This window comes from Heliconius melpomene, chromosome 5 (assembly GCF_056956725.1).
Source record: "Heliconius melpomene rosina isolate 202511_hmr_F chromosome 5, ASM5695672v1, whole genome shotgun sequence".
Classification (NCBI taxonomy): domain Eukaryota; kingdom Metazoa; phylum Arthropoda; class Insecta; order Lepidoptera; family Nymphalidae; genus Heliconius; species Heliconius melpomene.
Window position 1 is genome coordinate 9,101,474 of NC_140393.1, and position 243,793 is coordinate 9,345,266.

At 34.0% G+C, this 243,793-nt stretch overlaps 5 protein-coding genes across 5 annotated transcripts in view; 2 read left to right on the plus strand and 3 right to left on the minus strand.

Annotated features, from left to right (window-relative positions):
- Positions 1 to 56,273, minus strand: part of LOC146539261 (uncharacterized) — a 117,495-nt gene extending 61,222 nt beyond the window's left edge. The window contains exons 1-3 of the mRNA XM_085186107.1: positions 56,071 to 56,273; positions 27,524 to 27,704; positions 15,971 to 16,016 (exon numbers count right to left, since the gene is read on the minus strand). Coding sequence (XP_085042233.1) covers positions 15,971 to 16,016; positions 27,524 to 27,589 — 112 coding nt within the window. The 5' untranslated portion in view covers positions 27,590 to 27,704; positions 56,071 to 56,273. The remainder of the gene's footprint in view (positions 1 to 15,970; positions 16,017 to 27,523; positions 27,705 to 56,070) is intronic.
- A 37,258-nt stretch (positions 56,274 to 93,531) lies between these two features.
- Positions 93,532 to 103,724, plus strand: LOC146539262 (serine protease inhibitor swm-1-like). Its single transcript, XM_085185673.1, has 4 exons — positions 93,532 to 93,601; positions 97,938 to 98,099; positions 98,954 to 99,136; positions 103,471 to 103,724. The coding sequence occupies exons 1-4, from the start codon at positions 93,532 to 93,534 to the stop codon at positions 103,722 to 103,724; spliced, it is 669 nt and encodes a 222-aa protein (XP_085041799.1).
- On the minus strand, positions 94,261 to 97,412 carry LOC146539263 (uncharacterized). The gene is made up of 3 exons (XM_085185917.1): positions 97,409 to 97,412; positions 95,316 to 95,457; positions 94,261 to 94,375 (listed from the first exon to the last, which is right to left on the minus strand). Exons 1-3 carry the CDS (start codon positions 97,410 to 97,412, stop codon positions 94,261 to 94,263), a joined length of 261 nt encoding a protein of 86 aa, XP_085042043.1.
- A 409-nt stretch (positions 103,725 to 104,133) lies between the features above and the next one.
- On the minus strand, positions 104,134 to 107,259 carry LOC146539264 (uncharacterized). Its single transcript, XM_085185787.1, has 4 exons — positions 107,118 to 107,259; positions 106,215 to 106,303; positions 104,896 to 105,081; positions 104,134 to 104,242 (listed from the first exon to the last, which is right to left on the minus strand). The coding sequence occupies exons 1-4, from the start codon at positions 107,218 to 107,220 to the stop codon at positions 104,216 to 104,218; spliced, it is 405 nt and encodes a 134-aa protein (XP_085041913.1). The 5' UTR covers positions 107,221 to 107,259; the 3' UTR covers positions 104,134 to 104,215.
- A 5,578-nt stretch (positions 107,260 to 112,837) lies between these two features.
- On the plus strand, positions 112,838 to 242,834 carry LOC146539265 (potassium voltage-gated channel protein Shaw-like). The gene is made up of 10 exons (XM_085185465.1): positions 112,838 to 113,025; positions 132,496 to 132,645; positions 148,045 to 148,177; positions 173,737 to 173,916; positions 188,244 to 188,480; positions 206,460 to 206,774; positions 212,338 to 212,547; positions 238,185 to 238,332; positions 238,706 to 238,804; positions 239,187 to 242,834. The coding sequence occupies exons 1-10, from the start codon at positions 112,982 to 112,984 to the stop codon at positions 239,675 to 239,677; spliced, it is 2,007 nt and encodes a 668-aa protein (XP_085041591.1). The 5' UTR covers positions 112,838 to 112,981; the 3' UTR covers positions 239,678 to 242,834.
- The last annotated feature ends 959 nt before the right edge of the window (positions 242,835 to 243,793 follow it).

The following is a 243,793-nucleotide window of genomic DNA, read 5'->3' on the forward strand; positions in this document are numbered from 1 at the left end:
AGAACCCACCCACCCACCAAACTATCACCAACGAATTAATTATTAATTGTCGTGTGTATTGCCCTAGACTCTTGCAGAATAAGTATGGCTGACTGTAACTTGCCTCTGGTGTGGTATTTGATTTTCAAAATTTTAAATTAAAAAGAAAAAAATTTTGGAAATTAAATAATTTCCCCATATCTAGATTGAACTTATAACTATTGCGTTTAGAGTCCGACTCAATATAAAACGTATCATCATGTCTCTATTGACAAAATATTCCATTGAATTTCACCATTGAATGCACACTCATATCTCAATTTTCGGAAAGTTGTATTAAAATAACCAGCTTACTTCAACTATACAACCTTTGACATATAACATAATAAATAACCTTATTTACTTAAGAGTAACGTGTTATAATACACGTAATAACGTATTCACGTGAAAAAATCACCGTTATCACGCACCGTCAGCCGCCTGCGCCGGACGATAGGGAAGTCGATGAAGCAGAATTACTTTATGGAGGTATCCTATAATATTGTAGGTTTTGTATATAGAATAAATAAATAACCAAATTTATTGGATATTATATTTATTGAATAGATATCACATAGATTTTTTTAAGAAGGCAAAAGAAACCTGGGAATTTATGGTAAGACACTCCGTTCCCATTAAGACAATTCCGTTTCTCACTTTCCGTTGAATTATCGAGCCATTGCGTGTTGCTCGTTGCCAAGGCAAGGAAATAAGAATAATAAATATTCTATTTCCCTTATTTATATCAATCGAACCCACAACTGTCGCTTTTACATTACACCCTTGTGCCCCCAGACCACGATGGTTTTAGATTTTTTAGGTGTCTTTCACTCTGTCTATCCTGCTAAATGCGGCATACAGTGTTACGCTTTTTAAACCTATTATTAAATTATTTCCTTATTTTTTTAAATTCTTTCAGAAGCATTTTACTTTCAACAAGTAACTTAGGTCTCTATGTAGGTCGCATTTACATGACATAGCCTCGAACCGTTGAGACAATAACAGAATGCTCTATATTATCTATGTATGTGAGGATTAGCATTACAAAGTCAGCTTTCATATTGGCTGAATAAGTACTTCACATAAATCAAAATTCTACAAAATAAACTATTGTTTCAGAAAAATGGTTGAAATAGATAACACGTTTATGGAAAAGGTATAATGAGTTTCAGATTTTACTTAAGGCGATATGCCTCAAAAATAAATTTAAATAGCCACAAATCACTTGGACATTTATCTTTTCATTACTAAAAAGTTAGTCTTTTCTGTTCCTCCAAAAAGAAAGAAGTTGGCAGGTTTTAAATAAAATAGATAAATCTTATTCTTCACACCACCACTCTACACTGTAAAAACAATGGGATAATAGAGTGTTATAAACAATACTTTTAACTATTACACTTATTTTTAGAAATAGGTAAATAAGTCTAATTCTGTAAGAAATAAGATAAAAATTTGAACATACGTGTAATTCACAATGATATATTTAAAAATGGCTTTTATTCTTATCACATTTAAGTTTATATTAACCTGAAAATATTTTTTAAAGTAAAGGCTAACAGGTTATTTAAACAAATATTTCTTTAAACCATTAGTCTAAGTGTAGTTGTTGATGCTTCTAACGTTACTATTACGAGGCTGTAATAAGCGCCCAACTGTATGTACGACGGTTGTAGATTCGATTCCAACTTGAAGAAGTGGATTATTTTAATTTCCTCTGGCCCAAGATAAAGCACTTAAGTCTATCAAATATTGACACGAAATATCTCGTTAATTAAGCAGTACGTTGGGAACGGAGTGTATTAACAGAAGGTTCCCTATCTAACTTGCAAACACAAACAATTATTATAAAAAGGGAGTGTCTTAACACAAGGTTCCCTCTGCCTACCCCGCTGCACGCAGACATACAAAAACAACGCTCGTGCCATGTAACATAATTATATATAAATAAATGGAAGAAACCCAGGAACCAGGCGATTGAACTTGAAGTGTTCACTTTTAAACCATTAAATCTAAGTGTAGTCGTTGACGGTTCATTAAAGCAACCGTTCGAGCCCACTGTTTACTTTATATAGCGATGCTGTGCTTTTTAACATCTATTTTTGGTTAGGAACCATATTGGTGCAGCTGGGATTCGTTTTACTAATGAAATTACTTTAGGTTCAAATTCGAAATAAATACATGTATAGGCTTTAACTTTTTTTAAAGTTCAATTTATGTCTTTGAATATTTATTCAATATAGTGTATTGTCTCGAATTCTGGCGTAGAGTGGAGGGTCCCCCTGACCTACCCTGCTAGATACCTAGCTAAGAATTACATCAGGCTCTTAGAATATATAATATATCATTCATAACACTTAGTTATTTTAACCACGAGCAATATTTAGTAAGCCATATAATATTTAATTTTAAACTTATTCCTATAAAATTTTATGAATTTCATTTGCATCTGGAAGTATGCTTTCATCTCCACACCAGATCGCCTTTGATACGCGATACCGACCACTCAACTATGTTACGTTGGTCACATAACTTACTTCAAAAGACACCTAAGAGTTCCAAATATTTTTGATGAAACGATGAAATATTCATATTTAAATTAAAATTTAATTAATTCTTGGTTTTTAACAAATTAGTATTTTTTCCTCCATCCTCCTCCAAGTATCCTGCATGTAAGGAGAGGAAGTCTGGTGTTCAGACTCTCCACTCTCCACTTTCCACCGAATTCTATAGTAGCATTGGGAGCACTAGGTGTTGAGTGGCGGAACTCGACGAGCCTTTGCTTCGACACCAGAGCTCAAAAAATGAAAGGATTAAATATTTCATTTCTTCGAGTGGGAATCGAACTCACAACCTAAGACAAAACCGAGATATTATTACATATATATATACATGTAACTAATGAAAAATGCTTGGTTATCTCTTATCATCTAACATTTTAATTAAACCCCTGCAGAGCAAACACATGGGCGTTGGTGGAGAATATATTATTAAAATATGCTAATATACGAGTACATTATTTCTTAACATCATGTACTATATAGTTCTAAATGAGCTCATTTTGCGGGCAACGTGACTTTCATTTGACTGAATCCGATGGTTGTAGTGCCAAGACAAAACGCAGCGTTGAGTTACGTCACTAAACACGCAATGCCTGTACACTTTTACTACATACAATTCATATTTTTCTTTATAAAAAAAATACCAGTATCAAAGTACACAAAAATACCAATACGAAATAGAATTAAAAAAATAGCAATATTTTATCAATTATTTTTAAGAATATACTAAAAGCCTATGTATATGTGAATAATAATAATGTAGAAAGCCTTTCGAGTACAAAGCTTTGTAAGGAACCAATCTCTAAAGAGGTTACATATATTTTGTTAATACTCTTATCTTACCTTGGTTTTACTGATAACATAAATATACCTACAAAAGTAACATTTTGCATCTAATTTACTTAAATTGTCATATATTTAGATATATTTTTTTATATTAAAGGGGTCCATATATTTTTTCTCAGTCAATAATAAGAAAAAATGAATTTATTTATTAATATTTTAGGAAACGTAATTTGGTGACTATTGATTCATTTTGGTTAACGTTTCGAATTCTATTGGTAGTAAAATAGGTACATTTTTGGGCATTTTTTATTTTTTTATATTCGTCGTTTATATTCGTTTTATCCATTAAAATACCAGAGTAAGTAGAATTATTTTATGTCACGTGTTAAGACACTATCTCTACGTTGCTCTCCATTTCTCTTCAAGACATTGCAAAGCTCAACGCCGCGAACTGACAGAGATTATAATAAATTCCTGCAAGTACAGATTTCACCCGCAACCACTTTCGACTGTGCCGCAATAGTATCTTCATAACATATCTATCTCATAGAAGTCATTTAGTTCTCAACATTTACCTACTTTAGAGATAATGCGTATTTTATATCTAAATATAATGAGAAAATAATTCCCCGATTAAGATTCGAATCCAAAACTACCGCGTTTAATTCAAAACAATCAATAAGGCAACCACGCGATGATACTAAATCATTATTACTTTATATTGTATTTTATTACTCTATTTTTGAAAAATTCCTTCTTATTCACTACAAATGTTAAAAATTTTTTTTATGCTCTAATTCCTCGTGAAGTACCACTTTTATCAGTATTAAGAAAGTGCGGAGATGCTCAAAGCTCAAATACTAATTACTATTGTAACCTACATGTGGAAATGTAACACTTGAGAAAAATACTTATATTCTTGTCTGTGAAATAATAAATTAATTCTAACTGTGAAGAAGAAGAATTCACTGTGTGGAGAACGGAGTATTTTGACTTTGAGTTTTTTGAGTTTCATTAAATATTTTTCACAAAAACTGCATACAGTCGAAGTATTTTCTAGAACAACCTCCTGAGATATCAATTTCATCAATTGTGATAACAATCTGCATCTGACAGATGTAAGACAGGTGGAGACTGGCGGTTGTGTGATTGACAGATCACCTGCCCACTACGGTTTTGCAATTCAATATGGAAAACCTTGGAAATATATATATTTATGTTTAAATGTTTTTAGGTAAAATATTTCTTTTTCAACTTTTTACTTGTTCTTGTATAGTAAAAGAGACGGAGACAAATAATTTAATCTAAACATATTATTGAAGAAATTATATGTTTCAATATTGATATGTCAAATAATATACCACCAGTATACTAAAGTTAATGCCTCAAACCTCAGCTCAGAACTCAGTTAAAAATTTTTTTAAAAACTAATATTCACAAATTCACCCTTAATTATTAGTGCCATTGATTAACAATTAATGAAAAATATAATCTTTCCCCAGGGGGTTCAGGTTTTTTTGCTTTGGTTCCAGAGCGAAGAAGCGAAGAAACGAAAATATTAAATATTTTATTACGAATAGGAATCGAATCTATCGTGTTTACATTCACACTTTAGGCCCCTGCTACAAGATTAGCAATAATGATATTAAAAATTATACAGAGAGATTGGGTGCCTTAAAAACGTATTAGAACCTCCACCAACCTAGAGTAACTGGTAACAAATATAATAAAAAAAATCTTTTGCAAATAACGTCGACAAATTTTCACTTGAAATGTTAAACGAGAACATCCAAAAGAGCTTCTTCATAAAAGTACGAAATGTTACATTTTCCTTAACAGAATATTATATGTACCATTTCTTATCTTGAAAATTGTTCTCCCGTACATTGTCAGTCTGTTTCATTTTTTCGCTAAAACAAGTTATAATGAAGAGTTCTTTTTTTTCCGTACTTAATATACTTTTAAATATTTTCAAAACGCGGTGTTCAATTCTGTCGCCCAACACGCAATATCTCCAAAAATGGGAGGAAAGGGGCAAGGAGTAACTTAAGACTAGTTTCCTTATACTTACTACTGGTATAAGCGGGATACAGAAGGCACAGAGTGTCTAATTATATGTCATTTTGTTCTAAGTGTTTATTTCATTCCCTCAAGGAATTGAACTTACTGCCGTTGTGTTAACAGTCGTATGCCTTTGCGCTACGACGGCCTTCACTTACAATTTGATTAAATATATTTTTTCTCCATAGTATTTTACAATATATTACAATAGAGAAAGCGAAGTTAAATAAACTAAATAAATGTTTGTTTACTTAACATTTTATAATAAAAAACGTACATTCTATACAAAGTTATGAAAGTGAACTATAGAAAATACTTATTTACTACAAAAAAAAGTTATAAAGCCCTCCAAAGCTGCACTTTTACCGGTATAATAAAGAGAGGAAAAAAAAAACAAATTTGACAACACAAAAGAAGTGACGTGACATAATATTGGTTTTAAAAAAACATGAAACAAATTTTGTAGTAAAAAATTGATATGGCTAAGTAAATCGTTGCTTTCTATGCGTAAGGGTGATGTCGCACTATCAACAAGCAGAAATAATATTTAAAATCTATTGTATATTACTCAATACTGAGATTTTCTTCAATAGCATATTTCTTTCTTCCAAGATTTTTTTGCACTTCGTAGAGTAAGAAAAACAGATCCTTTTTTTATCATGAGGAAACCGTTTTACGAGTATATTATATGTTTCGAATGGTGATGCGGTACAGCATGAAGCTAAGTTAAGTTAGTTGAAGTTAATAGCACCTAATAAGACCTCACACAAAATTGATTGCAAATTTACCATCTACGAATAATAAGCGAGGAAGCTTTTACAAAGGAGCTTTTACTGTTTAACTGTTATTAATATTATGTGGAAAAAATATTTTCCAAAACTGACGGAAAGTGAAGAACGACATCACTTATCACTAAATCTACCCCCCTATTTGAATTAACAAAAAAAATCAACATTAAATACATCGTGCATAAACAACCTAACTTTATCAAAACCTTAACTGTATTCTTTACTCATGAACGTAGAAAATTCGACTCTATTCTTATTACAATAAAGTATTTTTTCATATAATCAAGCTATGGGAAGTAATATTTTTAATTTTGTTTCTCCACAAGGCGACGGATAGGATTTCATTTTGTATGTAATAAGATCGAAACATAATACTATAAATGTTTGCTTTGAGTTAAGACGTCTAGGGTTTATTGCTTTTTCAATATGGGGGCTGTCGGCAAAAAAGTATTATAAAACTTGAAAAATATTACTATTACAGATTGAGCTTTTTTCTTTTTTTACCTCGTAAGGAAATCCTTTGACGGGTACGCCGCCTGAATAGGGATTCGAGCGGGTTATACAGGATTTGTCGACCGGCAGATGTAGTCCGTCAACACCACCCACTGTACTTGCAGTCAGAGTTACATAGAATGTAACGTGTGACCACGCGGGCAGTAAAAAGCCAGGAAACCACAGTAAAAAGCCAGTATTCGAATAAAATTTACCTCATAAAGTAAACTTAACTTCCTATAACAACAAAGCCTTGTAATTTTTTACCATAAAACTAACGAATGCCGAAAGAGGCTGCGCGATAATCTGTCTGCGACCAAACAAACCAAACGCTTCCACCTGTCTAAGATAAAAAGACTATAGGGATGAGATTTTACTACAGGAATTAAATATTAATATATATTTTTTTTGCTTCTCGTGTTAAGACACTCCGTTCCCATTAAGACACTTCTGTTCCACATGTTACCAGAGCGAGGAAATAAAAATATTAAATATTTCATTTCCTCGAGTAGGAATTGACAATGGAACGGAATTGGTAAAGGTTTTTAATTAATATTTTTTTTATGCTATATTAGCACATTCGGACAATATATAGGTGCAGCATTCACGGCGTTTTCTTGTTGAAGGAAATGTCTTGGATTTCATTACTTACATTGCTTAAAATTATAGGGAAATGAAGAACATATTGTCGTACATTGTCTCCACCCTGCTTCACGGAAAGTTTAATAAAGTATAAAAAAATATTTCCTTCTAAAATAATATCTCCTCAAATACAATTATATTATACAAACAGTTTCTAAACAAGACAAAGTAGCCAAAATAATTAAAATCATAAAAAAATCGATATCAATACCAATTACAGTCACACCACTAAGTAAATGTCAAAGGTAATATTTTGTGTATAAATCACAACGAAATGGCGAAACCTGGCTCTTATGAATTTTGTGAATTCCCATTCCGAGTTATCTTTAACATCGTCTGGCGAAGTTCGTTAGGGACAAGAGCTTAGGCATTGTTTCATATAATCAATAGCTTTTTTAGCCTCACGCTTATAGAAGGGTCTACAAGTGGAATATCCACGCGTAAATTTCGAGACATCGGGTTTGAGTGCCATAACTCAACACAGCGTTTAGTCTCCTTTTTAGTAGTGTGAGAAAATGATAATATTTCATTATAAACCCCCACGGAGATGGGCTCATTAATGTTTTAACCTCATAATTTTAATTTACTAACAATTAACGATGAATTTTCATATTTTCAAAAAATCTAAAAATGTTGTACAAAAGACCAAAGGCAGCTAGTGACAAGATTCACCGTTCTCCACCTTTCATTTATTTTTTGAGTTTCATCTGCTCAAAACGTAGAAAGACTTGTGAAATATTCCTCCGGATAAACTCCAGAACCATTGCGTATAATGTATGTATGGATATCCCAACAGAACGGTAATATCATTAATTATACAACACTACTATACTCAATTATTAAATGCAATTACCATAACATAATACATACGTGAATTTCATAATATTTCAGACAGCAGGATAGTGGTAGAGCATAAGCGTGAAAATAATAAAAATAGAAAAATTAAAACAACTTCAAAGAGATGCTAATTATTTAGGTTTTATTCTTTTATTTATTTAGCTTCAGTCTGTATTCTAAACATAGCAGGGTAGGTAGAGGGAATCAGGTAATCTAGTGTTTGAACAAATCTCATAGTGCTGAACCGATATTGATTAAATTTGGACTGTCCTATAAGTTGATATTGCAAAATTTCCGAAAAATTACTAACGAACACACATAATTATACACTTAAAAGCCTACAGTAGATCATACTCAAATATTAAGTTTTATAATATTAAACGGGTTCAAATCCCAATTTGCATGAAGAATTAATTATTTTATAAAAAACAGTTATACATAATGTATGTACCACTAAATAAACGAATATTTTATCGTATAAATACAGTATATTTTAATCCCAAAGCTCTAGGTGGACTACATCGATGAATTTTTAAACCCAAATGTAATTACATGACTGTTTCAAAGAGGATTTTTATTTATACAAGTTGTGTTCTGAGCTTCTACTTGTTTATATTTTTATCAACTTTAAATGAAGGATAAAATCTTATCATAATTAAAGTAATGTTTCGCTCGTGGCTCCTCCCGCGTGGAATACTTACATTTTTTTAGTAGTATCCCGCTTGTCGTATGGTGGGTAGAGTAAGTTTAGTCTTAAGACAACACTCCGCTCTCCACTTTCCACCGAATCGTGAAGGCTTTTGCCCTGGTACCAGAGCAACGAAATGAAAATATTAATAAATAATAATTCATTCCATCAACATATGAATAAGACCAGTTGATTCGTCTGTACGTTGTCTGTCAGTCATTCAGTAACAGAAGAGTATTATATGAATGGATTTAATTATTTTGTAATTAATATTATTAAGTTGAGGCCAGTCGTGGCACAGAGGCACAAGCGTGTAACTACAAACACGACAGGTCATGTGTTCGATTCCCACTCGAGGAAATATTAAGGAATAGAAATATTGAGGATATTTAATACTTTCAAGTCCTCGCTCTGGTATCGAGGTACAGCGCGGTGTCGAGTTCCACCACTCAACACGCAATACCTCCAGATTTCGGCGGAAAGAGAGGAACGAAAGGAAGTGTCTTAATGGGAACGGAGTGTGAAAAAAAATACTATTAAGTATTAATTCATATAGTTTTTCATTCCATAAATAAATTCAGTACATATGCTTTGTATTTTATATTTATTTCTCTTGACCAAGTGTTTCTACTTTCAATGCCTCATCTCATGTGTAATTACAAACAGACGCACAAAGAGCCTTTTCATAGTTGAACTGCGCTCAAGTATGAAATGTGATATCAATATATGCATTTAAATGATTTGTTTGAGAGTGTCTTAACATAAAGTTCCCTCTGCCTAACAAGTAATATGGAGAATACAGCGAGAAATTGATAAAAAAATATTCAAGGCAATATTTTTATAGGAGGAACCTGATGTGCTGTTCCAAAATATATTTTTTATATGCTATTATGATTACTTCATTCCGCATACAAAATTGTAGGCAGACGAAATTACAGACAATACGTGTTGACTGGCAGAATTCTACACAGCGCTTACCCCTACATAGGGATCCAACGGAGGGCCATTGCATCTGCAGTCGGTTCCTGTTCCACTGCGCCACGGTGACGTCATAGATTATCAAGAAAATAAAACAGAGAATTAAGTCACTACTCATAATAAAAGCATCGATATAGTTAACCTATAGATCTTTTCGCTACGTGACAAGTAACAAAACGAGTAATTTCATAGAAAACAAACGTCTAAAGTATTTATTTACGAACAAAAATAGCCATTTCGCTCGCACCTCCTCTAAGATTCCTCGTCGCTGATGTCACATACGGTTCTTAGTAAAGGCGAACGTATACGAACATAGATTCGATTTCAAGATACAGATGTGTTACAATGTGATTAAATAAATAAATACGTTTAATAGTAAATCTACTTACATTATAATAATCTATATATTTCTTAGTAGGAAGCGAACCCGCAAATATATTAGAAGAATGGAATATTGAATATTTTAATTTCCTTGCTCTGGTAAGCAGATAAATGTCTTAAGAATTCGGCGGAAAATGAGCAATGAAAGTGTTTTAATAGTAACGGAGTATCCTAACATTAGGTTCCGAGGTTCCCTCTGAGATGTAACGTAAAGCTAAGAAAACTAAGTTTATTTCGCCTTATCATGCTAAATTCTTGGGATTACTCTTTTAGTATTAGACTAAAATTGTTTTATTTATTTTTTGTCTAAAATAAGTTATTTTCTTAAATATAAGTAACTTATGAATATAAAAAGTGATAGAAGATATTTTAAGTGGGAGTTCAAATCCAATTTTAAAGATTCATCACGCTCTAACAAAAAAAATGGAGAAGAATTATTTTTCTTCTTTTATACGACTTCCTATGTAATATGTAACAAAGGTGCATACATAACCTTCCTATCAATATTAAAAAAAACTTAATTTAAATATTTCAAGTTGTAATTTTTAACTTCATACATTTTTTTGCACCTGCCAATCAATGTTTCAATGAGGCGTGAAATTAAATAGAATATTAAGCGAATGCGTACGTTCTTAAATGGTCTACTTACTGATTAGATATAATATAAACATTATATTATACAATGAGATTGTGACGCAGTGTTACAATGCCAGACTGTAAGCACGAGGGTTGTGGGTTCGATTCCCACTTACTCCAGATTGACCTACTCTGTCAGGTAAGCGGAAAGCTATACGTAATAGGTACAAGAATAGGGGAGAGAGATTTCTTGAAATTTCCACAGGAGCGGAAAATAACTAGATTTTCCACTTTTCCAAAGAATGTTGCGGGAGAAGTGTAATAAAATATATTAAAAAAATATTTAAGAGAAAACCACTTGTTTACGTTCTAATAAATATTCTATGACGCGTGTATCTATTTAAACGTACCAAGCGAAATGTCAAGAACAAATGAGTTATATAAAGCTTATTAGGTTTTATTCTAATTGTGATAGCAATTATAGCATTGAACGGCTTTTATGACCGTGTACTCGATAGGATGGAAAGAAAACATTAGTTTAGCTGTCAAAATCTGGGTCTTTCGTCTTAACCCAGGTTTTGAACCTACTAGATACTTTTGTATACTTATGTGTAATAATTTCGCCGTCGCGGTGCAGCGATAGATTTTCAGATTCCATTTTCATTCTCATTCGGGGAAATTAATTATTTTAATTTTCTCATCATCATCTAACGCGAGACGGAGAGTTCCACCAGTCCACACGCAATGTATCGAAAATTTGTCGAAAAGTGTGAACGAACTACCTTAACACTATATTCGCTCTGTCTACCCTGCTATATGCGGGGTACAGCGCGAAGCTATATTTTGCCCGACTGCGGCGATGCCCATATGTAGGCTTATGGTTGAAGCGAGGATGTATGTCCGTTTTTTTGTTCTCTTACAACTGTCAAACTATAGCACCGATTTTGATAAATGATACGCCGTTGGATATGTCTTATTGACACGAGTGTAACTAGATATACTAATTCAGTTTATGCAATCTCGTTATTTGTTTTGTTTACAATATAAAGGAAAAGAAAATACGAAAACAGTCTACAAATATTAGAAGAACACTACGTAAAAGGCACCGAATTTAGCAAACTAAAAGATTTTCCGGATCTACCGTTCTGAGATAACGGGATAAGCGTCTTGCAATACTTTATCTATCGACGAAGCTAAAGCCTACTTTTCTATGTTGATAGAACATTTCGTTGAGCTTTAGATGATTGTAAAAAATGTATGTATATATTTTCTTTTATTATTATTTTATAACGTGGGGAACGGAGTGTATAACACTCACAGGTTCTCACTAAATATTATTGCGGGTGACGATCAGTAAATTTATACAAATAAAATACTTTTTCTGTACTTTTATCCTGCACATAGCAGGGTAGGCAAAGGGAACCTGGGAACATTAAGACACTTCCGTTTCTCACTTTTAACCGAATTTTCGCGATATTAGGTATTGAGTCGCAGAACTCAGCACCGCGTGCCGGCTCGTTACCAGAGCAAGATAATGAAAATATTAATTATTTCATTCTCGAGAAGGAATCGAATCTATAACCGCCGCGTTTACAGTGGCACGTTTATGTCCCTGCTCCACAACGGTCTCAGTTGGAACCTAAGTTAAACTAAATAGATAAGGAACAGAGGAAACATTTATAAATTTATTTGTTGCAGTTGTTAAGACATTGCTTACCTTTTAAACTCAATTATGAGTTATTGATTGGACAAACCCAAGGTATAAAAACTAAGCTAACTATTCCCTCGAATGGAAATCGAATCCACAACCGCGTGTACATACATTTTACGTACCACACCTAAATAGAAATGTACCAAATTATCATCTCCTATATAACGGTCCATACAAAACAGCCTCCTACGATAAGGCAAATAAATCTAAGCGTCTCATTCTAAGATAGGGTGTGATCACCGTGAGAAAGACAAAACTGTTTATTTTGTATACCGTTAACACGATTCGAGTATTACTTTGAATAGCCTTTGTTTGTTTTGTCGTGGCCTTTAATGGGAAGACCTTATACGAGTATGTTTGGGTGTGTTGGTTTAGTGATTAGTGGGTGTATGTGGTGGTAGGAGGTTTGAAATTTAGGATGAGTTAAAAATGTGTGGTACTAATTCCCTTATAGCAGGTTATACAGATCTTAGATACCAGAGTGAGAAAATGAAAATATTAAATATTTTATTCTCATGAGTGAGAATCGAACCTGCATCCGTCAGTATCGTTTACAGTCAGCCATTAAGTCTTAATCGGAATAGAAATAATGTTAAGATACTCCATTCTGGACTTAGAGGCCCAAGAAAAGAAACTATACTATACCTACATTCCCCAAATTGGGTATTGAATCCACAACCCACTACCATAACCATAACCACTTGCTGATTACGACACGATGGAGTCAGGTGTTAAGAAAAATTTCTTTTCATTCAAACCAGTTTTGAAGTTACTTAGCCTCGTTTTTTTTTATAATTATTTCCTTGTAAGTTTAAAATGTTGAATGAAAATTTACATTGCATACAATACATTCTTTTACTGTCACTTTTTAATTTTGGAAGTGAGGAATGTCTCTGACATAACACGTTAGTTGTAGGTTCACATTCATATTTATAAATCACCTAGGTATTATATACGTCTCGGCAAAAGGAGTACAGGCCGCCTTCCAACCAGGTGGACCGACGACCTCAAGACAGCGGGAACCCGCTGGATTGAAAGGGTGCAAGGGCCGGGCGGAGTGGCGAGCATTGGGGGAGGCCTACGTCCAGCAGAGGACCTTAAAAGGCTGATAGATAGGTATTATATAGATATTCTCAGTGTTAAACAAGAGGAATGGGAGGACAAATAGAAGTAGAATGCTGAGCGACATACCAGTTTATTTTTATATTTATGCATTCAAGATATGCATGGATGCATTTTTACCTGATGCAAAATACCAAATACATTTTTTTAATTCAAATAATTAGTATCAATTTTTTTCTCGTTCTCTCTTTCTCTTATAAGGAAAGTAATTCAATAGTTTTGACTATTTTCAACTTTATTTTAATAATTCATAAATAATGAATGGATTAGTACATAACAGACGACTACAAACGCCTTCTATAACTATAAGCTTAAATCTAAAAAACTACGGAATTGATTTTAATGCGGTTTGCACTGATAGGTTTGTATTTTAAACGGCTCTAGTAATAACAAAATAAACAATTAAAATATGTAAAATAGGTTCCTAGGTTTCTTCTGTTTAACCTAAACATATTAAAATAATTGTATTATAGATACTGTTATAGCAATTTATGTTAGGATCAAGCTCACCTTGATGTTACCAAGAACTGTATGACATCATACAACTTAATAGTAACTTGACATTATATGTAGATCTGATGCAAATAAGATTATTTTATTAATAAAGCCATGTTATTTATAATAACTAATGTTTTGTATTTCTTAGTAAATTAACTGCCATATTATATAGCGAAAAGTATATTTTTTTGTATGTTGGTTTGTAATGTCCATTAATATCAAAAATTACTTAATTCATTTTCAAATGGGGGTAATATATAAAATAAACTATATTATTATTTAAAGAATATTCTAAATATTATTAATAAACTAATATATCTACTGTATTAGATATATTAGAGGACGTCGTGGTGCGACGGTTGCGGGTTTGATTCCCACTTGACAGAAAGAACTTTTTATTATATTATAAAAAAAATAACAGTTAAATATGTTCAACTTACACGTTTTATTAAGACCTATACCTACATATAACCAATATGACCAAATTTATTAGATACCTACACGTAGCTTAAACTAAAATAATTGCTTGACATTTAACTACAGATTTAAGGGCACTTTATCTCTAAGATACGGAACCCTTCAACATTAACCGTGGTTTACACGTGGGGTAGATTGGAGATAGGTAACCCTTATTTATAGTGGAATAATGTCTATACCTAAATTAGACAGGTATATGTCTAATTTAGGTATATGTATAATTATGTAGCGGCATAAGGATGTCTTTGACGTCTTAGTAACCCGTATCCCGCATAGACGTGTAGATACTGGAAGTCTAGTGTTAAAATTCTCCGTTCTCCACGTATACATATATCAAAACATTGCGTGTCTAGTGACCGAACTCAACGTCTCTCTTTTTTTGTTACCAGAGCGAGGAAATAAAAATCGTGTATTCGCAGCGCCATACCCATATTATGTTAATTTGTTGATAATTGTAAAATTTAATTTAAATTATATTTCCATTAAATAAAAAATATTATTGTTAGGTATTTCTTGTATACCTACTTTTTATAAATATGTATATACCTATATTTGCATATAAAACCTAATTACCGAGTAACGTGAACGGACAGAAACCACGTATAAAAATTAATTTAAAAAGTTAAAAGGCAGGCATGTAGGGAGTGTAGGGGAACACTAAAACGAGCTCATAATTCGTACGGGAACGGAAAAAAAGGGATTTACAATTTTTTCTCTTAAAGTTCTCGTAACAAAGTTGCTGGCGACTAATGTAAAATATTTCACAATGGCACTCATTCCTCGCCCCTATTTTGGTAATTTTGACAAATCGACACCCCAAACGATTTGTCCTCATCACAGAAATGTCGTAGATCATAGACTCATAAATCATTTATTATATTTTTGAAGCAAGTTACTTAATTAAGCATAAGGTTGACTGTAGGTGTAGCTCGTTCTTTATGGTGAAAATTTCAGTATAAACTGTTCATATATTCTTTTATCTTAAGAAATTTCTGCATTTTAAATTGATTTTTTCGTTTATTTAACTCAATTTCTTGTTTTATATTTTAAACATACAAAACTTAATAACAATTGATGCAGTGGAGTATCTAGGTTAACTAGTATTACATTAATTGAATATACCCATTGTTGGGTAGGCAGAGGGAAACTTATCTTAATTCTCTCCACTTTCCGCCCAATTCTTGAGTAACTGTGTGTGAAGTGGCGAAATTAAACGCTGCACTATGTATAGAAAGAAAAAAAAAATTTTTTTAGATATAAAAATTCCCCCAAATAGGTATCGAACCTAAAACTGTCATGTTTACTGTGTTTACTCTAAATGTTTCAAAATAATGATAACTAATATCTAATAACATACCTGCTACTGGCGACAGTTTCCTCATGACACACCATCGCGACTTCCACTGTAATAAAAGAAAAAAAAATGTTATTGAAAAGAAAAAAATATAATTAAATGGCGTTTTCTCACGGTGTAATAGCAGGCATTATGTTTATAAATAGATGTAATTATTAATAATGTAGGTTTGTAGTTTTATAGTTCATGTAGACCAGATCTTTTAGTATATTTTTTCAGCTTCATTTAACATATCGTAGTTATTGCAGAACAGAAGGAACCTAGTGTTAAGACACTCCGCAGCACACTTTCCGCTGAATTTTAGAGGCATTGCGTAATGAATGGCGGAACTGAACGCCGCGCTTCCACTAAAGATGAAATAAAAACATTAAATATTTCAAATTTCTTAACACTAGGTTCCCTCTGCCTCCTACATACGGGATACAGAGTGAAGTCAAAAAACATAGGATGTATTTTTTAAACAAATAAAACGAGATCAATAGTAAACCGAGAAGGAATTGTAGCACGACCGACATATTGTGTTCAGTAAGAAACTTTCCAATCACGATACACGATTGGGTCAATATGGGAGAGGCATTATATGGAATAAACCTAATACTTCCCTTTGTAACATATATTTAATAAATTACTATTTAATATATTTAAAAGTTTCTAATAAAAGAATATGCCTGAATTCGAGATTTTGCATGTTGAACTGTATTGTAACAAACGGAACCCAGTATTACCTTTTATTTTACCACTAGCGGACCCGGACGCGGCTACGCCTGCTTGAAATATAAGAATATAATTTCTATAGAAATATAATTTCAATCTAGATGAAATGCTAAAAGTGACAATTATATTTATTTTCATAAGGATCAATATCAAAATGACGCGGTAACGAACGCGGTCGCGTAGCGACGACGGTTGTTATTAACATGGCAGAATAAATTGCATGTCAAATTAGAAAGTATTTTAATTTATTAGTATATATGTGTAATGTAATATTATATAGCCTATAGCACTTCTGAAGAATGTAGCTTTCATACAAAACAAAAACAAAGTAAATCGATCCAGTAGATCCAGAGATCTTAGCGTTCAAACAAACAAACAAACAAACAAACAAACAAACAAACAAACAAACAAACAAACAAACAAACAAACAAACAAACAAACAAACAAACAAACAAACTCTTCCGCTTTATTATATTATTTTAACATAGAGAAATAAAAATAAAATGAATACAATCATTCCCTCCAGTGGGAATTGAACCCACAGTCACGCGTTCACAGTCGTCGTGTCAATACGCACAAATTCAAATTGATAAATAATATTTTCGCTCAAATTAAATCAAGCTGACTAAAATTTATTATGTGATGCGCGTGCGCATTTTGAAAGGACAATTTATCTTATTTTTCTTTCTAGACAACTAAATTCAGTATAAATGTAGAATTTGTAAGCAATGAATGTTAAACTAATATATGTTTGACGCAAAACGAGTACCGTAGAACAGTTCCGTTGCATAATGTATAAAGTGATGTCACTTGGATATCATGATGTGCGAAATTTTAAAGGTAATTCACTCTTTTCTCTTATTCCAGGTTTGGCCTTTAAAAACAATGGGCGTGGGTTTTTTAACTTTTGTCTTTTTTTAGTTTTAAGCTATATCCATGTAATAACCGGATAAACAAAGGGAACCATGTTGAACGACGGTACTCAACGGAATTTCTATTTTCTTTGTCTTGCCAGAAATGAAAATAATTCATTTCCACGACTGTCCACTGCGTTACCACGACCATGATATCCAATAAAATAATAATATTTTATTTAATTTAAGCTGTTATAAAGTTTTTGGTTTGAAAAATTTATAATATTTATAAGAACAAAAATCCAAGCGAAAGGTACATAGTGTCGATATGGAGCTAGTAACCTATGATTAATATTTATAACATTCCATTCCAGCGTTTATTACCGCGTTCCTTTCCTTGTTTTCAAGTATGAAATGAATTTTAAATTGTTTTGTTTCTTTATTTATTGTTTTAATTGTAATCATTGAAACCAGGTGCGCCTGAAAACGTGTCAGGATGTGGGTTCGATTCCCACTTGAGGAAATAAATGATTTAATATTTTAATTTCTTTGCTCTGGTAACAAGGCAAAGCGCGACGTTGAGACCACTCAACATGCAATGCCTCCAAAAATCGGTGGAAAATCGAGATCAGAGTTGGCTTAATAGGATTGGAGTATCTATACAGTATGTTCCCTGGTTCCCTCTGCCTATAGGATACAGAGCGTGAAGCTATAAAAAAGATAAGAAAGCCGTTGTGGTACGACAAATGACGGTAAGCGTGTAAGAAACTCGGGAGAGTGAATATATTTAAATTACTTTCACATTTCCATTTTTTGATATGCAAAGTGCGGCGTTGAGTTTCGCCACTCAACATGTAGGTAATAACACGATGAGTGCGTATGGAACGGAGTGTTTCAACATCAGGTTCCCTCTACTTACCCTGCTATCTGCAAAACACTGTGAAACTACAAGAATATAAATACGAAAACATATGTATGTACACATAATATATTTACTTTCTCTTGTGACATTTTAATTGCCTTTCGTGACTTGCATTGTTGCTTAAATAAATACAATTAACAGTTTAATTATTAAGACAATGTCGTAAAGTCGATTATTTGTATAAAGAAGTGAAATAGGTTGCGAATTCGAATCCTGCTCAAAGTGAAAAAAAGTTTTAAAAAATTTCTTTTTTTCTTATAAATTATTATATTTTTTAAACATACTGTCATACGCTAATAACGTTGACGAAGATAAAATAAATGTATACCAGTTTGTACTTTGTAAAGGTCAAAAATCAACTTACGAGTGTTGCTAATATGTAATGTAATTACTGACAGAAAGTAAACAATGATAAGTTACAATAGTATAGTCATAACAATGAGGTTAAAAGTATAACATATTATACTAAATATTAGTCAAATGGTTACAATTTTAACCAAAGGCGATGGTAGTGAGTGGTCACTACATCACCTTTAGTTAAAATTTGATGATTCCACAATTTGAATTCTACTCCAAAAAATATTTTATAATATTAATATGACCGTCGTAGCGCTGCAAGACAGCAGACTAATAAGCGCGTAAGCGCGACGGTAGTGGGTTCGATTCCCGCTCAGAAGAATAAAGTATTTTTATTTCATCGCTTAGATAACAAGACAAAGTGCGTCGCTGAGTTGGACTGTGGCTCGGAGAGTAAGTGGTACACTAATTTCCCTCTGCCTACCCTGCTATATGCGGGATAGAGCGTGAAGATAAAAATATATATTAAATAGGTATAATATAATTTTGTGTGTCTATATTCTTAATAGAAATATCTAAGATATATAAGTGTTCAGTCTAGACTTTATTTTAATCTAGGTATTAAACAATTATAAAATCTACAAGGTTTACAACTTCTACACAGGTATGTAAACAGGAAGAGTGATATCGGTATAAATGTACAAAACAAATGTTATAAAGACTAACGTAATACCCGTAACAAAGTAAAATAATATTGTATAATGAATTATTTATATATTTTATCTGTAGATGTCTTCAGGGTTTAGTGGAAACGTATCTAGATGATTATAGACGATGTTAGTACCATTTTCATATCCCGTATTTAGCAGGGTAGGCAAAGGTAAGCTAGTGTTAAGACTTATTGAGTATTAAGGCATATTGAGTGTTAGAACTAAATGCCGCTCATTGGCTCGACATCTAGTGAAGAAATGAAAATAATAAATATTTCATTCCCCGAGTCCAATCGAACCCACTACCTGTCGCCCTTCTGCCCCTGCGCCACGTCTGGCCTCTCTATATTTGTATGTGTTCAAATAAAATACATAAATTTTCACAAAAAAATCGCTTCTATATTTACCAATGTAAAGTAACTTTACAAGAAACCATTCAATAGTTCAAACTTGAGAACATTTTAGAATTTCAAGAGAAGTCTAGGATCGATGCAAAAGCCTGCGGACATCTTTCTCTATATAGTTCCCTTTGTGGAGATAAAGAAGGGAAATTCCGACTGTGAAGTAATAGAGGTGACAGCAATGTCTGGGTGTATACGCGACGGTTGCGAGTTCGATTTCCCATTGAGATAATGTTTATATTAAAAAATCACAATCTAATGAGACAAACGTAATATATAATTTTTGGGGTTCTGAAACCGGTAATCTGTACTTGTTCAGTTTTTCTCAGGAACGCGGAGAAGTAACAATCCGTGATTAATATCCAGGTCTACTACTACTTCCCGTTGAGTTACAATTATGAAAATGGCAACCTTCGGAATCGAACTTGTACTACGATTTTTTAATATTTTTTTTTTAACATGTCAACGTAACAAGGTTTGTACATTGTTTTTCAAAATTGTTTATAGTTACAGAACAAAATAAACATTACGAAAATAAAGTTAAATATACTTACTGCCTATTACAGTGAAATATTTACATATTACCGCTATTAACACCAACTTAATACAAAATCCTCTTCTTATAATCAGTTAAAACACCAAAAATACAATGACGTTGTATTGTCAAGATATTTCAAAGAGATTGAACATTTTACTACTTTATCTGCCGTTTCATCTCACTTCAATTTGAGAGAATGGTGTCAATAGAAACAAAAGATAAGCAAGTGTTTTGTTTTGTGATAAGATTTAATGTATTTTTCTTTATTAATTCAAGTGATTGAAGAGATTTTGAATTATTTATACAAAGGTCTCGATTTCTTTGTAAGCTTTCTTTAGTTTTCCATTAGATAATTAATATGATGCTAAGCTTCTGAAAAAAATTAATATAGGCAAATGATTTTGGTCAAAAGCTAAAAACTCAGCTTCATGTTGTATCTCTTATACAGCAGGCATGGCAGAAAGAACCTAGTGTTCTGTCACTGCTTTCCTGCAAGCTCCGCTCAATTTGAGAGACATTGCTTGTTGAGTTGTGGGGCTCAAATCCGCTCTTCATATTGTTACGAGAGCGAGGATTAAACTAAAAATAATTATAATCATTTCCCTGGATGGGAATCGAATCCACTACCATCGCGTTAACATTCCGACACTAACCTGCACTACGACCGCCTTACATTTTATTACACACATTTAATACGAACAATTATACGAAGAAATTTCTAAATTAAGCTCAAAAGAATGTACAAAAGCTCATTGGTCTTTTAAGAAAGTCATTTTAACTGAAGTGACAAGTGAAGGTGTAAGGAATGCCGTTAAAAAAGATAAAAAAGCACTGGCATTCGTTAGCTTTGGAACGAAGAAGCGGGTTTTAATTAAAATATTGTCTCGAGACATTTAGGTATACGAGTATGATGCTTAAACAGATCGGGTTTTTAAATTTTATTGGGTGTTGAATATAGTTTATAGGTTATTTTAATAAATAGCTTTAAAAAGAAACAAGAGATGGTTATTGTATAGGTAGAACGTGGCTTCAAATTTCATATTATTCGAATCTCGCTATGGAATGCATACGCATTATTGTCATTTTCTTGCTCTGGTTACAAGACAAACACACACTGTATTTTTATATAGCAAGCCCAATACACTCTGTACCCCACTTTCCTCATAATTTCAAGACTTAAAAATAATTCATTCCCCTTAACCAGAATCGAACCCATAACCCTCGCGTTTACAGTCACACGCTGTACATAGCCTAATTCTATACTGTCTCTAGAAAAGATATGTCAGTACAGACATTGTACGATCCAAGTATACATATATTTGGTCTTGTCGTCGTAAATAGCATTGTACTAAGAAAATCTAAATATGCATATGGACATCGAGATGCTTTCGCCGTTACGGACGGAACGTGAGTCGCGACTAATGACTCAGTTCTATTTACTAGATTTTGCTATTTCAGTATCTGTGGCCATGCATTGTGGCTGTTGGAACGTGTCTAATGGGTTGTGGGTACAGATCCTGTTCTAGAGTGGGTTTGTATTTGAAACTAGTGATTCGTTCGTGGCTTCGCCTGCTTAAACTATATCAATGATTTTTTATATATTAGTAATTAGAATTCGTGATCTAATAACATTATAATTTTAATGATAATATTTATGCATTGAAAAATAATCTGATTAAATAAAGATTAGAAGAAGAATAGCAATTTAGTAGAACAAAATACAAAACGCCGTTAAGAGAAATTTGCCAAAATACAATAGTGCAATCTGCATTAAAATCGTTTAAGCCATTTCTTAAATTAACGTGCACAAACGTACAGAAAACAGACAAAAAATGTACTTATTACTTGTTGGTTCATATGTATATGAACTATAATGTTCATTTTCATCAATAGGTATAGGATTCAGTGGCCGATTTTTTTCGATCGAGATAGCGAGGAAATGAAAATATTAAATATTTATTTTCTCGAGACCGAATCGAACCCACAACCTATCATAAGTTCAGTAGAGAGAGTTAAGTGGCGGAACTTAACGCAGCGCTTTGTCTTATGCATGATCGAGACATTAATGTTGAATTTGCGCTTTTGACAACGAAGCGAGGTATTGTAACCAGCTAAACCGTTTATCCAAGCTTTAAAATCACTTAGCTTTATAGGCAACCTAGCTCTTCCCTTTCAAAGTGTAAGCGACGCAAAGTACTATATTCCGACAACACCCAATGGACGTCTGTCCACTTAGGCCTAGTTCAAGCGGAAAATCTATTGCCTTTGATACTTTGAGCCATATGTTGGACGTTAGTTGGGATTAGTGGTCGTTAGCGAAGGATGCGGGTTTGATTTTGTGTTATAAAAATATGAATATTGAATGAAAACGATGCTTTTTGTCTACAATTTTGATATTTTTTATATGATGGTCTTACAGAGAATCAAGGCAAGGAAATCTAGTAACAGACTGTTTTGGTTTTCTACGTTCATATAGAAACAATATTGACTACGTCAAATGCCTTAGTATAATTAGATCTTGCCTTGAACTTTTAGATAACAAAAAACGCGGCGTTGAGTTTCGCCACTCAACACATCCAGATATAAACATAATGTTTAAAAAGGACTTATAGGAAATAATAAATAATGATCATAACAATTCCAGTACATTTTAACTGTAAAATTGTACAAGTTTTTATCTAACTTACTACCTACGAGTTATAACTTCATATCGGCATTTGCAATATGAATACCGTTCACCAACGGTGTATGTAGGTGGTTTAGCTCGTATGTTATATTAATATATTGATTAGGTTTCGTAGGGCAGTTGCACAGTGTCTCAAAATTAACGCGATAGCCGTGGGTTCGATCTCCACTTGGGAAATGATTCGATTTAAATTAAATGATGGCAACACTTAGAATAGGTAATAAAGTAAATACAGTAAAATTGCGTAATTCATTAATTTTAGGCTTATATTATTTTTTATACTTAACTATACCGATAGAAAGAAATCTGTTAATTTTGAACCAAAAAAACATAAACTAAAACTTTCACAATTTCCTTCAACAAAACAAATGGATTAGTTTTTCTTTTTAACTGAAACGTGGAAAAACAAAACAAGTTGATAATGAAAGATCAACGCTCGGCTCCAACGTAAGGAGTTACGAAAATGGCAATGTGATTGTAATTTTATATAGTAAAGCAATAGTTTGCGGTTAACTGGTGATGTAATTTAACTGGTGATTTGACAGCATGATAAATAAAACTACGTCTGATGATTTGAATTATTGTATTATAGTAAGACTAACTTTTGATTGTGGCTTTTGAAAGTTGTGAAAGAGACCAGCCCTGGCGCATGGGCACCAATGTGGAACTGTACAGACAGGTTGTTGCTCCCATTGGAAATTAAATATTTTCAGTTAAGTTCCTCTACTCAATATCTTTTAAATTCAGCAGAAAGTGGGGTACGGTAACGGAGTGTCTTAACCTTAGCTCAGGTTCCCTCTGCTTTGTGCATTAAAAAAATTAAAAGTCAGTAGATCGCTATTCAATTAGAAAATAGCGTATATTAACGCCGTGTTTAGATTAGTATTTACTTCAAGTAGGATAATCCAGAAATGTGTATGTTACAAGTACTGTAAAAAATCATACATAAGAAATAAGTATACAATAAATGATTTCTAAATAAGATTTGATATACAAGAAGTCGATACCTACGTGTTAAGCTTACGAAGCATTCATAGGATTGGTTTTCTCCGAAACACTTTGTGACCACTGTGCGACGGTGTGTGTGGGCGACAAGTAATAAACTCAAAAATTGTCGTATGACGGTTATTCTGGTTTTATTTAGCTTCCCGCTGTATCCCGCACATAGCAGGGTACGCAAAGGGAACCTAGTGTTAAGACACTCCGTTCCCATTAAAACACATCAGTTTCCCATTTACAAGCAATTACACTTGCAACAATATAATACAGATACTTATATATTATTGATGGTACAAGAATAATTTATCACTCCGTTTTCTCCATCTACAGTCTCAAATCTATCTTATCAAATATTTCGTAAGTCTTGGTATCACGCACCGTAGAGATTTGACCACGTTTGGCAACTTTTAATTAACGGGATGGCTGGATTTCGTTACAAAGGCCCATATATCGATTATGTTCGGCTCTTTTAAAGTATTCTGTTTGATATGTTAAAGGGGGAATGTTGATAGAATTTTGTTAAAAGTTACTTTTAATTTAATTTATTTTAAATATTTTTTAAGGTTTACGCTTTATCCCGTATGTAGTAGGGTAGCGCGGGAAAACATTGTGGTAGGAGTTCCATTCTGTTATCATTTCTATCATTCCTCAAATACCAAGTAAAATTTAAAAAGTAGCTACTTTCATTTAAGCAACATCGATAGTTACACAAAAACAAACGATTTCTAACGAATCCTACTACTTGAATGTACTAAGAATTGATATACAAAGACACCGCAAATACGTGGAAGCTCATTCTTAGAAACTAACGTTATACTAAATAGTTGGATACTATAGCTACTATAGTTTTATACAATGTTTGTATGATATGATCTTATCGAATTATTTGACCTATAGTTTATGTGAAAGGATATGGTTGAAAGGTCAAGATTTATGGTATACAAAGTAGTTGCTATTACTTTGTCAATTTTAGGGTTCCGTAGCTCAAAAAGAAAAACGGAACCTCTATAGGCTTATTGGTTGTCCGTCTGTCAAGTACTAATAACCGTAGGTATATAAGTAATTATTAGTAATGTAAACAATATTTTAGGGTGCGCTATACATATATACCTACATAGGAAGGAAGTGTATGAATCATACAATAATATCATTCCTATAGCATGACTAGACCGGAATTGATTAAATTGTACGCGTTATGATAGATAAAACAATGCAAATTAAATCTAAAAGTGTAATACACTACTGATTTAACGTTTAAATTTTAAATCTTATTGTTTCTTAATAATGTGACAAAATACTATTATTAGAGGCTATCCTAGCGTAGAACAGCTTCTGATGTGAACGCGACGGTTGTGGATTCGTTTCCTATTCGAAGGATTTAATTATTTTCATTTCTTGACTCTGATAACAAGAGAATGTGCGGCGTTGAGTTCTGCCATTTTGCACTCAATGTATTGAAAATGGTGATAAGAGTGTTTTTTTAAAGGTTCTAATTAAATATCGAAGTATATAAATATTAAAATTAGTTTATATTTGTTATTCAGTGAATATGTATTAAATTAAGCTTATTTAATAATGAAATTAAAATGTTATCAATATGAAAAACAAAGTCAAGTAGTGGATACGTGGAACGTACTAGTAGCGAATAGACGTCATTATTAGGGTCACCACTCATTTAGACATAATAAAAGAATAATATTTTTGTGCTTTTAACAATTTACTAAATAAAATATTAAATAAATTGATAATCTACGTTAAGACACTCCTATTTGAACCCATTTTCGATACCCTGTAAAGTGGAGAAATAAAAAGTATATAATTGAATCTACAATTATTTCGAATTTATATGTAGGTACCTCATTATATATATTTTTTTAAATTTTATTCGTCGTATTATCTTATGGCACTATTTTTATACTTTTATTTTATTATCAGAAGAATATTTATGTTGAAAAATAACTTTGGATCGCATGTTCAGATGGTTACATAAAATGCATCAATGGGTAACAATACAAGAAATCTAACACGCAAAATTTTTAAACGAAAAAATTGTAAAAATTAAAAAGACGTAATAAGTATGTAATTTTTTTTTAAGTTCTAAATTTTCAGGACAATCCCACAAAAGAGTAAAGCTAAAGTCACCTTTAAACGTTATCTTATCTGACACATTTCTGAATATCCATATCATATCAACCGATAGTCAAATACCGTACAAAGGTAATCTAAAGAATCTACGTCATTCTATACCTTAGTGCTATAGTAATACGGTTGTTAAAATGATATCTATGAACACTTCAAGGTGCATCTGTCAAAGGGGTGATATAGAAAACATGTATGTGTTATACTTTTAATGGAAATGTTGTTTATTTCACAATATTTTAAAGTTATACTTGAAGGTACTAGCGAGGATCTCACGGTGAGAATGAAGAAGAACGTGCTCAGCTGGTTTGAGCACATCGAACGAATGATGAAAGAATGGCAAAAAAAATTATGGTGGAAAAGGGAGTGGTAAGAGAGGTAGGAGGAGACCTCGGTTGAACTTCTAAAACACAGTATCAAAGATAGGAAGGTCATGTAAAAAGCATGAGGACCCCCGGGGGTATGAGGAGAGGTTGATGACAGTGGACGAGGCGAAAGAGGTATGTAGAGACCGTAGTGTTTGGCGCTCCGTTCTCTCTGACTATCCCGCTAGAGATAAAGCGTGAAGTTTCTAAATAAGTACAATATGTATCATCAGAAGATATTTACAATTTATAAAATTGATTTGTATACTATAACATATGAAATAAAATAAAGATCAATTTTGTATTGTTTTTCTAATCAAAGATATAAACTCTACCATTTTATAATATCAGAGGCAGAGAGAACCTAGTGTTAAGACACTTCGTTACCCACTTTTTTCTTATGTATTTAAGACCATGATATTTAAGATACATTAGGTTATAACTGAACAGACGTCATACAATCACGTTTATTTATTGTTATTGAGTACAATTGAAGTGATGAAATAGAATAGCTTATTCAAGGATTTACTATAGATACTTGTTTGTTATATAACGACTAAACTAGGCTCTTCTTTTATTGAAATGGGATGTTCTAGAATAATTTAATTAATTAATTAAATAGTCATAGTTAAGGTACATGTACACGCACATTTTTTTAAATGATCGCAAAAGGAAAAGTTATTAAAATTAGATTTTTCCCTCAATAATTTTTAACATTCTAATTCTAAACTATTATTATGTATTATATAATAATAGCTTGTTTTTGTCCTCACGCTGTATCCTACACAGCAGGAAAAGCAGACTGAACCTGGGAACCTAGTATTAAGATTCCCATTAAGCCACTTCCGCTCCTCATTTTTGCTGTACTCTGGAGACATTGCGTGATTTCATTTTATAGTTTATTTTATTATACAAAATATATATAAAATACCTTTTTCCCGTCGCGGAACTTCACAGTGCCCTCAATGATAGATGTGGCTGGACTCGAATCCCCCATGTTTGTTCCTTACGCGCCGCGGCCACAGCGCCACACTACCCTCATTATGTCACTGGTACATTATAAATAGCACTGCACTGTTGGTACACTGTCACTGCACTGGTTTAAGGTTTACCTGGAAATAGGAAAAAAAAATGAGATAAGAATATATTAAGATTTTTGGGTGAAAGGCTCGAACTAATAATTAATAATTATTATTGTGTAGGTGTTGAAAAGATTTTTTTTAACTTCAAGGTAGGCAGAGGGAAACTGGAACCTAGTGTATTTCGAATTTCCGAATTCTGGAAGTATTGCGAGTTAAATTGTGGAACTGAACGCCACTCTTTACTTTGTTATTAGAAACAGGAAAATATTAAATACATTTCCTCCAGTGAGAATCGAACTCTATCACTGTCACTGTTGTAGCCCTGCACCACGACTGGCCTTTTAAATAAATATCCCATACATTTCCTATAATAAATAGTTCTACTAATATATTCAAATAGAAACACAGATTCTAAAACAAAGGTAATTATGGCTGGCCAGGGACATAGTCACAACCGCATGGATTCTTCATATAATTAATTCATAGACACGACTTGTACGTTTTATTTAAAGCTGATAAAGATAATGTTTTAAACTACGATTGAATTTTAAAAGTTTAATTTTCCTATTCATAGATTGAGTATGATATTTTTTTTTTATTAATTTCACGCTGTGTTGTAATAGAGTAGGTAGAGAAAAGCTGGGAATTTAGTGTTAAGACACTACGATCTCTAATAAGAAGTTTTAATTGCCACTGCGAGTGGTGGAACCCAACGCCACGTATAGCTTCGTCACCCAAGAGAGAGAAATAAAAATATTAAATGCCTCATTCTCAAATACTTATTTTATAGACGTAAATTTTATTATAATGTATCGTAATATAGACATTTTACAACTGGCTGATGTGCTTTATCTAATGTGTGCTTAGGCGCTAATGGTAATATAATGACTTTATAAAAAATGTACACAGTGTGAAAGATTTTAAATTCTCCTACTTAAGGTTCTGGTATTTGTTTATAATAATAATAAATAAATGACACATCTTCAAATTTTGTGGGTATTATTATAAAATCGATATGTGCTGCACAGCGTTTTAAGCAATTTAGTTTTTTTTATAAACTTTCAGCTGTTTACATCATTAAATAAAATAAAATAAAAATTCTATACATCCCTCATCATTAGAACTCTTTAAACTAAACAAAGATTTAGGATTACTGAACATCACGATACACTACAAAATTCGTTTCTTTGTAAAGTGTTGAGTTCCGTCACTCAATACTTAATGTGCCGAGAATTGGGTTGGGTACGGAGTGTCTTAACACTTGATTCCTTATGTCTACCCTTGATGCCGAAAAAATATGAACCCAAAACTTAAGAAGATTCTCTTTGTTATTTACTTAAATTTGCTAGAAAAAAATTACGTTTCTTAACAGTTTTGATCGATATCGGGTAAGCGACCCAAGATTGCCGCCAGTAAATAGCCAATCCCGCCTTTATGACGTTAAATCTGTATTCCATGGTAATGTCTTTGTTTGGTGCAAAATTGTGCTATCAGAAAGCATTAGGATACTTTTTGTTTTAGCTTAGTAGGGTAGGCAGAGGGAACCTGGGGACCTAGTGTTTAGACACTCTTCTCATTAAGACACTTCTGTTTTCCGCTTTCAATCGAATTCTAAAAAAACAATAAAAAAATTCCATCGGTTGTATCGACACGTGTCGATTAGTTCCGGTTTATGTAATAAACTGAATGTATTGTTACCTGTAGTGTTATACAAAATAAGATTTTATCAAATAATTTAATTTAAAATAATAACTTAAGTCAATATTGTAGATTTTTTTTAACAAATATTTATATGTGCAGTTCTAAAACCTAAATTATAAGCTAGAGGTGCTCCAGGCCCAAGGGCACAAGCGTGCGACAGGTTGTGAGTTCGATCTCCACTCGAGGAAATGAAGTATTTAATATTTTATTATTATCCATCTCGATGTCTCCAAATTTAGTGGTGAACAGGCTGTCTTGACATTAGTTTTTTTTGCCTATTCAGCTATATACAGAATTAAACTAATAGATAGATTTGAACTGACAATCAACCTCTATAACGAAAATACTCAGTAAAGTGTTCTATAGAACACGTCGGAGCTTTAATTTCAAACGAATTATAAATTCTAAAACCTTCTAACGTTCACTTTCGTGTTTGAGTTTTCATATCAAATATTCATATTTAGGGCTTATAGCCACTCAATATAATGAATTTGAATTTTATTTTCATTTATTTATAGTTTAACTTTGGAAAACTAAATAAAAAATCATTTTTATATAGAAATCGATAGCTGACGGCAAACATGACGGCTGTGGGTTTGATTCTCATTTAGAATGAGTAATTTTCATTTCTTCGTTTTCTCGTGGAAATAAGATAAAGTCCATTGTTGACCTCCGCCACTCAACACATAATGTCGCAAAAGTCCAACAGAAAGTGGGGAACAGAGTGTTTTAACACTGGGTTCCCTATGCCTATCCCACTTAAATACCAGTTACAATGTAAAGATTTCTTTTTTTCTCCTAACCCATCCCTATACCCGAATTAGCGAATCAACGTATTACAAAATGAACATTTTGTTTTAGAATCAGTCAAATGAGAAACGCAAGCTTTTAAGTTTAGATTAGAATCATATGTGAGTATTCATAATAGGGATACCCGTTTTAATTCGATTATTGTCTACATTCATTATGAAATAATTGTAGGTAGTAATTTTGTGCTATATGTGCTGTTTTTTTTTCTTCACGCTTTATCCCGCACAAATCAGGGTTTTAGTCATAGTCACACGTTTGCGCTCCTATGCCACGGCGGCTTCATATTATTTTTTAAACTAGCTTTCGCCAGTGGCTTCGCTCAATTATAATATTCGGTAAGTCAACGGGAAGTGTACTTTATTTTTTATGAAATAAACCATTTATAAGTTTGTGATAATGATACAAAATGAAGCAAAAATAATGCATAACATAATGTTTGGATTGCCTTGACTTAGAAGCTTGTGTTTCTTGTGCCCCCAGGGGCTGTAGACTTCAATATATTGAAATTAATTTCAGTCTGATACCCCAATTATGAGATAAATGGCCTTGACAGACAGACAAACGGGCCACAAAGTGATCCTACAAGGTTTTCTTTTTTTTCGTTTGAGGTACGGAACCATAAAAAATATCATATTTTTTCTTTCATAAATAATTCCAGACCAATTCTTCAAAAAGTAACAATCTTAATTAATAAAACATACTTTCAGATGTCGCGCCGTGCGTAAGTTATTCACAATAAGTTTTCCAATCACCTCTTACAAAGTTATTCAATTTAATCTTTCTTTAAACTTCTTCGAGTTCTTGTTGTTTAAGCTTGAATTTTAAATAAGAAACTACAAATATTTACTTATTCATAGAGAAAATGTAAAAATGGACAATTGTTTTCTACTTTTTAAATAAAAAAGATATTGCGAACTGAATAAAGATTTTATTTTATATACAAATATTACTTCAAAATCGTTAAATTTGTCGGCAGATTCCGTTCCATATATAGTTAAAACTAATGAATTCATTTATCTCAAGTTCATATTAAACAATATATCCCGCATATAGCAGGGTAGACAGAGAGATCTAGTCTTAAAACACTCCGATTCCCACGTACCGCCAAAATTTTAAGACATTGCATGTTAAGTGGCGGAAATTAACGCCACGCTTAGTAGTACCAGAGCGAGGAAATGTTGCGCTACACTAAAATTTATACTTTACCTACCTCTGCGCCAGGACGGCACCAAAATTCATATAATGCATATAATGAAGGCAAAATCTTCAGAATTTGGCGGAAAATGAGGGACGGAGTGTCTTATCACTAGGTTTCTTCTGACCACTCTGATATGTGCGAAATACATCGTGAAGCTATAAAAAAGCATATAATACCGCACTAAGTATATAAAAAACAAAAAAAAAGAACCAACTATAAATATCTACTCGTAAAATCAGATAGTACGTACTATTTTGAAAAAATAGCACCCATTGCATCGAGGGTAACTTTATCGGGGGTTCGATTTTTCAAATAAAAGCGTGAAACCCACGCGTCCCATATGTTATGGCTATTGAATATTTGGCACTAACGGCCCCCGCGGGCCCGATATCGTATGAACTAAAGCCATAGGATTTGTAAATATTACCGTATCGATTTAAGGACTCGTATCGTATATGTTTATATAGCGTGTTTCATTTTGGGAAATGATAAATATCATTTTTAAATCTGTATATAGATAAAATTTTTGGAGAAAAACTACAAAAATCTGGTGATAAGTATTTTTCTTGCAAAATTAGAAAATTTGCGTAATTCAACGCCGCAAACTGTTTATGTAGACTGCAGAATTTTTTAAAGTAAATGTTAGCCTAAATCATTTAGAAACCACAACCAGTACTTCTAAAGCAAAACATATTTAGTATTTCAATCTGTCTGTATATATAGAATGAGGAAATTGCATGAATAATATTATTAAGTAATGTATAATTGTATATGTACCTACATGATTATAGGGACCTCGTGATTACTAACAATTCTCCACAAACCAGACATGCAACCAAAGCTATAGCAACTGCATTCTGAAATGATTATTAATATATAATCAATGCAAATAGTATATTAAAAGATCAATATTCTCAATAATTCATACAACTTGTGAATATATTAAAATAATATTAATAGAATATTTTTTTCAGTTTCACGCATTGTAATACGGGATAAAGCGTGAAACTGCGTACACAAAGAGAAACTACGCTCTGACACTTTGGGACCTCTTCCCGTATTATTGAGTGAGACGTGAGGGATTTTGAGTGGCGAACTGTTTTAATGAAACTCGTTACGATTTACAGTCGGAACGTTTGCCCACTGCACCATGATGGTCTTGAAAAATATATTCTTTTCTAATAATTTAATAAATATAATAAAAAAAGACAGGTCACTGCGTTTCTTCCGACTTAAACTGTCAAAAGAAAGTACACATGAACCTAAAATGAAGGATTTACGGATAAGTAAGTACACGATATGTTACGTGCATAATTAAATATCCATTTCCGTTAAAGCGCTAGTGTAATTACGTATGTCTTAATTTAAGTGGCGTTATCTAATAAGTTTTTGTAGTTAATTACCGGAAAATCAATGACAGCTAGCCAGTAGCACAGGTGTACCTACAGGTATGGAAAGTTGTTAGTGTATTTCTTTTAATAATGAAACCTAACGCCGTAACTTTACTAATTGAAATTAAATTTTAAATTAATTCTATATTATATACAGCAGGGTAAGCGAAGGGAATTTAGTGATAAGACATTTTCCGCCTAATTATCGAGACATTGCGCGTTCAGTGGCAAAACTCAACACCGCACATTGTCCAGTAAGTGGGAATGGAACCCACAAGAGTCACATTTACAAAATTTTCAATGTGTTTAACAAATATATTTTTTATAATTTCTTTTTTATTTCTTTCTTCGAATAAAACATTCTTCCTTAAACACTTCACTTGTAAACATTACTTATGATATAACGGAAACACTTTTACTATTGAGTTCTTATTTCACGCATCACTGACATCTTTAACACTGACTGTAGCGTGTTTCGCTTACAGTCGATTACATTCGATATGCGTGTTGGGTGGTAGAACTGTAAAAATAATTTATTTTATAAATTTTACGCATTTATAAAAAAAAACTATAATTATTTACTCGTGGCCATCCGGAATTTTGTTTTCGTGATGTATAAAACGGTAAAACTAAATTTCCGTAGCTTTTTAAATTAATGGTCTTTTAGTGCTGCCTTACAAGTCCCAAGGAGTCAAAGATATGACATGAACAATGGACATGCCAAATTTCAGCATTCAACTTCTCGCCGTTCTGGTTTGTTTGTCTTAACAAATGAAGTGCCTTAACACTCCGTTAGTATTAAGACTTTTCCTTTCTCTATTTTCTGCCGATTTCTGGAGGCTTTCATTGATGAGTGCAGGAGCTTAACGCCTCACTTTACCTCGTTACCAGACCAAGGAATGTTGAATATTTCATTTATCGAGTGGGAATTCAAACCATAAAATGTCGATTTTGAAGTCATGTGCTTTTGCCCCTGTACTACGACTGGCATCCGCATATATTATAGTTTCCTATTTTCCTACGAAAATATTACTCCCAACTTTTAAATATTTCTGAACACCATGTATACTCAGTAACGACAGTCTTTAGGATATACCCATATTTGCGTTAACAACATTACGTTATAATAACTAATACCAATAAGCTACCCTATTTCGATTAGCCAAGGGGACACGAGGGTGATAAAATTAATTTACTAAGTGTTATGAAAATATTAATTATAAGTGAAAGGGATTAAAGCGCAGTTGCACAAACGTACCTATATGGTTGTAGGTTTAAATCCAGCTAGGAAGAATGAATTATTTATTTAATATTTTTACTTCCTCGTCCTGGCGAAGTGCCGCCACACAACAAGAAATGTTTCGAAAATTAGGCGAGAATTGGTGAAAAAAGTGTTAAAACACTGGGTCCCTTCTAACTACCTTGCTATGTGCGGGACACAGCGTGAAGCTAAAAAAAAAAGTAGCCAAGTGAACATGGGAGTAATAAAATTAATTTACTAAATGTCATGAAAATATTAATTATAATAGGAAAGATAGCATCCAGCTGGGTGACTAACAGTGAAAATAAATGGCATCTTATTAATAAACTAGCGACCCTCTTGCGGCTTCGCCCGCTTTTACTACTGGATTATTCATATAATGTATGTTTGCAAAGCACTTAAGATAATGTGAAAATTAATTAAACCCTAATGCAACCCGCGTTTTCGTAGTTTCAATAAGGATTTTCCAATTGTTTTACACAGCAAGGATTTTTTAGTAGGTACCGTAATTTTAAATCTGTGCTACTAATCTTTTCAAGTACTTATTAAAATATATTTAAATGACTATTTTTAGATAGTTAAATGACTATTTTTAAACGGAAGAAATTATAAACAAAAACCTACCTACTAATAACTACTACAAAAAATGTGAAACCAAATATATCGCGCTTAAATAATACATTCAACTTCAATTATCCAATACGTGCAAACGCATCTAACTAAATCTTCGTTGCTATAGAGGCAGCCGGCTTTTTTTTTTCGAGCTTGTGGTTAATGCTGAAGGGGGTATTCTGTCCCTGATGAAAAGCAAGCACGACGTGGCTGCCTGTGAGGAAAATTAAATAGAATGTATGGGCCGGGAATCGAACCCGGGCCGCCCGCGTGGCAGGCGAGCACTCTATCACTGAACCACCGATGCGTGTAAGGCAAGCGGGCACGGCGGACGCATGGCGAGTGGCGAGCCGTTTCGCAGCAAGGATTTTTTTGATATTATAACAACTTCTAAAGTACTTATTAAAATGCTGAGAGTAAGAGATAAGTGAAACTTGAGTAACATACAGCTGATGTATCAACGGCGGGATGTGTCAACAATTAAATGCGTTTTTCTATAAAACTATTCGTAATTTCGAAATATTGTAAAAAGCAAATTTTATCTTCGTGTAACGTAGAAAATTAATAAAGTATTTTAAAGGATAAGGATTAATACCATTATAGAAAAATATACCTCACAATAAAAAATATATTGAAATTATTATTTTTAGACAGAAATATGATCACTACACGTTATTCTTAAAAGATACGAATATGTTCTCGCGGACTTTTTTGTAGATCTTATTAAGAGGAACAATACTCCAGTACATTTTTTTCATGTAGTACTTACCATTAGAGCAGCGCATGCGCGAAAGTGTCTCAACGGGTAGGACTTTATACACATTTATCGTATTTATGTTAATTTACATAAGAATGTACAAATAATAAACTATATATAAACCTTCTACGAAAAACACCCGACTTAATGGTGAAGACCGCATCAAAATTCGTTGGGTGGTTTAGAAGAAGAAGAGTTAGAAACAACAGACAGACACGAAAAGCGACTTTGTTTTATAAGATATAGGATAGGATGGTATAACATCTGGAGTTAAGTTCTATGGGTGTTACGTGTTGAGTGGCGAAAACCAACGCCGCGCTATCTCCTATTATCAGAGGAAGGGAATAAAAAGAATTCATTCCCTCAAGTGAGAATCGAATCCACAACTAAAATATTAACATCCAAAAGTAAATGTAATATACTTACTAAAAAATTATAAATATCGTTTACCACTTAAAATAACACTAAATCTATATATAATAAACAATCAAATGCATAGCAAAAACGCATCTCAAAGACACCCAGAGTGCATCATGCACATCTGCCGGCCATCTGCTTCTAAGAAATTTGAAATCGCTTCACAATATATCAATATTGTACTATTGTTATATTTGCAACCATTTATCTATTGTAGGGCTTTGTCACCTTTTGTTGTTAATAGGTTTTTTTATTTGTAGGTGAGTGGGTTCGATTCTAGTGTTAAAATAGTATGTACCTATTAACTATTAGAAAATAGTTTTAAATATAAAAAATAATAATTTAGAAGTATATTTTTTGTCATTTTGTTTTTTGATCTTTCTGATAATATGGTGATGAGGTTCATAGTATGAAAATATTGTATTTTCATCAAAACGTCGGTAGTCCAAATAAATTATAGTTCTTTATTATAATATTATTTATTATAATAATTTATATATACATATACCAAATAGTAACACGGAAATGACTAATAGCTCACATTATGAAATGAACTTTGTATTTGAATTAATGTTTCAAATGCAAATGTAATATTCATTATTACATTTATTTAGATGACTGTGTTAAATAATTAAGTTTTAGATAAAAACGATAATTTTATTTTCGTTATGTCCTGTTTAGTTGGAATTATTTTTATTTTTAATTAATTTCAGTCTAAGCTTTACTATAAATATTTGAAGCCATCGTGGCACAGAATTTGACTGTAAAAGCAACGGTTGTGAGTTCGACAGCCACTCGAGGAAGTTAATTATTTTCATTTCTTGGCTCTGATAGCTCGACAAATCTTCTTCTTTTCTTCTTTAAAAAAAAACTCCGTGAAGATAACACAACGTCGAAAAGACAACTCCTAAATACACATAATCAAACCAAAGTTTACTCAACAATTTTTTTTTCCAAACGGGTTCGAACAAGTTAAAACCGTACACAAAGTATGTGGTCAATCAGCACCTGCTCTCACTCAATACAGCCTACAAAGGCAAATGACCATGCCATGTATTTTTTCTTACATTTTTTATTACCTTACGTAGGTAAGGTCCTTGAAAAGAGCTGAACGGAGGAAAAAAATGTTAAGAAATTAGATTTTTTATTGTTAAAACTTTAAATGCTTTGAAAATTCTTGCGAAGGTTATGTTAGATTCCCGGGAGGATAATTTATTTATATATCCCCACCCTGGTAACAGGGCAAGCTGCGGCGTTCAGTTCCGCCACTTAACACGCAATGTCTCGATATTCGGCAGTACCTAATATATATCCTGTAAATGCGGGATACAGCGTGACTGTGAATCTAAATAATTATGGACAAGTCGAAAGAATCTAATGTTAAAAGTAAGTATATTAAGTACTTCTTTCTCTACTAGTGATCTATATTTACAAAAGGAAGTTCTAACAGGTTTAATATATTATATTTTATTTACGGCATTAAACTGACCGGCGTTGAGTCCCACCACTCAAGAGGAAATGCCTCGAAACATTCGGCGGAAAGTGGAGAATAGAGTGTCTTAACACTAAGTTCCCTCTGCCTACCCTGTATGTGGGATACAGCGTGAAGTAGATTTTCTTAACTAAAGCGTGAAATATTAAGAAATTACAAAAAAATAGCTCAGTACATACCATACAAAGGTGATTGACCACACTCTCAACCAAGCCATACATTTTGCTTACATTTTTTATTGTTCTCATGGTTCTTGAAGCGTGATCTGAATATTTTAGCAAATTAAGCTTTTCATCACTCTAAAGTTAAATACCTACACTTTTTTCTTTGGCAAATTATTAAATAATATATTGTAAAAATATATTGTTGGATTGAAAATTTAAAAGTAAAAATATAAATACGGGATAATCCGAGCAAAAACAATTTATTAAATATTGCAAACAAACTAGACTAGTATAGTGTTCACGCTGTTGACACTCCGTTCCCATTAAGACACTTCCTTTCCGCATTTTACACTGAATTCTGGTGGCATTGCATGTTAAGTAGTGCAATTCAATTTCATTTCATTACCAGAACGAGGGCATGAAGACATTAAATATTTCATTTCTCCGACTGGGAATCGAATCTACAATCAATTAGGTGGCCTCTATATAATAATACAAAAATTGCTTTAAAAATGAAGATACATTTTAAAACTAAGCTAAAGTTAAATGAAAACGAAAGATAAAGTAGTTTGTTAAATTAAACGTAAACTAACAAAAAATATGCCAGGTGCTAGCCCTACCGCGTTGAGGGTACCAGGTGTTGCTTCGATTCAATACTCGTTTTTGCATTGAAACCTTATGCATGCATATCTTTGATGTCCATTTTTAACCTTTTTCCATATTAATGAAGCTCAATCATAGAATGTCTAGAATAAGGAATCCATGTTATGGACATGAAGAGTGAAGAAAAGAAATATGAAGATGTTTTAAGACATGGGGCAGGGTACCTAGTATTAAGAGTTAAGACACTCCGTTTTCGATTAAGGTCCCCACTTTCCGCTAAATTCTGAAGGCACTGCACTTTGAGTGGCGGAACTCAACCCCGCGGTTTACCTCGTTTCCAGATTAAGAAATGATTGTTTTTTCCATTTCCCCGCGCCATGATTTGGTATCTTACAAATTACTTTAAAACATAAAATTTAAATCTTTTTATTTATCATTGTCTTTCTTTCCTTGCTGGTTATGGAAAATTTTATCCTTTTAACCGACTACAAGGAAAAATGACGGCTAAGTTAAGGTAAAAGGCAAAATGTTTGCGGAATTGTTAAAATTAATGATACCTGGGTTTTTTGCGGTAGAGTTGTCGGCAACTAAATATACAAACTACAAAGTAGTGCTTTAATTATTTTTTCATAGTGTAGGCTGAATGTTGGAGACTCTCTTTCTTTATTTGTTGTGAATTACGAATTGAATGCTCTCTCCGTCCTTCTTTTTTTTAACTGAAAGAGAAATTGTATGTTAAATTAAGGAAACTAATTTAGTTTTCTTGTCAAATTATTTTGAAATAATTTAAAGTAAAAGTATTTTAAGTGAAAGTGCATCGTAGAGTTTCGTCTAATATTTTAATCACATACTTTTTTTTAATTACTGCAATGCAAAATTTTTAATGAACAAAAAGTCATATTTAAGTGTAAGCAACCATTATCACAGATAACTAAAGCGACGTCCACTTTAGTTAGGTGTTGAAGGATGTGGAGATGCTTCATTTATAGATCGAAGGGCATCTCATACACACTAAGATATTTTAAGTTACAGAATAGTAACAGCAAATATATAAAAAAACTATAGTAACCTGTATATAACAACTCGAGATATAGTATGTTGAATGGCGACACCCAACGGTGCGTTTTTTTTTTACCAGAGCAATAATAGAACTTACTACTCGTACTCGTACTCGTCGGCCTCAAAAACTAATTCCTTTTTTTTTGTACTTAATTTAAAAATTAAAAATTATACCCATGTTGAATATTCAAGGCATACTAAATACATAATTCATCACCGAAATAGTGTGGAAAAGATTAATTTTGTACCCCAAAAACCCATACAAAAAAGCGCATCCGCCATATGTCGATCTGCGGTCAAATTTACTGATAGTAAGTTATAACTTTTATGTTGAAATTTAGACTTTATTTGATTTGCAATAAGAGTTGTTTTTAAATTATTAATATTTCAATTACGCGTTAAGTAATTTTTGTGTCACATTCTCCGCTTAATAAAGCCATAAGAAACGAAAAGTTTAACCTTGTTTTGTTTTTGAAAACTCTCGCTTTTTTTTGGCAAAATGCAGAGAGTTAATAAAAATGAAAGACCACGTGAGCAAGTCACGTCCCGGCCAATAATTTTTTTTAGTCTCACAATGTATCCCTGTTATACCAGGGTAGGCAGAGGAAATTTAATGTTAAGGCACTCTGTATATCACTATCCTCCGGATTTTCGAGACGTAGTGTCAACGCCGTCGCTCGTCAATTTCTATAACTTGTACTTTAATATCATGAAATTGTAACGGAACCCTCTGTGTGCGATCCGACTCGCACTTGACCAAGTTTTTTCATTTAGCCAAAACCATCCCACGAGGATCATATAACTAAATGTCGCGATAATTTGATCGCATAATTAAACTAATGAAGCGATCATTTAGAAAGCTTTTTTTAGATTTTAAACTCGGCTAAGGAACATAACGACCACATGCTGTAATATTTGTTTACTATATTCAAAGTTCTAAAAAAATTGTAAATTTAGTGACGGCCAAGGCGCAGTGGTACGGTGTCTGACTGTATATGTGATGGGTGTTAGTTCGATTCCTACTCCAGGAAATGATTATTTCAAATATTTCTATTTAGAAAAGTATCCATTCCACTATTTTCATTAACTTGTTGTACGAGTATGTAGGAAAAAAAATAACAATATCGCCAAAATCCGATGGAAAATGTTGAAAGAAAATGTCTTAATGGAAATAGAGTGTCTTAACACTACGTCCCCAGGTTCCCTCTACCCACTCCACTATATATAAAGAAACATAAGAATTGAATTTTAATAATAAGACATTAAAACTCCATATAACGTATACGTCAACTAAGTCACGTTTATTTAACCACGTAACGATGAATTTGCAATTTGTTATCCTTAACCATATATTAAATAAGTTTTTTTACGTTAAAAGGTTATTTTAGTTACCTTTTTGTTATAACTAACCTTTTTTTACTTTAGATAAAACTATTAGTTATGTTTTTTTGGAAAAACAATCTGTTTTTTATTTTCAGCTTCATGGACGACGAAGCCTAGTGTTAAAACTCTCCGCTCCCCACTTTCTGTCAAGTTCTACAGGCATTTGCTTCGGTACCAGAGCGAAGCTATGAAAATATATTTTTTCTTCGAGTGGGGTACAATGTTCTCTTGCAGTGTTCTTTTGCAGAAATTCTTGTTATTATCTATAATTTTTAAGAAACATATCTATAAAATTATATTAAATCTATTAAAACCATAGAAGATAATACTAAAAGTTGCCATTACCTTTCAAATAAAGTCCCGCTATTTGGCAAGAGAGCCAAGTCCTGACATTAAACGCGATCGCTATGTAACATTTTAGCGCCTCTGGCCTAAAGATTTATATCCTAGCCTATAAGTACGAACGTTTGTGTGTTTGTTACTCATTTATGTAGGAACTGCTGTACTGGTTTTGATTAAATTTAATATGTCGAGTGTAGATGAGAAGATATTTAGGTATAAGTTTGTTAGTTAGTATTTTTATAGGATCATTTTGATAAGTGATCGATTTTTTTTAAATGAAAGGAGTCCATCTGTAGATACATATTAAATTGTCTGTAAGATACATATTAAATTGAATATATTTTTCTTTTTTTTACTAAACTGGTATTTCAAACTAAAATCAGGTCTTTCCCAAGAAATGTGCGAAGTAACGCAATTTTTATCTCTTATCTTCTCCCATATTGAGAACATGGGCGTTGTTAGATTTGCTTAGAATGATATCTTACATACGCAATGTAGGGATATTTATTAAGAGGAAACAGAAAAAAGGCCTACCTATTGAATTGAGCTTATTAAGTCATTCATAAGGATTTTTTAAAATAAATTATTAAAATAATTTTGATAGATTTTATATAGTGTTAGTATGTTGTTTTTTATGGGACACTATTTAAAGAATTTTCTCTTATAGTTTAGTGTCCTACAAAGACAATATAAACAACACACTTTTTTATTTTTTAACTTTCTCAAAAGTAATAAAAAACATTATTTTCTTTACTCCTTATTTACTCGTACGTTGATTATATTAAAGATCGTTATCTCTGCAAGTGCATTCTCCAAGCGCAGTAATTATGAGAGAGATTTGGCAACGTCCGCGCGGCCTTACGTTTAAAACTTTTCTACTTAAACTGACAATTGGCATTCAATGTTAAAAAATTGCAATTTGACAATTTTTTCACTAAGTTGCAAAGATATTTTTTCAGCTTCATGATGTGTGTATCTCACCCACATACATAGACGCATACGATGAACTTTATAACACTTGAGGATTGAGAATAACTGAAATACAAAATATCTTAATTACAGTAGTACATTAAAAGCCTTTAGTTTTCAGTAATTTCAAATAAAAAAATCCTTCAAAATTTTAATCAAAATGGACCAAGCCGAAGCCAAAGATCTATTATGCCAAATATAAATGCCAATAGAATGTTTAACCTCCGGTACCTGGATACCTGGCGAGCAACTAACAATAAGATAGATAGGTGTATTTAATCTCCAAGGCAAGACCATTCTCTTAAAGGATAACCGGTGAATGTGGTTTTAGTATGCACAGTGTAAGGAGTCGACTCGAGTCGAGAACGCAGCTATGTTTACTTACAATGGACATGGGAAATAGGATTTTGAATATTTAAAATAATAGTTTTGTATTGAAATTTTACTTCACTAGGATCTTTATATGTTTTAATAAAAACGGAGAGAACGAAGTGATTTGTCATTGAGCTGTCATGAATATTATCGTTAAATCTAAAAAATCTCCGTAGGTATAGCAGAGTACGCACAGTTTTCATATTAGGTAAGGTATGATATGGAAACTGCGAATAATTAATTCCCCCGAGTAAGAATTGAACTGACAACCATCGCATCGTATTTAAATACTTAGGCGCTGTCTAACGATAACGCATTAAATCTAAAAGTAACATTAAATATTTCTAAATACCTTAAATTCGTGGCATTTAATATAACATTATTGACCTATTGTGCTTTCCATTGAGGCATAGGCTGTAGTTGCCGATCGTTGCCAAATCAGTTGGTATGCCTCGACAACCTGTTAATTATAGACTGGTACATAAATCTAGCTTTCTAGCTGTAGATAAACGGTATTTTGGTTTGTTTAATATATTGAAATTGAACCCGGTATACGTTTTGTGTAATAGTAAAAGTGAACGTGCGGAACTTAACGCCGCATTTTGTCTTGTTACTAGAAAAAAAATCGTTCATTCCCTCAAGTGGGAATCGAACTGTTAGATAATGTGAGAACTGGGCCACGAGTAACTAGATAGTACTTAGATAAAAATGAATAGATAAACGTTATTAATCTAAAAACAAGCATTATGGTTCTGATCGCCACACGTGGAAATATATAGGAATAATTGGCATAAATATTGTTATTTGTTATTCCAGCGCGGCGTTGGGTTCCGTCACTCAAAATATATTGTAATATATATTATTTTTTTCTCCCTTAAATATATTTAAAAGAAGTGTCTACCTTCACTACTATATTAAACGCCGAAAATATGTAAATTTAAACAAAATATTCTTTGAGCTTGTATTTTTGCTAAAAGTCATATGTAATTTTTATTTAATAAAGTTCCAATTCCAAGTAATTTTATCATAATATTGGAATAATGTAACTTTTTTTTGATAAAAAAAACGGCCTGAATATATTTGTATAATAAAAAGGTTTTATTTATCAAAATTATCAGTTTACTGCTATATAAAGTATTATATTAAAATTGTCATATAAAAACACTAACTGAGACTTTTTAAGGCCTAGTGTTAAGGCTCTCCATCCCCCAAATTTTTGAGGCAATGGATATTGAGTGGCCGAACAACGCCGCGTTGCCTTATTATCAGAGAGAGGAAATCAAAATTTTAAATATTTATTTTCCTCAAAGTGGAATCGGATCCTCAACTTATCCAATACTAATTACAGAGATTTTTTTACTATTTCCATATAAAATATTCACCTTTTTCATAAAAACAGAACACACGGAAACATTTAAAGTTCATCATTTTATTTACGATCTTTCGACGACGCACATATAAAAATTTATAATTCATACGATTCCTGCAAAAAAAACTAGAAACTTGTTTTTGATAGATTATTTTACTATAAAATGCAAAATGACGAATTGAAACTCTCAGCTCCAACACATAAAGCACATTTTTAAATACCATCCAAGAATTCTACGCTTAGTAAATTTGATAAAGTAGCTAAGTGCAAAACAAAATTATAGCATACGTACTAAAATTATACCTAGATTAAAATGTAGTCTAGACTAGAAATATGGTCTAGCTTAATGGTGGACACCATTATGAATATGTTAGGCAAATTACCTTCCCATGTCTCATGCTTTTTATGGGATATTTGTTTTTTTTAGATTCACGCAGTATCCCGTATATAGCGGGCTAGGTGGCGGGAACCTAGTGTTAAGTTCTATCCTCCATTTCCACTTAATTTTCGAGATATTGCGTGTGACATGGTGAAATTCAAGGAAATAAATCATTCTGCCGACTGGGATTCGAGGCCACAATCACCTTGTTTGAAATCGCACACTGAGTGCAAAGTCTAACGTTATGTATCTGGAAAAAAACCTTCCCTCTCAGCAAGTAGGATGCGAACTTAGAACCATGGCATCACGCTTCAGGCACTTCTGGACGGAAGGATAGCATCAAATAAATAAATTTAAAACATAAATAATTAACAACATGAACGTTACACGTTTCATTATCACCACAAAAAAAATTAAACAAGGACGAAACTAATTAGAATTAAACATAATATGTTCCAACGGCATTTAAAAAAACTAAATATGGATCTACATTATAATATACATACTTTGGTCATATCTGTAAATGTATGTATGTATGTGTGTTTATTTATCACCCTATTCATCCTTAAAAGCTGTATCAATTTAGATGTAATTTTGTATGGATATTTCAATGTGTTCCTTGATTTGCTCTGTAAAGCTAAAAACAACAACTTAAAATATAATAACAAAATTCATCATCAATTCTTAAGAATCAAAATAAGGGTAGATAATCATTTTACCACTCCAAAGTATAAATAAAATAAAAGAAATAAAAAGCATGTAAAGCCGCAGGCTCCACCTATACATATGCAAAGTAAAAATGAAAGTACGTAAGACATTTTCTAACGTGTTTTACTTCATACATTAAATTGTATATATAATAAAGTTGTATGAAATATTCATATATTCTCTGGAATAGTCCAGATGCGGTTTGAAGAAAAATATACGTAAGTTAATGTGGAGAGAAAATGCTGTTTTTATTAAATTTCTCTTTTAAATAATATAATCTTTTATTTTTTTACGCTTCACGCTGTATCCCGCATTAATAGTAAGATAAGGTATAGTATTAACCCGCTCTGATCCCGACTTTTCCCCCAAAATTTTCAGACAATTCCGTGTTTTATCTTGTTACCGAAGGCGAAAGCGAAGGAACGAAAATAATTAATACCTCCGAGTGGAAATCGAATCCACAACCGCTCCGTTACCAGTCACAACGACTGTAAAATTTAAATCGCAATGAAATTTAAAGATCGTTAAAAACCGTTAGTTTTAAAAGTGTGGAAACAAGTTAGTACATCTAGATAACCTGTACGCAAAGATATGTGGTTTAACTTCATAATAAGTATGTGACTTTATTGCAGTATACGAAACATTCATATGTTCTTGTTTTTAATTATTCCTTATTAAATTATTATACATAAAGTACTTAGTAGCTACCAGCATCTGTACTAATATTATAAAAATGAAGAGTTTGTTTGGTTGGCTACAGTAATCTCATAAACTACTAGTATTAACAGAGAAACGCAAAAAAATAGGTAATTGACCCACTCTCATCGTTAAGGAATCGAACTTGTAACCATCACTTGTCCAATACATTATCAAGCTAACAGCCCGACTGTAGCATTAATTAATTTTTGTAACGGTTAAATATTTTTTGTACAAAAATTATGTTTAATTTCGCAGTTATTTTTAACGTGCTACTAATTCGCCCAAACGGAATATGCTAAAAATTTGGCATTAATCGCGTTCAAGCCGAAATTTATTCATAATTAACGGACAAATTGACGTAATTAGTAACGAAATGTGTTTTTTAACGAAATTTGGAAAAGAAAGAAAGCAAATAAAACAATCTTTTAACTAAAATTTATTTAAAATCGTAGATTCAAGAGTTTCTAGAGTAGTTTGACTGTGAGTTGCCCGTCAGTACTACTCAGTAAGCTTTTTTAGGCTTCATGCTGTATCCAGCATATTGTAGAAGCTGAGGGAACGTGAGAACCTAGTGTTAAAACACTCCGTTTCCGTCAAGACACTTCCGGTTCCCACTTGCCGCCGAATTCTGGAAGCGACACGTTCTGAGCGAGGAAATCAAAATATTAACTATTTAATTACCGCCACTGAGAGTCAACCGCAACCCATCACGTTAACAGTCGCATGCTTACCTTACGCCACCACTGGCTTCAACCATTTAAAAAAAAACCCCAAAAATCTCTCTTATCAATCACTTAGATTCTAAGTGTTAGACCACCCATCAGCCATACATCATACACATTTAGAAAACACATTTTCGTGTATTCCATACATAAATATCACAAGACATTACGTGAAAGTTGATTAAGCAATAATTAATTGAATCTCAAGCCGAGCGCGTCTTTGATAAAGAGGTACACGTCGTTAATTATAACCACAATTATCCTTGCACGATATCACGCGATATTAACAATTATATGGGATATGTAATTATTATATGTTACATATTTAGTCTGATTAATTTAGGTTCACGCTGTATCCCGCTGAGTGTGACTGCCTATCCCGCCTGTAGCAGGATAGAATTGCTTGTTGAGTGACGAAATTCGACGCGCTTTGCCCCAACACCAGAGCGAAAAAATTGAAATATTAAATATTTAATTTCCTCGAGTGGGCATCGAACCTATAATCTGTCGCGTGTTGCAGTGACAGGGATGTGCTAAATCTCTTCTTAATCCTTCATCCAGGGTTAGTTCAGTTGCATTTAAAATTTTTAACAGATATACTCTACTAATAGCTGATACTGAAACAAGGGGGCGGCCTCTCCTTGTTTATATTTTAAAATATGTACATATAGTAAAATAAAAAAACTATTTACATACACTCATTCAAGAAATTGTTGACTGACTATTTGTTTTGGGTACAAAATTTCGAATTATTTTCTTTTTAAATACATACTAAATAAGAAGCTAAATGATAAAACAAAATAACGAACCTTTCTGTAAGAGACAGGTAATGTTTAATGATTGTAATTTTTGTAATTTTCTTTAGAGATATTAATATAATAATTATAGAATATATTGTTATATCGAGAGCGGATATTAAGACTTTCATCTTTCTAAGCAAATTAATGAATAATAAAATAGTGAAAACCGCATCACAAATTATTATAAAAAGTGATACAAATACACTTAAGTATTTCTTCATCAATGACTTTACAGATGTAGTCCAAGTTCAACACAAAAACGATTTAAAAACCGAAAGAAAAAAAAACATAAAAAAAATATATATTATAATCTATTACGCAATAGCTTATTGTGATTACATCTTTTTACCACTTTAATTGACAGACAAAAAATCCCTCACTTTCAAGGTCTTTTATTTAATGCGATTAAAGTTTTATATTTAGATTTAATTATTACATTCTAAGTTGCATTCACTTCGTAAAAATGCATGTTGATAAATAGTGACGCTATTTACTGAACGAAGGTCGGTCGTAGGTTCGAGTTCCGGGAGAAAGTTTCGTAGTCCTGAGGGTAAAAAATAGGATTGGATTGGAAATATGGGGAACAGAGTGTCTTGACACTAATTTTCTTAGCTGTCTTGTTATATCTATTTATTTCTTTGTTACGAAATATTTATATAAAGCATAGCGTTGAGTTCCGCCACCAAACCGCAATATGTCTAAAATAGGCGGAAAGTCGAAAACAGTGACCTATTCACTATGTCGTTTCTACAATATAAAAAAGAAAAGGTAACTTTTTAGTTTACCTAACGAACTTTTAAGTATTTTATATATTATGTACCTATATGCTAATAAAAATCGAAACCAAATAAGTATTATAATAAAAATTAAAGATTATTACCATATTGTAAAATTTTACGTTTTTACTGCATTTATATTTTATTTATATTATCAAATGTAGTAACATTAATCTTTTTTTTTTAGTAATTATGTAACTCTAAATAGGAATTTATTTTTAGTAGGTTTTGTTGTTTTCTATTTATTATTCCTTCTTGTTTTTTTTTAATTATTTTTACATTATTGCCATTAAAAAAAAATGGCAATAATCGTTTTAAGTGATAAATTAATGCCGTCATTAGTGGTCAGTACTTCTGTAATTAAATTATTTGGATTGTAGTGCCTTTAACCACAAAAATATCATTTTTTAGCTTCACGCTGTATACATATCAGGGTAGACAGAGATAAATGGGAATCTAGTGTTAAGGCACTCCGTTCCCACTTAGACATATCCGTTCTCCTCTTTCCGGTGAACTATGGAGACATTTGTATGTTGAATTGCAGAACTCAACTCACTTTGTCTCGTGGCGTGAAGCTCGAAGCGTGGAAATTAAAATATTAAATATTTAATTTCCTCTAGTGGGGATCGAACTTACTATATGTTGCATTTACAATCGCATGCTTGTGCCTCTGCTCCACAACACGACCCCAATTTAAATTTTTCATTAGGTACTTGAATATCAGTAATTTGTAAATAAAAAGAATCAAACCTACAACATACAATACAGAAAGCAAAACAAGTTAAGCCTGCACACACGTGTCTTACCCAAAAGGAACCAAAGTAAGAAATAAACATCTTTAAAATAAATAACCACCGAGTTCTCAACAAAAATGAAATATGAGATCCGTGCGATAAGCTTAAATGAATATTTAGTTTATTTTTGTTGTTATTTCAAATGTTTAATATTTTGTTTTTTTCTTATCTATACTGAGGCCGTTGAGGCATCGTGTTTGACTTTAAGTGCGGTGATTGTGGGTTCGATTACTATTTGCCTCAAATTAAAGGTTAATTGCTAATATTTTCTATTAATATTACAGATTAAGATAGTAAATAGTTCTAAAACCAAAAGTTCAAAATTTTTAGTAATATCAAAATAAAAGCCTGCTAAAAGATCAATTAGCCGAATCCACCTCGCGTCGAGGAGGAGGTCGTATAATTTCATAATTACCGTACAATAAACTCGTTCGCGATCGTTGCTTTTTGCATCCCAGACCGGTTTCTAACAAAGTTTTTAGTTAGAGAATACCTATTTTAAGAATTTATAATGGGATATGAGTTCGTGTAATACGATTCGGACTCGAGGAAATGATACATTTAATATTCTTATTTCATAACTTTGGTGTTGAGACAAAACGCGGCGTTGGGTTCCGTCATACAACATGCCTAAAGTATTTAAGATTTTTGATCTATCAATTATAATAATAATTATTTATTACACATAATTGTAAATTATGTTATAACAATTTGTATTATTTCAACTAAAGAAACAATTACAGTATTATCAAAATCGGATTAGGAGTTTTTGAGATGCAATACGGTGCGGACATTACAGGTAAAAACTTCAAGGCAACAAAATAACAAATGCATTACCTTCAAAATTTTACCTGTTTTTAGTTACCACAACTAAGTGAAACATTATGGTATTTTGACTTTTACGAATGAAACAACCGTGACCACGGATTGGCTAACGTCGGTTTAAAATACAGTTAAAATTAACTTAAATTTTATTTCTCGTATAACTATTAATATTTTCAATGTCAGTAATATTTTATAATATATTTCTTTCATTTAAGGCCAGACGTGGCGTAGGGGCACAAAATGTAACCGTAAACGCGACTGGTTGTGGGTTCTATCCCCACTCGAGCAGATAATTATTTATATTTCCATACTTCGCTCTGGTGTCGAGGCAAAGACGTTGAGTTCCACTACTCAACACGCAATGCTTTTTGGAATTTCGCTCTTCACTTTCCTCCGAATTTAAGGGACTTCATAACACCAGGTTCCCTCTGACTACCCTGCTGTGTGCGGTAACTCAGCAGTAACCTGAAGCTGATTTTTTTATTTGATATTTTATAATATGTTTCTTTCATTTCTTATTGTGCGCTTTTTAATATATCTTGCTTATTTCTTAGAATGAGTAAAAAAATCTTAGTAAACACATAGGTAAGTATATGAATGTCTGTCAGTTCTTCTTGGAATTTATTGATTTGATTGAATCTCAGTTTCCTGTTACAGGTAAATGGTAGAATAGATCAATTAATTTTTAACAAAAAGAAAAACCGACTTCTAACAACGAACTAAAAAGTTAAAAAATAATTTTACAAAGATTTTATAATTTTGAAGTCGGTGCCAAGTAAAACAAACAGGCTTAGTAATTAGATATTGCAGTAAGGTTGTTGTAGCATTAGTTTGACGAATTGATAACCTCCTTTTCTTACAGAAGTCGGTTAATAAATAATAATAAATCATTTTAAATTGTTATTAATTGGAACGAAAAATACCTATTACATTTTTATTTTATTCGCTCTGGTAACAGGGCAAGGCGCGACGTTGAGTTCTGCCGTTTTACAGCAACAGAAGGGAAGATGAGGAACAGTGTTTTAACACTAAGTTCTCATGTTCTCTCTGGCTATCCCATTATGTGCGGGGACTTAAGATACACCGTAAAACTAAATAAAAATTATAGGCACGTTATTATTAGGTACCTATTCTTTAAGACAGATAAAATATGAAATAAGATATTCGAAGAATCATATAAGTACATATAAAAAAGAACATTAATAAAAGACATCTCATTTGAATTAATAAATATTGCCAACTTCAAATACACAAAAGATTTTTTATACAAGTCTTTTATTCAATCTTAACCCTTTAGTTAGATTCTGATGTAAGACGAAAACAGGTTTTGTAATTATTTTTCTTTTGCTTTATGCTGTATCACGTTAGCAGGGTTACAGAGAAAAACTAGTGTTAAAATCCTCCTTTTCCCGCTTTCCTCCCAATTTTAGAGATATTGCTAATATTTTTCTTGTTACCGGAGCATTCCCCGGGTGGTATCGAACCCACAACCATCACAACATTGGACTGCCGTGCCATAACGTCTTCAAATGAATTAATATTAATTTAGCGAGCAATTTACTGTAAACGTAGAACGCTATGGTGAAATATTCTTCAATGGATAAAATAAAAATAGGTTTATTGCACGCGGAGTCACGTTTCATTGATAACGCGTGAAGAAATTGTTTTAAATTTAGCTGCGTGCGACTTTTGATATCGAGTTCCTAATATTTTTGTAGATTACGGTTCTCTAAGTCAACATTTTGTTAAAAACTATGGTAATACGTTCGCTCAAGAAAATGTGATACTTCCCCTTGTATTCCGCACATAACAGGGTTGGCAGAGGAAATTTGGGAACCTAGTGTCATGTTGATACTCCATTAGACCACTTCTGTTCCCCCTACTTTCTCTCTCTCTTTCACCGAATTCTAAAGGCATTGCATGTTGAGTGGCGAAATTCAATGATTATATTTCTTTAAATTATTCTCATTTCACTCACAGCTCTACAAAAATAAAGGGCGGCGTTAAGTTCCGCCAGTCAAAACACAAAATCTTAAAAGTTTCCAAACAATAGTCTACTGTAGTTATTTTGCCATATTTGAGAGATGCGTTTATTTACCACATCGATTTGTACAAAAGAGAATCGAAATCAACACCCCTTGAATGGTTGCCAAGAGCGTGTTTGATTAAGCCATGTTTAGTTGAAACTGGTTTTAAAGTACTAAGTAAGAATCACTTTTTTTGCACTAATTATAGTATAGCAACAATCGCGGCACAGTAGGACAGCGTTTGTGCACGCGACCGTTATGGGTTCAATCTCACTAGGGGAAATAATGCATAGTATTTCCAAAAAAGCGATAAAACGCGGCGTTAGGATCAGCCACTTAACACGCAACTAATTGAAAATTGAGCAGAAAGTGTGGAACAGAGTGTATAAACACGATGTTCCTGTTGCTATATGCTATATGCGAAATACGGCGTAAAACAAAAGTATAGTACAACAAATAATTTATTATAACTATTATGTTGCAAAATGTTGTCATAATTATCTAAATTATAAACTATAATATTTACATATTTATTTGAACTAATAACCCCTACAAAGCTAACAACAAGAATTACTCAACAGGTAGGTAGTACATTGAATTTCGAAATCACTAAGAAAGGCATACACAATAGAAACGTTAATTGATCCGTTTTGACGACCGCAAATCCTTTGTGGTGGAAACTAATATCAAGTTATATTTGCTATTATATGTAAGATATGTAGGGATTTACAATTAATAGGGTAAGGGGTTCATTTCCGTGTACAGATTGTTTACGACGTATGTGTTTTTAATTATCTATTTAGGGGTTTTTGTAGTTTTATATAGTATTCTGCATATAGCAGTGTGAGTAGGGGGAACCAAGTTTGAAGACACTCCGTTCCTTACTTTCCGCCGAATTCTGGAGGCATTGCTGTTGAATAGCGGAATTCAACGCCGTGATATTACGCCGTGTAATCTTTTTGGTTTTTTGACTAAAAAATTGTATTCGGATTCTGATTAAATTATATGACTTTTTCACATTAATAGAAAGTATGCATATAAAAGTCATAAATATTTATTTAATGTTTTAAGTAAGCTATTATTTTTTTCTAGTAAAATTTGTCGTGGTTTCAAACTGTATAACATAAATGTTTTCTTGGATTTAAAAGATAAACTACGGCGCTGAGTTCCATCATCTAACAAAAAAAGAGAAATTGTGATGTTTCACGCAAAATATTAAAAACGTGTGAAAATAAGCAAATTAAAATATTTTATAGGACAATTACATAACCAATTCAATAATAATTTAGTTAAGAATTTAAGAAAAACACAATTTTTTTTTCTTTATGAGTTGGTAGGTTTTTATGTTTCTGCATTATAATAATCTATTCGAGCAAATCTCGGTCGCTGTCGTTTTCTTGTTTTAGAGGAAACAAAGGAATCTTTAATTCAATGACAGACTCAATGGCTTTACCTTTTAATACTTGAGTACACTTGAATTAAATTGATTTGGAACCTCCTGCTCTGCCTAACATTTCTACGTATAGTTCCTACACATAGCGTTATAAAGCAGTATTCGGTATAGAACCACTACCACAGTGCCTTCAAATTTTATTAATGAAAATATTTAGTACAGAAAAAAAGACGAAAGAATGGCAAGGGCAGAGAAGAGTTGGTGGTAAGAGAGGCAGAAGCTCGAGTGACCTTAAAAAAGAAAGTATCGATAATAATGCAGGAAGGTTATAGGTTATGTGAAAACATAAGAACTCCTAGTCGAGATCTCTCTAGTTAAGCCGTTAGGGATAAAACTTTAAGTTTAAAAAAACTTTTCTTTGTAACAATCGAACCCACTACCCACGCTCAGTATAGTCAGATTGCAAAACGACGGCGCCAACTAACAATATAAAATATACCATTCATCGAACAATGAACTAACAATAACGTGTTGCAATGCATCATAAAATAAAAACAAATAAAACTGAAGGTTACTTCGCGTTATAAAAGATAAAGTTTCTAAGAAAATTTTGTGTAATTCATTACATAAAGTGATAAGGGATTAATGATTGTTATACTGACGTGACTGACTTAATGTGATGGTCGTGAGTTCAAAGCACATTTAGGGGGAGTTTTTTATGGTTTTTTGCTATATCCCGATTAGGTATAGCAGGATCGGTACAGAGAACTAGTGTTAAGGCACTCCGTTCTCCACTCTCCGCCCAATTCGTAACATTTCGTGTTGTGTGGCCTATCTTATATTCTCAATGCCAAGCATTGTCATGTTATAAGAGCGACAAAGTAAAAATGGTTCATTTTGCCGCGTGGGGATCGAACTCACAACCGCCGCGTTTACACTCCGATGCTGTGTATTTTGTTATTAATTATGTATATCTAGATGATATGTTAGTATATATCTTGTATTCCGATCCTAACCTTGACATTCAATATGTTTATATTGAGAAATGTAATATTATTATATAATCATAATTTATTATAGTGACCCAATAGATATTACGTAATCATTGAAGTTCCAGGTTCAAATCTTTAAGATTTGTTGAACTTATATTTAAATTATTCTCCGCTCTGGAAAACAAAGTTCGACGTTGAGTTCCGCTACTCACACTCACGCAGTGTTTCAAGTTCGAATGGAAAATGGTGAATGGAGTGTCTTAACACTAGGTCCCATCTGCCTATATATATATATAGCGTGGATATAACGTGAAGCTAAAAAATATAAGTTTATATAAGTAGGTACATTCATATGTTAGTTCGCAAGATAAGCTTACCTGTATTATAAATTGCACACTGATAACGATTACTGAGCTGATAAGATTTTGCACGTATACATTTGTTTAGTACCGAGGCAAATTACATTTCAAATCAATCCTATTAATTGTGAGATGTGAAATTATATATTTATTTGGCTGTTTAAACGATATTTACAGAACAACTAGTAACGAGTGCTTTGTCACTAGTTGTTCTGTAAATATTTGTGAAATAGGTCCAGCGTCACGCTGTATCTTGCACGTAGCAGGGTAGGCAGAAAGGACCTGGGAACCTTATGTTAAGACACTCCGTTTCCGTCAAGACTTTCCGTTCTCCACTTTCCGCTGAATTCCGGAGGGAATGCGTTGAGTGTCCTGTTACGATCCAGATAAAGGCTCAAATGGGAATCAAACCTATAACCTGTCACTTTTACAATCGTAATCGAATCGTACCTCGAGTAGTAGGTAATAATTTAATGTTAATATATACATGCATATCTGTTTATTGAATTATTTATTACGTAGCGATTGTTATTTAGTAAATTAATGACAGCTGCAGTGTTAACAGGTTCGTGTTCCGTGTGAGTAAACGTTTATATGAATATTAAACAGTCATATACATATTAATCATATAGGTAATATATGACTGTAAATATTTCACTTTATAATACGTAGGTAATTGAAATAAAAAAACAGCTAGGCACAGCGTGTTGAGTGGTGGAACTTAACGCCGGGCTTTTTGCCTTGGTGCCAGAGCGAAGACATGAAAACATTTCAAGTAACATTTAAATAAGTATTTCATTTCTTCGAGAACGGATCGAACCCACAACCAGTCGTGTTTACAGTCACACACACGTGCCCCTGGGTCACGTCTGGCCTCAAATATGAAAAGCAACAATAAGTCATTGTATAATCTAATAAAGATAAGCAATAAACGAGCTACGTTATTAAAACTATTATATTATAGAACGTTATCTCAAACAGTTAAATGATAACTGCAGGATATTGCACATAATATGCATTAAATAACACTAATTAATTTAAAAATAATATGAGAAAGGAAATAAAAAGATTTTATCACAAATGCGATCGTAAATGCCTTTATATTTTGAAACTACCTGCTACCTTCTCTTTACCTGAGATTTTAGTTTTGTGCTGTTTTATTTTTTTGTGTATAGTTAAAGTTATACAAATTTTCATTAAATTACGCAATATTTTGTTATTGACATATTAAATTTTATGTTATCTATGTTTTGTTTGATATGAAGCAAAGGTACGAACTTATAATGCCTAAACAAAAAAAAACTAACGAAAAGCTATAATTATTATCCCAGCAGCAGTAATGCACTATAAAAAAAATAGTCACACACACTGTCACACAGAAGTCATAAAAATAAAATACTATTGCTACTTGTAAAATAGTAAAATGGTTTCACAAAAACAAGAATTTCAAGAATAGAAAATAAATTACCACTGTACTGGCTAGACAGTACTTTACTTTACTGTCCAGACAGTCGTGCCATCTTATGTAAAAGCGTGACTTCAGACACATTGGACATAATAAAAGATTTTTTATTGAAATTTGCCAATTTTGTTTCGTTCTTTTTAGTTTCACGCATTATCTCTACAGGGTAAGCCAGAGAGACCGGAGTACCTCTTTCTCCTCGTCCACTGTCATTAAAGGTCTAATTCTTTTTACGTGACCTTCCTCCATTATCATCGAAGGTCAACAGAGGTCTCCCTCTGCCTCGTTTACCGCTCATTCTTTGCCATTTTAGTGACGAAACCGAATAAATTTAACAATAAGTGAAGTTTACACAAGTGTGTGGAATTATAAATCGATTGTTGTACAACCTTGGGTCAGAGATAATGCGGGTGTTTACTTATTCTTTACCTTTTTAATTTACAGAACATAAATACTTAAAAACATCATTATCGTAATCTATACAGCCTTACATTTTATTTTTATGTTCGCGCGTCCAAACAAAAACTGGGTAAAGATAATAAAAAAAAATTGTTACAAACCATTCAAAAAATCCAAGTTCCAGTTAAAATAAACAACAATACACAACACAAGCAACACTTCTGAACTGTTAAACACGTACACACAATCACTGTTATACTTTCGCAAATTATTGTTTTTTTTTTCTTTATTACGAAAGTTATCACGATTTTAGGTAGCAGCGCGACATAACCTTCTCTCACGACGGTTACATGCGAACTGGAGTGCGTGAGTGAAAGGTAATACACAAATTGTTTGAATTCCATACGTGCGAAAGAGATAGCATAATAATGAAGTTAGCCACTAATCGTGACCGTAATAGTACGAACTTCGTTGTGTAATACCACAATAATTATTACCTACTCTTGCCGCGTTTTTGTTAGCCACGTGTTTATTTTAAAATGGATGAATCTATACTAATAAAAATAGAGATGGAGAGTTAGTGCGGTGGACTGCGTTTATCTCAGAAACTATTTGTTGTATTAGATTTTTTTGCGTTGAATTTAATATTGGCTATGTAAGAACATGTTTCGATGGAACAATAAACATCATAAATATTTTAATTTGAGCACGTGACCGAAAATTTCGTTCGAAAATTATAATCTATGAATTAAAACGCCATCTCAAGATCGATCTCAGAGTCGAGAGCGGCTTATCAATATGGGCCTTAAAATATTGTTAATCTGTACAATTTGTTTGATGGAACGCGCTCAGGAACATGTTTAAACAAAAATGTATTCTTATATTAGATACTTCATTTATAAAGGAAGCCTATAGGTAAAGGCTTGTATAGTACCTATATAATAAATATTTGCAAAGCTTTTACAATTAAAAAACAATTGATCTTATTGAACAATATAAGTCCTTCATATTGTCAAGTGAAGGGTGAAAGGTAATTATGTTTTGTTTATTTAAATATATTTGTTTAAATTAAAAGTAATTAAGTTGTCAAACAATGTAAATAATTAAATTGATTTTATAATATAAATATTATTATAGTGGACAACATTGTGACGTAGTTGAGTTACGGTTGACTAAACGTGAATATATTTAAATAAGCGAATTTACAATATTTTATGCCAATTAGTTATTAATTTATTATATACCTAGCAATTTATCTTCCTCCAAAAAAATAATAAACTCAGAAATATTTTCTTAGAAATGTGCAAATGTGTAATGCTACGCCAATATGTTCCTAATATACCTATTGTAGACCTTGAAGCATAATTTTATTAAAAGCTTGTTTTATTTTCGATGAGAATGAAGTTGTCTCCTTTGCAGTCATACGTATGGAACGAGTAAATATAGGCGATTATTTTTTCTAATGTGAATTAATATTTATTGAATTCAAATAAATTAGTAGGCATTCACATTTTTAATTCTTCGCTTCGGTAATCAGGCAAAGCGCGACGTTGAATTCTCCCACTCAGCACAAAATGCCGCGAAAACTCGGTTGAAAGTGCGGAACGGAGTGACTTTAACACTAGGTTCTTCCCTCTGCCTACCCAGTTGTATGATATAAGCATATTGAGATTTTGTTATATTACAGAATCTCAATATATTTAAATTAACTTAGATTATAAAATAGTTTTTCCTCTATTTATGAGACATGAAAGCTTTTTTTCTATTTTTAACATTATATAACTTATTGACCAAAAAAAATGTGCGGGAACCTAATCCGCATACTTCGCCATAAGAAGCCGAGCAAGTTATCGACAGCCGTTCAAGTCTAACTCAATATATGAAAAAAAAACACGTATTTTAATATGTAAATTAGGTAATATCAGACGAAGCGTAAGAAGAAAAAAAAACAAAAAACTCAAGCCTTATACTGATACCAATTTAACCTCCTTTCTTGTAATCAACGCGGAGAATTCTTTTTTTTTCTCGAAACCTTGCAATAAGCCCGGCAAAATTGGCAATTGCTTTTTTTTTAAATTACGCAAAGAATAATATTATGCTGCTCAAAGAGAATATTCAAAGAAAAAAAAAATGTAAATTCATAAAAATACTCATATATTCATTTGCTTTTTTACGCTATATAATTCAATTAAAATTGAAAACTTTTTACCATTTTATCCATAACGAATGGTAAAAAGATTTTAATATTAATTGAAGTATTATATTATATTTATAATATGAAAGGTTTATTCATTATCTAGGAAATATTTATAGCATTTTTTATCTGTGGCGCCGATAAGGTATGGACTGAACGCTATGGTTGTGGTTATTGGTTCAAATTATCAGGGACACAAACGTGCGACTGTAAATGCGACAAGTTGTGGGTTCGATTCCTACTCGGGGAATTGAAATATTTAATGTCTTCGTTTCCTCGTTCTGGCAACGAGGCAAAGCACGGAGTTGAGTTTCGCCAAGAGGCACGGTTTCAAATTCCGCTCGTTATGTTCAATTTTTTATACATTTTCTAAAGAAGTACTTTATTTAGTTCTTTAAAATTTTTGTCGTCCGTTGTATACAATGTGTGCATGATTCTACGCGGGAGTCTAAATACATCTTTTCAATTCTTTTTTTTTGCAAAATATAGTTTTTAATGTTTAAATCGAACATATTATCGAACCACTGAGGTTTATAATATTTACTAATAAGAGTACATAATATTATTTCATATAAACGAATGTCGTTTATATTTAATTAATTTTTGCGTGGGATTTCAACCTATGGACGCCGTGACGGTATCAACCATTTTACATTGCCTTCATCAAATCAACAAAGACCAGAAGTTATTGCTTTAATATCTATTCTATTCAAGACGGTCCACATTTTAGGAGCATTTTGCATATAAATTTCTTGAAGGAAAATTTGCAAATTTAATATCATTTCCAAATTTACTTGAAGTATCTAATATTCATAAATTTTTGTATTTTAATATGAAATTGTAGTATATTCTTGGTGCTCTAATAATTATTATTTATGCATCTTTACGTGCTTTGCCCTAACTAGGAAATGAAAATAATTAATAATAATTTATTTAACAAAAAACTTCAGTACAAATAGAAGTTACAAAGAAAAATGTGACGTATATTCTAACACGGCAACAATTTATTTAAATGATATAGAGACTGATGTCTGAGCCAAGATTCCTCCGCCAGACTGCCAAGTCCTTTCCCTTTGTAAAAATATGAAAATTATTAATTCTCCGCGAGAATCGAATCCACAATCATCGCACTTACAGGCATGCACTGCTTCATTGTGCTGTTTCTCGCACTTATAAGGGTAAGTCCGTTCCCCACTGTACTAAATACAATCCTTCAAAACAATTTTATCTAGAAAATAATAATTATAACTAAAAACGACTCGTAAAAAAATAAACGCTAGTAGAATAAAAAACAATACAAATCTGAATAATCCAAAGTACCTTGGACGAACAGGATATAACAAATAAAAGAAGTGGCATAAAAGTTTTTTCTAAGTTTTGCGGAACGACCCGCGGCGGGTAGTCCCGAGTTTTTGCACCTAGCCCCCGGTTATGTTTTTAACGTATACGAATTGCCTACTTTACATCTTTTTCCTTTTTTTTGTGCGCTATAGATTCGTGGTAGAAATGGAATCGTGGTCCTGGGTTAAAATCTTTATGCTTATTCTGTACTTTAGTTAACTTGAGGCCAGCCAGTTATAGTACAGTGGCACAAGCGTACGACTTTAAGCTCTACAGTTATTTGTACTTATGTGTTCGATTCCCACTCGAAGAAAGGATATGTTTAATATTTTCATTTCCTCGTTCCGGTAACGAGACAACGCGCGGCGTTGAGGTCTACTCAATACGTTATTTATTTCCATTTTTATTATTGTCTTGAGTTGGAATTAAACCCATATCCATGGTGTTTTAATTATAGTAGTTTTTACACGTTTATTTTAGTTTCACGCTGTATCCCGCAGGTAGGGCAGCCTAAAGTTAAAACACCGACTTTCAATATATTGCGTGATACATACCTAAGCGAGGTAAACAAAATAATTCTTTACTTACCTCTCTTCTCACTTCATAGTGAAAATTATTAAATATCAATTTCGAAGTGGAAATGAAACCACAACCGTCGCACTTACAGTCCGCAGCATCACCTCGCCTTATAAAAAATACATTATTACCAGGACTTAGCTATGAAATCCTTAATTGAGCTTATCAAAAGCAAAGCTTACCTAACAGTAATATCAGTAATTTGACGTGGCCTGAAAAGAACAATGACCACCATCAGGCACGTAGCCTGTTACAACAAAGGCGGTCTTGTGTAGAGGGGTGCGTATACAGGCATGGGCGGGGGCGGGGCGTGTTGATTTTTGTGATGAAATGGACAATTTTGGTAAATGATGTAAGTTTGAGCGATTGTGGTTCTGACACCCACTTGGAAAAGATTTTTTTTTCTTCATAATTATTGTAAAAAATCATTAAGTCAAGTACTATCGTCGCCCGCAATTTTATTTAAAACGTAAATTGGAAAGCCCCAATTTTCCCGTTAGTGCCTAAGGTTGGGAAGTGTAGGGCACACTTTTTATTTTTTATGTACTTTAGATTTCATTCGACCATTTATATACTTCTCCAACCACGATTAAAAAAACACAAAAAAAATTTTTTTTTTTAAAACTTAACCTATGCACCAAAACCTCACACCTCACGAGTGGGCGCCGGCTTTTTGCGCCAGCTTTTGAAAGTAACTTGACTGCGGGAGAGTCAGTCGTTTACACTCGTGCGGCGCAGCGGCGGCACTTGCTGGGATCTCGCGAGTTTTTAGTTCGATAGGTTTTTGTGACTTGCTAGTGTAGGTATTGAGGGAAACGTACCATTTGATAGTACTTCTTTTTCTATTGTTTTCACACCTTTTGTGTGTTACGGTTGCTATTAGTGTTTGGAAGTGTTTAATTGATTTTTTAAACGCGATATTTAACTATTATTGAGGCAGTCGTGATGCAGCGGCACAAGGGTGTGACTATAAGGCTACGTTTGTGGATTCGATCCCTACTCGAGGAAATAATTGATTATTTCTTAATATTTTCATTTCTTTACTCTGGCACCAAGGTAAAACCAATGCCTCGAAAAATTCAGCGGAAAGCTTCTTCTTCTTCTTCCTGGCATTAATCCCGGATATTACCAGGGTCTGAATTCCTACTTAACCTACTCCACTTTGCACGATCTTTTGCGTCCTCGGTGGTTAGACCATTGGCTCTCATGTCCTGCATTACGACATCCAACCAGCGCTTCCTTGGACGTCCGGGAGGTCGCGCCCCAGGAACTAGTATAGCAAGGCACTTGCGTCCGACATAGTTCTTAGGCCGGCGCGTAACGTGGCCAAACCATCTCAAGCGACGCTCTTGGAGCTTATCCGCTACGTCACGGACCCCAAGACTATCTCGAATGAATGTGTTGCGTATGCGGTCAGACCGCGTTACGCCGCACATCCACCTCAGCATCTTCATTTCCGTGACGTGAAGCTCCTGAGTGTGCCGAGATAGTGCTGGCCAACATTCGCTGCCGTATAAAAGAACCGGTCGGACGATGCTCGGAAGCGGAAAGCGTTCGGGGGAAAATGGTTGTGTGTTCGATCCACACTCGCAGTGGTGATGGAGAGCAATGGAGTATATGAATACTTGAAAAACGAGAAACGTGAACGGGAAATGTGAGAAACTCTTTTTTTAATTATAGTACGATTTGTACAAACGTACTTAGACAAGACGAAATCTTTAATTTATAAATCTTTTATAACGCCTTAAAATCCACACAATCAAGTTTACCAGCGACAACTAGTACCTACCTACTACGAGTATACGAGTACTTCACTTACTACTTTTTAATATGATGTCCCTAACAAATAAGCTCCCTAACAAATTTAAAGTTCAAAAAGCTGTTTTAATTAAGTCCGGAGACTCAACTATTGTAATTTCAAAGTAGACAATAGTCTAGTGCTCAAGATTTATGCTGAACTGCGTACTTGGTACCTAAGTTTTTGAACATCTGACTTGCAAAGTTATTCTCAAAAGAGAATAAATACACAGACTACTACTGCTAATAGTAGTTTCTATTTTTTTTTGCTTCATGCTGTATCCCGCACATAGCAGGGTAGGGAACAAAAAAGGGAACCTATTGTTAAGACATTCCTTTAATGTGAGGATGCCTCCGTTCCCCACTTTCCGTTAAATTCTGGCGGTATTGAGTGACAGAACTCAATGTGACGCCATTGCCACCAGAGCAAGACAATTAAAATATTAAGTATTTAATTTCCTCGAGTGGGAATCGAACCCACAACCGACCGTTTACAGTCACACGTACTTAGGTATTATAAATAGTAAAAGATAAACACATAAAAGTAGACCGGCGGCGAAAAGTTTAGTAACAGGTCCTCATTAGCGTCTAGTACTACTTTGTGTTGGAAATTTTGCAGCATGTCCACAAACTCCGTTACAAAGACTTTCAGACGATATAAAATATTCAATATTAAATGGCGTGTTTTGAAGTTATAAATTTGGTATATGTTATTTTCCAGCAAACAGTTTCACGCTTTAGCCCGCATTTATTCCGCATGGTAGTGCAAGTGCCTTCTCCGCACCTTTAGACGTTTGTCACTTACATTTTACAGAGAAATCTTTTTTGTAGAAACTGTTCTTGTATTGGGAACTTGTTCACCTTAAGCGAAATACCTATTCAAATACATTTATTTATAATTGATGAGCTTTTAACTACAGCTTTGCATTTCCTCTGTAAAATGTAAGTGACAAACGTCTAAACTTTTTGATTGGAATAGCATATAATGACAGTGGTCGTCGCTTCGATTTTCATATTTAAAATTTGTGATGAAAAAATGTAAAATAAATAAAATATTAATTTAATTTTTTACTAACGCCTATCCAACGCAGAGATTGTTGAGGCAGGTTTATGTCAACCATATAGTTGGTCGTATTTATAAAGTTTGTGAGAAGGTGGAGCTTTTTTAAAAAGCATCTAAATCGAGCTTCGAATTCTTCAATTTTGTTTAATACTGTATGCCGTACATAGCAGGATATGTAGAGCGGAAACGGAAGGAAGTTTTGGCTAAACTGACTGGACTAAATTATTTTGCACAGTAATTGAATTCTCCAGCGTTTCGTTTAAAAAATATATTTTTTTTAGCTTTCTTTATTTCCTTCACATACAGGGTGAACAAAGACCACTCCCCCCCTAGAATCCCCTCTATTTTTGTAAAAATAATTTTGAGATATTGCGTACAAATGTAGTTTTGTATAGAAAGTCCTATGTCGTTTTTACTTACTATTTTGTAGCTTTTCAATACTTTAGGTTTTAGAAAGCAATCACCTTAATGAGCTTTAAATTACAATCATTTGAAATAACTTTCGCCGCCACACAAAGATCTATTCATTTTGAATAGTATTGTTTTTACTTTCTATTTGTTTGTAAGAGAAGCATAACAAGATAAATCTAATTTATCTTTAGACGATAAAAGTATATGGAGTTAAAAAATAGAGAGATCGAATGTTGTAATTAACTTAATTTATTAAAGAACATACAGTCAAATTGATAACCTTTTACTTTTTGAAATCAGTTAATCATTTTCTTACTTTCCTTTATTAGGAAAGAATAATAAATAGACCAAATAAGCTTTCGTTACACAGCGTTATACTGTAAATATAATGTTTGTAGATTCTATTCCCAATCGAAGCAATAACATTTATTTTTCCTATAGTAAATCCAGCGTGACGTACAGTTCCATCACTCAACTTACAATTAATAAATTTGCCGGTGCATGGAGAACGGAGTATCTTAGCACTAGGTTCCCATTGCGTGAGGTTCCCACAGCCTGAAAATAAATAGAAAAAATATAAAATAAATTAGCAACGAAAGCTAGTAGATATTAAGACTAAAAAAACACTCGTTCGTAAAAGCAAGAACGTCGTTACAGTAAAGTGGCGTTCACTTGTCCCGTCATCTTGTGAGATATTCCATCCTTAGCTTTAATAGCATTTTGAATTTAACGTTGCAGTTTAAATTGAAATGTCTCTTGAAAATAATAATGTTTGTTATATTTGTATTTTTAATAAGAAAAATAATATTATTTTTATTAGAAACATAAAAAGTTTCTAATAAATGTAATAATATTTTATTAAAACTCTTGATCGGGTATCGTGTCGCAGCGGTAGTCTTATAAGCCAGATTGTGAGTTCGATTCCAGTGAAGTCAGTCAAGAAGAAAGTATGGAACGGAATATTTTTTTTTCGCGTTGTATCCCCCATTAAGTACACTATGTGCGGGATACATAACAGGAAGGGGGAATCTGGACACCTAGTGTTAAGAATCCGTTTCCATCAAGATGTTCTCGCTCCCCATTTTTCGTCAAATCATCGAGGTATTGCGTGTTGAGTGATGGAACTGTTCTTGCCACAACGTTCTTATTATTTTTATTAAGAAAGATCACGAATGTCTTGAATTTGGATGAAAATCGTAGAGCATTGTTTAGTATACTGTCAATAAGTTCTGTCTCTCAAACTCGTTATATGGAATAAAAAAAAATACTTGTGAGATTTGAACCTGCAACCGTCAACACAACATAACTAAACACCACCATTTTCTATAATATAAAGCCATAAAATTAACGAAATGGAAGCCATTACGTACGTTTCATATAACCTGTCTAATCTATTAAAGATTTACAGTCCTCGTGATAAACGAGTGAGAGACACGCTTTACTTACTTATAAGCAGGATATAGTTATCGTCATGTCAAATAATTTTAGAAAATCTATTAGTAATTATTAATTGTAAGTTCGATTGCCACTCGAGGAAATGAAATATTTAATATTTTCATTACTTCGCTCTGGTGTAGAGGCTTTGAGTTCCACCACTGCCTCTAGAACTCGTCGGAAAGTGAGAAGCGAAGTTTTTGAACACTAAGATCCCTCTGTCTACCCTGCTATGTATGGGATACAGCGTGAAGTTGAAAACAAAAGGAAAAAAAAATGTTAAAATGTTATGTTAAAATCAAAAATCGGTAAAACCGGTCAAGTTACCTTGGTGTGCCACAAAATCCATAAACAATGTAAGTACATACATTGTTACGCAACCATATGTTACGCAGAAAAAAACATATTAGGGTTAGTAAGGGTGGAAGTGATCGATAATATAAAATAACACCTGGACAGCGACTCAGCTAACGCGACGGTCGTGGGTTCGATACCCACTCGAGAAATTTAATATTTTAATTTTTATTCCCTCTGGTAGCTTTCCGTTGAGTTCCACCACTCAACAAGTAAAGTTTTGAAAATTTGGGCGGAAAGTGGGGAATGGAATATCTTAAAACTAGTTCTGCTTACCCTGTTATAGCGTTTTAAATAAAAAGTTTTTATTATCCCTTACTCTATTGCTAATGTATGGAACAAATTAAAAAAAAAACTTATTGACGAGGTATTATATTTTTATGTAAGTAGATAAAAATTGACCTATTCTATCTTATGAAGCCGATTTATGAAAAAAACACCTTTTTTGGCGAATCCATGATAGTAGAGGAAGTTACCTAACCAAAACGAGAAACATACATAACTTGAAGGGGTATCATATTTGAACCCATAACAAGCTATCAAATTTCAAAATTCTTACAATTCCAAACACAGAAAAGTTAGTATGAAACATATGGTCACGTTAGACAAAACAAATCAGCAAATTGAACATTAGTTACCCTATTTTACTTTAAACAACACCTGGACCGTGATAAATTGTAAATAATTATTTTTATTGTAATTTATTAAGGAGACTGTCATGGCACAGTGGAAAATATAACTTTTGACGATGGTTGTAACTTCAATCTTTCTTTAAGATTAATTTTGACATTTAAAAACCATTTTAAATGTAATTAAGTACTCAATACGCAATGGCTTTAGAATTTCTTGTATAGTGATGAACGGAAGCGTCCTAATAGGAACGTAGTGTCTTAACACTAGTTTGTCGGGTACCTTCTGCCTATTATATATACACTCTGTATCCTACCTAAGCATACCTATATACAGGATACACAGTGAAACTAAAAAAAAGAAATATTAGGCTACTATTGAAGAAAATATGAATCATATTTTACAAAATATTTTAAAATTTCAAATCACACCTGGACTATGATAAATAAATAATAAATAATTAGCTTTATTATAATTTATTATTAGCTCGTGCTGAAATTAGATACCCCATGCTTGGACCCCAAGGTTAAATGAATAGGCCACATGGTAATGAAAGGCTTATAGAAATATACAGGAAATAGTTTTTTTTTTAAGTTGACATGTTTTTTTATATCTATATCTTTATTTTCCTTTTTGTGGTGGTATCGACAAAAAAAAAATTACAGAAATACACAGATATATACCTGTGTAAGTTCGTCTAAATAGATGACCTTAACATTATAATAGATATAACAATCCTCAAAAAACAAGCAGCCATTCTAACAACTACCATTTTAGGAAAGGTATTGGGAGACACTGTATTTTTGAACACAATCCACATGAGATGTACCAGGCACAGTACAAAGATCAAATGCATTAGGCTTACATGGTTCATCTTTTACTTCACGTTAACAAAATTTACGAATTCATCCGTCATAAAAAAACAATAAATGCGTGTAGAAGAGTAAGGGGGTAGGGAGACTGCATCAGATCAGATCGTCCTTTTTTCTGAAGGTGTCAGGATGGGATATTCAGATAATCCAACTAAAAGGCGAGTCTAGGCATACCGAAAACATAATATTACTGATTTAATAAGACTTTTTTTAGTTTCACGCCTTATCCCGCATCTCGTAGGATAGGCAAAGGGAACCTCATGTTAAGACACACCACTCCTCAATTTACATCGAATTCTAGAGGTCTTACGTGTTGAGCAGAAGTCAGTGTTGCCCTTAGCTTCGACACGAGAGCCAAGAAGTACAAATAAAATAATAATTTAGTAAGATACATTTTCGAAAAATCTATCCAAAAGCAACGCCAGGCGGATCGCCAGTGCTATTTACATTTAAGCCACCCCCTACAAGACAGGAAGCCCGCAGTTCTACAAATAGAACAATCGTCACGAGACATAATCATCTATTATTTTAAATATAGATCACTAATGTATCCATTATTTCCTAAAGCAGTAGTGTTTTTAAATGTCAAGACACTTTTAAAATATTTTTTATGTGTAGCTTTACGTTGACGCTGTAAAGGGAGGCAGGCAGAACAAGATAGAGAAAATGTAGTGTTAAGGCACTCCGCTGGGCCTAATGTAGGGAGTTTTACATCCAAGTTTTGAGATATTTCGTGTCGGTTTGTAGAACTCAACGCCTCGCTTTGTCTTGCTATCAGATGTCACTTTCTCTACCAGAGTGGTAAAATTGACATATTTGTACGTGAGCTAGATTTTGAGGTTCAAATCCTGCATGAAAGAAAACATTACACGCTTCACTCGCTTTAATTAAGTATTTTTTTTATTGTAACATTTATGATAGTGTTTCCTCTATATCTCTGTAATTGGATAAAAAGTGCAGAACGGAGTGTTCCCTCTAGGTTCCCTCTACCCTGCTGTAACCTAAAAAACAATACAATATTAATACTTATCAAATTTCATACCCCAATGGCAATCCAGATGTCAACAAAAAAAAAACAACAAAACTAATAGGAAGTTCTCATATTGTAGGCGGAGGTGTATTAGGCCATAATCGACGTCGCCCTCGCCCCAGCTAGCTGGGGGAGCACGTGTCGATTGTATGTATGTCCGTCACTCATTTGTGACGGATATCGTTATTCTGATGAAATGGGGAATATTATTTTTTATCATTTTTCATAAGTACTATTCCATAGTTAGGAAAGAAAAATACTATTTTTTAGAAGAGGTATAATTATTAGAATTTAACGAGATTTGAACCTGCGCTTCTTGGACAGCGTCCCAGCGCTCTTACGCTGTTTTTTTCTATTTTATCGATATTGGCAGTCTTTTTTATTTAACTCATTTTCACATTTTATTTAACTTGATCAGAGTAGGCAGAGAGTATGTAGAGTTAAAATATTATTCCGTTTTTTCCATCTGAAATCCAGACAATGTGTGTTGAGTGACAGAACTCAACACCGAGCAATGAGCCACACTACGATAACCTCAAATGATACGTAAATAAAAGAATATGCAAATAAATTGTCTTTTCATTCAAATATTTTAAAATGTACAGAAGCGTTAAAGTAGCTAGTCATAGCCATATAACTCCAAAGTTAGTTCCAGGAAATCCAAAAATATTTGCGTTTAACCGACAATCAAAATAGAGGAAACGACTTTACTCCACATATTGGGTAGTTAAATTATTTATACAGACGCTCTCGTGGCGCAGTTCGGAAATAACACACTGGACAAGTCATAGTCGAGGGTTTGATCCCCGCTCGGGGGAATGTTTATATATTTTTTTATATTTACCATATATGGTACGACAAAGTCCGTACGGCATTGGGTTCAAAGTGCGGCGCTAAGCTCCACTAAACGACGGTCAATGTCTCGAATTTAGGTGACAAAGAAGGAACGGAACAGTCTTTTTGCCTACCTTGCTGGTGGGATATGAATATAATAAAATATTAAGTAACATGAATAACACTCTATAATCATTTGCTTAATTTGTCAGAAGGGTGTTTTAATTGCTATTTGTTTTATTGGTATTATTATTTGTGAGTCTTGACTTCATTTTGCCAAACTGACTTGATGGGTGTGGGTTCGATTCACGCATAATTTAGGCAATTTTCACATCCCGCTTAGCCTTTTTACAAGTCTGTATAATTTGGCTATAATATAATAGCAAGTTCATAATGGCGAAGCCACGTTGGTTCTCTAGTAGACAAAACAAATAAAAAAAAATAAAAGAAAAAGTAAATAATAAAAACAGTGGTTCAAAATTAAAAAGGGTTGGCATCGTTACCTCTTTTGCTCATTTAAGTGGTAGTGTGCTGTCACAGATTGTGTAGTGATGTAGAATGTCATATGAATCTTAATAATTAAATTAAATAATTTTATTTTGTCGAGAAACAACAGAGAAATTAACACTCCGTCCTTTTTTCGTAACATTGCGAGTTGGGTGGCAGAACTTAACGTCGTACTTTACTGGAAAGGAACTAAAGCGAGAAATTAATTCATTTACCCGAGCGGGAATTGTACCCGCCACTACAAACAATTGGACCACAACAAATTTAAGCGCGGCGTTGAGTTCCGTTGACACGGAATACCCCTCTAACAAAACCTGCTATATGCGGGATAAAACGTGATACTAACATTTAGAATTTCTATCAAAATATAAATGTTCCCAGTTCATTTTGCGAGGCTTAAACCAACCATGTTACAACTGTTTTGCAAGTTGGCACGCGCCGGAATGAGATTAGGAGAGTAGCGCTTTGTACGTTTAGTTCATGTGAAAATGCGGCTTAGTTCGGGAGTATTTTGGTTGCGTACACACATATACGGAATATGTGCATTCTATACATGCTTGTGGATAGTCTGTCTGTATACATGATGGTTGTGGGTTCGTTTCCTTTTTTCTTTAAACTCAGTCACTCAATTATATTGCCGTTAGTGAAAATATTATTTTTTTCTTTTACATTATTGCTTAATTGTATGAGGGGTCTGGGTCAAAACACGAATTATTTTTATTTCTTTATTAGGATATTAAGTTAAGAACTACTCAATATGCAATATCTATAAAAGTGGGGGGAAAGTCTTTCAACAGTACATTTCTATGTTTTGGCATATATCAAGAAACAGCGTGAAGCTAAAAAACATAAGAGTTAAACTAAATATACACAAAAACTAAATGAAAAACGATAAATATTCTCCAATTTTACTGTACTTTTTCTTTAAGTAATAACCTTCTGGACTCGGGTTTCAATTTATATGTCCAAAGCTTAAACACTGGCCATAAATTTTGGTATCGTCAATATTAGAACTGCAAGATTTACGAGGTCGCTTGGGCCTATAAAAGGCAGCATAAGATGGTTTTTGCTATCACAACCGTCTCTAACAACCATCCTGTATGTACATTTTATTATGAGGTTCAGGAGCCCTAAAACTACTATTAAGCCCTAAAAAGTACTATATTTACGACGTTACATTACAAATCTTTGATATTGTCGATCTTTTCTCTATAATAATAAGCATAAATCGACTTTACATATAAACCTTCATCTTCCAATTTTTTTTCTTCAATTTTTAATAGAAACCAAAGTTTAATAGGGCTTGTAATATGGGCGTTTCTAGATATCTTCATCCTTCGTTGATTTGAACTTTGATCTGAGTGATTTGTATAGTGCTGTTTTATTTTATTTTTCAAGCTGGATTTCATGTTAGAAGAAAATCTGTGGTGGGCGCCACATTATTCTGGAGTGGGCACAGCCTCTCCCACGCCCATGAACCGTGAAGGCATTTGCAAAATCCAGAAAAACATCTCCAGGCGCAGTAAAACGTAGAATATTAAACCGTACCAATATTACAAATTACAATATTCTCTGGACGGCCGCCAAGCGCGCGAGCGAGAGATGACAACTTGATAGGACGGTGAAATTAAAATGTTTTACTCATTTTTTAACTTTTTGTACTTGATTATTATATTTAAACTAGTTTTTAGGTGTGTTGTGTCTACGTTGTGTAACGAAGGGAAGACAGATGAAACCTGATGCTAAGATCCTCCATTCCCTACTTTCCTCTCAGATTTTCAAAATTCGATCTGCGGAACTTAACGCCTCATTTTGCCTTGTCCAGAGCGAGAAATTTAGAATTAATTCAATCGACCGCGTTTACAGTAACACGATTAAGCCTTTTTTATATATAGAAAAAACCGCACTTAGAATCGAATCCACGAATATTGATTTTTCTCATCACGTGTCAATGACGACAAAGTTTAAAAATCATTTTTCATCTACTGCCTAATCGATAAATGACATACTAAAACAACATTTTTAGGTCACATTAGTGAAGACATTACGTATTTTTTACTAAGAATTTAAAACTACCGTCAAAATATTGGTCATTATCACATACACGTGCGGCGCCCGGCGGCAGATGTTGGGCGAGGGTAGTTATAAATAATGTTATTTATATAGATGTGTTAATGATTTATTATTTGTTTATTTTATGATGATTAGAAATGAAATTGAAAATTTCAGGATAAAATGAATTGGTCTTTAGTAGTAGCGAGCTCGTGGCTTCGCCTTCTTTAACTACAGGATTTCTTTAAACGCTTTCACATACGAACAAACCCATAATAAATTTATATTTATAATATATTTCATAAAAACATTGTTGATACGTCTCTTTAACTCAACTTTTATGAGTTATACTTTGGCGTACAATCCAGAAATTGGTACACAATTCTCGCTGGGCGAGTCCGACTCGCACTTTACCGGTTTTTATTGTATGTTTATATATCGATAATAATAGTCAACACATAGCCACTGTTATTTTATCAAATTTGATGTGAGTACGGTACAAGAAAATCCTCACACTTTGATGTGCCTTTTATCGAAATCATACATGATCCGTCGACAAAGGCACAAAGAAATTTTTATTCATATGTTCTATAGCACTTTTTTACTAATATTATTATTAAATACCAATTTGGATTTGATGTCTCAATTCTTTTGAACCAATTGTTGGGTTAAAATATGCTAACATTTTTTTATGAAGGAAATGTTTATCTTTGATGTTTCATAGGGCTTAAGAAACGGAATATTTATAGTAACTTTATTGGCATTCTGTTTCTCCGTCTGTCAGTACTATTTTTCTCAAGATCGCTTGCAGCCGTTCTAAACTCAGGCGTTATAATCAAAACTTTTAAGGAACTTCCAAAGGATTTACAATTTAAAATTTTGGCAATACCATAAATAATAAAGGCCACAGCCATGTAATATTTTTTTCACTTATATTTATAGTTTATTTTATATATAATATGAAATATTTTATTTAATCGAATGGGAATCGAATCCACAACCGCGCGCCACCACTGGGCTCTTTAATAAACGTTCAATTAAGGTTAAGTAAAAAAGTTGATATTATATAAAATTCTTACTACAATCTATATATAGGTAATGAAAACATTACTTAAAGGGTTAAGGCCGATTAAACCGAATGTGAGTAGCTAGATATGTTTTTTATTTTGATATGTTCCGTATATTTAAAAAAAAATAACGTAGCGGGATTTAAACCCACTTGCCTTTCGGTAACTCTCCAAGCTTTCTGATCAGTGATCACTAAGCAATAGGTACGTTCACAAAAATATTTTAAAATTTTTTTTTTCGGAAACTTATATTTTTTTTGTTCAAAAAAAAATCCTTCTTAAGTCTAGAATAACACTTAAAAATATCCAATTAAAAATGATTTTACATCCTAATACTTTTTGCAGCCACTCAACGCGCGATTCTATCGAAATTCGGTGGTAACTAAGGAACCTTCCGTTCCTCATCTCAGCCTTAATGGGAAAGGAGTATCTCCTTTAACAATAAAGAATCTCTCAAAGTAAGTGTTTTCAACGATCTCTAAAAACAGGTGTTTTCTCCACATAGAGATCTCGACGTGGAATGCTGTACACTGTAGGCCACGGCCAGGAAATATTGTACCATCGAGTTTCTCTGACGGCGCCAGCTTGGAAACACGACCGACGACGATACGAGAACATGTGAAAAACATAACTAGTTTTATATGTATATACACACTTACCTCTAAGTATATGTTATAAAATAAGATGTATTAATTATTGATTAGCAAGTTAAATATAATTAGACGTCTAAACGTTAGTATATTATTTCATATATTAATATACCTTTTTTTAGGTAAAAGAGAAGAGGAAGATATTCAAATCAACACAAAAACTCTACCCCGAATCGAGTACCGAATCTACAATCTCTGTTATCCCAATGAAAATCAACCCCTAGAAAAAAAGGAGGGCAAAAGGATGTGAACAAACCATCCCACTCGCATATTACAAGAGTAAACAAATATCAAACGTGTGTAAGTCACGACATCGCCTCACACGACTATATCTCATAACCGCTATTACTTTAATTAGAAATGAAACTTATGTGAAATTATGGATCTTTTTTTAGGGTTCAGTACCTCTAAGTCTAATTTGTTATCCATCTGTCTCTGTTTGTTCGTCAAGACAATTTTTCTTAATATTGCGTAGAGGTGTTTACCTGAAATCAATATGAAATATCTAAAAAATAAGATATATTAAAAATAAGATTTTTTTTTTTCACCTGAATCGCTTTACTTGTAACCCAATTGATAAGCTTCTACAAAAATCTAAATTCCAGTAGTCTTTTAATACCTAAATTTATTTGAAAATATCTCAAAGGTTCAGTACATAATTACATATCAATAATTCCCGAGGCGTGCGACCACAGACAGCGGGTACGAGCGAGGCGCCGAGCCAGCGCGTTTAATAAATTATATCACTTGCATAGGTTTGTTTCACTTTGATCTTTTTATGTGTGGTGATACCTGTTGTCAGCTTCACGCTGTATCCCGCACACAGCAGACGAAAGGGAACATAGTGTTAACACACTTCGTTCCCTACTTTGCCCCGAATTCTGGAGGCACTGCGTGTTGAGTGGCGGGAGTTGATACCAGAGCGAAGAAACGGAAATTTAAATTTAAGTAAATATCGTTTCCTCGAGTGGGGATCCAACCCACAACCATCGCGTTACAGCCACATCCTTGTGCTCCTACGCCACGAAGGCCTCAGACCTGTTGTGCCAATTTTTTTACTTTGCCTAAAACAATTTTAATCTAAAATAATAAAATCAGCACCAGTGGTCGTATGCACTAATTTTGTGTGAATTCTCCATCATATTTTTCTTTTTTCATATTCTTTCTTCTATCATATTCTAAAGCACAGTAGAACCCATCCTTTCAGTAGGAAGATGATATTAATAACCATCTCCACAGATAGGCACAAGACGCTCGTTGATGCGTTTGCGCTCATTATAATAATTGCTTGTTCCACAAGTACACTGGTTTGTCATTTGATTGTACGTCACGTTCTCTGCATAATGTCTTAAAATTATTAAGGTAATGTCTGGATATTAAAATGTTAATTGGGTAAGATACTAGTCTTTGAGTGCGACTTTGTTTGTCGACTTTTTCTAGTTTTCGTATGGATACCGGTTAAATTTACCTGTGTGTTCTTTTATTCGTCAGATGTACGCGTAGAGTATAGGGTGAGGAGAGAGGAATTATTAATAAAGCACTAGTAAACTACGAGAATCTACAACAGTTTTGTAAGCTACAAAATGTTCCAAACGGTAGGTTTTCAAAAGAAATATAATAGTTACTCTTTCTTTTAAAATAGAACAAAATAGTGGGAAGATTCATATTCCATTCGAAACATATTCCAAACAACAGAATGAAATTCTTCACGCTTTATTCCAAAAATAGCAGGGTAGGCAGAGTGAACGTGAGAATGTAGTGCTAAGACACTCAAACGCACACTCAACACTCGATGTGATGAGCGGGACTCATCACCGCGGTTTGCGTCGTTACCAGAGCGTAAAATGAAAATATAAAATATTTCTTTCCTCAGAGTGGGGATCGAACCCACAACCATCACATCGCACGCTTGTGAGGGCCATTGTATAGAATCAAAATTCAACGAAGTCAAGCGAAAAAAACACCGTTGAAAACGCGCTCATTCACTAGGTTTCATAGTTTTCTCAATAAAACAGACATAATGACACACCTACATTTCCTTTACCGCCAACCGTACGGTCCTTCCCTGTAATTAGGTTACTCTTAACCTATAACGCCTTTTGACTTTGTTACGAAATTGGGACAAAAGTCTTTTGATTAATTACCGTCGTACCTGTTTCTATAGATGATTGTTTTGGGTTCATTTTCCATATATATATATGTGTTGATGTAGATAACGTAAGTATAATATTTTTTCTTATCTTAAGCAAATGAAACAGCAGCAGAGCAGCTTTAAAATATTTTGAAAAAAATATTCTATAAGAGTCCCGTTTTTACCTTTTGAGGTACGGAACCCTAAATATAAATAAAATAATTCTTGGCATATGACAATTGTAAAAGAAATACTCCCGGGAATGCAATATTTAATATTTGCATTTCCTCATTACGAGTGAAAGAATTTCCCGGGAATCGAACCCAAAACTCACATACTCTTGTTCCACCTCGACGACTGACGTTAGTTAATTAAAGTAACATTTTACATTTCCCTTACAATGATAAGCCGTATACTCTTTCCACGTAAATAGGTTAAGAGGCTTTTGATTATGTTACGACGTCTCTACCTTTTATTTCTCTCTCAATTAAGGACATGAGGATCTCGAGTGTTTCGTAGTTGACGGTACATTTGAAAAGATATATAGAGGAGGAATGTAGGGCGAATGGAGCGTAGCTGTTTTGTAAAGGATATTATGAAATTGTCTTTTTTAAAATTTTGTTTATATGGAAGCATTTTTTTTTTGTTTCATTTGGTTGTGTAATTTTGTTTTTTGTATGTCTGTTCGTATATTTTTTTGTATACGAATAATTTGTCCTGGTTTAACTACAATCAATTTTTTAGCTTCACGGTGTATTCCGCATATAGCAGGGTAGGCCGATGGAACTTGGCAACCCAGTGATAACTCACCTTATTCTCATTACGATTCAAAAACGAAAACAACAAACAAAACCAACCAAAAACAAACTTTTCCATACTTCAGCTAGTTTCCAAAACTATAAAGAGCAGGATTTAAAATTTCCAATTTAGTTTCCAATAAATCCACTTACAGAGGACACTGGTCCATCCTAGTGGGGTAGAGGGTAATCCGACACTAAGCATTCAGATTCAAATTCCTTTTATGATCGTTCGAACGTTTTCAATGGTGTTTCACCCTTTCTGTACTATACTGTAGTGAGGTAGTGATGGCAATGGCGAACGGATTTTAATTAAATATCTTGAATTTTGTATTTGAAATTTGATTTTTTATTTTGAACTGTTATAGGCAGCGAAGATTAAATCTAAAGTTTGTTTGTTTTAATTTGCAATTGGCACAGAGTTTGACTGTGAAAGAGACGGTTGTGGGATCGATTCTCCTTTTGGGAAATGTCATTTAACACTCATAAAAAGTTCGGTGCGTGGGAAACGGTGGGTCTCAACACTAGGTTCCCTCTGTCTACCCCGCTAACGTAACGTGAATATAATAAATAATCACAAATACACAACACAATAATTATCACAAAATTTTTATACCATGAATAAAATATTTGTTTCAGTAATAATTAAAATTATTTTTTTTGCAGCTACTACTCTCATTTCAAACTATTCGGTTACCAATAATGTGTGGCGAGGATACGTTTGCTTCAGACTGAATAAATACGCTACTGACCGTACCGTGCGGTCTGCTTTAATATTTCTCCTCTATAGTTGTGTTATATTTCAATAACTGCAGCGTTGAGTTCTGCCACTTAGACTTAGTTGACAATATGTTTCCAAATTTGACAGGAAAGCTAAGAACGAAATGTTTTGACACTAGGCTTCACCTGCTGTATTCAGCATGTAGCAGGATAGGCAGAGGGAGGCTCCCTCCAGTGCTGAGACAATCCGTTCCCAATTTTACCGCCAATTTCTGGAAACATTGCGCATTTTGGGGTGGGAACTCACCGCCGTGCTTTGCCTCTACACCAAAGCAAAAAAATTAAAATATTAAATATTTCATTTCCTCGAGTGGGAATCGAACCCCCAGCCTGCCGCGTTATTAGTCACACAGTTGAGCCGTTTTCTAGTTTTTTCTAGTTTTTTAGCTTTATAGATCATATTTATTGAAACTAGATATTATATTGAAAGTGGAGAAGAAATAAAATCAAAGTACGCTCTTTATATTCACAGTACGAAACGTGTTAATTACTTAAAAAACAATAAAAAATATATATTTCTTGTAGAAAAAACACTTTTAACTACAATTTTAACTGAAAAATACAATTTCTAAATCAAAAGATAATAAATAATCACGTAATGTAAATTAACCGTAACATTTATTTAAGCGACATCTGCATTATAGGGGGTTCGATGCCCGCCCACGTTAATTTAAAAAAGTGTTTAAAAAAACACAACATGGGGTGGAAATGAAAAATGAGATGGGGTAATTTATTACCGTGATTCTGACGTGGATTGATTTGTATCACTTAAAAAGTGGCTCAAAGCGTGTTGCGGGTAATGAAAAATTATGAAACATGAAGACGAATGTTTTGAAATTTAGTAAAAATTTTTACGAAACTCTGTGAGCTGTGAAAAGAAGCTGGTGACAAATTAATAGGCAATCTCTTAAAGTAATGTAATATAACTATACGTTTCGCTGTTGCTTGGTAGGAAGAGTAAACCTAGTGTTAAAACACTCCATTTTTCACAACGGTTGTGTGTTCGATGCCCTCTTTGTGGAATGATTTTTTTCATCGATCGATCCTCGAAACAAATATATAACAATTCAAAGTGCAACAATATTTCGAAGATTAGGAAATATATATTTTTTTTTATGGAAAAAGCACAAGGCAAACGAGCGTTCGGGTCACCTGATGATGATCACCGAAATTGAAAACGGAGTGTCTTAACTCTCAATTCTAGCCGCCTTCCCTTCTATATGCGAAACCATAAACCAATTATATGCATTAAAATAGCATAGTGACTCCAAACAACACTATCTAGGTCACCACATAATATATTAGTGTCATAACTTGAAAAGTTATCTTTATAGTCATTTTCTAATATGGCCGGCGCCCTCGTGTCGTGCGAACGTTAAGATATGTAACGACTAACGACTAAAGAGTAACGATAGGTCGGGCCCTACAGTTCTTTATGTCACGTTAAAAGTCTGTAATTTTGTAATTATTATAATGGAAACTGTAAATGGGTAGTGAGTTCGATTATTGTTTGGGGAAATGGATCATTTTCATATCCTCGATCTGGTATTATTATATATTATATTGTTTTCCGCTATAGACAATGCAATGTGTTGAATATTGAACCGCAAGTGAGGAGCGAAGTGTCTTAACACTCTTTCTGCTCTGTTGTAAGAGGGCAATATTAATTAAAAAATAATATTAAATAATGAAGCTGTAAATTTCGTTTCAAGTTGCAAATTATATTTCTTCAGGCACTAAATATATTCATAATTTCTGGTATATAAAGATATTTATAGATTTCTGCTACTCAACACGTAATAACTCCAGAATTCGGCGGATAGTGGGTAAAGTAGTGTCTTAACACTAGGTGCCCAGGCAAGTGGTGAGCAATACTGACATTTTCTTTTAAAAATGCGTATTCAAATCCAGGTTTCCTCTGCCTACCTTTATAAGTGCGGGATACAGCGTGAAATTAAAAAAACGATTCAAGTACACAAAAATATGTAAGCTATTAAAATTTCAACCTGATAAAAGTACAAGGATCATTACCACCTCTTATCGGAGTGTCGCGACACCTCAAGTAGTCATTAGAAAAAGATTATACGGAGGATGTAAATGTTTTACTAAATTATATGTTATCTATACTAGATAGAGGGTATAGTGACACAGTGGGTCAGCTTCCGTCTGTAAGTGCTTCAGATGTGGGTTCGATTTCCACTCTGGCCAAAAATAATATTTAAATGATCTTCGTGTACAGCTCACGCAAGTGTCTTAATGGGGACGAAGTGTCTTAACACTAGCTTCCCAAGCCTGTGCCTACCCGGCTTGGTGCGATACACCGTAAAGTGAAAAACGTATCGTGGTGCATCAGTATAGCGTCTGACTACAAAGTTGGTTGATATTGATTCAATCCCTATTCAGCATAAGTTTCGTCTACAGTTCCTAATCCTAAAACGGAGTGTTTTAACACTAGGCCATCTCCCTTTGCTATTAACGGATAATAAAATAAAAAACTATATAAGTTCCACATAACATTTTTAACTTTTACTATCATAAAACTAAAAATTTAGCTCCCTTTAAAACACTATTAAATCTTCCTTATAAAATAAGAGGATTACAACTTGATCTCTTGAATGTTTATCTCCTGGCACTCGAGATGTCGCAACACCTTTGTAAAAAACACACAAATTATGTGTATGGGGACTGCTCTTTAGTTTAGTGTTAATTTTAATGGGGTTTTAGAAATAAATTTATGGGTTTTACGCGATGCGTGAAGAGATAGGTCGGTCTAGTTGAGAAGTAATAATTTTTGAAATATTTTTTAGATAGCATATGGTACTCTGCTATGCCAGGCACAGAGGACCGTGTAACCTAGTGTTAACACACTTCGTTCCCCATTTTACGCGGAAAGCTGAAGGCATCGCGTGTTAAGTGACGTAACTAAACGTCACGCTTTTATTTTATTTATTACATATTTTATCTTTCATTTCATTTACCCTTAATATATCCACTGAGCTATACAGGTTAAAATTCATGTCCAAAATGATAAATATCTTCACACTTCTTGCACCGGATAGCTTATCTCATCAAACTGATAGGTACTAATATTGACATTACTTTCACAAAAATGTTAAAAATAGACTTTATTCATATATCTTAAACGCCCTCATAGGTTCTTTTACCCTTAACTCTAATAAAAATGATAAGCACAATAATATTTACTTTCTCATAAATTATAAAAACTCTAGATTATTAGTTATCTTATATGAAGACACATCAAGGACACTTCAGTCGATGGATCGTCGTTGGTGTTTATAAACACTCGTTTATTCTATACATAATGTCACTCATCCATACATACATTGACAAGTACGAACTGAACACATATTAGTTACTTAATATCGATATTGAATACTTTTTATTTTAATAAAGACAAATGACGTGAGGATTTTTTGATACGTACATTGGGATCCTAGTGTTGAGACACTCTGTTTCTCTAGACACCACCAACTCACTATTTAAATTTTTTTTTTCAAACAATAATCCATAATATGAGTAAATTCTGAATAGTTTTTAGAACTATAGGAAAATAAAGGATATCTACTAAAATACAACAAAGCTAGTTATTTCTCGGGGAACTTGAAAAATTATATGAAAGGCGAGAAACTTTATACGATATTTCGTATAGTCTAGGAGACTGTTGATATTAATCTATTATATAAAATATTTTTATAACGTACCCAAAACATACCCGCAAAGTCCTTATAATAGTTAAATATATATTTTTAGCTCCACGCAGTATCCAGCACACAGCAGCGCATGCAGAAGAAAACTGGAAACTTAGTGCTAATACACTTCCGTCTTCTACTTTCCGACGAATTCTAGAGGCAGTGCGTGTTGAGTGGTGGAATTTAATGCTCGTTCGCTCTTTACCTCTCGTTACCTGCACCATGACAAGCCTCAATCATTATTTTTTCATATGGCTATGTAAATTATTTTTTTAAATGTAATGGATAATAAATTAGTAATTTCAGAAGAATCGCTAAAAAAATCTAAATAAAAACTTAGCCTGCTTAGATAATATACAATCTTAAGTTACGCAACTTTAAAATTAAAAAAAAATAAATAAAAAAAAACAGTCGTCTCTTACACTACACTCCATAGTCAGGTGCGTTTAGCTGTGAGAATTTATAGTAGGGTTGCCAAATTAGATTACTATTTGTGAGACGTTCACGTGACATAGGTATATAGGTTATACTGTATTGTTTTTATTTGACAGTTGATTGCTTATAAGTAAAGGCGGCATCTGAGTTTTCCTTGTAAAATATTAGTTAATAGAACCAAAACGCGGCTTCGCCCGCTTAAAATTATTGTTATATTATAATCTAATTATACAAAATCATTACAAAAATTTTAGCCTATGTCCTATTCTCATGCATACAATACGTTAATGTAAAGTTTCATCTAAATCAGTTTAGTACTTAGCTATATTTGAATAATCAAATGAAACGTATTGCTCATTAAACAAACAAAAACTAGATAAAAGGGAGATTCTCTACAAGATGCTGTACAAAGAGTATAAGGTTTTTTTAAAACGCCTGTGATCCTTAACGTCTAAATAACATCTATTACTATGAAACAATGTCTTTATAAACTACTGTGGAAACTTTTATTAGCTTTACTCTGTATCTTAGGGTTAAAACAATGTGTGCTAAATAAAGGAAATCAAAACTGAACGTTGCCTTGTGCCTTGCTCTGGTAGAGCGAAGAAATGAAACTTATTCTTTTCCATGAGTGGAAGTCCAAACTATACTATATGAGGTATATTAAAAATAAAATTCTTTATCAGGAATATCTTGAAATTCTCTTATTACCTGGCCACATCAGCCCTGGCACTGACGCGAGCTCAGCAATAGGTGTATTGAGTTATTGGCAAAGTTTATGAGTAATTGTTGCTCGTATTGCGGTCTGCTTTGTTTTGACTTTGGATTAAATAATAAATTCATTGTTTAAGGTTAGTTAGATTTGACGTTTTAATTGCTTTTAACGTCTCTCGTCTCTCGTCTTAGTGATTACTTAGCTTTTTGTGCCAGCTTAGAAATACGGTGTTAGGTTCCGCCGGTCAATAAGAAAATGAAATTTTGTAAAAACGTTCGAGACAGACGAAAATCTTTGCTTGACCAAGTTAATCTCATAACTATTCATTAATTGAAGAAGGCGACGCCGTAGGTAAAGCTAGTTATCACATAAAAAGTTAACAGAAAAGTCACCGAGTGACCTAAAAATCGAACCCACAAACACCTGCGTGTACATTATAATAAGCATCCCACTTTTTTCCGTCACTCCGCGTGCTTAATGCATAATGACAGCTATTTGTAGTCATTGATTACAATAAATTATGAAAGAAATTTTAATTTTGGCTGATATGTAATCTATACTTTGTATTTTTTTTGCATATTATTAAATACCTTTAGGAATTACTTTCGAATTTTATTTTATGGATCATTTAATAATAGTTTTGCTTTATGACCTTAAAGCGTGAATACGGGATAAAGCGTGAATATAAAAAATATATATTTTTTTAATATAGCAAAGTAGGCTGAGGGAAGCTTGTGCCAAAATTTCAAAAAGAAATATTAACGATTTTAATATAATCATACCCCCTTAGCAGGAATTGAACTTACAACAATTGCGCTTACCTTCAAACCCTGACACACTATGCCACTGAACATCCGTAATAACTATTTGAAGCCTGTCGTGTTGCAGGTACAAGCGCGTTCGACTGTAATCGAGGAAATTAAATAGTTCATATTTTCCTTTTTTCACTCTGGTAACGAGGCAATACGTAGCGTTTAGATCCGCCTCTCAGCATTCAATGCCTCCAGAATTCGGCGCAAAGTGAGAAACGGAAGTATATTAATGGTACCGGGATACAGCGGGAATCTAAAAAAATATAATTATCAAACAAAGCCACATGCTATAGCCAGTCAATAGTAATTACATCGTGCCTTATTACACACGCCGGTACGCTGTCTGCTCTAACTTTCGCGTAAACTACTTGCAACTAACTACCTGTATGTTGAACTAAGGTGACTACAAACTTATACACTGTAATATAATATAGATTTTACTTTTACCCGTTAAGTGGAGAGAAAATAGTGTTAGAACACTTCGTTTATTGTTTTAATTGATTTTAAAACAGCATTGAGAGGTAATCAATAATATTTATGGATAACTACTAAATATATTAAATGAAATTAATTTTATAAGCCTGAATACTTGTGTGAAAGATGAATTAGAACGCAGGTACAGTGAGTTAAATAGAAACAATTAACGTGATGTATTACAGCCTTATAGCCTTCCTCGATAAACGGAAGATTCATATATAATTGTTCAATTCGACCCGCTAGTTCCTGAGATTAGCACTTCACACAAACAAACCCTTCAGCTTCATAATATTGATGTAGATTCAATACAATAACTAGTACACCATACTTTACAGGTTTCTATAACTAAAATAATTATAATATAAATAAAAATAAATCTAAATATATTATTATAAAAAATAGTTTATAATAGCCCTAATCAAATTATCTATTCTGTTGGAACAACGTCAACTTAACTACGGATTAAGCGAGTAAGGGAGTCGACCACACACTATGCTTTTTACCTCCATGTTTAATGGTACCGTTATCTTTTACGATGGTCCCGTGTTCGAATCGGTCGATTAAACAAATTGAAGTTATGTATTAAGTTATATTTTTTGGTTTTTAACATCCTGCACATAGCAGAGAATGCAGAGATAACCTATTATTAAGAAACTCCGTTCTCTACTTTCCGCTCAATTAAGGAGCTTTTGTGTGTTGAGTGGCGTAACTCAACGCTGCGTTTTGCCTCGAAACCAGATTGAAGAGATAAAGTTATAAAATATCTCATTTACTCGACTGGGTATCGAACCCACAAACTATTGCGTGTAAAGTCACGCGCACCACGAGTGGCCTCTAGCTATTCTACTAAACATAACAACAAAATAATTAAAATAATGGTTATATATACATAATGTATGTATGTATAATACAAAATAGTAATTATTTCGCGAACATCGTTTTCATTATATTAGCGTTACAGTCGTGATCAATAATTCACGGCCGACACCGACAGTCGGTCTGTGTGTATTTATTGTTTTCGATATTGGTATCGAATTTCACACGATTGAACGGAAATTACGTTTTTTTTTGGTGATTTGTATTGGCTCTTATTGTTTTTTGTTATTTAAAAACATTGAAAAATCATTATGTATCTCTCGTATTAGGCTATTGAGGCCAGTCGTGGCGCAGAGGCGCAAGTGTGACTGTAAATTCGACTGATCGTGGATTCGATCATCACTCGAGAAAAAAAAAAATAATATTATGATTTTTTTTTCGAGATAAAGCTCGGTGGTAGGTTCTGTCAATTAACACGCAATGCTTCCAGAATTCAGCAAAAAATGGAGAACGGAGTGTTTTAACATTAGATTCCATGTGTCTACTGTGTGTGAGAATCCAGAATAAAGCCGAAAAAAATAAATAAATATTATCTATAAGAATCGAACCCATAACCACTTTATCATTTCAACTACGGCTCTATAGTACAAAGACAAGTTAGTACTTTACAATAGTGTAGAGACCCGTTACTTGTTTAAGCGAACAAGGCTGTCTGAAAGGCACTTCCGGTGAAATCCACTGAAAACTTGTACCGACAAGCGAGTTAAGACGTTCGTGTATTGAATATATCTTAGTATAGCATTATATATAGCGAAAAGACATTTAAAAATATAAAATATATGTAATTTAATTTATTTATTACATTAAAAGGAAGATGTCAATATTAAAAAGTCTTAATATGGTATCCTGATTTTGTTTAGTATAGATATTTTTATTTTAGTTTTACCCAGTATCCCGCACATAGTAGGGTTGGCAGGGGGAACCTGGGAACCTAATGTTAAGATATACCCTTCCCATTAAGATACTTCAGTTCCCCACTTTCCGAATGGCGGAACTCAACGACGCGCTTCGACTGGTGGCCAGAGCCAGATTTAACATTCCACAACATAACAGTAAGTCCAGAGGATTAGCTCTCAAAGCTCAGTCCAAGTTGGGTAAAGTTTAAAACAATCACCTCCATGGGTAGCAGATTGAGTTCCGAGTTAATTATTGTTTACTAAGCCACTAACTTCTACTTTAACACTGTGTACGGGTTACTCGTAAATACTTGATTCTATGTGTTGAGGCCGTGGAGCAGTGGAAGAAAGTCTGATTGTAAGCTCGAAAGCTGTGGGTTCGATTCGTACTCAGGAGAAAGAATTGTTTTCATTTCGCCGCTCTGGTAATAAGAATAATCCACATTGAGTTCGAACAGACGAAAGTAGAGACTGGAGAGTCTTGCCACTAGATTTACTCTACCTAACTGCATATATAAAACACATGGAAAAATAACATTAGTTAAGTGTTGGTGTTTTTTACATCTCTTCCAGAGAGAATCTCCTAATTACACATTGTATGTTGAATGGCGGCACTCAACGCCGTGCTTATCTTCTTGTCAGCGAAAAATAATGTTTTCACCGAGGGAAGGGAGTCGCTTACAATCTAAAGCTGTACTCGCCTCGACAGCCTATGCATCAATATAAAAAAACATAATGAAAATAATTAAACATTTCCTATTTACTCTAGGAAGTGATTTTTTAAACGTAAACCAGTATTTGTTTGAATTTACATCCGACCTTTTATAAAATTAGCCATCTGTGAACTCGTTACCACCGAGCGTGAAGTGCATTGTTAGAATTAATTGTTTTTGATAGCGATAGGAAATAAGACTTTAAAATGTAAATTGGTCTAAATAACCTATTTGTTAATGTACCTAAACCCGTGACCACGGACGGCGATGGAAACGTCGGGATTTTAAAAATGTATAATATTAAGCACCGTATTTATAAACCACTCTCAAGTTTGATATCGATCTTGAGATACCTTTTTCATTCATAGATGTCTAGTTGATAAATGAGAACGATGTATAAAGACCGGCCTAAATATACATAATTAGTACAGTTAAATAGTTTTATTTTAAATACTTTAAACATTCTTGGTCATCTTTTGGTCTTTCATGGATGTAGTGATATTTGGTTTTTCGTTTATATAAAAGAAATCGAGTTTTCGTGGAGAGGGAACCTAGTAATGTAACTCTCCGCTCCCTACTTTCCGTCCAATATCGGACACATTGCATGTTGAGTGGCGGAACTCAAGTGACGGCCTCACCCGTACATTATCCTATAGGATAAAATTCAACAGAAAATGAAAATAATATAGAATAATATATGAACGGGTAAAGGAACTCTATTAAAAACTTTGAGAAGGGTTTCCCTTGATAGAACTACTTCAGTTTTCGCCCGAATTTGGTCCCGGTCTTCAATATTTGTAAGAAACTTTGCTTATTTCATATAAATCTATTAATATAGTTAACAAACAAAAACATATAAAAATGTTGCCCTAGTATAAGTTTTATGATTACGTTCTAAATATTTTTAAACTGTTTTTTTATAAGGTATATAATGCCATGGCGCAAATGGTGTTGTGGGTTCCAATCGCGCGCGAGGAAATTATATACATATATTTAATATTAGCAACCAGCTTGCGGCTTTGCTCGCTTGAAATACACATCTATTTTTTACTAACCTGGATTATTTTCGTCTTTTAATAACATGGACACCGACATCAGGCAGAAAAAATGAAAATATAAATTTAATTAAATATTTCTTTTCCTCGAATGGGGATCGAACCTGTAACCGTCGCGTTACAGTCACACGCTTGTGCCCCTGTGCCACGACGACCTTAAGCTTAACCACATTATCTAAAATTAAACAGATATTACTTGGCTCCAGACCAAGTAATTACTTATTGTTACTTTGTGTTCTAGTTACACTGACACTAGTGTTGATATTCATTTTGAGATTATGTCACCATTTTTCTAGAGATCAATACTTTTAACAAATTAACAGTGCTATTTATAGCTCTTTATGATGGAAAAGTGAGCGGTAAGAGATGCAAGGGGAGACCTCGGTTGACCTTCGAAAACACAATATCAAAACAGGAGTAAACAAATAACTGGAAAAAGCATGACGACGGCATGTATAAAGAGTTTGATGACAGTGGACGAAGAGAAAGAGATATGTAGAGACCGTAGCGTCTGGCGCTCTGTTATCTCTGTTATCGCTAGGGATTCAGCGTGAAGCTAAGTTTAAAGTGTTATTCTAGCAACAGGGTACTTCACGCCGAAACACTGATTGGCCGTGTATAGGACCTAGGTTCGGCCTTATATGGAGTGCTGTTCTCATCTGATGCAAAGTACTATCAGCTACTAAAACTTTTAAGTTTAGTAGGAACTTCCTTCCATAAGCCACACATCTGAGGAATAGCTTACCTGCGGCAGTTTTCCCAGATCGATACCACATGGGTTCGTTCAAAAAGACCATCTATTTCCACTCTCACTATCCACATCGTGAAAATATCAATTAATTCTTTTACTCGATTGAGAATCGATCCCTCAACCATATTTTCATTTAAGCAGCTTTTATAAGAAAAATAAGGTTAATTAAGAAGTTCAATATTAACAATGAGGTGATCAACATAATTCACGTAACATTACAAAGCGGACGTGCTCCAGAGGGCGGCGCGGCGGGACAATGGCGTCGATATGATAATTTAGTGCATTTTCACCTTCCGTCATCGTAACTGCATGATTGTGGGTTAGTTTGTAGGAGAATAGAGTGTATTGACTGTAGATACTGGTTCACATTCTCATTTCAACGAAATACTACTAGGTAATCTACTTATTTATAGAGAAAATAGAAAAACTCAAGAGGCGGGTTCGCCCATCGAGGGTTCCGTACAAAATTGGAGGATTTTTCTGAAATTCAAGGTTAGTTTGGCCAGAGCTTTTTTACCTGATACCTCAAACTAGCGGCTCTACCAAATTTTGTTCCCCTTTTAAGGCTATTTTTTCTACCTTTCTTTCTTTTCTTAGATACTAGCTGCCAAATTTTATAATTCTAGGTCAACCAGAAGATACTCTATTAATTTTTATTCCCTTTATAGTGTCAATAAGCGTTTTTTGCGATATAAACGGCCAATTTTTTTCCAGTAAATATAGAAATACAATTTTTTCGATCTGAGAATATAGTTTGAATTTCGATATCTAGTGGCGCTCCTGAGATAAAAGCTCTTGACAGACAGATGGACGGATAACAAAGCTAATAATAATAATAAAAAAGGAACCGCGCGACGCTTACAACTTTCACCATACACTTACCTATACACGTGTTTATGTGAATTATAATACATTTATACGTCATTATACATATATCGTATTATATATTCTATTCTACTATTCTATTGTCACCACCCATTTTATGGAAAGCCATGCATAATTGACGTAAACCTAAACTAAACTAAACTAGGCGTAACACGCACTCTAATAGAGATGGATAGAACGTTTTAGATAGAATATTTAATGTCGTCGCGCAGCCCACGTGACGGACGACGGTGGGTTCGATTCTCACTCGGGGGGCTTAATAGTTAAAATTAACAATTCTTCGGTTTGGTGACAAGGCAAAGTGCGGTGTTGTGTTCCGTCGCTCAACGCAATGCCTTAACAGTAGAGTGAAAAAATGAAATTATTAAATATTTGATTTCCTCGAGTGGGAATCGAACCCATAGCTTCTTGCATTTACAGTCACACGTTTTAGTACTAGTAAATGAATGGAAAATAACTGAGCGGCTGCGAGCGCGGAACTCCCTGAGCTCGACGAGCATTCCCTGCGAGTATGCAGGAATCTTTTATTAAAGCCGTAAGCCGTAGTCTTTTGTATTTATGAATGTTTGCAAATATGCGATAACTTCCGTGTAGAAGTATTGGAAGTATCAAATGATAGTACGTAAATTATAAAAAATAGTTTAAAATATAGTTCCTCTTATGTTTTGACCGGTATATAGCTCCGTCCATTATGTCCGAATTTGAGACATTACGTGTCGAGTGACGGAGCTTAACGCTGCACTATATCGTTTCAGAGTGAAATATAAGTATTTCTTATTATTATATAGAAAAGATGTCTTTTGGAAACAGATTTCTTATTAAATATTCTTTTGAACTCTTTGGAATGCGGAATGCCGATATGCCCGTGAACAGCTAAGCTATGGAGCATTATTCTTTTACCGGACAAGGTATACATTATTTATGTAAAGGGTTCAGGGTTCAAACTAAGGAAATATAGTATAGAAAGATGAGAATAAAAAAGTGAAATTAAAGCCAAATCGTAGTGTTGTACTGAGTTAATTATTACATAAGCGAAAAGTTCATTACAGTTTTGGTTTTTCTTGCTTTTCATTAAACAAGTAAATTAGAAGTTATATTGTTTTATTTACTTTAAACTATCTCAAACTAAAAACTTAATATGATAAATTGCTTAAAATATAGATCCAATATATTTTTTCAGTGTACCTTTTCCTAAGTAAAAATATTATTGTTCCATACAATAGCATAATAGCATATTTCATATTTAAAATAGCATAACTTTTATAATACATAATTTCGCAATGAAATTTGAAAATTTTTCCTTTCCTTGAGTCCTTTATTAACAAGCAAACAAAAATAAAAATCAACAGCTAACTAAATTTCTAGTCTAGTCTATTTATAAATAAAATACAATCTACCCTCACAATATCAAATCATAGAATAAGCGTAGAATCTTTGTACGAATGAAATTTCTATTTAGAACTGCATCATAGCCAGACTGGATCTAATAAAGCATTGGGTACCAACTGCTCGTGTGTACTGTATACACCAAATGCAGTTGTAACCTGCTTTGAGAGGTAGCAAGGTATGAGCGGTAGCGGTTTTCTTTGCTAATGATATGATAATCATGATTTGTGATAGTTTTTTATATAGGAGGTATCGTTTATGTGTTTAAATTGATTTGTAGTTTTTAAAATTATTAGTTATATAGCTTAAAAATTAATACCACTTATTTTGACAAAAAAAAAAACTACGTTAAAAAGATCCGACTTGAAGATATAATTAGTATAAAATAACTCTATGAAGGTTTGATTTATTTAACTTTTTATGCAAAACTAACTTTCCTTTTGTTATGTTAATGTTAATGCTCTTATTAATATTATGCCCAGATAGGTGTGAAGTCTGTGCTAAGGTCTAGATGTTCTCCAAAATTATTAAGTATTATTACGTATCACCTCAGGTTCTCCTAGTACGTTCCTAATATCCACCTTCATAGAGACTGAACTGGAGTCGATATACGATTACCTTGTCGTATAAAATAATTATAATTAATCCTCTATGTCTTATACTTTGCACCGAACATGTAAGACGTAATGCAATTTAGACGGGCGATAACTTAGTTTGACTATGAGAAAAATTGTATTTACTTTATACCAGTGGCATATTGACGTGTTACTTAAACAGGATGCAGTAAAGTAAACAAAGCCAGTAACAGTGGGTTCAATCCCAAGAATTATGATCAAACTATTTTCATTTTAGCGTTCTGGTGATTGAAGCAAAAGGCAAAACTGCCTCTAAAAGAGGACGGAGAGTGAGAAACGGAAGTTTCTTAACACTAGGTTTCTAGTTTCCCTCTGCCTACCCTGCTTTGTGAGGACTATAGCTAATCACACAATATCTCCAAATTGTACGAAAAAATCCGTACTATTATTCTAAAAAGAAAAAAAAATAGAATGATTCATTCATAAATATACATAAGAACTACCATCGCTTTGTTTCTTATACATTTGTAAGGCGGAATATTTTTATCCTCCCACATTAGATTTATTATGAAAGGTTTAGGACCTTAGCTGTGAGACGTACAGACATGCATATTGCATTAACACGTGTTTTAAAACAATGTGACTTTTTGAAACCTCTCAGGATTGTATAAGGCTTTTATTATGTAAATATACATAGAAATAAAATTAGAAGGTCTGTCTGTGATATTAAATTAATACTGGAACACAGACAAACAATTTTAGAATTTATGTCTGTCTGTCTTTCTAATTGGTTCTTGTCTGGGCTCATCTCCGGATCAGTTGAACCGAATTTAAGTACATTTCCCGTGAAAAATTAAAGTTACGATTTATTTAGGTGTGGATTACCATATTAAAACAACTAAGCAATTTTTCTTAAAATATGAATGAATGAATGTATCTCAAAAAAAACCCGGGCGAAGCCGCGGGGCGCCGCTACTGCAACATATGTAAATGTATGTAGGTGACAGTGTATATAGGTCTTACTTATTATATTTATATGTATATGAATTAATTACAATAAAAAGAGAGAATTGAAGTAATAGTGATGTGAAGCTTTTGTTATAAGTTCGATCCCACTCGGGGGAACAAATAGTTCCCAGGAACTACGTATTTAATCTTATTGTAGACAAATCGAATGTAGTGCATTTCGTCGTCTCCAATTGGTTTTTGCGGGAGAGTGCATCTGTTCAATTGGATGCTGGGTTCACAATCTACTTGTAATGTGGGTCATTGAAGCATTCTTGGATTTTTTAGAAGAATTTAAGTTATTTACGTTGTATTAAATTTTAATAATATATATTAATAATAAAAATAATATGTAATGTTACAAAAAAAAAGTTTATTTGGTTGAGATCGCTAATCTCAGGAACTACTAGTTCATATTAAAGAATATTGTTTGTTTAGATAGTTCATTTATTAAGAAGGCTATGGACTATAATACGTCACGCTATAATCAATAGACAAGCCGTAAAAATAAATAATATGTCATGAACAGAAACTACCAAGAGCATAATACATAATTATGTAGCTACTTATTAGTTGTACGCATTACGAAGAATATACACCTATAGAGCTAACACTGTTTTGAATAAAAGAAAAGCTAAAAGTAATATGGCCTCGTATTACTCTTCGGACTAGGGAACCTTAAAAAAACGGTAGTTTAGGGAGCAAGACATAGTATTTTGAACTACGAAACCACACATTACATAGTTTAAAACCATCTCAACTCTAACAACTTTCTTTAACTAGTGTAATTCAATTAACATTTCCTATATTACTATACTGGAAGTAAAATTATACAAAACCATTAATTACAACTAACCTAGCGTCTATTGTCGCGGTAATGGAAGGTACGCCTTCTCAATGTTAACTTTAAATTCAATTTTATCAAATGAAAATATATTTTACTTATTTAGAAATAGAGTTCAAAATAGTTTAATATTCAGATTAAACGTTTTAGTTAAACATAGTGGTACAATTGGGACCTCTCTGGCTTTACATGATGGACGTGAATTCAATTCCAGTTTGGGGAATATATATTACGTATCGGTTACGGAACCGAACCCATATCCTGTCAAGACTAAAACGAACCCTCAAACATTGCTTGTACTACAGTTGATGATATGTATGAAGCCATATATAAGTAAAACCAGGAACCATGTCTAGTATTAAATACAAACCACGTGTCTAACTTTGTAATATTATAAATCGCTATTACACTTATAGCCGACGGTGTTTGTGGTGTTCAATCAAATGACAGTATGACGCACTCTCTTTAAGTGGTAATAACTAGCTGAGTATTTATTATTTTTGATTATCCCTTTGCCTAACCTGCTGTGTGCGGGATGCAGCGTGAAGCTTTTTTTATACTATATTTTTCTATAATCTTATTTATACTCTTCAGTCGTCCTCTCAGGCTGTATTTATATATAGTAGGGTAGGTATATTAAGCTACCATTATTTGCACATTTCGATCTTCTAAAATTAGGTCTATTGAAATTACTATAGTCTAACTAAATTTCATTTCAATCTAAGTTTAATTAAAAACATGAGATTTTAATATTTCTAATTTATTGATTAGTAAAACCTACATAATTGTACCCACATATTTTTTCCACGGTGTATTGTATTTTGCAAACTAAGCCTTTTTGATACGAATATTAGAGTAACGATAATATTAATTGTAATATAATCAATAGTATGTATATTGCACTGTGATCAGAACTGTAAATACCATAGTTATGGGTTCGATTCTCACTCTTAGGTAAGAGTTACTTCCATCGTTCTAGTAAGATAAAGAGTGTCGTAAGTTTCGCCAGTAAACACGCAATAACCCGAATTTTAGTAAAAAGTGGAGAGCGTGAAGCTCTGTCCCGTATATCCCATTCACCACTGTTCCTCACTTTCCGCCGATTTTTTCGAGACATCTCGTGTTAACGCCAGGTCCGCCGAGACATTTCGTGTTAACAACCAGGTTTTTGTCTTGATGCCATATGATACGCCAAGACGGCCTCAAATAATAATAATTTCAGTGAATATAATTTATAATCATCAAAACACTAGTAATATGTAATGTGAAGCTTCAAACATTGTATATTTACGAAGCTCGCAGTCTAATCGCATTAAATGATTGAACGGAGCAAACACTGCCCAGTGTTGTGTTGTGCTTGTGATGTAAACGTGCTATAATACCCTATAGGAGAGGATAGTTACCTATAATGGAAGTAATAACTACCTGATTTGCCTATTTGGCTTACCTACCTGGCCTTATTAATAAAAAATTTTGATTCAAATTTATGTACGTTCTTCTTATAGCATAGCATTGTAGGGAAGAGGGAACCTGGGAACATAGTGTTAAGACAGTCATTCAGACACTTCCGTTCCCCAGATTCCGCCGTATTATGAAAGCATTGCCAGTTGCGAGGCAAATAAAATAAAATAATTGAATATTTCATTCCTGCGAGCGGAAATCGAACCTAGAACAGAGGCGTTTAAAATCATACCTGGTGCCACTGCGTCACCACAGCCTATGTTATATAATTTATAAATAAACAATAATAGTTTAAACTAGAACCAAATCAATGGTCCGTTACATTCAAGGATGTCACAATTTTTTCTTTATAATTATAAAAGCAAGTCGACTACAAAGGTCAAAGGCAGAGCAGTTTCATTTCTCATAATAGCCGGTAATTTTGTTAGATAAAGTCGTTTATATAATACTTTATAATATAATTGAATTTTCTATAAGAACTTATAATTTTCTATAATATAATCACTATGTTGAGAATCACTTTGTGTTATTTGGTGATAGGTTTGTCCGTTTGTGCTGCTGTTTATATTGCTAAAGGTAAAAAATATATATTCAAATCTTAACTTTCCATTAATATTTTTAGTGATATTATTTAGGGAGAGTATAGAGATCAAGTAGTGAAAATCATACACATCAATATACATATTATAAATTAGGTTCACGCTGTATCCCGCACACAACCGGGTAGGCAGAGGGAACCTAGTGCTAAGACACTCTGTTTCCCATTTAATTATTATTTCCTTAAAATTAAATTTGAAGTTATAACTATATCAAATCCGAAGATTTTGTTAGCCTGAAAACGCGAATCTCAGGAACCACTGACTAGAATTGAAAATTAATTACTGTTTAAATCTGTACCTGCAGTCATAAGTGCTATGACCTAAGCCACTTAGAATATGTCATTTGTATGTACAAAATAATATCCATTCGGCCCCGCGGGCGAATCCGTATTTTAAAGTTTTATATACGGCATTGAATATGATTAATTGGGTTCTAAATACCCTAGTGAGAGACTGTCGTTACAGCTTCTGATCGTAAGCAGGGATCGCGGCGGTAGCAGGTTCAATCTAATATTTCATTTAATTTCCACGTTTTTGTAACGTTGAAATTTTTGCGATAAGGTATCATTATTTGAAAATAAAACTCTTTCTTGCTATATTATTTTAATTTTATTTATACACTGAATTCTTGAAAGCTTAAAAATTGGAGAACCCGCTCGGTATTTTCTTAAAAAGGGCCTGAATTTCTAGATCTTTACATGCCATTGTTGGCACACATCTCCCGCTGGGATAAGAACGCACCATATCACTTCTACGAAAGACAAATAATCAAATAATTATTTAAGAGGCTAAAATTATTAATATAACTTATGAAATATTTATATATAGGTATTACCCGTATAACGGAGTACGCAGGGCCTAGTGGCAGCAGGTGAATGTCATGTCTCAAGTTTTTCACTTTTGCCTAAATTCGCTGAGGGAACCTGGGAACCTAGTTAAAACACTCCGTTCACATTAAGACAATTCCATTCCCCACTTTGCGCCAAATTATCAAGGTATTGTGTGTACAGTGGCGAAACTCTATGCCTCGCTTTGCCTTAACGAGTCAGATGAAAATATGAAATATTTTACTATCCCGAGTGGTAATCGAACCCACAGCCGTCGCGCTTTTACCACTTTACTTTTACTTTAAAATGAACTAACTGTTGCTCGTAACCCAAAAGTTAAATTCATCATGACATTAATTTGACAAAAGCATGACTATTTACAGCCCGCATTGAACCAGTAAAACAAATATTAACTTCGAATTGTTCAGAACGCTTTGAAATTGAAAGTTGATATATAATATACATGTACGCGTACATATATGTAGATTACTGGTATTTATAATACCATAATGGTTCAGTAAACTGCCCAACCATGGGAAGAAAGAGGTTAGTGCTATAACACTCCGTTCCCCACGCACACTGAATTTGCTAAGCATTCTGTGTGTCAGTGGCAGCTACGATTTATCTTGTTACCAGATACCATTACTAGATCGATATCGATAACCAAACTAATATAAGTGGAAGATGTCATTTCAACCAACACACCACCAATATGTTATTGATTGAACATCGTCTAAATTGGACTTTGGTCTACACTTCCTAACTGCAACACAGTTTGTCCACAGGAGGAGAACAGAGGGATAAATTACTATGGCTCATTTAACTTATTCCGTATAGATATATATAGGTGATAAATTATCGTACTTGCAATAACATCCAGATTTACAATGGGGAAGTCGTTTCGGTGCTGTTTTAACTCTCTTATTCAAGTCCTGCGTCTCCCAACAAGTGTATTCCTCGTAAAAGGAACACGATTTATGTATTTCATCGTTTAAACAATCTTTTTCTGCAATAATTTATCAAATTTATTTGGAAAACTGGAACAGAATGCAGCATGTTCAAGTGCATGCTTAGCAGTGTTTATTATTGAAGAAATAAGTTCAATAGGTTAAATTCATAAATGGCTAAATAAATATTATATCATATTTGGCTAAATTCTTGATGTAGTTGTTTCTATGCATATACACCCAACACCGATAAGCCTAATATAGAGGTAATATGGAGACTTGAAGGTGATAACTTGGTATTTTATTGTTCATTTTTTATATTTTCTTGGGAATAATATTGGAAATCACCTGGCCCTTTACCAGATTAGTATAAACCCTAATAAATCACAAGTGCCTACAAATATAATATAGCAAAGTTATAACAAAAACAATTTAATTTTAATAATGTACTAGCGACCCCCTTGCGGCTTCGCCCGCTTTTACTACTGGATTATTCATATAATGTATGTTTGCAAAGCACTTAAGATAATGTGAAAATTAATTAAACTCTAATGCAACCCGCATTTTCGTAGTTTCAATAAGGATTTTCCATGTGTTTTACACAGCAAGGATTTTTTAGTAGGTACCGTAATTTTAAATCTGTGTTACTATTCTTTTCAAGTACTTATTAAAATATTTTTAAATGACTATTTTTAGATAGTTAAATGACTATTTTTAAACGGAAGAAATTATAAACAAAAGCCTACCTACTAATAACTACTATAAAAAATATGAAACCAAATATATCGCGCTGAAATAATACATTCAACTCCAATTATCCAATACGTGCAAACGCATCTAAATCTTCGTTGCTATGCCTCTATAGCGGGCGGGTTTTTTTTTTCGAGCTTGTGGTTAATGCTGAAGAGGGTATTCTGTCCCTGGTGAAAAGCAAGCACGACGTGGCTGCCTGTGAGGAAAATTAAATAGAATGCATTGGCCGGGAAGCGAACCCGGGCCGCTTCTCTTCTACCACTGAACAACCGATGACTGCTCATGACGCGCGAAGCAAAACGTCGCGGGGCGCGTTTCGCAGCAAGGATGTTTTGATATTGTAACAACTTCTAAAGTACTTATTAAAATGAAAAAACAGTAAAAGACAGTTTTGATCTACATTAAATGGCCAACGTAACTAATATACTTATTTATATGCTGAGAGTAAGGGATAAGTAAAACTTGAGTCGGCACAGCTGATGAGTCAACGGTGTGATGTGTCAATAATTAAATGCGTTTTTCTCTAAAACTATTCGCAATTTTGAAATAGTGTAAACAGCAAATTTTATCTTCGTTTAACGTAGAAAATTAATAAAGTATTTTAAAGGATAAGGATTGATACCATTATGGAAAAATATCCCTCGGAATAAAAAATATATTGAAACTACTATTTTTAGACAGAAATATGATCACTACACGTTATCCTTAAAAGATAAAAATATGCTCTCGCGGACTTTTTTGTAGATCTTATTAAGAGGAGCAATACTCCAGTACATTATTTTCATGTAGTACTTACCATTAAAGCAGCGCATGCGCGAAAGTGTCTCAACGGGTAGGACTTTAGACACATTTATCGTATTTATGTTAATTTACATAAGAATGTACAAATAATAAACTATATATAAACCTTCCCTGAGAAATACTCGACTTAATGGTGAAAACCGCATAAAAATCCGTTGGGTGGTTTAGAAGAAGAAGAGTTAGAAAGTTCAGACAGACACGAAAAGCGACTTTGTTTTATAAGATATAGGATGTGCAAAAACCGGTATTTGCTCCTAATGTGTTCATAGGCGCTTATAGCATATTAGGATTTGACCGCCTGCGTGTGGACCAGGAATAAGGTTCTAGGAGTCTGCTGACATGAATGTCCCACGTATATCTATAAGTTATTATAATATAATTTATTATAATTTTAAAGGGTCCTTCGATAAATGGACTATCCAACTAACTTCAGTACTTCAGTACTTTAATACTCACTCATTATCAAAGCCCTACATACCGTCAACATTAACAACACAACTACTATCATTTATAATTAATATTTATATGAAATTTTGATTAAATAATAACACTGTCAATAGGAAATTATTTCGCTGCTTAATTAAAATTTTACCGTGAAATTAGTTTAGAATGCAATTACGAATATCAATCATTGTAGTATGGTACGTGACGCGTACGTTTTTGTGTCCTACAGTTGTTGGGATTCTTGTGGTTTTTGGATTTAGAGTGTTTAGGTGGTAGAAGGTTCGATTCATGTTCCATGAAATGTAGTCCCCAATAGCATTAGAAACACAAGAAAGAGAGAATGGTTGTGTAGAAAGAAAGAGAGAATCTCTATCACGTTAAAACTACTGAACGGATTGGGATAAATCTGTTCGGAATAACATTTTCTCCCTTTTACCATAGGAGGGTAGTCAGAGAGAACGGAACGGGTTCACTCTATACCTATCCTCCGAGGATCCTTATACTTTTAAATATTTTAGCTATATAATTTTCAATTTTTCAGGTAAATGCTCACCAAACGAAGAATATCTTCTATGCGGATCTTGCAGTAATTGCACCAATCCCACACCAACGAACTGCAGCGACGATTGTATAGAAGGCTGCTACTGCATGACGGGGTTCTTGAGGAACGAGAATAAAACCTGTGTTAGTGCTGATAAGTGTGGTAAGATATCTTTTATATGTCTGGTAATATATGAAGAAGGTAGAGTAAGCCTAAGTAATTATAACAAAATATATATAATTGTATATATTTTGGTCGTTGTGGTGTAGAGGCAAAAGCAAATAAGACTTGCCTGCACATATAATATGTTATATCTCTACTCTCCGCTCTCTGTGTTTTTCTTTTCACTATAAATAAAGGTTTATTCTATTATTTGAAGTAAGCAGAACAATTTTACGCTTTAAGCGTTCAGGTTCTAACGTCATTTAAAGTACTGAGTAATTAGTTACTTGACTCATTTTTTTCACGGCCTTTGTGGCTTTTCCGCTAGTTGAATAAAAAAAGTTTGCACTATTTCAAAGGAACGTGATCAATTTCCTATAGCTTTTTGTCTGTTACATTTATAATTTAGGTTGTTGTTTTTTATTCATGTACTGGTGTTATTTATAGAATTCGCCTTCTGTGGTTAGATCTTATTAGATACTAGCGACCCGCTCGCGGTTTCGCTTGTTTAAAATACGGAATTAGTTAACACATTGCAGTACGTTCATATTTTAATATATAATATACTAGAGACTTTGCTCGCTTAAACTTATTTTTATATTAGTTAAAGGATTATATTTAAAAAAATATTTCATTAAATAAAATAAAATATGTCCTTTTATATCTAAGAATATGTGTACACAATTTGAGTAGTTCTAGTTACCCTGATGAAGAACTGAAGACATTCAATAATCGATCCACCCGATTGGGAATCGAACCTACCGACGCGACGGTCGCGCTTACATTTACACTTCCACCAGGACGGCTTCACCAACATACATCAAGATAATATATATTTAAAAATATATTTTCAGTTAAAACACTGACATGCGGAGAAAACGAAGAGTTCCTACCGTGCGGTGCAGCGTGCCCCTCTACCTGCACCATGCCTGAACCTGAAGTATGTGGGTTAGAGTGCAGTATGGGATGCTTCTGTAAAGAGGGCTTCTATAGAGACGAAATCAATCATAAGTGTGTTACTTTGGATAAATGTCCTGGTGAGGTTGTCTTTATGTTATTTAAATTGAAAAAAAAATGTGATAGTTTAATATAAATATTTAGTGGATTGGATTTGAACCTGCTCTTGTGATATAGCGTAGTAATAAATCACTACATTACACTGAGATTTTACTAATAAATGCGTTTTTTAGTTAGATTAGATGTTTTAACTATTATAATAATGTTGTAATAACCTATTTTTCATAATTTATCCATCCGTCATCATGGGGAAGTAGGACTGTGTCTGTACTGTGGGCTGTACACGTGATAGTTAGGGGTGCGATCCCTGTTCGGGGAAATATTTATATTTCCTTGCTTTGGTATACAAAAAGTGGCGTTAAGTCCCGCCACTTAATATGCTATATCTAACCACGCTGTATGGAGTGTATTAACACTAGTTTTTCTTTGCTTTAAAAAGCGTAAGCCTCTTATTTTTGTTACTAGGCTTTCTTTAATTACATCTTATTATTTAAAAATAAATTATAAGCAAAAAATCATTTTTAGAAAAAGCTTTTATTTAAACGCTTTAAAAAGGAGAAAATAAAATTTGTCTTTTAAATTTTAACTATCAACTCGTAACCTCATTGTACACAATTTATATGATCATAAAAGCTTGTCGCGTTAATCAATATTTAATTAAATTGAAACTTTAAAAATTGAAACTTAGCAGATTTTACATAATTAAATTAGTACTAGTTAATTTACACAAGTAAATGGCGCGACAAGCTTTTATGATCATATAAATTGTGTACAATGAGGTTTATTATTTTTCGAGTTGCTCTCAACGAGTCCTTTCATTTGATACCCATATTGTAGAAGTACATTACATCCAGAGGATGTCCTGACAAATATCTGTCCGATATTTGTTTGTGGGCATACGGGTACGCGACCCCGGATCCTCGAGCCGCCACTCTTACATCCTCATCCAGTCCGTAAGAATGGTGTCCTAACTCCCCCCCTTCCCCTCCTACTTTCCTTAGCTCCCTCCTTTTACCTATCCTACCCCTTCTATTTTCCTCTCCCCCCGGTTTTTCCCCACAAAGGGGTTTTGGTGGTCAGACGGCAGTCGCTCCATGTAAAAAACCGCCATCCGCCGACATAATGAAAAGTCGAACAAAGAAACTGGGTACGGCTAGGGCGTCGCCGCTAAACGACGCGCAGGCACATCGCCCTATACCTGCGATAAGTGGGCAAGGGCTACCGTGTCAAGTACGGGCACGGTTAAAGACGCGAGTACCCAGGCGGAAACTCCGCTTTGCAACGTGGAATATTGGCTCTCTAACCGGACGATGCAGGGAACTCGCAGATGTACTCATGAGACGTCGGGTCCAGTGTGCTTTCCTCCAGGAAACTCGCTGGAAGGGCAATAAGTCCCGTAACATCGGACAGGGTTACCGGCTTATATACACTGGGTCACCTTCAGGTAGAAACGGTGTAGCGGTAGTGCTTTCTGAAGAGCTTCAGAATGGGCTCCTTGAAGTTGACCGTCGCTCCGACCGCTTGATGCGAGTGAGGGTACTGATTGAGGGCGTTATCACAAACTTAATCAGTGCCTATGCTCCCCAGGCGGGATGTAGCGCGGCCGAAAAGGAGACATTCTGGGAGCAGTATGAAGGGGTGCTACTTGCTGTGCCGTCTACCGAAGTGGTCTTAGTTGGGGGGGACTTGAACGGGCACGTCGGTAAGGCTGCTGAGCCGTATGAACGTGTTCACGGGGGTTTTGGGCACGGTCTTCGCAGTGCAGGGAGAAAACATTCTGAGAACCTGTATTGCGTCTGATCTGGCCGTCGTGAATACGTTCTTCCAAAAGAATTCTCAGCACATTATCACGTATAAGAGCGGGTCCCACTCAACTCAAATAGACTACTTATTGACCAGACGGTGTCATATGGGCAGGGTAACTAACTGTAAGGTCATTCCAGGCGAAAGCCTAACGGCCCAACATCGTCTTCTTGTCATGGACTTTAACGTCACTCCGAAGAAGAAAGTAGCCGAGAAACGTAGGCCTCGGATCAAGTGGTGGTTGCTGAATGGACCAATGCAGACCGACTTCCTGGCAGAGGTGAAAAGTCATAATCTTTCGACTAACACCGAGACTGCTCAGGATGCTTGGGATCGGGCTCAGTCGGCAATCATTGCGGCAGGCAGGCGAGTTCTTGGCGTTTCTAGGGGAGGACGTGTCATCGACAAGGAGACATGGTGGTGGAATGACGAGGTCCAGGGGGTGACTCGTGAAAAGAAGGCTGCCTTTAAGAAGTGGCAGGAATCCAACTCTCCTGAAGACAGACTGGAGTACACAGTAGCTAAACGTGCCAGTAAAAGAGCTGTAGCCAGAGCCCGCAGTGAGAGTTTGTCACCATTGTATGATAAACTTGAAACTGTGGAGGGGCAGAAGCTCATTTACAAACTGGCACGTTCCCGGGATAAAGTGACGCAAGATATCGCAAAATGTCTTTGCGTCAGAGATTCCCAGGGCACGCTGCTCTGTAATCATGACTCTGTGAAGGAGAGGTGGAGAAGCTACTTCCAGGAGTTGCTGAATACTCAGCACCCATGCAGTCTTCATCACGACCCACCGCCTAACCTCGGACTTATTGCCCCAATAACCCTTGACGAAACACGTAATTGCCTTCGACGCATGAAGAACGGAAAAGCGGTGGGACCTGACGACATTCCGATCGAAGCGTGGAAATCGTTGGGCTCTCTTGGTGTGCTCATGCTTACTGACCTTTTTAACCATATCTTGAACACTGGTAAGATGCCGCATCAGTGGCGGCTTAGCTTTATTACCCCTATTTACAAGGGAAGGGGCAGTGTTCAAGATTGTGGTAGTTATAGGGGCATTAAGCTTATGAGTCATACCATGAAGCTCTTCGAGCGCATGATCGACCTCAGGCTCCGCCGAGAGTGTACTGTCTCTGAGTCTCAATATGGATTTCAGCCAGGATCGGGCACCATGGACGCCATTTTCGCCCTCAGAACTTTGATGGAGGCATACAGGGAAAAAAGGAGAGCTCTGCACGTGGCCTTTTTAGATCTGCAGAAGGCCTTTGACTGTGTGCCTCGTCAGTGTATCTGGTGGGCATTGCGATCCAAAGGGATCCCTGAGGCCTATATTGAGATTATCAGGGGCATGTACCACGATTCCGCTTCTATGGTTAGGACTGCTGTTGGCGACACTAGACCCTTTCCGATTACAGTGGGGGTTCACCAGGGCTCGGCTCTTAGTCCGTTCTTATTCAATGTAGTGCTCGACACTGTCTCGGCTCACATCCAGGACCAGCCTCCATGGCTGATGATGTATGCCGACGACATAGCACTCATTGCCGAGAACCGACTGACGCTGGAGCGTAAAGTGAACCTCTGGAAGGGTACGCTTGAGAACGGCGGTCTTAAACTAAATGTTTCGAAGACAGAGTACATGGCCTGCGGGAGCCGGGACTCGAGCACCATCCTTATAGGTCCTGAGCCAGCCGTTAAGTCGGAGAAGTTCAGGTACCTTGGATCCGTTATGCACGAGTCTGGAGGCATCGACCACGATGTCCATGGCCGGATAAGCGCTGCCTGGGCCAAATGGCGGGAGGTCACTGGTGTGGTCTGCGACCGCAGAATACCGCCCAAGCTCAAGGGCCTGATATACAAGAGCATCGTCCGACCGGTTCTTTTATACGGCAGCGAATGTTGGCCAGCACTATCTCGGCACACTCTGGAGCTTCACGTCACGGAAATGAAGATGCTGAGGTGGATGTGCGGCGTAACGCGGTCTGACCGCATACGCAACACATTCATTCGAGGTAGTCTTGGGGTCCGTGACGTAGCGGATAAGCTCCAAGAGCGTCGCTTGAGATGGTTTGGCCACGTTACGCGCCGGCCTAAGAACTATGTCGGACGCAAGTGCCTTGCTATACTAGTTCCTGGGGCGCGACCTCCCGGACGCCCAAGGAAGCGCTGGTTGGATGTCGTGATGCAGGACATGAGAGCCAATGGTCTAACCACCGAGGACGCAAAAGATCGTGCAAAGTGGAGTAGGTTAAGTAGGAAGGCAGACCCTGGTAACAGCCGGGATTAATGCCAGGAAGAAGAAGATTGTAGAAGTACATTAAAAATAATAATTCCGCCATCTTGCATGGTCCGCCATATTACAGTTAGAATGACGTCACATATTTTATCGTGCATTGTCATCCAAAGTAAACGTGTATACAAAATTTCAGCTCAATCGGTTGACGATATCTACTTCAAAATTGAGCTCCAAGATTTCATCCGAACCCACATACATACATTGCAAGTTAAATAAAAGCTTTTAAAAACGAAATAATTATATTCTCTCTCTTAGATATGACTCTATGTTTCAACGAGAACGAAGTATACGATCTATGCAACGTATCCTGTGAACCAAGCTGCACAGATCCTGAACCAATTTGCAGTAAAGTTTGCACTTCCGGTTGCATTTGTGCCCCAGGGCTCCTCAGGAACGAGGACGGTGAATGCGTCAGTGTGGAGAAGTGCGCCGTGAATGGCACCACGCCTACCGTTTTGACTAAATATTTGAATACTATTAATAAGATTTTGCATTTGACTGTTGCTTAGAATGATTTGTTTTTTAAAGAGATGTGGAGAATGGAGAGAAATCACTATAATCTGAACAGGTTTATCGTTTAAAATGTGGGGGAAAAAAAAATTGTCATAATATTATTGTCATGTATAGTGAATGCGACGTTTGTGGATTCAATTTCCACTTAGGGTAGTAAAATATTGAATATTTTGTCGCCACTCATTGGCAATGCTTCAAGAATTTAGCAGAAAGTTGGGAATATAGTTTGTTTATGTGAACTCTCTCTCTCTCTCTACCCTATTGTGTGCAGGGTACAGTATGAAGCTAAAAAACAAAAAAGAAACGCTTGAGTGTTTTTTTCTTGTTTTTTAATTTCTTGTGTAATTATAATTATTTCTTAAGTTTAGGCATGTACTTAAATAAAAACTCTTTTGTGTTAAAAATGCATTTTTATTTTTTACAATATAATATAAATAGGTAAAATTTTAGATTGAGTAATTTAGAAGTATCTTGATTTACTTATATTTTATGGTAGAGTTATTATGTTGTTCAACTGAAACAAAATAAGTTTAGTTAATACTAAAAAAAATATTTTATTATCAATTTTAAAAGATGGGGATAAAAAAATGGGGAACGGAATGTCTTAAACTATCTTCCTACATCTAAATCCATTCAATAGCTTGTTTACTTAACGAAATGTGGAATAACATTTTAGAAATATTTAAAAAAATGTATTCTTTGTTCTGAGTAAAATGGTCAATAGAGCCATCTATCAAAGATTTCATGTACTATAAAGAATAAAGTGTCTTACTTTATTCACAAATAAGTATTACGAGTTTCCAGACATAGAACATAGATGGCGCCAACTACAAAGTGGGTTTCATGATCTCACTTTAGTTTTTCTTAAATTAATTATCAATAAAATTAGATGTTGTTGTGGTCCACAAGCACAAATGTGCTAAAGTAAATATAACTTTGTGAGTTCAATTCATACTTGAGGAATGAAATATTCCTCAAGAAGATGCCTCAAGAATTCGGCGGAGGTGGGACAGTGTCGTAATGGAAAACAGCGTATCTTAACACTGGAAGTCTTTAAAAAAACAATCTTTTCAGATTACAGTATTAAATCTCACACTCATTAATTCGTTGCTCTCACTTTTTACATAAGTACACTAATCTAATATAAAATAAAGATACTTGAGTTACCTTTTTATACTCCTCCTCCCGTAGCCCATACACTAAGTATGAGTATGATAGGAAATCACTATGGTTAGACACTAAGCGAAAAACAAGTGACTTGGCTCCAGGCTCTCCTCTGATCATTTCGAAGTCTATCTCTCCGTCTGAACTAACTGTTGCTGACACTTCTAAGTAAGATAGAACGTAGCCAGACTGAAAAATAGTCATATCATATATATTTAATAGTTTAAATAATGAAGCTAGAAAAAAAAACAAATTAGAATACCGTTCTGTCAAACACCTTGTTCCTTTAAGAATCACTAACTTCCACCCATTCTATATACGGCAGGATTTGCCCATATAGCTGTTCCACTACATTTTTATCAATGATCCTCGAAACTAACTCCAAGTGGGCTATTAGAGGAACCTTTTGTCAGATGTTTTTGCCCTAATGAAGTACTTTTATCTGGCTGAGATCCGTTTAACCTTTCTTTCAGGCGTGATCTGATTGGCTCAGTGGAGGCCAATTTCTTTTAATGTTAGTTAAGTTTGTTATATAAGTACCTACTAAATAGCTTATAAGGGCTTGTAAAGGGTTTATAGTCATCATCATCATCAGTCATCTTTGAAATTATGAGGCTGGAAAGAGAGGATGACTGTATGTGGGACAGATTGTTGGTTCGTTTCCGCGGAAAAGAAATATATATTTTCTCAAAGAAAAGGAATATATCATATTTTCTTTTACTCGTTCTGGTAATGACGTACAACGTGGCGGTTAGTTCCGCCACTTCACACGCTATGGCTCCAGAATTCGGTGGAAAGTGGGAAACAGAAGTGGGAACTTGGGAACTTAATGGGAACGGAGTATCTTTACATTAGGTTTCCAGGTTCCCTTTGCCTCCCCTGTCATGTGCGGGTGAACTTTGCAGCTTAACGTTTTAAAATAAGATACTTTCATTCTAAAGATACGATATATTTTTAACTTTCTTCGATTAATATATGAAGCTAGCTTTAACCTTCGGCTTCGCCAGCATGATCAAATGACATTAATTAAGAATTATGTGGTGTGCAATTCTGACCGTAGATCCAGTGGATTGTGGTGGATATTTTTATCTATACTAATATGATATAGCAAAAAAATTTGTTTGTTTGGTAAAACACTAAAATCTCTGGAACGGATTTACTTTCGGGAGAGGAAAGATTTTCATTTCTATGCTTTGGTAAAAAGAATCGAATCCCTGAGCTTTGCCTTTCAACACGTAGAAGAGGTGAACAAAAACACTAGGTTCCCTCTGTCTACCCTGCTATAGCTATAGCTTTAAAGCTGTAAAAAATACTTATCGTACTTTGACTTTAGCATTTACGGTGACGTAGAAAGGGTCGTAGTTGTTCCTATGGCGATATCTGTCCGATCCGCCGGACATTGGCAGTGAATCTGAAAATCACAAATATATTTAATCAAAAGAAAATAGAAAAACTTGCTCTGCTTAGAAGACAAAGCACGGCGTTGGGTTACGCTACTCAGTGCGCCACATCTTAAAAAAATTGGACCTACTCTGAAAAATGCGAGCTCTGAAATATGCGAGCAGTGTTGTGTTCTGTAATCCATCATGTTAGATCTCTAAATGACACAGTGAATTGCAATGGGGTTGCCGTATGATGCAAGAGATACGTGTTGATAAATGGCAGACTGTTATCAATATTGGCAACAATGTTTATTTTTTTATTTAGCAGAAAAAAAATACTTAATTATGAGACTGTAAGTGCGACAGGTAGTGGGTACAATTCCCACTCGAGGAAATGAAATGTATAATATTGTCACTTCTTCGCTTTAGTATCGAGGCAAAGCGCGGCGTTTAGTCCCGCCACTCGCCACTCCGCACGCAATGCCTCCAGAATTGGTTGGAAAGTGGGAAGCGGAGTGTCTTAACACTAGGCTCCCTCAGCCTACCTGCTACATACTGAATATAATGTGAAGCTAAAAATAAAAATGAGTATATTTACTGCAAAATTTATTTTGTAAACTTTTGGTCACACATTTGTAAGCTCTTCTCTGTCTTTCCCTATTCATTATTTAGACAACTCGCGGCATCGCGCCGTTAAGTTCTACCAATCAACACTCTCGAAAAAGTGATTTTGTAACCGAAGTTAAGCAAAGATTATATTTTTGCATTTTATTAATGCCTCTTTTCCTTTAAATGAAATATGATTCATCGAACCCACTATCTATATAACATAATTCAACTTACTCTCATATTCAATACCAACTTTGAACTTTTCAGTTTCAAAGTTCTGGGGATATCCCGAAACAGAGTACACACAAAACACACAAAATAATAATTTGAAATACATTTTTTGTTGATTTACTACCGAAAGCAAATAGATACTGACTGTGAGTACGTATTTTATCTCCTTATCGATCTGTTGAGATAAATAATTCTTAAAACAAAATATAGAGGTTTTAATACACTCTCGTTTTAAAATAATAAATGAATTTTAGTTATATTTTTTTATTATTTTTTTACTGTGGCCTTGCTTGCGATAGATATATGCGCTCAGGATCATTTCTTTTTTACGCTTCACGCTGTATCCCGCTAATAGCAATAGGTGAAGGGAATGTGGGAACCAAGAAAAAGAAGTAGAAGTGGTAGTAGTTAAGATATTCCGTCCTTTAGGATTGCATCTTGTGTGGCGGAACTCAACGATGCACGCAATGTGCAGAATTCGGTGGAAAATGGAGAACGAAGTGTTTTAACACTAGGTACCCTCTGCCTAATCTGCTGTGTGTGGGATGTAGCGTGAAGCTGAAAAAATAACGAAAAAAAAAACAACGATAGTGTGTATCCACCACTTTACAAACAAGATTATGTACCAAACAAGAAGCAAGAATGTAATGATTTCGAAACTAACGCCTTATCTTTGCAAGTTAACGATAAGAGGATTAAACTGGGAAAATTTATGGCGTAAAAGGTATTTTTGGCGCAATTTTGCTTTACCAGGTTAATAATATACTTCTTTATATTTCTTTTCTAGTGCTTTTCTTTTTACATTCTTTGTTCTCCACTCGGAACTTAGTGCTCGCTTGCCTAGTTAGTAGAAGGAAAAAATGAAATTATCAAATATTTAATTTCCCGAGTAGGAAAAGTAGAAACTTTGCATACTCTCTTTTAGGGTTCCATACCTCGAAAGAAAAACTAGTATTCCCCTGTCTGTCCTTCTGTGATTATCATTTTTCAAGAACGCGTGGGAGTAACAAGTGAAAATTAATATCAAATAAACAGGTTAAGAGTTCCTTGAACCACAGAAAAAGATCAGCTTCAAAATGAACGTAATCGAAAGTTTTTGTCGCACATTGTACAGAATCTCTCCGCGTAATTAAAGCCTATGGAGTTCTTCCCGTTGATCTAAAATTATAAAATTTGATGGGAAATCTCTTAACACTGAAACCATCGACGGGCCCTTTAAGGCGGAAGACCCTTAAATACCTATATGCATGATATTTTTATTAACAAATGGTTTTTACACCCCTGCAAAGTAAAGTATAGCTATTACCTGATTACCATAAAAAGTACATTTTTAAGACATTATACGTTATTATTACCTCGCTAAAAGTAAAATTTAAATATCTGAGAAAAGTTGGAGAGCACGATGTTACTGACTCTGGAGTCCCGGTGCGGTAGTCTAAAGCTTGTTGACTAGTAAATATAGCTTTACACTGTATCCACCGAATTGTAAGGTAAGCAGAGGGAACCTATTTTAGAGACACTCTGTCTCCATAGTATGTTGGGTGGAAGAACTTTATGCCATTCTTTGTTTTGTAACCATGGCATAGAAACAAAAAGAAAAACTCATTCACTCAAATGAGAATCAAACCCATAACCATCCAGTACAGTAAGACGCTGAACCGCTGTGCTACGACGGCCATATTGCCCTAATTGTTTCTATATAATAAAGGGATAAAAATTGTGTAGGTATATAATATTCTTCTAAATTAATATATATATGTAATTCCTTTCTTTTAGAGTTAGGCAGAGATAGCCCATTGACAATGTGGTCGTCGTTTTTTGCCATCATTATCATCATCATCAATCAAAATATGCGATATGAAGCGTAAAAGTAAAAATAATTTTAACCTAAACAAGAATTTAATATATATGCGTTTAGTACACTCCCCCTAACTCTCTTCCCGGTATCAACCCTAGGGGACTATTCCACGCGACAGAACTTTCATAATGGCGGATTATATGGCACTTTTAGTTATTTTACCAACTAATGCCCACGATTTTCCTGTTTTGTTAGTATATTTATAATATTATTCTGTGACTATTTGGTACCTGGATTTTAGGATAAATCTGAAATGTAAAATTTCTTAGATTATATATAATATTTTTTTTTCATTTTCGCGTTCTGGTATAGCACGGTGTTGAGTTTCGGCAGTTAATACTTAATGTCTTAAGAATAGGGGCGGCAATAACTTATGGTACAAATAAAGGAAAGAATCAGGAGAATGGAATATCTTAATTTTACTTGAAATCACGCGATCTCGAAATAAATGATTTTGACAGGCAGAGAGACGGAGAACAAAGTGATCGTATTAGGGTTCCGTTTTCTATTTTCGAAGTATGGAACGATAAAAAGTATGAAGAAATCTATTTTATTAGAATTATATACAGATATGCTTTCAATTTATCATTAAATTAATAGACCATTCTAAAATAAAATTATTCAAATGAGCCGAGTAGGTATAATGTTATACCATAGTATAGGTACCTTAATCTTCAATAAAGCGAGGAATATTTTTTTCTTATTTTTTAACGTCACGCTTTATCCAGTAGCAGGGTATCCAGTAGGAACCTGGGAACTTGAAATATTGTCGCGTATAAAGTCACAAAATCCTAAAACGAAGGCGGAATAGGTAATTGTCGTAATAATTGAATTATTCTATTAAATATTCCTTTTATTGTGAAATCGAATGACGGCGAAGGGAGAGAGTGTTTGGTTGTAAAAGCAAAAAACTTAAAAGTGGTGTTGAGTGCTGCAATCTCTCGAAAATTGGGCGGACTGTTTGTCTTGGAACTAGGTTCCCTCTACATACTCTATTCTATGAAGGATATAACTCGAAGCTCGTTAAACTTGAACTTGTATATCGCGCATAGGGTAAGACAGTTCCGTGCCCCGCTCTCGAGGCATCACGTTGAGTCGAGGAACTCAACCCCACACTTTGCGTCGTGTCTACAGCGTGAAATAAAAATATTGAATATTTCATTTCCCCAAGTGGGAATCGAACCTGCAACCAGCTGCTTACAGTCGAAAACAAAGCCAGTGGTAAACGTCTAAACTCTAGGTTGCATCTGTACGAGTATATTTGAGATACATAGTAAAGCTAAAGAAATATATCTACAATATTATATTACATATCAGTGTTAGGACGTTTTAAATTCTATATAATATATTGTTCTCGACATTCCGTAACGGAAAACGGGTTTAATTAGAAAATGATAATGGAAAAATCTAATGCTTCCGTCCTATTGTTAGAAATATTTCATTTCAGTCATTCTTGATTTAAATGAGAGATTACAATAGATACTACTATTATTATAATACTAGGTACTATTGTATGGCTCTAGGTTCACGATGTGTCCCGCACTTAGATAGGCAGAGGGAATCTGAGAACTTAGTGTTAAATCACTCCGCTTCCATTGAGACACTTCTCCACTTTCCATACACTCCGTTCCCCACTTTCCGCCAAATTCTTGAGGCATTTTTTTATATAAACTTATTCTTTATTTATATAAACTTTAGCAATAAATTTAAACATAATTAATTGTAAAATAGATAAGGAGACTTTGCACTGAGCTTTTAATGTAGCTTTTGCTTCATAACCGCAATTTTCGTAAATGGTTATTACACGAACTACACGTATTACCTCACAGTTCACCCTCTAATCGTGTGAGGTAAAATGTCCGCTATAATTTATCTAAAATATTAATTAAGTTTGTTGTTATAGTGAATGTAGAGTGACAGAGAGAGTGAGAGAGAGACAGCCTTAAGAAATACTCTCTAGCTTTAATAGAACCAGTTCCAAAAACTATTTCCTAGCTTGAATAGAAAATAAAGTAACAGAATAAATCTTTTTATGTTGAATAGAAGAAGTCTATACCTGTTGAACTTTGACCCCTTGTTTCCATTGACCCAGCGGGCAAACATGCAAGGAAAAGCTAGTATATTAAAATAAAGAAAAATCAGAACACAAGTGAACTTCAAGCTATAAATAGTTAAGCAGATTTCGATTCGATTCAGCATATGAATAATTTATAAGTAAATCAAAAGGCAAATGTATAAAATATTCACTGACCGATCCCAGACGCGCTGATGCTGGTGTCTCGCGTGGGTGTGACAGCTAGCTGGTGGAAAAATTGGCTTGTATTTCGAGGTTCTACTGAAGGAGAGTAGTTTTGATTTCTATGAATGTGAAAGGTGATTATTTTGGTGTCTTTTTTATTTCGCTTTAGGCAGAGAATCTATTGTTAAAACACTCTGTTTTCTCTTTTCAATCCGAATTCGCATAGTCTTCATCTTGTTTATAGGAAATGGCAGAGTAGGCAGTGGGAAAATAGTAGTTGAGATACTCCCTTTTCTACTTTTTGCACAATATGCGAGACAATCCGTGTTATTTTGTTACCAGAGCGAGTAAATGAAAATAAACCATTCTGTCAAGTGAGAATCAAACCTACACCTATCGTTTACTGTCGTAGACGCTTTCCAAATGAAAATCGAATAACAATCGCGTATATAACCAGATACTGTCCCATTGCGTTTCTTATTATAAACATATCCATGAATAGAATAATAGAATAACATTGGCAACATCATTTCGCAGTTGAATTGGCAAGTAAATGTGATGAAAATTTTATTTGGAAGGCGAAAAGGTCGTATAAACTCTTAAAATTAGATGAAATAATAGAGATAGAGATAGAGAAACTGTATTTCCTTTTAAAATGTCAATATTATAGTGCATCAACTGAAAATTAATGCAATATTTTATTGAGCCCAGTCCTGGTGCAGGGGAACTAGCTTGTAGATATATGCGCGAAAGCTGTGGGTTTGATTCCCACTCGAAGAAATTAAATATCTATTTTTTCCCTTCCTCGCTCTGGTAAAGACTCACGCAATGCCTCAAGAAATCAGAGGAAAGAGGGGAAATCTTAAACTAGGTTTAACGTGTTAGAATCGGGATTAGTGGGGAAGAACTTTTTCTTCCCCACTAATCCTAATCCTATAACTACGAGAACCCACGTAATTTTAATGACACATTCTAAGACGTAATTGGGTACATCTACTAATATTTACTAATATTTTTGGACAAATCACGCGTGTGACCCCAGAACTAAGCAAAGCCTTTATTATATTACTGAGATAAATGAAGGAAGCGGTCGTGCCGTAGCGAGACCGCGTAGCATTTAATAAAAGTAACAGTCCTGGTATAATTTCTACATACGGATAAATAAGATAAATTACTTTTACGTTGAATTCCGCCACGCAATACGGAAAATTTCGAAAATGGGGTGATATGTGGAGACATGGGGAGTGGAGATCCTCTCTAACCAACCAGCTATACGCTAATGTTGTAAAAATAAAATAGTATACCCATATTTAAAAAAAAAATAAGAGAGACGCAGTACAGTTAGTTCAAAATGTACAATATCATAAAAAACAAAAACTAAATTGTCGAAATTAGTAAGTTTCTCAATTAGAATACAATATGTTGGAAATTGGTTGGTACGTGTGGAATGGAGTGTCTCAACACTATATTATCTCTGCCTATCCTGCTAAATGCAGGATAAATAGTAGCAGGTGCAGGATAGGCAAAGAAAAAAAAGAAAATTGTATATCACATAAGAAAAAACACATCAACCTGAGAGGCGCAGTGCAGTCCGCTCAGTCTACAGGTGGGGGGTGCCCGCAGCTTCAGTAGCAAGCCGGCCTTCGTCGGGGACGGTCGCGCCTTCGAATCCGGGCTGACGTAAACAATATTAGTGTATAGTGTATCGTAATGTGATCCCAGTGCTGTGTCAGTTAAATAAATGATTGTCGATATCTATGATTCATAGTAATGGATGGAGAAAATCGTATCATTTTAAACGTTGGTGGCATCAGGTACAGTTGGTTTTTAATCATTTTTATAGAAAATTATTGAAATATATTGGAAAATTAGCGCTTATTTACATTTTGGTTTCAATTATGTGCAGTTAGTATGGTTTTGGGAAAAATAAATTATTTTTGTATTGTATTTTATTTCATTTTTTATTAAAAACTTAAGCCTTTTCCTATGATCAGCAAATGAAAGCTTTATTTATTTAGTTTCTTAATTCTGGCAAAAAGCCCGGTGTTGAGTTTCGCCACTCGACCCGCAATGCCTCGAAAAAAATCGGCGAAAAGTGAGGAACGGAGGTTTCTCCGCTTACCCTGTTGTTTGAGGGTTACAGCGTGATGCTGATTCTTAATAAAATTTACACTGTCAATATTAATATCTGAATATATATTAGAGAAATTACACTGTACCTACTATAAGTTGTCAGAATTGTTAGAATAAATACTGTAGATTGTGTAAATTTTAGAATAACATTCATTCTAATATTATTGTTATAGCATTTATTTTTCTAATAAGAAATACAAAGATGATTTTCTTTTCACTAGCAGTTTTATATTCTGTTTTCAATATGAATATATGTGGACTAGATCGTCTTCAACTTTGCGTGGAATTTAAGACCTAAAATCTTGTGTTTTCCCTATATAATTCCCTATAATACTCGAAATTCCTAACTTTCCTTAGAAATTTCGAGTATTTCAGGTTTGTAAGTACAATAGTTTTGTATGTCTATTGACTGTCAGTCACTAAATATGAATACAGCTTGACGATGCATCTCGCACACAGCAGGGTCAGCAGAGGAAGCCTAGTGTTAAGACATTCCGTTTCTTCCTTCTTCCCGCCGAATTGTTCAAGGCATTGCGTGTTGAAAGGCGGAACTCTTTGTCTTGTTGCCAAAGCTAAGATTTAATAATTATAAATTCGATATCTTTTTTCTTCGTTTATTTACCTACTTAAGGTAAATAAATTTGTTTGTGACCACGGAAAGTATTTGTAACGTCGGGTTTCCTAAAATATATAATACTCAAGTTTACGCTGGTTAAAGATTTTCATATAAAATGTGTAAAAATCGCAAAAACTAAAGATCATTATATTCATCTATTACCACCGCTCGTACATATGTAGCACATAATAGTTTTTACTTCTCGAGTTTCGAGAGTTACAAATTGAATTTTAACAGATATCTGACATTTGTCTTCTTCGATACAAAAATATTACAATCTTTTTCAGACCATTACAAATATTTAATGTTTTCATTTCCTTGCTCTGGTGACGAGGCAAAGCGCGGCTTTGAATCCCGTCACTGTTTCTAGAACGCGCTATGCGTCTAGAATTCGGCGGAAAGTTCGGTTCGGTTTCCTTTGCCTACCCTGCTACATGCGGGATGTAGCGTGAAGCTGAAAAAAAACTATCATGTTATGTTATGTCAAACACAATAACTTTACAACTAATACTAGTAGTGTTACAAATATATTATTATACAAGGTGGTATTTCACGCCCAGAAGGCATTCTGTTACAAATTGACACCTCTCAGCCTCTGAAGAATTGAAACCAAAAATATCCCTTCTCTACGTCCCTGGAGTACTTACTTAAATAATATTTTATTTGAATGTCACCTTGTTGGAATTATTATGTTGATTTTCCTTTTATTTAGGGTAAAATAAATGTTCGACTGATTTTAGTCGGACTGAGTGACTGTTATTTTTTTATAAAAACAAAAACAAGTCCATTGTTTTTGTTTTTATAAAAAAATATCTATTATATAAATACTTTTTAAATGAAATATTACACATTTTTTTATTTATTTTCCATCTAGAGCATTTACAATTTACTATTTGTAAAATAAAAATGGCCAGCTGAGTATATAAATCTTTTATTTTTACACATAGTGTAGAATAAGAAGAGAGCATTATAATAATTTACTTCGTTTTTAACATTTTTTATTCTATACTTACGAAACTTATTAAGAAAAAAAATTTTTTTTATATTACATTTAAAAATTTGAGCGAGATTTGAACTAACACCTCTTGGACACCTTCCAAACACTCTGACCACTAAGCCATATGTTGAGTGAGAGAACCTAATATTTCGATGTAATAGTGGGTAGTGGGGAGTATCGGAAGTATCAGTGGTAAAAATTACTTCCCCCACTTAGAATATGTCATATTTAAATATGACATACACTTAGGTGTTTGACCAAGCGAATGAAACCGCAGGTGACAGCTAATTATATCATAATTAAGCATTACATAATATTAAGAGCTCGCCGTATCTATACATATAATAAAATCGTACCTAACTGACTGTTGTCTATATAATTTTGATACTGTTACCGATATTGAATTTTTCCAAAGATTATTTTAATATTAAATTTTTGTTTTATTTCAATTTATGTCACTATAAACCAGTCATGTTACTATATATTCGTATATTGTCTTTTAAATGATAGACTAAATTAAGACTAATGATTTAATACTAATTAAGATTAATAAATAAATTATAACGATCAAGCGGGCGAAGCCGCGAGCGAGTCTTTTATAATTAATATATAATATAATATGTTTATAATGTACACTTTCTTGTCTAAATCTGGTATAAAAGACCTAGTTAATTGCAATCATCCCTCACTGTCCCCTACGTGCATCAGGCGTAGATTAGTGGTTATACGTGAGATGAAAACTAAGTAAGATATATGACATATCATATATGGACATAACTATGTATTTATGTAGGATGTGTATGAAACACTATCTAGGTGCAGTGGTACAGTGTCTGGTTGTGCAGAATTGGTGTGGGTTCGATTCTCACTCCGAGGAATGATAATATTTTAATATATTTCCATTTCTTTTCTGTGTTAAAAAAAGCAGACGGAATTTAGTGACAATATTTATTATTTATTTTACATTCTTAATGACAATATTATCAAGTCTAGACTAATCTCAAGTGGTAGTGACGCATCAGCTCAATGTTTGGCTATAAACCTGATGGTCGTGGGTTCGATTCCAATTCTGGGCAAGCTTACTTATACTACTACTTCTTACAGCTTAATCTGCTGTGAGATACAGCATGAAGCTACAAAATAATAATTTAGAAATCTTAAAAATTATGATTAAAGTTCGTCAAGTTCTTTATAAATATTAAAGTTATAACAATTTTAATATTACGAATAAGAGAGTGGTGAAGTGTTGTGAATTCCTTTTTTTTTTAAGTAACTTTTAAAACATTTTTTTTATTTGTTATAAAAAAAATAAGTTATCGAAACGAGGACTTCCATAGGGGATGCCTTGCTATAATACGGGGAAAAGCATAGACAACATAGGCAACACTTGGAAAGAATTGATAATATTAGAATTGTTTTCCTTTTCTCGTTTGAATGCGTAATACATACTTGGTGTTAAGTACCGCCATTCAACATGAAATATTTCTTAACTAAGCAAAAAGTGAAAAATGGAGTGTATTGACACCTCTATCTTTCTTAAATTTAAAAAAGTCAACCTCATTTAAAACATTAATTGTTAAAGTTTCCTGAATAATAGCGGTATTTAAAAATTCTGTAAAAGTATTATTAAAATTTTCTTTGTTACTATTATTAGTAAGAAAGGAGGGATGGGTAAAAACTAATAAACGCACAGGACCACGTCAGGCGTTATTAATATAAAAGTTGGGGGAAACTGAGCTAAAATATTAAGGTGGAAGGCGTTGTAAAGTATAATTTTACACTTATATTAAATTTAAATTTATTTTGCTCGCCTTGTTTAGAATAAGTAAATAAGGCCCTTATTTATAAGCCGCTCTCAACTCGGAGTTCGATTTTGAGATCATAAATGTTTTTTCATCTCTTCACGCCGTCTTCACGCTGCTTCCCGCATTTAGCTGAACAGGCAGACTGAGCTTAGTGTTAAGACATTCCGCTTCCCACTTACCGCCATTTTCTATTTTCCGCGCTTTTTCTCAACAGTGCTCAGCAGAGCTAAGAAATGAAAATATTAAATATTTCATTTCCTCAAGTGGGAGTGGGCGTGGGCCTAGTTGAGAGTGGGGAGCAAAAGTGTCTTAATGGGTCTAAAAAGTAAGTGTCTTAAATAGAGTGTCTAGACATTTGGTATCCTCTATCTACCCTCCTATAAAAACCCAGCTGTAAAACTAAAAAAAATAATCACACGCGCTATAAGCCCATTCTAAATTACCAACTTTTTACAAGTTCTTTCTAACAATATAAGTTTTGACAATATCAATGAAGGGATAGAAAATTTCTAACTAGTCTTTTGGAATACTTCTAAGTTACAACTCCGAGGATATGTTCAGCTTGTGATGGCAAGACAAACTTAGTTCAGGGCCTAAGGCAGTACATCCACTTAGTGGAGTAGTTCGTGTATTGTTTTAAATGGTTCTTGTTATAAGTTAACTCACTTGAAATGGTTTACGAGCTTTGACTAGCCTTTTTTTCTGTGTCGGATTACTTCTATTATCAGCACATAGTCTAATTGTAAGCGCGGCGGTTGCGGGTTCGATTTCTTCTCGGAAATTGAAAATTTTCTTTTTCGCTAGAACAAATCATATACAATGTAAAGAAAATTAGTACGAGAGTGTAGAGCGATTTTTGTATCGTTATGTTTCCTTATATATTTTTATCCAATATACAATATATAAAACCATAGCGCTTGTTATGGGTTCAATCACCATAAAAAGTAAAATATAGTATATTATAATAATGTCGCTTAAAAAACAATGAGCTTGCTTAAAAACGACAAGCAGCTTCACGTGTTCTTCTGCCTATATGTAGAAGAAACCTAGAGTTAAGACACTCACCGCCACTCTCCGCCTAAATTTCCAGAAATTATATTCTAGAAGTGTTCTTTCAGATGAAATTCAACGCAGCGCCTTTACAAAGGGAAGTTGTATATAAAATTAATAAATTATTATAATGCCCCTTAGTTGGAATTAAACCCACGAGCATCCCATCTACAACCAGACTATTCTAATACGCCGTAACGATCTCAAGATGTCTTAATTTACAATTGAGCTAAAAACTAGCGAAGAAATGCAAGAAAATGACAGAAAACACAAAACGGCAACTGTTACTTCTACTGGCGATGGCGCCTAGAACAAAGACTTTCATCTTAATTACGTTAGTTGACAGAGTAAGTTTATCCAGCATGACTTGTGGAGGCAATTACGAGGTCTTATGAGTGAGTGGTTACAAAATATTATTTACTAATAGTACTGTTAGTGTATTAATAGTAATAATAAATAATAATATTGGCCGTGACTGTAGCGTGACAGGTTGTGGATTCGATTCCCATTCTGGATATAAAATATTTAATATATTAATTTGTTCGCTCTGGTGTCTAGGACTCTAGGCAAAGCGAGTCAATTTGAACAATTCCGTCACGCAACACGCAATTCTTGCCAAAATTCGGCGGAAAGTGGAGAATTCAGTGTCTTAGCACTACGTTCTCTCTCTGCCTACTCTGTTGTGGGCGTTGATTTCCGCCATTCAACACGTAATGCCTCCAGAATCTAGCGGAACACTTTCCGCTGGAAGAAGAGCGGAGTGTTATAGTGGCAACAGAAATATACAAGTAGTGAAAATTTCAACTGTTTTACTATCACAGTTTTTGAGACAATGCCTGGTGACAGACAAACAGACAGACACATAGACGGACAAATGACCCTTGGGTCCCAATTTACTTTTTAAGTACGGACCCCTAAAAATGCACTCAACGTCAAAACTCTATATGTACATACATTACGTCTCCTAAAAGCTTATGCTGTGCTAAAAGCATTGCAATATAGTTATATTCACATATTTATTTTTTTATTTATATAGGAAAGAAGTAAGGAAATGTTTATATTATAATCATTTGAGTTTAGATATTTTTCTGTAGCTGTTATTCTGCGTATATCAAAAAAAGCTAGTATTTAGATATTTTGTTTTCTATGCACTGCACAATTTTCGGAACACTGCGCGTTACTTAACGCCAGGCTTTGTCTACTAGAGCGGGAAAATGAAAATGATGCATATAATCATTCCCCCGAGTGACAATCGAACCCATGACCAACTCGTTTACAGTTAGATGTTGGCCCATGACCTCCTGAATGATAGACATAGTTCCAATATTTATAAAATTGGACGAGAAATGGAATATACCTAGTTAAAGACCAAAAAAATCTAGTGCTTACCTTTAGAATATTCGCCCAATTTGAAAAATAACATGAGTGGCGTAACTCAACGCCGTACTATAAGAAATGCTTTACATAAAAATTATACTATGAGACAAGGAATTTTATATAACAAAAACCTCATCTTTATTCTGTTTGCTAATCTTAAGTGAAAGACAACAACGCTCCAAGCGTCATAATAATAACCTGCGTACGACGTGACCTATACAAACAGAAGGGGGGGTGTCGAGAGGAACACATAAATACTGATTTTGTTTTGACAGGTTGCCTTAAGTGTGAATTGAATATCTGTTACTTTTTGTTTTAGCTTCACCCTTTATTCCGTACATAGCACGGTAGGCAGAGGGAACCTGGGAACCAAGTTTTAGGACACTTCACTACTTTCCATCCAATTTTCGAGACTCAACACGCAATGCCTTCAGAAGTCGTTGGCAAATGTCTTAATGGGAACAAAGTATCTTAGCACTACGTTCCCAGGTTCCCTCAGCCTACCCTGATATGCGTGGAGTGTAAATCTAAAAACTAATCCCTGTAACATATTGTTATAAACGTAACCAATTAATTGGAATAAATAAGCTGATAGTAGGTTTGTTTGTGCGTAAAATTGATATGTAAATGTTATACCTACTGTGTGCGAGCTCACGCTGCACTGTTTATATAAAATAGTCTGGTTAATCGGCTAATATTGTTAGTTGATCTATTTGTTAGTAAGTTTATTTTAATACTATAAATAGATTAATTAGTGATAAATAATAATTTTCATATTATTTTTAAAGTAGCATATAAGTTTTATTATATAGACTGTAAACGCAACAGGTTGTCGGTTCGAATTTTACTGAGGGACCCTCTGGTAGGAAGTAAAACGCGGCGTTGAGTTCAGCCATTCAATAAGACTCTTAATGGGAACAGTGCCTTAGCACTAGGTTCCTAAGTTGGCTTCTTTGCCACCGCAAGGAAATGAAGGTCAAGTCAAGTGGAAATGGAACACACAACTTATCCAGCTTACAGTCACATATAAGTGTCCTTCCACCTCAATTACTCTATTATATTATAATCTATATATATAAAAGGACTTGTCCTCACTGACTGAGGTAAGACGCACGCACAGCCGTAACCGTTGTGCGTAGAAACGTGAAGTTTGGACAGATGTTTACTTTCGTAATCTAGACATCCACTAAGAAGGGATTTGGAAAAATTTTAACCCTAAAGGGGCGAAATAGAGGTTGAAATTTTGTATGGAAAAAAAATTAAATCAGCACTGATTTTCATAAAATTTTAAATTTAGATTTTTTAAAGTATTTAATTGAATACGTGTTTCATTGTTTTCTAAAATTCACCCCCTAAGGGTGCAAATAAGAGGTTGAAAGTTTGTATGGAAAAAATTTTTAAATCGCCACCGAATTTTATAAAATTAGTAATTTAGACTCTTAAAAATATTTCATTGAACACATGTTTTATGGTTTATTAAAATTCACCCCCAAAATATGCAAGCGAAGCTGCGCGCATCCGCTAGTTAAATATATGTAAGCCAAACCACAACACTTGGCGTAACGTAGACATGTGCGAGTGTATTCAACTAAAGGCAGCTGAAAGTTTATTAGGATGTGTTACGAAGTAGAAACTTGCGATAAGCTTCGCTTGCCAACTGAGCTTCAAAAGCTTTAGCGGTAAACATGTTTTAATTTTTCAGGTCTTCGTGGCGAAGGGGTACATGATTGCGATGGTTCATATTTAATATTTTCTTTTCCTCGCTCCGGTAACTAGGCAAAGCGCAGGTTGAGTTCAACTCAAAACGCAATTTCTCAAGAATTTTGTGAGAAGTGGGGAACGGAAGTATCTTAATGAAAATCAGAGTACTGTCACACTAGTTTTTCAGGGTTACTCTGACTACCCTGCTATTATGCGAAAAGCGAAATACAGCGGCTTGAAGCTAGAATATACTTCTGGATCTCTAAAGCGGTGGTCTCCAAGACCTTAGAAGCGGAAAGTAAACTATCCATCAGGTTATTTGTGTGGCGTCCTATAGAGAACTATGCTTGTAAAATGCTTTAAGATAAGAAAAAAATCTACCAAAAAGTGTTAAGAGAGTCTGTTCTTGACTCTTACCCCAATTTTCGAGATGAAGTCGAAAATCAAAGTTGCTGTATCGGGGCTCGGGAAGTGAAAATAGGTGGTATTATAAACATATCCGAATGGGGATCGAACTCACTGTCATCGCGTTTACACTCAACGCGTTACGAGGCCGAATCCAGTTTAATTTCATATTTAAAGCCTATTCAATTTATATTAAAATTTCTTGCCTAAATAAACCATCTCCCATACATAATTTTCTTTTACATCACGCTGTTATTTCGAAAGTATGGCAAGGCGTCCTCTAAAAAAACTTCAATACTGTTCCAACTTAATAAACTCGAGGAAACAATTTCACGGCGGGTACTTTTAATTCAAATATGCGAAACGGAAAGAAAAGCAAAACAAGGTAGTTACTTCGCGAGCAGAATGTGTAATACTTGGGTAAACAAGATTTTGTTGTCGATCATTTCTTTTGGATGGCATTTCGAAAAGCTTGCTTGCTATGATTATGTCTTATATGGACCATATAAGGCAATCATTATAATTATTATTAGGTATTATATACCTTCATATGGCAGAGTTAGCAGAGGGAACCTCGGAATCTAGCGTTGAGAAACTCTGCTTCCCACATTCCGTCGAATTGTTTAAACATTGCCTATTGAGTGGTGCAACTCAGTCCAGTGTTATGCCTCGTTAACGGAGCAAGAAAATGTAAATATTTTATATTTCGTTCCCCTGAGTGGGAATCAAACCCACGATCGTCGCAGACAAGGCTTCTGTACCACGAAGAGGTGGAATTTTTCTCGCATAACTGGCTGATGAAGCATAGTGTTAAGGGACTTCTTTCCCCACATTTCAAAATATTGGGTGTTGAACGGCGTAACTCAATGCAACGCTTTGTCTTGGTACGTTCATCAGCATTTCCAGTTTTCATAAAACTATCTAAACTGTATATATTTTGTATTTTTTTATATGTTATTACTGCACAAAAAATAGTAGTGAAAATCCCAGTATTTACAGTACAAAGATTATTTACACTGTTCGCTGCCTCGTTTAATATTCGGTTTCACGTCCCATTGACTCCAGTCGACTCCCGAGCTTAGATGTGGACGGGTTTTCGTATTCTTTTTTAAATATACTTTTTAACATTTCTCGCTTTATCCCGCATACATCAGGGTAGGCAAAGAGAATCTAGTGTTAAGACACTCCGTTCACGCATTTTACTACCGAGGCATTGCGAATTGAGTGGCGGAACTCAACACCAGGTTTTTGCCTTGGTGCCAGAGCGAAGAAATACGAATGTTAATAAATAATTATTAATTACCTCGAGCGGGGATCGAGCCCACAAACGTCGTTCGTCGTCGTCGTCATTAAGGAGACACTCTTGTGTCTTTCGCCATAACGACCTCTATCTCACTAGGTTCCCTCACCTACCCTACTATTTGCGAGGAACGGCGTGGAGCTCATAAACAAAATCACAAAAAAATTATTGTATAGTACATGCGGGCGAAGCCGCGAGAGGGTCGCTAGTATAATCAACAAATGTCAACAGTTAATAGGATGACACGTGTGAACGACGAACATACATAAGTATCAGTCGATAGCAATTTCAACTTCGCTCATTTAAATCGAGTTCAATTGTACAAGTTATAGTAGTTACTGTCCAGAGAATTAAACTTGTATGGATATGAATGTGAATGGCGAATTTTGTATATATACGTATAATTTTACTGATATATTGTTTATTTTTTAAGGTTGACAAGTTATGGGTTCGATTCGCAGTCGAGAAAATTAATTATTTATTATTTATCTTTCCCTCGCTTCAATAATGAGACACAGTGCAGCGTTGAATTCCACCACTTAATATGCAATGTCTCCATAATTTCGATGTCTTAAAAAGATCCCAGGTTCCCTTTGCCTAACTTACTCTGTACATAACAGGATCAGTGTGAAGCATAAGCAACATTGCTGTTACTAAAATTTCATCTAAATTCGCTGCAGGTTTTGCATGAAAATGGAACAAACATTATATATCATAATATTAGTAGACGACAGCTTATATATTGATAATTAAAGTTAACACACTAAAAACACAAGAAATTTAGAACTAGTGTTTTTTAGAAAATTAACAGAAACGGCTTTAGCAGTTTGTCAGGTGGATTTTCAAAGTATAACTTACGAGTTACGTACAAAGTGCCTTCACTTAAGCCAAACTAAACACGTTTGGAGCCGCTAAAATATTTACAACGTAAAAAGGTCGAATACTTTGTCTCGTATAACGTGACATACCGGTGAGCAAACGTTTTAGAAGATAATTTAGAAGTTTTAGAAGGTTTTTTTGGTGAGAAAAGCTTGAATCGATTGATTGGTTGTGGGTTCGAATCATTTTTGGAGTACATTTCGTTTGGAATGAAAATAAAGAACAGTGTTCGTTTATTACTTCTTTCTTCTTTAGCAAAGTATGTTAAACTCTTTACTGAACAAACTCTCTTTTTCTTTATTCCTATCATCATGCCTATTCTTCATAATATTTTTGATTAAAAATATTTAATTAAAATGTTTGGCAATTGTCCTGTCCCTGGCAGTACGTGTACGTGAAGTACATCTACGGCGCTTTTAATTCCCTCCAATTTAATTCCCTTTAATTAATCTCTGTTATATGCGTGATAGAGCGTGAAGATAAAAAAAAGATATATAAAGTTGTTTAGTGACTTTGTTTTCTATAATGAAGCTATTGTCGTAGGAAAATTACATGATAATATTTATTAAGAATTCGTCTGCGAAGGAACATTTAACTGTCTAGATAGAATTACCTGTTATTTGTCTGAAATTCTTGTGTTCGTTCTGAAGTGACTGTGGAAGAAAAACAATTCCTTGAAATGCTTCGAAAACACATTTCGTAGTAGGTATGATGAGTTAGAATTTGAAATTAAAATTAATTTAAAGAGACATAATAGAAACTAAGGTGTGGGATTTAGTGGTGTAATGGGATAAAATTCATTATTAGTAAGAACTTTTGGAGGCCAGTCGGCTTCAGTGTAAAATCAACCAGTTGTGTGTTCGATTCCCACTCGAAGAGATAAAATATTTATTTAAATGTATATTTTCATTTCTTTACTCTGGTGTCGAGGCAAAGCGCGGCGTTAAGTTGCACTACACATGCAATGCCTCCAAAATTCAGCGGAAAGTGTCTTACTAACTAGTATCCCTCTGCTTATATGCTATGTGGGGAATACACCGTGAAGTTAAATGAAAATACACCCCACATTTAGAAGTAAAATGAAAAGTGGAACGGACTTCCAATTGGTTTGTGTCAAGGTTAGCACAAAACGTTCTCTCGATGTTCCATCTGCGGTACTCAAATATTACTTAGACAAATGAATACCTAGATACCTAGGAAGAGATGCCTTTGTGGCGTACTTTTGGGTTCTCGTTACGGGAATTATTCTATTTATATTTGAGGCCGTTGTGGCACAGAGGTAAAAGTGTGTCTTTTTTGTAAATTCAACGGTTGTGGGTTCGATCCTCAGTCGAGGGAATGAATTATTATTTCTTAATATTTTCATTTCTTCGCTCTGGTACCATTGAAAATACCCGGCATTGACTTCCGTAATTCAATATGTAATGATTCCAAAAAAATTACGGAAAGTGGGGAATAAAGTGATTTAACACTAGGTTCCCTTTGCCTACCCTGCTCAAAACTCATTTTGCACACAAGGTTCCCAGGTTCTCTATGCCTACTCTGCTACGGTTAACAACGAGGAGCTAAAAAAAATATAATGTATTTTTTTCTAGATCTTCGGCATATTCTTGTATTTACTGTTACATCAGGCTTTATAAGTTTTCAGCGGTTACTCATAAACTTTACTCGCTGGGAAAAGCCTTAGCCTTGGCGCTTAATTTCTTTGCTGTTCCAAACAAATGCAAACAATGAAAAAACATTTTTCTTACATTTTCTAGGAAACTTGCTTGTACGAGTATATTAGTAGAAAATAAAGAATGTACGTTTTTTCGACTGTTTTTTCTTTGACTCCCTTCTTTTCATTTATATATCTCTTTTAGACAGAAATTTACGAATATTTGAGATAAAATTCACCAAGCTTCGAGTTGTTTTGAGTGGCGGAACTCAACGCCGCACTTGATTTTCTTACAAAATCGAGGAAATAAAAATAATTTTCCACATGAGTGGAAATCACACACAATCGCCATGCCAGTCAGATTGATAAAATTTACAATTGAATGGAAAACTTCACTTCCCTCTTTAATGCTATCAGTGATTTAATCAAAGAAGCCTTTAAACATGGAACGATATATTAAAATTTAAATGGACTCTTGCTAATATAATTAGGCTCAGCACGTGGTCGCGACTGCTATGGAATATACCAGGAGAAATATTTACATGTACACTTCTTTAGTATAAATAACTTTTTGTTTGGCTGAATTCAAATTGAAAATAATATTTTGGAATAGATAGTGAATTTATTAAAAAAGGCTATAGGCTAAATTACTTGAGCCTACGGCCAATGAAAGTTAAATAACAATGAGAAATATTGCATAAATGGTAAATTTGAAAGCCTCAGTATAATGCTTGATGTATACCTCTTTAGTTATTTCCATTTGCCAAAGAGGGAGAAGCCGCAGGAATACCTGCTCAGAGAAATGAAATATTTTCGTTTTCTCGTTCTGGTACAAGGCACAGTGCAGTGTTGAATTTCGCCATTCAACACACAATGTCACAAAAGTTTAGCCGAAAAGTGGAGAACGGAGTGTCATGACACTAGATACAGTGTGAAGCTAACAAAAAAAAACCTAATGTCCTGAGACTGATCTTAATTCTAGTTAGAGACAGAGAGAATGATCTTAGAACTAGAAAATTCGGAGGAGGTTGGAAAATTGGGAAAATTTGCTATTTGCTTTCGTTTCCCTAGAAAGACAGCACGGCATTGAATTCTGCTTAAAGTGCCCACTCTGATATGGGGAACCTACCTAAGAGTATTTATAGATGTGTAAAAACTAAGTTAATCAGTTCGGATAAGGATAATAAAAGCGAGACTCAATTACAAAGCCCTATCACCGTTGGCGTTCAGTTAATGTGTCCACAGGATTTATTTGGCTACCTAAGATTTAATCAGAATTATCTTTTTTTATTATATGTAGCCAAGTATGGAACTAAGCGCGCTTCGATTGTGGGTTCCATTTCCAATCGAGGAAACGAGATATTAGGTAAGTATTTTTACTTTTCTCTCTCTCGCTCTGGTAGCGAGGCAATTCGCGGTGATGAGTTACGTCACTCAACAAGCGATGCCTGTTGTTGATAGGAGACGCTTTGCCTTGACACCAGAGCGAAGAAATGAAAATCTTTCAAGTGGAGATCGTACCCATAACCAGTCGAGTTTATAGTCACGCATGTTTCCCTGAAGAACTGAAAATAAATGAATAATAAATAATCATTTAAGTGTACGGAAATCGAATCCACAACCGTCGCGCTTTTAGTCAGTCAAATACTGTATCACTGTGGTAAGATTGCGTAAACTATAGACTTTATACAAAAAAATTCTCATGCAAAAACTACCATTTATAATTAGGTTTAAAGAAAAATATAAAATGTATGAGCACATTCTAACTTACTTACAAATATTTCAAGAGTATTTAAAGAATGAACAATTTATGAGCATTCTCAGTATGTAGAGAGTATATTACCGCTTTTGATGAATAAATGTATATTTTATGACGTTTCTACGGCGCTAATAGCTTATGACGTCATTTTCCACTAGCGTTTTCTGTGACTGGTAATGTTAGAATAATTAATCACGTTAGTACTATTATCACGTATGTTGAGTGGTGGAACTTTTAACTTGATGTCAGAGTAAAGAAATAGAAATATCAATAAATAATAATTCATTTCCTCCACCGGGGATCGAACCCATAACCGTCTCTAGTCACACCCTCGTACTCCTTCGTCACGACGGCCCCCTGATAATATAAAGGCTCCTATTAAAATAAGGATTAAGATCCGCTTATTTATTATTAAACTTCTTTAGAAGTAATGTACGTGTATTGAATACGAAAAAAGTGTTCATTATACCGAGGTCGAGAGATTTACTTGTAGGGTGACCATGGGGTAACTTAAGGATGGTCGAAATATTTGTAAAAACTGGCGCAGTCAGCCATTTTTTTTTAAATTAATAACTGACATTCACTGGCTTAGTAACAAAATTAAAAGAATAGGTGCCATCGTGCTACTGCAATTGACTGTAACGGTTGTATGTTCGATTCTCAATCTGGATAATTATTTTAATTTTCTTACTCTATTATTAAAATTAAATGTAAAATAACTTTCGCCACTCAACAGCGTCTTTAAAATTGAAAGGTGTTGATTGTCTCAATTGAAAAATTTAATGAAATGTCTCAACACTAGGTCCCTTCTGCCTATCATACCTACCCTGCTATATACGGTTTCTAAGAGGCGTGGGTTCTAGTACTATTCCGTTCAAATTTTTATACATTTCTAAATAGATATTAATTTTATTTTTGCACATTTAGAAATATACAAACTTTAAAAGTAATTAAAATAAGTGAATAGGCTTTAGTTATATATTCTGTCCATATCCTACTGTTCATTCATTTATTGTCACAATACAAAGTTGCTTAAGAACATTATATGTCAGATTTATCTTGAGCATTGTAAGTAGAGGGTGAATTATATTTATATTCAGATTAGTGGAAAATATCAGTAGACGTTGTTTTTATGTCATTGCGTAATATATAACAATCTACATAACATGAAGAGTTGCGGAACTCAACGCCGCGCTGTTTTACTAAAGAGAAATTGACATAATTCATTGTTCGTGGCAGAGATCAAACCTTGACGTTAATTTCACTGCCAAGAGCGTCTTAAAGTAGTTTAATGGATCTTAAATTGCTGATATTATAGATTATTAATGGAGAGCGGAGTGTCTTAGTTCTAAGTTTCTCCTCTTTTTCTACCGGAAAAAAATCCGATCAAGTTCGAGTCGTACTGGCCCGCCGAGGATTCCGGGTAAACAAAAGTGGAAACGTAACTTATATTTGACAAACTAGGATCTGTAGAGCTGCAAATTGAATATTTATTTCAGCTCCAGATACTTCCACGCCCACGCACTTCAACATAGAGATAAATGATCTTGACAGACGAACAGACAGACAGACTGAAGATAGTAATCCTATAAGGGTTCAGGTTATTCGCAGGTACGGAAACCTAAAAATGAAAATTGAAAAAGATATCCATGCCTATATTATAAATTCGAAAGTAACTCTGTCTGTCTGTCTGTCTGTCTGTCTGTCTTTTACGCAATCAGGGTCAAACCGCTAATTTAATTGTGATAAAATACTCATATAGAGATACTTGAGGGTCCCGGGATGAACATAGGATACTTTTTTTTCCTCATATTTGTAATATTTTCGATATATATCAATATATTAAAATAATTAATTTGACAAGCAATTTATTCCGCCATGTTAATAACAATCGTCGCTACGCGTTGCTAAGCAACGGCTTGCAAAGTTTGTTGTTTTAAGAAAACGTCACCCAAAGTGAGTTTGCTTAATGCATACATGGCGCGCGCCGATATAGATTTGTATACATTAACAAAAATTAGATGATTTCTATAATTTGATATTCATCCTTATGAAAATAAATATAATAGTCATTTTTAGCATTTCATCTAGATGGAAATTATAGTTTACTGTGTAATATTCTAATAAATAATTAACCCTTATCTTCATTTTGCATAGTATACTATACATACAACTTTATAAAAATATACGATCGCTATAAAATAAATTTTAACTTAGTTTTATTAAACATATGACATTTCTAGACATTTATTTATACTTCAAAAATAAAAATAGTAGTTTATCTATGATAGTTTTAAAAAAATTGTCAAAAATAACCGTCAAGGCACGCTGCTCAGATTTCTCTAAGGTAAGTTTTATTTTATTTTTATGTTTGTACTCCTAAATATGTATGTTTATTATAAAGTACACATGCCTAAATGTATGTTCTTACACATTTTTATATATAAGCTGATGTCGCTATATGAATTAGTATGTTTTTTTCGTGTTTTTTAATAACGTATATTATACTATACATTGCCGCAGTTGCAGTCGTTTACCTTTCGCTGGTGGTGTATAGAATAATATACATTGCCAACTTCACAGGATCAATATTTTTTGGAACTTTACTATAAAATGTAAATTTCAAGTATGTCTTTCTTATATACTAAACCAATTTTATTATAATGTAAAAGATAGTTATACTGTCGCCGTGATATAGTGGTTCTAGAAAGTTTACACACCAAGTTTTGGGTTTGATTCCCTTAAAAAATACTACTATTATTATTACTGAATGACTACCTAACTATATAAAGGGACAAATAATATTACATTCATTATTTACCTATTTATAACACAATATGGTTTGGCTTATCTTTGGTGTTGGTTTTTTGCATGTTTCTTTTGCTTTGGTTTTAAACTCTATGGGTGATAGAGCTGGGCGCACTTTCTCCTTAGTGCCTGAAGAGAATGCAGACTCTGACACAAGTGACGAAGCTAGTAACAGTAATGAAGCTGGAATGATTGGATCAACAGAAAGTTCTCCAGAGCCATCGATAAATTCAAATCTCGAAAGGTTAAACCTCCTACAAATTTCTGATTATGAGATAGGAACGCGTGCAGCTGATATTTATGCCTATACCACCGAATTGCCTGTTACACCTCATTCATTCATTAATTACAAGAAAGAATGAAGATAGAAGAAAATCGACATCAATATAAATCAAATAAGCCTTGTAAATGGAGTTTCAAGAACTAAATCAGAGCCGGTGTGTGACATCATGTATGCTACTTCTTGCTCTACATAAGAGATGACACTTTTACGGGCATTATTACTGAAGAAGAAGAAAAGACTATGGGTGTTGGAAGTAAAATAGTTTTAGTTTTATATACGACTATTAAGTCGAAATATTTCAGTGAAAAATTTACACGATTTCCCGCCAAGCAAAAATACAAAACCGGTATCTTAACGACCAGTCGATGATATTGGCTATGACAAATATTACCATTTGCCGCAAATAACCGGATATCAAATGTGCAAGTACTGCAAAGCTGTACTGCTGGCCAGGCACGTACCATGTGCATAAAATGTAAGGTTCACCTTTGTTGTGTGAAGAATCGAAGGTGTTTTTGGAGTGCCACCGCAAACAATAGGATCTCTGAATTATTATTTTGTAACAAAAAATTGTTTAAGAATGATTTTTTTAATTAAACATTTTTACTTCCATCAATATAGTTGTTTTTATTTAAAATCAGGTTATTTACAATAATCTTTCAGTATATTTTAAAAGCTACCAGTAGCATTTCCACCCTCCCTAAGCATCGCAATGTATAGTATAATATACATTCTTAAAAATGGTATAATCACTGTACGTGTAGCAATGTATAGTATAGTATACATCGTGTTTTTCCGAAATTTTCATATTATGATTTTTTAATTTATTTTTTTTATGTTTTTTATAGCCCAAAGAAGCTACCAGTATGCATATTTTTTGCTTTTCTTAAAAAAAAAATTTTTGCGAAGATAAGGGTTAAGGAGATGTCACTGATTCGAAATGACCTAGCCTACGAGCGGTATAGTATGAGTATGACCGACGCGAACGGGCAGATGACTTTGATGATTTTGTAAATTTTTATATATTTTCGAATTACTATTATTTTTTATGTAATTATTTGCTGCTTATAATTAATTTATCTCAGTTCGGTTATCTATACCGATGTTATACACTTAAAATATCGTAATTTTAATCATTTGGGATTTTATTTACTATTGTTAGATATATAGAAAAATGTTTAGTACGCGCGCACGGCAAACTTTAGGTACTTTTTCTAATATTAAGAATTTCCTTTAGTTACTTTTACTTCTTTTGTTTGTTCATTTCGGTTACTCAGATATTTTTCTAATAATAAATCTTCACTTATTATTATTCTTTAACTTATTTTGGCTTATATTTTCGCGGGCGTAGCCGCGTCCGGGCCCACTAGTATTTATATATATTATAATATTTTAAATATTTCCCGTCACTCGTTTCAGTTTTACATTCATAGTCAAGTATCTATTGTGAATCCACTAATGGTTCGGAATAAAAAGCTTTTAGTATAGAGAGCTTCAGTACTGACATAACTTTGAAAGTTCGTATTAGAAAATATTCGATATTTATTGTACTATCAGTGAATAGTAAAAATAGATGAAAATGTAGTGTAGTTGGCGCGTATTGGATTGTACACGTGGTAGTTGCGAGTTCGATTTTCACTTAGAGAAAAATTACTAATACTTTTTTTTTAATAAAATTTACCTACAGCTTGATTTAACTATATTTATTTAGCGAGGCCAGTCGTGGTGCAGGGTGCCACTGTTAACGTAACAGTGTGTGTTCGATTCCCATTCCATTCCATATTATATTTTTATTCCTCGCTCTGATAATGAGGAAAAGCTAAGCATTATGTTCCCGTGTATCCCATGAAAATGGAGAACGAAATGGAGTATCTCAACACGAGGTTCCCAGGTTCCCTCTGCCTACCTCGCAATGTTAAGGAGGCAGTTATTTCGAGTCGAAAGTACAAAAAAAATTCCTCCCCCGTATATCAATACCAAAACGACATTGTCACTCATATTGGCTGTATAAACCTTCAGCGTCAGGTGCTCTTGACACCTGTTGAGTTGACGTTTGATTTGTTTGTTAGGCATTAGGGGGTTTGCCAGGCTTGTGAAGTGAAGGAATATATGTCGGCCTAATGATTCTCATTGTTGGAGATCTATTGGGTTAATATTTGAAGTGGTGGTTGTGGATTCAATGTTCATGTTGGAAGAATATTTATATTTATTTTTTGCTGTATTCTGTATATAGGAGGGTAAGGGGAACTTACTGTTTGTTAACTTGGTTCCCTACTTTCCGCCGCTCAAAGCATTGGTATCTCAAAGGTATCTAGTGTTGCAATTTTCGAGAAAATGTGTGTGAGAATGTTGACGGACAGAATTAAGCGCCCAGCTTTCTCTTTTTACCAGAACGAGAAAATTAATATAATTTCTTCTTCTGAATAAGAATCAAACCTACAACTATCGCGTTACAACAAGACATCTGTATGTATTATTTTAAACTAATATACTGATTAACCTATCTTTTTCTAGATACGAAACGTACAAGGCTACCTTGAAGAAGATACCGGCGACGCGCCTCTCGCGGCTGACGGAGGCGCTCGCGAACTACGACCCGGTGCTCAACGAGTACTTCTTTGACAGACACCCGGGGGTTTTCGCCCAGGTCCTTAATTATTACAGGTATGTGATAAAGCGATTGACAAAGCTAATATTTTAAGGTGAGTCGTGGCGTAGAGTGGGTTCGATTCCTACTCGAGATTAATTTCATCGCTTTGGTAATGTTGAGTTCCGCCAATGCAATGTCTCCAGAAATCGGCTGAAAGTGAGAAACGGAGTTAGTTACGATACCTTTACGCGATCGCGAAATCAATGATCTTGACAAAAATTATCTGATGGGGTTTTTTTTCCTTTTGAGGTACGGAACCCTAAAAAAAGTCCATTTCTATACACAGTAGCACTAACGCGACGCCGATATTGAATGTCGAAATTTACGTTTCAACCACTGTGGAAGCTTAAGATTCAAGTTTTAATGTCAGCTATAAATCGTCTTCTCGTTGTGCTATGTTGTTATGACGGATTTTATTTCGCAAATAAACCGCGTGTTTTGATGACGTTTCGGAATTTTCCGTAGTTACGTTTTAAAAGGTTTATATCTATCTATCTATCTATCTATCTCTCTATCTATCTATCTATCTTAACTAGTATTGGGTATAAAATTGAAGAGTCTGTTTGTTTGTGATTATCTCAAGATCTGGTACTTTAATTATTATATATTTTTAATTTGTTGTTAGATTAGTTATTTTTATGAGTTCATTCTAAGAAGAGAGCTAGGTTCTATATTACATCTACTTATATACTTGCTATGTGACTATAACTATTATTTTTTTCTACACTTCTAAGTGCCCCAGCAAAGAAACGAAGCAGTAAAATTTCAATAAAAAGAATCCTTCTATTTATACAAACTCTTTAAAAAATATTATCATCAGGTATATTTTTTTTATTTGCTAACAAAATTGTGAGTTATACTCGCTGCCCAAACTTAAATAAGAGCGACCAGCTGTTATTTTAGTTAACTAAATAATAATTTATTCATTTTAACTCGCGATATGAAAACTTATTTACAAACTCTACCACACTGAGGGTTTTGATAACTTTTGGAACTATATTTTACTTGTACCAGTCGTCGCCCGTAACTTTGTACTGGATTTTAAAACCCGTTTTTTCCGTTTCCCGTTGTTAAAAAATCAGCTTCGCACTGATCCTGCACACAGCAGAGTAGGCAGAGGGAACCTCGTGTTAAGACGCCCCGTTCCCCACTTTCTGCCGAATTCTGGAGGCATTGCGTGTTGAGTGGCAGAACTCAACGCCGCGCTTTGCCTCGACACAAGAGCGAAGAAATGCAAATATAATTTTAAATAAATATTTCATCTCCTCGAGAGGGGATCTAACCCACACTCTCTGCCACTTTTCTTAGTGTTCTCTCCTACTCTCCGTAACCGGCACAACTTTCTTAAACGTTTAGCTTTGTCGGTGTGTTGTCACTTACAGTGTTTTTTAGCTTCTCGCTGCCGTACTTGGCAGGGTAGGTAGAGGGAACCTGGGAACTTAATGTTTCTCTCTTCGAGCCACTGTGCCACGACTGGCTTCAATTTCTGTACCTGATAATAGAAAGCCGAAATGTACTGATGGACTTCGAAAATAGATAAAAATTAAAAAACACATAAATATTTGACTTATAAAAATCATATAAATACATTTTGACTATTGTTATTTTAAACCAGTAAAAAAACGTACGAAACCCTAAAAAAATACTGTATTTCCACTCAAAAAATAATATACGCGTATATATTTAACTTTATACAATACTAGCGACCCTCTTGCGGCTTCGCCCGCTTTTACTACAGGATTATTCATGTAATGTATGTTTGCAAAGCACTTAAGATAATGTGGAAATTAATAAAACCCTAATGCAACCCGCATTTTTGTAGTTTCAATAAGGATTTTTCAATTGTTTTACGCAGCAAGGATTTCTTAGTAGGTAGCGTAATTTTAAATCTGTGCTACTAATCTTTTCAAGTACTTATTAAAATATATTTAAATGACTATTTTTAGATAGTTAAATGACTATTTTTAAACGGAAGAAATTATAAACAAAAACCTACCTACTACTAACTACTACAAAAAATGTGAAACCAAATATATCGCGCTTAAATAATACATTCAACTCAAAATCTTCGTTGCTATAGAGGCAGCCGGGTTTTTTTTTTCAAGCTTGTGGTTAATGCTGAAGGGGGTATTCTGTCCCTGATGAAAAGCAAGCACGACGTGGCTGCCTGTGAGGAAAATTAAATATAGAATGCATGGGCCGGGAATCGAACCCGGGCCGCCCGCGTGGCAGGCAAGCATTCTACCACTGAACCACCGATGCGTGTAAGGCAAGTGGGCACGGCGGACGCATGGCGAGTGGCGAGCCGTTTCGCAGCAAGGATTTTTTTGATATTGTAACAACTTCTAAAGTACTTATTAAAATGAAAAACAGTAAAAGACAGTTTTGGTCTATATTAAATGGCCAACGTAACTAATGTACTTATTTATATGCTGAGAGTAAGGGATAAGTGAAACTTGAGTAACATACAGCTGATGTGTCAACGGCGGGATGTGTCAACAATTAAATGCGTTTTTCTGTAAAACTATTCGCAATTTCGAAATATTTTAAAAAGCAAATTTTATCTTCGTTTAACGTAGAAAATTAATAAAGTATTTTAAAGGATAAGGATTAATACCATTATGGAAAAATATCCCTCACAAAAAAAAAAAATATTGAAATTATTATTTTTATACAGAAAAATGATCACTACACGTTATTCTTAAAAGATACGAATATGCCGTCGCTGACTTTTTTGTAGATCTCATTAAGAGGAACAATACTCCAGTACATTTTTTTCATGTAGTACTTACCATTAAAGCAGCGCATGCGCGAAAGTGTCTCAACGGGTAGGACTTTATACACATTTATCGTATTTATGTTAATTTACATAAGAATGTACAAATAATAAACTATATATAAACCTTCTACGAAAAACACCCGACTTAATGGTGAAGACCGCAACAAAATCCGTTGGGTGGTTTAGAAGAAGAAGAGTTAGAAACAACAGACAGACACGAAAAGCGACTTTGAATTATAAGATATAGGATTTACACTAAAATATTCTAATTAAACATATTTTCAGTAATATTTCGTGATAGCTGTAAAAAATGCGGACGCCTCGCCGGACGTTTAGTCCCGACCCTCGGGAAATAAAGCCGTCGCTGAAATAACTTACTGCCATACTATAAATGAAATAAATATTTATTTAAGAGTAAACTTAATGTGGAAAACATTAAATTTTATTTGGTGACAGTTGATTTTTGTTGAAAAATATAGTGTTAAGACACTACGTTCTGTGCTTTTTATCCTGTTTTCGAGATATTGCGTGGTTATTGGTGAAACTTAATGCTGTGTTTTGTCTACTATACTCTAGCATATGAAAAAAAATATGCATCGTGAAACATAGCTTCATGCGCTGAGGAATAAAATGTTTAGCGGAACCCAACGCCGCGCTTTGTCTTGTTACTAGAACGAAGAAATATAAATAATTCATTCTCGAGTATAAATGCCCTTATAAATGTCAAACTGACTATATATGAAATCGTTCTTTTTACTAAAATATACGAAGAAATAGATACAGATAGGTTATTTTATGGCGTATTCCGTAAGGACTGGAAGGATAGTGAGTACTTCACTTTTTACGGTCCTCAAAGGCGTCATTTGGTCTTAAACTAGGAAAACTATTTTCTAGTCCAAATACATTGGTTTATTCGATTGATCCTGTTAGTTTTTTTAGCTTTACTTGGTATCCGGAACAGGAGAATGGGAAATGGAAGTGGTAAAGTGAAAATGGGTTTCCGAGTTCACTCTGCCCACCCTGATATGTGCGGGATATACATAAAAAAAACTTTCACGCACAAACTACGATGATTGAAGTGATTTAGCCTTTAACAATGACATTATATTAATGACTTTTATAGATCAGAATAACATACAGGTTACAATTTATGCAAAGATTTTGTATAGATTGGCTATAATATAAAAACAAATTCAAGCGGGCGAAGCCGCTTGGGTCGCTAGATGTAAAATAAGACCCATTCCAACTTAGCCACAATGGACAACTATCATTCTAATAAATTATAATGAGGGAAATCTAAAATATGGCCATAGCAAGTACCCTCGCAAAGCTATCCTGATTATACTAATTAGAGGTTATTAGGGTCGCTGCTGGACGATGTTTGCTGTTCGTTTGTTACTACAAATGTCATAGCTAAGGGATATTTTGTTTGAGATTTGAATGGTATTTTGCTGAAAATTTTAGGCATTTTTTTAGGTTCCCGCTGTATCCCGTAGGTAACCAGAGGGAACCTAATGTTTCTCAGCACTGCTCCCCATTTCAAGACATTGCGTGCTTTATCGTGTCACCCATTTCAGTTATATACCTTTGTTTTAATTTAGTATCAGGGTAGAGAGAGGTTATGGGTGGATTTTTTTTACCTTCACGCTACATCCTGCAAATAGATATGAAATAACTAAACATTTTTCTAATACTAAATTTTTTGCGAGCAAAATGAAATAAAAAATCCAGGAAGATTTAAATTAAATTTTATTAAGTGCATAGATAAACAACCATATTAAAAATATTAATATTTGTGCCCTACATACAGTTAAGTAAATATTCGTATAGTACAAGCGGGCGAAGGTGCGGGAGGGCCAAATTGCAAAAATAATTTGTATTGACAAATAAGCGATTAACCAACGCGACCTAATTACACTGTTTGAGTGACATGCAATAAACACGGAAGTCTGTACTATTATGCTTTAAGTCCATGATTAATTAATAAAATTATGATTTATAGCTTAGTATCGCGGCGTTCAGTTCCGTAACTCAATACGCTGTTTTTGAAAAATGGAGAACGGATTGTTTTGATACTAGATTTGCTCTGCCTATCCTCTAATGGTACTCGTATTCTTACAATTTAAAAAAAAATGTGTGTTATTTGACAGAGTTTTCCTAGTGTATAAGTTTACTATATAAGTAAACTACTTGCAATACATTAATTTAATCTTTTTCATTAAAAATCGTTGATCAAGTTTTAGAATAGAAGTCCATATTTTGCGATTTAGTTAATTTAACTTTTTAATGGAACACAGTATTAGGGTATTATGAGTTTTAAATGAAAGCTTATCGCTAAGTAATAAATATATGTGGGTATGTAGAAAGAAAGTTAATTAAGTTTTTCATACATATTTATATCTTGTTTTTGAGGCCAGCCATGGTGGACAGGTTGTGGGTTTGATTATCACTGGAGGAAATTAATTTTTTTTTTAATTCGTTCGCTCTTGTAATAAGGCGTGGCGTTGATTTCCGTCATTCTATACGTTATTCCTCGAGAATTCGGCGGAAAGGAAGGAACCTTGTCTCTTAATGGGAATGGAATGTGTTAACAGCTACCCAGGTTCCGTCTGCTTACCATGCTTTGTGCGGGATATAACGTGAAGCTAAAAAATATTATAGAAAAAAAAATATTATAGAGGCTAACGTGGTGCAGTGGAACAACGTTTAACTCTGAAGATAATGTTTTTCGATCAAAACCTCATTTAGGGAAAATAATAATTTTCAATTTCCTACTCTGGAAAGGCAAAGAAAACCTAGAATTATGTAACTATTGCGTGTTGAGTGGCGGAACTTAACGCCAAAATGATAACTAATAATTCCACCACATGGTATTCGAACCCACATCTTCGAACGCTAATTTAGAGCAAAGAATCAATTTACACAATAAAGTTTACAAACTAAATACAGAATTCAATATATTATCTTAAACGATCGAATGGTCAATATCAAATACGGTCGTCATTCCGTAATAAAATGTCTAACTTTTGTCGATATTACGTTACTTCAGTAAATATTTTGGTAGGAAATGTTTTATGTTTCGTTTAAATGTGTTTTTTTGTATGTATTTGCATTCATATCTCAGAAACGACAGTTTTATTATACTGTTTGTGGGTTGCTAATAATAGATTTATAATGTTTTCTAAATAGCTAAATGAATTCAGCGGGATATGGGGAACGGAGTTATTTAAAATTAAGTACACGATGCCTAACCCGCTTTATGCGGGATACAGCGTGAAACTAAAAAATGTTTATAATACAAAAATGTGGAACGCAGGAGTGGAATTGATTAAAATAAGCAATCAAAATAAATCTCACTGAATAGATTCATTAAAAACTATTTAACAAGCTTCGTGAAAGTTTTCATAACTCCGCTGATGTCGGTTAACCTTCGACATAAATGAAAGTGCTATATAAATGGTATCGAAATATCATTAGGCGTTACGTGTTGAGTGGTGGAACTTAACGCCATTTTGTCTTATTATAACTATATAATAAAGAATAAAAACCGGTTAAGCGTGAGCCGGACGGTGTGTAACGGCACATCATTTAATTGTGAACGCGATGGTAAATGTTTCACACTCTCGAGTTCCGCCATTAAACATGCAACGTCTTCAAATCGCTTACTAAATGGGGAATAGAGAGTCTCAACGCTAGGTTCTCTCTGCGTACCCTGCCTGTACTGCCTCTATAGAACAATATACATAATACACTGAAACTGTCACGTCAAAACAAGAAAATGAAATAATACACCACTAGCATTGATCAGGGTTCGCTTATATATTAATCATGCTTTACATCAATAATTTGAATGTCGCTCGAAAAGCTATTAGTTGGTGGATCGTCTGTTTGTTTGTCATCCTGACGAGGGTCCCTGTCTCCGTCCCGTGACGTCTTACTGAACGCGCCCTAATTTATAGTTAATGATTTGACTGGCTTAAATTTAACTGATTAATTAATGGGGTTAACTAAATTTTAAATTGTGTGTTTAATTTCTTTATTTAACGCTAGCGTTCGGCTTTTAACGGGTAAAATTAGACCTAAAATAATAAAATTAATAATTATACTTTTTAAGATACTCCGTTCCCCATTTTCCACCGATTTCTGGACTCATTGCGTGTTTCAGACCAAAAAAAGACAATATAAATATTTAATAAAAAAATAATTTCCTCAAGTGGGGATCGAACCCACAAGCAGTCTCATTTTAGTCACACACATGTGCCTCTGCTTTACAAAAAAGGCTTTTTTATCTTAAGTATAGAAACATATATTACAATAGAATTTCCATGCGTTCCTTTAGAGCTTTTGAAAAATATAAGCTCTAAGCGGATTTCCGGCCGCATACAGTAAGCTCCTACGGAAAATCCGACTTAAAAGCGTTTTTCAATGATGATACAATAAAAGTTTGATTTAACATCTGTGCCTTTTTTTCAAATATTTATTTCGTAGTTTAAAATAAGACGAATAAGTAGAAATGTATCACTTCGTCGTTTTTTTTTAATTCGTTAAAATATAAGATATGAAGTTGTGTTAAGGTAAGTTAATATTTCTCTGAGTAAATTGATAACAAATATACGGTGTTGAGATGCGCCACTCTACACACAATATTACTTATTCCAACGGATAGTGGGGAAGGGAGTGTCTTATCACTAGGTTGCAGAATTAAGGAAAACATAAACCCCTTACCCATAGTTAGAGTTATAAGTGTGTCGCAATTAAAGTGTAATATATTTTTCTTCGTAAAAAGTATAATTAGGAACATATGGTACTTAATTAACAAAGTTTTTAAGAAAAAAGTTTTCATCAGGTATAAGGCCAGTCTTCCTACTGTGCTATGTGCGATATAAAGCGTGAATCTTGAAAAAAATCGCGTAATTTAATTTAGTGGCCTGAAGCGGCTACGTCCGAGTGACTCTTGACCTGCTAAAAGTGTCGGGATGTGGCCCTTTATTAAATTGTTGAACACTTTCTGTGCAAGTATGGGAATGTGTGAAGATATTTTAGCTACACACTGTTTAGCACTATACATGAAAAGAAAAAATGGAAGCCTTATCAGATTTTTTTTCACCTGTCTCTTTGTTTGTGTAACAAATTGTTCATAAATCAAAATAACGGTATCCTTTTAAAATAAATTTTGAAGAGCGAAACTCAACGCCGCATTTATCTTATAGTACACCATATTCATAAATATTTACTATTTTTGGATATTGATTCCGTAGTTTTTTTACAGTCACACACACATTTGTGGAACGTATGTACGAATACAAAAATGAGAATTTTAAAATTTTTAATTTTGTAATCGCAAAAAATATAATATTCTTGTTAATTAAATTTCACCTCCAGGCGACTTGTTGTAAGTTCTTTCAGATTTTCTCGAAACTTTATTACGGTACATTTAAAATTCTCGGAACTTTATTCGTATATTTTTTTTATTATTATTTATACATGGTATTGTAAGCAGTGGGAACCTGGAGACCAAGTGTTACGACACTACGTTCCTATTAAGACTTCCGTTCTTCCGTTCACCGTTCACTTCTGTTCCCTACTTTTCGCCCTGGAGGCAGTGGGTTCTGACTGGTGGAACTCCACATTCTGCCTGGATACCAGAGTCAATGGAAATATTTATAATTTAATTTCCTCATGGAAATTGAATCCACTTTCTGTCATGTTTACAGTCGCACGTCTGTGCCCCTGCTCCACGACTGTCCTGTTATACTCTCTTTTAATTTTTCTTCTACAATAGAGTTTTTTTGTATAATACTAACAATATTATTTTAAAGTATAAAGATAAAAATTATATTTTAAAATTGGATGCCAAGATTTTATAAGCACCATATAGTTTGCTTTTAACGCTGTTAAAATTTAAGTTTTATTTATTGCGGTAGCGTCGCGTTGTGCCAAGTTTTTAAATGAACTTACTTATTATTTTAATCTTTAACACTTTATTAGCACTTATTTTTGTGAAGATAAAATTCATAAGTGGCGATTAAAATTAATCACATAAAGATTTTAGTAAATAAATAAAATAAATCAGCTTCAGGCTGTATCCCGCACAAAGCAGGGTAGGCATTGGGAACCTACTGTTCAGAAGGAAGAGAAAGAGAAAAGAAAGAAACCGTTCTTCTTTAAGGCACTTCGGTTCTCCATTTTCTGTAAAATTCTTTAAGCATTTCGTGTCGAGTGGTGGAACTAAACGCCGTACTGTGCAGTTACCAGAGTGAGAAAATGAAAATATTATATATCCCATTCTCCCGACTGGGAACCGAAGCCACCTACGTTTACAGTCGCACATTTGTGCATCTGCGCCATGACGGTCTCGTGTTGCTTATATTCTAAATGTAAATCGCCGTAGAAAAGAGAAGCCTATTTAATTCACACTCGTAAGCGTCTTTTGTATATTTACATATAACGTATACTAGTGTGTTTTTTGTTCTTTTTTCTGAATCTATTTAAGGGTTAATATTAAGATTTAAATGAACTTTAATGATGGTAGACGCACGCTTTATCCCGCATGATATAGTGGGCATAAAAACCTAGTGTTAAAAGTTTCTGTTCTTCATTTTCTATCTGAACTATAATATATTGAGAGGTGGGTTTCAACGCCGCAACGTTTTATTTATGAGTAGGTATAGATACATTCCTAGCGCGATGGTGTCACTTATTTTTCTCGCTTCACGCTGTAACAGGATAGGCAGAGGGAGCTTAGTGTTAAAGCACTCTATTTCCCATATTCCGCCAAATTCTTGAAACATTGCGTGTTGAGTAGTGGCGAATTTCCTTAGATTTTCACCATGTTTTCGTATTACCAGTAAGGTAATTTCCATTTAGATGGGATCCATACATTTCTGTGTAAAACGGCAGCCCGTTTTGTTAATAAAAACAGCCAATAATGGCCTCTTTACAACCCAAGGGAGAAAGCTCGAGATTTACGCGTTTCTGAATTTTAACATTCTATTGGTCTTTTTGATACTAATAGCTGGTTTAAAATGTAAAGAAAGTATGTTCAAAATTTAACCCACATTATAGATATATAATACTAGCGGACGCGCGCAGCTTCGCTTGCTTATTTGGGGGGGGGGGGGGGGAATCTAATAAACCACGAAACATGTGTTCAATTAAATACTTTTAAAAATCTAAATTTCAAATTTAATAAAAATCGGTGCCGATTTAAATTTTTTTCCATACAAACTTTTAACCCCTATTTCACCCCTTTAGGGTTAAAATTTTTCAAAATCCCTTCTTAGTGGATGTCCAGATTACAAAAGTTAACATTTGTCCAAATTTCAAGTTTCTACGCACAGCGGTTACGGCTGTCCGTGCGTCTTACCTCAGTCAGTAAAGACAAGTCCTTTTATATATATAGATTATTTTGCGGCCCTGAGTACTACTGGACACAAAGTCCAAAAAAAAACTCGAATTCTGGCAAAAGCAGACAGCTTTTTAATACTAGGTGGGTTGTGTAGTTTCTGTAGTTATATATACAATGTTATAGAATGAGTTATAGTACAAAGGTAATTTCAGAATACTGCACTAGGTATTCACTTAAAACAATTATCCCCCAGGCTAATAGACAATGTATTTTTAAAGCGAAAAATTTTGAAAGAACAAATACTTTATATTCATATACAAGCCATAAACCTAATTGAATCATCTCTTTGCTTTATATGCAAATGCAAATTAATATTACTTTCGTTTTCGTTGCACTTTTGTGTTACATTTTAGTCTTTTTTGTTTAAGTTCTTGCTATACCCCGAATATACTCGTAGCAGGGTACAGGGAACCTTGTGTTAAGACATTCCGTTGCCTTATTCCGTCTAATTTTCAAGACATTGTTTGTTGAGTGGTGGAACTTGTTGCCAGAGGAATTGGAGCTCATATCAAAAAAAAAATTAAAAAATACAATATACAACGTAAATGCAACGGTTGTGGGTTTGATTCAGGCTCTGGGAAATGAATGACTTATTTAATATTTTTAATTTCTCGCTTTGGACGAGGCAAAGCGCGGCGTTGAGTTCCACCACTCAACACGTCACAGAAAAGGATACATGGAATGCTACAAAGTTCTTCTGTATATATATTTTAGTCTAGTACTTCATAGAAGAAATAAACATTTTTATTAGTTGAAAGAACACATTCTTGTAAGTTTTTATTTCAATATTTTGTATAAACAAAATGAAAAGTGAACACCTACTGTTGTTTTCTTATTGAAATTTATTTATCTTAGCAAATATCTTTGAGTAGGTGCTTTTATGTTTCTGTTCTAGACGATGATTAATAAATTTTTCGAAATTGTTATTATACATATAAATTGTAATTTATTTTTCGTTCTTAGTATCTCTAAGGGAACTGCAGGTATCACATTTTTTTTATTGTAATTTCGATGTAGCTCGATAAGAAAATATGGCTACGACGTTAAAATTAATATACCTATGTGTTTTAAATATATAAATACATTCTCATATGCTTGAAGTCGTCGTGGGGAAGTGCGTCTAACTGTAAACGCAGTGGTTGTGACTTCGATCATCAATTTTCGTTTCCCTTTTTCTGTTAGACAAATCGCGGTGCTGAGTTCCGCTAACCAAGACACGATGTTACAAGAATTGGACAGAAAGCAGAGAGCGGAGTGTCTTAACACTGTCCCCTATACCTACAAATAGCAGGATCTTTTTGTGGGATACAAAGCTATAATTTACAGAATTTTGGTTACCCAATGATTTAACTATCAAAATAATTAAATTTCAAAATGTGCGAAATTGCGTCCAATTTAGAAGATTAAACGTTTTCGGGTCAGATTATGTCCACCGCAAATGAACACACAAATATCTTCAGGGTACATAAGAATGTCTCTTTAAATTTAATGAGGGAGGATCAAAGACTTATATAAATATAAATAATTTGGAGCTTTGGTTTACAGGGCGTGGGTTTTTAAAGCTTCATTCTTTAAATCTCATATATAAGTTCGAAAATCGTTTTTTTCATTAGTAGATTATTTTCAGTATCATAGATCACAGACCGATAATATGAAAATATTAAATACTTCATTTCCTCGAGTGGGAATCGAATCCATACTGGTCTCTTTTCTTTAAAAAAAACTTTTCTTTACTGATGACCATAAATTAAAAGCTTGATGTTAACACTGAAACATCACAAACAAAATATACCATCGGAAATGGACATCCGCAATCCGCAGTTCTCGGATCGCTTCAGTTCCGAAATAACCTTTTGCGAATCGATATTATGCATGATATAAATAGTTCTCAATGATCATTATACATAGAATAAGTTGTATGAATTAAAAATAAATAGTTGAAAGGCTTATTTTTTATTAGATTCACGCAGTGTCTCCACTCCTTCCCCAAACTTAATTAAAAATCTCCTTCCTCCAAGTGGGAATCAAACTTAAAAACGTCAACTTTACTGTCAGACGGCGTATTAATAAGATATATTCGTATTGGTTTTGTTACAATCATAACTTTAGAACTAGAGTGATTTTGGATTTCTTCCTTCAATATGTTAGGACTTCTATATAAAGTTTTAATTTATAGTATTTTTTAAAGAATTAATAACTTTCCATCGACGTGATATAGCACACAGAAAAAAACCAACTCAAAAAATGAAGGCTTAAATAAAATGTATCGTTCAAAATATTTAATAAAAAATAGCAACAGCAATAAAACTACAAATTCAATATAGCAATTAAGGTTCCCACTGAAATTCCCAAAAAGTCACCTCCAAAAAGCTTCAAAAGCGTCGCGTAATAAATATTCCGTCTGGTACAAGTTTCGATGCGACGCGTGCTATAAAAACTTCGACATAACTTGCTGTCATATTTTATAATTTTTTTTATTATATTGATATAGTGGTTCTTTCATTTTTATTTCTTTTATCGACATTTTTATTAAAGTAATATGACAAAACGCGGCGTAGAGTTCCGATATTCAATAAGTAATGTCTTGAAAATTATTAAATTGGACGGGGCGTGGGCAACGGAGTATCTAAACACTAGGTACCCTTTGCCTACCGTGCTATATGTGGGATATAGCGAGAAGCGCCGCAGTAAATATGCCTCCTAGTACAAGTTTCGACGTAACTTTCTGTGACATGTTTATATTATTGTTTAACTTTGTGAATTTTCTTACATATTAATATAGTGTTTCTTTATTTGTTTGCTTTTATCGGTCATTTGTTGCGATGAGTAGAGAGAAGAAAATGAGAGGAAAAAATAGAAATAAGTCCCTAAAAAAATCTCTGCGTTTTTTAGAAGGGTCTTTATTCATATAATACGTATCTACATGAACATTTTACACAAATAGTACTCAGAAACCATATATTAATTTAATTAGAAAACGGCTTCCTCATCACTTCCCTTTTGAAATATAATTGAGTGGAAAAATTAAATTAAATTAAAATTCAATTTGGTAACAATTTAGAAATGTATGTAGGGTTGTTAATAAATCATTTTATTTTAAGGTTGGTGTGACGCAGTGGGACTGCGTGAGTCAGTAGTCGTAGGCTCTATTCCCTATTGGGGATATGAATTATTTTTTATAATTATGATAATTAGGTAGTATTTTAACTGTAGACTAATTTTGGCTACCAGGTCAAACGTAAAAGAAGGGAACGGCTGCAAAAAATAATTAACTTAAACATTTAAACAAATTAAGCTAGAATTTAAATGCTTAATTAAAAGGAATAAGGAAAATTTAAATTTCGGGAATTCACCAAGGGTTTCTAATAGCAACTTCGAAGCTCGGCCGCCATTTCCTGTCACCACCTTAGTTAATATATTTTTTAAATTCACACTGTATCCTGCACATAGCAGGGTAGGCGGAAGGAACCTGGGAACTTAGTGCTAAGAATCTCCGTTCTCATTAAGACACTACCGTTGCCCAGTTTCCGAACTAAACCTTCTCGATCTGCATCATCACAAATAGTAATTTGTTATTAAATCAAAAATCAGTTTTACGCTTTATGGCACACGGCAGAGTAGGCAAACGGAGCCTAGTGTTAAGACACTCCGTTCCCGAGAAACTTTTTACCGAGTTCTGGAAGCATTGTGTGTTGAGTAGCGAAACTTAACGCCGCGCTTTGCCTCCAAAGCGAAGAAATGGAAATATAAATATTAATAAATGTTTCATTCCCTCGACCCCACAAAAATCTTTGAGGCCAGGCGTGGCGCGAAGGCTCGAGCATGTGACTTATTATTTTAATTTCTTCATTGTCAAGGCAAAACGCGTTGATTTCCGATATGTTAGACTATTGTATTGTAATATTTTATCGTTAAAGACATAATGACTCGACTCTCTTTTTATAACATCTTAGTACCTAATGAAAGTTAGTTTATTAGGTGCAAGCGTGAAGCAGTGTCGTTTATAGTAATAGGCACTCAGTGACACATAAACAGCTTTGGACGAGACTTATTAAAGTTTCAACTTCAGCTTCTGCTTCGTGTAAACGTTTTAGTGAACTTAGAAATTTTTAACGAGACACCTTGTTATGAGAGGTAAGTTGAAAGTTAGTGTAAATAGTGAATTCGTTCTCCACTTTTCACTTGTTACATAGGTAAAAGTAAATGCATGGGTTAGGGATAGCACAGTTCCAAATATCTTCTTGTTTTGAACATGAATATAGTCAGCTTAAATGAGAATCTAATCAATTATAAATTGAAGCCAGTCATGGCGCAGGGACACAAGTTTGCGACTGTAAGCACGATTGGTTCAGGGTTCGATTCCCACCCGAGAAAATTGCATATTTTATATTTTCATTTTATCGAGGCAAATCTAGAGATGGTCTCTGTTTGATGCATAGGAACGATGCCAAAATAGTTCACTCCTTCGAGTGGAAATCGAATTGGCTACTGTCACGCCGTAGTCACGTCGGCCTCATTTTCTATTTCCTTTAGAAATAAATAAACAAACATTTTCCATACTACAACTAATACTCAATGTCAGAACAATATAATAAACTATTATATAAGTCTAAACGATTCCCGCATAAAGTGCCCCTTCCTAGGACGTACGGGTGAAACGGAGTATGTAATCGCTTTGAACCACTGAGCTTAACGATCTGACGTCATACGAACGTCTATATTTAAGTTTAAACAACATAAATTGTATCATTTTATGTAATAAATAACTTGTTTATTGTGTTTTCTATGTGATTTAAAATATTCTTTACTAGATTTTCTTTCCTGCGTTTAAAAATCAACATTAAGATTTCAACCCACTACTATCACGTATAACAACACATGTTTAAAACATATGAATTAAATTCATGAATCACCTATAAATGAGACAAACTAAAATTAGCATCCATAAAGATTTGTTAAGACATGGAATTCTCCACATCGTCGATCGTCTATCAATAAAGCATGCAGAAGGAAAATGTTTAAAGATGTTAAGACATTCCGTTACCAATAAGACACTTACTGCCGAACTCTTAAGGTATTGCGTGTTGAGTGGCGGCACTGAACGACGTCTCTACGCTACGCTACTACGGTTATTCATAAAGGTTAATGATAAGTTTATTAATATAAACGTAACCTTCTGTTAGAAATTGTTACATTAGAATAAAAATATTTATTATTTTGTTACAGGACTGGTAAACTTCACTACCCAACAAATGTCTGCGGTCCACTCTTCGAGGAGGAGCTGGAGTTCTGGGGGCTGGACTCCAACCAGGTGGAGCCGTGCTGCTGGTCCACGTACAGTATACATAGAGATACACAGGTATTTCATTTGGATTTAAGTTATTTTTTAATAAGTTTAATTAAGCTATTTTTTATTAAGTTTTTTTAGCGAAGAAGAATAATTCCCGTTAAGTTTTTTCGTTCCTCAGTTTTCGCTGAATTCTGGAGGCATTACGTGTTGTGTGGTGGAACTTAACGCCGCCTTTTGACTCCTTACTACTTACCGGCAGGAGAAGAAATGAAAATACAGATTATTAAATTCGTTCGAGTGGACACCAAACCCCCAATCTCTACTTCATTTATCCCCACAAAAAAAATATATTTCGTTGCCTCGCCTTCGCTTTATAAATCGTGAGTTCCAACTCAAGTATTATCTCTAAATCAGGCAAAAAGTGGAAAACAGAGTGTTTTACCACTGGATTTACTCTATTTACTCTGCTGGACAAGGCGTAAAGCTGGAAAAAAAGATAAACACAATTCTTTCCATGGCATTTGCTCGTAGTACGCGTAGATCTCAAGACATTTTATCATTGAAATGTCTCCAAATGAGAATTTCTCTCTGAACATCAGTCTAAATGATGAGATTTACGATCACGATGTCCCTACTTTGTCAAAAGGGCAAAGTATGTAATATGCTTGAAGAACTTAGCACCAGATGTTTCACTTTAGTAGATGTTGTCAAATCGACAAACATACGTGATTTTTTATATAAAACGACTCGTAGCTCGCAATAGTTTTCGCAATTTGTTTACATAGATACATTGTTTTTTTTTTGTGCTTATTTCTTTTATTATCGGTTATAATTTGGTTCGAATTCAATTACCACTGGGTTGGATTAATTATTTTAACTTCCTAGGGCTAGTAATAGGGAAAGCGTAGTGTTGAGTTCCTCAGTAATAAAAAAAAACCTGGTTAAATTAAAATTGAAGAAATGCTTAATGCTAAGCTAACAATAAAATATGAGATTTGAATCCACATCCATGATTATTATCTCAAATTGTATATATATGTACGAGTATATTCGCTAGTTAGATTATTAACAAAAAAACAAATTTATTACTAATCTGTAACCAATAAGAACCTTATTACAAAAGCACAAGGTTCAAATTCCAAACTTCATTATAGCAGGTATTATGGTATCTTGATCTCGTTCTCATGAAATTTACATAGTAAGAGGCCTGATTTTCGATCTTTGTAATGAATTGGCTAAGCAATTGAATTTAGGTCTAACGAGGCCGCGCTGGGAAATGAGATGATTGCACTGATTTCACTTTATTTAGAGGTCTATTTTCAGTTTCATGCATATAGCAGGATAAGAAACTAAATAAGTGTTAAATCACTGTGTTCCCCCATTGCCTATTTATACAAGAGCAAGATAACAAAAATTATTCTTTTCTATAATTGGAAATCGAACTCACAACCGCTACGTTTATAGTCCTTTCCTGCGCCATGACGGTCTCAATACAAAATTGGATTTAATTTTACTTAAAGGCCTAGAGCTAGCATAGAAGTTCATTTGTATCGACTGAAATACAAAACTGAAATGTATCCCCGTGGACGCATTTAACGAATTACCATATAAATTGTACTTTATCTTAGCGTAATGTTTCTTTTATGTAATTTTCTGTTTGTTTGTAAAATATTTACTTTGATTTTGTTTTCTCCTTTTGGATTTTGAGATTATAATAAAATTGAGACCAATAGTGGTGCAGGTGCAAAGGTGGAAGCGTGCGGTTGTAACAGACAGATTGTGGTTTCGATTCCTAGTCGGGGGAATAAAATGTTTAATGTTTTCATTTCCGTGCTTTCATAACGAGACAAAGCGCGGCGTTGAGTTCCGCCACTCAACACGCATTGCCTCTAGAAGTTGGAGAAAAGTGGGGAACGATGTTATCGTCCTAATGGGAAGGGAGTGTCTTAACAATAGGTTCCCAGGTTCTCTCTGCCTACTCTGTTGTGTGTGGGATATAAAGTGTCAATTTTGCTTTAAAATAAGAATTTTATTGAATTGCTTGAAACTTTTGTTTTAACATTTAGTCTTTAAAATTATATTGTTATTAGATAACGAAAGTAAGTCAGATGTGAAAATAAAGATATATCCCAGTCAACTTATAATCCCTTATCACCAGGCAGTATTTGAAACAAATTGACAACTTTTATATCTAAAATTATATTTCTCATACAAAAATCTGGCACATTGTCACTTATCTATGGTACAAGCAATTTCCTAACGGTAAATAGTATTGTTATCTTCATCGCGCCGCGTCTTTATTACTGAATGTGGTTTATATAGACTTTCCTTTTAGATATAGTTGCACGCGGTATCCCGCATATAACGGGATAGACAAGGGGAACTTAAGGGCCCCCCCTTAAGTTAATGATCAGACATTCCGTTCCCAGGTTCTATTCAAATAGAAGAGGTTTTAAAATAATTTTTGAGTCAATTTCATACATAAGGTAAAGAAGGCGGGGGATACATTACGACAGTTGAGACAATAGATAAAAAATTATAAAAATATTACAATCTAGATTACGACATTATTATTACTAACATTGCGACTTATAGATAGATAGTGATAAGATACTTCGCTCCCCATTTTTCGCCATTGCATTTTGAGTGGCGGAAGTAAACGCCGTGCATATTCTCTTCTTCGTTACCCACTCACCGCCCAATATTCGAGACATTGCATGGTTATTTACATTACTTACATTATGGACATTATTCCCTCTGGAGGCGATTGAAACTACATCAGCCACGTATACTGTGTATTTTTTTCTATAGAATTTTTAAATAGACATAGAATATAATATACAAGATATATTTTATTTATTTTACCATTTGAAAGCAATCCATAGCAAGTAAGATCGTAACTCGGCGGTTTCCAACTGACCGCCCATTTTCTGAGCGATTTCACTCCTGAATTGTTCTTTTAAGGAAAGGAAACCTTTTAGCGTTTTATTTTTGAAGTTTTATGCAGTCTCTATGTTAAATATGTGCAATTTAATTATGTTTTTTTGCATTTTTAACCGACTTCTGTAAGAAAAGGAGGTTATCAATTCTACTGTACTTTTTTTTTTTTTTGTTTTTTTTTTTTTTTTTTATGTTTGTTACCTCATAACTTTTAACTGGGTGAACCGATTTTGATATTTTTTTTTATTTGAAAGGTATAGCTTCCCGAAGGGTCCCATTTTTTTTTGGTATCAATGGTATCCATGAGAAAATCACATAACTCTTAAATTTGCATTAGGCATGTGCGCGACTTATAGCCGAATAACTCAATGTCGCGCCAACCGATTTTGATGATTTTTTTATTTGAAAGGATACACTTCAAGGATAATTTGGTGAAAGTTTGGTTAGGTTTCAATTATGGAATCCGGATAAAATTGAGAAAGTTTGTTTTTTTTGATAAAAAATTGATTGTACTGTAATAGTTACAAGCAAAAACTTTTTAAATTGATGTCAGAAGTGAGATTCCTGATCGTTGCATTTCTTTTCAACCAACCTCAAAAAAGAGGATCGACGAAGAGATGAACTAAAAAGTGAAAAATAATTTTACAAAGATTTTATAATTTTGAAGTCGGTGTCAAGCTAATGCTACAACACCTTTACTACAATATCTAATTACTAAGGCTGTTTGTTTTACTTGACACCGACTTCAAAATTATAAAATCTTTGTAAAATTATTTTTCACTTTTCGTTGTTAGAAGTCGGTTTTTGTTTTTGTTAAAAATTAATTTATTAGTTTGTTGTTAGAAGTCGGTTTTTCTTTTTGTTAAAAATTAATTTATTTAAATTGTTATTACATACTAAATGTAATAAAAAAATCAAACACTTCAGAATCTCCGATTCGGTGGAATAAACAAGGCAGAACACAGCGTTTAATCCCGCCACCATGCATGTCTCCAAAATTATTCGGAAAATGAGGAATGAATTGTTTCTATACTCGGTCCTTATGCCTTCTTTGTTACATGAGAGATACAGTGTAAAGTTAAAAAAATTACTTTGAACCTACAACTGTCACTTATGACTTTTGAGATTTTACCCTAAATGACTATTCTATACTTTAGATTAGAATATAGTAACTAAAACGAGCCCGAGCTATCGACATTTCCCAAAGGTTTCCGCCGGTCTTAATTAATTTCATGCTTTTATTAACTCGCTTTGAAGATTAGGGATTTGATTTGTATACATTTCGTACCTACTAATACGTAATTATAGAATGAAAATAGATTTTTTAAAGAAACTATACTGAGGCCAGTCGTGGTGCAGGTGCGACTTTAAGCGCGACAAGTTGTGGATTCAATTACTACTCGAGAAAGTGAGGAACGGAGTGTCTTAACACTAGGGTTTCTCTGCTTAACCTGCTACATGCACTTCAAAGTTCTACAAATATACATCCTTACAACCTTGGACATTTATAACATTAGTAGGATTTACTTTAAGTGAGAATCGAACCCGTTATATCCTATATCTTATAAAACAAAGTCGCTTTTCGTGTCTGTCTGTTGTTTCTAACTCTTCTTCTTCTAAACCACCCAAAGGATTTAGATGCGGTTTTCACCATTAGGTCGAGTGTTTTTCGTAGAAGGTTTATATATAGTTTATTATTTGTACATTCTTATGTAAATTAACATAAATACGATAAATGTGTATAAAGTCCTACCCGTTGAGACACTTTCGCGCATGCGCTGCTTTAATGGTAAGTACTACATGAAAATAATGCACTGGAGTATTGTTCCTCTTAATAAGATCTACAAAAAAGTCCGCGATGGCATATTTTTATCTTTTAAGGATAACGTGTAGTGATCATATTTCTGTCTAAAAATAGTAATTTCAATATATTTTTTATTGTGAGGGATATTTTTCCATAATGGTATTAATCCTTATCCTTTAAAATACTTTATTAATTTTCTACGTTAAACGAAGATAAAATTTGCTTTTTACAATATTTCGAAATTGCGAATAGTTTTACAGAAAAACGCATTTAATTGTTGACACATCCCGCCGTTGACACATCAGCTGTATGTTACTCAAGTTTCACTTATCCCTTACTCTCAGCATATAAATAAGTATATTAGTTGGTCATTTAATGTAGATCAAAACTGTGTTTTGCTGTTTTTCATTTTAATAAGTACTTTAGATGTTGTTACAATATCAAAAAATCCTTGCTGCGAAACGGCTCGCCACTCGCCATGCGTCCGCCGCGCCCGCCTGCCTTACACGCATCGGTGGTTCAGTGGTAGAATGCTCGCCTGCCACGCGGGCGGCCCGGGTTCTATTCCCAGCCGATGCATTCTATTTAATTTTCCTCACAGGCAGCCACGTAGTGCTTGCTTTTCATCAGGGACAGAATACCCTCTTCAGCATTAACCACAAGCTCGAAAAAAAAAACCCGCCTGCCTTTATAGCAACGAAGATTTAGATGCGTTTGCACGTATTGGATAATTGGAGTTGAATGTATTATTTCAGCGCGATATATTTGGTTTCATTTTTTTTGTAGTAGTTATTAGTAGGTAGGTTTTTGTTTATAATTTCTTCCGTTTAAAAATAGTAATTTAACTATCGAAAAATAGTCATTTAAATATATTTTAATAAGTACTTGAAAAGATTAGTAGCACAGATTTAAAATTACGGTACCTACTTGCTGTGTAAAACAATTGGAAAATCTTATTGAAACTACGAAAATGCGGGTTGCATTAGGGTTTAATTAATTTTCACATTATCTTAAGTGCTTTGCAAACATACATTATATGAATAATCCAGTAGTAAAAGCGGGCGAAGCCGCAAGGGGGTCGCTAGTTTGTCTATAATACAAAAAAACAAATAAAAGTGTCTGGTACCCAAAGTAAAGCCAGATGGATGGAACCTGAAAGCTGTGAAGGCAAAAGTAATAATGAAAGTTTGTTAAGCAAATTATTTTGTTTTGTTTTCCTTCCCGCAGCGGATGTAAACGTATTTCTTATAACGACTTCCGGTATATTATCTCTTGTTGTAGACATGCTACTTACTTTAATCTCTTCCTTTTTCATACTATTTTTCTTTTTTGTAGGATCACTATGTATCCCGCACATGTATATTAGGACACTCCGTTCGTCGTCGTCGTCCTCTTTCTTTGTCCTCTAACCAAGTCGAGAAAATGAAAATAATTCATTACCTCGAATGGGAATCGAACCCTGTCGCATTACACTACGTGCGACTACGCCACGACTGGCCTTATTATTGTAAAATAATATTTAAAATATTATACAATAATAATTTCCTTGAAAAATTCTTATCAAAATAGAAAAGCTGAGCGGGTTAAATATATATTTAACGTATTTTATAAGTTTCGTTCATTGAATAGGTTCTCCTTCGGGGTTATAGAGAAATATTGCTTGCGTCCAGCCGTGAAAATGAGATTCGGACGGAACGAGATTAAACTTTGATATTAGAGAATCTAGATTCTAGTATTTTTATAAATTTTTATTTATTTTTGTATATCAAAATAAATTAAATATTATATAACATTTTTTTATAATATTCGATTACTATTATGAAAAAATCATTTATAATTAATAGCAGATGAGTTAAGCATTGTTTTCGAGTCTGGGAAGTTTTTCGTTTTATTTATTACTAGTGGCCCGCTCGCGGTTTCACTTGCGTGAACTATGTTATTATTAATTTCTGTCTCCATGACTACGTCCTAGTGACGTCTTTGCAAAATTTGAGACTCCTAGCATTTGTAGTAACGAAGTTTCATACAAACTTTCGACCCCAAAAACAACCCCTTAGAAGTCGAATATTGCAAATTCCCGTCTTAGCGAGCACCTACGTCCTATAAGTAACTCCTATGCAAAATTTGAGATTCCTAGCACATGTAGTTTCTGAGATTTCGTGGTGAGTGAGTGACCTTTCGATTTTATATATATAGATGTGTGACCATGGCTTGTTGGTACGGGTAACTTTTTTTTAAACTTATGGAATATGAACTTAATATCTTAGCTTCACCTATGACGTCATTTCAGTACTACGTATCTTGAAAGTAGTGGTTAAATTTCACATGGTTATAACTTTGGGAATCCTTGCCCTATTTTTGACGAAGAATTTTAATGCGGCGTTGAATTCCGCCACTAAACATGCAATTCATCCAGAAAGTGAGTAACGAAAGTGCCTTAATGAGAACGAGATGTCTTAGATTCCCTCTGGGTTGACTCTGTTATGAAAAAATTAAATAAAAACTAAAAACACTACTCAATTTAATAACTTTCAAATATATCGAAATTGAGTAAAAAAAACAAAAAAACATAAATTGAGCAGCTATTTCAATTTGCTTGTATATAAAATATCTTAATTTGAAGTTAAAGCTCAAACACAGTCTCATTAAGGCCTTATAAATTATTCAATTAGTCTTAATTTAATTGCTACAGATATAAATTATCTGTATAAAATTAAATTTTGAATATATAATAATATAGATGTAGCGGTTGGAGTTCAGTGGAAGTATTAACGGCAGTGAATTTCAGGTCAGTTATAGTACAATCATAGTTCTATAATGGGAACTGTTTTATGTATGTGCTATGTGAGGGGTACAGCGTATCCTTATGGTAGAATAGGTAGATGGAACCTTATTTTGAGACACTCGGTTCCTCATGAACCGCCTAATTTTCTTTCTTGGACAGAGCAAGATAAAAATAATTAATTTCTCGGGCAGGAATCGAACCTATAACTAGCAACTGTAAGTGTGAGTAAAAGTAGAGAGAGTAAAAGGTTCTTTTTAAATAAATTATTGAATTAAATATAGAAACACATATTGAATATATGGAAATAAACTTTGCTTACTTTTTCCATTCTACTGGTGATTTTATAAATAACTATATGTACGGTATTAATACTTTTAATAAAATAAATATTTACATAAAAGAATCTAGATACAGATTTTTATATATGCATTAACACCACTTAAAAAGATCAAAGAAATTTTATTTATATATCGTTTTTTATGAAAAACTGACTGAAGTTTAATTTTATATTACTTTATGCTTATTTTGCTTGGATGATCTTTCAAAAAAATTGTTTTAAATAACTTACAGCATAAAAGGAATATGAAAGAACAAAAAAGTGGAAGTGAAGAGCCACACCGGGAAAAATATAAATAATTCTTCTCCACTCGAAAGGATAGATTATTTTCATATTCCCGTGGGTGATGAGGCAAAGGGCGGTGTTGAGTTTCGCTACTCTATACGTAATGTATTAAATTCAAGAGGAAACATTAGAAAGGATTGTCTTGAAACTAGAGATTCTCTCCCTATATTTGGGATACAAGGGAAAAAAAGTTACTGAAACAAGTGGGATGTAATGATTTGAATTTGTTTTATAATTTTTAATTTTAAATAATTATTCTAAAACATATAAACACACATAAACTTGACAAATTTTTTAAGGTGTGGAATTAACAAAAAAATATTGCTACCGTTACTATGTAATTAATATAATATAAGAAAATTAAACAGACGAAAAGACAATAATTTTTTACTTCTAGAATATTACTAGACTACTCTAAGCCATTAAGCCTTTATGTTCTTCATACATTCTCTCAGGAAATTCCTATGAATATTATTCTCCAAGTTGGCACCAGCACTGACATAAACAAAGTTAGCGCTAGGAACTTCGTACGCCGTATATTTTCTAAACTAGCTATATATTTTGTTAAAATTTCACCATTCACGATGTAGGGAAGAGTGGATTACTAAAAGTTTAAACATTTATAAATCTACGGTACTTGAATGTAATTAAAAACTATTGTCACTAGAAGAAAGGAAATTCAATGAGGCCAGTTGTGGCGCAGGGGCGTAAAGTGGGACTGTAAAAGCGACTGGTGGTGGGTTCAATCCCCACTCGCGAAGATGAAATATTTATTTAAAATTTGTATTTCCATTTCTAAGCACTGGTGTTGAGGCAAAGCGCGGCGTTGAGTTCTGCTACTCAACACGCACACAGAATTCGGCAGAAAGTGGAGAACGGAGTGTCTTAATTCTAGGTTCCTTCTGCCAACCCTGCTGTGTGCAGGATACAATGTGAAGCTGATTACTGATTTAATTTAATAAAACAAAAAGTAACAACAACAACAACAGACAAAACCACAAACATCAGGTTGTACAAATAAATTTTCTTGATTACATTACTTTAGCAACTCCAAGCAAACTAACGCAATAACACGCACGTCGGGCGCGTGCGTGTTACGTTTACATACATACGTGATCATTGTCAAATGATTATAGTTACGTGTTCTTTTATTTCTTGTGTGATTTAGTATGGAGAGTATGGAGAGCTGTGTCACTAAGTTATATCCTTTTTTTTTGGTTTCACGCTGTTTCCTACATAAAACAGGTGAAGAGCGGCGTTGAATTCTGACACTTAACACGCATTGTCTCTAAAATTCGGCGGAAAGTGTTAAATAGAGCCGTTTTAGTGGGAGAATTTTAACATTTTCAGTATTAACATTTTCTGGTTCCTACCTACTCTACCTACATACCAATTTTACAGCGTGATAAAATATTTTTAAAAAATATATAAATTTGATTGCGGAACCCAACACAGCTGTTTTTGTAACTTCACCAGAAACACCATTTTAAATGTAAAAATAAAATAAACTTGAATAATTTACTATTATTTGCTTGAATACTCGAATCAGTTTCGTTAAAGTGGTAGATGACAGGCCTTTGTTTTAACATAGTTTTATTTTCATTCAGTAAGCAATAATGGAGAACAAAAAAAAATAAAGTCATTGTAACTCAATTCAGTGGATACGATTGTTATATGGTTTTTCTGTGAATATAAAACATGTTTTCGTTTCCAAGGTCCAGTTAGGTAGAGTGCTGCGTTAAGCTCCACCACGTAACATAATATAACTAGATTTGGCTTCTCTGACTTTTAGTATGTTAGGTTTTATATGTAGAGGAGCAATTTGTTTTTCGCTTAGGTAAGACAAGTGCAGTATTGAAATTTTCTACTCAACAAGAAATGTCTTAAATTCGAGAATAAAGCGGCGAACGGAGAATCCTGACACTAGATCTCTAAACCTTCCTCGACTTGAGAAATAAACCGTGAGGCTTTATAGGTAAAACCACCAAACTTTTTATATAACATCCTTATGGGAAATTGATCTTTAATCATATTATTATGGTCAATTGAAACTTTGTTGAACTTTGATTCCTGTTTACTCTCGAGGGAACCATTTTGTTTTTACTGCACAATGTTATATAAGAGAACTTTGCGTGAGCGAATCAAACATGTGGCATGAGTGAATGGACATTCCGTGTATCAGTATTGAAAGATCAACTATACTTTTGAGGACTATCGTAGCCTCAAGCGTGGGTTCGATTCCCACTCGATGAAATTAAATATTTAATATTTTTTTAATTTAATGTGTTTATTTAATATTTTTATTTATTTATTTTGGAAAAAAAATATTAATTATTTTCGCGGACCGATGGCGATGTTTACATGTCAGTTGTTTGTTTTAGACTTCTTCATATTTAATATTTTAACAAGTGAGAGATTGAGAGAGAGTAGTAATTGTGTAAACGAGGCAAAGGACGTGTTGAATTCCGCCAAAAGTAGAGAGACAAAAGTGTTTTAATGGGAACGGGTTATCTTAACTCTAGGTTCCCAGGTTCCTGCTATGAGAAAGAAAACTCATCTATTAGTATATTAATGTTTAAAAATAAATTGTATTTAATAAAACCTAAGTTTTATTACGGCCATCGCGTCCGATCCCATACTAACGTGAAGGCGGAAACTGACATATTTCAGAGGCGGTTCACGCAAGCGTTTAAAAGTTTACGATCGAAAGCTTTTTATTATATTTCAATGTCTAAATCATTGTGATAGGTTTATTTTTAGACATATGTTCTTTACATTTTTTGTTTGCTTTTTATAGCTTCCTCATGTATGTACGCATATAGAAGTTAAGAGTTTAGTTCCGTTTCGTAACAAGCACCACGCAATGTTCCAAAAAAATAAGTTTCGTTGGAAAGTAGGTAACAGGGTGTCCCAAGACCTAGATGGGTTACCTCTGCCCATCTAGCTATGCGAGAAAAACGTGAAAAAACTTTTGATTTTGGATTTTTTTAGGGCTTTTATAGTCTAAGGGTAACCATTATTATTTCGTCATAGCTATTCTTCGTGTAACTGTCTCACAGTTATTTTACTGGGAGGCTATGGGTATTATATGGTTAAAACTTGGAAGGTATTTTATGAACCACTATAAAATTATGTAATATTATATGTAACTGAGGGATAAAAAATTAAGAGAGCTTGCCATGTGGACATCCCATTAGACGTTTCTAAATGCTATGGAGATTTCTAAGACAGTTCTTTAATTAATTGTTTTTTATTTGTTTCTTTTACTTTATGGAACCCTTTATATCGAGTCCGACTCGCGCTTGACCGGTTTTTATTTTATAATTATTGCCCTAACTTGGATCTGAACTCTGAACCCTCAATCATCACGTTTACCTACCACAATGGCCGCAATACGTCCATAACAGTACGGCATGGTTATAATAATAAATGAAAAGTGCACGTTTAAACGCTGTTACAGCAGTTATTACTCAATAAAGCATTGGATAAAACTGAAAACGACTCTATAACGGCCCTTATATAATGATGTTGGATTTTAGTACCTTTCAGTATGCTATTTGCTATATTGCTTGTTGAGAAGAGAGCTTTGTTTTTATGACGGTTGTGAGTTCAGTTCTCGTTAGGGGAATATTTTATATAATAAATGTGTTGCGGTGTTAGGTTACGGGAATGTGTAATATTATCGAATTATGTCTCTACAATAAACTGAAAACTGCATATGAATCAGTCCACCGACAAACAAACAAAACGTTTAAAAATTTAATTTTGAGTTCTATTACATTAAATAACAGATTTTCTTATATATCCCCGATATAGAGACAGCGATCAGATACAATTTTTTTAACCATATATATTGAACTTCCACACAAGCGTGTCCACTCCAAAGAATCTGGCCTTTCATTAAGGGTGATGCATAATGTATAAGAGGGGACGATGTCGATCTCTTCGAACACCTGTTAGATGATAAAGTAATCAATACAAGGAGAGGTGGACTGTGTATTACTATTATTGGTTAATAACATCTTTCGATTCACGTTTTATAGCTGTGGAGGCAGAGGGAACCTAGTGTTAGGTTACCTTTTTCCATATTCACGCTGTATCCATGTGACAGGATAGATTAAGACATTTCGCCCCCCACTTTTCGCCGAATTTTGGAGACAATGAGTGTTGAGTGGCTTCAATCATAGTATCATGAATTCACGCAGAAAATAATTAAAGAAGCATTACTATTTGCGGGATAAAGCGTGAAACGAAAAGATAAGTATCACGCTATTAGAAAAAGAAACGGTATACCAATGAAAAAGATAGTATAGAAATATCAACGTTTCTAGAAAATTATCATAAATAAAATATTTCATTATCCTAATGCACTTATGTAATGATTAAAGGACCGCCATTAATCGTTATTAAAAGTACATTTACGTTTGCTCTTAGAGAGCTATGATAATGTCATTAATATACAATATGATATGTATTGAGGGCAGTTGTGGCATAAACGCGACAGGACATGGGTTCGATTCCCACTCGAAAATTAAATATGTTATATTTTTCTTTCTTCGCTCTGCTGTAGAGTCAAATCGCGACGTAAAGTTCCGCCGGTCAACAATGCCACCAAAATTTTGCAGAAAATGGAGAACAAAATGTCTTAACACTAGGATGAAAAATATTGATTTGGGAATTATTGAAATAAAACAACTTCGCGTTTACAGTCAGTGCTACTGTCCTACTATCTTATTTAACATTTATGTTTAGTTATAATCAAACATAAACATATTTTTTCAATTCAAATCAGTGGTTCCTGAGATATGTGCATTCTACCAAACATACTGTTCAGCTCTATAATCTATATATACATATATGTATAAAAGGACTTGTCCTCACTGACTGAGGTAAGACGCACGCACAGCCGTAACCGCTGATGGTAGAAACGTGGAATTTGGACAGATGTTTACTTTCGTAATTAGGACATCCACTAAGAAGGGATTTTGAAAAATGTTAACCCTAAAGGGATGAAATACGGGTGGAAATTTTGTATGGAAAAAAATTTAAATCGGCACCGATTTTTATAAAATTTGAAATTCACACTCTTAAAAATCAAAAATATTTCATTGAACACATGTTTCGTGGTTTAATTTAATTCGTCCCCTAGGGGTGCAAATAAGGGGTTGAAAGTTCGAATGGAAAAATCTCTAAATCGCCACTGATTTTTATAAGATTTGAAATTGAGACTCTTAAAAATATTTCATTGACCATGTGTTTCATGGTTTATTAGAATTTACCACTAAGAGTGCAAATAAGCAGGCGAAGCGGCGCGCGTCCCCTAGTATTTATATAGTAGTATAGATGTATGCATTACAAATCCCAAAACGCAATCCGTATCACAAATAGAACTGTAATAAAAACGTTTTATATAAAAAATAATCTATAGACAATCACGATGATCCATCAAAAACTTGAAAGCGAGTCGATTTCGATTTGTTACGGAAATATTGTTATTACGGTTTAGTTTTGTTTGTATTACACTTTTTTTTTGTTTAGAAATCACTTATTTTTTGGTACCTATATAGGAATATTAGCTCCAATGCCTCCAGAATTCGGCGGAAAGTTGAGAAATATTCTTCATTGGAACGGAGCGACATAGCACTAGGTTCCCATGTTCCTTCTGCTTACCCTGTTAGTGCAGGATAAAAGTATAGTGCAGGAAAAAGGCAAGCTGGTAGTAGGTTAGTGTTGTGTTTAGGGACACGTCAATGAGACACGACAGCTCAACGCAGACTGGTTTATTACTCACTACAGATTTAAGATACAGAACAGTTAGATACTCCGTTCCCCACTTATTATCTAATTTCCGCTTTGCCTTGTGACAAGAGCAATAAAATGAAAACATTACATAATTTATTTCCCCGAGTAGGAGTCGAAACTACAATCGTCACGCTTACAGTCACATTCTTGTGTTACTGCATCAAGACGACCTCAAAAAATTTACTTCACGCTGCAGGCAAAGAGAGCTTAGTGGTAAGACACTCCGCTCCTCAAAAATTTACTATCACCGATTAAACTTTATTTCAAAATCGATAAAGGAATAAATAACTATAAGAAATAAAAAAGGCGAGACGTACGGATAGATTGAAATAAAAATAATCCACACACAGACAGTTGAGTCATAAATATTTTATGTGTAAATAATGTATAACGCAACTTACGGTACGTCAGTATGTGTATCTATTTTTTTCCATACAATTTTTATGACTTTGAAAGATTACGAAATATTTATTTTATAGTTATTTCTTGTTAGTAGCAGTTTTCTATTACTTTTACGTTTTCGTGCTCGTGAATATCGTAGTTTAGGGGTTCGAATACTATTGAGGGTAAAATTATATACGTACTATCATATAGTTTGTAATCTGGTACTTAATTTCTTTTGTTTAGCATCACGCTGTATACAGCACATAGCATGATAGAAAAAAGAAAATGAAAATATTAAATATTTCATGGAGTGGAAATCGAACCCTCAACATAGCACGCATTTCGGCACGACAGTCTCTATCATTTTTCAATTTTCACAATACACTGCTATATAAGATAAATTGGTTTATTCTTCAAAATTGACTTACTTTAGAAACAGTGTTTAGAAACGTAATCTAACGCTGCACTTTATCATAAACCAGAGAAGTCTACCTAGATGCAATACCTATCTATCTCTAAGTAACTAACTAGGTTTTGAGCCTACAGTCCTTGTTTATTTTATAAACCTACATTTTTCTACTTATAGGCAGAGACGATATATAGAAACGATCAAAGGAGCTCATCGTATATTCCACATAAACATTTCCAGTGCAATTGTCAGTACATCTTATACGAGCGCCCGGAGTATTCTTGCACGAAAGTTGCAAAAGATACCAAAACTTGCTTTTACAATAAAAACACTATATCAGTGTATAAAGAGAAAATGAAATATGTATACGCGACGGTTGTAGATTCGATTTCCACTCGGGGTGAAGAATTATTTTTAATATTTTTACTCTGCCGCTAAACAAACTCTCGAAAATTGGACAGAAAATTAATAACAGGGACACAATTCTGCCTGCTATGTGCGGGATACGGCGTGAAACTAAGTTTCTGTACATTTGGAATACATATTATAGTTGGGGCATAGAGAATTGGGCACTGAAAAAAAAGTTTTAAACATTAATCAAAAACCAATTTAATTTAACAAAAATATTCCAGATACGAAAACGAAATTCCTATCTCTATCTCTGTAGTAAGAATGATATCTACACAATACGTTGTTTACGAGCACCGTATTATTCTGAAACGGACCATCACAATGGAAACTGGATGTTTTATAGCCTACAATAATGATAGGAGTCCAAAGTTGTAAACATTATTGCTATATCAGTAGTGCCAGCTTTAAAAATACTGAAATTTGATTATTTTTTAGTATATTTTTCTTTTGGCGCTGTAGTAAACGAAGGGCGGCGTTGAGTTTCGCTACACAACTTGCAATGCCTTAAAAATTCAGCGGAAATTGTTTAAATAGAAACGTTCTTTTGAGAAACGGAGTATCTCAGCACTACGTTCTGAAGATTCCCTCTGCCTAACCTGATAAGTGCGGGGTACAGGGTGAAGTTAAAAAAATAAACTAGGAAAGTATATTTATATAAGGACAGTTTTATTTTATCATAGAAAGAGGTGACAAGTAACGAATGTTATTACACTGATTATATATAGCGGCCATTAGAGAAATGTATGAGATAAATAGACTAATTTTTATATGCCAAGTTACTTTACTGCACTTTTTGTATTTTTAAAAGTTATAAAATAAAAATTCTTAAAAAAATAGATACCTTCAGTTAAGAATGCTGTGGATTCGACCCCAGTCGTTCTCGTAAAGCGATTTTAATTTGGCAATGGTTTCTTCTTCCACTTTGAACTTACTTCCTCCTAATTTAGGTATTAAAATGCATGCCCAATGTACCAAGAGTGTAATTATCCCTCTCTTGCATATGAAATTGAACTGATTCCAATCTCATATTAAAGGTCTAACATCATTTCTAAACTCAATTATTATTCATGCCTAGATCGGCTATCTAATTAGATTTGATAGAGATCATTCAAATCATGTCATGTTATTAAATTTGTAAGTATACTTTAAATATAATATTTTAGTGTATCTATGGCATCGTATCTCCTAAACAAATGGGGCAATGGAAACAATAATGAAAATAAATGTAAGATATGAACTCCAAATAAGTACTTTTACGCATTAAATTAAAAATTCTATATCTCAAATTCACACTTTAAACTTCAATTCTCATATTTTCGCGATTTGATATTTAAAACATTTTGGAATTACTAGTGTCTGAGCTTTCCGAAGAACTACTCCTTGCTTTAAGATAACGCTAATCCGATCCCCATTCAAGACAGACAGATGGACTGACTATAAAATGATCTTTTAAGGATTCCTTTTTTCCTTAAAAAGATAAAACCTAAAAAAATATTTAACATACAACACTTATCAGAATTAAAATAAAATGTATTTGGACTCTAACATCACTTTAGCTAACTCAATAGAGTTTATTCTACCTACACGTAAAATATTAATATTTAAATATACTCTAAAAGCTTATACGGTTATACAAATTTCTATGAAAGCCTTTACGTTTAAACCTATTAGGGAAATTCATAATCGACTCAACATTTCATTGTTCTACCGCTGTAGTGTATATTCAAAGGACATTAATTGTACTTCAAACAACTTGATATTCTAAATTATAGCTTTTCCCTTTTTCCTGCATTGCTGGGTAGTCAGAAGGAACCTAGTATAAAACGTTTTGGTCTCCATTTTCCCCCCATTTTTTGAGATATAGCGTGTTGAGTAGCGGAACTCTACGTCGCGTTTTTGCTGTTACCGAAGCAAGGAAATGAAAATAATCCTTTCTTATTCGTTTAATATCGTTCGTTTAAATTTCTACGCTTTATAATATAGTTATACAATTCCTGGCGTTAAATTCCGCCACTCAACACAATCCCAATATCAGGGTGAAGCTTGCATCAATAATGACGAAGAATATACCTAATATTCTCCGTATTTATGATAAAAATATTAATGAACAAAAATATCTTTACTAATTCAATAACCGTGACATCACCGTGACGCAGCTGGGTCACGTCGAGCCTACGCTACGTGATGTTTATACATTGTTTGTCGGTACATATTTCGTTTGTTATATATTATTCATTATGTAGGTATATGTTTCTCTGGAATGAACAGAGGCTTGGTGGCGCAGAGGCAACTTCTCAGAGGTCATTATTTTCTCTCATCTCTCCACATTTAAAAGTAAAGGCAGAAGGAATTGATGTCAAAGACATTCTGTCCTTTACTATACTTCGAAAATTCAACACCGTTTTTTCTTCTTACCAAATTTAGGAAAGAAAAATGACTCATTGAGTCACAATTGTTCAATTTATGGGTAGTTTAGGAAAGCAAACACAAAAAGGACTAAAAAGGTAATCTAATAAATTATAAGCAAAAAATCATTTTTAGAAAAAGCTTTTATTTAAACGCTTTAAAAAGGAGAAAATAAAATTTGTCTTTTAAATTTTAACTATCAACTCATAACCTCATTGTACACAATTTATATGATCATAAAAGCTTGTCGCGTTAATCAATATTTCATTAAATTGAAACTTAGCAGATTTTACATAATTAAATTAGCACTAGTTTAGTTACACAAGTAAATCACGCGACAAGCTTTTATGATCATATAAATTGTGTACAGTGAGGTTATGAGTTGATAGTTAAAATTTAAAAGACAAATTTTATTTTCTCCTTTTTAAAGCGTTTAAATAAAAGCTTTTTCTAAAAATGATTTTTTGCTTATAATTTATTTTTTACTTTTTAGTTACCACTGGCTAGGTTTCTCACACTAGAGACATATACCACGATTCCTCTTCTATGGTTAGGAATGCTCTTGGCGACACTAGACCCTTCCCGATTACAGTGGGGGTTCACCAGGGCTCGACTCTTAGTCCGTTCTTATTCAATGTAGTGCAGCCTCCATGGCTGATGATGTATGCTGACGACATAGCACTCATTGACGAGAACCGACTGACGCTGGAGCGTAAAGTGAACCTCTGGAAGGGTACGCTTGAGAACCGCGGTCTTAAACTAAATGTGTCGAAGACCGAGTACATGGCCTGCGGGAGCCCGGACTCGAGCACGATCCTTATAGGTCCTGAGCCAGCCGTTAAGTCAGAAAAGTTCAGGTACCTTGGATCCGTTATGCACGAGTCTGGAGGCATCGATCACGATGTCCATGGCCGGATAATGCTGCCTGGGCCAAATGGCGGGAGGTCACTGGTGTGGTCTGTGACCGAAGAAAACCGCCAAGCTCAAGGGACTGATATACAAGAGCATCATACGACCGGTTCTTTTATACGGCAGCGAATGTTGGCCAGCACTATCTCGGCACACTCAGGAGCTTCACGTCACGGAAATGAAGATGCTGAGGTGGATGTGCGGCGTAACGCGGTCTGACCGCATACGCAACACATTCGTTCGAGGTAGTCTTGGGGTCCGTGACGTAGCAGATAAGCTTCAAGAGCGCCGCCTGAGATGATATGGCCACGTTACGCGCCGGTCTAAGAACTAAGTCGGATGCAAGTGCCTTGCTATATCAGTTCCTGGAGTGAGACCTCCTGGACGCCCAAGGAAGCGCTGGTTGGATGTCGTGATGCCGGATATGAGAGCCAATGGTCTAACCACTGAGGACGCTAAAGACCGCGCAAAGTGGAGTAGGTTGAGTAGGAAGGCAGACCCTGGCAATAGCCGGGATTAATGCCAAGAGGATTCTTCCTCCTGGCATTTCAACCTTCAACCTTCTGGTTTCTCACACTAGATGTCATATTATTTTTCTAATTATTCTCGGCAAGCTCTTTCATTTGATACCCATATTGCAGATGTGCATAAATAATAACTATTCCGCCATCTTAGATGTTCCGCTATATTGGATTTAGAAAAATGTCACATTTTTCGAGTTACTCTCAACGAGCCCTTTCAATAGATATTCATATTGTACAAGTACACTAAAATTTCCTATTTGGCTATCTTGGATGGTCCGCCATATTGGATTTAGAATGACGTTAGATTATTTTTCGAGTTGCTCTCAATGAGCGCTTTCATTTGATATCCATATTGCAGAATTGCAAAAATAATAACTATTCGTACATCTTGGATGGTCCCCCATATTGGATTTAGAATGACGTCACATTATTTCCCAAGTTGCTCTCAAGAAGCCCTTTCATTTGATACCCATATTATAGAAGTGCATTAAATATAACTATTCCGCCATCTTGGATGGTCCGCTTTATTAGATTTAGAATGACGTCACATCATTTTTCAAGTTGCTCTCAAGAAGCCCTTTCATTTGATACCCGTAATATACAAGTGCATCAAAAATAACTATTCTGTTACTTTGGATGGTTCGCCATATTGGATTTAGAATGACGTTACACTATTTTTCCAGTTACTCTCAACAAGCCCTTTCATTTGATACCCATATTATAGAAGTTCATGAAATATAACTATTCCGCCATCCTGGATGGTCCGCCATATTGTATTTAGAATGAAGTCACAAACCTTATCGTGCATTGTCATCCAAACCAATCGTGTATACAAAATTTCAGCTCAATCGTACGAACATACCTTTCATTATATGAAAGCACAAAAAACTTGAATCGTGTCAATTCTATTGGATTTCAAGTGATGTCACATTATTTTTCTAATTGTTCTCGGCAAGATCTTTCATTTGATACCCATATTGCAGAAGTGCATAAATAATAACTATTCCGCCATCTTAGATGTTCCGCCATATTGGATTTGGTATAACGTCACATTATTTTTAGAGTTACGGTCAACGACCCATTTCATTTAATATCTATATTGTAGAAGTAGACCAAATAGATACTCGGCTATCTTCGATATCCTCCTTATGGGATTTAGAGTGACATCACATTATTTTTCGAGTTGCTCTCAACGAGTCCTTTCATTTGATACCCATATTGTAGAAGTACATTAAAAATAACAATTCCGCCATCTTGCATGGTCCGCCATATTACATTTAGAGTGACGTCACATATTTTATCGTGCATTGTCATCCAAAGTAAACGTGTATACAAAATTTCAGCTCAATCGGTTGACGATATCTACTTCAAAATTGAGCTCTAAGATTTCACCCGAACCCACATACATACATTGCAAGTTAAATAAAAGCTTTTAAAAAAGAAATAATTCGTAATATTTGTTCCCATATTCTTCTAGAAAAGTTATCTTTTCTAGATTTATCTTATGATAAGAAAGAAAAATAGTATAAATTAGCTGTCGCAAGCCCCACATAGTTTATTACCATATTAGCCAAACTTGTCATACCATCTGTTGCTTTAGGCTGTAGTATGGTGTAAGTTACAAGGAGTTTTATGGCCTTTTTTACATCTTTCATGTTTAGTTGTCTAGAGATTAGTCTTTAGTTATTACACTCTCTTCTTTAACTTATTAACTATTTAAATAATAATTAAATAACACCCAATATTTTCTAATTTTTTTATAGTTGTGATACAAACAAATTAATTATATGATATATTTCACGTTAAATGGTGAAATTCAACGTCGTACTCTATAAATCAGAGTATCTATCGAAAGACCTTGCGTGGATATCGAAGCCAGGACCGTCACTTCTACAGTTAAGCGTCCCTTACCATGACAGCCTCTTGTAACTTGACCACACCACGAAACTGATCTGGCCAGCGGAGCTTTACGAGTCCATAAAATGATTTTATGCTTCAACAATCAAAGGGGTGGAGTTTGTTGACGCTCTTCAATAAATTAGCTAAGTTCGTTTTAATTTAAAATTATTTTGGGGATGTATTTAAGGGATGACATCACAATTTTGTTTATGCAAGCTATTAAAAAAAAATATTTCGTTTCTTCTTTTATGATATATTAATATTATTTACTATAAAAATATTATTTACTTCTGAATTCCATTTCTATTGTGAAAAACAAATTATCAAAATATACATTATATTATCATTGAAAACAATTTCAGCAATATAGACACATTAGAGAAATATAAAAGGAAACAAAAAAGTTATAGAATCCGAAAAATATGGGTCAGTTTTTGTAAATAAACTTTTGTTGGGCTTACCACAATCAAACATAGAGGGGAAGTCTAATTGAATAAAAGCATTTTCTTGTCCGTTCTTATGAGTTATGGTTACTAAGGAAAACATGTAGTTAAAAATAGTTAGTCCGTTAGTTAGTGATATCGAATTAGGGGTCGTGAGTTCGATACTCATCGAGGACAAATATTTGTAGTATAAACATAGCGAGTATATTTGTATATCAAGGTTATTTTTTGCTTGAGAGAATGAAGTGTCTTAACTCTTAACCCTGGGTTCTCTCTGCCTAGCCTGCTATGCTAAATATTTATTATTTTAAAGTTACAAAGTAAAAGCACAGTAAAATATTTTTATATTTAAATCGTATAAAATGTATCAAGTTGACACGATAAAGTATCTTGAATAAGATGGATATACAATTTGGAAGTCCAGGTCCCAAGTTTTAATAGCACTGTCGTGGTCTAAGAGAACGTTTTATCATTCATATTGTGTGCGTTTGTTGAGAAAATTTACATATACATATAGTTATGCTAAAACCTATACATTAGGGTAATATTCTTCGAAGGTATGTTTTATATATGTATGTCTAATTCTTTTTCCAGGAGTATAGTCCGTGGCCGTAGTTTGTCTAATTGGGCTATATCCTGGATTATAATCCAGCCTTACGGCCTTTAACATTTAAATCATTGAGTGAACAAATATATTTATTTTTTCTATGGTTGGAATTTATTTTATAAGGACATTTCCTTTCCAATTAAATCGAAATTATTTAGTAAAATTAATTACTTAAAATATTATATACGCGTCAACCAGTTGTGGCTCAGGGTCACACGCGGGACACGCGATAAGTTGTGGGTACGATTCTTGCTTGAGGAAATCAATTATTTAATATTTTCATTTCTTCGGCGGAAAGTGGAAAACAGAGTGTCTTAACACTAGGCATCCTTTGCCTATCTTGCTACATGCGAGTTACAGCCTGAAGCTAAAAAAATATTTTTTTCATCTGTTAAAAATGGCACATCACGTGCTGGTCATAAAATGTAGGGTTCTCAGAAAAATATTAAACGCATTATACGATTGTGAATCGTTTCTAAAATTCTATTATCTATATATATAAAAGGACTTGTCCTCACTGACTGAGGTAAGACGCACGCACAGCCTTAACCGCTGATGGTAGAAACGTTAAATTTGGACAAAAGTTTACTTTTGTAATCTGGACATCCACTAAGAAGAGATTTTGAAAAATTTTAACCCTAAAGGGGTGAAATAGGGGTTCAAAGTTTGTATGGAAAAAAATTTTAATCGGCACCGATTTTTATAAAATTTGAAATTTAGATTTTTAAAAGTATTTAATTGAACACGTGTTTCATCGTTTTCTAGAATTCACCCCCTAAGGGTGCAAATAAGGGGTTGAAAGTTTGTATAGGTTTTTTTTAAATCGTCACCAATTTTCATAAAATTTGAAATTCAGACTTAAAAATATTTCATTGAACACACATGTGTTCAATGAAATATTTTTAAGTCTGAAATATTTTTAAGTATGAAACATTTCATGGGTTATTAGAATTCACCCTTAAATAGGCAAGCGAAGCTGCGCGCGTCCGCTAGTACTCATATATTTTTGTAGCTTCACGCTGCATTCATGCCCATAGTAGGGCAGAGAAGGAACCTAATGTTAAATTCCCCACTTTCCGTCGAATTTCGAACCACGTTTCGCCTTGTTATCAGAGCAAATAAATGAACAATTCGTTTCTTTGAGCGGGAATCGAATCCACGACCGTCTCATTTAATTCGTAAACAAACCGCGGACTAGCAGTAGTATGTTAAAACACCGCATAACCGACTGAACCGAAATGCTTATCCAGTGTAAACCAATTCAATTTATTTAAAGCCAAATTCAATAAAATTGCTAATGATATTCCAATCTCTCAAAGCCCTGTTTAGACTGGACTCGTAACTAAAGTGCCGCATAATCGATTTTCTAGATGAGCTGTTTTCGGTATAAAAAAACCTTCACGCTCTATCCCGCGTACAGTGGGCAATGCAGAGAGAACGTAAAGAAGAGGAAAATGGCAATATATTTTACAAGTCACATTTGTTCTCTAAAGTAAGTCCAATACTGCAGATAAAATTATATTAGCCGACATCTTTATATATGGAGGCTTATTGCGCAAAATCGTAACTTTATTTATAGTCTAAGCTGTCGTCAAACCGAAAGGGGAATACCAATATTGGTTGGAGATGTCACGGCTGGGTAGTTTTTTGTGTTTTTAAATATATATTTTTATTAATATTTATTATAAGTTATATTTGAGGGTAGTCTTGGACAAAGGGCTCAAATAGTGACTGTAAACGGGACTGTTTGTGTGTTCTATTTCTACTCGAAAAAATGAAATATTTAATTTTTTTTTTTCGGTCTGGTGTCGAGGCAAAGCGCGGCGTTGAGTTCTGCCACTCAACACACAATGCTTCCAGAATTCGGCGAAAAATAGGCACTGGAGTTTTTTGACATTCTTCTGCCGTGCCACTAAAAAATATTTTTTTTATATCAATTTTAAGAGCTAAAGTGTAACATCTCGTTCCTTTCTATGGAAATTGGATTCTAGTCTCTACCTCTCTTACACGCTAAATGTCAACTTTCTGACGTACGTCTGTACGTTGTCAGTTATATGTATTTTAAGTTCTAAACTAAATTCATATTGTATGAAAATTTTAAACAACCCTTCAAGACGTAGACTGGAAATTCCGTAATAAATTCACTACATTATGATAGATATGAAAACCTAATAGAATTTTAAGAGACGCTTAAGTGACAGACAAACAGACAGCTATTCTGTTAAATAACAAATAAGATTTAACTGTGTTGTGTGGATTTGCTTATGAAAACTAAAATAGAGGTTTTGTTAAGGCAGCGTCTTGCTATAAACGTAACGGTTGTAGGTTCAATTCCTGGAATGAATACATAGGAATGGATTATTTTCACTTTTTCGCATGCATGGTCACACAAATCGTGGCGGTGAGTTCTATCACTTAACTCGTAGTGTCTCTAAATTGGGCCAAAAATGGAGAATGGGGTGCCATAACTAGTGTTAAGGTTACCTATCCTAAGATATGCAGGATACATAGTGTAGCAAAAAAATAGTCTTTTTATTGTCATTTATTTTTAAAAAATAAAAACGCTCGTTTTCAATTACTGAAGCAGATTTTTACGATAAACATTTTTAAGTACATAAATTTGAAGTATTTCTCTCGAAGTTTAAGGTAAGCGATTTTTGATGAGGTGATTACTAAAGTTTAGAAATTTCTTTTCTAAGTAAAAAAAAATATTCTTATATAGTATGAGAATTAGGGTCTAAAATTATTTTTAGGGTTCCGTACCAAAAGGGTAAATAGGACTTTTTTAATATTTGTATCTTTACTCCTATGCTCAGTTGGTTTGGGCACGTCGAACGAATGAGTGATGAAAGAATGGCAAAAAAGATTTATGATGGCAAATGAGGAAGGCCACGAGGAAGGATGAGGAGCCCTGGAGGGCATGTATGGAGAGGTTGATGATAGAGGACGAGGCGAAAGAGGTATGTATAGCTAAATAAAACATTTACATATACATAAATATTATGTTAATGCACTACCGCTCATTTTTCCCAGCAACCAGCATCAAAATGCATATTCCCTATTTCCATTTGAATATTAGAATTTAAAATGTTTCCCTCAATAGGCAATCGTGTGACGGTAATGAAGTTAGTTTTGCTTGACGTTAACTGAATCGGGTAATACTAGTTATATTTTATGTTTTTGCTCGACTGGTTTTTGTACTGATCCACCTCGATGTAAGATGAACTTTTTTATAGCTTCCCGCTGAATCCTGTACATAATAAAGATGTCAGAGGGAACCTGGGATCACAGTGCTAAGACGGGTTGTTCTCATTAAGATTTCCGTTCGCCTCTTTCCACCGAAAAGGATAAGATAGACATATTAACAGTATTTTAAAATATATAATACAATTGTTGAAAGTGGAAAATGGAGTATCATAGGTACTAAATTATTTCTTGAAGATCTGTGTCTTGTATTTAGCAGGATAGGCAAAACCCACAATTACTACTTTTGCACCTAATTTTCGAAACATTTTGTGGTAAGTGGTGGAACTCACCTCTACGTTTTATCTGCATACCAAAGTGAACAATTGAAAAATACATTTCTTTAATTGAGGCTCCTTATCATTTTTACAGTAATAAAAGATGTAGGTATTTAGTAATGTCCGAAAAACCGATTAATTAAAAAAAACACGTCTCCACAGAACACCCTGGCAATTTTGGACAAATTGGACATCGATAGTGAGAAACCGTCGGAGGAAGAAATCGCGAGGCTCTTCGGCTATGAAGAAGCTTACCTCGCTGGGGAGCTGGGCGTGTGGCAACGCTTCAAGCCCAAAATTTGGGCTCTGTTTGATGAACCCTCAAGTTCACCTACTGCAAAGGTTAGCTAAATGTTTATTTATTTAGACGTAGGTAGCTTTTTGACTTTTCTTACAAACTATGTAGGTTTCAAAATAACTTTGTCTCGAGACATATTTATTTCCAAATATAAGATATTAATTAAGAAAATTGTTCAACTAATAAACACATTATGCCTTTTTACTAAGTGGGATTTGAATCCAAAATTATATACTGTCAGCGAAATTTCAAATTTCAAAATCTCGTATTTACGTCTGTTCGTTGACTTTCAGTCACTGATTTTTTATATATACTCGTATATGTATATACATTTTATTTATTTATTTAATGTTTAAAGACATCCAGGTTAATATAGTTCGTGTATTTTCTATAACAAGTGCTTACAAAATCGTAAGTAACGTTGCCAAAATGACTGAAATCCACAGCCAACTCGTTTATAATACATGATGAGGCATTCTGCCAATTTTGCAGATGTTTTCTAACAGCTACTTAAGTTAAATGATAGTTGAAGTTTTACACAAATTCTGTTTCTTTCTCATAAAATATTAAACGACTTTTGTTAAAAAATATATATTTGTAGTTACACGCTCTATCCCGCATATAGCATGGTAGGTAATCTCACTAGAGTACCATAACACTTAGTGTTAAGACACTCCGCAACGGCACAGTGTCAGACTGTACACGCGACGGCTGTAAGTTTGATTTCCAGTCAAGGTCTCTATCACGCAATATCTCGAAAATGATAAAAAAAGCCTAAAGCTACCGCAATTACTATATTCTTGACCATTTTTAACCGACTTCTGTAAGAAAAGGAGGTTATTATAACAGTATTATGCTAACCAAAATTTGAACCCAGGACAAAATACTCTTAACATAACAACTATCCAATAAACTAAAAGTGCAATATCACTCGCAAAAGCAATTAGGAACTATAACATACTAGCGACCCCCTTGCGGCTTCGCCCGCTTTTACTACTGGATTATTCATATAATGTATGTTTGCAAAGCACTTAAGATAATGTGAAAATTAATTAAACCCTAATGCAACCCGTATTTTCGTAGTTTCAATAAGGATTTTCCAATTTTTTAGTAGGTACCGTAATTTTAAATCTGTGCTACTAATCTTTTCAAGTACTTATTAAAATATATTTAAATGACTATTTTTAAACGGAAGAAATTATAAACAAAAGCCTACCTACTAATAACTACTACAAAAAATATGAAACCAAATATATCGCGCTGAAATAATATATTCAACTCCAATTATCCAATACGTGCAAACGCATCTAAATCTTTGTTGCTATGCCTCTATAGCGGGCGGGTTTTTTTTTCGAGCTTGTGGTTAATGCTGAAGAGGGTTTTCTGTCCCTGATGAAAAGCAAGCACTACGTGGCTGCCTGTGAGGAAAATTAAATAGAATGCATTAGCCGGGAATCGAACCCGGGCCGCCCGCGTGGCAGGCGAGCATTCTACCACTGAACCACCGATGACTGCTCATGACGCGCTTGTATAAGCAAAACGTCGCGGGGCGGCAAGGATGTTTTGATATTGTAACAACTTCTAAAGTACTTATTAAAATGAAAAAACAGTAAAAGACAGTTTTGATCTACATTAAATGGCCAACGTAACTAATATACTTATTTATATGCTGAGAGTAAGGGATAAGTAAAACTTTAGTCGGCACAGCTGATGAGTCAACGGCGTGATGTGTCAACAATTAAATGCGTTTTTCTCTAAAACTATTCGCAATTTCGAAATAGTGTAAAAAGCAAATTTTATCTTCGTTTAACGTAGAAATTTAATAAAGTATTTTAAAGGATAAGGATTAATACCATTATGGAAAAATATCCCTCACAATAAAAAATATATTGAAATTACTATTTTTAGACAGAAATATGATCACTACACGTTATCCTTAAAAGATAAAAATATGCTCTCGCTGACTTTTTTGTAGATCTTATTAAGAGGAACAATACTCCAGTACATTATTTTCATGTAGTACTTACCATTAAAGCAGCGCATGCGCGAAAGTGTCTCAACGGGTAGGACTTTAGACACATTTATCGTATTTATGTTAATTTATATAAGAATGTACAAATAATAAACTATATATAAACCTTCCCTGAGAAATACTCGGCCTAATGGTGAAAACCGCATAAAAATCCGTTGGGTGGTTTAGAAGAAGAAGAGTTAGAAAGTTCAGACAGACACGAAAAGCGACTTTGTTTTATAAGATATAGGATATGAATTGTATTACGGACCATACAAATTGAGTCAATATTGAGAAACCGGTTGTACTCCCAACTCCTACATCCGTTCAACTGCAGTACTCGTATAGTGCAAATGGAGAACTTCGAACTTGGATTAAGTAATGCATTCTCGATTGTGGAAATTTTACCGCCTTACCAGATCCATTTTTTATATACTGTCTCCACTAAGGACATTTGTTTTTTTGAGCATCATGCTGTATCCCACACACAGCAGGGTAGGAAGACGAAACCTAGTGTTAAGACACTCCGTTCTCCATTTTCCGCAGTTTTCCACAATTCTGGTGGCAGAACGTAACACCGCGTTTGTATCATAGCCAATAAAAATGGAAATATTAAATATTCCATTTCCTCCAGTGGGAATCGATCCCACAACCACTCTTACAGTCACACTTTGTGCTGCGCCACGACTGGCCTCTGCATACTTCCCAGATATGATATAACAACAATTATTATTCCTGTTTATATTTCATCATAATTCAATCATCGTAATCTCACTGGAGCGCTCCAGCAACGCGTTAAATATTTACTTTGGCTTCAGATAACTGTGAACACGATACATGAGGAAGCTTTTGTACTTCGGATGTGACGTATGGGATATATAATCGAACTTTTCTTATCTTAACCCTTTATCCCGCATATAGCAGAGGCAGAAGAAAGCAAGTGTTAGGACTCTCTGTTCTCTCAGCACTGTTCGTTTTATGAGATATTGCGTGTTGAGAGGCGGAAAAGAAATTCTAGACAATTCGCGCATATTAATGTATCATAATTTGTAGGTTCGATCTCCACTTGGAGGAATGGTTTAATATCATATTTCAATTATTTTCATAATATTTAAAATGTAATATAATAGGAACCATGTAATTTGTTTCATTGGTTTCTTCTGCCTACCCTTCTTTGAGCGTGATAGACACGGGCGGGCTGAGTGTTCATGTTCTTTCTCTGATATGCGGGAAAAAACAAGGACTTTACAGCCAGCTACAAGCCATAATATAATAAGAATAATCATACATATACAAAAAAAATAGTATATTGTAAAATAAATATTGAAAAAATCACCTTTAGTCCTCATTCACCAGAGCGTGACTTGAAAAGCATCGCATAAATAATTCACAAAAAACCAATTCGGATTCTTGACTGCTCTCAGCTTGAATCGAAATCTTTGAAATCCAGCAAGCGTTTATAGTATTTCTTTTTTTTGTATGAACATGGAACAAGTGTAGTATATTTTAAAGGTATTTTTTTAAATAATTTTAAAGTATTTTTGCAATGGTTTAAATAAACTTGTTTTATTTTTGTGTGGGGAATATTATATTTTTTTTAGTTTCACTCTTCACTGACGCAATGGGAACGTATTGTTCTATTATTTCAATATTTCACTCCTCACATCACCGCCTAAATTTCGAAATATTGAGTGTTGATTGCCGGAACTTAACTCCGCGCTTAATGTTAGGAGGATTATTTTTTATAATTGCAATTTATATTTAAGCCTCACCTTTTATTTATTAATCGCATTTTTTAGATTCACTATATCGCAATAAACATCTTAATGTTTGCTTAATGCGAACAGACATAAAGTAAATAAATAAATTAATTAATAAAATTTTCGTTACTAATAAATATTTTAGAAACTATATAAACAATTTAAACATAAAGCAAAATACTTAAGTGAAAACCGAAACCTCGTTAAGTCCTTATTATTTGTTTTCAGCGACCCAATTATCGTATTAACGTCAAAATACCTTTTGTATTTTCGGTAGACTAATTGAATCTAAATGTAAATATAAAGGAATAGTTCTTTATATATAGTGACTGTAACGCTACGGTTGTAGGTTCGATCCCCACTCGAAGAAATTTATAAATATTTTTATATCTTCGCTCTGGTACCAATATTGAATAAAAAGATTACAGTAATTTCTATATCGGATATGCATATTCGTTCCACCACGAGTCACACCCAATGAATTCATTTGCAACCATTCATTCTGTATTGGCAATAGTGAATTATTCATTTCGTTAGTTTTTAGTTTGTTTTACTATTTGCATATATGCTAGTGTCCAAATTTAAAATAAACGATTGTTTTTTTCGGTCATCATGCTTCATCCCGCTTTTCGGCGTAGATGGACAACGTAGGGTTAAGACAGTTTTTTACTAATGTTCCTGAAGTGGGAAACAGAAGTGTCTTACTGGATCCCTGGGTTCCATCTCCCTACCCTGCTACGCATGGGATAGAGCGTGAAATTAAAAAAATATATAATAAAAAATAATTTGCTTTTTCTGTCTGGAAAAATCGCTTAAAACTCTTATATTCTATCTGGAAATTAATGTAAAAAATGAATTCCAGCTTAATAATTTACGCTAACCATAAAACATTAAGCTTTAATTTTTTCAATTGTCTCTTTACTTTAATAACTTAGTAAATGGATATTACAAATGGTGGAATTTGCATGGGAAATACGAAACACGAGCAGTTCCAACGTTCGCTAACTCGCTGTATAATTTAGTTCCCTAATATGTATGTAATTTAGTGTATATCGGTGCGCGGTGAGGGTTTCTTCGCACTGATGAAAATAAAATCGGCTACACGCTGTAGGGTAGGCAGAGGGAACGTAGTGTTACGATATTCCGTTCCCCACTTTATAATTTTAATGACAAAGTCGTATATACATTTGCAACTAAGCTTTCGGCCAATTAAATAAAATATTTATTTAAAATAGCAATTTTCACGAACAAAATGTTGTAAATTGCTATAAACTTTTTATTTATTACACTATTGAAATAAAAGAAAACACAAAATTGAGACTAGAATAAAACACTGAGATTAATGTTCGCAAACACACAAACAAAAAGACAAAAAAATAAAAAATATTTAATTTTTCACATACATATATTATGCTCCATATAAGTCTGTACATATACTAACTTGCATTTTTATTGTATATATAGATAAAACTTCAATTAAATAGTCAATTTACTGTCAATCTACTTCCAACCAGCAGTGCGCAAAAGGCCTTAAACACCTTGACCTAAAGACCTAGACTCAGCTCGTTCCAAGAGATTTATACTATTAAGAAAGACATGGAATTTCATTTCGGTTGAAACGCTAAATGTTCAAGTAACATTTGTTTGCACATTTCAGTTAAATTATTTAAACGAGGTAACTAATGTGGTAATAGTTTGTGATGGATGTAGGGAAATTGAAATAATATGAGACCAGTCCTGGCGTGGGGGCACAAGGTATGACTGTAAAATTAACTGCTTGTTTGGTCCATCCCCACTCGAGAAGATGAAATATTTATTTAAATTTATATTTCCGTATCTTCGCTCTGGTGTCGAGGCAAAGCGCGGCGTTGAGTTCTGCCACTCACGCAATGCCTCCACAATTCGACGGAAAGTAGGGAACGGAGTGACTTAACACTAGCTTTCCTTTGCCTGCTGTGTACGGGATGCAGCGTGAAGCTCAAAAAAAAAAAGATTATAGCTGTAGTTTCCTCTAAATTCATTCAAGTCAAAGGGAACCTAGTGGTAAGACGTTCTGTTTGCATTAATACACTTACATTTCCCATTTCCCGTTAAATTCTTGAGGTATTGCGTGTGAAGTGACGGAAATTAACACCGTGCTTTGGCTCGTTATCAGAACGAGGAAATGAAAATATTAAATATTTCATTCCGAGGGAATCGAACTTACAACCGTTGTGTTTGCAGTCTACGTAAGGCCTCACGTAAAAACATAGAAACAGTAAATTCAATGCAGGTACTCGCACTCGTAGTACTAGCAGTATATTTTAGCGAACATTCCTTTGTTGTTTTACAATACGTAAAATTTAAAAGCGCTATCTTCTACTACCTTGAGTTGCTCGCATGAGAAAAGAAACAATGGGAAGTAATTAGTATCTTTGTAAACTTACTGCTTATTACTTAAAATTTACAAGTATTTTTGTGTAGTTTAATTTTTGTTAAATATTTTTAACAACTTTAAATAAGTGTTTTTTTATATGCAGATAACTATTATGAAACGCTTCGTTTATAATATATTTTTTTAGTTTTCGTTTTAATTTCACGCTGTATCCCGTAATGTAGTGTAATTTCTCAAACTTGGACGGAAAGTGGAGAAAAAACCGCCTGAACACTAAGTTCTGCTATATTGATACATCATAAAGTTAAAAAAACTTATAAAAAAAGAATAAATATAAACAAGCCTGAAAATACCCTCTCGTTTCATATATCCCTGTAAAAACAAATATTTCACGTTCATTTATTTTCCAAAAATCTCATATATGTCCATTTCCAAGGTAAATCCAGAACAAGTGTCGGTAGCTTCTAATTTTCGTTGCATTCCAAAACCTACGTTTTGTTTGTCACAAAGCGCGGAGTGGCTTGGTTCTTTTTTTTGTAGCGACTATTCCGCTATTTCAAATTTTAGTACTGTGTAAGCACTATGGACGCATTATTTAGAATGTTACTTATATACTAAACTAGCGGTTCACTCGCGACTTCGCCCGCGTGAACTACGTTATTATTAATTTCTCTTTAATTCTTTAATTTCTCCATGAGTACCTACGTCCTATAAGTAACGTCCATACAAAATTTGAGACTCCTAGCATTAGTAGTAACGAAGTTTCATACAAATTTCATACAAAATACAAATTCAACCCCAAAAACAACCCCTAAAAAGTCGAATATTGCAAATTCCCGTCTTAGCGAGCACCTACGTCCTATAAATAACTCCTATGCAAAATTTCAGATTCCTAGCACTTGTAGTTTCTGAGATTTCGTGATGAGTGAGTGACCTTTCGATTTTATATATATAGATAGATAGTCACATTTTATATTCTTTTATAAAATTGCATATGGAAGGATAGGCAGAGGGAACTTGGGAACCTGTGTTGAGATACTCCGTTCCCATTAATACTCTCCTGTTTTTCACTTTCCGCTGAATCTTGGAGGTTCAACGCCGCGCGTTGCTGTCATTTCTGCTGTTACCAGAGGGAAGGGATGAAAATATTATTTTGTTTCATTGTTTGGGAATTAAACTGACAACCTGTCGCGCAGTACACAGACTTGCCTCGGGGGAAATGATTATATATAAAATTATTTTAATTTTTCTCTGGTAGATAACGTATGCCTTTGAGTTCTGCCACTCGGCATACAAAGTTTAGAAAATTTGACGAAAAGAGAGAAATGAAGTGTTATAACACTAGGATGCCTCTGAAAAGTTAATCTAAATAAGAAATATTTAAAATTCCCAATAGATTTCTTAAAACAGAGGTTTTCAAGGAATCTTCTTTATGTAAATTTCGTTTGTTTTTGTTCACTTAAGTGAAATGTTCGGCAATTAATCATTTCCAGCTCACCGGCGGTGGCGACAGTAACTTTGTAAAACTTGAAAAATACCTCTTTTTGAACATTGTTTTGTCTAAATTATCAATTTTCCATTAGATATTGACTAAGGGAAAGTCCTAAGTAGTTTTTATTACTTTTTTACTTGATGTATTTAATGTTTCCGTTTTTTTATTAAAATTCTTCCGTTCTCCACTTTCTGCCGAATTATTAAGGCATTGCATGTTGAATAGCGAAAATCAACGTTACATTACATTAAAAGTAGTATTCCCACAAGTAGAAATTGAACTCATAACCTCTTCTTCTTCCTGGCATTAATCCCGGCTATTACCAGGGTCTGCCTTCCTACTTACCCTACTCCACTTTGCACGATCTTTTGCATCCTCGGTGGTTAGACCATTGGCTCTCATGTCCTGCATCACGACATCCAACCAGCGCTTCCTTGGGCGTCCGGGAGGTCGCGCCCCAGGAACTAGTATAGCAAGGCACTTGCGTCCGACATAGTTCTTAGGCCGGCGCGTAACGTGGCCAAACCATCTCAAGCGACGCTCTTGGAGCTTATCCGCTACGTCACGGACCCCAAGACTACCTCGAATGAATGTGTTGCGTATGCGGTCAGACCGCGTTACGCCACACATCCACCTCAGCATCTTCATTTCCGTGACGTGAAGCTCCAGAGTGTGCCGAGATAGTGCTGGCCAACATTCGCTGCCGTATAAAAGAACCGGTCGGACGATGCTCTTGTATATCAGCCCCTTGAGCTTGGGCGGTATTCTGCGGTCGCAGACCACACCAGTGACCTCCCGCCATTTGGCCCAGGCAGCGCTTATCCGGCCATGGACATCGTGGTCGATGCCTCCAGACTCGTGCATAACGGATCCAAGGTACCTGAACTTCTCCGACTTAACGGCTGGCTCAGGACCTATAAGGATGGTGCTCGAGTCCCGGCTCCCGCAGGCCATGTACTCTGTCTTCGACACATTTAGTTTAAGACCGCCGTTCTCAAGCGTACCCTTCCAGAGGTTCACTTTACGCTCCAGCGTCAGTCGGTTCTCGGCAATGAGTGCTATGTCGTCGGCATACATCATCAGCCATGGAGGCTGGTCCTGGATGTGAGCCGAGACAGTATCAAGCACTACATTGAACAAGAACGGACTAAGAGCCGAGCCCTGGTGAACCCCCACTGTAATCGGGAAGGGTCTAGTGTCGCCAACAGCAGTCCTAACCATAGAAGCGGAATCGTGGTACATGCCTCTGATAATCTCAATATAGGCCTCAGGGATCCCTTTGGATCGCAATGCCCACCAGATACACTGACGAGGCACACAGTCAAAGGCCTTCTGCAGATCTAAAAAAGCCACGTGCAGAGCTCTCCTTTTTTCCCTGTATGCCTCCATCAAAGTTCTGAGGGCGAAAATGGCGTCCATGGTGCCCGATCCTGGCTGAAATCCATATTGAGACTCAGAGACAGTACACTCTCGGCGGAGCCTGAGGTCGATCATGCGCTCGAAGAGCTTCATGGTATGACTCATAAGCTTAATGCCCCTATAACTACCACAATCTTGAACACTGCCCCTTCCCTTGTAAATAGGGGTAATAAAGCTAAGCCGCCACTGATGCGGCATCTTACCAGTGTTCAAGATATGGTTAAAAAGGTCAGTAAGCATGAGCACACCAAGAGAGCCCAACGATTTCCACGCTTCGATCGGGATGTCGTCAGGTCCCACCGCTTTTCCGTTCCTCATGCGTCGAAGGCAATTACGTGTTTCGTCAAGGGTTATTGGGGCAATAAGTCCGAGGTTGGGCGGTGGGTCGTGATGAAGACTGCATGGGTGCTGAGTATTCAGCAACTCCTGGAAGTAGCTTCTCCATCTCTCCTTCACAGAGTCATGATTACAGAGCAGCGTGCCCTGGGAATCTCTGACGCAAAGACATTTTGCAATATCTTGCGTCACTTTATCCCGGGAACGTGCCAGTTTGTAAATGAGCTTCTGCCCCTCCACAGTTTCAAGTTTATCATACAATGGTGACAAACTCTCACTGCGGGCTCTGGCTACAGCTCTTTTACTGGCACGTTTAGCTACTGTGTACTCCAGTCTGTCTTCAGGAGAGTTGGATTCCTGCCACTTCTTAAAGGCAGCCTTTTTTTCACGAGTCGCCTCCTGGACCTCGTCATTCCACCACCATGTCTCCTTGTCGATGACACGTCCTCCCCTAGAAACACCAAGAACTCGCCTGCCTGCCGCAATGATTGCCGACTGAGCCCGATCCCAAGCGTCCTGAGCAGTCTCGGTGTTAGTCGAAAGATTATGACTTTTCACCTCTGCCAGGAAGTCGGTCTGCATCGGTCCATTCAGCAACCACCACTTGATCCGAGGCCTACGTTTCTCGGCTACTTTCTTCTTCGGAGTGACGTTAAAGTCCATGACAAGAAGACGATGTTGGGCTGTTAGGCTTTCGCCTGGAATGACCTTACAGTTAGTTACCCTGCCCATATGACACCGTCTGGTCAATAAGTAGTCTATTTGAGTTGAGTGGGACCCGCACTTATACGTGATAAGGTGTTGAGAATTCTTTTAGAAGAACGTATTCACGACGGCCAGATCAGACGCAATACAGGTTCTTAGAATGTTTTCTCCCTCTGCATTGCGAAGACCATGCCCAAAACCCCCGTGAACACGCTCATACGGTTCAGCAGCCCTACCGACGTGCCCGTTCAAGTCCCCCCCAACTAAGACCACTTCGGTACACGGCACAGCAAGTAGCACCCCTTCATACTGCTCCCAGAATGTCTCCTTTTCGGCCGCGCTACATCCCGCCTGGGGAGCATAGGCACTGATTAAGTTTGTGATGACGCCCTCAATCAGTACCCTCACTCGCATCAAGCGGTCGGAGCGACGGTCAACTTCAAGGAGCCCATTCTGAAGCTCTTCAGAAAGCACTACCGCTACACCGTTTCTACCCGAAGGTGACCCAGTGTATATAAGCCGGTAACCCTGTCCGATGTTACGGGACTTATTGCCCTTCCAGCGTGTTTCCTGGAGGAAGGCACACTGGACCCGACGTCTCATCAGTACATCTGCGAGTTCCCTGCATCGTCCGGTCAGAGAGCCAATATTCCACGTTGCAAAGCGGAGTTTCCTTCTGGGTACTAGCGTCTTTAGCCGTGCCCGTACATGACACGGTAGCCCTTGCCCACTTGTCGCAGGTGTAGGGCGATGTGCCTGCGCGTCGTTTTGCGGCGACGCCCTAGCCGTACCCAGTCTGTTGTTTTGTCGGTCCATATAAGTGGCGGTTGGCGGTTTTTAAATGGAGCGACTGCCTGCCTGAGAGGAAAATAGAGGGGTAGGATAGGTAGAAGGAGGGAGCTAAGGGAAGGAGGGGGGGAGTTAGGACACCATTCTTACGGACTGGATGAGGATGTAAGAGTGGCAGCTCGAGGATCCGGGGTCGCGTACCCGTATGCCCACAAACAAATATCGGACAGATATTAGTCAGGACATCCTCTGGATTAGGACATCCTCTGGATTAAGGACATCCTCTGGATTAGAAATTGAACTCATAACCGTCGCTCTTAAAGTCGCACGTTTATGCTATAAATAATGTTAGTAAAGTAAACTTGAAACTCACTAAACGCTACAAAAATCACATGAAGATGAAAATGTACGCTCAAATTGGGTTAAGCTAATAATTTCTTACTTAGGATTCCTTAAATTAAATAAACTTCCAACTGTTATTTAATTGAAACATTAAGCAAGATTCATCAAGGATGTTCTATTTCAAAAGAAATAAAATATTTATTTAATTTTTTCGGAATGAAATGAATATCGATATATTTAAACTTTGTGACTGGGACTCGAACCCACATCCCCTGTTATAGAATACAAGTTAACTAATACGTCTTTTGAATGTATCATAATATTATACATCATCATCCATAAAGAAAGAAGTTTATAAATAAATGTATTATTGGGGGGATATTAATGCGATCCAACAGAAAACAAAATAAAAAATATATCTTTATGTTTCTGCACGATAATAAAATTTTTAAATACAATTAAAAATTAAATACAATTTTTAATATTGTTTTTTTTTAATTTTCCCTCATCGGTGTAGCCTGACCCTAGAGTCCCGGTTTTCCTCTACTTACCGTTCTATGTGCGTGATACAGCGTGATGCTAAAACACTAGTATTTTCTAAGTAAATAATTTTAAGACTATCAAGATGGTAAATCCGTATAATAACTTCGTTTAAATCGATAAGCGGATTGACCTTTAGCGAACAAAGAGAGCAAAAAATAGATCAGACGCGATCAAACTTCCAATTATTTTTGTTTATAATAGCTGAGTCGTCCTTAAATGGTTTTTTTTTTGCTTATATCTTTATTTAACTTTTTTTAGCTACACGCTGTATCCCGCTCATAGCACAGCAGAGGGAACCTGGGAGTCTAAAATACATCCGCCCCCCAACTTTCCATTTAACTCCGTAGGCAAGGTGTGTTCAGTGGCTCAACTCAACGCCGCTCTTTGCCTGATTACAAGAGGGAAGAAATAAAATTATTAAATATTTGATTGCATTGAATGGGAATCAAACCCACAACCTATCGCGTATCTTTCCGCTACCCCACTTAGAATAAAACGAAAGTGCCCTTACACTGTTTGATAAAAGAAAAGAAAAGATATCCTAATAGTTAATAGGCTTAGATATTTCTTACTTATTTCTTATTTATTTAATCTGTTTCCTTCCTGCTTTTTAAATTTTAATCCATCCTTAGTTTGTACCGTAAGTCAGATTTTGTATTTTGTTGTAATAAAAGCTAAGAATTTTCATGATATCCGTTTTATACAAAAAAGTTATTATATTTTTTTGCAATTTGCAAAAAAAAAAAAATGTTATAAACCAAAGCAGAGTGGATAAAGATAAAAGATAATAGAAAGAAACGAATAATAAATTGTTTCACTAGTGTTATTATTATACAAATAATAAGTATATCAGTTTTTATAACTTTTAAACGTAATTGTCAAGTTGTTGATTACTAAACAAAAACAACTGGGGCCCGCTTCTAGTGAACATTCCCGTCAGAATTATTTGACAAATTGTTATGATGTTAATTCTGATTGGTAGAAGATGTAAGATATGAGCGTATCTGAAAGAATATTATAGAATTTTAAGTTGTAGGCACAAATATATTAATTATTTTCTATTTACTGCAATTACTGAGGTGGTTGGTTCAATTCTCACCTGAGGGAATGAAATAATTAATGTTTTCAATTTCTTGCTTTGACCATAAGGCAAAGCGTCCTATTGAGTTCTACCAAAAACTTAAAACTTGGTGATCAGGTTCCCTCTTCCTACCATGCTATTTACAGGATGGATGGAGGAGGTACAGCGTGATAAGAAAATAATAAAAGAACACAATAGTATTTTTCTTCTCAACTGCCTATTCCCCATAGCTTGTACTATAGGCTGAGAAATGTGGGCCGCAGCAGAATAACTATGATTGATGATTCGGCTTCCTGTCCGCTAAAGCTGATTTTTGTGGGGCGAACGTTTCGTGCAAAAATGAAAAATGTTAGAAATTATACGCAGGTGAGGTTGATACATGGACTAATTGGCTTACCAATTAGGAACACTCGAAAGGAAAATGTGTTGAAAATCTTTATTCATAGCTATGTATTATAGACCCTATATAATCAAGTAATTCATAGTGCAGGGGTAGAAGGGTGCGACTGTAAACGCGAAGGTTTGTGGCATTGTGTTCGATTTCCACTCGAGCAAATATAATATTTAAGCTGTAATACATATTTTATGGTATACTTAAAGAAAACTAAAGGTTATTCTTCTCAGTCGTTACGCTCTTGACAGAGCGGTCGTGGCCATCAAGTAGTCACGATTTTGGCTTTTGTTATTCTTGCCACAGTTTCACGCCATTTCCTTCTGTTGGTCGCCATTCTAGTGCACTCATGCAATTTACCGCCCACAGCTGATTTTACTTGGTCAGTCCATCGCATGGGTGATCTACCTAGATCTACGAGGTAGATCACCCATGCGAAAGGTTATACAGATTATGAAAACATACAAACCCTACTTAAATTATATCCTCCAAGAATCGAATACGTGAGATACTCCATATCATATTATACCATTAAAAATAATATCCAACTTTAGGTATCCAGGTTTCTGAAGCACTTTTGAGAAAATTCATCACATTGTCACGCAGATCTTGAACGTCGTCACAGTAATGTAACAAAGGAGCTCCTCGGTTGACGTAGACCCGAATACTTTTGTTATTTTCGTTGTAAATTCGAACAAACCCATGGAACGTTAAAAATTTCTTAGTCAAATATATTTTTCATACTTTTATGATTCTTAAGCCTAAATATTTTCTTTTAAAAATATGTAGACAAATTGTTCATTTATTCCTGAAATATGAGAGCGTAACAGGGATATATTCTATTTCGCGCTGTATTCCGCACATAGCAGTGTAGGCGGAGGGAACCTAGGAACCTAGTGTTAAGACATTTTGTTACCATTAAGCCACTTCCGTTCCCCACTTTCTGTCGATTTTTTGAGGCATTGCGTATTGAATGGCGAAACCCAACACCGCGCTTATCCTCGGTACTAGACGAGAAATTGAAAATATTAAATATTTCACTACCTCGAGTGAAAAACGAACTCACAGCACGTTGCGTATACATTCACACATTAATTTCCTTAAAATATTTGTTTTTTGTCTTTCCAGGTGATATCAGCGATATCGGTCTTCTTCATCTGCATATCAGTACTCTGCTTCTGCCTGAAAACTCATCCTGACCTTCGAGTGTTCTACCCCCTACCCTTAGAAAGTTACGTGGAGAACGCCACGACGTTCATTGAAGCCAAGCCGTGGCACGACAACGGCCAGCCTCACGTGGCCTTCTTCTATATAGAACTGCTATGCAATGTATGGTTCACGATAGAGTTGCTGGTGAGATCTGTGGTGAGTGTTTCATTTAATTAGTAGTTTATAAATTAGTAAGTAGTACATCACAGGAGAGTATTGTATATATATGTGTGTGGTAGGCAGAGAAAACGTAGTGTTAGGACACTCTGTTCCTAATTTTTGAGACATTGTTGAGTGGCGGAATTCAATGCCGCACTTTATGTGTTACGAGAGTGAGAAAATTAAAATAATTTACATTACACAGTGGTAGCGTACATATATATTTTTTTAGCTTCACCTTCCTTACTTTCTGCCAAATTTTTAAGCCATTGTGTGTTGAGTGTCAAACTTCAACAAACAACAGAAAAGAGAGATGATAATGTTCAAATATTTGCATGTATTTTATTTGATTCTCGATTATCTTCCAAATAAAAAAAAATAAATCATAATTGGTTTATCCGCTTGGGAGCTACGATGTCACATACAGACATACGTACCTACATACGTAAACAGACACGAAAAACTTTAATACATTACATTACAGACCATGGCTTTTGTCGGAAATTACAAACACATATTGGAAGCCAAAACTCCTCTCAAATTAGTCTAGAAGTACAAAGAAGTCGAAAGAGAGAATCGGTGAATTACACTTAACGAAGTCAAATATTGAAATTGATACAATCGTTTAACGTTGTAGAGTGCGAAGGTTTTAAAATCTGCAGAATTTTTAGTTTAAAATTGTGGAATGTATACTTAATTTTGAACTCTATTTATAAGAATTAGAGTACGTTTTTGTTTGGACGTAAATTTTAAATATTTTCCACCAGACAAGTAGCATCTTAAAGAAATCCGACACCAATTTGTTTGGCTCTAACATAAGAGGGTTTTTGTTTATCCATTTTTATGTAAAATTGATAAGTAATTATTAACTTTATGTAAGTTGTGGCTGTTGTGGCGCTGATCCGAAAAAGGGGTCCCCCCTTTTGTAAATGTAAGGTTGTGGGTTCGAGCCCCAATTAGAAGAAAAAAAAATTTTTCTTTTCCTCCTACTGGTAATAACCACTATACTTTGCGGGAAACTTAATTAACCTAACCTAACGAGATGACAAAAAGACATCTCTATATCCAAAAATCGAACACCCAACAAGAAAATAAACAACATATACATATGAACACCCATTGTGTTTGTACGTCAAAAGCTCGAGTGTCAAAGCTCTAAGTTCAATTTGTCGGCTCCTAATGTACGATACAACGTGATCGGGGTGCGAATGACTCGAACGAGCACGGTCAAATAGTACTCCTTTATAGCATATTTGTGTTAGGAACTTACTTTTTTTTCTTTTTTCAGCTGTACGTATTACGCATCTATATGCACACAGGGAACCAGTGTTAAGAGACTCCATTCTCCACTTTCGACCGAATTTTAAAGACGTCTATCATAGCAGAAAAAAATAAAATAAAATATAATCATTCCCCCATAAAGTGAAAATAATGAGAAGAACAATGAAAAAAATATATAATAATTCCCAAATAAAAAATATAAATTTGGTATTCAGAAAAGATATGTAGATATAATGATATAATCGATATCTATCCGTCATTGCGCAGCGGCTGCATCTGACTGTAAACACAATGATTGTTAGTTCAATTCCCACTCAAGAATGGGGAAAGGGGGAATGGTGTGTCTTAACGCTAAGTTACGCTGATATATGTGGGAGTTATGCCAAAACGAAACAATTTCTTATTATCTCTCCAACATATAAAATACACTCGCCACCACCATCATAATAAACAAACAAATTAGACCACCAAAAACCTTCAAATTTCCTAGCAAATTCAAAATAACAAGTAATTTCATACAATTCTGTTCATAAAATCGTCTATACCGGCCTCGTAGCAACGACTACGCCAGCTGCTACCAGAGCTGGCACGATACAGACTTTATAATTAAATATATTATAGGACTCATCGACATAGCCAAAAACTATCCACTTAAACCCAGTGAAAACACTGTCATCACCACTTATATGAAAAGCTGTAGACCCCATCGCCTCGGTGGAAGCCCTATCTATTACGGGCTGCCATCACCTTCAGAGCGTCCCAGTGTTCCTTCTTGTCTCCTTGGCTTTGGATAAAACCTTGGACGGGTTCCCGGAGACAGGACCCCGACTTGCAGAAGGATCACCGTGTTCCTCCCTCAGACACTGCTATATTCAAAGAATATCCAAATATAAAAAAAATATAAAGAATTGTACAGTGTGGACGCAACACAAGCACTCTGCTCACTTCGCTCGTAGTCCACTCAAGATAAGTGTTGACCCGTTTTCCATTCCTTATTGAGTTAGCGCGGATGCGTTATACAATTCACGCTTTTGTCCGTCTGTCGGTCGTTTGTCTTTTATTTTCTTTTATTATATGTATATTTTGTATTTGAGTTTTTTTTTTAATTTTTCGTTTATTTCATCTAATTTATTACTGGAAGTCATCGTAGTGCAGTGGGGCAGTGACTATAAATGCAGTATTTTGAGTTCCATGGTCACTCGTGGAAATTTATTATTTTCATTAATTTATTAAGTTTTTTTTAACTCCGTTTCTCAGTGAGTTAGTCACTGACAAGGCACGTCAAGGCAAAGACGAAGCTAATGAACTTACAAAGATGAAATTTTGCATGTAGCAGTAGTAAGGTACGTAAAAGAGTGTAGGGGTGCTCCACCATACTCCATAACTCTCTACCTTCTTACTATCTACGCCTCCCTTCTAAGAAAGTATTTCGAAATCCGTACGGAAACAGAAAAAGCCGACGTTTTATATTTTACATCTTAAAATCCACGCAAAGTTTTTCATAGAAATACCACCACAAACAAAACTGAAAAGTGATTGACTTTTAGCGCTAAAATAATTTAAAAAACCTAATATAATCCAATCACGTTAGCCGGTGGGTTTCAAATTTTCCAGTTTTTGGCACCGCACTGACGTACGGGTATAGAGCCGACGGTCGCTGTTAATCTGTTAATACTGTACTACGATATAACCTTTTGCTAAATGAAAACTATGGAGTATGGATGTGTTTTACCCGACTACGGCGAAGCAAAAGGGAGTTTTATAGTTTTGGTATGGAAATAAAGATTTTGATGTTAGAAACAACATGAATATATTGTTTTAACTATATAAAATGAAAAGTTAGTTTGTTTGAGCAAAATAATCTCAGGAACTACTGTTTGAATTGAAACATTGAGGTAGGCTATAGAACATTATGTTAATCGTTTCGATTTAACCCGTTAAACTTAGATACATATTTTTACAATAACATAGCTACGAGAATAATATAAAAGCTACAAATTCTGTAAAGATATTGAATATTTTGACTATAAAATAGACTATCGGCGAAGCATCGGGTGGGGGCTAGTCTCACCTATTTCTAAATTAAAACGTATATAAAAAAAGAAACTCCACTAAAATAAACACAGCACGATATTGTTACAATATAACCTGCCGTCAAATGTAATTACTTCAACTGAAGGCGGGCGAACTTTCATTTCTTTTTATTTCTTATTCACTGGAAAAACATACAATTTTATTACAATAAACATTTTTATCAAATATTTACTGCGAAAGCAAATATATCTTATTATTATTAAATTAAAGAGGCTGTCGTGACGTAACTGTAAGCGCGAAGGTTTCCGGTTCAATTCGCACTCGGGGGAATGAGATCCTATCCTATATCTTATAAAACAAAGTCGCTTTTTGTGTCTGTCTGAACTTTCTAACTCTTCTTCTTCTAAACCACCCAACGGATTTGGATGCGGTTTTCACCATTAGGTCGAGTATTTCTCAGGGAAGGTTTATATATAGTTTATTATTTGTACATTCTTATGTAAGTTAACATAAATAAGATAAATGTGTATAAAGTCCTACCCGTTGAGACACTTTCGCGCATGCGCTGCTTTAATGGTAAGTACTACATGAAAATAATGTACTGGAGTATTGTTCCTCTCAATAAGATCTACAAAAAAGTCCGCGACAGTATATTCATATCTTTTAAGAATAACGTGTAGTGATCATATTTCTGTCTAAAAATTGTAATTTCAATATATTTTTTATTGCGAGGGATATTTTTCCATAATGGTATTAATCCTTATCCTTTAAAATACTTTATTAAATTTCTACGTTAAACGAAGATAAAATTTGCTTTTTAAACTATTTCGATATTGCGAATAGTTTTAGAGAAAAACGCATTTAATTATTGACACATCACGCCGTTCACACATCAACTGTATCAAGTCAAGTTTCACTTATCCCTTACTCTCAGCATATAAATAAGTATATTAGTTACGTTGGCCATTTAATGTAGACCAAAACTGTCTGTTCTGTTTTTCATTTTAATAAGTACTTTAGAAGTTGTTACAATATCAAAAAATCCTTGCTGCGAAACGCGCCTCGCAACGTTATGCTTATACAAGCGAGTCCGCCGCGCCCGCCTGCCTTACACGCATCGGTGGTTCAGTGGTAGAATGCTCGCCTGCCACGCGGGCAGCCCGGGTTCAATTCCCGGTCGATGCATTCTATTTAATTTTCGTCACAGGCAGCCACGTAGTGCTTGCTTTTCATCAGGGACAGAATACCCTCTTCAGCATTAACCACAAGCTCGAAAAAAAAAAACCCGCCTGCCTTTATAGCAACGAAGATTTAGATGCGTTTGCACGTATTGGATAATTCGAGTTGAATGTATTATTTAATGTCATTTAACTATCTAAAAATAGTAATCTATATATATAAAAGGACTTGTCCTCACTGACTGAGGTAAGACGCCCGCACAGCCGTAACCGCTGATGGTAGAAACGTGCAGTTTGGACAGATGTTTACTATCGTAATCTGGACATCCACTAAGAAGGGATTTTGAAAAATGTTAACCCTAAAGGGGTTAAATAAGGGTTGTAAGTTTGTATGGAAAAAAATTGAAATCGGCACCGATTATTATAAAATTTGAAATTTAGATTTTTAAAAGTATTTAATTGAATACGTGTTTCATCGTTTTCCAAAATTCTTCCCCTAAAGGTAGGCAAATAAGGGGTTGAAAGTTTGTATAGGTTTTTTTTAAATCGTCACCAATTTTCATAAAATTTGAAATTCAGACTCTTAAAAGTATTTAATTGAACACATCTTTCATGGTTTTCTAGAATTCTTCCCCTAAGGGTGCAAATAAGGGGTTGAAAGTTTGTATGGAAAAATCTTTAAAACGCCACCGATTATTATAAAATTTTTAATTTCGACTCTTAACAATATTTAATTGAACATGTGTTTCATGGTTTTCTAGAATTCATCCCCTAGGGGTGTAAATAAGGGGTTGAAAGCTTATATAGAAAAATCTTTAAATCGCCACTGATTTTTATAAAATTTGAAATTGAGACTCTTAAAAATATTTTATTGAACACGTGTTTCAAAGTTTATTAGAATTCACCCCTAAGCAATAAGCAAGCGAAGCTGCGCGCGTCCGCTAGTTTAAATATATTTTAATAAGTACTTGAAAAGATTAGTAGCACAGATTTAAAATTACGGTACCTACTAAAAAATCCTTGCTGTGTAAAACAATTGGAAAATCCTTATTGAAACTACGAAAATGCGGGTTGCATTAGGGTTTAATTAATTTTCACATTATCTTAAGTGCTTTGCAAACATACATTATATGAATAATCCAGTAGTAAAAGCGGGCGAAGCCGCAATAGGATCGCTAGTATTTAATATTTTCATTTCCTCGCTCTGGTAACGAGGCAAGGCGTGTTAAGCGGCGTTCTGCCTCGGAAAATGGGACAGTAGCTTAATAGGGAACTTAGTATCTACTCTACTAACGGAGTATAGGCATCGGAGTATTAGCATTAGGTTCCCAGGTTCCCTCTATCTAAAAAGTTATATGTGAGAAACAGACTAAAGCTAATAAAAAAATACCTATAGATATGGACGATGATTGTGGATTCAATACCTATTACCTACCTTATTCCTACTGAAGCGATTAAGTAGGTATTCTTTTTCTTTAAAAAAATTTAAGTTCCGTCACTCAACACGCATTGTGTCTTGCCAAATTTACCTCTGCACTATAGGACGGTATAAGAAAACCCAAAAATATATATATACTCTACAAGAAAAGTTCGAAAAGCCTCGTATTCTCCTTAGATGATTATCATTACATTTTATCTCCCCATCAAAGAAAATCCAACGAAAAATCTATCTTTTTCTATAGAAACGTAGCGACAAGTAGTTAAGAGGAAAAATAGTGAAATTACGGAATCAACGGACGAACATTAATCACCAGATAAATTGGCCGTAAAATTCTGAGTCCCCGCGGCGTTTTAAATGACTTTTCAAAAAGTTCTGCTTTTTTTTGTTTAAATTACTTGATGACTATTGATTTTTTTAGTTAACGTTGAGTGATAGTATTATGGATATATCTATTTTTCATTTTATAGAAGTACAGGCAGAGTGGCTCGCTGTAACCGTTCTTTGGTTGTGGGTTCGATCCCCACTGGGGTAAATGAATTGTTTTAATTCCCTTGCTCTAGAAACAGGACAAAGAAAGTCTTTTAATTGTGAAAAGAAAAAGAATGAAGAGTTTTACCTTCTAGTTTTCTTTCCCTATCCTGCTATGCGGGATAAACTGTGAAGCTGTTTATAGGTGTGTAATTAAAGGCATAGGAAATGAATTATCAAATCATTAGTCTTCATCCGTTTGCCTGTAAATTGTGAAAAATACTATTTTAAAATTGTTGTTTCGCGTTAACGTTAACAGAAAGTTGTTTTACGCTAGGTTTCGTAGCTGGAGCTATTTTGAAAACAAAATAGCTTGTATTTTGAAAAGTCTATTCGATGGGTGCATTTTAACATAGAATACATTTATTCTAATGTAAATGAATGATTTCTATATTTGGTTTTTAATTAAGCGTAATAGAATTAAAACTCTCCGTTTTCCAATTACTGCTCAATTTTTGAGACATTTCATGTTGAGTGGTACAACTCAACGCTGTTTTGTTAGTCTACTATTGCAAGGAAATGAAAATAATTTAAATATAATTTTCCCACGAAGTATCTTAACACCATGTTCCCTCTGCCTACCCAGCTATGCGTTGAATACAAATTAAAAAAAAAAAAACATAAGTGAGGATTGAATCAACAACCATCGATCGAGTTTACAGCCAGAGCCTATCCCACTGCACCATGACAGCCCTAAAGGAATATATATACGCATAAAAAATAAACACATACAGCTTTACGTTTGTTTGAATCATGTTATTGAATTTTGATTCCATCAGCTAGCGGAAGTAACAATACCACAAAAACGAATTAGCTTTTTGCGGTGAACCGACAACGGTATAATAATGTGCAGATTTTATTAATATATCACAGCTTTTTCAGTAGCTTTCAGTAGTTTGGCAGCTAACTTATGTGATTCATATCGATTATTATAGACGAAGATCCCAGAGCTGCCAGACTTAGGTACCTCATTTTAGCAAAGCTGAAATTTTGAGGACTATTTGTCTAATATAAATGGTGACCTAATTTTTTTATTATAGTCACATAAAAGTCATAAATATCAACAAAGTTGAATAGTCAGTTCGTTTACTTTGATCTTAAGTGAGAATGATAATAAAACTGTGATCTAATTTCAGAAATTCAAGTTATTTTATCTTTAGCCTTATAAAATGTGATATTTCAGCTTTTTCTGTTTTATTTTTTGCGCTAAGACCATCGTGGCGCCGTAAGTGGCTACATGCGACGATTGTGGGTTCGAATATTTTTTGTTTTATTCCTATTTGTCACTCTGGTAAAAAGGCAAGGCGCAGCGTTGAGTTCCGCAACAGAAATAATCGCGTTTCGGTCAAGCGATGTTCCGCTGCTTCACTAAATTTGATTATAAGTAAAGTTAGTTATGTTAATACCAACATTTACATATTAAACTCTTCATTAGATTCTTAAGTCAATTATGGTAAACTCGTTGTAGGGATGTTTAGGAGGAATAGTCGAAAGATTAACATTTATATTTCGGTGACGTTCTATCTGTTTATATATTGAGGTAATAATAATCATAATTTTACACTTTTTACGTTTTATATATGGTTTTTTTTCGTTTCCTTTTGTTTCCAAGAAAAAACCTCTCACAAATCCGGGGAAGTTATGTCAAATATCCGCATAGTTTCGTCTGCAGAAAGGCAACGGGCTGTTGAGGTCTGTAAATCAGGAAATTACCACTTTTCTCTTTTAATATTTTTAAGGAAACTATCCCAAGCAGGAATTGAACCTAACCTTACCTAATACCAAATAAACAACCATCACGTTAGTATAACCACTTTACAAATCGAGCTAAACCTTTGTAATGTAAATTAGAACTATGCGTTTAATGATACCAATATCACAATTATCCACTACGCCTGCTCCGCACAAAGGTAGTCTAGATGACTCTTGAATAAATGAATAGCATTTAATTTATATGCATTGAGTTAAGTATCCTGAAAATAGGTTAGATTAGAGGTTGTGGTTCTCCCTGCCTACCCCAATGCCTGCTCGTGTGGGTTCGATTCTCCCAGGGTCGTAGTCAAAAACCTCAGGAATTCGGAGGAAACTTCAGCAGAAAATGAGGCCAGGAAATTTCTTAATGAGGAACGGAATTTCTTCACATTTTATACTAGGATCCCTGGTTTCCTTCGCCTACCCTGCTATGCGGAATGCAGCGCAAACTACAAAAAAATTGTTCTAATCTATGTTGTATTATGTTTTCAATGATAAATTAAAATAAAATAATATTGAAATAGTTAACTTTCGGTTTACCAGAGGTTTAAATAACAAATAAATGCAATAACTCCTGCAAGCTTTTACACCTTTTATATAGAATTCTCGTGAAGCGAGCGCAATCTATTTAAAATTCTCATTTCGCTTTAGTTATTTATTGCAAAATAATTTCAATATTTGATGCCGTATAACCGTAAACGGTTATGGGTCCGATTCGCATTTAGAGTGATATACTTAATTTCACTCTCTAATAAGACAAAATGAACGCGGAACTAAACCTCATAGTTCCGCCATTCCATACGCAATGTCTAAAAAGTGGGCGGAAGTCGTCGAAAACTTCTTAAAAATTATAGTTGAAATTTAATGTTGCAATAAAACAGATTCGAACTTACAGCCATTGTCTCTACACAAGCACTCACAACTGCGCCACGAAGTTTCTTTCCTATTTCTTTACCGTATTATATACATTTCATTCGTTGCTGTATCCCGGATATAGAAGGCAATCATACAGAAATAAATGTAACGATCTCTAAGTGTCATCAATTTCCGCTATCTAATAAGGAGTTTTCCGGTACGTTTGACAAAGGATATTAGGATAAAGCTAAACTATCTGTGGATTCGATCGTGTTTCGGGAAAATCGGGGAAAAAATGATCGACTCACAGATTGGTGGTAGGATTTATTAGAATTAAACTTTTTTTACAAGGCAAAAGACTACAGAAGACATGTATATAATTGAGGGAAATAAACTATTTTAATTTACCAGTTTTAGTAATAACAAACTATAGACAATACACAACGTTTTAAAAATTTTACAGTAAGTGATAACAGAGTGTCTTAGCATTACCTGCAGAGTGAAGCAAAATCAAATAGGAAAAAAAATATTCCTAATTATTACCTACATACATTACCATTATTCTAATGTTAAGACAAGATACCTTAACAACATCACCCCCTCGTTAGAAAGGTGGTAAATTAATGCAGAAGGGTCCTATTACTTGTTTGGTTCAAGTCCCACTCGGTTGGAATTTGAATCGATTGCTCGTTAAGTACTGATTTTGGTTTATAATTTGTTTGTTTATATCTAACGTATACTAACTTGAAAGGACGGTCGTTTAGTATTTTCGTTTCTTCGCTCTGGTGTCGATTTATTAGCGCGGGGCTTAGTTACGCCACTCAACACGCAATGCCTTTAGAATTCGGCTGCAAATAAGGAACGGAGGGTCCTAACACAAGGTTCCTGCTGCCTACCCTGCTCTTTGTAGGATATAACATGAAGCTGAACATATGTATATACATAACTATATAAAAGAAAAAGAAACGAAAATATTACATTTCCTCGACTGAGTATTGAACCCATATCCTATTGCATTTACAGTCACACGCTTGAGCCCCTGCACTGCGAGTGGTCTCCAATATTATACAATTTATATTGAAATGCAATACAATTTATATTGAAAGGCTTAAGTAAATTTTGGTCCTCCATCGATATCCATTTAGAAAGTTCGACTGTTAGTGCCAAACGTCACTTCAACTGTATCTAACTCGGGTTGGCGTTTAACAACAGCTGTTATCGTTCTGTATAATTTACTTCAAATTCAATTGTTTTATATTATTTTAGATTTAAATTATACTTTTGGATGTGAATGTTCTTGATTTTAACCTTTAAGTATGGACGTCGGGTCTGACAGACCAGACAGTTCTACGAATTCTACAAATCGGCCACTTCTCGGTGACCTCCGCCACTGAGTCTCTCAGTACCTTTCGTATTAATGACAAAATGAATGTAGATAGCAGTGGTTGTGTCTCTGGGTTCAAAACACGTGAGTATTTAACTTTCTAAACGGGGTCTGGGTCTGTCAGACCCGACGTCCATGTTTCCCATACATGAATGATTTCAAAACGCCATATATTTTTATAATATTACAAAATATACTTTAATATTTTAATTGTATTATTTGTATTCAAATGTTTTTATTGTTTTATATCATATATTATTTGGCATTGTTTGTTATATATTTTTGTAATATAAATATTATTTACCTAAAAAAGATTCAATTTTTTTAGTTTTTATGATAAAATGGAAAAAAATGATCGACCTAGCACGTCAGGGACAAAAATATCGGTACTTTATAATCAACATCAAACAAAAGAATTGGACGACGACATTTTATAAAGAAAATACCACTTTATCAAATAATAAATTAATTTTTAACAAAAAGAAAAACCGACTTCTAACAACGAACTAAAAAGTGAAAAATAATTATATAAAGATTTTGTAATTTTCAAGTCGGTGCCAAGTAAAACAAACAGGCTTAGTAATTAGATATTGTAGTAAAGGTGTTGTAGCATTAGTTTGACACCGACTTCAAAATTACAAAATCTTTATATAATTATTTTTCACTTTTTAGTTCGTTGTTAGAAGTCGGTTTTTCTTTTTGTTAAAAATTAATTTATTTTACGATTTTTAGTGATGGGTAGATCTTAAAATGATGCTTCTTGAACGAGTGGTGATGGTGGTGGTAGTGATTGTCAACGAGTGGTTGTGATTATTCTATGTAAAACTTCATTTAATTAGCTATTATTTTTGTGCAAAGTTACATTTTGGTATATTGACAAGAACATACATAAAAAGTATTCGGGTGAATTCGGAACCTCCCTTTTTTGAAGTTGGTTGAAAATGAGAACATTCTCTTTTTTGAGATTGGTTATAAAGAAATGCAACGATCAGGAATTTCACCTCTGACATCAATTTAAAAAGTTTTTGCTTGTAACTATTATAGTATAATCATTTTTTTACCAAAAAAAAACAAACTTTCTCAATTTTCACCGGATTCCATAATCGGAACCTAACCAAACTTACACCAAATTATCCTTGAAGTGTATCCTTTCAAATAAAAAAAGAATCATCAAAATCGGTCAGCGCGACATTGAGTTATTCGGCTATTTGTCGCGCACATACATATGTGATTTTCTCATAGATACCATTGTCACACATGGACCAAAAAAAAATGGGACCATTCGGGAAGCTTCACCTTTCAAATAAAAAAAAAATTTTCAAAATCGGTTCATCCAGTCAAAAGTTATGAGGTAACAAACATAAAAAAAAATAAAAAAAAAAATTAAAAAAAAAAAAAAACATACAGTCGAATTGATAACCTCCTTTTCTTACAGAAGTCGGTTAAAAAGACGCGTTTCGTATACTAAACTACTCTAAGAATTGAGAATGACTTTGACTCGAGTTTCGCGATCTGATCTATCTTTTTTTGAACATGAAGCTAAAAAAATAATTTTGGGATCTTGAAAAACACGTACACTTTGCCCCCAAAAGATATATAGAAACACAACACATACTTATGTTGACTGCAATCGTCCTGTTTGCCTACAATGTTGAAAGCCATTGTGTATCGATGTTCAATAATACCCTATCTTGAGGTGTTGTCAAAATTTTTATTTTATAACATAAGATGTAATTTCTTTATTTTTTTTATTTGTTAGACTTTATATTTTGTTAAAAAAATATTTATTTTATTATCTGTCTTTTTTTTATAGTATTATTTTCTTAAGAGTCATCCCATGTGGCCAAAGATTGAAATTGTGACTTTAAGTTACTTAAATCGTTGTGATGCGTAAACTTTAATAAAAAGCGATTTTATTTATATTGATTTTGTTTGATTTGAGGCTATTCATGTAAACTAAAACATAAAATTGTTTTCTTCCTTTAAAAAACAGTCGGAATATGACCAATAAATACACTGGTCTGACAGACCCGACGTCCATATGTATGTTATAAAAAAGTCACGTCCATAGTTAAAGGTTAAGATTGTAAATTTGTTTTTTTAACGAACAAAAGACATAACACACTTGAGATACTTCCGTCCCTCAATTTCCGCCGTATTCCTAACCTAACAAAAAAAAATCCTAATACATATTTTTAATTAAAAATACTTTTGTTTGTAAAAACGGTAGACCTTTTCCATATTTTATGGGACCCTCAGTTTGGACACCTATGTTTTATCAGAACGATTTATAACGGTCGGTAGGGCCTCGATTGTGATTGCGAAAGTAAAACTGAAACTAAAACTATGGAGATCTACATTATAAGTGAAATAGAAACTGAAATAAATCCATCGTTGCACGGCACAAGGGTGCAATTGTAAACCAACGATTGTGGGTTTGATTTCACGTGTCAGTTCACAGAAGGAATTAAATATTTAATATTTTTATTTCATTTTCAGCGTTGAGTTCTGCTCTAGAATTTGGCGGAAAATGTGAAACGGAAGTACCATAATGGGATCAGAGGGCCTAAACACTAGGTTCCCTGGTGCCCTCTGCCTACCCTGATGTGTACAGGATACAGTGTAAAACTAAAAAGTAACTCTCTATGTATCAAGCCTGCACAGAAGTATAGCCTGTGACTATAAATGCGTTGGTTGAGGCGCCTTCCTCTACTAAACATTTAGTTTTGTCAAACAAGATGGAGAAATGAAAATAACTTAAATATTACCATTCCCCCCTAATTTAGAATTGTCTTTTTGTCTCAACTCAACAACCATCACGTTAGTATAACCACTTTACAAATCGAGTTAACCCTTTGTAATGTAAATTTGAACTATGCGTTTAATGATACCAATATCACAATTATCCAGTACGCCTGCTCCGCACAAAGGTAGTCTAGATGACTCTTGAATAAATGAATAGCATTTAATTTATATGCATTGAGTTAAGTATCCTGAAAATAGGTTAGATTAGAGATTGTGGTTCTCTCTGCCTACCCTACTGTGTGTTCGTGTGGTTCCGATTCTCCCAGGGTCGGAGTCAAAAACGCGTTGAGTTATGTCACTCAACACACAATGCTTCATGAATTTGGAGGGAAGGAGAAAATGAGGACAGGAAGTTTCTTAATGAGGAACGGAATTTCTTCACACTTTATACTAGGATCCCTGGTTTCCTCCGCCTACCCTGCTATGCGGAATGCAACGCGAACCAAAAAAATATTGTTCTAATTAATGTAGTATTATATTTTCAATGATAAATTAAAATAAAATAATATTGAAATAGTTAACTTTCGGTTTACCAGAGGTTTAAATAACAAATAAATGCAATAACTCTTGCAAGCTCTTTACACCTTTTATATAGAATTCTCGTGAAGCGAGCGCAATCTATTTAAAATTCTCATTTCGCTTTAGTTATTTATTGCAAAATAATTTCAATATTTGATGCCGTATAACCGTAAACGGTTATGGGTCCGATTCGCATTTAGAGTGATATACTTAATTTCACTCTCTAATAAGACAAAATGAACGCGGAACTAAACCTCATAGTTCCGCCATTCCATACGCAATGTCTAAAAAGTGGGCGGAAGTCGTCGAAAACTTCTTAAAAATTATAGTTGAAATTTAATGTTGCAATAAAACAGATTCGAACTTACAGCCATTGTCTCTACACAAGCACTCACAACTGCGCCACGAAGTTTCTTTCCTATTTCTTTACCGTATTATATACATTTCATTCGTTGCTGTATCCCGGATATAGAAGGCAATCATACAGAAATAAATGTAACGATCTCTAAGTGTCATCAATTTCCGCTATCTAATAAGGAGTTTTCCGGTACGTTTGACAAAGGATATTAGGATAAAGCTAAACTATCTGTGGATTCGATCGTGTTTCGGGAAAATCGGGGAAAAAATGATCGACTCACAGATTGGTGGTAGGATTTATTAGAATTAAACTTTTTTTACAAGGCAAAAGACTACAGAAGACATGTATATAATTGAGGGAAATAAACTATTTTAATTTACCAGTTTTAGTAATAACAAACTATAGACAATACACAACGTTTTAAAAATTTTACAGTAAGTGATAACAGAGTGTCTTAGCATTACCTGCAGAGTGAAGCAAAATCAAATAGGAAAAAAAATATTCCTAATTATTACCTACATACATTACCATTATTCTAATGTTAAGACAAGATACCTTAACAACATCACCCCCTCGTTAGAAAGGTGGTAAATTAATGCAGAAGGGTCCTATTACTTGTTTGGTTCAAGTCCCACTCAGGTGGAAAGGAAATTTGAATCGATTGCTCGTTAAGTACTGATTTTGGTTTATAATTTGTTTGTTTATATCTAACGTATACTATCTTGAAAGAACGGTCGTTTAATATTTTAATTTTTTCGGCGGCAAATAAGGAACGGAACGTTTTAATACAAGTTCCTGCTGCCTACCCTGATATTTGCAGGGTACAGCATAAAGCTAAAAAATATATATATACATACCTATATAAAAGAAAAAGAACCGAAAATACTACATTTCCTCGAGTGAGAATCGAACCTATATCCTATTACGTTTAGTTACACTCTTGTGCCCCTGCGCTACGGCTGACCTCAAATAATATACAATTTATATTGAAATGCAATACAATTTATATTGAAAGACTTAAGTAAATTTTGGTCCTCCATCGATATCCATTTAGAAAGTTCGACTGTTAGTGCCAAACGTCACTTCAACTGTATCTAACTCGGGTTGGCGTTTAACAACAGCTGTTATCGTTCTGTATAATTTACTTCAAATTCAATTGTTTTATATTATTTTAGATTTAAAATTATACATTTGGATGTGAATATTCTTGATTTTAAGATTGTTAGTTTGTTTGTTAAGATTCACGCTGCATAGAGTAGAATAGGCGGATAAAAGACATAACACACTTGAGGTTCCGTTCCTCAATTTCCGCCGTATTCCTAACAAAAAAAAAATCCTAATACATATTTTTAATTAAAATACTTTTGTTTGTAAAAGCAGTCGACCTTTTCCATATTTTATGGGACCCTCAGTTTGGACACCTATGTTTTATCAGAACGATTTATAACGGTCGGTAGGGCCTCGATTGTGATTGCGAAAGTAAAACTGAAACTAAAACTATGGAGATCTACATTATAAGTGAAATAGAAACTGAAATAAATTCATCGTTGCGCAGCATAAGGGTGTAATTGTAAAGCAACGATTGTGGGTTCGATTTCACGTTAGCGATGAGGTTCTACTCTAGAATTTGGCGGAAAATGTGAAACAGAACTACCATAATGGAATCGGAACGTCTAAACACTAGGTTCCCAGGTGCCCTCTGCCTATTCTGATGTGTGCAGGATAAGGTGTAAAGCTAAAAAGTAAATCTCTAAGCATTAAGTTTGTACAGTGGTACAGCTACGCGTTGGTTGAGGCGTCTTCTTCTACTAAACATTTAATTTTTTCAAACAAGCCGGAAAAATGAAAATAACTTAAATATTACCATTCCCCCGATTTGGAATCGTACCCACAACCATCGTCTTTTGGCATCGTTTTTCGGAATATTTAAATAACACAAGTCACGCCACATATTTTTCCTCTCCCTAATATCTTAACATCACATCTCTTAATCTGTAGACAAACGAAACCTAGTGTTTAGACACTCCCTTCCCTATATTCCGCCCAATTTTGGAAACATTAACTCGACACTCGAATAGATAAAAAACCAATTCAAAGTAAACTTCAAGTCTACATTTCAATCTAAGTAAACTTAGAAGTCTAAATATAAATCTAGGTTATGCACATAGAGATCTACGAAATCTAGCTGTCTCTACTTTAATGATCTATTCAACGTTGTTGTGCATATTCATAACAGGGCTCTAAAACAGTTGAATTGCATAATAAGATTTAGGCCGTATTTAATGAAATGGTATGTCAGTCCGAAACATAATATATTTATTGTTTTATGCATATTTTTGGAAGTGATTGTCTTGAGGCCAGTTGTAAATACAACAGGTTGTGGATTTGATTCCCACTCGAGGAAATGCAACATTTAATATTTTCATTTCTTCGCTCTGCTCTAGAAGCAAAGCACGGCTTTGAGTTCTCTCACTCAACATGCAATGTCTTCGCAATTCGGCGGAAAATGGAGAACGAAGTGTCTTAACACTAGGTTGCCAGGATCTCTCTGTCTAATAGTAAATTTGTACATGGCATCTAAAGATACTGTGCCTCAATTTCATTATTTTAGCTAATTACTCTAATAGTATTAATTGTGACCACGGCCGCACAGCTAAGTGGGTAACTCTCGGTTAGCATAATAAGATTTTGAATGCGGATACAAATTATATTACTTAAGTTGACCTCTGCATGTAAATAGCTAGGGTATTAGGGTTAGCAATTTCATATATTAAAGTAAATATTTAATTTATTTACATTTTTCGGTTCTGGTGGACAAAAATGTGGCGTTAAAGTCCGCCACTCAATATACTATGTCACCAAAATTGAGTTAAAAGTAGAGAACGAAAGTTTTTAACACTAAGTTCTTTTTGTTAGCCCTGGCAGGAAAAGGCCTAATGAATAGGAAAGGAATTAAAATGCTTTCTTTGCTTTTGACATCTTTACTAACATAATATTTAAAGTTGTTTTTTTAGCTTCACACTGTATCTACATAGCAGAGTAGGCAGAGGAAATTTGAGAACATAATGTTATGACACTTCCTTTTTATAGAAATTTTAGTTCAGGTAAACAGAATTGCGATCTATAATTACTCAAATTGGTATTAAATAAAATATTTTTGGATTTGATTAAATCAAATTATATTTATAATACAGGCAACAAATCCAGTAAAAATTGTGCACATCATAACTTATATTGCCTTAATTCTTGGTTCTCTAAATATATATCGCTGTTATAAAGGAGAATGGAGAATTCGGTCACAAAATATTAACCAATCCATGATTTCCAATACTAAAACATAGCTACGTAAGTTTAGCACGAGTAACTATTAAATGCTAAGATATTGCTGGACCCAAGTTTGTTCACTTAGTTAGTGTTGGCTATTGTAACTTTACCACTTCTGTTTGCTTATCCCTAATCTTATTATATGCATCTTGTTTTTAATTTTGCGAGCTAACTACAATTTTTTGGAACCTCGTCTAGTCTTACTGTAAACACGACGGTTGCTGGATCGATTTCAATATAGGGAAATGATTATATTTAAAATTTATCTGCTTTTGCAGATTTCGGATATTGGGCGAAAGCGGAAAACGGAAATGGTTTAATATTAATTTCCATCTACCTACAGTATCATTGTTATTGGTCTGTATGTCTGTCTGTTTCCTCTACTTACTGTATTATATAAGGGATTATTATATTTTATATATTATATAAGGGATTATTATTTTGAATATCTTACAGGATATTCAAAATAATAATAATAAAGTATTAAGTAATAATGCGATAATTTCATTTGTTTCAGGTAGCCCCAAATATTATAGAATTCGTCAAATCACCAGTCAACATAATAGATTTTATAGCCACATTAAGTTTTTATATGGACGTAGTGGTGGAATTGGCGGTGGTCAAGAGAAATCTGGATAAAGCAGATATCCTGGAGTTCATCTCCATCATTAAGATCCTCAGGCTGTTCAAGCTAACGAGGCACAGTCCAGGATTGAAGATACTGGTCCACACTTTCAAAGCGTCAGCAAAAGAATTAACATTGTTGGTGTTTTTTCTGGTTCTTGGCATAGTGATATTTGCTAGTCTTGTATATTATGCTGAAAAATCACAGGTAAGTCGAATATTGTTAATTTTTATGTGACATTTAGATGTTCTGGCGATAAATAATGCAGCAGTACAGCCTCTGCCTGTAAACGCCATTTATGATAAGACTTTTAAAAAAAAGGAGTTATGCATCACTCAGTAATTCTTAAAATACTTCACTTTTCTCACCATAGATCATATCTTTGAAACTGAGAGGAACTAGTTTCATACAGTATCCTGCACTAGCAGGGTCGGCAAAGGGGACCTGGTAACCTAGTATTAAAATACTTCATTCCTAGCATTTCACCGAATTCAGGGGGCATTGTTTATTGAGCGATGGATCTCAACGCCGCGCCTTGCCTCGTCACCAGAACGAAGAGATGAAAATATTAAATATTTCATTCTCCTGAGTGGGAATCCACTACCATCGCGTGTAAGAAAGTAACTTAAAAAACAGCATAAATAAATTCATATACATATGCATGTAAAAAGGTAAGATCACTTCTGCAATATTTACCACCAAATTTTGCACTCAAACTTATTCTACGTTGATTTTCAGCAAAAGCAACATCAAATAGCTTCATTTGTAAAGAGCAATTGCACACAAACTGTACGAATGTTTATGAAACGAAAATTAGGTTTCGTAACGTAATTTAAATTTCGAGATCCAATTACCTACTTGTATCCTTTAACGTGGTGTTTCAACGAAGTTTGTTATTTGAATATCGTTATGGTATACTGTGTTGCCAAATTATTTTTGTGTCACTCTAAAGAGAATAGAGTGTTGAGACACTCCGGTCTTGGAGTCCGGTCGTGCACGATCTTGAGCCATTTTTCTTAGCAAGGAAACAAATGAATTAGAATATTTTGATTGTGATGATTATGGTGATAGCTTCACGATGTATCCTACACATAGCAGGGCAGGCAGAGCTTCGGAAAGTAGTCATTAAGACACTTCTGCTCATCAATTTTCGAATTCTGAAGATATCGCGTTTTTATCCAAACATTTATTGGAATATGATACATTAGGTAAAAAATTCAAATCAGTTATTAACTTATGGTGTTTTGAAGGTGCCAGTTGAGCACTTATCACTTCGCCAATATCATGTTGTATGGAGAACACACGGCGGAATTTGTGCGGTAAAAAAATAGATAAAGTTAGACAACAAGAGAATGCATGCATGCATTTTAAACGGGATCCGATAATATCCTGCCATCCATACCTATATTGTAAATTCGAAAGTAACTCTGTCTGTCTGTCTGTATGTCTGTCTTTTACGCAATCAGGGCCAAACCGCTAATTTAATTGTGATAAAATGCTCATATAGAGATACTTGAGGGTCTCGGGATGAACATAGGATACTTTTTTTTCTCATATTTGTATTATTTTCGATATATACCAATATATTAAAATACTTATTAATTTGACATGCAATTTATTCCGCCATGTTAATATTAACCGTCGGTGCTAAGCAACGATTTGCAAAGTTTGTTGTTAGAAAACGTCACCCAAAATGAGCTTGCTGAACGCATCTGTCTATCGAAAACTGAAAATAATTTAATAAATATTCGTATAGTTCAAGCGGGCGTAGCCGCGTACGGATCCACTAGTTATCTATAAAAATACTATAAATATATACAAAATATAGATAAAATATCATCACGCAAATATAAAACAGAAATGCTAAATGTCAAAATTATTAGTTTACAGCGAAACGAATTGAGTAGGCACTTCAGTGTCAGTCAGTCTGTGAGTACAGTCATCAATCATAGGAGATTATAATTGATGCTTCCGTACTACATACGAGTACCTATATAGCTTACATTACGTGTTTTGAGAGATATGTTATAGCTTTGTTTGTATTATTAGTTGTGATATTTAGATATTTTGAGGCGACTCATGGCGTAGGAGTACAAGGGTGTATCTGTAAGCTTGACAGGTTTTGGGTTCAAAACCCACTTGAGGAAATTACCACCACTAACGCATTGCCTTCAGAATTCAGCGGAAAGTAGGAAATGAAAGTGCTTTAATGGGAAGGGTGTCTCTTTCGTTTGTCCCTCGCTCTCGTTTGCACACTTGGCTCAGGCGTAACGTGACAATGAGTCACGCTATTGTCGATTTATAAGACGTTGTCACGTCAAAAACAAAACTCATGTACTCCTACTACTACAAGCGCCTGTTACCAGGTTAACCAAATGGTAAATGTAACCAAAATCAAGGATATTATTTAATCAAAAAGTCAATATCTATCCTCTACCATGCATCAATAAATTTGGCCAAATTGTAATAACTCTTTTTAATATTCACGATATAAATTAAATTTGAATAGCAAAGCCGTGGGCGTGGGTTTAAAATTTAAATTAAATTTTCCGCGTTACGGTTTAGCAATATTTTACTAACTATTCAGGTTCACGTTTTATTTTGAAGTAGGCGAGGCGAAAATAATTTAGTATCAATATCGTTATTCGGTTTCAGTCTGAATTATATACATTGTTAAGTTGCGGAAGTTAACGCCGAGCCTTGTGTTACAAAATTGGTAATAATATGTTTTTTTTTCTATGTAGAGTAGGCAAAGGAAACCTGGGAACCTAGTATTAAGATATTTTGTTTCTATTAAAACACTTCTGTTTCCCACTTTCCGCCGAATTTAAAATATATTTCCTATTGAGTAATAGTGGTATATTTTAGTCCCTCAAATGTTAATCAAACCCACAACCATCAAGTCCAGTGCTAAACGTCATAAACGTCATAGTCGTCATAAGACCGCCTGTGTAAATAAAACGTCATAATATTACTGGCTTCTTCTATATAAAAATTCAACATTTAATTATTTACAAAGGGGCATAGCTCGCGGCCACTTTTGTATTGTGACGTTGCGTATTAAGGGGAAATTTGGGGGGTTACCTTTGTTCGGATGAAATTAATATTATTTTCTGAAAGTACTCTGAGGTCAATACTGTTTGTTTTGTATATAATAAAGAATATTTCGATACTTACTTTATTTTTTAATAGACAGTCTAAAATTCTAGAATACCTCTGTAAGTTTATAAGTCCGCCTTGCTTCGTCAGTTCCCCTAGATTCGTCACCCTCCCAACCAGCCACGTAGTACTTGCAATTTCTCAGGGACACATTATTTTCTTCCCTATCCACCATGTGTTGTTTTAAAAGTCACCATGGCTAGCAGCGTTAACCGCATAATCTAAAGAATATCATATGGTTTTTTTGTGGACATCCATTAACCGTTAAATTTTAGGTACAAATTTTTTAATTAAAATCTTTTATTAAACTCGTCGTGTTACTTTGCGTGTAAAATGTGGAAAGCTCTTGGCTGATTGAGTTGGAATTTGGATTATGACTTCAGTTCTGATGACAATGATGATGTAATTAAATGATGAAATCAATATTGTTAATTCAAAGTGGCACCACAACAATATGGCGGATTACATATTTTTGCCCAACCCTATGCATATTTTGCAATATGGTTATCAAATGGGCAGATATGTGATAAGACACTCTGCTCACCACGCTCTGCCTAGTTTCTAGGTATATTAATTGGTAAAACTCTGCGGCACTTTCTTGTTTCACCAGAGCGGGAAATTAAAGTAATTCAATTCCCAAGTAGGAATCGAACCCAGAACCGCCATATCTACAATCAGATGCTGTACCGCTCGGCTACGACAGCTTCGTTTATATTATGTTATTTAACTTTGAAATGACCGCAAGCTATGCAGTAACAAAGAAAATATGATTACATTAAGTACAAACACAAAGGTTACTAAGACAGAAATACAAATGAAAAGCGCTACTATAAATTGTATGAATCGTTTAAAATGCAATCCTAAACAGTCTCTTGCAAATATGTTGTTTTTGATAGGGTATAAACGTTTTAGCGAAGTGGGATTTGAACTCCCGCCTCTTCGTAAACGTCCGAGGATGCACAGGTTCAAATTTGTCAAACAAAAAAAAAATTTTTCTTATATATCAATGGAATAAATATCGAGTAAAGCCTTACATTGTCATTATGGCAAAGTATTCGATTATTATATTTGAAATTGGCAATTTCTTCTTCCGTATCTTTTTTGAAGTTGAAAACTTCAACTTTCTAACTTCAATCTGAAACTTTATTATTGCTATAGTTTAGTTCACAACAAAACATATGCGGTTGACAATATTGTCACTTGCCAGTGAAGACAAACTTTATTTTAAAATTAGGTTTCCGATTTCTTTAAGAAATTCTTTTATATGTTCTTGTTTCAGTATATATTATAAGATAAATCGTTCGGCTTAATCTCTCTTTTCACTTAGTAGAGTAAAGGCCAAGATATCCTTAACTTAAGATACTCCACGAAATTTTCCAGACATTGGATATTATGCGGCGGATCTCAACGCCGCGCTTTTTCTTGGGACTAAAGTTAGAAAATGAAAATAACTCACTTCTATAAATGAGAATCTAAACCATAAGCGCCATATTAACATTCAAATGCTATGCCGTTACACTACGATGACCTGCTACTCACAAAGAATTATAGTTACAAAAAACTGAGATTTTCTTTCAATAATACATGAAGATAAGAATAATAAAAAAACAAATTTTAATTAATAACCTCCTCCATTTAGAAGTCGGTAAAAAGCCAAATATTTAGCATTTTTCTCTCCAGTACAGAAGTTCAGCCAAAATTCTGAATATTATAAAATCTGGAACATTCCAGCGGCTTATATAAACACAATCTAACTTTACAAGTACTTACATTAAATTTTAAGTTATTTCGGAGTTCCTTGAGTTTTCGTTCTTAAGCACAATTGTGGTTTCGCCAAGTAAATATTATATAAATGTGTTGTTTATAGTAAGTGGTTGAAACAGAGTTGTTAAACTACTTTTGGAAATTATTATTAAAAATATTTTACTTCAAAACTTTATTTTCTACTAATCTTTTTGCTTTTTGTTGCTTACTAAAGTTAATAAGTTTTATACCAATACAAGTTGCAAACCGTGCCTTTGCTTGCGTGTACTTATGACTTAAAATCTTGCTTTTTTCGATAATTATAAATTTTAAGAAATTCAATCTTAGTGCTCCCCTACACTCTCTAAACTTCCTATATTTAATCTTAAACTATATCATAAATATTAGAACGTAGCAGAATTTGAATTTGAACTTGTGAACTTGTGCTTCTTGGAAGCCGTCCAATCGCTGACCACTGAGCCATACTTGTATGTTCTTATTAAGCTACGTGAAAATTCATATACACTTGTTATATTTTATTTATGTTGTGAGCACGCTATTTATACGTAGTACTAAGGAAATGGCAAAAAACTTGAAGAATTGAAATCCGGTCAGTCAGTTATCATGTGATGAGAAAAATTTCTAACTTTTTATAGTACTACTTTAAGTAAAGATTAAAAAAAACTAAAATACCATAAAATTACGCATTTAAATTAAATTATTAATTATCTTTTCTATCTATCTCGTTCAGTTTATTGTAGACCCTAATCTCACTTTTTCTTTATATAAATTGATTAATTTTTATTTATGTAAATATAGCAAGTTAACAATAATAACAGATAGACTAATAAAAAACTTTCTTTCCCAGGATAATCCAGAGAATCAGTTCAAATCCATCCCACTGGGGCTATGGTGGGCCATAGTCACGATGACGACGGTGGGTTATGGAGATATGGCACCGAAGACGTACCTAGGAATGTTTGTAGGTGCTCTGTGCGCGTTGGCTGGTGTCCTGACGATAGCTCTACCGGTTCCCGTCATAGTGTCTAACTTCTCCATGTTCTACTCTCACACACAGGTAAGTGCATATGATATTGAGAATAAATACTTAAATTCTTAAAAATATATATATTTTTTTAAATTTTTGTGTGTTGACTTGATATTTCGTTGACAATTTTTCTTGCAAGGTAGGCTAAAGGAACCTAGCATTTAGACATTCTGTTACCCACTTTCCGCACAATTTTTAATATATTTTCCGATCATCCTACGAGAAACTGAAAAATAATGTAATATAATAAAATTTACGAAAATATGTTTTTTAATATTTTCATCTCCACGCTCTGGTACCGAGGCGAAGCACAGCGTTAAGATCCGCCACTGACCACGTAATGCCTCCAAACTTCGTCAGTAAGTAAGGAACAGAAATAGTGTTAACACACTCCTGTTACCAGGTTCCCTTTGTTTACTCTGCTATGTGCAGGATACAGCGAGAAGCGATGGAAAAAATATTAGAAATATATTTTATATAACAACTACTATTAGTTTAAAGTAATGTATATTTTCAAGGCGAACCGCTTTCATCAAACAACATTAAAATGAAAATTGCCTACACTGAAATGTTTATAATAGTATTATATAAATAAACACTCTATTGAACAAACATTACAAGATTGAGATCCATCTCGAGATAAACCGAGGGATAATTATGTCAAAGATATTTCTTGCAGATTCTGGGCACTTGTTGCGTAGTGCTTACGTAAGTTTAGAGATAGTCTTGTGGATGGAATTCTATTTGAAATATGATGTATATATAGCCGTAAGGAACGGAGTGTCTAATTACTATGTTCCCTGATATGATAGCTGTTCCCTTGGATAGGTATCATATTCTATAATGAACATAGTATAATATATTTTTTATTATTCATCATAAAATGCAGGGAAAATGCAGTTTACTAATTTATAGAGTAATTTATGGAACTTGAAGCTAAAGCCTTAAGCTTTCTAGCTACATTTATGTGAAATATTTTATCATTTTATGCTTGCATATATATGAATATGTATAAGATAATAACACTTTTTTATCTTTTACACAGCAGGCAACAGTTATATTTAAATTAATTTTATGCTGGCGTGCGGTGTTGAGTTTTGCCACTGTCACTGTCGTCTTTGTGTTTCACATAATGTCTAAAAAATTGGGAGGAAAGTGGATAACAGGGTACCACTAGGTTCTCTCTACCTTCTTTGCTTTACGAGAAAAGAAAGAGTGTGAGCTGAGTTTTTATAGGTATAAAAAAAAAAAAATTAACGCAAATATTAAATAACTTATTATGACGGTTTTAGGTTTAAAGTTCTCTGTCCTATTCCTATCGATTTAGTTGGACATACTGCGATATTATGTGTTCCCAAAGTGTTTTTTTTATCGAGACATTTGACCTGTCGAGAGGCAGGATGACGCTTTACACGTTTTCATTTTCCTGCTCTGGTAAGCCAAGCAATACACAGTGTCAGAAAATGGGGAAAGCAGTGTTTTAGCACTAGATTCTCTCTGCTAACCTTGTTATACGGAAAAAAAGTGAAGCTAATCATATTTTGTTAGCTCCATGTTGTATTGTGCACGTACTTAGCACGGAGGCAGAGAATTATGGAAGCATTGCGTGTTGAAGAAATGCGTAAATGATGAAACTGAACGCGCTTTGCCTCGATACCAGAGATTTCCTCATATTGTAATAGAACCCACAATCAGTACCTCCTGCGCTTTGACTAGCCTCAATATTTTTAATTCGTTATATTTACTCCTAATAAACCCTCAAAAAGCACACTAATGTTCTAACAAATCTATTTACTAAAACCTGAATACTGTATCATGTTGATTCTAGTGTATCACTCGAGGTAAAAATAGACGACGTGATAACCACGAGATTAATGAAGCGCACCAACCAATGAGGGAGTCCTTTCAGGGAAAACTTTAAACTAATATTAACTTTATTTTCATGGTGTAAGATTTAAAATCCATTGTAACAATATTAGCCGTTATGGTGCAGTTATTAAATGGCGATGGTAGTGGGTTCTGGTTCTGTCTTATTTTTTAATAGTATGTTTTTATTCCCGATATAGTTCAATAAAAAGCAGCGTTAAGTTCCACTTATTGACATGCAATGTCTCTAAAATAAATGAAAAGTGGAAGGAAGAACGGAAATGTAATTTTTCTGACGACCTTTCTCTCTCCGCTCCACTAAATCACAACTACGAAAAAAATGATCATATAATGGTTTCGTTTTTACTTACGAACTCCTTAAAGTGGTAAAAAGATTAAACGGTAAATTGTTAAAAAGATTCTGAAAGACTACTGAACACACCATTAAGTATATCTCTTATACAAAAGGAGCTCACATCAATTTGAATATTTTACATATGGTTGATTTGTTATAGTTCATTTACACTTATTGAAGTACGGGTTCCAAATGAAATACTAGTTTAATATTAGATAGGTAAAATTTATATTCGAATACGGGGAACCGAGGGTATCAATATGAGGTTCCCTCTGAAGTGCTACAGTTAAAAAATATTTATCCCTTAGTTAAAAAAAAATAAATCAGTTAGGCAGAGGGAGCTTAGACAATTTAAGTAATATTTAATTTCCTCAAATGGGGATCGAACCCACAACTAGTTTATACCCTAGTAGTTTATACCCTTTTTATATATTAGTAGATAATTATTATATTAGTTTGCTTTCTAATCTAGGTCATTCAGCTAATAATGATAACTAAAGCTAACATTTATACTTTTAAAGATTTGACCTTTGAAATATATTTACAGTATTTAGGTCGACCTTTTGCCAAAACTTAATTTAGTTGAGCTTTTAAATATGAACAAAATTACATCGTCACTTCTTCATTTCCATTAATACACATTCGTGCCCCACTTTCCATCGAATTTTTGAGTAGCGAAACTCAACACCGCGCTTTGCCTCGTCACCAGAGCGAGGATATGTTAATATTAATTATTTACAAACCATTTACAATCGCACCCGTGTCTCCCTGCACCACGACGATTCTAAATTTTATTCTAGAAAATGACGACGTTTTGTGCAATATCTAGATAATAAATCAGAATATAAAAAATATATTTATACGTGAGTGTTCTAGTGAAATATTTCGCAAATTTATGGTCTTTGATCTCTGAATGTAACGGACATATTTATGGGCGAGTTCTGATAAAATTGGGGATTATTTTAGCGGTCCATTGATTTTTTTGGAGTTCCACACCTCAAACCTGTATCTACCTGTAACTAGTAGGCAGTTCAAGGTTCCATCAGACGTCTTCCAATTCCATCAACAGACCATCTCGATGGTACCATAATATTTTATTGTTATCTAATCTACATGTAACTAAATTTCATTATTTCTCGTATGTAACAGAGTAAGCAGAAGGAGCTTAGTGCTAATACACTCCGCTCCCGACCGCGATTCCCATTCCGGGGACTACTATTCCCCTACTACTAACTATTTTCATTACTTCGCCCCGAAAACAATTATATGTATGCATTTGAAGTTGCAAAGTGAATGTATAATTCACTATTTGTCTCTACTAATTACGTATAGTAGCTTTTGTACAAGATTTATAGCGGGATTGCGGAACGCCAAATTGAAAGATATTAGCTTTTAGAATTAATGGAGGTTCAATTATAATAAAATTGTATTCAAAATGTGGTATATTGACTTTACCTATAATGATATTTGCTAATATAGACGCTTGTACTCTAGAGTTGGTTTGGGTGATCGCGCTTATCTCCAGAACTAATGGTTCGATATGAACTTTTAGCGTTAGGTAGGTCAGTTGTCAAGTGTGTCAGTGTGTCGTTTCGCGTGTAAACGGGATGGTTCTGGGTTCAATTCTTGTTCCGGAGAATGAAATATTATTTATTAATACTCCCTTGAAATAATATGGTTATCTTAAAATCACAAACAAACACTGTATAAATAGATATATACGATTTTAATTTTTATATCTCAAAGAATTGAATTCAGAGTCAGTCTCATTATTTTTCCGTCACAGCGGGATAGGCAGAGAGAACTTAATTCTAACACGCTCCGATCTTTAGGTTTTTTCCAATTTTTGAAATATTGCGTGTTAAGTAGCGGAACTTTACGCCGCGCTGTTTACCAGAGCGGGAAAATCAAAATAATATAAAATATAATAGTTATAGTAATTTACAATTTGTATCAACAAGGAAATGAATGTGAATACAAAAACACTTGTTCCGTAATAACATCGTTTAATAATATTCGTACGCAATTTATTTTTCATTTTGCTGCTTTTACTGTTTCTTTGTACAATTTTATGCATATTATATTATTCTTTATAATAATATATTCATATTATAAAGGATAATATAATATTTTTGGTGCTTCTTTAGTGTAGGTACACTAGCGGAGTGGAGAGATTCTCCCTGCCGATGCCACTATAGGAGAAATAGTGAAATTAAAAAATATGTATACAAATATTGCATGTCGATATGCCACCTAATATAGATAGGCCAAGTTATATGGAATAATCATATTTACACTGACCGAGGCTGGACGCTCGACAGTAAACTAATAAATCGAAAACGACCTTATGATTAACTACGTAGAAATTCTATATGAACGGTACAGTGTCAGAAAGTAAACACGACGTTTGTGGGTTCGATTCCCAATCGTGGAAATTATTTATTATTTAATAATATTTTTATTTCATCGCTTTGGTAATAAGGCAAAGCGTAGCATTGAGTTCTACCAGACACCATTTGGAAAATTTTGTGGAGAGTGAAAACGAAGTGTCTCAACACTAGGCTCCCTCTGCTTAGTCTGCTATATGTTCTTCATATAGCTTTACCGTTTTATTGAGATTAAAGATTTATTGAGATTGATAGGTTGATGATATAAACTATACTTATTTATACTGCAATTGGAAAATTGGACTTCGTAGAAACCAATATCATTAGTGAGCTCATACCCCGACTCGCACTTGGCCGATTTACTGTGACCTACAATAGTTGCTAGAAAATATAAAATATTTAGTTTCCTCATCTTATTTAAACTGTGACTAATATTTTTAATTTTAAAAAGATATATGCTTAGCTGTTTATTACTGACAGCTAGTTTACAATTTAAAGTAATATACGAGTCGTTTTATCTGTAGCTCACTACATTAATTATTTACAATATTATGATAAATATTACTGATTAATGTGAAAATATATATAGTTTTTACTCAATTCTAAGGATAATACTAAGAAAATAGTGGGAGGAAGTTAAATTTATATACATACGTACGAGTACATATGTCATTACTCATCGCCTTCAACGTTGGTTGTATGAACTTTAAGATAGAAAATCTAGTTGTTCCCACTCTTGAATTATTTCGGGAATTATCTCTTATACCTCTTCCATACCCACACGCCAAATTTCAATTGTGATGCAATGCGAAGGTGATGGGTTCGATTCTTGAAAATAAATGTAATAAAATAAATTTCATTTTCAAACTTTGGTTCAGATCTAGTAGAGCGGATGACCTGTTCTGCTATAAGGGTAAAACAATAACGCTAAAAACAAAATTAACAGAAAATCCGGAAGTAGTTAATAATTTGACTATACTTTTTTTACGCATATTTCGGGTCATTGCGTATTATGTTGCGAAATCCAACGACTTCGTCTTGTTACTTGAGCCAAACAATAAAAAATATTCTTTTGCCTGAGTGGGAATCGAACCTACAACCGTGTTTACTAATAGATGCTATGCCACTGTACCACGTCTAATAACTAACAATACATTTTTTTTATTATAAGCCCTCAGAACACTTATTGAAGGCACAAGAATAATAAAATTATCGCATTCAAGCACTTTTAAAAGGAAATTACTTCTTTTGTGTTTTACTAGAATGAGAACTGCTGGATATTGGATAATTGAATTATGAAATATCACTTTTTATAGCTTCACGCTGTATATCCCGCATATAGCAGGATAGGCAGGGAACAAAATGTTAAAACATCGTTCTCCACACAGATCTCAATATTCGAGACTTTGCGTGCTAAGTAGCAGAACTCAATACTGTGTTTTTTGTTATTAGAATGAGCTCATACTCTTCTTAGCACACAATGACTTAAATATGGGACGAAAAGTTGGGAACAGAAGCTCTTACACTCGTTTCCCTAGATATTTATATTTATCTATCTAAAAATCCACCCATTTTACTGTAAAGATAATAGATACCTTTACTATTATGTCATTAAAACACAATTTCGTTCAAAAAAGCGTGAAAATACCTTAAATAATGAACTTTTAAAGCTATTCAAAGTATTGAGAAAACTGCTCTGAAAATCTAGAGTGCATCTCAAATCGAAGTGCAATTGAATTGACCGGCTAAACTAACAAGCTACTTCCTAACTGCTCGAAAGAGTTAAAGAGAAGAGTACGATTCTAAAAAAACATTAATGGAATCTGAGACTAGATATTTGATTTTGATGCGGTTTTCACTAATATTGATTCGAGGGGATATTTTATATGTATAATATAACTATATTATATTAGTGTTGACAGGCGCTACCTAGTGTTAAGACACTCTATTCCTCACTTTCCGTCCAATTTTCCAGATATTGCATGTTAAGTGATCGTAACTGAACGCCACGTTTTGCCTTGTTTGCCAGAACAAGGAAAATGAAACGAATTCGTTCTTCCGACACGGGAATCCAACCCACAACCCGTTGCGCTCTAAAACAAATGAACACTAGTTTTATTGATAGAAAGTAATCGTCTCCTAGCTATGGGAATAAAAGCAATCTTAAGTGATGTAAATCATAGTCCTCGGGCGGAGCAGAAGGAATTTATTATAAGGAATTTATATATAAATTTTGTTCCGCGGATGAGAAGATGAATTTCATTTTTCATTTTCTTTGTATTACTTGAAGTGTTTTCAACTGACTTTTTTTAAGAGAGGATAATGATTTTTAAATGATTATATAATTAGTTGTTTTTTTATTGTTTTAAACATAGTTCTAGTTTTTAAATTTAATTTGTTTTTATTATATTATTTCATTATCTTAAAAAAATTGTGAAATTGAAACAACGCCTTTTGGTTGTCTTGTATTAATTGTCTTGTATTAAACGGACAAATTTATGTTATTCAAAAGAAATCATTCTGGAAGATATAAGAAGAAATTTAGGTTATTTGTTCCTGACTATTCACAAGGAAAGAAAGAAAAAAAGAAAAAGAAGCTGAAAAAGTTAAAAAATATATAAAAAGAGAGATCATAATGACGCTGTGGGACAATTAGAATAAAACAAAGCGTAGCGCTGAAATCTGCAACTCAACATGCGTTTCGAAATCGGGAAGAAAGTAGAAAACGTAGTTTTAATATCAAGTTATGTCAGCCTAACTTATATATTATATGCGTGATATAACATGAAACCTAGAAAAATACATCTTAGTCCCATTTTCATACAGAACTCGCATAAGCTTTGGATAAAACAACTATTATTATTAACGTTTTTGTACAAACACAATATAAGCTCAAGTTCTCAAGTTTTCATCAACTCAACTCAAAGTAGGATTGAGTCAGCCGAAAACTAGAATAATGGCTGCCGCCCAAACTTAGTATATTAAACAAGAATTGTAAGGGAACACGAGATGCTATTTATTTCGGAGGTAGTAAAGTATGCATTTTCAAAAGCTTATTGAATGTGTTTAATTAATTTAACTTAATTGAGGCACAAATGTGCGACTAGTAAACACGATGATTGTAGGTTCTATTCCCAATAAACTGAAAATATTAAATATAATAGAATATTTAATATTTTCAGTTTTTCGCTCTGGTAATAAGGCAAAACGGGGCGTTGAGTCCGAACACTCAACACGCAAAACAAAAAGAATACGTTGGAAAGTGAAAGCCAAGTGTCTCAATACTAGGCTCCTTCTGTCTATCCTGCTACATGCGGGTTACGACGTGAAGCTGAAAAAAAATCACAAAAAATAATGCTTATTGAAGAAATGCGTAATGAAGTAAGTATTGTTAGTATAGGTATATTTAATAGCAGGTTGCAAAATAAACTCTTAACACTGTAAGCTTTAGGTAATAATATCGCCATAAGTTTCAAGAATTGAACCTTATCACAAGGGAAGAAGCTACATTTCCCTACAAAATCATTTTTTGGTGATCTTAGCACGATTTTGTTTAGTTTTATGGGACATAAAATTACGTATCTATATAATAAAGGCAAATTGAGTGTGGTTTATTGATTTTTTAATATTTTGCTTATACAGGCTGTTCCTTAATGTGAATTTTTTACTGAGTCACAATGCAGTGGTTGTTTTATCTATACTAATATAATAAAGCGGAAGAGTTTGTTTGTTTGTTTGTTTGTTTGTTTGTTTGTTTGTTTGTTTGAACGCTAAGATCTCTGGATCTACTGGATCGATTTACTTTGTTTTTGTTTTGTATGAAAGCTGCATTCTTCAGAAGTGCTATAGGCTATATAACATTACATTACACATATAAACTAATAAATTAAAATACTTTCTAATTTGACATGCAATTTATTCTGCCATGTTAATAACAACCGTCGTCGCTACGCGACCGCGTTCGTTACCGCGTCATTTTGATATTCATCCTTATGAAAATAAATATAATAGTCCCTTTAAGCATTTCATCTAGATTGAAATTATAGTTCTATAGAAATTATATTCTTATATTTCAAGCAGGCGTAGCCGCGTCCGGGTCCGCTAGTTTATTTATACATACGTAAATTACTATAAGTTAGTAGTCTATGTAAATTATTTCGATTTAGTTTCCCTTATTTTTTGTAGCTCCTCTACCTCTTATTCCATTTCTTATTCCAGCTAATAGGATAGGCATAGATAATCTTATTCTGTTCCCCACTTTCTGGCAAAATTAAACATTTTTTTAACTGGTAACTGGTTTTTTGGCATTTAAATTATTAGCTTTATATATTTTTTAGAATCCACGAGAAATTCAACCTACTAAGTTTATTAAGTTAAGCAAGCTATAACACCCATATACTGTGATAAACAAATTAAATTAAATCATGTGCTAACGACCTTTCTCATGTACATATACACTTTAAAATAAAAGCTCGAAATCCTGAGCTTATAAAAGCCCAAATGGAGTCAGCGAAAAATAATTGCCAAGTAACCCTTTCCTGCCACCACTCGGCCACTAATGACCATGTTTTGTATGAAATCTTTCAATGTTTTCCCCTTTTACGTAATATATTGAAAATTCCTTTAAATTCAGGATTTTGGGTACAAAAAGCAGCAAATATGTATAAATAAATGTACGTTTCTTTGATTGAGTGGATTTAGATCTTTTATTTTTTTGTGCTCCAAGGGCAGGTGGAACTGAATATTTGATATTGATGTTAGCTTGATAGCTCAACTGGATCACACTGGATGGTTTTGACAGCTTCTTTGAGTAGTATATATTCTAAAATACTCACATAAAATTGTTACTATACGAGTAGTTCGTTGAAATAAAAAAGTACCTTTACAAAATTCCATATTTTACATAAAATTAACTAAAAAAATTTTTTTTTCTATTTAGTTCCACGCTTTTTTTCTAATGGGGTTTCCCGAAAACGCAAAATGCCAAATGCCGCAGTGCTATTCAGTCCAATTATTCCAAATGTACATTTAACCACTAATTTCCGAACTGCTGAGTTAAAAGAATAATGAATCAAATTTATTAACTAGATTTTTTAAAATATATATTGGCTTTGAATTATGAGGTTTCGTTATGACCGTATCGTATGTAGAGAGTATAAAGCAGTATAACAAGTTAAAAATATTTTTAAAATATAATTTATTCTGGTTTGGTCTTTTAAATTCTCATTTTTACTGTAAACTAAGGAAATTAAATATTTGATTTTTCCATTTTCTCGCTCTGATAATCAGACAAAACGCGGTGTTGAGTTCCACCACTCAATAGTTAATACCTCCAGAATTTGACGAAAAGTGTGTAACGAAAATGTCTAACTGGCGTACCACTGACTAACACTAGGTTCCCAGGTTCCCTTTGCTTACCCTGCTATCTACAGGATACAGCGTCAAGCTAAAATAAAAACTCTGCATCATATAGAAAAATATTATAATAATCTTTGTATAAACAAGAAATACATAAAGAAATGGCATCTGTGAAAAAGTATATTATGAAATGCATCCTCGTGTTCGAGCTTTTAAAGGAGCTTTCGACCTTTGAAAGCATAAAGCTAACGTGTTAACATAAGTTTATATCAAAGTTTAGTTCCATTCCAACTTTGTTGTCTTGTACAGAATTATTTTGAAATTTACACATGAGTTATTTGGATATACTTGGACAGAATAAGTTCGTATACTTTTGAAGAGAAATAATAGAAAACTTACTTATTTCTATATTCTCTTTCGACCAAAACAGAAAACTGGTTATATGTATGTAAAGTAAAGAAAAAAATATTTTAATCATTTGGATTGGAGCCCAAGATGGTTGATTCCATCACGTACACACATTGTGTGTGCGATGTTTCCGGGTTCTACACTCGTTTGGAAAAACGAACGGTACGGTATTTAAAATTATCGTATTTTTTCTCGAACAAGACACATAACGATGTTGAGTTCCGCCACTCTCTCAAAAAATGGATAACAGAATTTCAACATTCTATATTCTTTATTATGCAGGGGCTTCCTAATTATACGGGATATAGCATAAATCATAATCATAATCAGGTATAATCACAACCGCTTCGCTAAAGCATCAATTATATCACTTTTTATAGCTACACGCTGGAACCCGCATATAGCAGATTACGAAGAAAGAACTAAGTCAATCCACTAACCCTCCATTTTCCACTGTACGCCAAATTTTCGGTTAAACACAACACCTCGCTTTAACTTTTCAGCATAGAGAGGTAATTAAAATAATCCATTCCATCAAGAAGAAATCGAACCTACAACCATCGTGTATACAGTCAGACCTTTATATCACATTCATAATTTATTTCACCAAACAAAGAGGACTTGGCCCTCGCACTCCCGAGCCCAATTTAACGATGAAATAGAATGAACGTTTGTAAACGTTTCAGTATGTTTTTATTTTCGCCCAAAGCTTAATTACAGTAAACATTGTTTTAGAATTTCTAGTCTCTTGTGAAGAGACGTGCCTACTGTTATTTCACTTTGTTGTAATTTCGTATATTTACTTTGGAACTATAATTTAGATAACTAGTCTTTGTGCTGGTATTGTTCTATAATTAGGTTAGAACTAAATATAAGGTTATTAGACGACATTTTACGCTCCGCTTTTTGCGATAATTCTAGACAAGAGGATATCTTCTTTAAAGCAAACTACTAGTAACTAACTGAGCTATGGTGGAGACAAAAATCACACATTTCATATAAAATTTATTATACAAAAAAAAATTAAGTTAAATATCTCATTCATTCTTCACTCTCTGGAGGCATTGTGTGTTGAGTGGCAGAACTCAACGCTGTGTTTTTTGTCTTATTACCAGAGCGACGACATGAAAATATTCAATATCACATTTCCTCGAGTGGGAATCGAAGCCACAACCTATCGTGTTTACAGTTTCTGTTTCACTCCTGCGCCACGATTGACTTCCAGAACATAAATTTTATGTAGATATAGAGGTTCGGCTAACAGAAGACTTTCAATTTCACGAGACAATAAAATTGAGTCTTATTAATTATTTTGGGATAACCTTTAAGCGTTTTTATACATTAAGCTTTTGATGTTATTAGACTTGAACAATATTCTTTGTAATATTTTTTTGCGTTTTCTTATTAATAAATGATTTTACATGTCGGGGAAACAATTTTGACGATTTAAAATCCGTCCAACTAGAATCGCGACGGTTGTGGGTTGAATTGGATCCTTTCTCACTTCAGATGAGACAAGGTGCGGTACTGAATTCCGCGCAAGACAAAGCGCCAAACTAAATATCTTAATAGTAGGTTCTTTCTGCCTATCCTGCTATACGCAGGATAAAGCGTGAAACTAATGAGATATATATGATTATTACATATCCAACGGTCTACAGAAAATACAAATTCGATATAATATAAATTTTGTTTAAATATTGAAAAATATATAAAAATATCCGCTCATATAGTTAAATGGTTCTACATGAGATTAACTTGATGGATGAGCTCCGAGATTACGAGGACCGAAAGGACTACATATGAAAATTGCCTGAACTGACCCACGTCGATAGGACTTAAAACTTTGAAAGTAATTTACACTTTTATTTATATTTCGTTCAGTTCTTTTTTCATTATTTTATTAAAAAGAATATTTCGAACCTTCCATTAAGGATATTCCAGATATTCTGCTCCCATTAAAACACTTCCGTTCACCACTTTCCGCTGAATTCTCAAGGCACTTCAGGCAGTGGCAATTACCTATTAATTTGGCAACACCGTCACGGCGCAGAACAACAAAGTTGCGACTGTAAATGCGACGGTTGTGGATTCGATTTCCACTCAGAGAAATTAAATGTTTTATACTTACATTTCCTGGCTCTGGTAACAAGGTAAAGCGCGGCGTTGAGTTTCGCCACTAAACACATACGTAAAATAATAATTTACATAACGTATGATATCTATAAAATGGATAAAGTAAAAATTGAGTATTTATGGGCAGGCGAGCTAAAATTACATTGTATTTCAAAATGGCACAGACTGGGCTTAATGTACATTGCACATTCATTCATAATAATTACATCGTTAAATAAATAATAAATACATCGTTCATAATAATTTACTATTATTAGAGTGTATTATGTAATAATTATGATTATAGTGAAAGTTATTTAATTGCGAACAATAATTACATTTTAAAAGTTAAATTATAACCACCTGTTAAAGTAACTAAATACTACATACTTATAGTATTCAAAAAATCTATAACTTGGTTGTAACGCTTCTATGCCTAGAAACAAGCAATTAAGCTCCCATTTCTAAGTATAACGATATTTTTGTTCTTAATCAAGGATATTATACCACCATTGTTTGTAGATTTCGCAACGAATTCAGCAAAAGCTTTCTGTTAATTTATATTGTGACGACAATTACATTTTATGTATAAAATTATGAACAATTGAATTCTTTTCAAAGGGACTTTTGGAGGAAAGTTTCTTTTGTACCGTTTAAGGACGAGAATATTTAATAATTATTAAAATAGTATTGATTATTGTGGACATTGTGTGAAAATTTTGTGGTTTTATAATAAAAGTGGGATCTTTTCATGAATATACATTTAGCAAATTTATTGAAATACACAAAGTGTGTATAGCGTATGATAGTAAACGAATTTTCCATTTGATGAATGAAGATTCTTTTCTTTTTTTCGCTCTGGTAATAAGACAAGTCCCGGCGTTCAGTTCCAGCACTTAACATACATTGTCCTGTAAATTGCGTGGAAAGCGGGAAACGGAATATTTTAATCTTAAGTTCCCTCTTATTCCCTCTACTCTGAGTACGAGATGCGCCGTGAAGCAAAAAAAATTGAATCACTTACAAATAGTGTTTTAGGAATAGTCAAATATTTTCAGACTTTCTTTTAAAGGCTACAGAGAGAGCATAACGAAACTAAATTACAAAATTATACTTTCATAATCTTCTCATAAGGAGACTAACCAATTTATATATTACAAAATATAATATTCTATCCATTGTGGCGCAGTGGGACCGCGTCTATACTTTATTCAGAACGCGAGCTTCCTAAATTCTATACACTGGGAGTTATTTGTTATATATCGATTACTTTTATACGCTCTGGTACAATAAAATGCGGCGTTAGGTTCCGCCACTAAATACGCAATATATCGACAAGTAGGTGGAAAGCGTGTAACTAAAACGCCTAAAACGATAATCGAACGCCTTACCACTGAATTGATTTAAGCTTACGCCTAATATCTCTCCAACCAAGCCAAGTTATTACAAAATATGTATTAAACATGTCTCGTTCAGGATATTAAACTTGAAGCATATCTCATATATATTTAAACTTGTAAAAGACGATGTCGAAAATTTTCTCATCTATTATTAAAAGGCAATGATTAGGCAACTTCGTTTGAAACTCCACCGGGGCTTTGACGGAGAGTATTCAATGTAAATATGATGAATAACATTTACTTTATGATGTTTTAGAAAAACCATAGCCATAGTAAGATAACGTCTGGCTTAACGCAATTTTTCCCAAATAGCCATAAAAAAAACTTGAATTTATGCATATTTATTGATATAAACCTTATGTTATGTGTACCCATAGAAGCCCAGTGGACGTTGCTTATGCCTCACAAGAATAGTACACTCCCTCCATATCGTAAATACCAAGGCGACGCCGGTATCCCTTTAACCTTTTGAGAGAAAAGATACCATGATTGATACTCACCTAACCTACCCACCATGTTCCTGTAATCAAGAATACGAGGTGAGTATGGGTACAATGAAATTTGTCAAATAAATTTACGTATAATTCTTATTAGAGAATGATTATGTTTGTCTTAAAAAATAGCCTAAATCTAACTGTGATTCAGTTTTTAATTACATATGAACAAATGACTTGCACTACACCATACAATTCACGAAACTACCGGACAACAAACATAAATGAAAAGCCGTAAAATAAACTTTTACTCGCCAGAAAAGCTCAAATACTAACGATACCATCATTCCGTTGAAACGTCAGCTTAGGTTTTCACGTTGCAGTATCTTTCTTACAAAGTGAACGTATTTCCTTGAAAGTGACACTTACAATTTTATATGTAAAGTGTAGAGTTAGTGATAAATCTTATTCGGACTAAAGTGCTATTGCCAATTTTTTAAAGAAAACATAGAAGAAAAAGGGGAGCGTAATTTAAATATTAGAATATATTGCGAGTAGTTGAAATTGGATTTTGAATTTAATTTTAAGTAAAATGTAAAGCAATCTAATGTGATGAAAATCTTTTTAATATCGATTACTGTATTACTTTGATTTAAGTTTAAAAAAAAATAAATTCAATATGATGATTATATTAATAAATGATAGAATTTTTTTATTTTAAATTGCACAAATATTATACCGATATTTAAACGCACAAGACTAGGTATCATATCAACCACGCATGACCAAACTGCGCTATAACAGCATTAATTTGCATACGTATATATATGCATATATACTACTATAAGTTTAAAACCAGCCGTGTCGCTGGGGCACAAGGATGCGACTGAGAAATCGAAAGATTTAATATTTTCATTCTCTCGCTCTGGTAACGCGGTTCAGCGCAGCGTTGAATTCCGCTACTCAACACGCATAGCCCCCAGAATTTATCACAAAATGTGGAACGAAAATGGTTTTATGAGAACAGAGTGCCTTAACACTAGGTTCCCAGGTTCCCTCTGACTACTCTGATATGTGTGAGATACAGCGTGTAGTTAAAAAGATAATAATATTATGATACATTATCCGCCCAAGAGCGAAAACAATAAAAGTAAAGAGAAGTGTCTTAACACTTAAACGCCTAAAATGCTAATTCAAATAGTTACAAGAATAATATTTTAGGACTATATTATTAAATATAGTTTAACATAGTTTTAAATTTAACTTAATATACACTCGACGTTTCATAAGTGCATTAGAGGATTAAGTTCCGTTGTGACGGGAAGTTATGTACCGCGGGATGGCAATTGGAACAGAATAAATTAAGACGAATTAGATTTTGGTCCAAGTGCTGACTTGATAGCGATTTCGTATATCGACATAAGCGACAGCGACGAAACTGAACGCTCAGTTTGACACACGTGCACACCAAAGTATTTATTTATTGGGGATTGCAAGTGGTGACTATATTAAAAAAATATTTAACGAAAATTTTGCATCAACAATTATAATTATTTTTATCATTTAAATATGTAATATATTTAATTAGGTACACAAACAAGCAGAAATTCAACTTAAATGGAATATGTGATTGAAAACTATAATGGTTCAGAGATGAACAAGATACTAAGTGCAAGATATGTTAAACGCGATTAATTTATTTTTCTTCAGTTTATACATACTCGTACGTACAGAAGATAAAATGATACAATCCTTTTATTTATAAAAACTAACAAACGTCTTCTTTAGTATACTTTAAACATGTAAACAGATGCTTCAAGTATTCTGATATAAGAATGTGATGTTACACGGGGTTGTGGGCGACGGTGATCACTTACCATCAGGTGACCCGTACGCTCGTTTGCCTTGTCTTTTTCCATAAAAAAAGTAATAAAAATATATTTTATTACACTCGCTATCACTTATAAATTAGACCACTCCGTTCCTTAAGCGTTTAATAGTGAGAAATTCAGCTTGAATATTCTCGATTGCTTCTGTGAGTTTGCACTGTGAAATTAGTACAATCATATATGACCTCGAGGGCACTATTTATGTATAATAGAGGCGTTAAAGAGAATGACGTCTTCGTGGAGTAATTGGCTTGAAATCTCTTGTGCTAGATTTAGAGTAATGTTAGAAATAGATTTAGGGATGACTTTTTAAAATTATTATTATAAACAAGTTCAAAACCGGCTAGCAATATTACTATTGAATAAATAAAATAATGAACATAGCACTGTTTTAAAGATCTTACATTTCACTATTACAAGCTTTATTTTTTAAAAGTTCGTTGTTCCGGTAAATTCAACACAGAATGCCTCCAGAACTTGCGAAAACTATTTTTCCTAAAATAAAATAAGCGTTTGTACGACTTGGTTAGACAGAATGTTATCGTAAATACTCATAAAATAAAACAAAATACGAGAAAAAAGAGACATATTAAGTCGCCATACAAAACACTGTCTCGAACAAACAAAACAAGACAAGTTGACAGAGTGTCTTAACACTAGGTTTTATTTGCTTAACCAGCTGCATGCAGCAGAATTATAAATTACGTGATTTCCATTTTTTTCTAAATATATTCTTCGCTATTCCTTGTAAATTAAGGCAATCTACACTTTGGACGTTTAATAGAATTAATAGGTGACATTTTCTAAACTAGTTCCTATTAGTGCAACGTTAAATCCAAACTACCTAAGCTATTTAAACTCACTAATTAGCTAAGATAAATAAGCTTTCACTAACAAATGGCTCGAAACTATCAGTAAGAAAGCTTAAAAGCTCTAAGAATTTATAAATTAACTATTTAGTCGCGGTTTATCGGTTCGATTCCAGCATATTAGAATAATTATAATAAATAAGTTAATTTCATCATTATTTGCCTCCGGAATTCGGATAAAAGTGAGGAATGGAGCGTATCTTAACTCTAGACCTTCTGTTTATCCTCCTATATGCGTGATACACCGTGAAGCTAAATAAAAACAATGTTTTTTCTTGAAATAACTAATGAAATAACTAGTGTGAACTTAAAAATTGAATACAATTATAAAGTAAATAACTTTTTTAGCCACTTTACTCAGAGATAATTTGCTTTGCCACAGACAAGCTCGTAAACTGTTAATTAAGTACTCGGACTCTTAAGTAACACCGAGACTGAATTGAACTTGAAATATTTTAAGAAGAAAAATGGTAAATATTTTGACGATATTTATTAATATTATATATTTATTTATTTTAGCGTCTTTGGTGTGGGAATTAAAATGTTTTTTGTAAAATGTTTTTTTTTAATTTTTTTTTGTACTCACTTTACCTCACTGTACTAGTAGGATAGGCGGAAGGAATATAGTGCGTTCACACCACCACACCTCATTCCTCATTCTACGAATGTCTCGAATGGGAGTATTCAACATAAATAACCCAGGTTACTAAATAAATACTAATAATGGGTATTTCAAGCGGGCAAGGCTGCAGGTGACAATAAAATGATTTAAAAACAAAATACCAGTACAAAAATGAAAATCTCATTAACAAGTATAATTGGCAAAGCTAATGAGCCTTCTTTCTGTCTTTATTAGTTACTAGTGGACCCGGACGCGGCTACGCCTGCTTCAACTTTAAGAATATTTATTAAATATATTCATGAAATTATTTTCAATTCTCAATAGAATTAGTAAGAAAATATAAGCTCAAATAATCAAAAAGAATAATAAGTAGATACATATTATTAGAAAAAAATATCTGAGTTATTGAAATGAACTAACAAAAGGATTAAAAGTTACTAAAGGATAGGTATTCTTAATATTAGAAAAAGTACCTAAAGTTTTTCGTGCGTGCGTACATAGATATCGACTCTACGAAATAACTAAACATTTCTCTCTATTAAGTAGGATAATTTTAGCGGGCAATATTAAATAAAATAAGAAGAGAATCAAAGTATATTTTAAATTAATTATAAACAACAAATAAAGTTCGAAAATGTATGAAAATTTATAAAACCGTCAACGTCATCTGCCCGTTCGCGTCGGTCATACTGTGCCGCCCGCTAGGTGGCTAGGTCATTTGGAACCAGTGACATCTCCTTAATTATTTATTAGTATGTTATACAGTAAACTATAATTTCAATCTAGATAAAATGCTAAAAGTGGCTATTATATTTATTTTCATAAGGATGAATATCAAAACGTCGCGGTAGCGGTCGCGTAGCAACGACGGTTGTTATTAACATGGCAGAATAAATTGCATGTCAAATTAGAAAGTACTTTAAAATATATTAGTTTATATGTGTAATGTAATATTATATAGCCTATAGCACTTCTGAAGAATGCAGCTTTCATACAAAACAAAAACAATGAAAATCGGACCAGTAGATCCAGAGATCTTAGCGTTCAAACAAACAAACAAACAAACAAACAAACAAACAAACAAACAAACTCTTCCGCTTTATTATATTATTATTAGTTATCTAGATTTTTTGTACAAACTTGAGTCACGTAAAATAAATTGTATTTTATATTTGAAACGAAATGTACACTTTTTTTCAGCTTCGCGCTATATGCTTACATAGCAGGGTAGGCAGAGGAAACCTGAGAACATAGTGTTACCAGACACCATTTCTATTAAGATATTTCCACTTCCGCGCGAATGTCGCGAACTCTCCGCCGTGCTTTGTCTCATCAACAAATCGAACAAACGAAAATATTTAATATTTTATTATTCCTAGCGGGAATCGATAACAATCGCACCCTGGTGGTGCCCCCGCAAAAAAGAAGAACCGTTGAGTTTTTTATGAGCTTGTCTTATCATAGCTGTGTGTTTTAATAATTTAATTCGAAGATCATAGAAGACTTGAAGCAAAAAATCTATAGAAATACCACCTAAAATATTATAAAAAGACAAGCCATACATTTCAACTAAGGTGTAGAGTTTGTGAAGTTGGGGCTTGTTTTATGTTAGGGCACGTAAAATTAGAAACTTAGCTCTAAATAAGGTCTGGTAACTGCTAACCATCGTTTTGACAATATTTTACATGAAAAAGTTTTTGTTGGAATACATATTTACGATGTCCTTAATAGGCTCAGAAAAGCTGTTAAAATCTAGGATTTCCCCCTCAATGATTAATCGTTGTCGAAATTAAAACTCCCTACTGCGCCATGGATATATTTTGTTTTATACATTCACGCTGTATCCCATATATATTCTTAGGGTACACAAAGACAACCTAGTGGCAAGACTCTTCTTTTCTCACTTTATATTTCTCTATATTGTTTTTTCTCTATATTCTATTTATTTTCGAGACATTGCATGTTGAGTGGCGTAACTCAACGTCAAGCTTTGTCGGGTGATGCTTTGTCGGTTTCTTAATATTATATTTTCAATAGGGAATTACGAACCATTACTTCATAAAAGTTTAAAATATTTAACATATTTTCTTTTTAGCTTCACGCTGTATCCCGCATATATCAGGGTAGGCAGAAGGAACTTAGTGTTAAGACACTCCGTTCTCCACTTTCTGCCGTATTATCTGAGCATTGCGTATTGAGCGGCGGAACTTAAAGCCGCCTTTTGCCTGGACACCAAAGCAAAGAAATGAAAATAATATTATTTTGTAATTTAATAAATATTTAGTGTTCTCGAGTGGAAATTGAACCCAGAACCTGTCGCCATAACTGTCATAGTCTGGTGTTCCTGCGCCACTACCTCAAGAATATACATATTAAATGAATATATTTTAATAATATACAATCCCTGATAGCTTATATTATTAACACGCGCGTCACACGACTCTCAATTAATAGCCGCCAAATGTTACACGGCGTATAAGCGATTAATTATACATTATAGATATAATTAAATATAATTTACTTCTTAAGTGGTTTACTGGGTGGTGGGATTTATGGTGGTGTTCGAGATTTTATCTTATGTAAGGCTGTTCGTTAAATGAGATGGTTGACGAGTTCGATTCCCATTCGGGGGAATGAATAATTTCCATTTCCTTGATCTGATGACATGATAAGGATTGGACTTGCAACTTCTTAAAAATTGGGCGGATGATGGAGAAATGGACTCTTCCACGTTCCTTTGTTATTCTATTTTCAAGCTGAATTCGAGACGTTGCGTTTTGAGAAGCAGAAAAACTCTTATTTTGTCTTATCAGAAATGATAAACGAAAATAGATCATCGTTACGGGTGAGAATTGAACCCATAACCACCGCACTTCTGTCAGATGATATAACTATATATTAACTTTACCTTCCGCCTTATTTTAGAGACATTGCATATTGAGGTGCAGAGCTCAACGCTGCCCTCTGCTTTGTTATTAGAAGAGAAGTCATTCTCATGAGTGGGAATCGTACCTGTAACTAAACCCTGAGCCGTTGTGGCACCACTACCCCATATCCATTTATGTATATACCACTTTTTATTTACATAATATACTACTTTTAAGCAAATCTACTCGTATAAGAAAGCGTGCGTTCATCCACTTATGTAAAACGCTATGAAATCTTCATATAATTTGCGAAATCGTACGAAAATTGTTTGATCTTTGATCTTCATGTTTAGTAAAGGAAAAGATTTTTGCTCGTTCCTAACTTTTATGAATTATGTCAATTTATATATTTATTCTATTGAAAAAAGAACACTTCACTTCTGTTCCCCATTTTCCGCCTAATTCTGAAGACATTGCGTGTTGAGTGGCAGAACTCAACGCCGCGCTTAGTCTCGACACCAGAGTGAAGAACTGAAAATAATTAATATTAAATATTATTTCCCCGAGTGAGACTGAACCACTTGTACCTCTGACAAGGACACTCGCGGCGATTACCTCCGCTATTCAACACCTAAAGTTTCTAAAACTAGACTGAAAATAAAAAAAAAATGCTACGCGGTAAAACCGCGAATCTCTTCTTTATTATTTCTAATAATTAAAGTGTACAATTAAATTAATCAAGAAGCAAGAGTACTAAATTAGGGGACTTATTCCGAGCGCCACTTAAACATTACCAACGACTTTGATCACCTAATACCTTTATAGAAATACCTTACTACGGATGTTCTCTTGGAAATGGAAATTAAATTTCCTAAAATTTGTTCCGATATTCTTTCAACGTCACGCTATAGCACAAGTCTCAAACTTAGACAGAAAATAGAGAACGAAAAGTCTTTACACTTAATTTTCTCTGCCTATCCTGGTACTCTCGAAATACAGAGTGAAGCTGACAAAAAGTATTACTTAGTACATTTTTTTAAATACTACAATTTTCAAGTTTTCTTATATGAGACTAGAACCCACACCCATCAATACAATTTATTGTAACTTGTAGCATTTTCTTTCCCAATCTAATTTGTCGTCCATGTTCTTGAACACGTGGTAGTTTGCGGGAACGAGACGCTCGTAAATTAGTTAGGAGCGGGCAATTTGCGCCACCTTTGATTAAATCTGCGCGTGTTAGTCATTTGTGAACGTATAAATTGATATTTGTGTATTACAATACTAGTGGCATTTGTGTGGCTTCGCTCGCTTCTTTTTTATATTTTTTTATTCAATTTTGCGTTCTATATCATATGTAGTATATGAGATAGAACGTAAAATTAAATTATAGTACTCAGCAGGGTAGGTAGAGGGAGCTTAGAAGAAGCGTAGTAGTGAAGACATTCTGCTCCTCACTTTCCACCGAATTCTGAAGGTATTACGTGTTGAGTGGCGGAACTCAACGTCGCGCTTTGTTTCGAAATCAGATCGAAGAAATGAAAATATTACATCGTTTCCTCGAGCGGAAATCAAATCCACAACCTGCCGCATTCATAAACTTTGCCTCTTTAAAAATATAAGATTAATAAAGAACCAAATGTGGGTAAAAATTATCTTTCTCACTACAAACACACAATAAATGATTTCCATGATGAAAATTGTTCAAATTGAGTACGTCATTACCGTTTCCACTTACGTAATAAGAATGTATCCCTTATTATTCACCTATCACCTTTTTTCACCCGCGCTGCTTTGTAAATATACGGATTTATATTTTGCCGAGCCAATGCTAAGAGAAGGGCTCAGAGCAGTGTCTGGGATTTACTAGCCATTTTTAGCAACTTTCAGCTGGTGCACTTGAGGCCTTTTAGGCCTCATGTTATATAGGCACTTGCACGTGAAGTGTGTGTCAGGCCTATCTCGACCTGACACACACTTGACGCAATGAATGTGTCTTTGCTAAGCTTATCTTTGTACTGGACTAAATCCGAATTGATAAATTTTGGCAAAAATGGCAAAACGAAACGTTGATTATTTATTGCGAACAAAACTTGAGAAAGCTTTTTTAGCCTCATGCTGTATCCCGCACATAACACTTACTCTAACTTAACGCCGAGCTTTGCCTCTTATTTCATCGAGTGGAAATCGAACCCACAACCTGGCTAGCCTCAAGGCCTCAAATATGGCGTTAAGTTACCAAATTAGAAATAAAGTAAGCAATAAATGGCTAATAAAGAAAAATCATTCCGTATGTTTCCATATCTCAGATGTAAGTGGAAAATAACATAAGCAGTATATTCAGGCATTTTATTTCATTACGGGCTTTTGTAGGATGTTACCGTAATACCGAGAAAATTGTAAGATTCGTGTACTTTTAAATCTATTATATATGACTTTGAGAAATTGGTTATTCTAATGTAAAAAAAATTTAGAGATCCTTATTTCTGTTTTAGTATTAGGAAAATATACGAGGGCGTGACGTAGTATTAGTAAAATATGTGAGGCCATCATGACTAAATGTAATGTCAGACTGCAAACTCTATGATTGTGGCTTCGATTTCCAGTTAGGGAAAGAAATTAATTTAATTTCGTCAATGACTTCAATTCCGATTCCACGAAAGTAGCTTATACATATGTTGCTTCAGTGTCCTATAAAATCAGTTCAAACGTTCCGAAGCTTCGCCTGGAAAAACAGAAAAATGGACACACAGACAAAAAATATTAAATTGTGTGATTATGTTTTATAAATAACTAGCGGACGCGCGCAGCTTCGCTTGCGTAATTAGGAGTGAATTCTAATAAACCACGAAACATGTGTTCAATGAAATATTTTTAAGAGTCTAAATATCAAATTTTATAAAAATCGGTGGCGATTTAAGAATTTTCCCATACAAACTTTCAACCTCTAATTTGCACCCTTAGGGGGTGAATTCTAGAAAACCATGAAACATGTGTTTAATTATATACGTTTAAGAGTCTGAATTTCAAATTTTATAAAAATTGGTGACGATTTAAAAAAAACCTATACAAACTTTCAACCCCTTATTTGCACCCTTAGGGGGAGAATTCTAGAAAACGATGAAACACGTATTCAATTAAATACTTTTAAAAATCTAAATTTCAAATTTTATAAAAATCGGTGCCGATTTAATTTTTTTACCATACAAACTTTGAACCCCTATTTCACCCCTTTAGAGTTATAATTTTTCAAAATCCCTTCTAAGTGGACGTCCAGATTATGAAAGTAAACTTTTGTCCAAATTTAACGTTTCTACCATCAGCGGTTACGGCTGTGCGTGCGTCTTACCTCAGTCAGTGAGGACAAGTCCTTTTATATATATAGATTATAAGGTAAGTAGTTACATGATGTGGATTATCCAACAAAATAATCTTTTTTTTAATTTGAACTAGTAGTTCCTGTGAATAAAGAATATATGATAAAAATATAATTTTTGTTTTGCATAAAAATAATCGACAAAAGTCGAATAAGCAACCATGGCATTGATTTTGCTGAAATTAAATATTTTCAGGTTATTCTACACGAGAACAACCTTTGACAAACACACCGTAAAGCCCTGAGGGCAATCTCTTGTTTATATAGGACCTGTATCAGAGTTGTCAAAATGTATGAATGATTATTTTAAAAAATATTTTTATATATACTTTTTTTATATAGTTACATAAATGAATTTTATCCCGCCATTTCTTTGTCGTGGACTACAAAACGATAAATAATATTTCTAATTTAGAATTTTTCCGAAATTTCACCGCAATGATACGCATAAAAACAATTTCCATGTTTTCGCTCTGGAGTCGTGGCAAAAAGTGGGAAATTCCGAAGAAAGTGTGGAACGCACTGTCTAAACACTAGGCTCCCACTGTCTATTGTGTGTGGGATTTAGCGTAAAACTAAAAAATATGATATGAAAATTACGTCCCACAAATTCAAACCCGCTATGATAATTTAATATCGTCTAAGTGCATTAGTTTAAGTATATGGTTTAATGACAAACAAGAAGCTTTTATATGAAAGCTTTCAAACTTCCACATAAATAAAGTTACGAACGCGTAAATAAGATATTATCATAAAGTTCTGTCGCTGGAATATTGTTAGTATTGACGAAGTCTCTTTACATCATATTTTTGTACGTTTGTGAATTTTTTTATTTGTGTTTAATATAATAAAAAGTTTTTTTCAGTTTCACTTCTCATCCCGAACTTAGCAGGGTCTAATCTAGTGTTGAGACACTCCGTTCTCATTAAACACTTGCGTTCCTCATTTCCGCCGAATTCTGGAAACATTGCATATTGAGTGGTGAAATCCAACACCAGGCTTTGCCTCATTACCGCTGTACTCCTATCGTACGCGTTCAAATTTCATATTATGAAATTCATGCAATGAACTTGATGTAGATAAATTTAATTTTGTTAAGCAAAATTAGATCAGATGATACTTAAGCACTTTATCTATTAAATATATAATGAGACGCCATATAATAGAAAATATATTACAAGCGCGATTCAGTTGTAATAAAAAGCTTAAATTACGTTAACAGTTAAAGGTAAAAGTACAAATATAATGTAAGCAAAACTTGAAGTAACTTACTAAACTTGAAGAGTAGTATCTCTCGAACAACATCCAAATGCTACGGTCACATCAGTGACTAGGGGCAGTGCTACGCCACTGCTACGATAATTGTAATATAGTGGTTGCAATTTTGTTAACACTTATAAATAGAATTTTCAATATTTTCAATAGTTTACCTATGCAATTTTTATATACATTTTTTTATTTTACTTAAACACTAGAAATACATATTTAAAATATATAAAATTATTGTCTCTCTGTCCTTATATTTAGAAGAGCTAAATCGATTTCATGACCAAAAAGAGAGGGTATGAAAGAACTTAAATAAGAAAATATGCTGATGAAGTCGCGCGGGGCCGCCAGTATATTTATAAATATTTAACATTTTAACTTGTCAAGTACATCATATAAAAAACATAAAACTCTAGCAAATATTTTTTACTGAAATTAACGCCATCTATCGACAGGCTCGATCAAAACTGCCAAAGAAAAGGCGTAGAGTCCTCCCAGTGGAGCAGCCTAGGAGGAAGCGCGACGCCAGCGCCTCTAACAGACGAGTGAATGCCGTCAAACATCCTGTAGTACTAAAGGAATTACCAGCTAACAGCAAATTTGGTGAGATATTTCGTCTTAGTTTATATAGAGGGCAGTTTCTCATTAAAAAAAAATTGTCTTAATTATGTTATGAATAGAAAAGTACGTAAAGTAAGTAGGGTAGGCAAGTGCTAATAAGCTTTCAGCGCAACTTGGAAAAGTTTTAATCAATTTAAATATTTTTTTTATAATTATGAAAATTACAACGTTGGTCGTAAAACATATAATTAATAGAATAAAAGAAAATCCATTTTTTTATTACATCGAAGACATAATTGGAGAAAGATATAGGTAAAAAGAATTATATAATCTATAGATAGGTTAAATATATGGTTGAATTCAATTTAAAAAAACGCATTTAGATTGCTTATTATAATTTCTCCGTTTTTTTCAGGTGTAAACGGAATGAATATGATAAGCTTAGCACTTCAGGGACCATCGAATTTGCTTCGACCTCCAGTCACACAACCATTACAAGCTAGAGCACCTATAGGTAAATCCAAGCAACCTTTAGTTATAATCTGTGCATCACCCTCCCACAAACCTGCAAGTCCTAGACAAATTAACTTTTAATTTAAGTACTGTTAGATAGAGATGGCAGCTTAAAAATATCTCTTCTCTTATCTCTTATTTTATAATGCATAGAGCTTCAATTTGCAATTTTAATAAAAAATAATACATATAATCTAGTTTATAATTCTACTTGTTCACCTTTAATCAATTTAAAATAAAGACGGAAAAAAGTGTGAATATTAAACACATTTTTTTACCTAATTTAGTTTAACAAAATTGGACAAAATAAAAAAAATATATAAATTGTCCTCGTAATAAGTTATTAAATAGTTAAGTTAATAAATTTTTATAATTTATTTCAGTCGAGAGTCCAATAATCAACACGCAGTGCGGCGCTATTTCTTTGGCGTCTTTACAACCACCCTTAATGACTGCTCCACCCCTACAACCGAGACCTGCAACCACTGGTTCTTTAGACCTCATGCTACCCTTACAACCAAAATTATTACCAGGTTACAATTTACAGTCATCATATCTCTCCAATACCCTATCAACAGTAAGACCCCCAGATTTACCTAAAAATGGGAAAAAAGAAGACTATTATAAACCAAATTTTGATATTATAATTGAAAAACGAGAATCAATAACTGATTCAGTGAAAGACAATGTAATATCAGATAGTGATGTAGATAGGGATAATGTACATAGTGAAGAAAATGATAATCATAATATAGAAACCGATATAATCGAAAATATTGATGTGAATGATGAAATCAACTGTAATGTAATCGATGTATCGGCAGACACGAGTGTGGACTGTCACGACGACAGCCCCAATAACAATTCTTATTAATTGTAAATAGTCTTAGATTTTACTAAACCTAACTCAAACCCCAAAGTTGATGTTTTTTAAATTAGATATTTAAAATCTTAATATTTCTTAAAATTAAAGTGAAATTTTAGTAATTAAGTTTTATGTAAATTTGTAACGACACTTGAGGTCTCTTTTGTCGCTGTCTGAGAATTTTTGGAAGCTACTATCAGAAAATACAGAAATTGCTTGAGTCATACTAGGCATTCTGTGTGCCCGACGCCTTCTATTTTTATTCCAAATAGAAAAAAGCAGTGAATCAATGATTTCAGGCAGTGCAAAAGTCTAAGGATCTTAACTATCATAAATTTTAGTGTTTATTCGTAATGTTAATGTTTCTTTTAATTGAATTGTAAATTAAATTGTGGTTGATAATCACTTCCTAGAGTGGTTGAACTGATGATTTTATATTTTTTATTTCTATTTAAATCAAATAACATGGTATGGCTTGTTATTCACAAAAAAGGTCCTAGTTCTAATTATTTTCTTATTGACTACATCAAACATAAGGCAATTCGCAAATGAACAGATTTTTAGATTAAGCTATGAATTTGAAACTAAAGACGTCTACTTGTATTTTAACTATGAATGGTCCATCAGTACAACCACTTGCGATTAAGAGATTACAAAATTTATATTATAATATGAAATTTCAAACAATCTTTCATCTTGACCAAAGTAGTGTAGACATTAGAAAATAATCATTTTTGTATATTTTGTAAAATGAAAGACGACAGTGATCAAAATGTACAGTAAATTTTTTATTAACTCATTTCAAATTCATAGAAATAAATGTAAAATAATCGATAACTGTTATATGTATACTATTCTTATTAAAAATTAAACTAGGTATTTCTTGTTGTAATAATATCACATTTCCCGCATATAGCAGGAAGGAAAACCATAGTGATGCGTCACTACATTTTCCACTTTACTTGTACATAAATCACAAATTTACTAAATGTATATTAATAAAGTTGCCAAATTAATATAATTTTACATTTTTTTGAGTTGTTCCTTAAGTGACGAAAAAGAAATTACCCCTCATTACAAATCGAACTCACAACTGTCGCATTTACAATCAGACGCTGTACTCCAGGGCCATGATGGGCTCGAGGCCGTCAATCACTATTTCAAATTCTCGAGAACTTGGGCGATTGGAATACTTATTTTCTATATTGATTATCTTAATTAGTAACGGTTTATGTAACCTAACGCCATACATTGTATAACTAAATAAAAATAGAACCTGTAGCCATCTTATCGGCCACACACTTGCCCACTGCGCTATGGTATTAAATTTGGATATCAAATGATTCTTTAATACCTATATATTCTTTAATAATAAAACATTGAAATATTTTAAGAGAACATTTTGACTGAAATAAATTTCCACCGAAGGTTTTCTTTACGTTTATTATGAAGGGTACCTTTAACCCATTTACATAAAAGATGTTATGATCAAATGAATATTAAAATCCATCAACCAGAGATTCTTAAAGCGTAAAGTTGTTTAAGGATTTGTACGCACTGGGAAAGATCTGGATGAAGATAAGATATCTATAGCAAAAATCTTTTTGTACATTTTTTTAGCTTCTTCTCTCTTCTTCTTGTATCCCATATTTAGCAGAGTTGACAGGAGGGTTAAAACAGTACGTTCCTTACTTTCCATTGAATTTCGAAAGTGGTAGAATACAATACCGCACTTTTTCTTGTTACCAGAGCGAGTAAATGGGATAATAGTTTATTTTTATTTCTATATAAAAGAATTTATTCGTGTGCCAAATGTAAATTATAAGAAAATATTGGAGTCGATTTCAAATATTCCATTTGACGTGATAACATTCTCTGAAAAAATATTGAGCCAAAATCAGAAATCTATAGAAATTGAAACTAAAGAAAAAAAATATGAAATAATTTATCATATTATGAAATCAAAACAATAAAATAGGATGATAAATTTTATTTTTAAAATAAATTAAATAACTTTCAAATAAATGAAACTAAAAACTAACGTCTAAATAAGCTAATCTGAAAAAAGTAAGCCTTTATTTATATATATTTTGTCACTAAGAATGTATGCACCGTACCTTAGCCGTAAAGAATGCGCCTCGAGGGCATAGAGAGTAAATTGAATTTTTCGTACAAAAACTAGATATAAATTTAAGAAAAAGTGCCAAAAGTGAATAAGAGTATCTCTTATTTTGGTCTAGTTTGGCTCCAGTTCTTATAGAAATTTCGAGAAATCCGAGAAGTCAGTGCTCCCCTATACTCCCTAATTTAGCTTTATATGTATGCCAATTCTCAAAGATTATGGAAAGATAGAAATCTTTCTAATGATTGAATTTCTAGTCATTTGTTATATAGGAATACGTGACAACGTACGTGTAATATTATTATTTTAAAAGAAACTTTATCTCATTAGACCTAAAACAAACCTACTTAAATGTTAAATATTCTTAATTGAAAATTGAACCCGCTCAGCCTTTTTCGTTGTATCTAGAAACATTTTAAATTTAGTTAGAAAAAAAGGAGTTTTAAATATTGGAGGCGAGCATTGATGCTCATTTCAAAGGGGCTTCTTAACCTAGTCTGCAAGTCTGCAAGACTGTTCCTATCTCCTTACCCTATACTGCAATAGGCACCCACATAGTCCATAGAATCCAAATCTCAGGAGTTTTGTCTTTTTCTAGGTTATTATACCAGCTTTGTTATGTTCTTTTAAATTCTTTTGCAATATACATGCCAAATTTCTGTTTTCCAAGTCCAGTAGTTGTCTGTCTGTGGAGTCACTTAATAATGGAGAAAAAATGTATATACAAATAAATATGTGATAATTACAATTGTTAGATGTCAAAACAAAATCAAGTTTATTTTTTGTCTCCATATAAAAACTTATACTTTTTGAAATGAAATTAAAAACTTTCTTGCTTCTTGTAATTCCACTATTCTAAATTTTAAAACCAAGTATGGCTGTTATTCCTTTTAAATTGTATTAGTATAATTATAATAAACTAAAAACATACTCTAATAATTAATAAATTTTTGTATTTACAGTGTATAATTTATGTTTAGATGTATTTGAACGTTGTCTTTATTATAAGTGTGATAAGTTTTAGTAATAAAATTATTTTTGTAATGAGGAAGTTTTATTATTCACCCAATTATTATTTTGTCAACAAAATCATCATGTATTTGAAGTCATCGTCAAAAATATAAAAAATTCTCTGTTTGACAAAAGAAGGAAGAAGGACAGAATCTCGGAAGGCAGTGTTGAGTGACTCCATTCCCATTAATACACTAGTCACAGCACGCAATGAGTTGAGTGGTAGAATTTAATGCCAAATTAAGATTGACTCATATTTTTGTAGAGTGAAGGTAAACACCTGAATTCTTATATTTCGATTCTTTTTTTTTTATAAATGTAAAGGATAGGCTCGTGATAAAACCAAAGATAAACTTTCATATAAGAAAATTACAGTTACAAAGAATATTGTAGTTAAATCTATTTATTTACAAAATAAATAAAAATATTAGTAAAACTGTTCAAAACTATATCTGGAATAAAAAGAACTAAATTATATCATTTAGTTGGGTATACATAGGGGCCTAACCTAACCTTTAACATCCAATTTTGCAAGACAGCATGTTAAAAGGCAAATTTCAACACCGCTCTTTATGTTCTGAGCAGAGCGAGGAAATGAAAATAATTCATAGCCCCCGAGTAGGAATTGAACTTACATCCGTTGATGTAACACCTGTATCCTGCATATAATAGGCAGAAAAACTTAGTGTTAAGACTTACTTTCCGGCATATTTTAGAGGCATTGCGTGTTGAGTGAAGGATTTCTATGTCGCGCTTTACCTTGTTACCAGAGCGAAGAAATGAAAATATTAATAAACAATAAATTCAGTCCCCCGAGTGGGAATCGAACCCAAAATTTACCTTCTCCATTTCTTCTTCCTCACCTAATAATGTTAACTTAAAGCTAGTTAGTTCTATTAACTTGTAGCGCTTTGCACACTGCTTTACAGAGCAGCCTCAGAGGCGCGTAATTAAATTTCGGTGGACAGAATCCAATCAATTGTGTCTCGGGG

Coding starts and splice junctions, on each gene's coding strand:
- LOC146539262 (XM_085185673.1), top strand. CDS start 93,532: ATGTTGAGAATCACTTTGTGTTATTTGGTGATAGGTTTGTCCGTTTGT. Junction 93,602..97,937: donor TGCTGTTTATATTGCTAAAG/GTAAAAAATATA, acceptor TCAATTTTTCAG/GTAAATGCTCACCAAACGAA. Junction 98,100..98,953: donor TGTTAGTGCTGATAAGTGTG/GTAAGATATCTT, acceptor ATATATTTTCAG/TTAAAACACTGACATGCGGA.
- LOC146539263 (XM_085185917.1), bottom strand. Junction 94,376..95,315: donor AAATCTGGATGTTATTGCAA/GTACGATAATTT, acceptor TGTCTTTCGTAG/AAGTGATATGGTGCGTTCTT.
- LOC146539264 (XM_085185787.1), bottom strand. CDS start 107,220: ATGTATTTCAAATTATTATTTTGTGTGTTTTGTGTGTACTCTGTTTCG. Junction 106,304..107,117: donor AGTTGGTATTGAATATGAGA/GTAAGTTGAATT, acceptor TGTGATTTTCAG/ATTCACTGCCAATGTCCGGC. Junction 104,243..104,895: donor GGGAGGAGGAGTATAAAAAG/GTAACTCAAGTA, acceptor ATTTTGTTTCAG/TTGAACAACATAATAACTCT.
- LOC146539265 (XM_085185465.1), top strand. CDS start 112,982: ATGGATGGAGAAAATCGTATCATTTTAAACGTTGGTGGCATCAG. Junction 132,646..148,044: donor CAGGTCCTTAATTATTACAG/GTATGTGATAAA, acceptor ATTTTGTTACAG/GACTGGTAAACTTCACTACC. Junction 238,805..239,186: donor ACAAGCTAGAGCACCTATAG/GTAAATCCAAGC, acceptor AATTTATTTCAG/TCGAGAGTCCAATAATCAAC.